This window comes from Trachypithecus francoisi, unplaced genomic scaffold (assembly GCF_009764315.1).
Source record: "Trachypithecus francoisi isolate TF-2019V2 unplaced genomic scaffold, Tfra_2.0 Lachesis_group9, whole genome shotgun sequence".
Taxonomy (NCBI): Eukaryota; Metazoa; Chordata; class Mammalia; order Primates; family Cercopithecidae; genus Trachypithecus; species Trachypithecus francoisi.
In genome coordinates this window covers 25,165,314-25,439,816 of record NW_022681474.1, presented here as the reverse complement: position 1 = coordinate 25,439,816, position 274,503 = coordinate 25,165,314, and the positions used below count along the sequence as shown (strand labels likewise).

The window sequence follows — 274,503 nt, the reverse complement described above, 5'->3', positions numbered from 1 at the left end:
GATAAAAATATGGGAGCATTGTAATACACATAACAGTAAGCATTCAACATTATATATATTAGGGAAATTAATATTATCTATATGGCCAGTTTCAGGTCTGACTGGACAGATGGTTAAAGAATATGAACAGATGGTCTGCACAAGGAAAAATACAAATAGCGAACAAACACTTGGGAAAATGTTTAGCTTCCATAATAATTAAAGAATTAAAAATTAAAATGGCCTAATATATTGCCTCATGCATATTAAATTATTAATAATAGTTTTTTTGGGGGGGAACTAAAGCTACTAGAGCTTTAAGAATTCATACACTGCCTGTAGAAATAGTGTCATACTTTTTCTGGAAAGAAATCTGACAACATGTACTAAAGATGACAATTTGGCAAATTGGCTTTGGGGAGCAAATCCCAAGGAAAAAATTCAATAGTAAAGAAAGCTCCAGTTTTGCAGAGACGTTTATGCTTTTCATAATGGCAGATGAATCCAAAATCATTAACAGCCAGGAAATGACTAAGTAAATCTTGACATAGCAATACAATGAAACATTATATAACCATTAAAATGTCAAATATGAGGACAACCTGGATTTATGGAATGGTCTACATGAAATAATGTCAAGGAGAAAAAAGTAGAATACAAAATAATTCATACTTGACAGTAACAGTGGGTAAAAGCATGCACATGGAACCAACCTCTACTGAGGCATACCATTTTGGAAGAGGTTAGTATTGTTTGGTGAAAAGACATTTCTTTTGTACTTTTCTCTTCAAATGACTTTTTCCATTTCACAGAATCTCATTTTAGATAAATTAGAAAGCAGAAGCATGTAAAGAAATTATTGAACACTGTCTCAGAAATCATTACTGATAATATTTGGTGTATATATTTATTCGATCTTTTTTAAGTGTACTGTAATTGATGGCTGATAGTTTAATTACTTTCCCTTCCCTCTGAACTATACTCTGATTCTTCTTTGAGAAACAACTCCCCCTCCCATTCTTAGTCATGAGATTTAGATAAGATGGCTCCAGAGCAGAATTTCACAACCTCAGTACTACCGACATTTTGGGCCAAATAATTCTTTGGTAGGCGTATGGGTGGGTCAGGGGGCATAGGTTTCAATTGTCCAGTGCATTGTAGCATGTTTAGCAGCATTCCTGGTCTCCACCTCCTAAATGCCAGTAGTATTCTCCTCCTGTGTGACAACTAAAAATGTCTCCAAATGTTGCCAGATGTCCCCTTAGGGGAAAAATCACCCACCACTGGTTGAGAACCACTGTTCTAGACTTAGACCCTGATTGACTTAAGCCACTTAACTGATTCCATCCTATTACCCTCAAGGATCTGATCAGAGATGGACACACAAGCCAAACAGAACTGCTAAGGAGCAAGAAATCAATCTTCTGCTGAACACATGGGGTAAGAATGAACTCCTCTCTAAAGAGGATAATGGATATCCATGGACATGATATGGTTTGAGTCTATGTCTCCCCCAAAATCTCATGTCCAGTTGTAATCCCCAATGGGGATTGGATCATGGGAGTGGATTTTTTTTTAGTGCTGTTCTCATGATAGTGAGTGAGTTACCGTGAGATCTGGTTGTTTAAAATTTTGTGGCACCTCCCACCTCTCTCTCTTCCTTCTGCTCTGGACAGGTAAGACATGCCTGCTTCCCCTTCACCTTCTGCCGTGATTGTAAGTTTCCTGAGGCCTCCCCAGCCATGCTTCCTGTACAGCCTGTGGAACTGTGAGCCAGTTAAACTTCTTTTCTTTATAGAATACCCAGGCTCAGGTATTTCTTTACAGCAGTGAGAAAATGGACTAGTTCAGAAAATTGAAATGCTTTCATTCTTTAGCTATTACAAACCATGCTACAATGAACAACTTCACACAAATCTCCTTGTGCATGCAAGATTTCATTAGAGTAGACATCTAGAAATGGAATTCGTGGATTGAAGAATACACTCATCTTCAGTTTTCCTAGGAACCCCCCTCATTTGTCAAAGTAGTTGTACCTACAGTGTCTGTGGGTTCCTGTTTTCCCTACATCTTCACCAATAGTTGATGTTATGAGATTTACTAGTTTTTGCCTATGTGATGAGTACAAAATGGGGTCTCATTGATTTTAATTTTCAATTCCCTGATTGTTAATGGGATTTAGAATTTTTTCAGCTATTTACTGGCCACTGCGGTTTTCTTTCTGAATTGTGGACATTTGGTCTCTTTCTTTCAGAGTATTTCTGTTTTATTACAGCCTTATTGGAATCTTTTATTATTATGCATATCAACTATTTTTTGAATATATGGATTCCAATTATTTTCTTCCGTTATGTGGATTGGAGTTTTACTTTGCTCATGATATTTTTTTCTATAGATGTTTTGTTTTTTAAGTAATTAAATTTGCCTAGCTTTACACTTAAAGTTTATTTATGCACTTTTATTATGTTTATTCCCATATGTGTGCATATAACTTTCTACAAACAGTACATATTCTTGTCATCATACTGTAGGTATCCATTTCCACTTTGTTTTCTCACTCAATTTTTAAAAATTTTCCTCTATGGATTTTTAAAATCTATTTTATTTATTCTAATGACCCTTATATAATAATGATATGCTCCTAGGTTGTCTTCTAAAGTTTCACATTTCAGTTTTTAGTCCTCTTGAAATTGCATTTGGGGTATAGTGTGATGTAGGAGTCTAATTTAGTCTTCTTCCACATAGAGAGTTAGTTGTCAGAGTCATTTATTAAATGTCCATTTAATAAGCCATTTATTAAAAAGTATATTCTGTTCCATTGATCAGTTTTCTAGCTCTGTACCAATACCACAGTTTCAATACTGTAATTTTAAAATTGATTAATAATCAATAGTTGCATCTATTTATGGGATTCAAAATGGTGTAGTATAGAAAGATTAAATCAAGCTAATTAATGCATCTATCATCTCACCACCTTATCACTTTTTTGTGGTAAGAATGTTTAAAAACCTATTCTTTAAGTAATTTTGAAATATACAATATGTTATTGTTAATTATGGTTGCCATGCTGTGGTTTAAGATACCTAAAACTTATTTCTCTTGTCCAATTAAACTTTGTACCATTTGACCAACATCAGCTTTTTCCCTGCCTTCTCCCATTGTCCCCCACTCCTCCCTCACTCTGATAACCACCATTCTACTTTCTGTTTCTATGAGATCAATGTTTTTACATTCCACGTATAAATGAGATCATATAGTCTTTCTGTGCCTGGCTTATTTCACTTAGCACACTGTCCTCCAGGTTCATCCATGTTGCAAATGACAGAGTTTCCTTCTTTTTAAAGGCTGTATAGTATTCTGTTGTGTAGATATACCACATTTCCTTTACCCATTTATCTGTTGATGGACACTAAGCTTGCTTTAATATCTTGGCTATTGTGACTAATGCTGAAATGAACATGGGAATGCACATGTCTCTTCAACATGCTGATTTCAGTTCCTCTGGATATATACTCAGAAGTGAGATAGCTGGATATCATTTCATATTAAGCCTTAGTATTTGGCAAATGTAAATCTTCCTTCTTCAAAAATGTATTGGCTATTTTTGGCTCTCCATTTATACAAGTGAAATATAGAATCACCTTCCATGTGAAGTCTAGTAGCATAAAAAGAATTCTATTGAAATGTTGATTGGAATTGCTTTGAGTTTATAGAGTAAGAGGCAAACAGTTGCTGCTTTTTAAAATAACGTTTGATATTAAAATAATAAGTTAAAATAATGAAGTACTAAAAGAAAACTTAGGTTTCCTTTTATATTTTTCTATAATTTTATGCTATTGTCCATAAAGGACTTGTACATCTTTTCTTACATTTATTCATAGAAACCTTGTAACCTTTGTTGCCATTGTGTGTGTTAAACATTCTAATTTCTCATTGTGTATTTGAGTGTAATTTTAGTGTATTTATACAATCATGTATTGCTTAATGAAGAGAGAGGCATCCTGAGAAATGCGTCATTAGGTGATTTTGTCATTGTGTAAACATCATAGACTGTACTTACACAAACCTAGATGGTATAACCAACTACGTAACTAGGCTATATGGTATAGCCTGCTGCTCCTAGGTTACAAACCTGTAGAGCATGTGACTATACTAAATACTGTAGACAATTGTTAACACAATGGCAAGTATCTGTGTATCTAAGCATATAAAAACATAGAAAAGGTGCAGTAAAAATACAGTATGATAATCTTAATGAACTACCATGGTATATGTGGCCTATTGTTGAAAGAAATGTCATTATATGATATATCACTGTATTTTACCGAGTAATCTTGCCAAACTCCCTTCTTGCATTCAACAATGTGTCTTGAAGAATTTCTTAGATTTTCTCTGAAAACGATCTCATTATCACATCATCTTTCATCCTTTCCTGTCTAATACCTTTAATTCCGTATTGTGCTGGCTGAGACCTCCAGTCAATGTTGAGTAGAAGTTAGTGATAGCAGGTGCCCTTGTTTTGTTCCTGACTCTAAAGGAAATGCTTCTAACATTTCCCCAATACAAAGCATAAATTGTTGGAGATTTTTGGTAGTTAATCTCTGTTAGGATATACAAGTTCCTTCCAATTCCTAGTTTACTAAGAGTTTTTGTCATGCATGAGCATTGGATTTTATTTGTTGACTTTCCTGCTGCAGTGAGATAATCATATAAATTTTCTCTTTTACTATGTTAATGTCGTGTATTATATTAATAGAGTTTCTACTAACGCTAAGCCATCACTGAAATTTTCAGGTCATTTTCATGACCATATTTGGTCATGATGTGATTTGTTCTTTTAAAACATGCATTTAATTTGGTTTGCCAATGTCTTATTTAGGATTTTTGCATTTATGTTCAAAACTGAGTTTAGTTTATAATTTTCCTTTCTCCTAGTTCCATTGCCTGCTTTTTAAAAATTAAGCTTATTCTAGTCTTACCAAATGCATGTCGAAGCCTTGTGTATATTGTTCAAAAATCAATCTCTGTGTGTGTGTGTGTGTGTGTGTGTGTGTGTGTGTAATTTTAATGGCTTCACTGTTGTTTGGATGTATCATAATTTATTTGCAGGTTAAAGAAGATACTTTGTGTATAGTTTGTTGGTGATTTTAATTGTAAATATGATGAACAGTTAGTAAAACCAATATAAAAATAGTATTTTATTGTTCTGATCTATCTGGTTCTGTTCCCAAATCACAGAGGTTTCCTGGCCAAATTGTTAGGCTAGCACTTACCTTTTAGCAGAGGTGAGTTTCCCCTCCAGAGGTCTGGCATCTTTCCTACTCCACAGACTGGCATCATTTCAGGATGAATCTGGGTTTGGTCCAGGGAACTCCGCTCTGGTCATTGATCTCTTAGGCTCTTCATGTGTGAGGTATCTTGTCTTTATCCCCACACTCCGCCAATTAATTTTCTTCCATTAAAATGTGAAGACTTTTGCTGCCTCTAGTGCTCCTCTGGGTCCTTTACTTTCTGAGGCTAATCTAAATGTGTTCGTTTTTTCCTCAAGGGAAGCAGCCCTTATCTGGCACTCTAGAATAAAAATCCAGAAAGCTGAATTCTAACTCAGTAATTTCCCTGCTAGTCCTCCAGTCCCATTGTTTACATATGAAGTATTGTTCCAGGACAGTTCTACTGGCTTTTTTTTTTTTTTTTTTTTTAAGCAGGGTCTTACTTTGTTGCTCAGTTGAAGTGCAGTGATGCAATCATGGCTAACTACAGTGGCCAAATCCAAGATTCCAGCGATTCTCCTGCCTCACCCTCCTGAGTAGCTGGGATTAAAGACACACACCACAATGCCTGGGTAATTTTTGTATGTTTTTGTAGAGACAGGGTCTCACTATTTCCCCAAGCTGGTCTTGAACTCTTGAGCTCAAGTGATCCTCCCACCTCAGCCTCCCAAAATGCTGGGATTACAGGTGTGAGCCACCACACCCAGCCTCCACTGGCTCTTTGTTGTATCTTTACAAATAGTCTGGTCCTTGAAACCCGAATATCACCCTCCTGTGGTAGAGAAGTATTTCAGCACGGAGGAAGGTCTAGATTATCCTCTAGTTGCATTTTAATTTCACTGGGTCCACTGAACAAGGCTTTCAGAGCAAACATCATTTGTGCCTTCTAGCACCTTCAGCAAGTTCTTCGAAACCATGGGGGCAAATCTCCGAACATATTTAGAGGGGATGGTGAATCTCCTCTCTCCAGATGGCTCACCACAACAAGTTAATCCCACTTCATGTTACTGGTAATTGAATTCTCCCCTGAGAAGGAAATTGTATGAGATCCATGAACATTTGATGTATGGATATTTCTAAACAGCCTGACTTGGAAAAGATTAAAACAGCCTTGTATTCCCAATCCCTCAGACCTCCTCACCGGCAGGACCCAGATTTTAATCTGCTCCAGGTGGCTAAACTCAGGAAGGCTTATATCTCTCAGCATCTTCAATTAATGCCAAGTGTAATCATAGTTGGCAGAGTTCAGGGTGTTCTGGCACGTTCAAGGGACGGGCAGAGAACCTCCCTGCCAAGTCCTCAGAGTCCTATCTTTTGGATAGCACTTTTCATAATCAAAAGCTACCGTGATTAATGAGCTACAGGCAATGGGTAATCCCCCGTACTTAAAAATCAGAACCATGGAAAAAGAAGTAAGAGCAAATTATTCCACATAGCCTTGGGTTTCTTGACCTCAGAAGCTTTGTGCAAAATCTTTCTTTTAGGACCTTTGCCATGCAGACAGCTGAAACCTGATTGAGAAAGAAAGAGGCTGCCTGCTGCTCTGCGTCAGTGAGTGTATTTGTTTAAATGTTGCCCATGAGCCCAGAGGCGTTTGAAATTGGCCACATTTAAAAGTAAAACAGAGCATCAAGACATTGGGTTTGGAAAATAATCACATAACTGGGCTTGCTTTTTTGCCTGTTTGACTGGCATCTGGTCTGAGGCAACACAAAGCAAGATGCTTCCAGAGCTTGTTATAAGGACAACTCTACAGTGGAAACTGACCCCCTGACACTAGTTTTAGTAAGTCATAAAAGTCCAATTTGTACTGCAGGATTGAAAAGGAAGTTTTACCTTAGAAAAAAAAAAATCAGGAGTTGAGCAAACGTTTTTCTTTAATTTGATGGCTATGGAGAAGTCTTGTTTTGTTTTTAAAGAGAAGCTTTGTAAATTTCCCTGGAAACAAGGAAATCAGAGTTGCAGAGCAGATGGAGAAACTACTCCTTGTATTTAACACCTTTTCAGAAATACTACCAAGATAATGGAGTATAAATCACCTCTAGAAACTTAATAGACTTACAAAATTTTTGACGTAGGTAGTAAGTTGGCTTTTATGATTATCAAGAGGTCAACAGAAAACAAGAAAATAGTGTTCATCATTCAACTGTGTCCTTGGCTTTTTTTTTTCAATTTTATAAATTACTAAAGTTTGTATTTAAATTAAATTTCATTAGTCATTGTAAAATGGCACATTGACTTCATTACGGGTTATTTTAAAAGCTGTAGAAATGGAGTCAATTTTGTTTTATCACACACACACTACATAAAAGTCCTTGTAATTACTTTGTTTTATGAGACTCCCCATCAGTTGGATACATTGTAAATATCTCATTCCACGGTTTATAGGTGGGGAAAATGAACCACGTGGAGGTTAAGCTACTCCTGTTCACATTACAGCAGCAGTGATGGAATTAAATCTGAGCCATTCTCAGTAATGGAAGAATCTGCCCCCATATATGAAATCTGGAGCCCTCCAAGTGTTTTGCAAGAAATAGCTCTGGAAAGAACATCTCCAAAACTGGAGAAAGTATCCACACGTAGGTCTCTATTCCGTCCTTTCCTCTTGGAAGCAGTCAGTGTCCAGTGTCCTGATCTGTTGTAAATAACAACAGCAACAACGAATTTACTGTGTTCCCTTTAGCCCAGCCCAGGCAGACTGACAATTCCTAAACAACATGAATACATGCAAAAGGAAAACCCGAAGGAAACAAAACAGTGAATTAAGCCTCCTCCACTCACCTATCCCCTCCCATAATCCGATTTTGTGGTACCCTTCCTCCCACAGGTTCCCTTCCATGTAAACTTCCCAGCGAGTCCTCTGGAATTCCACTTCTGCCATAAACAAACTCCTGCTTTGAAGTTCAGGTTACTTAGGTCTACAAACAGCCACGACCTGTTTCTCAGTCCTGCCATCTGTCAACCTTTGGGTCACTCTCCCGCATTTACTGGAGACATGTGTGCCTGGTTTAGTGTCTTTCTCTCCAGCCCAGCAGCTGGGCGACCTCAGAGTTCATGCTGAGGACTGTTCAACACTCCCACTGCAGGTGTGTGTGCTAAAGTCTCATCTCCCCCACTGCCTCCTTCAGGAAGCTAGGGCATCAGATACTCAGAATGTCTGGACCAGGCAGCTTAAATAAAAGTCTATCCCCAATACTTTTTGTCTCAAGCAACTCCCAGTCTTAGAATTAGAAATACTTCAATCATTGCGGAAATAGCTCTTAGTCTTAAAATGTATTTTAGCTGCAGCAAAGCAGAATTCTTGTTGAAACTGCTGGATAAGAAGGTTCTAAAAATTTTCTCTTGATTACAAGATAGTAAATGGAAATTATTAATAATCCATTCATAAAAGTTTAATGTGTATAAATTATCATAGATATTACTATTGAGCTTGTGGACTGCCATGGCTATGTGATTTAGTGACTATAATAATATTTATAAGGGCTTTTCACATAGGAGCTAAGTCCTGCCAGGAATCGTTACATTTGACTCAGGGGCTTATTTGCTAATTGTTTCCTTTTTGTCCCCAATTTTTTTTGTTTTCTCTAAAATCTCATCCCTGATATTTTTGCATTAATTGAGTTTTTGGCATTTTGGTACTCTGTTTTTCCCTGTGTTGAATTTTTGAGTTATGCCTCTTTGTATTTTTTTTAATGGTTGCTCTGGAGGTTACCATTACATCCTTATGAGAGTCTATTATACCACTGCTCATATAAAATCTTAAACTATATACAGTTGGTTTTCCATATTCATGGGTTCTGCACCTGGGTATTCAACCAACCATGGACAGAAAATATTTTAAAAAACAATAATAACAATATAAAATACAAATAAAAATACAGGATCGCGATTATTTATATAGCATTTACATTGTATTAGGTATTAGAAGTAATCCAGAGATGATTTAAAGTATATGGGAGGATGCGAGTAGGTTACATGCAAATACTTTGCCATTCCTAATAAGGGATTTGAACATCTGCAGACTTTGGTATCCGCTAATAAGGGACTTGAACATCTGCAGACTTTGGTATCCGTGGAGGTCCTGGAACCAATTCTTCAAGGATACCGAGGGATGACTGCATATCCACTTACCACATTCTTGTCTTTGTGTTGTAAACATCTTACTTCAACATACACCATAAACCCCACAGCACACTGTTTTATTTTTGCTTTATTTATTTTTTATTTTTAAGTGTTTTTTAGAGACAGGGTTTTGCCACGTTGCTCAGGCTGGTCTCGAACTCCTGGACTCAAGCAATCCACCTGCCTAGGCCTCCCAAAGTGCTGGGATTATTGCTGTGAGTCAGCAGACACAGCCCTATTTTTGCTTTAAATAGTTAATTTACCTGTGAAAACATTTTAAAAATGAAAAAAGTTCTTCTACATTTATCTATATATTTACCATTTCTGGTGTTCTTTATTTCTTTGACAGATTTGAGTTTCCAACTGGTATTATTTCCCTTCAGCCTAAAGAACATGCTTTAACATTTATTGTAGTGCAGGCTTGCTGACAACAAAGTCTCTCAGTTTTGTTTTTTAGAAAATGTCTCTTTTCACCTTCATTCTTGAAAGATGTTTCTCCCATTTATAGGATTCTAGATTGACATTTCCCCATAGAACCCCCTCCTGCCTCTTCAGCAGTTTAAAGATGTTATTTCATTGACTTCTGGCTTGTACTGTATTATGAGATGTCAACAATTATCTTATTCTCCTTCATGTAAAGTGATTCTTCCCCCAGTCCCACCAGCTGATTTTAATGTTTGATTTCCAGCATTTTGACTATGATGCCTAGATGTGAATACCACTATGTTCTGACTAAGGCTTGTTGAAATTCTTCAATTTGTGGGTTGAAATTTTCCCAAAAATTTGAAAATTGCTCAGCCATTATTTCTTTAAATGTTTTTTTTTTTTCTGTTTCAATCTCTCTCTCCTCCTCTTCTGTGACTCTAATTATGTGTTTGTTAGATTATGTGATGCTGTCCCACAAGGCACTGAGGCTCTGTCCATGTTTTTAAGTTATTTTTTTCTCTCTGTGCTTCAGTTTTGATATGCTGTCTGCAAGTTCACTGACCTTTTCTTGTGCAATGTCTAATCTACTGTTAAATCAATATAATTAAATATTATATTTTAAACATTTTATTTTTTAGGTCTATAATTTCTATTTGCTTCCTTGTTTTTATATTTCTCATTTCTTGGTTGAGATTCCGTATCCGTTAACTCCTTAAGTTCATCTTTTCCTTTAAATCCTTGAACAAATTTATAATAGCTGTTTTAAAGTCCTGTCCAAGAATTCCAACATGTGTCATCTTTGGGTCGGTTTCTGTTAATTTATTTTCTTCCTGATTGGGGTCCACTTTCTTCCTGCTTTTTGTCACAGCTAGTAATTTTTTATTGTATGCTGGACTTTGAGAATGCTGCCAGTGCTGGATTTTGATGTTTTTCTTTAAAGTATGTTGAGTTCACTTCTGGCATCCAGTTACTTTGCTGATGGATTAGTTTGATTTTGCTAAGACTTGTTTTAGGCTTTGTTAGGGCAGTTCTTGGGTAGTCCGTGTTTTAGGTGTGGCCTTTCTAGGCTCTCAACTGAATACCTGAGGTGTTCAGCAAGTTCTGTCCACTCCGGCTGGTTGGAACTCTGACATCTTCCAGCTCCAGGTGACCTCTGGAACCTCTGCTCTGTTCAGAGGTCCCCAGTAGCTGTTCTCTGCCCCACAGAGTCTTATCTTCCATGTGCGCAACTTTGTCTTCAGCCAAAGATTTAAGGATTTAAAGACCCTTTGTGAATCCAGGACTTCTGCAGCTCCTCTTCTGAGAAGCTCTCTCCTCTATAGCATTCTAATCCCCAAATTCTAGCTGCCTTAACAGTCTTGAATCAAGTCTCTGTTTCCTTAGCACAGTGAAACCACTGCTATCTGTTTGGGCTCGATTTTCCTCTTGCACAGTGTGGAAGGTGCCCCAGGAACCTTCCAAGCCTGTCATGGCAAATGTACTGTTTCCTTTCTTCTAAAGATCACAATCCTTTGCTGTCTGTTGTCTATGACTGAAAACAGCTGCTTCATGCATTTTGTCCAGTTTTGTGCTTATTATTTTGGAAATGTTAAGTCTGATACTTCTTAGTTCATCATGACCAGTATAAAAATTCAGCTCAGGAGTTTTTAGAGCTACAAATCTTCATGTTTAGGGGAAGAAATATTATATTTTAATTTGTTTGTTTTTATAACATGGTACTGAAAAAATATTTCTACTGTTTTCATGTTTCTCTCTTTTCCCCTTCTCTATATCCAGCTCCTTCTTTTTCTAATTATCCTTAATAAGAGTGACTCAAGGTTTGCTTATATGCAAACTGGAATTCTGGCAACTACAGAAAAGTTTTATACAGCACTAAATCTGCAAATACTAGAATTTAACTTCTGAGGAATAGAGAGGGATTTACGTATATAAAACAAATAAACAGCTTAGGAAAACATAACTTTTTTTTTTTTGACATGGTGTCTCACTCTGTCACCCGGGCTGGAGTGCAGTGGCACAATCTCAGCTCACTACAACCTCTGCCTCCCAGTTCAAGTGATTCTTGTGCCTTAGCCTCCTGAGTAGCTGGGATTACAGGTACCTGCCACCAGGCCTGGCTAATTTTTGCATTTTTAGTAGAGACAGGGTCTTGCCATGTTGGCCAGGCTGGTCACGAACTACTGACCTCAAGTTATCTGCCTGCCTCGGCCTCCCAAAGTGCTGGGGTTACAAGCGTGAGCCACAGCGCCCAGCCAGAAAACATCTCTTTCATAAAATTTGCTTGCCTTATTTTCCTGACTTGCTTATGCCTGTGTGAGCACAGTCTCACTTCTCATTCAAGAGTGTTTCAAAATTCTGTTTCTTTTCTGACAAGGCCAAGAAACCCTTATTCATGCTTCCTAACTTCCCTCAATCTTCTGATTCATTTTCTAGTCTGAGAAAGCGTCTTGTTTCCAAGTATATAGCAGAAAATGTATGGTCTGTACTGTGGCTTTTGTCATGATAAGGTGAAACCCCACTCTCACGCCATCCACATCATGGCAAAGCTAGAGAGTAGTCAACCCATTACAGGTTCATGAAATGACAATGTTTTAAAGATGCAGTCATCTTACCATTCATAATTGAGAAGTGAACACATAGTGTAATAAGAGTTGATTCTTGCAAGTCTTTGTAAGCATTGTGCTGAATTTTAGACCAGAAGGGGCCATAGAGGTCATCAAATTCAAACTCTTCATTTGCATTTTAGCCAAATGAGATCCATAGAGGCTGATGCTTTCCCCAGTTTCACACACCTAAAGGATTAGACACAGATCAATAACTTGTATTTTCTGACCTCTAATGCAGATTCTTTATGCTTTACTATGCAAATGCAAGAATGACCCCTTTTGATTTCGCTTGTTTTGTTTTAGAGACAGAGCTGTTTTTTCAACAAGTTTTTTGCGCTACAGAACTCTGTAGGAGGGCCATGGTGAAATCAAGATGATCAAAATGATCATATCTATTTTGTCTTGATCATCTCGACACATTCTATTTTTCCTTCTCCATTTATTATTCTAAAGGCCCATGTTTTGATTGAACGTATTCATTTTATCCATTTTACTGCATGTCTTAACAGCTGTATAAGCAGGCCATGGCAGCCTGTGTTGATTACATTTTACCTCCCTTCTCTTTCCTTGCCTAGATCTGTCTGAGTTTTTGGATGATTGACTTACAAACAAAAAATCAGAACATCACATTCCACTTCTCTGAAAGCCAAGTTCATGTGGATCTAGTAATTATCCACACAGAGTAGCATCTATTTTCATGCTTTTGTTAATAAATAATCTTCACTTGAATAAAAATCATCTACTTCTTGATTACTTATTATTTATAATTTTATAGAATGTTATACTTTCAAATTATGAATTAAAGAGGCATCATCTGTAAACCCACAATACTGTGACTGCTACCTCGTTTAAGGACTTAACAAGTATTTATTATGTGTTTGTGAAAGGTCATAAAATGAAGGACAAGGTATTATTTCCATCTTCATGCACCTCTAACCAAGTTTGGCATTTACTATGTAGATTCACATGAGTGGAAACACCACTGGAGATAAGCTGGGAAAGTCCAGGACAGTTTTTTAGAAGGAGTGAGATTTGAAGGAGGTATGGATAGAGAGAGAATTGGGGAAGCTGTAAGAAGCAAGAGTAGCAGTGCAACTTGTAATCCCAATACTTGGGAGGCTGAGGTAGGAGGACTGCTTAAGCCCAGGAGTTCAAGACCAGCCTAGGCAACAAAGTGAGACCTCGTCTCTACAAAAAAATACAAAAATTAGCCAGGCGTGCTGGTGCACACCTGTAGTCCTAGCTATCTAGGAGGCTGAGATGGGAGGATCGCTTGAGCCTAGAAGTTAGAGGCTGCAGTGAGCTACGATTGCTCCATTGCACTCCAGCCTGGGCAACAGAATGAGACCCTGTCTCAAAAAAGGCAATAATAATAAAATAAAAAGAAAAACAGAATACCAGAGCAAAGAGACAGACAAAGAGAAAAGAGCAAGCAGGCTATTTATGAGGACTATGTTAGGTTATAAATAAGAACCAATATCTAACATTCCTTGAATTCCAGGAACTCTACTGATCCCTGTACTTTTGTTTTTTTTTTTCCTTTTTGTGTGTTTGTTTTGTTTTGTTTTAGACAGGGTATTGTTCTGTCACCCAGGCTGGAGTACAATGGTGTGATCTTGGCTCACTGCTGCAGCCTCTATCTCCCAGGCTCAAGTAATCCTCCCACCTCAGCCTCCCAAGTACCTGGGACTGCAAGCACATACCATTACGCCCAGCTAATGTTTGCACGTTTTGTAGAGATGGGGTTTTGCAATGTTGCCCAGGCTAGTCTCGAACTCCTGGGCTCAAGTGATCCTCCCACCTTGGCCTCCCAAAGTGCTGGAATTACAGGCATGATGTAATTGGGATCTGTTATTTAGTTTTTTTTAACAACACTTGTGTCATTTGCCAAACTATGTAAGTAAAAAATTTTAACATTCCCGACACACAACCCAGCGCACACACAGGCCACTAATGGAAAGGTTTAGTCAGGCATGCACGCTCATTAAGTGCCCACCAGGAATGCTCTGTCAATCCTAACACATGAATGCCTGACAAGTCAAGCCTGCTGAAGACTCTCTTTGGTCCATGAGGTGCTGTTTTCCTGTGTTGTAAGACAGAAGGCAGAAGGAGCTTCCTTTTGCAAGGCTAAGGAATAGTGTGGCTCCCAAACAGTGAAAGAGAACATCACAGCACTCACACCATGATGAACAATAGGCATCTAGAAGGTCACGTACACCTATGTGTTTCTTTTTCCTCTTCAAAGTAAATATTTAGGAGTTAATCTTTCTGGGAGCTTCACTAAGAAGGAAATCAGAATCTCATCCTAGTTTAAGTCAATATTCTAAGAATTTTGAGGCACAAACATTTTATTTATTTATTCATTTATTTTGAGACAGGGTCTCTCTTTGTCACCCCAGCTGGAGTGCAGTGGTGCCATCGTAGCACATTGCAGCCTTCAGCTCCTGGGCTTAAGTGATCCTCCCGCCTCAGCCTCCTGAGTAGCGGGGACCACAGGTGCATGCCATCATGTCTGGCTAACTTTTTTTTTTTTTTTTTGTAGAGATGGGTCTTGCTGTGTTGCCCAGGCTGGTTTTGAACTCCTGAGCTCAAGCAATCCTCTGCCTCAGGCTGCCAGATTGCTGGAATTACAGACACGAACCACAAAATTTCCTTTAGAGAAGGGTAATGACATCCTAGTTCTTTTCCTGAGGACTTTCATTCTATTCCACTTCCTGATCAGGTAAAAAGTGTTCTGGAAAACCCTGCCTTCCTTATTATTTTCTTTTTTTTTTTTATTTTTTTTATTTATTTTTATTTTTTATTATACTTAAGTTCTAGGGTACATGTGCATAACGTTTATATCATGTATAACTCCCCAATGCAATCCCTCCCTCCTCCCCCCTCCCCATGATAGGCCCCAGTGTGTGATGTTCCCCTTCCCGAGTCCAAGTGATCTCATTGTTCAGTTCCCACCTATGAGTGAGAACATGCGGTGTTGGTTTTCTCTTCTTGTGATAGTTTGCTAAGAATGATGGTTTCCAGCTGCATCCATGTCCCTACAAAGGACGCAAACTCATCCTTTTTGATGGCTGCATAGTATTCCATGGTGTATATGTGCCACATTTTCTTAATCCAGTCTGTCACAGATGGACATTTGGGTTGATTCCAGTCTTTGCTATTGTGAATAGTGCCGCAATAAACATACGTGTGCATGTGTCTTTGTAGTAGAGTAATTTATAATCCTTTGGGTATATACCAGTAGTGGGATGGCTGGGTCATATGGTACATCTAGTTCTAGATCCTTGAGGAATCGCCATACTGTTTTCCATAATGGTTGAACTAGTTTACAATCCCACCAACAGTGTAAAAGTGTTCCTATTTCTCCACATCCTCTCCAACATCTATTGTTTCCTGACTTCTTAATGATTGCCATTCTAACTGGTGTGAGATGGTATCTCATTGTGGTTTTGATTTGCATTTCTCTGATGGCGAGTGATGACGAGCATTTTTTCATGTGTCTGTTGGCTGTATGGATGTCTTCTTTTGAGAAATGTCTGTTCATATCCTTTCCCCACTTTTTGATGGGGTTGTTTGTTTTTTTCTTGTATATTTGTTTGAGTTCTTTGTAGATTCTGGATATTAGCCCTTTGTCAGATGAGTAGGTTGCAAAAATTTTCTCCCATTCTGTAGGTTGCCTGTTCACTCTGATGGTAGTTTCTTTTGCTGTGCAAAAGCTCTTTAGTTTAATGAGATCCTATTTGTCAATTTTGGCTTTTGCTGCCGTTGCTTTTGGTGTTTTAGACATGAAGTCCTTGCCCATGCCTATGTCCTGAATGGTACTACCTAGATTTTCTTCTAGGGTTTTTATGGTATTAGGTCTAACATTTAAGTCTCTAATCCATCTTGAATTAATTTTCGTATAAGGGGTAAGGAAAGGATCCAGTTTCAGCTTTCTACTTGTGGCTAGCCAATTTTCCCAGCACCATTTATTAAATAGGGAATCCTTTCCCCATTTCTTGTTTTTGTCAGGTTGTCAAAGATCAGATGGCTGTAGATGTGTGGTATTATTTCTGAGGACTCTGTTCTGTTCCACTGGTCTATTCTCTGTTGTGGTACCAGTACCATGCTGTTTTGGTTACTGTAGCCTTGTAGTATAGTTTGAAGTCAGGTAGCGTGACGCCTCCAGCTTTGTCCTTTTGACCTAGGATTGTCTTGGCAATGCGGGCTCTTTTTTGGTTCCATATGAACTTTAAAGCAGTTTTTTCCAATTCTGTGAAGAAACTCATGGTAGCTTGATGGGGATGGCATTGAATCTATAAATAACCTTGGGCAGTATGGCCATTTTCACGATATTGATTCTTCCTATCCATGAGCATGGTATGTTCTTCCATTTGTTTGTGTCCTCTTTGATTTCACTGAGCAGTGGTTTGTAGTTCTCCTTGAAGAGGTCCTTTACATCCCTTGTAAGCTGGATTCCTAGGTATTTTATTCTCTTTGAAGCAATTGTGAATGGAAGTTCATTCCTGACTTGGCTCTCTGCTTGTCTGTTACTGGTGTATAAGAATGCTTGTGATTTTTGCACATTAATTTTGTATCCTGAGACTTTGCTGAAGTTGCTTATCAGCTTAAGGAGATTTGGGCTGAGACGATGGGTTTTTCTAAATATACAATCATGTCATCTGCAAACAGGGACAATTTGACTTCTTCTTTTCCTAACTGGATACCCTTGATTTCTTTCTCTTGCCTGATTGCCCTAGCCAGAACTTCCAACACTATATTATTTTCTTTAAATTCTCTCCTTTTCTCCAAGATAGAATTTATGGAAATTAGAGTGCCTGCAAGAAGGGAGACTTGCCTCTGATCCCCCGGCCAGAGGCTTAACAAGCCAGACTAAAGAGTGGTGAGAGAATGTTTTAGAATACTTGACATAAATTCTCTGGAATTTGGGGCATACAAGCACATAGGGCCTGCTGCCAATTTTTGTTCTAGAGTGTTCTGAAAGAGGAAGGTCCAGTGGAGAGCTCACTCTGCACCAGCAAGTCTTTTTTGTTTGTTTTTGGGTTTGTTTTATTTTGAGATGGAGTTTCGCTTTTGTTGCCCAGGCTGGAGTGCAATGGCACGATCTCGGCTCACTGCAACCTCCACCTCCTGGGTTCAAGCAATTCTCCCACCTCAGCCTCCCAAGTAGCTGGGATTATAGGTGCCTGCCACCATGCCCAGCTAATTTTTTGTATTTTTAGTGGAGACGGGGTTTTGCCTTGTTGGCCAGGCTGGTCTCAAACTCCTGATCTCAGGTGATCTACCCGCGTTGGCCGCCCAAAGTGCTAGGATTACAGGCATGAGCCACTGTGCCTGGCCCACATTCCAGAAGTCTTAAAGCATGGTAGTGGCCTGGGAAGAAGTGGGGTGCAGCCCCACCCCAACCAACTTCTCTGTGCTCCTTGGAGAAAAGGGAAAAGTATCCTATTCATCCCCATGGCTGCTCATGAAGGAATATGGAACCTAGAGAAACGTAAGAGCTATGGGCTTTCCCAGGGGCCACCAAACAAATGATGGGGTGCTCCCCATTCTTTGGGCTGCCATGTGAGGCTAAAGAGAGATGGTCTTGGTCTTCAGTGACCAAGGGGGCTGGGATGAAACTAAACACCATCAAAGGAAAGATGATAAACCCCTATGCTGAGTCAACCACATGAGTCTAGGTCACCATATTAGAGCAAACCAAAAGCAGGCCAGAGAGCTATCGTTCAGAGTTTTACAAAACAACATGTCAAATCCATCTGTTCGCTTGCGCTCAGATAAAGATCCAGCTCTGCAGAGAGTTATTGCAAGGCATTCCAGCATCCGTTCCTGAAAAATATTTCCTTATCGCAACAACTGCTATTTACCAAGTGCTGTAAGCTTAGAGTTTTAGTAGTGGTATTTCCTTACCCTTCCTCTACCTCCTCACTGGAGAACAGCTGGACCCAGGAGTGAGCCAGCATCCTCCCCACCAGCCAACCAAACCCAACATGCTAGGGTGGGAGAAAGAATGAAAAACAATCCATGCCCCATATGGCACTCCAAGCCTTTGTCTCCCCAATCTAGCCTGTATCAAAGAAGAGCTTTGAATTGAGCAGACTGTGGAGCTTTTTGTTTTGTTTTGTTTTGAGTCTCTCACTCTGTTGCCCAGGCTGAAGTGCAGTGATGCAGTCGTAGCTGACTGCAGCTTCCAATTCCTGGGCTTAAGCGATCCTCCTGCCTCAGCTTCTTGAGTAGCTCTTCCTGAGACTACAGGTGCACACCACCACACCTGGCTAATTTATTTATTTTTATTTTTTATTTATTTGTAGAAACAGGGGTCTTGCTATGTTGCCAGGGCTGGTCTCAAACTCCTGGCCTCAAGTGATCCTCCTGTTCTTGGCCTCCCAAAGTGCTGGGATTACAGCAGTGAGCTACAGCCCACGGTCAGACTATGTTTTAATAACTAAAAGTAAACCAGGTATATGGAATCTGACTAAGATGTTATTAGTGAAGGGGAAATTCATTTGACATAGCACCACTGAAAGCTGTGGTTAAGGCAAGAATAATACCTTTATACTCTCAAATAACTTAAGTGACTTAGTAAATCAGTTATATAGATAATTCATTTTAGAAAGATTGCCATCCAAACTGGCTGCTCTTGGCTGGGCGCACTGGCTCATGCCTGTAACCCTAGCACTTTGGGAGGCTGAGGTGGGTGGATTACCTGAGGTCAGGAGTTCAAGACTAGCCTGGCCAACATGGCGAAACCCCGTCTCTACTAAAAATACAAAAATTAGCCAAGCGTGGTGGTGGGCACCTATAATCCCAGCTACTTGAAAGGCTGAGGCAGGAGAATCACTTGAATCTGGGAGGCAGAGGTTGCAGTGAGCCAAAATTACGCCACTTCACTCCAGCCTGGGTGACAGAATGAGACTCTATCTCAAAACAAAAACAAAGTGGCTGCTCTTTTCCTAAGTTTGGGATTTTAAAGAAGCAAGATTCTTCCTTCTACAAAAATAATTTATGAGCTACCGTAATTTTTTTCAGATATTTAAGGTATTAGTATACTTTCTGTTTCCTCCCTTGTCTTTCAATAAAAGATAGAGGAAAATTCTTGGAACCTGGGAGAAAAATTGTCATAAGCAGAAGTTCTTTAAATAGGAAGTATCTTATCTCTTTAAGTAAGAAGCTAGTACCACCCTCACTCATTTATGGTTAGTGCCCATGACAGCAATTTTCCAAATGGTGACCTTCTGCACAAAGTGAATCGTATTTCTTAAAATGTGAGCCATTGAGCTCCTCTCGCCTGAAGGGTCCATCCCCATGTGACATGAAAAGAGGAAGCAGAACTGATGAAAAATTACAGGACAAGAAATGGAAAACCCATTCTTCTTTTGTCTTGTCTGAGTTCCTGTGTTTTAGTAAAGAGGTTTTATCATCTTAAGCATCTTAAGCGAAGACCAAGACCAAAGTAAAAATAGACTAATTCTGATGATGTTGGCATATTATTTTATAAGTCTGAGTCTCTGTTTTTGATATCCATTTGATAAAATTTTCATATCAATTTTGTAACACTTTTTTCCTAATTTGTATTCTATCTTTGGTATTTGGGGATTTGGGATCAAAACAATCTGTCATTATATTGAACCCATAAGCAGTTGAGGACAGGTGTGGTGGCCCATGCCGGTAATCCCAGCATTTGGGGAGCCCGAGGCAGGAGGATCACTTGAGGCCAGGAGTTCAAGACCTGCCTGGGCAACATAGCAAGACCCCATCTCTCCCCGCAAAATACAAAAATTAGTCAGGCATGGTGGTGCATGCCTGTAGTCCCAGCCATTTAGGAAACTGAGGCAGGAGGATCACTTGAGCCCAGGAGTTCAAGACTGCAATGAGCTATGATCGCGGCACTGCCCTCCAGCCTGGGTGACAGAGAAAGACCGCTTTTCAAAAATAAAATAAGCAATGGCCAGGCACAGTAGTTCACCCCTGTAATCCCAGTACTTTGGGAGACTGAGGTGGGTGGATCACCTGAGGTCAGGATTTCGAGACCAGCCTTGGCCAACATGGTGAAACCTTGTCTCTACTAAAAATACAAAAAATTAGCCAGGCGTGGTGGTGGGTGCCTGTAATCTCAGTTACTTGGGATGTTGAGGCAGGAGAATCTCTTGAACCTGGGAGGTGGAGGTTGCAGTGAGACAAGATCATGCCATTGCGTGCCAGCCTGGACAACAAGAGCGAAATCCCATCTCAAAAAAAAAAAAATATATATATATGAAATAAAACAAAATAAGCAATCAACATTATCTCTACATGCCTTGAGGAAAGAAAGGTAATGACTTTTTAAAAACTGAATATACAAAATAAAATCTTGCATGATCCTTCATTACCAATATTCTACTTTAGATCTTGCTGCACCTGCAGAGTCTTCATGGAACTTTGTGTTAGACTACATTAGGAAGAAAGGATAGCAAAAAAGGGTTGGGTGGGGTAAGCTAGGCAAAAAGTAGAAACTGTGACAAATGAACAAACAAATGGGTTTCTCAGATTAATCTCTGACTTGCTGATCAAGAGATGGAACTTGAAAAGGGCAGTAATAAGTCAGAGACTGTTCACAGTTACTGATTACTGAGAGCAAGGCCCCCAAAGTAAATCAGCTCTCCTGGACGTATGCTGATTTTGGATCCATATAGTTAGAGCACCCCTGTGGACAACTGAGACCCAGGAGGATGTGTGGGACAACATGATCTTTATGGTAAGAAAGGCAAAAACAATAATAAAAGAAGCGTTAAAAAAAAAAAAAAAAAAGCCTTACCTTTGGATAGCAGGTTGCTTTCTTTGTTTATTTCGTCTTAATTCTGATGCCAGCTATGGAGTATGTTTTGCTAGTTAATAATAAGTGGGTGACTGCTCCAGGATCCTCTAACTGAAGCCAACACTCAAACCAGGTCTTCCGATGCCAACTCCAGTGTTCTGTCCCTGATGGGCTCAACCAGAAACATGCAGTTACCCCAGCATGGCCAGAGCATCTCCCATGAGACTGTATGTGCTTGAAAGGTACTTCAACCCCAAAATTGGGAACAGGCTTTCTTCTGATGAGATGGAATGTTTTCTTTTTATACACAATATGAATTTGATGAATTTTGCGTTTCTCCTATTTTCCTTTTTTTTTTTTTTTTTTTTTGTTCCTAAAAAGCCCAGGGCCCAATTTCTGGCCTGGTCTTTAATTTAGAAAATCACATATAACCTTCTGGTCATATTTTCCAATCCTACTCATATTATCTGTCACCTTGACTTTTTTTCATAGTTTCTTATTTTAAAGTGTCACGTATATCATCAGCCTCTTCAAATTATTTGTGGAACAAGGTGGGCTATAAATATATAAACAAACAAGCCAATATGTGACATTTGACAGCTCTAATTTCTGGAGATAGAGTTATCATTCTGAGTTCTATAAAACAACATCTAAACAGCCATCTTTTTACCTGTGCTTGGATGAATAAACACCTATATATAGTGATGTTGCAAACCATTCAAGCATCAGTGCCTGACAGAGATTTTATAATCATAACAGCTGTGTTTCATGGAGAGCTGTGAGCACTGCACTGCTGTGGGCACCAGGAGAGGGGTGCATGTTCTCTGGTTTTAGACAGGAAGCATAGTCTCCTTTCATCACTGAGGAAATTCCCTTTGGGAAGAGGTATTAAGTCTGGACTTTGCAAATAACCACACTAGGGGAAGAAACATCCTGCTTGTACAGAGTTGTTTCATCTGTAGGTTTTCACGCCCTTCTAGTTCCTGCCCCATCTGTGCCAGGGGAGAATGCCAGCTCAGAGCTCCATCCGCTCCCTTCCTGGAATCCTGATATTTCTTGTTTCCCCTCCCTCTTCTCAGCGTCTCAGTTCTGAAGAGCCAGGTTTTCATACCTCATAATCTCATTAGCCTATGACAATGGTCTTGTCTTTTTGTTTTGTTTTGTTTTGAGGCAGGGTCTCCCTCTGTCACCCAGGCTGGAGTGCAGTGGCATGATCTCACCTCACTGCAGTCTCTGTCTCCCGGGTTCAAGCAATCCGCCCGCCTCAGTTTTCCAAGTACCTGGGATTGCAGATGCATGCCACCATGCCTGGCTAATTTTTTTTTTTGTATATATATATTTTTTTTTTCCTTTTTTTTTTTTTTGTACAACGGGGTTTCACCATGTTGCCCAGTCTGGTCTCAAACTCCTGGGCTCAAGCCATCAACCTGCCTCAGCCTCCCAAAGTGCTGGGACTACAGGCGACACCTAAAATCTTGAAACTCAAGGAGAATGTGGCCATTACTCTCTAAAACGCAATCTCACCATGATGTGTAAATACATGATGTAAGTTAAGCACTTTGAACAGCATAAAGTTTAACTATGAAATAGTGTGATAGAGTTTTTAACAGGCACAGAACTTATGAATACAAGGGGCCAGGCACCATGGCTCACAACTGTAACCCCAGCACTTTGGGAGCCCGAGGCAGGCGAATCACCTGAGGTCAGGAGTTCGAGACCAGCCTGGACAACATGGCAAAACCCCATCTCTACTAAAAATACAAAATTAGCTGGGCGTGGTGGTGGGCACCTGTAATCCCAGCTACTTGGGAGGCTCAGGCAGGAGAATCACTTGAACCTGGGAGGCAGAGATTGCAGTGAGCAGAGATCATGCCATTGCACTCCAACTTGGTGCCAGAGTGAGACTCTGTCTCAAAAATAAATACGTAAAATAATTTTTTAAAGTTATGAATACAGGTGAATTTGGATGCATGCAGTCTGTCTTTTTATTTTTTCAAACAATCACTAAGAGGCACACCTAGGCAGTTATAGAGATGGCCCTTGGTATATCATGGCCATCGTTAACTATGACAATAGAAAGTAATCACTGAATAAACATGGATTGGGGCTAAGCATTTTGCTGAGAGGGCCAAATCTACAAGACCCCGGCTGCAGAACTCATAGGGGAGGGCTTCTTGAAACAAAAGACACAGCTAAGGCTGCATGCTGTGCACACACATGTAATTACACGTTGACCCATTTGTGTCATCAGCTTACAACACTTAGGGCTGGAGGTCAGTGAGTGGATGGAGAGCTGTTTTGATACAGACATAAGTAAAATTTATGATCTCTTTTCTAATTTAAAAACCCTGTGCTAAAATGGGCAATTTATTTATTTATTTGTTTTTATTTATTTATTTTTTTGAGACAGAGTCTCACTCTGTCACCCAGGCTGGAGTGCAGTGGCCCATCTCAGCTCACTGCAAGCTCCGCCTCCCGGGTTGACGCCATTCTCCTGCCTCAGCCTCCGAGTAGCTGGGACTACAGGCGTCCGCCACCTCGCCCGGCTAGCTTTTTGTATTTTTTAGTAGAGACGGGGTTTCACCGTGTTAGCCAGGATGGTCTGAATCTCCTGACCTCGTGATCCGCCTGTCTCGGCCTCCCAAAGTGCTGGGATTACAGGCTTGAGCCACCGCGCCCGGCCTAAAATGGGCAATTTAAAATCATAAAGCTATCACTTCTAAATCTCTGTTCTCTCTCTCTCTTTTTTTTTTTTTGAGACAGAGTCTCACTCTGTAACCCAGGCTGGAGTGCAATGGCGCCCTCTCGGCTCATTGCAACCTCTGCCTCCTGGGTTCAAGCGATTCTTGTGCCTCAGCCTCCTGAGTAGCTGGGATTACAGACGCCCGACACCATGCCCAGCTAATTTTTGTAGTTTTAGTAGAGACGGGGTTTCGCCATGTTGGCCAGACTGTTCTTGAACTCCTGGCCTCAAGTTATCCCCTCACCTAGGCCCCCCAAAGTGCTGGGATTACAGGCCTGAGCCACTGTGCCTGACCTTCTTTTCTCAGTTTTGAATTGTTGCACTGAGATCTTAATTCCTTACTTTTCATTCCTTGTCTCAGTCATCTCAGAGTTTCGGCTGACTGAATATATTCAGAGTTCAAAATGAGATAAATAAGCGGTTGAGTATACTTTTATTTGGCTCCAATGCCCTCATTGTGGTCACAGCTGTCACTGGAAGGTTATTCATTTTGCAATTTTGTGTTCTTGTTTCTAGCACTAATCTCTCCAGGGCATTAGGAAGGCTAAAATGGAAATTGCATGGGTTATTAATAGAGAGACTTTGGCCGGGCGCAGTGGCTCACGCTTGTAATCCCAACACTTTGGGAGGCCGAGGCAGGCGGATCACGAGGTCAGGAGATTGAGACCATCCTGGCTAACACGGTGAAACCCTGTCTCTATTAAAAATACAAAAAATTAGCCGGGCGTGGTGGCGGGCGCCTATAGTCCCAGCTACTCAGGAGGCTGAGGCAGGAGAATGGCGTGAACCTGGAAGGCGGAGCTTGCAGTGAGCCAAGATTGTGCCACTGCACTCCAGCCTGGGCGACAGAGCAAGACTCCGTCTCAAAAACAAAAAATAAAAATTAAAAAAAAAAAGAAACTTTAATTCAGAAATTCACAAAACTGCACATCTCTTTCAGTTGTAAGCCAAGGTGATAGTTTGCTTTTCAGGACTAAGTAGCATCTGTCCTATGTCTTGCTACACCAATATTGGGAAAGAAAGAGTGAAACTAGCCAGGGCAGTGGCCCATGCCTGTAATCCCAGCACTTTGGGAGGCTGAGACAAGAGGATCACTTGAGCTCAGGAGTTCGAGAACAGCCAGGGCAACATGGCAAAACGCCATCTCTACAAAAAATACAAAAATTAGCCGGAAATGATGGTACACACCAGCAGTCCCAGCTGCTTTGGAGGCTGAGGCGGGGGAATTGCCTGAGACCAGGAGATTGTGGCTGCAGTGAGCTATGATTACACCATTGCACTCCAGCCTGGGCAACAGAGCGAGACCCTGTCTCTACCAAAAAAAAAAAAAGGGACTCAGGCTAGCCTAAGTGGGAGATTTTTTTTCAGAGTCTAGGCAAGTAGTTCTCAAAGCGTGGCCCCAAACCAGAGAGGTAGGCTCACCTGGGAGCTTGTTAACAGTGCAAATTCTGAGGCTTCATCCCAGGCCTAATAGAATGGCTATTTCTGAAAATGGGGCCCAGGACTCACCAGCATCCAGCTGATTCTCATGCCCACTGAAGTTTGAGAACTGCTGCTCCATCAGTCTAGTGTGAGAACAGGTGCCTTGAATCGAATCATGCTATGAGTACAGAGAGCACATTTCAGCTTCCTGTACTGCAGTCTAGCCGGGTTAGCAAATGCAGGGTCATAGTTAATAGATGGGACATTGAGGACCACTTCTCTTTTAAAGTGGCTTGTGGTTTGGGGACACCACTCCTTAGCCTTAGTTAATGGCATCAGTCATTACTTGACTGCTTACAATTAGATAATGGTGTCAACAAATTGGTTAGTTAGTAGCCAATCTTCTGGGGAGCCACCTGAACATGGGCACAGCCCATGGCTGAGTACCCAACCATGACAAAGGGCACATCGGAGACAGATAACCAGATACTATAGAACACATTATTTCTTGAACTGCAGCAACCTCGATTCTCCAGACAGAAGTATATTAGCACTTGAGTCACCCAATCTCTGTCTCCCCTCTGTTTTTCTGTGTCCTTTAACAGCCTCCATGACCCTTGTTTTAAGTGCATGTCCATATCTGCATTTTACAATGGTTCCTATAAAATTGTGAAAAGCTAAGTGCTGCCATCAGCACTTTTTTTTTTTTTTTTTTGAAGACGGAATCTTGCTCTGTCACCCAGGCTAGAGTGCAGTGGTGCAGTTTACTGCAACCTCTGCCTCCTAGGTTCAAGCCATTCTCCTGTCTCAGACTCCTTAGTGGCTGGGATTACAGGCATGCTTCACCAAGCCTGGCATTTTTTTGTATTTTTAGTAGGGATGGGGTTTCACCATGTTGGCCAGGCTGGTTTCAAATTCCTGGCCTCAAGTGATCCGCTTGCCTCGGCCTCCCAAAGTGCTAGGATTACAGGCATGAGCCACCACGCCTGACCCATTAACACTCTGAATAGATCTTTCTGGGCCTTAACCTCCAGCAATAGCCAGAAGAAGAGTGTGTGTGCACCCAGCCTGACCAGGACAGTCTTCTCCCTTTCTCATGCGTTTTTCTCTTAATGAGATGGGCAATTGCTAAGGAAAAGTTCTGTGCCAGAGGATTGCAGCCAAAGCCTACCTGCCCTGGGCTTCTCCCTATACATGGAGACACTGCTACCACCTAACCCGCTACTACCCTGCCCCAACCATGGCCGGTTCTTCCTCTTAGACACGTGTGGGAACTGTTGTTCCTTTTTGGGAAATGCCATCATTCTTCTTAGTTTCTCTGTTGTCACTGTGAGACCCAGGGACCTGAAAACAAATCAATTAGAACAAGGTAGGAATTAGCATGTATCAAATAAGACTGAGGAGTAATTACTGCCTGGGCGAACCCGTGCAAAAACAGTCACGCTGGTCGCATATTTGTGTCCTGCCATTTGTTAGAAACTTTCACGCATCTACTACTGTTACTTTAAAAAAGTCTACATGGAAATTCTATCCCCACCCTAACCTGAACTTAAGCCTGCAGTTGAGGATCAGACTCCCCAGCCTCCCGGAACAAGCAGACAGTTATTAATGGAAATGTTCCACCAGCTCAGGTATGTGCTAACATCTGTTAAAATTGCATTTGTACAGGATTGCATGAATTATTGATACATGAACACATTGCTTTAGCCAAGCGCAAGCTTTTATGATTTCATGATGAGGCTTCCCAGAGTTCTAGGTTATGACAACCTGACTTTCAAAGTTACACGTTAAAGCAATCTACTTGCATCTCAGGCTGACTGTGCAGAAGAGACTTGCAGTTGGGACAATCTGCCATTTAAAGAGAATGAGGTCTCTAGTCATTAAGGGATCCAGAATCTGTGGCTGGGACTTTTTCTGGGGTATCCTGAGTAAGTAGCTGTGTAGCCTGTCACAGTGTAGTTTTTCAGAGGAATGCATGTCATGCTCAGAATAGAGACACTGACTCCTGAGCATTTTTATTTTATTTTTTTAGAGGCAAGTTCTTGCTCTGTCACCCAGACTGGAACACAGTGGTGCAGTCATGGCTCACTGCAGCCTCAAACTCCTGGGCTCAAGTGATCCTTCCACCTCAGACTCCTAAGTAGCTGAGACTACAGGTATGCACCACCATGCCTGGCTAATTGTCTTTATTTTTTTGTAGAAACGGGATCTGACTATGTTGCCCAGGCTGCTCTTGAACTCCTGGGCTCAAGCAATCCTCCTGCCTCAGCCTACCATAGCTTTTGGATTACAGGCATGAGCTGCCTGGTCTCTTGAGCATCCTTAAATAAAAATCAGCAGGTGTAAGTGCCAGGGCTTTGTCAAGCCTCCACTATTGCTGGATCGACATCTCTTCTGCCCATGGCTTTTCCCAGGATCATCTCTGCATTGCTATAGACTCCGCCATCTATCTCACCCTGGTTTTGAGTTGGTGCATCTTACTGGGGGCTCTAGACAAATTAAGCATTGTTGTGAAGTGCACTGGCTCCGTGCTTAACTTGCTTTTTATTCCACCTACCTTCTTATAAAAAATGCTTTGGAAAGTAAGGGATCAGGGACGGTTTCGACAGTTTTGATGCATTATTAGGCCCGTTCCTTGTTTCAGTCTCCACTTAGCCTAACTAAAGACACCTTCCGCTCTGGATAAAAAGGTTATCGTTATCGATCCTGTGGGACTTGGTGTCGTGAAGGGACCACTAGGGGGCGCCCAGTGCCTCAGAATAGTCCACCTTTAAGCAAGGAGGCGGGCAGGTCGCCAGGCCTGGTGTTGGGGGCTCTGATTCCAGGCTCCACTGAGGTTCCTGGAAGGCCTTCATGTGTCATAACTGGTTGGACAGAGAAGAGCACTGCCAGCCCCAGATGGGAGTGAGGAGGCCGGTCGGGGAGAAGGTAAGCAATTGAGAAGGCGGAAGGGTCAAGAGGAAACTGGAGAGGGCGGCAGGGAGAGAGAAAAGGAAGAGAGCAGAGGCCTGGAGAAGAGGAAACGAGGAGGGCCGGGAAAGGGGAGGCTGCGTTTTGCGGGACTGGGCAGCTCCAGAGCCAGTGGGACACTGCTGTCTTTTTGGACCCTATGGTGCATCGAGGGACAGGGAAGGAGCCAGGTTTGGGCTTAACTCGGGATGCTGGGAGTCTCTCTGGTCCAGGAGGTCTTAGGCATCTGTGTGCCTGAGGCTATCTGGGTCTCCCCAGTGTCTCCCCAGATACCTGTGCCAACCTGCCCACTTCATACTTTTCCTGTTGCATTAGGTTCACAACTCGCCTTGCTCACGTCTTTCTATAAAACAACGATACGTGTTGATGTCAGTACCTCCCCGTGGAAGCAGGAGGGGAGGATGGAGATAGTGGATTTGGTCATCCAGCCCTTTAGAATCACACTACCGGCCAGGTGTAGTGGCTCACGCCTGTAATTCCAACGGTTTGGGAAGCCCAGGTGGGAGGATTGCTTGATCCCAGGAGTTTGAGACCAGCCTGGACAATATAGTGAGAGCCCCATCTCTACAAAAAACATTTTGAAAATACTAGCCAGGCGAGGTGGCATGCACCTGTACTCCCAGCTATTAGGGAAGCTGAGGCAGGAAGATTGCTTGAGCCTGGGAAGTCGAGGCTGCAGTGAGCCGTGGTTGTGTCACTGCACTAAAGCCCGGGCAACAGAGCAAGACCCCAACTCTAAAGAAAAGAAAAAAGAATCACACTTTATTATTAATTATTTTGAACCATGAGATAATAAAAAAGGAAGGAACTTTTTCCCACTTAAAAATGTTTCAGACTAATAATAATTGCTAACATTTACTGGGCTCTTACTGTGTTCTAGTAATAGGTGTCACCTTTTAGAAATCTAATGCCATTTAAGGCACGCAGCAACCTGGCACTATAGTCATACCTATTGACAGAAGTGAAATGGCTCACCCAAAGCCACACAGCCAGCAAGCAGCGAGGCTAAAATTAGGGACCCAGATAGTCTGACTTCAGTGGCTGCCCTTAAGTAACTTAACAGAAATTAATATCAGTTAAGTGACAGAACTGGAACTTGAATTTAGATCCTCTCTCTCCAAATCCTATTGAATCCTCTATATCCTTGTTCTTAAATTTTTTGGTCTCAGACCCCTTTATTCTCTAATTATTGAAGACTCTAAAGAATATCATTTCTGTAGGTTTTATGTGTTGCTATTTACAGCACTATAAATTAAAGCAAAGTAATTTAAATATTAATTCATTTGAAACAATAATAATAAATCCACTCCATGTAAACATAAACAACATCTTTATGAAAACATTGTCGGCTAGGCACGGTGACTCACGCCTGTAATCCTGGCACGTTGGGAGGCCTAGGTAGGTGGATCACAAGGTCAGGAGTTCCAGACCAGCCTGACCAAGATGGTGAAACCCCGTCTCTACTAAAAATACAAAATTTAGCCAGGCGTGGTGGTGGGCGCCTGTAATCCCAGTTACTTGGCAGGTTGAGGCAGGAGAATTGCTTGAACCGGGGAGGCGGAGGTTGCAGTCAGCCGAGATCACACCACTGCAGACTAGCCTGGGTGACAGAGCAAGACTCTATCTCAAAAAAAAAAAAAAAAAAAGAAAACATTATCAAGAGAAAAAAATGTTTTCATTTTCTGCTACATGTCAGTGTAATATTATTTGATTCAGAAAACTTAATATAGAAAGGCACAAAGACAAAAACAAAATCACCTGAAATGCCACCACCTAAGAGGGAATGACTGTGAATTTTGTTTTATATATTGTCCCAGCTTCCTGGGAAGATTATGAATTCCAGACATCGTGCCTTCCAGACACTGAAATAGTAATCTTAAATTGTGGCCATTTTAAAGTGCCTGTAAAATCATCGTAGAAAATCTTAAGGCTGCACCAGGACCTGGAGAGGGTCTCAGTGACCCTTGGTCACGTATTTCTAGACTTCACTGGAGAGCACAGAGCTCAGAGCCCATTCTAGTTTATTAATAGTATAAAGCGCACACCAAAGGCAAATGATCTAGCTACATAAATTTTGTTTCCTGCCCCAGGAGCCAAAGCTAAGCCCTTCACTGCTTTATGCTAAACATGCATTAAATTGCAGAGAGCAATTGGTGTTTCTCAGTGCCCCAAGTCTGCACCTGCCTGTTTGATACCAGGAGAGGGTGTGGCCATTTCCTCCTGAACTTTGGGTTAGAGAGAGCTGGGTATGAGGGGGTGGGGTTCAGGGAAGGTGAGCGAAAGCCCACTCGGGTCATCAGCTGCCTGGTAGTAATTCCTGGCCAATCATTTCTTGTTCTGTGTCTCCCTGCGGCACAACAGCTCTGAGCCTCCCAGGACATCACGTGATGCCTGCATTTCACTCCATGCCAAGTTCCACATGCCAGAGAACTGTCATAGAACTTTGGCAGGGAGAAGTGTCTGGGCCAGTGGCCTGTGGCAGTTACTGCTTCTGGCTCTCACAGCCTTCGTAGAGTTTATAGGGAATCTAGAACTTACTGTGTCCCCTAGAGAGGGGGTCACCAGACTGACAGAAGCCTGGGGTTAGAACAGAGAAGCCGGAGAGCACACAGAATTTATGGACAGAAGCAAATGGCTGGGACTATGGCACCAACATCATATTCCCTTCCTCCTTGAAAGAAGGCCAGGTGCCAGCAGTTCTCTCTCACTGGTCTCTTCGTGGGCCTGGTAGTCTATAGACCCCTAGTCACCAAATGCCATCTTGGGAAGAAATGGCAAGGGAAGAAAGAAGTCTGCCACATCAGTTATTTATCTGAAAGAGATTATCCAGAAAGAAATAGCAACTGACAAGCAGCAAGCTGAAATTTTTCCTTTCCTATGCTGGGTATGGTGGCAAATACTCTTAAGAAGTTTCAACTAGACTGAGCACGGTGGCTCACACCTGTAATCCCAGCACTGTGGGAGGCTGAGGCAGGTGGATCACTTGAGGTCAGGAGTTCAAGACCAGCCTATGCAACATGGTGAAACCCCGTCTCTACTAAAAAACAAACAAAAACAAAGTCAAAAAATTAGCCACATGTGGTGGTGCACACCTGTAATCCCAGCTACTCGGGAGTCTGAGGTAGAGGAATCGTTTGAACGATTATAGGCAGAGGTTACAGTGAGCAAGATTGCACCACTGCACTCCAGCCTGGGTGACAGAGCAAGATTCTACCCACCCCACCCCCTGAAAAAAATTCCGACCAATTCCAGAGAATGGTTTGTTCTTTCTTAGAAACTCATTTCTTTTAATGTTGTTTTCTCTACATGGTGACAAATGTAAGGTTTTAGTTTACAAAGAGAGCATAACGTGTCCTACCCCATCTAAGACCTCACCATACAAACACCTGCTCTCTGCGACCAGTGGAAAGATCTTCCTTCAGCTGTTGGCTGTCAACAACTTTTTGCAGACTGGTTGAAGTTGGACAGGAATGATAGTTAGGGGCTGTGTGGTATTATCATTATGCCATATAATCAAAATTATGTTTTCACGCAGACAGAACAGAAGCAGGATTCCAAGTAGGTCTCAGATCAGTTCCGGATCCTCATGCCAATGTCTTATATCCAGTTCCCCAGTCTCGTTTTACATTTCAGCAAAAGACAGTGTCTTGCAAACCCAGCGGCGCTTATATGGCCAGTGTCATCTGAGAATGCAACAGGGTGATTTGTGGTGGGAGAGCTGTGTTAACTGGGCCCGAACTGCTATCCAATATCCCAAACATAAACCTCTTCCTGCACGGTTGAAAAAGAAGTCAAGGCTTTTGGAAAGTTCACCTTTCATTTGCTGAAGCCTTCCAATTTCTTGGTTGCAGCTGGACATGCTCTCAGAGCAGATCAGACACTCTGGGAAAGAGAAGGGGTACCCCATCATCCAGCCCAGATTGGGGTAGCGACAGCAGAGCCTTCCAAGGACAGCCCACCTATCCTGCCTGGCCCCAGGGCTCGGCTGAGGATGGCAAGATCCCTGGACTGATTAGATTCTCCAGAAATAGCTTCATCCAACAAAACAACCTTTCGACTTCTATGTATTATCATCCTCCCAGCCAAGCATCCTCTCATGAGTATTTATTAAACACCTACCATACAGCAGACATTGTGCTTGGAAATACTTGCCAATTGTTTCCTCGGAATTTGTTTTCCAGGCAAAAGGAAGTGTTGATGGATTAGCCACAAGCCTTAGCTCTCTCCGAAGTGTTTCTTGACTTATGATTGAGTCTTGTAGGAAAATGCTTCATTTTAGTGACTCTTAAACCAATGCCCAGTGTTTATTTCTGATGGACAGAGATTGCGTGATTCGTGCCAGATAACGATGGGAGCTGAGGGGATTTGCGAGAATTGTAGGTTCTACTTTTGATGTTTTTCCGTGGTAGGTGGGAAGGAGGAGTCTCCCCAAATGAGAAAGCAGTTGGACAGGAGGGGGTCCTGCAGCCTTGGCTTCCTGGGAGGCACTTGGATGACTCACAGCAGGGGGTACAGAGCAGCCGCTGGCCGCTGCAGCCCTGGTTACTGCTGCAAATTTATCTCCCCAACTACGGCCTCTCCATCTGTTCTACCCTCTAATTACAAATGCAAAAAATAGCTAATTTGCAATGGCATCATAAAGAGGAAAATCTAAGTGATTTAAGAGCTGCTCTGTGTTACGTGGAGCATGTTTTACATATTCCAGTCAGAGAGAAACTGCTTGCTTCCTGTGTTGAGAGAGTCCCCTCATTTTGGCCAGTTTCTGATTTGCCCTGACTGTGGGAGAATTATTATAAAAAGTTGCAAAGGGTAAGGAGCTAGCTGGTCCTGAGAATCGGACACACCCCACACTGCTTCTGACAAAAGAAGCGGCCACTGTGGTTACAACTCAAGGCCAATCATCTGCCTCGATCTCTAGCTTATTTCAACTTCTTGGCAAAATATATAATGTGGACACAGTACTATTCGTCTAGGTGTAATACAAGTTGTTTTCTGTTTTAGGCAGGCACCGTGACTCACACCTGTAATCCCAGTGATTTGAGAGGCCGAGGAGTGGGAATTACGTGTACGTGGGGCCAGGAGTTCAAAGACAGCCTGGGCAACATAGGAAGACCCCATCTCCACAAAATTTTTTTAAAATTAGCCAGGCATTGGCCAGGCATGGCGGCTCATGCCTGTAAACTCAGCACTTTGGGAGGCCAAGGCGGGCAGATCACTTGAGGTCAGGAGTTTGAGACCAGTCTGACTAACATACACTACTAAAAATACACAAACACACACACACACACAAAACTAGCTGGGTATTGTGGCAGGCGCCTGTAATCCCAGCCACTTGGGAGGCTGAGGCAGGGGAATTGCTTGAAACCAGGAGACAGAGGTGGCAGTGAGCTGAGATCATGCCACTGCACTCCAGCGTGGGCAACAGAATGAGACTCCATCTCAAAAAAAAAAAAAAAAATTAGCCAGGCATGATGGCACATACCTGTAATCCCAGTTATTCCGGAGACTGAGGTGGGAGGTGAAAGTGAGAGGATCACTTGAGCCCGGGAATTGAAAGTTGCAGTGAGCTATGATGGCGCTCCAGCCTGAGCAACACAGTAAGACCCTGTCTCTAAAAAAATGAAATAACAGTTATTTTCTTTTCAATTGTGCCAGTGATGAAATGATGAGAATAATGGTGTTCAGGACATCCTACCCCAAAAAGCAGCACCTTGGCACACTGAATTTTTCTTTTCTTTTCTTTTTTTTCTGAGACAGAGTCTTGCTCTGTTGCTCAGGCTGGAGTACAGTGGTGCAATCTTGGCTCACTGTGACCTCTGCCTCCAGGACTCAAGCGATTCTTCCTGCCTCAGCCTCCCAAGTAGCTGGGATTACAGGCACGTGCCACTGTGCCAGCTAATTTTTGTATTTTTAGTAGAGATGGGGTTTCACCATGTGGCTCAGGCTGGTCTTGAACTGCTGACCTCAGGTGATCCACCCACCTTGGCCTCCCAAAATGCTGGGATTACAGGTGTGAGCCACCGCACCTGGCCGGCATACTGAATATTTTAAGCTGAAGCAACTTGAGAAAACAGCAGGAGCAGGAAGGTCTCCCTGGCCTTTCCCCGCCCTTCTCGCCTGAAGCATAAGATCCTCCTCTGATAGGTGCCCTTCCTATACCCGGAGGAAAGGGACATCCTTATCTCTGAAGACACAGCGTCACAGGGAAGAATCTGAACAGGCTGGCTAGGTTTCCCCCAGTTTATCACTATTAGATCTTCTCTTTTTGCCTGATCCCGTTTCTCCACAAGTGTCCACGCTTCATCAAGTCTGCCATAAAAACCCACAGCTTTAGCTGTTTCTGATGGGGTCTTCATTTCCTTTTGAAGACTCCCTTGTCATGTAAAACTTAAATAGATTTATATGTTTTCTTTTGTTAATCTGTGTTTTGTTACAGGGACCTTAGCCACATACCTAATATGGATACAGGAAAAGGATATATTTCTCTCCTACAATGGTTTATCATGAATTATCTTAGTAAGGGGATGTACAAAGGTCTGTGCACATGCAAAGTCATAGATGTGAACTTTCTTTTCTTCCTCTCCTCCTCCCTTTCTCCTAGCTTTCCTCCTATGCCTTCTGTCTCTAACTGCAGAAGATCTTATCCATCACTGTAGCAGCAGCAGCAGCATGGTGCACAGGAAAGAGTGATTTGGAGTCAGGGCTGCCTCTAGATTTCTGTTGTGCTTTGCCACTCAGTGGTTACGTAAAAACAGAGCAGGTGACACCCTCCCTGAGCCTCAATTCTCTTAGGTGCGGGTGGGATCTAGCAGCACCTGTCCTGCTTCCCTGACCCAACCTTTCAGTTCATAGATGAGAAAACAAGGCCCAGAGAGGCACCTGGCTTGGTCTCATGGCTAAGATCCTGCAGGGCTAAGACAAGACCCTGGCTCTTGCATTTAACCCCTGCAGTCACAGCAATCCAGGAGCTGTTAGACACACTTTTGGGATCCAGGACTGTGCTGGCTGCTGGAGGAGAGTGGAGGAGAGGTGTGGGTTAGGGAGGGCACAAGCTCTGGTGTAATCCACAAAACAAGAAGACACTTTCTCTGCTGTTGAGGAGCAGGTTGGTCCTCTTCACCCCTCCCTCAGGAGTAACTGAACTGCTTGACAGGTTCATCTTGCCCACTGCCCAGATAGAGCCAATTGATCAAGACAGAGGAATTGCAATAGAGAAAGAATTTAATACACATAGAGCCGGCTAAACAAGAGACCAGAGTTTTATTATGACTCAAATCAGCCTCCCCAAAACTTTGAAAGCCAGGGTTTTTTGAAGACACTTTGGTGGGCAGGGTGCCAGGGAATGGGGAACACTGATGAGTTGGTTTGGGGATGAAATCATAAGGTGCTAAAGCTGTCCCCTTGCACTGAGTCAGTTCCCCTGGGTTGGGACCCCAAGACCAGATGAACCAGTTTACTGGGCTAATTGGCACCCGCTGATCCACTGGAATTCAGGTTCTGAAGAATACCTGAACCACCAATCTTACCATTACAATAGTAATGGTATCCACAGAAATAATTGGAGAGATTAGTAATCTTGTGGCTTCCAGCTGTGATATGGTTGGATATTTGTCCCCTCCAAATCTCATGTTGAAATGTGATTCCCAGTGTTGGAGGTGGAGCCTGGTGGGAGGTGACTGATCATGGGGGTGGATCACTCATGAATGGGATCCCTTTGATGATAAGTGAGTTCTCACTCTGAGTTCACCCAAAAGCTGGTTGTTTAAAAGTTTGTGGCACTATGCACCATCTCCCCTGCTCCTGCTATATGATATACCTGCTTCCCTTTTACCTTCCGCCATGATTGTAAGGTTCCTGAGGCCCTCACCAGAAGCAGATGCTGGAGCTGTGCTGCTACAGCCTACAGAGCCATGAGCTAATTACACCTCTTTTCTTTATAATTACCCAGCCTCAAGTATTTCTTTATAGTGATGCAAGAATGGCCTAACACAGGTTGCATGACTCCTGGGCCATAACTTCTAATCTTGTGGCTAATTTGTTGGTTTTACAAAGGTGGACTGGTCATCAAGCAAGGAGGGGGTTTGTTTAGGGAGGGGCTGGTATCATCTTTGTTGCAAAGTTAAACTAAAAACTCAGTTCCTCCCCAAATTAGTTCTGCTTATGCTTGGGAACAAACAAGGGCTGCTTGGAGATTAGAAGCAAGATAGAGTTGGTTAGGTCAGGTTTCTTTTACTGTCATGATTTTCCTATGTCGGATTTTCCTCACTGTCATAATTTTTGCAACGGCGGTTTCAGTAAGAAAATAACTTCCCTGGGAGTTGCTGAGACCTGTATTCTGAATTAGCATTGCCAGGAGTTTATAAAAAATCACTTTACTTCTCTGGGCCTCAGTTTTTCCCTTGCTGTAAAATAAAGTTGAACAAGATGGACTCTAGGAATCCTTCAAGCCCTAAAACTCTGTTATAATATTATTGAACCTAAATGTAGCACAAGCCTTTGTTTCATTAACTGTAGATTTGAAACCCTCATTTGCTCTAGGAATCCTTTGGTTGCTGTAAGAATCTTATAACTTGCTATTTCTACCTTTAGTGATGGTATCTATGCAATAGGAAAGATAATAAAAGTTCTTTCTGGAAAAATAAAAAATAAAAAGTAAATGGGTCATTCATATAAGTGAACTCTGAATAAGCTGTAAGTAGACTATTTGAAGCAGAGAGAATAATCTATTTTCTAGGACAGTATAATCCCTTTTAAGTGAATTCTTAGTGTGATTATCAGATGATAAGTTCTTCAGAGTTGTTTTGCAAATAAATGATGAAAGAGGCGGGGGTGTAGTGAGAGGGTAAGTTCCACTGGTTGATGAGACACAATCCTTAGATTGGTCTCACACCCGTATTTGCAGGAGAGCTTGTTCAGAAATCTCAGATTACATGATACAGGATGAAACTACATCAGAGTCAACCACCTAGACTAGGCTAACCTTTGTAAAAACAGCCTCCATCACATAACGTTTAACTTGTAAAGATAAGCCCTAGCATGTATCTTCTCTTGCTCACTGTTTCATCATTTTGAGTAAGAAAAATGTCTTCATAACCCTGCGTACTGTTCACTTGTGTTCAACACATGCTCAGGAAACACCACAGATCACATTGTCTATACTGCAAGCTTCCATACCTGCCCTCTTTCTGCTTTAACCACGTGTACACTTAGGATACTGTTCCAGAAGCTCAGTGATACTGCCTAGAGTATTTCAAACAGGAGAACAAGTTTTCTTATATTTTTAATTTAAAGATTAACATACGTTTTCTTTCTCTTTTTAATTAAAGATTTGAGAGTTCAAACACATTTTAAAAAGGTTTTTTAAAAACCTTTTTTTAAAAGCCCCGGGGGTGCCTGGGGCTGGTTTGGATATGCTTCGGCAGATGCACTGGACCTGCTGTCCAAGAGTTTCTGATTAATACAGAAACGCTGTCCTGAGGTGCACAGAATCACTGGGATAGGTGCGTCAGAGAACATTCAGAATAGAAGAAAGGTTGGCAAACATAGACAAAGGAATCAGAGCCTTAAACACCACCTTTCAAAGTGCAGGAAACTGGGAGCAATATTTTCACTTTTGTTTGGCATTCTCAGGGTTTTGGAACCTTTCTAAAGCAATACAGAAAAAAAAAATGACAAAACAAAAGAAACAGAGCATTTTCTTTTTTTTTTTTTTTTTTTTTTTTTTTGAGACGGAGTCTCGCTCTGTCGCCCAGGCTGGAGTACAGTGGCCGGATCTCAGCTCACTGCAAGCTCCGCCTCCCGCGTTTACGCCATTCTCCTGCCTCAGCCTCCCAAGTAGCTGGGACTACAGGCGCCCGCCACCTCGCCCGGCTAGTTTTTTGTATTTTTTAATAGAGACGGGGTTTCACCGTGTTAGCTAGGATGGTCTCGATCTCCTGACCTCGTGATCCGCCCGTCTCGGCCTCCCAAAGTGCTGGGATTACAGGCTTGAGCCACCGCGCCCGGCCAGAGCATTTTCTTTAAAAGGAAAAAGGAAAAAACTGTTGGCCACTCATTGTCCTATCTAGAGAATGGAGAAAATTAAGAAAACGAAAGAGCTTTTTACTTTTCACTTATGTGCATGAGTAAAACCTTAGTTTTATCTTGTGGCTTTTAGTGGAAGCACGAAGTTTTCAAATTGTATTCACAGATTGACTTTTTGGAATAGACGTAACTTCTTTTGATGTCATCAGAAAAGAATTCTTTTCTATTATAGCTATTTGAAAAGAATATATTTTTAGCCATTAAACAGAACTTTTGGAGCTGTGGCCAAGTGGTTTTTGGAGCAGTCCGTGAGTTTCGGTGTTTGCGTGGATGGAGGTCAGAACACACTGCTCCATATACGATATGCTGACATTTGAGAAAACAGCAGAAGCAGGAAGGTCTCTTTCACCTCATTCTTGCCCTTCTCCCCTGAAACAGGTACTAAGACCTTATCTGAGAAGTTCCCACTCCATACCTGTCTTTATCTCTGAAGACACAGGAACACAGAGAACACTGAACAAACAGGTCTTGCTAACTTTGCAACCACACGACCAGCCCAAACTGGGCCTAGTCTGTTGATAACAAAATGTCAAGTTACTTCGTAGGTAAAGCAGGGCCCAAAACGGCAAGCCATGTACTTTTTAGGTAAAACAGGGCCAAAAACTGCAGGCATGCACAATAGACAAACCTTTGACCTCTAACAACACCTGGAACCAATGATTCCTCCCCTCAGAACCAAAAAGGCCAGGACATGACCCGAATCTGAATGCTGGAACTCTTTCAGAAGATCGGGGGCAAAAATCTGCCTTGACATCCCTGTGATGGTTAACATAGAGTGTCAACTTGATTGGATTGAAGGATGCAACGTATTGTTCCTGGGTGTGTCTGTGAGGCTGTTGCCAAAGATTAACATTTGAGTCAGTGGACTGGGAGAGGCAGCCCCACCCTCAATCTGGGTGGGCACCATCTAATCAGCTGCCAGCGTGGCTAGGATAAAAGCAGGCAGAGGAGCGTGGAAGGACTTGAGTTGCTGAGTCTTCCAGGCTTCAGCTTTCTCCTATGCTCAACGCTTCCTGCCTTCGAAGATCAGACTCCAAGTTCTTCAGCTTTTGGACTCTTGGACTCACACCAGTGGTTTGCCAGGGGCCCTGGGGCCTTTGGCCACAGACTGAAGACTGCACTGTTGGCATCCCTACTTTTGAGGTTTTGGAGCTCGGACTGGCTTCCTTGCTCCTCAGCTTGCAGACGGCCTATTGTGGGACTTCACCTTATAACCATGTGAGTCAACGCTCACTAATAAATGCCCCTTCATATATACATGTATCCCGTTGGCCCTGTCTCTCTAGAGAGCCCTGACTAATAAAATACCTTATCATAAATGGTCGAACTTGAAGCCCTCCAATCAGACCCTGCCAAGCCAACATTCCTAAATCCTTTCCCATTCTCCCTGATCCCTTAAAACTTGCCCCAGATCCCACATCTCAGAGACAGATTTGAGCCAATCTGGCTGATTTTGTAATAAAGCCTTTCTTTTCTTAAAAGATGGTGCCATAGTTATGGACTTCTGTGCACATCGGACAGTGAGCCCATTTTCTTGATAACAACTTTCCCCACAGTTTATGATAGTTAGATCATTCCCCCTTTCTCCAATCGTACTTCACAACTATCTACTGAGTTTTTCATCAGACTTAGCATAAAAATAACATGCTTCTCTGTGTTTGGGTTTTCATTTCCTTATGAAGGCTCCCATGCTTCTTAAAACTAACATTAAATAAAGTTGTACACTTTTCTCTTGTTAATCTGTTCTTTGTTATAGGGGCCTCAGCCATGAATCCAGCCATGGAAAAGAAAGATATTTCTTTTTCCCCTACAGTATTTTCTTGTACTCAGGCACAGAGACTTCAGAACCTGAGTGAAAAGGTCTCCCCCTAAGCTGTAAATGACACAGCATAAAATAAGTTGTTTGCTTTTGACACGGAAATCCAGTCAGAGCAACTCCAAGAGTGAGTTCTCCGGTTAATCTGACATGACTGATTCAACTAAAGTGGATTTTAAAAAATGACTTTAAAAGTAGATTGCATCCCAGTTGCTTCCATCTAAACCACCCTCATTTCCTGTTCCTCTGCATTTTCTATTCCTGCTCTCTCCCCTCCTAGAATTCTGACCTAGCGTTTCCATAACACTCCGTGAACTGGAGGAGCTTGCTGGGTAATTAGCATGCAAATGAGCATTTCAATGCACAATCATCGACAAACCTTCAACTCTCCTGCTGAGGCATTGATTTGTTTAGAGGGCCTGGAGAAGGTGTGTTTTTCGTTTAGACACGCTTGTGTGGCTATGAACACAAAGGGTAAATTCCATCTAGGCAGTAATTGATAAGGAACCATACGTGAAATGAGATATATCGTCATAACAAAAAAAAAAAAAAAAATCTGTGCTCTGGATTGGTCTGTTAGATGCCGGCTAAAAAACGAGGACATCTCAAGGAATATTAATTTTGAGCAATTCTTTTTCTCATGTATTTAAAGTATTGTTGTCAAGACATTTATTTTAAAAAGCTTCAGATTACCTGCAAAATAACTGTATTAGAAGTTATTAGATCATATAAACTCAATTTATTATATCTAAATGTGACTCCCTTAAAAATGAGAGAATACAGCCTTTGTTCTTTCCTCTTTTTCTCTTTTACTGGAGAGAGGTTAGTAAAGGTTTCCTCTGGTACCATTTGGAAATGACCTTGGGCTTGCCATTTTCTTTGATAAGCAGTTCAGCTTGGAGTGCCTGAAATATGTATCCTTAAGACCAGGTTTCCCTGGCTTTCAGATGAGTTTTTAAAATTTGGTTTTTTGACGGGCAAATATTGTTCCTGTCTGTGTTGATATTTCATGGCTGGGATGACACTTTTTGTTATATCTGAATGAGACTGAGCAGGGAGGATTTTTGCAGCTCAGGTGTCGGGGAGCTGGAAGCTTTTGGAGCCATCCTTTGGCAAGAAGGTGGTTCCTTGGAATTTGAGCTCTCTGCTTTTCAACAAGGAGAACTGAATTGACCCATCGGGTTGAGGAGGTAGGGAGGGAGCTTTGAGGATGAAAATGTACCCCTTCTTAGCATTCAGAACTGTCAGAGGCCTGTGAACCAGAGCAACTCCATCTTGAATAGGAGCTGGGTAAAATGAGGCTGAGACCTACTGGGCTGCATTCCCAGACGGTTAAGGCATTCTAAGTCACAGGATGAGATGGGAGGTCATAAAGACCTTACTGTTAAAACAGGTTGCAGTAAAGAAACCAGCTAAAACTCACCAAAACCAAGGTGGTCACGAGAGTGACCGCTAGTAGTCCTCACTGCTACACCACCACTAGCGCCATGACAGTTTACAGTTGCCATGGCAACGTCAGGACGTTACCCTATATGGTCTAAAAAGGGGAGGCATAAATAATCCACCCCTTGTTTAGCATATAATCAAAAAACACCCATACAAGTGGGCAACCAGCAGCCCTTAGGGCTGCTCTGTCTATGGAGTGCTGCCATTCTTTTGTTCCTTTACTTTCCTAATAAACTTGCTTTCACTTTACTCTATGGACTCACCCTGAATTCTTTCTTGCTTGAGATCCAAGAACCCTCTCTTGGGATCTGGATCAGGACCCCCTTCCTGTAACAGAACTATGGGTACATCTCTTTTCTTTTTGTTTTTTTTAAGCCTATAAGGGGACAAAATGTGAACAGTAGTTAGTTATCTCTGGTCATGGGACTGTGAGTGATTGTTAGCTGCTGCTTTAAATACTTGTCTACATTTGACTCCACAATGAGGCTGTATTACTTGGATAATCCTAAAGTGTCAATTATTTTTAAAGCTCTCCATTCTGGAGAAGGCCGAGAGGTATCAGGCATGGAGCTAGGTTGTCAGCAGGAGTGAGACCCATTTTAGCTGGAACCTCATCCTGAGATGCCCAGCTCTGTACAGGCAGCCACCTGCCTTCTGCAGAGTTGTACTGGCCACAGCATGGTACATTTGGGGGGTGTCTGCTCCCCATGAAGGAAACTTTCATTCTCCACAAGGTGTCAGAAGAGCTGCCTCTGCTCCCCATCTTCACCTGGCAGGGCTGCAGTGCATTCCTTACAGCTGCCCTTGACTGTGGTACCAGCTTCCAGAACATTGATTTATGAAACTATTTGGTGTTGGGTGATTTCTCATTAATATCCTATCACCCAGCTTTTCATGGCTTGTGGCTGCTATTCCACAAAGCTCAGGCCTTTGAGAAAGCACCAGTGACTCAAAGCACAGGAGAAGGAAGAAGGTCCAAAATGCAACTCCCCACTTTGCTTCTTACTGCTCAGCTTTCCTTTGAACAAATGACAACAGTAGGGACCTGGGAATGGTAGCTGCTGAGGATAGTGTGACTTCTGAGCACAGGGGTGTCCCCAGCCCCTCTCCCACCATGCCTTTCCTCAATAAATACCTGTGTTCTATACTCCGGACAGGAACAAAATCTGCATATTCAGTAGGCCATGAAGTTTAAAAAAAAAAAAAAAAGGTCCTGATGAATAGACTGTAAACAAATAGATCAAAACACATACTCTGTGGTTGATAGAAAAATATTTTCCTTCCTTGCTCTATCTTCCAAATTGTCCATAATGAGCATGTATCTATTAAACAAAATACACATTTTCTATTTGTTCACCCATACGTGAATTCCACACTGAAGGAATCAGTCATTTGACTTCAAGTTTTTTTATGCTTTCATGATGCAGATTCTCCTAGAAGGTCTTTTACAGTCATGCAGTGGAGTTCTTCCTTCTAGAATGAAGTGTTGGAATTGAGGGACATGAAGAGCAGGCTCTGATAAGCCTGAGGAGGTGTGTGGCAGGAGGTTGCAGGGGACTGGGAGAAAAGGCTGGAAGTTGAGTTGGAAAATCAGCTCAACCATCACAGGGTTTGCCAGGGGTGGAACCTTGTGACTCAGCACATTCTGAATCTTAAGTTCAAACTTGAAGAGCAACCCTCCTTCTACACACCCTCCCCACTTAGCAATATTGGAATTCCTAGAAAGCCCAGCTATTGCCTGGAGCCCTCAAGATCAGGAAACACTGGCTCTTGTGAGCCCCTCCCTCACCCTTGAATTTCCAGGGCTCTAGTCTTGAGCTCTGCTCTTACTCTGCCTCTGGGAGAAAGGGAAGTGGGAATTTTGAGTCTTTGGGTGTTGCACAACAGAAAGTCCCGCTCCTGCCACTGAGCGATTAAATGTGATTTTTCTTTTAAGAAAAAAGAAGCCTTTTATCATACTCCTAGGGCTGTCAGAAACCATTTGGGCAGATTTCTTACTCTTGTTTTTACATGCAAAAATGGGAGGTGAACAGGAGGGGAAAAAAATCTTTTTCTCCTAACCATTTTATGTTCATTGGCTGAGGCCCTGCACTTTAGGCTGTCAAAAGATAGATTAACAAGAGGAAGTCATACTAATTTACTTAATCTAAGTTTTCTAAGACATGGGAAACTTCATGAGAAAATGAAGACTCGAAGAAATGGTTAAACCTGAGTGTTTTTATGATAGATTTGGTGAAGAGTGGAAAGTCGTAGAAAAATGGGATAGGACAAAGGTGTATGAACAAAAGTAGGAAACTGGAGGAAACTTGGCAAGACCTGTTCATTCAAATTCTTCTCAGCATCCCTCTGTCTTCAGAAATAAGGATTCTCCTTTCCTCTCAATAGAGGTATTACCAGAAAGGGATCCTGATCTAGACCCCAAGAGAGGTTTCTTGGATCTCATGCAAGAAAGAATTCGGGGCAAGCCCACACAGTAAAGTGAAAGCGATTTAATTAAGAAAGTAAAGAAATAAGAATGGCTACTCCTTAGAAGACCAGCCCTGAGGGCTGCTAGTTGGTTATTTTTATGATTATTTCCTCATTTTATGTTAAACAAAGGGTGGATTATTCATGAGTTTTCTGGGAAAGAGGTGGAGAGTTCCTGTAACTGAGAATTCCTCTTCTTTTTAGACCATATAGGGTAACTTCTGAACATTGCCATGGCATTTGTAAACTCTCAAGGCACTGGTGGGAGTGTCTTTTAGCATGCGAATGCATTATAATTAGTATATAAGGAGCAGGGAAAGTGACCAGGGGTATCTTTTGTTGCCATCTTGTTTATGTTGGGTTTGGCTGGCTTCTTAACCGCATTCTATTTTATCAGCAGGGACTTTGTGACCTGTATCTTGTGTTGACCTCGTATCTCCTCCTGTGAGTAAGAATACCTAACCTTCTGGGAATGCAGCCCAGTAGGTCTCAGCCTCGTATTACCCAGCCCCTATTCAAGATGGAGTCGCTTTGGTTCAAATGCCTCTGACAGAGGGAGAGCTCATGACCTGCTTCAAGGGAAGGTGAGAGAGACCTGTCTGCTTCTGCCACTTTCTCAAATTCCTTTGGCTTAAAATATTGAATATTCCAAGGTGCCATGTTTTGGAGTAGCACTTTCTGAACCCCATCAGAGGACATACATCACCTCGGCTCACACTTACAAAGCACAGCGAGAACAAGAGAGGAGAATTTTCAATTTGCTCAGGAAAGGGTCACCAAACCAAACTTGGGTTCACCTACCCAGTGCAGCAAAGCCAAACACTGACATTGGGATTTGCAGCAAGAGAAAGTGAAGCATTTATTGCAGGGCACCAAGCAAGGAGAATTAGCAGCTCGTGCTTAAGACCCAAACTCTCAGATGGTGTACAGGTAAGGGTTTACAAAGGCGGGGAGGCAGAGGTTACTGGCAAAGTCATAAATTCATACATGGAGGCTATACGTTGGTTTGACCTAAAAGGCAGGACACCCGAACAGAGGGGGAACAGACCATAGGTGGAGTCAAAGATTTTTCTGATTTACAACTGGTTAAAGAGGTGATGTTTTGTCTAAACTTTTGGGATCAACAGAAAAGAATGTTAGCTCTGGCTGGTGGAAGTGACCTCCTCCCGGCCCCTCAGGAAGAAATTTAGAACAAAGAACTACAGTCAGAATGCAGTCCTTAATTCCCCGCTTATCTAAGGTTTACATGCCAGTGGAGAGTTTTGTTTGTTTGTTTTTTGAGACAGAATCTCTCTCTGTCACCCAGGCTGGAGTTCACCCAGGCTGGAGTTCAGTGGCGCCATCTCAGCTCACTGCAACCTCCACCTCCCAGGTTCCAGTGATTCTCATGACTCAGCATCCCAAGTAGCTGGGATTGCAGGCATGCGCCACCACGCCTGGCTAATTTTTGTATATAGGGAACCCAACATTTTGTGGCTCTAACTTCCTTGGTTATTCTTTTAAGTTACTATTATCTTCTTGCTTATCAAGTTGTTCATTTACTTCTCAGGGGTTGCTTAGGGACCTGGAATTTTCCCTTGAAGGAACTCAAGATTTTTGTTTATTTCCATGCTTGCGGGTGTTTCCCAGCATGCCCCCAAGAGGGCTGGCTCCTTGCTCCCTCTCAAAAGTGGTTTGATCGACTGTTCTCTTTACTTCCAGCGGAGCCTTAGCTAAAAGGAGAGAGGCTATCAATTATTTCTGTTTTTTTCCATAAGTTACCAAATAATTCTTTTAGCTTTTAAAAATTAATTTTATTTTCTAATTAATAACTACAAGCTGTATATACATTCAGGGTGCATGTGGTAATTTAATATAATCCTATAATTTGTAAAGATCAAATCAGTGTACTTGGGATATCCATCACCTTAAATATTTGTCTTTTCTTTATGCTGAAACGTTTGAATTATTCTCTTGTAGCTACTTTGAAATGTACAACAGATTATTGTAAATCATACCCTACTGATTTATCAAACACTAGCTCTTATTTCTTCTATCAAATTATTTATTTGTACCCCTTTATTTTTATGTCTGAAAATCAGGATCCCAGTGTTACTGATCACAGATTCTTAGCCTCTCATGCAGTGGAAATTGACAGGAGGCTGAGAAAGTTTCCCAGAGAGGCTTTATTGAGGCTTATGCTCAAGCACAAGGCAGACAGCATAGAAGCAAGAATTCTCCAGCTGGCTCCTGGAGGGTAGGTCTTTGCAGTGTTTTAAGGAGGGTGATATGAAGATCATGAGGTATGTGAATATCATTACATGTGCAAGATAGAGCAAGGGGGTGCAGGTGCAGGGAGAAACCATGTTAGTACATACATTGCATGATAAAAAAATGGCACATCAGTCCCTCCTGCATTGGGAATTTTAGTAGTATAATAAGGCAAAGAGTCAGGATCAGTTATTATCCTGGTCCTGCATGCATGCAGGTGACTGAAGTTAACTCTCTTGGGTAGGGTGTATGGTGGAATGCTACTTGTATTAGTTTTCTCTTATGGTTTGCAAGGCCTCATGGTCAGCAGGTATATATGGAAGAAATACATTATTACTGGGGTTGGTGCCAAGTTCCATCCTTGCTCTGTCTAACCGGGGAATGGCATGAATGGGCTGAGGATGGATGATGCTCATCAGGGGCAACCTCTGTGTCAGGAACCGTTTCCACTGCTTTATGTTCATTCATCCACTTAATTCTCAAACAACCATATGAGGAGGGAGCTATCGTCATTGCCGTTTTCCAGGCAAAGAAACTGAGGGCCAGGGAGTGACTTGTCCGAGGCCACTCATTTAGTAGCAGATCTAGGATCTGAACTGGGTTGTTCTCGGCTGGCGTGTCAGCTGAAAACCACTGCACATCCTGCCCCCCACCATGGTGCTTGCGGAGGGCCTTTTCTGATTTTGCTCACATCTATATGTAGCAGGTTTTTTTTAAAGTTTCTTTTAAGTATCTTGCTGGGTGTTATGTTAATTATAATGTGCTAACAATTTACATCTGTAATTATGTATGAATCTAGGGAATGAGTGATTCTGTAGCTTGGAAGGAGACGATTCAGTTATTATTCCTTCTGAAAACCATATTTCCAAGTCCCAAGAATAGCAGTAGCGTACCACTGGGTACTGGTGCCCAAAGGAAACCCATCATCTAAATAGCTTCAAGGCCCAAGAATTTTAGTGCTTATTCCAGTGGCGTAAGAACAAAAAGGCAAGGAGATGGGACAACCAACTCAAGCATGTCCCCAAAACTTTTCATTTCATTGTTTTGCAAACAGCAAAACTGGAGTGACAAAACCTTCAAGCTGATGGCATCTTTCAACCAAGTCATTTGGTACCACATGGGTCTCAAATTTTCTTTTTCTTTTTCTTTTCTTTTTTTTTTTTTTTTGAGACAGAGTTTTGCCCTTGTTGCCCCGGCTGGAGTGGTGCAGTGGCGCCATCTCAGCTCACTGCAATCGCCACCTCCTGGGCTCAAGTGATTTTCCTGTCTCAGCCTCCCATACAGCTCGGACTATAGGCCTGTGCCACCACGCCTAGCTAATTTTTTGTCTTTTTAGTAGAGACAGGTTTCACCATGTTGGTCAGGCTGGTCTTGAACTCCTGACCTCAGATGATCCACCTACCTCGGCCTCCTAAAGTGCTGGGATTACAGGCATGAGTCACTGTGCCTGACCGGGTCTCAACTTTTTTAGACAATTTATTTCATGTATTTTTAATGTCTTTTTTATGATATAGGGTCTTATTCTGGTACTCAGGCTGAGTGCTGTGGCATGCTCATGACTCACTGCAGCCTTAACTTCTTGGGCTCAAGCAGTTCCCCTGCCTCAGGCTCCAAGTAGCTGGGACTTACAGGCATGCACCATCATACCTGGCTAATATTTTTTAAAAATCATTTGTAGAGAAGGGGTCTCACTGTTTTGCCCACACTGGTCTCAAATTCCTGGACTCAAGATATCCTCCCACCTCTGCCCCCAAAGTGCTGGGATTACAGGCATAAGCCACTGCACCTGGCTAATTGTCATATATATAACTATATATATATTCACTGCACTGCATTGTGTTCATTCATCCTCTTAATTCTCAACCATATGAGGAGGGAGCTATATGTATGTGTGTGTATATATATATGTACACCCATTAACAATGGCTCCAATTTTGTTTTAAAGAACAATCCCATATTTAAGGTTAAGTGTAGATATTGAGACCTTAATCTGAGCAGAGATTTCCAAGTACACTTCACCTGGGGGAATCATTTGGAGCTGAAAGAACCCAGAATATGCTATTGTGGCATATAAATTATTTTGAGCAGAGGCATTTGAGTTCCTGAAATCTGTCTAAAAGTAGAGCCTCCCAAGATAACTCAAAACAATTCAATTATTTTAAATTCTCTCCCTGGAAGCAAACAGAGAAGACTGACTCATCACCAGAGGCTAGAAGTCAGCACCACACCTAAATAGCCATTGTGACCAAACTATCATATCTCCCATCCATTCTCCTAAGGGCCTGTATATCTTTCCAAAAAGTCATTTGTTTTCCCTAAGTTCCCTTTTCTCCCTCCTCGTCCCCTGTTAAGACAGTACAGAAGCCACAAATTCTAACAAATTCCTAAAGTATAAAATTCTAAAGTATAGAAGCCACAAATTCTAAAAGTGTCTCTTCGAGTGACACTTTTCTGTGAACTCCCATAAGTACATGATTAAGTCTGTCTTTTGATAATCTGTTTTCTGTCAGTTTAATTCACAGGCTCCCAATTACAGAATCTACAAGGTTAGAGGAAACATTTCCTCTCTGTCAGAACATCTGCTACAATCCATTCTGACCTTCTCTCTGGCAGTTCCTAGCTCTTATCTGAGCTCTACAGGCTTTTGTACCCTTCTGCATGGTGTCTTTGAGAGATGTCCACTGCACATGAAAAGTAATAGAACATGCCCATGGTGGACCTACCTCCATGCGTTGTCTCCCATGTTTCTGACTCTGAGGGCTCTGAAACTCAATCAGTGACAGGCTGAGGGCAAGAACTGGCTTCTCTTCTGCAATGATTTACTTTAAAGCTGTGGACTGTGATTCCTGGGGGGATGCCATTCCCCTGCTCCCACCCAGCCTGCATTTTGGGGCCTGTGAAAGAGTGGAAACAGCATTTTACAACTATGCCAAAAACTTGATGGTGAGACTAAATCTAAGCCTAAAAGAAATCAGATGGTTGATATTAAGAGATTTACCAAGACTTCTCATTTCTTGATTTCCTTTCTGGGGATTTCATATTAGTGAGTACATTCTCTGAATGTAATGGTTTAGCAGCATCAGACACAGCAAACTTGAGTCTCAGGGTGTTTATTTTGTAAGGAACGTGTTTGAAAAGGGGCATTTTAATGATCCTGTAAATGTTTTTTAACTCAGCAGTAATGTTTACATAGCTAGTAATCATGGCTCTCAGGCATGGTGAGAGTTTTACTGTTGTTAAGTTTTGTGACGCTCTTTAAAGCCAGCTAGGATAGGTTTCAAGTTGTTACTTCTGAGTGGGACTCTGAAGTCTGTTGCTGGCAATTCATTGCTCCCTTTTTATTATTTATTCTATTATTATCTTATTTAGCTAAGGAAAATAATAACTGCCTAAAGAAAATCTCCTCATTCAACAGTTAATTTTTCTTTTCATTCTAATCCTCAAAGGAGCAAATAATTGCATACAAGAAAAATAAGCTAAGCTTTCTATCCTGTAAGAGTCTATGGAACTAGCATATTTATCTCTCTCTTATTTGTATTAATAAAATGAGACTTTTAATAAAACAATTTTCTGGAAAGCTAAATAAATGAAATCACAGAGCTAGAAAATTGTGTATGCAGATAATGACTATCAATGAGTTAGCGGATAAATGACTTGATAATACAGATATAAATGCATTCATCTGGGTTTTTCAAAGTTTTTCTAAAAGTAAAGACTATAGAATCAAAAGGCCAGCTAGACACAAACTCATGTTTTTCAAAGAAAGGAATCTATAAATAAAATAATTGGACTATCACTCGATTTGTGTGTCAGATATCTGAGTACTTAGAGGCCGCTGTTTGCTTCAGCTGTTCTCATCAGTATGATTAACGACTACTTAAAAGTGCTTGATTCCATTTGTATGCCAGCTGTTCTTGTGTAAAACAAACTGGGACTTTCTCAAGATAATCAGAGCCTGACTGCAGGATTTGGGGGCTGATACCTTTGAGCTGGAAAAGGAAATTAATGACTGTTAGCTCATCGCCCTGAGGTCAGACCCAGACGTTTGTGACTGAAATATACCTAAAGCAGATGCTGCTCACTGGGGATTTGTCAAAATGGGAGCCTGCTCCTTTCCAAGTTCTGGTGGGAAGAAAGATCCTAGCCTATATGGAGCTTTATACATTGTTAGCAGGTTAACAAGAGCTCAAGTAATCTTAACTACACAAACAACCATACTTTAAAAGGAAATAAGGCCAGGTGCGGTGGCTCACACCTGTGATCCCAGCACTTTGGGAGGCTGAGGCGGATGGATCACCTGAGGTCAGGAGTTCGAGACCAACCTGGCCAACATGGCGAAACCCCGTCTGTACCAAAACCACAAAAATTAGCCCGGTGTGGTGGTGGATGCCTGTAGTCCCAGCTACTTGGAAGGCTGAGGCAGGAGAATCACTTGAGCCTGGGAGGCAGAGGTTGCAGTGAGCCAAGATCATGCCACTACACTTCATCCTGGGTGACAGAGCGACATTCTGTCTCAAAAACAAAACAAGAAAAGATAATAAGTATGCCAGTGTGCAAGGGGAGGCATTCAAAGTCACAGGCAAGCTCTGTCTGCCAAGCAGCAATACGGAGTCATATAACCATAGGAAGTAATGCTGTATCCTCTCTTAATGAAATGCTCACACACAGGTAGCCAAGGTGTTGGTGATGGGGAGTGATTTCAGACATTAGCTCCAAAGACAGAATTTCTGCATTTTGACATCTGTTCTACAAATTCAAAAGTCACTGTGTGATGCCAGGCGCCGTGGCTCACACCTGTGATCCCAGCACTTTGAGAGGCTGAGGTGGGTGGATCATTTACGGTCAAGAGTTCAAGACCAGCCTGGCAATATGGTGAAACCCCATCTCTACTAAAAGTACAAAAATTAGCTGGGTGGTAGTGTGTGCCTGTAATACTAGCTACTTGGGAGGCTGAGGCAGGAGAATCGCTTGAGCCTTGGAGGTGGAGGTTACAGTGAGCCAAGACGGCACCAGTGCATTCCAGTCTGGGAAACAGGGTGAGACCCTGTCTCAAGAAAAAAAAAAAAAAAAAAAGTAACCATGTGGTCATATTTGCTACACTGAAAGGCCAAAGGAAATCAGTACCTAATCAGAAATGGGAGTGATTTTCTTTACCGCTCAACTACTTTCAAAAATATCCAAAAGAAAATAAAAATGAATTAGAATTACATTTTAGTCTTTAAGATCAGTTAGTTTAAGGCATTCAGATAGTCAACAAATATTATTCAAGTTATCCCTTTGCAAGGAGCTCTGATAGTAAGGTGTATGCCCGACATAAAATTCCTTTCCATCTCATTGGGAGAGATCGAAGCATAATAGCTAATAGTTGTCAAATGCTTACAATTGTTAAAGCAAAATAAAAATGGAGGCCACAGTTGAGGTACACCCAAAGCCCAACTGCCCAAAACTCAAGTCATCCTGATTTTCCCAAACCTTTCACCATAAAGATAAACATAACACAAATATAAGTTTTCTGTCTTTATCAGCCTGATTCAGTGAAACTAAACCAATAACCTATCAATAAATCAGCTTAAACAGTTTGGTTTGCCTTCATAAAGACTATATGACAGCCAATCATGAAAAAGACCAAAATGCTTCCTCCTTCGTGCTCTATGAACTGCCCTGTTACTGCTGTAAAATTGAAACATTGTTTGAGGTCTCCTAGTTTGTGAACTATTATTTTGTATTCAGGATAAACTCTTAACATTCTAGCTGGATCTGATTTTATTTTTGACACTATGTTCAGTGCTGTACATGCACTTATTTACTCCTGAGAGCAACCTTATGAAGTGGCTACTATTATTATGTCCCCATTTTAGAGATGTAGAAACCAAGAAAATGTCTTCAGCAAATGCTAAAGATCCCACAGCTAAGAATGGCGTAAGTAGGACACTCTAATCTGAGCCTCTCTGACTCCAAGGATCTGCATGCTTCTAACCATGATATCACATAAATGTGCTTTAAGAAAACAGCAACCCCAGGCAGTAAGCATAAGAAAAAATGCAAAATGAGTGCCAAAGATGCTATGACAGAAGGTTACAGTAAAGTATAAGGCATCAGGGGAAGCTTAAGGATGAAAGTGAGGCTTTTTCTGAATTTGGACTTGAACTTGTAGACAAAAGATTAGTAGGGCAATGTAGTATGAGATAGAGGAAAACCACCATACTTTTTCACAAATACTCCTTTGGGGCTGCCAGAAAAGAAAATTGGCCTTAATGACTTATGAGGCCAATCTATTATGACCTTTTTAATGTAATTATAAATAATATACATATAATAAGCTTTTATATATCTGTATAAAACATCTGAATATCTATATTTATACATATTACAGGGATACTGTCTAGGGTAAGTTCACATAACCATGTATGAGTCATCTCTATTTTACAGATGAGAGATTCCTTAAAGACTGTTGAGAATTGATGAAGCTATTGGGAGATAATGCTCCATGGGTCTCCCTTGTTCTGCACATCTTCCTGATTGACTTTTGTTCCAGACTATCTTTTTAAGGGTGTTGGTGAATAGCTTTGGCAAATAATATAGTGTCTGTCTTGCTGCTCATTATACTCTTTTTTTTTTTTTTTTTTTTTTTTTTTTTGTGACAGAGTTTCGCTCTTGTTGCCCAGGCTGGAGTGCAATGGCGCCATCTCAGCTCACTACAACTTCCACCTCCCAGGTTCAAGCAATTCTTGTGCCTCAGCCTCCTGAGTAGCTAGAATTACAGGCATGCACCACCATGCTCGGCTAATTTTGTATTTTTAGTAGAGATGGGATTTCTCCATATTGGTCAGGCTGATCTTGAACTTTCAACCTCAAGTGATCTGCCCGTCTCAGCCTCCCAAAGTGCTGGGATTACAGGTGTAAGCCACTGTGCCTGGCCCTTGCTGCTTATTATAAAGGATTTGGGTTCTCTAAGCTCAGAGTTCTTCTGTAACACAAACCACTGCATTGGTGGGCATCCTTCTGGGTCTATCCATGTTTTCCCCATGAGACTTGGGAGCAAGGAGATTTGACACAAATAGCCTGGCTTATGCTGCTTGCTGTGCTGTGAGTAATAAAGTCCTTTGTTTCTTACCCAGATATCTCATGTCTCATTCCAGCAACAATAAAATGGGCAGTTAGCTTGCAAGTAGGATAAAATCTCAGACCCTTCACAGTTCTTGACAGAAGTATAGAAGATAGGAGGTTTATTTTCTTATATAGATTGGTCAAATCTGTCCTCCTCCTATTGAAAAATAAGGCATATGTGTTGGCATCCATTGGAATAACATCAAGCAGATCCATCTTAGAGCCCAGAGAAACCAGGAAAGGCAAATGCCAGGGTGGGAGTCTCCCCTGAATACTTAGCTAAGGTGCCCAGGGATTATACTAAGTAAAGTGAAGCCTTTCCATGTCCTTATCCTCAAAGTGCTCATCGTCTAAAGCAAGGGTTGACCAACTATGGTCCATGAGCCAGTCTGGCCCCCCACCTATTTTAGTAGATACAGTTTCATTGGTTAGGTGTTATCTATGGCTGCTTTTGTGCTGCAATAGCAGAGTTGAGTGGCTGCAGCAGAGGTGGAATGGCCTGCAAAACCTAAAATATTTACTCTCTGGCCCTGTAGAGGGATCTAAAGAGAGAGACAAATGCATGAAGAATGAGGAATTCCCTGAAAACATGCTAAAGGCAAACAGAATAGAACATTACATGTGCATAGAATAGAGAGCTACACACACACACACGGGCGTGTGCGCGCACTCACATATACAAATGCATATGCCACCCCCCACCTGTCAGTTATATGCATGGTCTTATTTCACCCTCACAACAGCTTTATGAGACATGTAGGTTGGAAGCATGGCCTCTGAAACCAAACTATGTTTAAATTGAAAGCTTTGTCACTTACTAGCTGGACAATCTGGGGAAAATTACTTAACCTCTCTGTGCCTGGGTTTTCTTGCTTGTTAACTGTAGGTAGTCCTACCTATGCATCACAGGATTACTCCAAGAGTTGAAACTACAAAGAACAGCCTCTGGCACATCGTAAACAATATATAAATATTTACTATTATTTTTCCTTACTTTCCAGAAGACTAAACTGAGGGAGAGAGAGGTTAAGTAATTTTCTCAAGGTCACACGGCTAGAAAAAGTGAGAGACAGAACTTAATCTCAGCTCTGATTTTAAAGAGGTGCTATTATATTGCTTCTCAATAATAAAGGCTTATTGAATTTTTTATTCCTGCTATTATATTAATTCTCAATAATAAAGGCTTATTGAATTTATAAGTAAAATCACCACAGGAAAATTTCTTTACCTTTTCCAACAATGCTTTTTATTTTTTAAATTGTGATTTGTGGTTTATTTATTGGTAGATCCTACAGGTCTCTTGTACAGTGTGAATTCCACAAGAACTTTATTTGAATTCGCCATATTAATATATTCCCACCTGACACTTTGATGATTGTCCTTGGAAATGAAGTCCACTTTTATTATTAAATGAATTATATTCATGGTTTTAAAATGATAAACCTAAGCAAAGCTTTTGCTAGTGATCTATATAATACTACTCAGGTAATTTTAAATAAAGAATAGGACTTTTAAATATTAATCCCTAAGTAAGTGACTTGACACTATTGTATTGCTCCTAGAATATACCAAGAACAGTTATATTTTTCCGTATAGTCTTTAATAAGTTCATCCTACCCCGTGTTCAGCTGAGTTTAAAAACAAAGAGCAGCCGGGCGTGGTGGCTCATGCCTGTATCCTGGCACTTTAGGGGAGGCCGAGGTGGGCAGATCACCTGAGGTCAGTAGTTCGAAACCAGCCTGGCCAACATGACGAAACCCCATCTCTACGAAAAATATAAAAATTAGCTGGGTGTGGTGGCAGGCGCCTGTAATCCCACTTACTCAGGAGGCTGAGGCGGGAGAATAGCTTGAACCTGGGAGGTAGAGGTTGCAGTGAACCAAGATGGCGCCACTGCACTTCAACCTGGGCAACAGAGTGAGACTCCGTCTCAAAAAACAAACAAACAAAAAAAGAGTATGTAAATAACAGCCTCTCTCTAGATAGTTCTAAGGAAAATGCACCATCTCTTGAAACCCCATTCCTCATCTCCAGATTGCCAACTGTGGCAGGGGAATGCTGTAAGAGATATCTTGCTGAGAAACAAGTTACTTGCCATTAAAAGTAATGACAAAAACCATAATTACTTATGAGGTGGGAGGATCACCTGAGCCCTGGGAGGTCGAGGCTGCAATGAGTTATGACTATGTGACTGTGCCACTGCACTCCAGCCTGCATGACAGAGTGACCCTGCCTCAGAAAAATAATAATAATCCATTTGATTTTACATGTTATTTTGAGCTTCTGGAAAAGTATTTTTCATGGATTAAGTCCTGCTTCTTTGGCAAGGAAATAATACATTTGATGTGTACTTATTAAAAGTATTAAACACATTTGATGTGTACTTATGAAAAGCACAGCACAAACTTGAATTCTCATTTATGATGCTTGCTTAAAGATCAAAGCTTGTGAAACAGATTTTATTTAACTGTCCATTTTCCATTTAATTAATAGCTGTTTTTAAAAGTTAGATGTTAATTTTAATGAAATGTTTTGATCTCCAGAAGTGGAACTCTGGCTTTTGACTCTGACAGAATAGCTACAAGTTACTTTATATAAATTGTCTTGAAATGTCACAACCACAACAGTTGTCAGGGTTTCCAGTGTGTTTAAGGGAAACTCAGGATTCTGACTCAAATTTCTGTAGTTTCGGGTATTACCCCATATGTTTTGGGTCTAGTTCTGACCAAATTACACGTTATTCCAGGCCAAAGCATATAATTCCTGAAGGAGATTCTTAGCACTTTTCCCTCTCTCTGTAGCAGCTGAGGAGATCTTGTATTCCAGATGGTGCAGGTACAAAATGGAGGAACTTCTGTCAGCCTGGGTCCTTGAATGACAGTGTGGAACCGAGCTCCCTCTATTGACCTGTGTTTGATATGTAGTGTGATAAAAGACCTAAGCCACCGAGATCTGAGGATTGTTTATTACCCCTATAGAAAAGTTGTTGTCATCTCCGTCTGTTTTCCAAGTGTATTGTCTTTTTCTTATTGATTTTTAGAAGATCTTTGCTTATTGAGAATGTTAACATTTTGCTTGTTAAATATGCTGCATTTTTCTCCTTGTCAATAATTTTGCTTACAGTGTGTTTTGCTAACAGGAATTTAAGAGTTTTATGTAGCCAAACTTGTCATATATGTTCTTTTATGACTTCTAGTTTTTCTGGCATAAATAGAATCTCCCTTGTGAAGATTATAATTTTCCCAAACTAAATAGGCTATCCTTTTTCCACTGGGCAAAAAAGCTACTTTTAACAATGCTAAATCCTACCTCTATGTATGGATTTGTGTCTGGAGTCTTAATTTTTTAGAATTTTTATGCCTGTACCATACTAATTTGCTTTTTATTGCTTTTTAATACATGTTCTGATAAGCGAGACAATTCCTCTGTAGTTTTCTGTTTCAAAATATTCTTAGTTTTTATATACATTCATTCTTCTAAATAAATTTTGCTGTTTGTCAATTTCAGAAAAGAAATGTGTTGGGATTCTGATAGAAATTATACTAATTTTATATCTTAATATGGGGGACTGAAATCTTTATACTACTGAATTTCCCATCAGAGAGCATGCTATTCTTAGAAAGGGCATCTCCATTTATTCAAATCTCATTAAAATGCTGTAGTTTTTCTTGCATAGTTCTTGTTAAATTTATTTCTATGTATTTTATAACCTTTGTTGCCATTGCAAATGTATTGTCTTTGTATAATTGGCTGATTTTTAAATTTTATGGCTCTACATTTAAACTAAGTAAAACAGAAGAAATGAACTTTGGAAACCTGTATGAGAATTAAATTTAAACTTTATCTGTTCAGTAATTACCTAGAAACTAGTTAAAAGAGACATTGTACAGAATTGTCTCAAAGAAAAAAAAAAATCTTTGGTATGCACCAGATTTTAAAAAGTGGTATGTAACCGGTCCCTATCCTGGTGGCTCTGCATAGAACGTTTGCCTAATTCCACTTTGATGTTAGGGCCTTGGCCTGTGAAACTTCTTTTCAGAACTTACTAGGAGATTGGTTTTTGACGATGTTATTTTCTATGTTACATTTTGCCATCTCTATGAATCTACCAAAGAGAAATTCCCCTGATATTTGTTCCACCTGAGAAACTGGTCTGTGCTTTTATCTAGCAGATCCTGGTGTAAATCACATAATGGATAACATTTCCCCCCAAAACTGGCTGCCAATGAGTACAGAGTCAAATTCCCATTCATCTCTAGCAAATGCATTGCATTTTTGTGAATTCTCATCTTTGGATCCAAATCTTATTCCTGCTTTGTTGGACTTTCCTACACTTATGCCTGTATTTCATTTATTTTTTTTTCCTTCTTATATCCCATGGATCTTTGTAATCTACTTTAAATACTTTCTGGATCAAAACAGACCTGAAAGTGCAGAGAGAAAACCTACAAATAGGTTTGTATCCTCTAATCCATGCTCTAACTCCATAAAACTCTATGATAAATATAATTACCACACCATTTGAAATAAAGAAATTTATTCTGAAATAAAGAATTATATTCTTTGAAATTACAAATTAATGCAAGATGATCTTAGCTTTAATTTCTAAAATCAAATTCACTTTAAAACGTCTTCTAGGAAAATGACTATACAGGTCAACACTGGACTTTAAGCATGACTAAGCAATACATACTTAATGAGATCACCACATTAGTAGTTTTGGTCTTATTTGAAATGTATATTTACTCCTCATTTTGTGCTCAATACTGAAAACACAATTTCTCAGCAAAGATTGCTCTACCTTTATGCTTCAAAGTTTTCCAAAAAATAAGAATTTTTTAGTTATATAAATGGAAAATAATATATTGATGGCCCAGCATTAAAATGTGGAAGAGCACAGTAGAATTGTTTTTAGCTGAAGTTATGTTTCCAAGCTAACACAGACAAGATGAAAACAAAAACATTTTATGGAAATGTACTTTAGAAATATTTTTAATTCACTATATTAAAGTGTTTTTAATGGAAACAAAAATGTTTAGAAAAGAATTTGTAATACTCAAACATCTGTATTTATTCTATCTAAACTATCAAAATCTTAAATGAAACTGAGACAAGGTGACTGCAAATACTAAAAAGTCACTTAGTTTGCTTAACTGAGCATGCCTGAAGCATTCTGGGCACAAAGGATGACAATCATGAGGCCACAGTGTTGTCCTGGGTGCAGCAGCTGAGCGCTACATGTGATCCCCAAGTGACAGAGGTGCTCCTCAGGACACAGTGGGTTGGATGAATTTCAACAACAATCGGCTTTCTGTGAGGGTCAGTGAGCAGCAAATGACCTAGTAAGACAGAACTCTTGCCAAAAGGCTGAAATCAGAAGCACAGCAAAGTTGACTCTAAGTTTCCTAATTTCTATGCAGAGAAAACATTTCTAATGCTTTTATTTAAAGTTTTTATTTAAAGAGATAAAATCAATTTGGAGAATGTCTTAGAGAGTGTACACAGTGAATTTCTTGTTTGAGCCTCTGTTGTATTCGTCTGATGGCTTAAAGGAATCTGTAAAGATCAGCCTCTCGACTTCTCAACTTCATCAGTCCACCTGGATGGAACATGAGGTCAACCACGTACACCTCAGGAGCGGGGAGGCCCCCAAGCACTCCCTTCTGAGATTCATTCTGCAGCATGACTTCATTCCACGCTCTACCGTACTCTCCGCGAACCAGGGAGCAACCAATGCCAATTCTATCTGCCAGAGCCTGCAGGAGAAAACAAGAGATCAACCAAGGGTGATGCGGGAGAGGGGCGGGGAATATCCTGTTTGTAATTGCCCACCTTGATTGAAGGTGAAATACACAAGTCTTGCAAAGAAATGTTTAGATAGGAGGCTGAAAGATGTGGACTACTGGTATACGGGCCAATCAAATGTGACGAATTCCCTTTATCAAATGTGATAAATTCACTCAAGATTCTGTAGATGCAAAATCTCTGTGTAGGTCCTGCTGGGAAGTGACCTTTTTCAGGTAGTAACACTATTGTATCAGATGAGGAAGGTGGTTGGAAAAAAGCTATTCTGTACGTTCTTGGCACTAGTGCATCTATCCATCTTTCCAAACTTCTGGGCTCTCCCTGGCTGTGAAATGCAGTGGGACTGAATGGAGGCATCACCCTGGGGTGGGGGCTCTTTCCAGCTAAACTATTCTGCGTGCCATGGGGCAGGAGCGGCAGAACTGTGTGTGCCTGGTCCCAGGGCTCCTTGCTGCCACCTCACCAGAGACTGCTTAGGTTCCTTGGAAATTGTCTCTTCAATTTGCCTTCTAATGATTCCTGATTTTGAGGTTATTAAAACAAAACATCTCTAATCTGGAGACTACTCAGCCACTTTATAGTGAACAGGAGAACTGGCTCAGTCTGCCTGGGTCTGGATTGTAGCCCAGACCTGAGACCGACTAGCCGAGCACCACAGCAAGGGCCTTGGCATCTCTGGGTTTCTATGGTTTCATCTGAGAAATGAGGGGAGCAACAGTACTTTCTTCATACAGTGTTAGGAAGATGAAGTCAATTATCTGTCCAGTGCTTACAGCAGCGAACACCAGCAAGGCTACATACTCAGTTAATACTACATAGCACCAGAAGGCAGGAATTGTGTTGTTTTAGTACCCTGTGTGTATATATATATATATAAATTATTGATTACTTACAACATAATGACTGTACTAGGTCACTCTGTCTTGGGTGGACCATGATGATTAAGACATGGTTATCATTTTTAGAGCCTTACATTCTACACAGACCTACTGGTAAAGAGTCAACTATAACACAAACAGTATCTGAATGTATGGCACTCATAGTTCAGTGGGGTAGAAAGACAAAAATAAATATATAATTATAAGATGTTTCCAAAAGTAACACTCCCTGTCAAAGCCTTGTAAATCATCAAAACAACCAACCATGTAGAATAGATGCTATTGTTTTCCCCGTTTTATAGAGGATAAAACTGAGGCCTCATGATTCTCCCAAGGTCACAGTATGTGGTGACCAAAAGTGAGAGCCAGGGCATCTGACTCTGGAGTCTGAGTTTTTAATGTCAGGGTAATAACTGCTGCTGACTGAGGGGAAGCAATTCCCATCTGAAACTCCCTATTTTCTTTGTGAAGTGGGCACAAGGTCACCTGCTTAGAGGGGAGCAGTGCCGATGGAAGAGCTTGGCAAAGGGCAGATGTGGGGCCCAGTAGCTGAAGGAAATAGGAAAAAGCCTGCCACTAGGAGTTGGCCTATAGGAGTGGCCTGTAGGTGGCATGTATGAGTGAAAAGGACGGACAATCAGAACAAGGCCTAGTTGGCAAGGCAGAGGGTGGAAGGATGGAAGGAGAGGGAATGGGGGAAATTAGTGAGTGAATGAATTACTAGGGCTGTGGTCTATTTGTCTATCCTGCCTAGGGAAGAAAGTAAAACCAAATAGGCCAAAAAAACTGGAAGAAAATAGAGGAGATAAAGAGTATATATAGGAAGGCTAAAGGATTTAGGAGGAGAGGAAGGATAAGATATTTTATCAGTGAGTATTGGTGTTCAGAATTTCAGTGGTGGGAGATTTCTGGGTAATTAATTGTATGACTCATTTGAGATGTGAGGGTAATTCTGTTTGGCATAATGAGCTTAAGATGCCTGTTATGAACTGAATGTTTGTGTACTCCCCCAAATTCATATGTTGAAGCCCTAATCCCTAATGTGATGGTATTTGGAGGTGGGGGTCTTTGGAAGGAGATTAGGTTTAGATGAGGTCATGAGGGTAGACCCCACGATGGGATTAGTGTCCCTATAATAAGAGACAGGAGAGCATGCTTGCTCTCCACCATGTGAGGATACAATGGGAGCCTTTCTCTGTCATATGAGGATACAGCAAGAAGGTGGCTGTCTGCAAACCAGAAAGGGAGCCCTCACTAGACACTGAATCTGCTGGTACTCTGATCTTGGACTTCTCAGCCTCCAGAACTATGAGAAATAAATCACTGCTGTTTAATCTTCCAGTCTATGGTATTTTGTTATAGCAGCTAAACTTGACAAATTCAGTGCCTATGAGACACTCATATAGAGCTAGCCTGGATATTAATGACATACATAGATCTGGAATCAGGGGAGGTTTGAAGGATGAAGGACATGATCTGTAGATTTTAGGTATTTAGGTACTATTTAAGGCCATATGAAGGAAAACCTCACCCTGCGAAATGCATAAAGGGAGAACAGAAAAGTGTCTGGGTCAGAACCTTGAGGAACCCCAATATTTAAGAGAGACCTGGAGGTGTTCTCCAATTATTTGACCTATTAAGCAAGGCAGACAATAAGGAGATCACTAAGGTCCTTATTGAGAGTGGGAGCAAAAGCCAGATGACCGGGAGTTAGGACAAAAATGAGAGGTGTGCCAAAGAGTGACAAGGAGCTAAGATGATTCCGAATTTTGACCAGGAATGGGAATTATCTATGGGTAGAAGCAGTGTGGTAGGTCTTTTATTCAGGTAGGCATGGGCGCAAATTTCAGCTCCACCTATGGTTGACCTCGGGTAAAATTATTTCTCCAGGTATCAGTTTGCTCACCTTTAAAGCAAGGGTAGTAATTTCTATATTTGGCATTTTTGAAACTCTTCACAATTATAGGTAACAAGTCCCTGGCATATAGTTCAAAATGACATTAGTCATGGTAATAGGATTTAAGGTAGTAATTGTAGCTATTATGATAAGAGCTTTATATTTTCTCTTTATATACTGCAGAATTAAGCATGTTTAGATTTTAAAGGAGAAAATAGCTAAGAGAGAGAAGAGAGTTAAGACAGGAGAGAAGCAAGAATTGATAGAGCAGGCAATCCAAGGGAATAGGAAAGGCTAGCACTTAGATAATAGAATTAGCTTGGAACTGGAGGTAAGATGCATGTGAATGCAATGATGTTTATAAGTATTTGGGAAAGGGTAGGAAATTTATGCATTTAGTCTATAGTTCACATTTTCCCAGCTTCTATTATATGCCAGACACTGGATAAAATGGAGCAAAAGATCACCCCCTCTCTTTAGCCTGATCCTTCTCTGATGTCCCCATTTCAGGGAATAATGCCATCATTATCAGTTGCCCCACTCAAAGCCCAGAAATCATTTTGTTCTTCTCACGGACTCTCTCACACCACACCTAGGCAGTCACCAACTCCTTTCGATTATGTCCTCTAAATTCATTGGCTCTTCCACATCTACATGTCAGGATTTAGTATGGATCAACCACTCTTCTTGCTCGGTCACCTTCTAACTGGTTTTCCTGTTTCTAGTCTTGCCCCTGCTCTAATTCATTCCCCATTCTGTTGCCTGAACAGTGGTTCAAAATGATGTTACCCCCTTGAAAACTTTCAGTGGCTACTGTTATATTTTAGGGTAATAAAATAATTACCCAAACTTACATGATGCATTATGATCTAGCATTCACCCCTCCTCTTTTCCTCATGCACGCAAACTATTCTACCTTCCTCAAATAGACCACTGACTCTCATACCTGTATTATTTTGCATAAGATGTTTTCTCTGTTTAGAATACTCTTGTTTTCCTTCTTTACTTGATGAAACCCTATGCAGCCTCTCATACTTGGGTTATATATCAGCTCTTTCTCTGGAATTTTCCCTGACTTTACTTTGGAAGCTGCAAGTCTGGTTTAGGTACCCCTTGAGTGCAGGGACTGTCATTTTAGTATCTCTGTACTCTCAGGCCCTAGCAGAGGCCCTCACCATAGTAGGTGTATGGTCACTATTGAATAAATATGCTTCTAGTAGTCTGGTGAATATATAGGCAGGTATGTGTGTGTATGCATGTATATATTCGTATATATGTATGTGTATGCTTGTATATATGTATATATACACATATGTGCCAGATATAAATAAATCTAAATGGTAGAATTAATAATATTCAGTTAAATGTTAGCAACTGGCCTACTCCAATATGATAAAGACAAAGCATTTTTACTTAACGGCAAATGAGGCAAAATACCTTACACACCTTGAAAAGCAAAGCTCGATGGTAGAAGATTCCTTTTTTGACATGTCCAATCGGTATGACATTGGATTTAAGTTGAAATTTTAGTTCACTTATGTGAAGTTCCCAGCTGAAATCAGGTATTTTCTCTTTTGTAATCTTACCACCCATTTTTTCTGCCACATACCTGTGTCAATTACATTGAGATCAAATCAGTCAATTTTAATAACTCAGGATGCTTTGAGTGTAATTACATGTAAATATACACATAAAAATGACATTTGTGGTGATTTTCATCGTGCTTTATTTTTGAGAAAGTACTTACCATAAGTAGGTTAGCATGTTTACTGTATGCAAACCACCATATATAAATTGAAATTCTAGCAATTTCATTCAATTTGAAGGAGAAAATGAGTGCTAATTTTTTCCAATATTTATAAAAAGATAAAATCAATATAACACTAAATATCAATGCAGTTTTAAAATTTTATCTTACTCTTGAAAAGTATTTTTAAATGTTTTAATCTGAAATCCAAGGAAGGAGTTGAACTAACATATGGTTCTTCTTTCAAGGAATTTAAACTCAGAGACAAGACAAACACCCAGAAAATTGTCCCATTAGATTTATGAACATTTTCAAGTTTTATATTTTTATGTTTTCTTTTAAAATTCATTTTAATTTAGAGAAAGACATGATGTGACTTAACACTGAAGTCAGAGGAGCAAGGAAGAAGAGGACGAAGCAAAAAGAAAAATAAAGTCACAGATCTGCGGGCAAGGCAGGATAAACATGGTATACTTTGCTTGTGTATTTCTCCTAATATTAGGCTCTCACTGAAGAAGTCAGTAAACACACCTGCAATACCCTTTGTCTATGAAGACCACTACATTCTTGGAGTAAGGGCAGAATTGCAATTTTTATTTTAATTTGTATTTATAAAGAGAGATGGGAGTCTCACTATGTTGCCCAGGCTGGTCTCAAACTCCTAGCTTCAATAAATCCTCCCATCTCGGCCTCCCAAAGCACTGGGATTACAAGCATGAGCTAGTGTGCCTGGCCCAAATTGCGAACCTTAAAGAAATTCCTCTTGCTGCATGAGAAACCATGCAAAGAAGAACAATGGTTTAAAAAAAGAAAAAAAAAAAAAAGAGAGAGAGAGAGAAAAAGAGTTGGTGAGAAAGCTGCTGAACTGACTGCAGTTCCACCAAGCCAGGGGTACTCTAGTGAATGCCAAGGAACCAGAGCCATGAGGACATATCTCTGCCTCTCTCTGTATCTTGGTGTGGACTCAGGTTAAGATAAGACAATTATTTGAGAATGATGAAAAGTGTTACTGATAGGAACAAAGCATGAGGAGATTTGACGTGTTCACATAAGCCAAGACAGAGTTCAGCTTGAGCCATCACTTCTCAAGGACATCAGGAACACTTCAGTAGCCAAAAATGTTCTCTTCCAGTTCTGGCTGACAAAAAGGCAATGATCTGGCAGCTGTGTTACTTGCAGTTGTCACATCCAGGTTTCATGATAGCAACTCACTGCTATTTGGAGGAGATGCAAGCTCCCACGGAGACCGCAGCTGTTGCACAAGCCAGCAGCTTACCTACTGAGTGGTGTCAGTCATGAAGCCTGTCCTCACTTCTGGTGATTCCTAACCCCTTACAGCTACCGAGTCAATTTCCAGCCTTTACCTGGTGTAATTAAACACTCTAATGAAGGAGACAACTTCACTGGCTTATACAGAGCCCTGAGCCTGCCTAAGTAGCCATTGTTTAGAATGCTCACACCCCACTTAGAGAAACATGAAACACGAAAGATCAGAAACAGATCAGAAAAAGAGACATTGGACATTTGTATTAGAAAATTTATCAGTTTACAAATAATTCACAGTAGGATTCCTTTAATTTATGAACACCCCATCCACCTGAGGGATGATTTAATTTTCAAACTTTTGATTCATAACTTCTGCAGGATCACATTGAAAGATGCTTTTCATAGTTTAGCTGAAGAAGATGACAGGCATTTTTCTTGAAGCAATTTCCAGCTCCTGTCTCTGATTCTTAGTGAACATATGACCTAAATAGAAATTAAGGACTTTTCTAATTCATTGTGTTTCTGTGTCAGAGTCAGAGTGCTGTAAGCTTCAATTTTATTTATGGTGTATTTGTCTAAAACATGGCTAAAACGTATATGTCACTAAATGTTTTTCAGAAATTAAAAACACATATATACATAGACAACTTACTTTGCAAGAACCTCAATCTGTTCCTTAATATTGGTTATGGGCAGTATTGATTTGGTAACCTCATACACGTACACAGAGAAATCAGGGTCAGAGGGAGGACACCATTCTTTGTCAGAGCTTCCTTCACTCACAAATTTTGGTACCGCCATAACCTCTTCCTCCTCTTTCACTTTTTCCTCTTCTTTTTTTCCTCTGCCTTTCCTTTGAAAGTAAACAAGGGCAATCAAGATCACATCTTCTGCTAAACAAACAAACAAATGCTCTTGGATTTCTGAGAAGAGCCTCACAGAAATAAGGTACAGTGAACCCTTGAGCAACACGAGATTGAACTGTGTGGATCCACTCATATGTGGACTTTTTTCAGTAAATACTGTTGGCCCTTCTTATCCCTGGGTTCTGCATTCCACAACCAAATGTGACTGAAAATATAGTATTTGTGCTAAGTAAAACCCACAGATGCAGAGAGCTGACTTTTCATATACGTGGGTTCCACAGAGCTGACTGTGGGTCTAGAGTATGCATGGATTTTGCTATCTGTAGGGCTTCATGAAACCAATTCCCCATCGATACTGAGGAATGACTGTATTTTATACACACATAAAGTTTTCAAATTTCCATTTTCAGTGACAATTGGAGAATTTCACAGAGTCTCTATTATGCAGAACAAACTAATTTTCAAGAGAACATTGTGTGATTGATATATATTATGAAAATCATATATTGGTCTTCTGCACAATTGCCTAGCAAGGTGTCTGGCACATGGTAGTAGGTATGTAATACATAGTTATTGAATTGGAAACAATTAGGTTGCCTCCTCAGAGAGTCTAAACCAACTACATCATCTCTTACTTCAGTTAAGACCCTCTGCAGGAATAATATGGATTGCTATTTTTAAGAAAAATTATTCAGGCCGGGCGCGGTGGCTCAAGCCTGTAATCCCAGCGCTTTGGGAGGCCGAGACGGAGGGATCACTAGGTCAGGAGATCGAGACCATCCTGGCTAACACGGTGAAACCCCGTCTCTACTAAAAAATACAAAAAACTAGCCGGGCGACGTGGCGGGCGCCTGTAGTCCCAGCTACTCGGGAGGCTGAGGCAGGAGAATGGCGTGAACCCGGGAGGCGGAGCTTGCAGTGAGCCGAGATCGCGCCACTGTACTCCAGCCCGGGTGACAGAGCGAGACTCCGTCTCAAAAAAAAAAAAAAAAAAAAAAATTATTCAAAACAAGGAAATAAAGAAAAAAAAAAAGAACAAAGACTCATCCAAGGTTTATCTAGAGAAATGTACTTAGTTTAGCACTTAATAAAAATGAAATTTTAATTAAAAGTTCTGGCCTTAGAGAATTACTAGTTAACATGTATATTTTTACATGTAGAGATGCAAATAATTTCTGTCCAATGGAAAAGATACTCTCAAAGGTTACAGTTTATCCTTCTATTGAATTCCACAATTCCCCATGCTGAACTAAACTTAGCCCAGTAACTGGAAGTGAACATCAGCACAGACAGAGAAGGCTCAATAAGATTGAAAAAGAAAGAAGAAAAAGAGAGACAGAAAAAGAGAGAATAAAGGAAAGCCCCAGTTTTAATTTTTGTTCTTTCTAATTTTTCTTCATTCTTGTGCATTCTAAGCCCATAAGGAATCCTGTGACAGCAGTGGCACTGGTGGCTCTGGGATCCTATAAGAGCCTAAAATTGCTTTATACTCTCTCAGACCTTCTGCTATTTGGCTGTAAATATGGGTGCAGTCATGGCAAGAGTGCAGTAGATCAAGGTAAATAAAGTTTTCTGGCTGGAGGACCTAAAGGGAAGCCCCCAAAGAATCAGAAAAGGCAAGAAAGATTATGGAAAAGAAGGAGCTCAGAAAAGTAACCCCATAAAATTATTTATAAATTCCTAGGCCTATCCTGAGTTGTGCATACATGGCTTGACCCTCAACAGCACATACATAGACTTTGAAAACTGAACTATAGGATAGACTGCCATCCAAGTCCCAAAGTGGATACTGGTTGGCATACGTGCAGAACCAATCCAAATAGCACTGCAAAGACTTTGAAAATTGAACTGACATGGGAATGACAATCCACAAAAGCCTGGTTGGAATTGGAAGCCTGAACTCAACTTAGTCAATTGCCTGCTAAAATACAACCCATAATAATGCAACCCAAAAATGCAACCCATAAATAAGACCCATAGGACTTATAACTTATTATAATCTAAAATTACTCATTATATGAAGAACCAAGAAAATCTCAACTCATAGGAAAAGACAATCAATAGACACCACTCCTAGATGACACAGATGTTGATTATACAGACTTTAAAAATGCTTCAAGAAGGTCAAATACTCTTGAAATGAATAGAAGTTTAAAAATCATAAAAATAAATGGAAGACATAAAAATATAATTTTGGAACTGAGAAATATGCAATCAAAAGTTTAAACGAACATAACTCCCTAAATGGATTTAATAGCATAATGAAGATAAAGGAGGAACTAGTCAATAAACTTGAAGATAGAACAATAAAAATCATCCAATCTGAACAAAATTGTTGTTGTTGTTGTTTGAGTCAGGGTTTCACCTGTTGCCCAGGCTGGGAGTGCGCTGGCTGCCACCACTTCTCACTACAGCCTCAAACTTCCAGTGCTCAAGTGATCCTCCCACCTCAGCCTCCTGAGTAGCTGGGAGTACAGGTATGTGCCACCATGCTCAGTTAATTTTGTTTTTTATTTTTTTGTAAAGACAGGGTCTCACTATGTTGCCCAGGCTTGTCTCCAACTCCTGGGCTCAAGTGAAACTCCTGCCTTGGCCTCCCAAAATGCTGGGATTACAGGTTTGAGCCACCATACCTGGATAGAAAACAAAAGATTGAAAAAAACAATTGACAGATGCTCAGGGACCTGTGGCACAGTTAAAAAGGTCTAAGATTGATGTCATCAAGTCCCAGACAGAGAAGAGAAAGGGTACAGTATAGAAAAAACACATTGAATAAAGAAGGAAAGGCTGAGATGGCTCCCTCAATTTGGTTGAAAACATAAATCTACACAGTCAGGAATTTCAGTGAATGCCAATAAAGTAAACCCAAAGAAATCTACTCTCAGCTACATCAAAATCAAGCTATTGAAAACTAAACACAAAGCAGATGACATGACTGTCTATGTAGAAACTCCCAAGGAATTCTCCAAAAAAACTACTATAAATGAGTTCATCAAAGGGTCAGAATATAAGATCAACACACAAAATCCAATTGTGTTTCATATAGTAAGTAACAAGGAACATGTGCAAATCAAAATTAAAACCAAAAAACTGAAGCATTTACAATTGCTCCAAATAAAATACTTACAGATAAACTTTGCAAAACATGTTGAATTCCTACATGATCTGTGTGCTGAATATTAAAAATGCTAAGGAAAGCAATCAAAGAAGACTTAGATAAATGATGAGACATACTGTGTTCATGGATTTGAAGATGTAACTATTAAAGACGTCAGTTCTCCCCCAAAATGATCTCTGGTTTTAATGCAATTCCTATCAATATCCCAGCGGTTTTTTCTAGACATATAATAGACAATCTTATTCTAGAATTTAGATGAAAAGGCACAGGTTTTAGGATAGCTACATCAATCTTGACACAGAAAAATAAAGTGGGAAGAATCACTGTACTTGATAGTAAGGCTTACTGTATAGCTACAGTAATTCAGACAGAGTGATACTAGTAGAGGGATAGATATATGGATGCATGTAACAGAACTGAAGACCCAGAAATAGAAATCAAAACAATACGCTCAACTGATTTTTGACAAAGGTGCACAAGCAATTCAATGGAAGAAGGATGGCCTTTTTAACAAATGGTACTGGGCCAATGCGACTTGAGGGTCCACGTGGTGATGAAACTATTCATTATCTTAACTGTGCTAGTAAAGGCATAAACCTACACATGTGATAAAATTGTATAAAACTAAATACACACATGTAGAAGAAAAGTAAACTTGAATAAAATGATTGGATTGTATCAATGTCAATATCCTAATTATGATATTGTTCTATAGTTTTCAAAATTGTATAATTAGGGTACCTGGAATTGCTCTATATTACTTCTTGTAACAGCATGTTATTACCTCACAAACATTTCAGTTAAAAACTTCCTTGGCCTTACTTTTGTCACCTTTTACTAGGCTGTATTCTGTTCATTGATCTGTCTGTCCCTTCACCAATACCACATGATCTTGGTTATTGTAGCTTTATAGTAAGTCTTAACATCAGGTAGTGATTATTTCAACTTTATGATCCTTTTTCAAAATTATTTTGGCTATCATAGTTTATTTACCTTTCCATAAAAGTTTTAGAATCAGCTTGTCTATATCTACAAAAAATCCTGCTAGAATTTTGATGGAATTGCATCAAATCTTTAGAGCAACTGGGGAAAAATGGACATTTTTGCTATTTCGCATTTTCCAATATTTGAGCATGGTATGTCTCTTCACTTAGTGATTCTTTGATCTGTTTTGTAAGTGTTTTTGTAGTTTCAATATACAAGTCTTGGACATGTTTTGTTTCACTTTCATTTTTATTTCATATTTCATTTCTGAAAGCTATTTAAAATATTTACAAAATGTTTTGTTTTCAGTTGTTCATTGCTAGCATATAGAAACATGATTGATTTTTGTATGTTGACTGTATTGACCTGATATCCTGATATATTACTGAACTCACCTATTAGTTCCAAGAGTTTTTTTTTTTTTAAGTGGATTTCTTAAGGATTTTCTATTTAGACAGTCATGTTGTCTGCAAATACAGACAGGTTTTTTTTCTCCCACACTTTCCAATCTGTGTAACTTTTAAAATTTGCCTTATTGCAATGTCTAGGAATTCCAATACACTGTTGAACCGGGGGGTAAAAACAGATGATATTTTGTCTTGTTCATGATCTTTGCAGTCTTTTACCATTAAGTATGATGTGATCCATAAATTAGTTTGTAGATGCCTTTTATCAAGTTGAGGCAATTCCCTTTTATTCCTATTTTCAACAGTAATATTTTTATTTTTATTTTTATCACATCAACATCATAAGTAGATGTTTAATTTTGCCAAATGCTTTTTCTGCGTCAGTTAGTATTAGTTGGTTTTTCTTCTTTATACTGCTAATATGATGGATTACATTGATTGACAAGCATGACACAGGCTTGCATTCCTAGGATAAAGCTCTCAAGTTGCTCAGATAAATTATTCTTTGTATATACTGCTGAATTTGATTTGCTAATATTTCATACAGGATTTAGGGATCTATGTTCATGAGGAATATTGATCTGTAATTTTCTTGTAATGTCCTTATCTGGTATTGGCATTAGAGTAACCTAATGCAAATAGATTGGCATTAAATTCTCATGAGCTGACAAGTGTCCTCTATTTTCTGAAAACAATGTGTAGAATTGATGTTAATTCTTTAAATGTTTGGTGAAATTTGCCAATGAAACTATCTGGATCAAGAGATTTCTTTTTTGAAAAAATTTTAATGAATTAAATTTATTTAATAGTTGCAGGGCTGTTATCTATTTCATCTTTGGTGAGTTTGGGTAGTTTGTAATTTTTGATAAATAATTGGTCCATCCATTACATCTAAGTTGCTGAACTAAGTTGCTTGTAGCATTTCTTTATAATCCTTTATTGTGTGTTGAGGGGTTGTAGTAATAATTCCTTCTTTCATTCCTGGCTTTGGCAATTTGTGTCCCCTCTCTTTGTTTAATTGTCATCTTTGCAGAGGTTTACCCACGTTATTTAACTTTCTAAAGAACCAGATTTTTTTTTTTTTTTGAGACGGAGTCTTGCTCTGTCGCCCAGGCTGGAGTGCAGTGGCGAGATCTCAGCTCACTGCAAGCTCCGCCTCCCGGGTTTACGCCATTCTCCTGCCTCAGCCTCCCGAGTAGCTGGGACTACAGGTGCCCGCCAGCTCGCCCGGCTAGTTTTTTTTTTTTTGTATCTTTTTAGTAGAGACAGGGTTTCACTGTGTTAGCCAGGATGGTCTCGATCTCCTGACCTCGTGATCCGCCCGTCTCGGCCTCCCAAAGTGCTGGGATTACAGGCTTGAGCCACCGCGCCCGGCCAAGAACCAGATTTTTATTTCATTGATTTTCTCTATTGTTTCTCTGTTTTAAATTTCATTGATTTCTGACCTTCATTATTTCCTTCTTTCTGTTTATGTTGGGAGTGTTTTGCTCTCCTTTTTCTAGTTTCTTGAGGTAGAAGCTGAGATTATTGATTTGAGGCCTCTTTTTGTTTCTAATGTAAGCATTTAGTACAATAGATTTTCCTCTCAACAGTCCTTTAAGTGGGCCCCACAAATTTTGATATGTTTTAATTTTCTTTCAGTCCTATGTTCTTAATTTTTTTTGAGATGTCCTTTTGTGTCCCATAGATTATTGAGAAGTGCATCATTCAATTTTCGTGTTTAGAGATTTTCTTGTTGTATTTCTGTTATTAATTTCTAGTCTGATTCTATCATGATTATTGCACATATTATGTATAATTTCAAGTTTTTAAAATTTCCTGAGGTTTTTTATATGGTTCAGGATATTTGTGAATTTTCACATGCACTTTTAATGAAATGTGTATTCTGCTGTTATTGTTGGAGTGTTCTACATATATCAGTGAGATCTTTTTGGTTGCTGTTGTTGCTCAAATCTTCTATATCCCTGCAAATTTTCCACTTAGAAGTTCTACCAGTTGCTGGGGGTCGGGGGCAGTGTTGAGGTCCCAAATATAATTGTGAACTTGTCAAATTCTCCTTTTAGTGCTATCAAGTTTTTTTTGCTTCATTTATTTTGAGGCTTTGTTGTTTGGTTCACACACATTAGATCATTATGTCTTCCTCATAGATTAATTCGTTTGATCATTAATATAATGTCCCTCTTTATCTCTAGTAATTTTCTTTGTTCTGTAGTCTAATTCATAAGATATTTTAAAACCCACACCTGTCCATCCTTTTACTTTCAACCTACCTACGTTAAATGAATTTGAAGTGAGTTTCTTTAAACAGCATATAGCTGGATCATAACTTCTTATCCACTCTGCCAATCTGTCTTTTGATTGGTTTTTATTCCTCTGCTCTTCTTTTCTTGCCTTCTTGTGTGTTACTTGAACATTGTTTTTAGGATTCCATCTTGACTTATTTATGGTTTTTTGAGCATAGCTTTTTGTATGGGTTTTTTAGTGGTTACAGTAGATATTACAATATACAAATATGGCTTATCACAGTGTACTGGTATCCACATTTTACTGCTTCAAGTAAAGTATGAAAGCCTCACCTCCTTTCAGGTGTCTTTACTTCCTTTACTTTAAAATATCATTGTCTTGAGTATCAGATGTTATACATTTTGTTTCAATCATCAAATGTGACTTATAAAACTCATGAGGCAATGGATTGTCTACTGCATGGATATATATATATTTCCTCTTTCTTCCTGATCCTTCTGGATTCTTTCATCATTTCCTTTCTGTTTGAAGAACATTCTTTAGCCAATCTGTTAGGATAGGCCTGCTAACTGTAAGTTGTTTAGTTTTCATTTACCTGAGGAGGGCTTTATTTGTCTTCTTCCTTGCTGAAGAATAGTTTCACCAGATACTTGTGGTTGACAGTTCTTTTCTTTCAGCACTTGAAAAATATGCCACTTCCACCTGGCTTCTATAGTTTCAAATAAGAAAGCCACTGTCACTTGAATTGGTGTTTTCCTATAAGAAATGCATAGTTTTTCTTTGGCTGCTTTCAAGAGATTTTTGTCTTTTGATTTCAGAAGTTTAATTATAATATACTTAGTGTTGACTTCTTTGGGTTTATCCTATTTCGAATCTTCTCTTTTTTAATCAAAAGGTTTATATCTTTCACCAAATGTGGGGAGTTTTCAATCATTACCTATTTGAATACTCTTTCAGTCCTACCCTCTCTCCTCTCCTTCTGGAACTGCAATGATATGAATGTTGGATCTTTTATTATTGTCCCATAAGTCCCTGAGGTGTTGTTCATTTTTTTTGCCAGTTAATTTTTCTCTTGGTTACATAGGTTGAGTGAATTCTACTGCTCTGTCCTCAAGTTAGCTGATTCTATCATCTGTCATCTCCACTTTATTATTGTGTCCTTCCAGTGAGATTTTTTATTTATTATATTTTTCAGTTCTATAATTTCTATTTGGTTCCTTTTTTATAACTGCTATTTTTGTTGCTGAAATTTTCTATTTTTTCAGTTATTTCAAGAAAATTTGTAATGGACTGTTGAGGCACATTCATGATGACTGCTTTAAAATCCGGGTCAGATAATTCCAACATCTGATTTACCTTCATGGTGGCATTAACTGATTGTCATTTCATTGGTATTGTGATTTACTTGGTTCCTGATATGATAGATCTTTTTTTGGTCATAATCTGGATATGTTGTCCATATATTGGGAAACTCTGGGTCTATTTATTTATTTTAGCAAGCAGTCTCCCTGGAGTTCTGCATGGACGTCCTGGACTACTTTTGTAGGCAGTGATTCCAATGACACTTTAATTTTCAGATACTTTCAGTGAGTGTATGTGTTTTTCTGCTTGGTTTAACTAGGCTGCTGGGACTCCCACTGGTCATTCCTGGTGCTATCTGAAGGAACACAAGGGGTTTCCCCATTCTGGGACTCTTTGTGAAGGATAGGTATTTCAGGGCTACAAGGACCCAGAGGCTTCCCTAGGCAGGGGCTTGTTGTGGCTGGTTTCCCCCAGCCTGCGTAAGATGGAGACGACCTTTGTGGCAAGATGTCTCCCTACTGTCATCCCCCACTCCATGTCTCTTGGTGAGGGAAGGTAGCCTCAACGCCATGGGGACAAAGGAGTGTCCTGTGCCAGGGTACTTATTGTGCTTAGGTCTTTCTTGCAGGTTCCACCCACCTGCCCAATGTTTCTCAGTGGGAGAGGGAGTCTCACGCTTATTGGGACAAAGCAGCTTCCCAGGCTGGCCACATCCTGGGCTGAGCAGGTCCCTTCTGGCCACTCCAGTATCTCTGGATGGGAGAAGCAAGTCTCAGGCCCTCAGGTACACTTGCTGTGTCTGGGTCCCTCTTGCTACTGCTTCCCAGCTGCCTTGAGAGGTCTTGGTAGGTCTAGGAGTGGACAGGGGGAAAAGGGAAGGGGTCTCTGGCTGTGAGAAGAGACGTTTGCTTACTCTAGACTCCTAGCGTTAGTGGGGCTCCAATCAACCCCCTTGTCATTGCCACTGAGTTTGCCTAGTGTTGTCAAATGACTACTAGTTGCTTTCCGTTGCTAGGCTGGGGGAACTTCTGTTAGATGAGGGAATATAAGATGCCTTGCTGCTGTGTTTTTCCCCAGTCATAGGGTCCCCAGACAGTTCACCTTCTTCCTGCTTCCTTTGGAGTTCTCCTTTGTTTGCCTCTTGCATTATTTCCAGGGTTAATAGTTCTATTTAGCAGGGAGGAGAAAAGAAAAACTAGTCTGTGTCAACTTGATCTGCAGGAAGTCATCAAGTGATTCTTGACAAAGGTACAAAGATAATTCAAGAGAGACAAATGTCGCTTTTCACCAAATCTTCCTGGAACAATTATATATTCATATGCAAAGTAAATTTCAACATAAGCCTCACATTTAATGTAAAAATTAACTCAAAATTAATGCTAGCCCTAAATAGAGAACCTAAAAGCATCCAATATTTTGAAGAAAACAAAGGAGGAAATCTTCTTGATCTAGGGTTAGCCTATATATATATGTAAACACTCTATAGATATAAATATAAATATACATATTTTTTCAAGGCATTCTTCAAGAAGCAGGGAGTTTTTAGACATGACACCAAAAGCACAATCTATAAAATAAAATTTTGACAAATTTGACTTCATCAAAATTAAAAACTTTTGCTCTGAGAAAGATACTGCTAAGGAAATTAAAAGACAAGGTACAGAGTGGGAGAAAATATTTGCAAGCCACATGGTCAACAGAAGACTCATATATAAGACAAAGAATGCTCAAGACTGAACAGTAAAAAAACAAACAGCTTCGGCACAGCAAAAGAAACTATCAACAGAGTAAACAGGCAACCTACAGAATGGGGAAAAGTATTCACAAACTATGCATCCAACAAAGGTCTAATATCCAGAATATATACAGAACTTAAACAATTCAACAAGCACAAAATGAATGACCCCATTAAAAATGGGCAAAGGACATGAACAGACACTTCTTAAAAGAAGACATACATGTGGCCAACAAATATATGAAAAAACGTGCAAATTCATTAATCATTACAGAAATGCAAATCAAAACCATAATGAGAATACCATCTCACACCAGTTAGAATGGCTAATGCTAAAAAAAATAAAAAATAACAGATGTTGGCAAGGTTGTGGAGAAAAGGGAGCATTCATTCACTGTTGGTGGGATTGTAAATTAGTTCAGCCACTGTGGAAACAAGTTTGGAGATTTCAAAGAACTTAGAACTACCATTTGACCCAGCCATCCCATTACTGGGTGTACACCCAAAGGAAAATAAATCATTGTACCAAAAAGACACATGTACTCCTATGTTCATTGCAGCACTATTCACAATAGCAGATACATGGCATCAACCTAGATGTCCATCAATGTGGTATGTATACACCATAGAATAAAATGCAGCCATATAAAAGAATAAAATCATGTCCTTTTCAGCAGCATAGATACAGCTGGAGGTCATTATCCTAAGTGAATTAATGCAGGAACAGAAAACCAAATACCGCTTGTTCTCAGTTATAAGTGGGAGCTAAACGTTGTGTATACATGGACATAAAGATGAGAACAACAGTCACCAGGGCACTGGGGGCTACTAGGTGGGGGAGGCTGAGAGGTGGGGAAGGGTTGAAAACCTACCTATTGGAATTGGGCTCGCTACCTGGGTGACAGGATCATTCATATGCCAAATCTCAACAACACAGAATTTACCCACGTAGCAAACCTGCACCTGTACCCCTTGAACCTAAAATAAAAGTTGAGAAAAAGCAAAAACAAAATCCCAATTTTAAAAAATGGACAAAATACTCGAACAGATACTTCACCAAAGAGGATATAAAGATGGCAAATAAGCACATAAAAAAAAAAAGTTAACATCATTAGCTATTAGGGAAATGCAAATTAAGATCATGATGAGATACTCCTATTTACATATTAGAATGGATAAATAAATACTAACAATCCCAAGTGCCAGCAAGGATGTGGAGCACCTGGCATTCTCATACGTTGCCGGTGAGAATGCAAAATGCTATTGCTACTCTGGAAAAGTTTGCTAGTACTTATAAAGTTGAACATACAGTTACCATATGACCCAGAATCCCACTTCCAGGTATTTACCCTAGAGAAATTAAAACTGGCTGTGTGTGGTGGCACATGCCCATAATCCCAGCTATTCGGGAGGCTGAAGCAGGAGAATTGCCTGAACCCAGGAGGCGGAGGTTGCAGTGAGCCAAGAAGATCGCACCACTGCACTCCAGCCTGCACAACAGAGTGAGACTCCACCAAAACAACAACAACAACAACAACAAAAACCCTTACATTCACACACACATGAATGCTTATAACAGCTCTATTCATGATCAACAAAAACTGGAAACAACTCAATTGTCCTTTAACAGGTGCATGGACATATACCACGGTATACCCATACAATGAAATAATACTCAGAAATAAACTACCGATACACAAAACAATTCAGAAGAATCTCAAAGGCATTACACTGTGTGGAAAGGCCAGTCTCAAAGATTACACACTGTATGATCCTATTCACGTGGCATTCTCAAAAAGACGAACAGGCGTGGCTGTGCGGTGATGGCTTGCGCATGTCATCCCAGCACTTTGGGAGGCAGAGGCAGGCGAACTGCTTGAGCTCAGGCGCTCCAGACCAGCCTGGGCAACATGGTGAAACCTTACAAAAATTAGCTGGGTGTGGTGGTGCACACCTGTAGTCCCAGCTACTCGGGAGGCTGAGGTGGGAGGATCACTTGAGTCCAGGAGGTTGAAGCTGCAGTGAGTGGAGGTTGCAGTGAGCCAAGATCATGCCACTGCACTCCAGCCTGAACTCTACAAAGTGAGAACCTGTCTCTAAAAAAACAAAACAAAGCAAAACAGAAAAACTACAGTAACAGAGAACAAATAGAGAATACCAGGGGTTAGGATTATCTGGGGTGGTGGAACTGTTTTGTATCCTGGTTGTGATGATGGTTATATAAATCTCCACTTTTGTTAAAATTCATAGAATTGTATACAGAAATCAATTTTAAAATAAACCTTGCTGTGTATTCACTTTATATTTACATGAGAGTTATGATTTTACTTTTATACAAATTATATTCTAACACTATAGATGGAATATCTGTCTTTATTCACTTTCTGCATCTCACCCTAGGGGATGCTGGTGTGACCTGATGACCTGCACCCCACTTTTTACTCTGCACCAAACACCCCTAAACAGCTTGACACAAACTTGAACATTTTCAGTATCAAAGGAGGCAATCATCGTTTTGTTAAAATACTTCTAGGCTGGTAAATAACGGCTTATCTATCATTTGTGCCTCGGCAAGGCTTACTTTCTCTACTTTCCACTGCTAGCTGAGAGCCCACATTGGGAGAACCGGCAGTGAGGCTGGACAGCCCTCTGGGAGGCAGTGGGGAGGATGTCCACAGCCACTCACTAGAGCAGCTTTGCAAGGAACTCAGGGAAATCTAGAAGGGGAAGATGCAGGGATCAGGGGAGTCACAGCCTTCTCACTTCACAGCTGTGCCAGGACGTTGCCTACCCTTTTCGAGTTTTTGGTTTTAGCTGTTTTTCCTTAATAATTACCAAGATGCAAGTCTAATAAATGATGACATTATAAATGCCTTTTTGGTTTTAAAGCACACAGGCTCTTGGCTGACGCACAGTCACACAGAGACAGATCAAGAGGCACCATCTATGGCCAAACATGACCTTGGGCAGAGGGTCTAAAAACGAATGAAATGAGAACATAAGTTTCCAGGACTTCCCACAGTTTGGTGACTCCAGTGTGAGTTGGAAGGCTGTCCTACAACCCCAGCCGGGACCACAGACCTGCTTCCCTGCCCAAGGACTTTAGCTCTTTTGCGTGATGAGAGAAGTCTCCAGCACAGGCCTGGGTGGGACTTTGAGTAGGTGAAGTTCCAACGAGGACAATGCTGTTTCTAATTCCCGACTCACGGTCAACGTGAGGGAGAAAATCTCTGATACACCTTCAGGAAAGGCAATCTTATGAATGATTAAAAAGAATTTCCTGGAATTCGGGCCGGGCGCGGTGGCTCAAGCCTGTAATCCCAGCACTTTGGGAGGCTGAGACGGGCGGATCACAAGGTCAGGAGATCGAGACTATTCTGGCTAATACAGTGAAACCCCGTCTCTACTAAAGAATACAAAAAACTAGCCGGGCGACAAGGCGGGCACCTGTAGTCCCAGCTACTTGGGAGGCGGAGGCAGGAGAATGGCGTGAACCTGGGAGGCAGAGCTTGCAGTGAGGTGAGATCCGGCCACTGCACTCCAGCCCGGGCGACAGAGCCAGACTCCGTCTCAAAAAAAAAAAAAAAAAAAAAAAAAAGAATTTCCTGGAATTCCTGAACTGTAGTTTCTTATTGCTATAAATAGAAGCATTTCTTTTGAACTTCTTTCCCCTGAAGGCTGCCAGGTTATATTAATAAGGGCTTCAGTACTTACTGATGCTGCTAGTTCATTTCCATTTTTCCAGCAGAATTTTGTCAATTAACCAGTGATATGTAAATAAATGCTTCTGTTTATTATTAAAAATAATTGTTGCCTTATCTAAATATCTACATATCTACCACACTGTTCTCCGTGATATTAGCGTGTTTTCTGAGGACAGATTTTCTTACACACCTTGTTCATTATAATAGGATTGGACATTATTAAGATTACACAGTAGCTTTGATTGCAGCTTTTATTTTGTTGCTTCTTGAGAACAAGGAACTTAAAACAACAACTGTGTCAGAGGGTCAAGAAATCAAGAAAATGGGGCTAGGCCAGACCAAGGAGGTGAAGCACCTGTTTCGTTTTGTTTTGTTTTATTTTGTTTTTTGACACGAAGTCTCACTCTGTTGCTCAGGCTGGGATGCAGTAGTGCAATCTTGGTTCACTGTAACCTCTGTCTCCCAGCCTCAAGAGATTCTCCTGTTTCAGCCTCCCAGGTAGCTGGGATTACCAGCATTCGCCACCCCAACCAGCTAATTTTAGTATTTTTAGTAGAGATAGGGTTTTAGCATGTTGGCCAGGCTGATCTTGAACTCCTGACCTCAAGTGATCCACCCATCTCGGCCTCCCAAAGTGTTGGGATTACAGGCATGAGCCACCATGCCTGGTCAATCACTTCTTATATACTCACGCGTATTGAGCATCTGTTACACTAGCAGTAAATTGGGGGGGTTGGGAATTATCTATCTTTAAGTATTACTTGAAGCACAAGGTGGGAGGGAAGAATTGACTGAGGTCCAGATGAATTTTCTCTTTATTTTGAAAAAAAGAATAGAAAAATAATCCTGTCAACTGCTATTTGAGAATTACAAAGCTCTATATCAGTTATAACAAGTACTAAAAGTTTTATACTTTCTAATTAAATATTGTATTTGCTGCAGCCAAGTAGAGAGGTTAATCATATATCATTGAATGCACCAACCATACATTCTGATAAAATCTCTAAGCAAAAGTTAATATTTCCCAGAGAGATCATCTTAACCCCTTTCTCTTATTTGTAAAAATAATAATAATAATAAATTGGACATCATCACATACATAGTTAAGATTTTAGTAAATTGGAAACCAATAGTAGGAAGGTCAATTAGACGTGCTGGAAGCACAGATAGGTTCACCTGTTTTCTAAAATTGCAAGATGGCATTGTAAGATTGGAGAGCTCAGTTCCAATAGTCAGTCCAATACTCAGTCACTGAATAGAGTGACTATTCAGAGTTACCTACAAAACAGAGGCAGGAGTGTTTCTCAAAGAGCGTGCTACCTGATGTAAGAACAAGGAATCATTTGGCATGAAGGAGAAAATCTCTGATACACCTTCGGGAAAGGCAATCTTATGAATGATTAAAAAGAATTTCCTGGAACTCCTGAACTGTAGTTTCTTATTGCTATAAATAGAAGCATTTCTTTTTAACTTCTTTCCCCTGAAGGCTGCCAGGTTATATTAATAAGGGCTTCAGTACTTAAATACATTTCATGCATATGGAAATAAACACTTGGAAATTATAAAATTAACTCTGGTAAAATTAACTCTCAGAGCATCCGTTTTTGGTTAAAGACAGCAGAACTTTTACCTCTCCTGCAGAAACTTTAGCAAAACTACCTCAGGAAACAGGGATTTACTGTGGGATCCAAAGCTCTAAGGTTATTTTTCTACATTCATAGGTGGATGAAAAGGAGAGCAGGTAAACATATAGAATATTTGGCTGGCTCTAAATCACGTATTGACATTTTCAAAGTTTAATCCCTTGCTCCTTTTTGATACCATTGACCATTTAAATACATAATTATAGGACAAGGCTGGTGGGAGAAATACAGGTCATGAACCCAGCCCATTTGGGGTTTCAATTTAAGCAAGAAGATTTTGTTATGTGGAAAATAATCACAATACTAGGCAGCATTCAATAAATTCCACATGAGTGATAAAGATATGAAAGTCTCCAGGAGTTCAATGTTGAAAGAAACGTATTCGGATCGGGTGTCCTAATCCACCCAATCTATTCCAAAAGGATGGGAACAAGGCATCGTTCAAAGTAGAGATAGGATTTGTTCTGGGTAGTGTCTGATTGCGTGAGTGTGTGTATTTCTTTATTGTCTGTCTTCTCACTAGGATGTAAGTTCTATGAAGGCAAAGGCTTTTGTTTACTGCTGTATCTCCAGCACTGGAACAATTCCAGGCACATAGAAGGTGCTCAATAAGGATTTGTTGAATGAACGAATTGTAGAAAAGAAGGTGAGAAGGTGTTTACATGTGACTAAGAGATAATATCTGTTTCTGAAAGACTTTAGTAGTCAAGATTTGAGGGAAGAAGCAAGCCACAACAGTTAAGTTATGAGTAAAAAGAGGGTAGTGGGAAATTATTTTAAAAACAAAAATGTTTTAGGAAATCATTAACCTGTAGATCAAGGTTGTCTGAGTAACAGAAGTGTTAAAGCATTTGCTGTAAATATCTAAAATGCTCTAGATATGAACAGTGTGGAAAGAGGATATGAAAAAGGAGACAGAAAAATAACTTTTAAATATGTATAATAAACTCATGTTCAATCAAGTGAATGTTCATGAAAACTGGTCTGAATACAAAAGAATAGTGTAGATAGAACTTATCATACATTTCACAAACAGGTCTAGTGAATGCTGTTTTAATGTAATGTTTTCATGTAAATGTTGTTTACATTCAAGTGTCCTCTATAAGGAAAAGCTTTAGAAGAAATGTTAGATATGTTGGTTTCAGTGAAGACTAAGGAAGGAGGAGAGTGGATAACCAGAAAATGAATTAATCACATCTCCTATGAGTGTTTTGCCATGAAGGGGAGTATAACTAAAGCCTTTGAAACCAAAAGTAATATGGTGCCTGGTCACCCAGGAGACAGAGATTTGAGTTTACATGTTGCATGGTAATGATATTCATCAGGAAAAAGAAATCCATACTTTCTGAACACTTCACATGTAATTGATCTTACTTCTTTCCCATCTCTTCTATCCTCTCCCTTTAAAAAATGTAGCCACTCTATGGTTCTTGATGTCTCATTATTCTTTGTCAGTATCTCTCAGTCTTTTTATTTGTCTTTTTCCTTTATGAACTTCTGTTAAAATTTTTTTTAACTTTTATTTTAAGTTCAGGGGTATATGTGCAGGTTTGTTACATAGGCAAATTTGCGTCATGGTTTTTGTTTTTGTTTTTTTTGTACAGATTATCTCACCCCTCAGGTACTGGGCCTAGTACCCATTCATTATTTTTCCTAATCCTCTCCCTCCTGCCACCCTCCACCCTCCAGTAGGCCCCAGTGTGTGTTGTTGTTCCCCTCTATGGGTCCATGTGCTCTTGTCATTTAGCTCCCACTTATAAGTGAGAACACACAATATTTGGTTTTCTGTTCATGCATCAGTTTGCTAAGGATAATGGCCTCCAGCTCCATGCATGTCCCTGTAAAGAACATGATTTCATTCTTTTTTGTGGTTACACAATATTCCATGGTGTATATATACCACGTTTTATTTATCCAGTCTATCATTGATGGGCATTTAGGTTGATCCCATGTCTTTGCTATTTTTAACATAGCAAAACATGTCTCACTCTTTTTAACATAAAATATTTTCAGTGGCTTACCAGATGAATGCAGTTAAAATAGTTTATGCTATTTCTAGGAGTCCAAAGTTTTAATAGTCACAAGACAAGAAGGGTTGACCAAAAGATAGACAACAGGACAACAGGGCTATGGCTAATATACCCCTCAGTGGACCAAAGGCTAAGAAGGGAAGAGAGAAGGGACACACATCGAGATCCTAAGTGTGCTAGGCGATGGTCAGGCACTTTCCTCACACCATATCGCCTCTTACAGCAGCTCTTGGAGGCAGCAATCATCATTTTCATTTACAGTTCAGAAGACCAAGGCAGTTGTGTCTGAATCCAAAGTCTCTGAGTTAACCCTCATGCCAAAATCCTCTTAAATCCTAGGAGTGTATCAGGGTTTATCTTGAAATGGGGAGTGAGCTGCCAGAATGTGCGGAGAAGGAGGGAGAGTGAAGACAGTACAAAGAAGGAATAATTATTCTCATTTGTTTATATTTGTTCTCCCTGGGCATATGGTAAAGGAGTCAAACATCTGTTCCTTTCAACAAGCAGCATTCAATAATTAAAGTAATTTTTAATATTTAATCGATAAATCATTTTTTACTGCCCTTGATGAGCCTGATACTATTCTAGGCTCTATGGATATAAAGATTAAAAAAAAAGGCATGGTCCTGGATCTCAAACAGCTCATTGTTTAGTAAGAAAGAACATTAATCAACACAAATCAGTGCAGGCTATGAATGAGATGGAATCCATTCACAGAGGAGTTTCAGTTTCACGGGATGACTGATGGCTGTGTTCTGGAGATCTAATGTACAGCCTGGAGACATTATATTATATCCAATAATACTGTATTGTATACGTGAAATTTACTAAGAGAGTAAATTTCAATGTTCTCACCACAGAACTACAAAAAACAAAAGGTAACTCTGTGAGGTGATGGAAGTGTTGATTAACTTAATCGTGGTAAACATTTCACAGTGTGCACAGATATCAAAACATCATGTTTAAATGTACATAATAATTCATTTGCCAATTAAGCCTCGATAAAGTGAGAAAAAACTATAGCTAAATAAATAATTAAAAACCCAAATTCACAAAAAATGGGCACAAAGTAAATATTTACCCTGGTGTGATCAGAGAAGGCTTCACAAAAACAAAGCTGTAAAGAAAATAATGAATAGGAACTTGCCACAAAACAAGAAAGGCTATTCCAGGGTAGGCCATGCTTGGAGTTTGGGCTTCAGCTATGAGAGGGAACTTTGTTTTAGGCAGAGTCATATGATCTGACTTTCATTTAAAAAGGTGTGTAGTGGCTGGCCATGGTGGTTCACGCCTGTAATGCCAGCATTTTGGGAAGCCAAGGTGGGCGGATCACTCGAGGCCAGGAGTTTGAGACAAGCATGGCCAACATGGTCTCTAATAAAATCCCGTCTCTAATAAAAATTAAAAAAAAAAAAAAGAGCTGGGCATGATGGATGGCATACACCTGTAATCCCAGCTACTCAGGAGGCTGAGGCATGAGAATTGCGTGAACCTGGGAGGCAGAAGTTGCAGTGAGCCGGGATCACACCACTGCACTTCACCCTGGTGACAGAGTGAGACTCTGTCTCAAAAAAAAAAAAAAAAAGGTGGTACCTTGCACCTCTGGGGGCACATGCATGGAGGATGGATTTATGTAGGGCTATGTGAAAGTGGGAGGATTTACAGTACAATAAGGAGGTTGCTGTGATTGACATACAACAAAAAGGCCTGAACTAGGGAAGTAAAAGTGAAAATGAAAGGAAGAAATAGATGTAGGGGAGTTAAGACATAGAGTGGATAGGACTGTCTTGGTCATTCCATATTGGGGATAAATGAGAAGGACTTCAAGATGATTCCTAGGCATGGGTGATTGTATGGGAATATGGTTAACATGAACAAGCATAGGGAAGAGACGGGGAGGGAGCTTGGGAGCTGCGGTGAACAATGAGGTCAGGTTGGAACATGTTGAACTTAAGGTGCCTTCAGAGTGACAAGGCAGAGGACTCCACCAGGCAACTGGACACACAGGTCTGGACTCAAGAGAAGGGTCTCAGCTTTGGAATGGGAGCTAAAACTATGGAGAGTAGGAATAGGAGTACTACTTTTGGAGAACACTGATATTTACGGTATTGCAAAGGATGAAAAGATAGCACCAAGGGCCAAAAAAGAAAGGATTTATCCATAGAACAAAGTGACATGGATCTAATGAGATCAAGATGTGAGTGCTTCACAGTGTTACGGAAAATGTCAGTGTCAAATATCACAATAAAGCAAACTATAGCTGTGTGAAGATTAGCAGCTTGATATTTGCAAGTACACAAAGTGAGTTCCCACCCAGAAGGATTGCCCAAAAGGTTTAGGATTAAGAACCCGATTGAGCTGTAAGAAAAATAAGACAATTTTAAAAAGCCAAGAAGAGCAGAAGAACTAAAGATGAAAGCTGATGTGTTCACCCGTCTGGGTGAGGACCAGAGGGAAAGGTACGCTTTGATTGAGGGACTACATGTACAACAGGGTCCTGTGGCTGCTCATCAGTCAAGTGGCCTGTCCCTAGCAAGGCAGCAGAAGGCTGAGTCTTTCCCAGGGCCATAACTGGGTAGACTAAAGGGGAACACTTGTTTCAGAGGCAGCCAACGTTTCGGATGGCCTGTGAAAATGAGATTGAGTCTCCTGAAAATGCACAAAGAGACAGAGAGAGACTGTACTTGATTGCTGCCAGGCTTTTGAACTGGAAGGCTCTTTTGGAATTGGGGCCAGATTTGGTCCCTTAGCAAACCACGCCACATGCAAGCTACAGTTAGAGGTGAGGCCGTTAAAAAAAAGCAAGCAAGGAAGCAAGTGCAAGTAAGTTACCATGCAGGTGGAGGGAGAAAGAGAGAGAGGAAGAGAGATGGGCGGGCCGTGCAGTTGTCACCTGTCCCATTGAGGACCCTGTGCATCCCTGCACTGAATTCCTTTATATCCTTGTACAGTTGGAGTGGGTTTTGGCTCCTTGCAACTGCTTATTACAACAATAATAATAGCAACAGGAGCTGACATTTGTTGACTGTTTACCATGTGCCAGGCACTGCGCTAAGCATTTCACACATAGTGACTTACTTGAGGCTTACAACAGCACTACGAAAAACAGTTCCATTTTTATTTCAGTTTTATGGGTGAGGAAACAGAAATAAAGAGAAGGTAACCTATTTGCTCCAGATGCATCGTTTACAAGTGTGGAACTTGTCAGAAATAACCTTTTCCTGCCAAAGTTTGGATTTCTGTTCTTTTGAATAAATGTGAATGCCTGTGAGTGCCAGTCAGGCACTGCACTAAATACAGGGGATGAAAAGAAATTGTTCAAATAAGAACATGTCCTTGTTCTTGAGGAGCTTTTAGTCCAGTGGAGAGAAGCTCAGAGAGGCCAAAGGGTAGGGCAGAGCAAAACAAAGAAAAGAGAAGGACCAGGAATGGAAAGGAAAGGAAAGGGAAGGAGAAAGGAGGGAAGGGAAGGAGAGAGGAGAAAAGGGAAAGAGAGAAGAGGGAAGGGAATAACAGGGAAGGGAAGGGAAGGAGGGGGAGGTAAAGGAAAGAGGGGGTAGGGAAGGGAAGGAAAGGAAAGGAAGGAGAAGAGAAGAAAGGAAAGGAGAGGAGAGGGAAGGGAAAGAGAGAGGAGAGAAGGGAAAGAGGGGAGGGAAGGGAAGGGAAAGAGAGGGGAGGGAAGGGCAGGAGTGGGGAGGGAAGGGAAGGAAAGGGAGGGAAAGGAAGGAGGAGGGAGGGAAAGGAAGGAGAAGAGAAGAAAGGAAAGGAGAGAGAAGAGGGTAGGTCAGGGAATGGGAAGTAAGGGGAGAGAAGGGAAGGGAAGGGAAAGAGAGGGGAGGGAAGAGAAGGGAAGAGAAGAGAAGAACAGGAAAGGAAGGGAGAGAGGAGGGAAGGGAAGAACAGGGAAGGAAGGAGAGGGGAGGGTAGAAATGAGGGGGAGGGGAGGGAAGGGAAGGGGTGGGAAGGAAAAGCGAGGAGAGGAGAGAGAAGGGAAAGAGGGGAGGGAAGGAAGGAAAGGAAGGAGAGGAGAGGGAAGGGAAAGAGAGAGGAGAGAAGGGAAAGAGAGGGGAGGGAAGGAAAGAGAGGGGAGGGAAGGAAAGAGAGGGGAGGGAAGGGCAGGAGTGGGGAGGGAAAGGGAAGGAAAGGGGAGGGAAAGGAAGGAGGAGGGAGGGAAAGGAAGGAGAAGAGAAGAAAGGAAAGGAGAGAGAAGAGGGTAGGTCAGGGAATGGGAAGTAAGGGGAGAGAAGGGAAGGGAAGGGAAAGAGAGGGGAGGGAAGAGAAGGGAAGAGAAGAGAAGAACAGGGAAAGGAAGGGAGAGAGGAGGGAAGGGAAGAACAGGGAGGGAAGGAGAGGGGAGGGTAAGAATGAGGGGGAGGGGAGGGAAGGGAAGGGGTGGGAAGGAAAAGCGAGGAGAGGAGAGAGAAGGGAAAGAGGGGAGGGAAGGGAAGGAAAGGGAAGGGAAAGCGAAGGAAAGGGGAGAGAAAGGAAGGAGGGGGAGGGAAAGGAAGGAGAGGAGAGGAAAGGGAAGGAGAGAGAAGAGGGTAGGTCAGGGAATGGGAAGGAAGGGGAGAAAGAAGAGAGAAGGGAAGGGAAGGGAAAGAGACGGGAGGGAAGGGAAGGGAAGAGAAGAGAAGAACAGGTAAGGGGAGGGAGGGGAAGGACAAAGAAGCAGAGGGAAGAGAAGGAGAGGGAAGCTGGAGGGAAGGGAAGAGAAGGGAAGGGAAGGAAGGGAAGGACAGGGAAGGGGAGGAGAGAGCAAGCAGAAGCTATGGGACTGGAACCACAGGAGCAGATGAGAAGCAGTGATGAGAATATTGAGCAGCAGAGACTGTAACAACAGAGAAGAAAGTCAAAGCAGAAGATAAAGCAGTCTAAGGAGGAGGCAAACCACTGCCTACGCCTTGGGAGACCTGGGGCCCAGCCTCCTTGGAAAGCAGGGGTCTGGTATCTGCTCTCCGCAGCCTCCAATGCCACCATGGCCCTTACAGGTTTAAGTCTACCATAACTCAATACAGTTTTTCAAAGAATCCAGGAAAGTTCTCACAGGAGAAGTATGTTTTAAAAATATGTAAACATGTAGGGCCAAGCAGGGTGGCTCATGCCTGTAATCCCAGCACTTTGGGAGGCCAAGGCAGACAGATCACGAGGTCAGGAGTTTGAGACCAGCCTGGCCAACAGGGTGAAACCCCGTCTCTAGTAAAAATACAAAAATTAGCTAAGCATGGTGGCTCACACCTGTAATCCTAGCTACTCAGGAGGCTGAGGCAGGAGAATTGCTTGAACCCGGGAGGCAGAGGTTGCAGTGAGCCAAGATAGGAGATGGTGCCACTGCACTCCAGCCTGGGTGACAGAGGAAGACTCCGCCTCAGAAAAAAAAAAAAAAAATGCACAGACCTTAAAAGGATATTACAATTGTCCCAACCAAGTAAGAGCGTTGCCCTATTTGCCTCTCCTCCTCCTCGTTCCTTTTCCCATGGAGGGTCAGAGACAGTGAGGGAGGCCGGGAGGGCTGTGGAAGCAAAAGTGGGGCAGGAGGAGAGAGGGCAGGACGACACACCTGGGTGTGGGGTTCCCCACCTGCAAAAGGCAGCAGTAGGAGGCAGAAACCCTCACACCAAGTTGGTTACCCAGGGTTGGGCTTTCAAAGGGCTGTCTAAAGACTGCTGTCCCTGTTGTCATGTTTTAATTAAAGCGACTGTAGGACTCTGTTGTTCCTACAAGTGATCCAAGTGACCCGAGTTTTTGGCCAGAGACAGAAGACAATTCTCTCCAGGTAAGTTTTAAAGAGATGGTAAGAGACAAAAGTCAAGTTCCTTTTTAATTTCATCTCATGAGTCTTGCCTGGTTCAACACAGTGATGTTAGAAGAAAGCTTCCTATTGAAGAGCCACCCCTCCCTTCCACCAGTCTGGCTGGGTAATGAGGAACTCAGGACACTTTCTTACCTCCATCCTTTTTCTTTGGTGGCGCTTTTGCTGAAAACAGTACTTCGTCCAGAAGCTGGCTCCGATTTGTCTTCTATGGGAGATCCAAATCCAGCACTAAAATGATAACTATTTTTTCTTGTCATTTGAAAAAAAACCACAACCAATTTCAATCGTATGGAAAATAACAATACATTACATTTGCATTTAGAGCTTACAAGGCATTTTTACTTCATTATACAATTTTTATTTCATTATATGATTTGATTCCTTTCCCCATCATGAAGCCAGGGACCCGGCATTATTTCATCCACAGCTAAGGAAAGGAAACCCACACAGAAACTAAGTCATGTGGCCCAAATCACTGCAGGTCTACAGGGCAAAATCGAATGTGAAACCAGATTTCCTGGCTCCCATTCCAGAGATCTTTCCCATAGCAATATAAAAGGCAATTGTGCAACTGTATTGCCATAAGAAGAATAAAAACCAAGTCGCCCAAATCTAAAATCTAAAACGTTTTTTCACACTCAAATTAAAGGGAAAGTTATTTGCATACAGATAAAACATCATTTTCTTACTTGGTCTTTTCTTTACTTGATCTTCTTAAGGAAGATGAAGAAGAAATACTTCGTCCATAACCAACATCTGATTTATCTTCCATAGATGAAGGTGGAGAACTAAAAGTTTACACATTTAAAATTATATAGAGATTAAAATAATCTATTTGTCAATAGATTATGTTTTAATCCACAAAACAGATTTTTTTCCAAAAGTCATAACTGGAGCTGACTTTTTTTCTTTCTTTTCTTTTTTTTTTTTTTTTTTTGAGACAGAGTCTCGCTCTGTCGCCCAGGCTGGAGTGCAGTGGCGCGATATCGCTTACTGCAAGCTCTGCCTCCTGGGTTCACGCCATTCTCCTACCTCAGCCTCCCAAGTAGCTGGGACTACAGGCGCCTGCCACCATGCCTGGCTAATTTTTTGTATTTTTACTAGAGATGGGGTTTCATCGTGTTAGCCAAGATGGTCTCGATCTCCCGACCTCATGATCCACCCACCTCGGCCTCCCAAAGTGCTGGGATTACCGGCGTGAGCCACCGAGCCCGGCCTGGAGCTGACTTTTAACAGTGACATACTATTTTTGAAGTATAAAGGAGAAGTTATTTTTTCTTTGTTTGTTCTTTGAGACAGGATCTCACTCTGTCGCCCAGGCTGGGGTGCAGTGGTGCGATTATGGCTCACTGCAGCCTTGACCTCCAGAGCTCAAGCGACCCTTCCACCTCAGTCCCCCAAGTGGCTGGGACTACAGGCATGCGCCACCGTACCCAGCTAATTTTTGTATTTTTTGTATAGCTGGGGTTTCACCGTGTTGTCCAAGCTGGTCTCAAACTCCTGAGCTCAAAGGATCTGCCTGTATCAACCTCACAAAGTGTTGGGATTATAGGTGTGAGCCACTGCAAAAAGACTATTATAAAGCCTTTCATAAGCTAGAACAGAAATTATTTGTATAAAATGTATCACATAAATACTATATGGATATATAGATATACATGATCTCTCTCTCTCTTTTTTTTTTGAGATGGAATCTTGCTCTGCTGCCAGCCTAGAGAGTAGTGGCGGTGCAATCTCAGCTCACTGCAACCTCTGCCTCCCGGGTTCAAGCGATTCTCCTGCCTCAGCCTCCTGAGTAGCTGGGATTACAGGTGTGTGCCACCACACCCAACTAGTTTTTGTATTTTTTAGTAGAGACAGGGTTTCACCATGTTGGCCTTGATCTCCTGACCTTGTGATCTGCCTGCCTCCGCCTCCCAAAGTGCTGGGATTACAGGCATGAGCCACCGTGCCCGGCCATGATCATTTTAAAGAAGACCATGGAAGCTTTAATTTTTAGCTCTACCATTTACTTCTTATTTCAGAAGAAAAATGTTGGGTGGTAACTGTACTCCAGCACATAGTCCTGGAGAACTGTAAACAGGATTCATCTCAGTTTGCTGCTATTTACACTTTCTTCAATGACTCCATGGTAAGAGGCCTTGACTTCAGAACACACTTGAAACTGACTGGCAGTATGGAGTCAAAGAGAGAGCAGAGAGCACATTGATTTGCAGTGGTGGCTATTTCATGGTTATTCCATGTCAGGCTATGAGTTTACGAGCCGGTGTTTGTTTTCATGGAGGTGCTAGATACAGGAGAAAAGAGACTGGGAATCTTCGCATATTCACATGTTGATGGAGAAACAACAACAACAAGCAATATGTGCTTCCCTGTTTCCCCTCTCCCTGCAAAGACTCACACATCAGATTTACTGTTGATTAAGAGTACAGCCCGTAGGTCACTTGGTTCTTGTAAGCAGAGCTCCTTCAAAGGCAACAGTTTGGTGCCAGGATTTATCTGTAAGATAATTTAAGGACCAAAAAGTAGTATCTGCATGGGTCATATTTTTGAAAATGAAAACAGACAGAATATGTTCTCAGCTGTTTGCGCTGTCTCATTTCACACACACATACACACACATGTACAATATACATACATAAAATTAGAAATAGGAACCTGAAGCTTGTGGATGTTCTTGCCTTTGGGCAGGACAGATCCAGTTCCTTATCATCTTGATTGCTTTACACTCAGCTGCTTCATCCCATCATTATCATCTTGGCCCCTGGAAGTATTTGGATTGGCAAATCCATCTATATACCTAAGGGAGAACTGACTGCCTGCAAAAGTAACTGAATACTGGAACAGATGACTAAAAGTGTTGAGTGTATCTAAAAGTAGGCTAGACAAAGCCCTGTGCAGGCAGTTTCACCAGCTTGGAGGAAGAGGGCTAGACTAGATCACTTTTGAGATCTTTTTCCAATTAAGTTATAGCTGAATCCCTTTCTCATCCAAGATACGTTTCATGGTCCTTTGGAAAGAAGGCAAAAGTGAGCCTTTTAAAATAAGACCAATCCTGTCATTCTTCTGCCCAGGACCTGCCGTGGATCCTGTTCCATTCAGAGTAAAGGCCACATCCTTCCAGTGTTCTCCAGGACTCACATGACCTGGCCTTCGTTAGCTCTCTGGTCTCCGGTCTGCTCTCTTCCCACTTTGCTAGCCCAGCTCTAGCTGCACCGGCCTTCCTGCTGTGCCTAGCACATGCCAAGCATATATTCACCACATGGCACTCTGCCTAGAAAATAACCCCAGATTTGCCCAGGACTTCCCCAGCCCAAGATTTGCCCGGGACTAAGGCCCTCATCTCCTTCAAGTTTCTTGGAAATGATCACCCCCTCAGTGAGACCCACCTGACCACAACTTCTAAAATTGCAACTGCCCACCACCTCAGGGATCCCCAGCATTTCAGAGCCCCTCATCCTGCCTCTGCCTGCTCTCTTCTCCCTCTATGGCGCCTCTCATTTCTCTCTCTCTCTCTCTCTTTTTTTTTTCCTTTTATTGAGATGGAGTCTCACTGTGTTGCCCAGACTGGAGTGCAATTGTGCCATCTCAGCTCACTGCAACCTCTGCCTCCAGGGTTCAAGTGATTCTCCTGCCTCAGCCTCTTGAGTAGTTGGGATTACAGGCATGCGCCACCATGGCCGGCTAATTTTTGTATTTTTAGTAGAGACGGGGTCTCATCGTGCTAGCCAGGATGGTCTCTATCTCCTGATCTCATGATCTGCCCGCCTCTGCCTCCCAAAGTGCTGGGATTACAGGCGTGAGTCACCACATTCGGCCCCACGTTGGTTTTCTTAAAGCTGCTTTGTTCTGATGCTGCAACATTCTTTTAAAATTATTATCATTGAAGGAGATGGGCTTCCTGGGAGCGATTTCTTAGTGGTTCATGTGTGTTACAGGGTACGGCGGTGATGGCAGGAGGTGGGGGAGGCAGAAGGGAGAGTAAGAGTCAAGTTTTAGGCAAGCTGTTTTGAATTATTCAAATTTTCTCTAGTTCTCCACTACCACGATTGAGTGCTTCCTGCAACCGGGACTCAGTGATGTGACTTATGGCCCTGTCTCCTCTGCTTCTTGGAACCAAATTGGTCCAAGAAGGCTTCTGCTGTCAGCCTCACTCCCCGTGTCCTGAGTTCTTGCACCTGCCTGGCAAACCACACTTACAGCTTTTGCACTTCTGAGTTTTCCCGTGACCTCAGGAAGTATACAGTGTTAGTGGTGCTTGCTTTCTGAGCTCTGCCATCTCTAGCTCCCTTGTTCTTCTCTGTGATATATTTTTTTCCTTTTCCTTTTTCTTCCTGCATGGCTTCTGCTTGATCTTGGGAGCTTTTGGCAACCCTTAACATTTTTTTGAAGTCTGCAGATCATATCTGCTTCCTAGTTTTGCTTAAAATGGGATTTGTGGATTTTTAACATTTTCCCCATTCTCCTCATTGCTTTTGGTTTCCAGAAGAAGTAGAAAATACTGACTAAACCAATCATGTAAAAAGGGTCCTCAATATTTTAATTTCTGGCTTCTCACTTCTCTCAACATTCATGTAATAGAAATAATAGAACCCCCAAATTTTGAGTGCTACTTTTTTAAAAAAAAGACAGGTTGGAGGGCAGTGGTGTGATCATAGCTTACTGCATCCTCAAACTCTGGGCTCAAGTCATCCTCCTAACTCCTCCTGAGTAGATCAGACTACAGATACATGCCACCATACCCAGCTAATGTTTTAAAGTTTTTTGTAGAGACAGGGTCTCACTATGTTCCCCAGGCTGATCTCGAACTCCTGCCTCAAGTGATTCTCCTCCCTCAGACTCCCAAAGTTCTGGGATTAGAGGCATGAGCCATGTCACCTGCTCCTTCTTTTGTACTTTTTTTTTTTTTGACAGGGTCTTGCTATGCTGCCTGGGCTGGAGTGCAATGTCTATTCACAGGCACAACCATAGTGCACTGTAGCCTCAAACTCCTGGGCTCTTGGTCTCAAGTAATCCTCCTGCTTCAGCCCCCTGAATAGCTGGGGCTACAGGTATGCATCACCATGCCCACCCAGCTCTTCTTTTGTGTCTTATCTGAAACTTGAGACTGCCACTAGCAAGCTGATTTAATTACAAGTAAGCAGATTCTAGTTAAAACTGAACAAAAAAATGCAAAATCTTATAACTAAAGTTAAGAATAAAGTGCTGATTTTCAAGTTTCTGCCTGTAAAAATATATAAATTACATTAGGTGATTATGAAATTGCAGTGTAATGGCATCAGGATTAAAGACAAATTATTATTGTACATACTAAACTGCAAATAAGTGCTGTCACTTACCCGACCATAGTCATAGAATCCATCGTTAAGTATGTTACTTGATGACAAATAGCCGGTCTGGCTGTATTTCAGGGAAAGATTGTTGTTGAGCAACTTATTATAAGCTGCCTCACTGAATTTATTTTTCCGAGTTCCTGATAGGTTAACTTCTTCAAGGATATCTAAAGCCCTGTCAATAAAAGCAAAAAGCATTACTCGCTTTATACAAGCCATCGAATACTGAGTCTCCATTTATGTACTGACTTCAGACCCTGAAGGAAGAATGGAGATGGAGCTTAAAACCTCCCCCACCCTCTTAGATAAAGTAATACTGACAGAATTATAAAGACAAATCTGCCCTTCTTAAGGATACATATGCCAAGTAGTAACTCATGTTCAAACAGGTGAAAAGGACGCTTTTGGGGGAAAAAGTTCTTTGTTCATCTAAAAGCAAAATTAGTATTGGACCTCAACTTTTTCATCTAACTGGACAATATATGCAAAGAATCCAAATGTTTAGAAATGAATAAATAAAACCTGTCTATAGAAACTTAAAACCTGGGGCTGGATGTAATGGTTCATGCCTGTAATCCCAGCACTTTGGGAGGCTGAGGTGGGCTGATCACTTGAGGTCATGAGTTCGAGACCAGCCTGGCTAACATGGCAAAACCTCATCTCTATTAAAAATACAAAAAGGTAATCCCAGCTACTTGGGAGGCTGAGACAGCAGAATTGCAAACCCAGGAGGCAGAGGTTGCAGTGAGCTGAGATTGCACCATTGCACTTTAGCCTGGGCAACAGAGCAAGACTCTGCCAAAAAAAAGAAGGAAAAAAAGGAAGAAAAGAAAAAAGAAAGAAAGAGGAAGGAAGGAAGGAAGGAAGGAAGGAAGGAAGGAAGGAAGGCGAAAGAGAGAGAGAGAAAGAAAGAAAGAAACGAAATGAAACTTAAAACCCTGTTCGCTGATGTGTTAAAGGCAACAAATTCATCTGCTTTTGGTCAACAGAACTGATTGGTGAGGGTGGTGAAATGTGGACTTCTGGTGAAAGTTTGAGATGGGTGGGAAAGAAATAGAGGTGGTAGACACAGCTTGCCCATTTAATTTTAGCCTTGAAAGTTGGGAGACAAATAGAATTTGTTTGGCAGTAGCAGAAGAAAGTAAAAGAGAAGCATTCATCAAGATAAAGGGGTTAGAAAAAAATATTGAAGGTGTTTTTTTCAAGGGCAGTGAGGGAGCGTTCAGATGCAATGAATGGGGACCCCTCTGCCTTCCAAGCCAAGGCATGCCCTGGGGACATGCAGAGCTTCTGTGGACTGAGAGAGCAGCGGAGACTTGGCTTGGAATTCTTTGGACCTGAAGAGTGTGCCTCTCCATCTTCTGCTCTTCATCTGAGCCAGAAACTTGAGATGGCAGCCACTCACCCGAGCCTGCATAATTCATTGGCCGTCAGCTCGTCACCAGCACAGACCATCACTGCCCAACTGGCGTGCTTCCTCACTTCATCATTCTTGGAGCGTAGCAGCTCTACCAGGGGCTCCAACCCACCAGAATTTCTTAACTAAAAGCAGAAACCAAAATGTTACACATTGAGAGTGTAGAATGTAAACTATTTGTGCTTCTAAAAACATCTCATTATTTGATTGCTAAAAAGTTTTAACTATGTAAAAATGCTTTAGAATGTGTCTATCTTTACGTTTATTAAATTCAGTGGGGAAAAATCTATTGCAAACCCTTACACGCAGGAGCCCGGTTTTTGGGCCCCAGGAAAGTATCCCAGGGAGGTCATCCTGATTTTACGTGGGACGGGGACTGCAGCAGGAGTCTATCCTCTCACTGCCCACACGTGGGATGCCCGATGCTTATTCACTCTGCTCCTGAACACTGACTGTTCATTTGGCTCTGTGATAGACAGAATAAGGGGCCCCCAAAGATGTCCTCATCCCTGGAAGGGACTCTGCAGAGACGATTAAGGGTCTTGAGATGGAGAGATTATACTGGATTAGCCAGGAGGGTTCAGTGTAATCACAAGGATCTTTACAAGAGGGGGACAGAAGGTGCTGGAAGCAGAAAAAAGAGACATGATGGAAGCAGAGGTTGCAGTGACGCACTTCGAAGATCCAAGGAGGGTCACAAGCCAAGCAACGTGAGAAGCCCCTGGAAGCTGAAAGGGCAAGGACATCAGACACAGCTTCAGACTTCTGACCTCCCCAACCATATGATACTGGCTTTGCATGGCTCTAAGCCACTAAGTGGTGGTCATTTGTTACAGTGGCAATAGGAAGTTAACACAGTCCCTAAGGTTGAGGCCGGATGAACCGATGCCAGCCAGGACCCCCCACGTCACTGTGCATGGCCACTAAGTCAGCACCACAGCCAAAGCAACACTCAAGCAATTCTCCAGGGAAAGACCCATCTTTGCTATCCATACAGTGTCTTCTCTTCATTTCTTAAAGGACTGAAGAGGAGAAGAAAAAGAAAAGAATTGGATAGAACTCCATTAATTACATTATTAAAAGACATCACTCACGTGTAAAACTATTCCAATCAGAAAAAAAAAAGATTGGGCAGAGTTCTTGTCTCATGTCTAAAATGTAATGCTGCATTATCTATGCACCTGGAGGATGAAAAGAATCCTCTTATTCTACCAGCTTGAATGTGTAGTATCCTAAGGCAAGATCCCCGTGGAATCTGTTCCACTTTCAGTCACTCTCATCGCAAACACAGGGGCCCTGATGGGGCTTACGTGTTATCACACATTACTTGGACAGCTTAGAAAGTTCACTTGAAGCATCCTTATGCTTAGCAAGCATAAGGTATAATATGAGATAGTAATCTAACACCACATGTCTTTTAGGCACATATTTAATTTATTCATTAATTCCTGCATTTATATGTTCACTCATTCATTTAACAACTGTTCATTCAGCATATATTATGTGCCAGGTATATATTAATGACATGAACACAGGGAGTCTCAGTTCCCTTCCCTAAAGTCTCAAGGAGCTTGTAGTCGTTTACACAGAACCATAACATTCAAAAAAGGAAGACAAAAGTTGCAATGGGAGCATAGAGAAAGATGCACCCTAGTTTGAAAACTGAAGAAAGGCCTCCTGGGGACAGGAGGGTAGAGCTGGATTTTGAAGGAGAAATAGGAATTTATCAGGTGGGGGAAAAGGGAGAAAGCAGAGAAATCAAGCAGGTACAGCTGTGAGAGCAGAGCATTCTGACATAATTACAAGCAGTGTGGCATTTTTGGAGTGAAGAGTTCCACCTGGACAGAGTTGGAACTTACACCTTTAGGTAGGCAGGTGCAGGTCACGAGGGGCCCTGCAGATGGCACTGAGCAGCTTAACGTTCCCATTGAGGATGTGCAATGCTGTGACCAGGGTCACAGGTTAGAAAGTTCAGCCTGGAGCCAGCAAGGGGAATAGGAGGGGAGGGAAAAAAGTAAAGGGTCTCCCGCATATTCCAGGAACTAGGTGGGTGCCCCTGCAGGCTGCATGGACGTATAAACAGGACCCTTGTTTGTCACTGTGCTCCTGATACGCAGCAGAGCACCTGGCATGCGGTAGTTGGTAAATACATATCTGGTGCCTACCACTACCTGAGTGGGTGATCACAAATGAAGTGAGTCAATGGGAACAAACAAGGGAGACGGAATAGAGATCAAAGAGACAGAAGAAAAAGATTAGGCAGTTGTTTGAGCAGACAGCATAGTGTGAAGCATGGGCGCTAGACCCAGATGTGTTCTCATATCCCTGACTCGCCTCTTACCAACTCTGCTTTGAGCGTATTTCTTTAAGCCTCATTTTCCTTATCTGTAATATGGGGATTACAAACATACCTATCTCAAATGAGGCTTAAATGCATGTAAAGTGCTTAGCACTGGCACATAGCAGATGCCCAATAAACGTTGGTTTTGTTATTTTTATGGGACAGAGAAGAACAAAGTCCCAGGCTGTTCAAATGAGTGCCATGGTGACATGAAAATGTGAGAAAATTGAGAAAAATAAAAAGATGTTTGTTGATTTAAGTTCAGTTGTATTTTTATTCTTTAAGGAGGCAGAGTCTTTTTGTAGAGATGTGGATCTCCCTATGTTGCCAAGGCTGGCCTCGAACTCCTGGCCTCAAGCAATCCACCTTCCTCGGCCTCCCAAAGTGCTGGGATAACAAGCGTGAGCCACCGCACTTGGCCTAAATAAAGTTTTTCTGAAGATTTAGTAGGATCACCATAAACTATCAAGGACATTTTTATATAATAGATTTTCAGATAAATGCAGTTGTATGTTTTAAAAATAAGAAATATAAGAGAAACACAAGAGTACATATAACCCACATGTATAATTTAAAGAGTCCTAGTAAAAAGCACACCTGTTTGTCTACTATTCAGCTTAAGAGATGACCATTTCAATGACACTGAAATTCTACCCGATTACATGCCCCCCTTTCTCCCTACAGAAGCAACCACTTTCTTGAATTTCGGATTCAGCATTCCCTCAATTTTCTTTATAGTTTTAACTTATATGTATGCATGCCAAAACAGCTTAGTGCTTAGCTTTGCATCCTTTTGAATGTTACATAAATGGAATCATAAGTATGTATTTTTCTACAATTTGTTTTTGCTTGGCATAATGCTTGTGAACTCATCTCTGTTGACATGTGGGGCTGTAGCTCATTGATTTTCACTGACATGAGATTCTGTTTTATGGCTACAGCACAATGCATTATCCATTTTCTTAACAATTGGACAATCGGTGTGTTTTCAGTTGTTTAGATATTTTAAACAATGCTTGCTGGGACACAGAGGCAACAGATTCTCTTAGGTTTATACTTAGAAACAGAATTGCTGGGTTTACAAGGCATGGTCACCTTCTTTGCTAATAAAGCAAACAAGAAAAGACAATGCCTACTTGTTTTCCACTGTTTTACTATTTGGAAGGACTTAAATGATAGGTAGGTTCAATCACTTAAAAATGTTTCAAATGAATCCACCACTAGGTACTAACCAGAAAAATGAGAGAACACATGTTATTAAAATCGTCACCTGTGTCCGGGCCTCAACGTCACACGCAGTTGCGGCGACAGTGAGAGCAGCTTTGCTCTGCACCACTGTGTTTGCAGAACGCAGTGGGCTGAGGATGGCATGCATGATGTCGTGATTCTGTATGTTCAGGCGCAGGGGCTCCTGCATGGCCATGTTCGTTAATACCGTAGCAGCGTTGGCAATGGCTCCATCTCGTTTACTAGACAGGACGTTTATTAATGGATCAATACCATCAGCTTCAGCAGCAGCGCTGAGTAAATGAAGGAGAAATGAATGTGATTCATCTGAATTCAAAAAATTATCTTTGGAGCATGCAACTGAGCTGCTAAAACAAATGAGTACAGAAATACAATTTTAGAAATAAATTAATTTGCCATGCAGTGAACCCAGAATCGAGCACTAGTGATTTAAACGGAGTCTGGAAAATTTTGAGCTATGAATGAATTTAAATAATTCTTTTTCTACTTGTACAGCTTTTGGTTATAGAAAAATATATCATTACTACTTTTTAGAAACCTCAGAAATAGATGACTACTAGTTCTTAAAAAAATGGTACAACCATTATTATTATTTTTATTTACTTATAAGACCAGGAAATTCTATTTAAAGAAACTCTTATATGATTCCACACATGAACCATAAAATTCTTAGAAAGTTTTCTTGAAGATAACATATTCCTACCAATTAAGGAAACAAAAGCCTTACAAAGTAGGAATGAGTGAGCATGGGAACTCCTGATTTAAGTTAAAATTCATTAGCCTGTCTTCCTCTTCTTCAAATCAGGTTGTTAACTGTAGGCAAAGGTTAACAGAACCAGCAAATCATTCTGCATGAGAATACTGCTTTTACAAATTAAACATTAAAGATCAAAGTCATGATATGGATATAAATAGATAATTTTAGTAATGTAGGCATATTCAGTTATTAAATTTCCTGTCTCTAATATAAAAAGACTACAGTTACTATTAATATGCTAACATTTTTTCACAATTAGGTAACCTGTATCTTCTTTTAAGAGCACAGAATAGCCCTTGTTTTTGAGCACCGGGTTTTCCCAGGCAGTCTCCCTTCCAAGTTCTAGCCAGTCCCTACCCTGCTTAGCTTCACAAGATCAAGCCAGGGTCAAAGGGCTCCAGACACCAGCTGTCCTGGTTTTTAAATCAGTTTAAAGCTCATAGGTAGTAAAAATAAAAATGAGAGCATTTTAATGAGTGGGAGATAATTTAGTTATGTTCTTCAATGTTTGGAAGTGCTATAAATAGGAGATGTTCCAAGCAATAAGATAAAGAGAGCATCCTGGTTTTAAAGGAGACCCAAAATTCTGTTTTCAAAATCCATTTAAATCATCATAGTAATAGAAGTCAAGACAGTAAAAATACTTGAGATGTCAATAATATGAACATCTCTTTCACGTTTTTGACACTTTTTTCCATTTAGGATTATATAAGAATAACCAAAATTTAAAAAAAACAATTGAAGCTATATGATTCAGCCCATCACCCTGTATTGTGATGAATTAAATTTAATTTGGTACTGTCACCTCAATTTGCTTATTGTGAAGGAGGACTCACAACCTCAAGAAAAGAAGTTATGACAATCGTCCATCAGAGAGGAGGTAAATGAAATCTCCATAAAAAGACTGGTAGCCGTAGGTGTAAGGAGGCTGTGGCTGTGGCACCAGCTCTGAAAGAAACGGAACCACAGTGACTGGGCAGGAATGTAATGAAGAGGGACAGCAGCTCTGGAGAATGAAGGGCTCAATTGGTGTCACCCTCGCAGGACCACCTCCCAGCCTGGCTTATATAAACCAGTCCATCAAACACACCACATCCCACAAAGGCAAAAGCAGAGCCTCGCTTCATTTCTACTCATTCTCCAGTCCTTGTACATTTAACCCTTCTTTGGTATCTCCCATTCCTTCTCTAGGATGACGTCCCTTAAAATTAAAATTTGGTTAGATGACATGGAACCAAAATTTACCTCTACAAAAAATATCCAAAGGCCTTGCATCACTCACTATAATAGCCCAGGGGTCAGCATTTAATTTCCTTTCCTAGGGGATAAAAGAAGCATTCTTAAGATAATTTCACTTTTCATCTTCTCTCCTATTATTAATTGGCATGGTGTTCATTAGCTTTTATGAAAGAGGGAAAAGTTGGAGGTTCTAATATATTAGTTTATCAGAAACATCTCATATTTTTACAATGGAAATATTGAATACTTTTTACAACTGCCAGCAAAAATGTGAAATTATACATATTTTCTAATTAATAATATATACTTAACCTCCTCAAAAATCATTTTTTCCTTTAACTTATTTTTCAGGTATTTAATGCAATCAGCCCCTTAAACCAAATACCTTGTATTTTTTAATCATTGTAAACATGGCTTGGCCAAAATGCATGATTCCTTTGTCACTTGGTGGTTTTCCTTGAGAATGTTCACTTTTTAAAACATCCTGGAGAGTTAAGAAAAAGCATACAATTGGCCGGGCGCGGTGACTCAAGCCTGTAATCCCAGCACTTTGGGAGGCCGAGACGGGCGGATCACGAGGTCAGGAGATGGAGACCATCCTGGCTAACATGGTGAAACCCCGTCTCTACTAAAAAATACAAAAAACTAGCCAGGCGAGGTGGTGGGCGCCTGTAGTCCCAGCTACTCGGGAGGCTGAGGCAGGAGAATGGCGTGAACCCGGGAGGCGGAGCTTGCAGTGAGCTGAGATAGCGCCACTGCACTCCAGCCTGGGCGACAGAGCGAGACTCCGTCTCAAAAAAAAAAAAAAAAAAGCATACAATTGCAGGGTACTTCAATGGCATGCAGGATAGAGGCAGAAGTATTTTAAGTAAATGCATACAATAAATTCTCAAAGACTTTGTCTTTTGTGTGTACCAGGGAGTTTCTGGAAAACTAAGGGAGTTCGCAGGGTCATACATCATCTTTTTCGCTTGTCTTGTAAACTAAGAAACTAAGAAAAATTAGATCACGGAGATACAGGAATTTCCATCAGGTTTATCTGAACACTCAGCCTTTCTGCTTTGATTTTGTTTCTTTTTCTCTCCTCGACAAAGGCATGTTTTGACTTGGTTCATTTATATCTCTACCTTCTGCTCTTTTCTTTGCTCTTCATGGAGACAGTAAAGGGAAATGCATAAAAACCTAGCTGTTTAAAAAACCAAAGATTCTAGTACACAGTGGAATATAGCTTTTACTAAATTGAACATAAATGCCAGCACAGAAAGATGAATCGTGCAGGCACAGCTGGCACAACCTGCATTATATGTACATATTTGCCCATAATTTGCTATATGCAGCACTAAGTCTAAAAAGAATAACTGAGATTAACTTATTATGGTGGAAAATTAAACTATTATTTTTACCTTAAAAAAGCTAATTTTATATATAGAAGTAGAGTGCAGAATTTGTACTTTAAAAACCAAAAAAGAATTGAACAAAATTCTTTTTAAACAAAATTGTTTGTTTAAAAAACAAAAAAGAATTGAATTAATTCTGTTTGTTTCAAACCTCAGACATTCTGTTGTATTTTTCCCTGTACACAAGCTGCAGCCTGTCATATTTTTAAAACACATTTCGGTTTCCCAAATAGTATAGCATTATCCAAATGAATGGGATGGAAGTCAAACTGCTTTGTTTTAAAATCCAGAATTATAGGGCCATATGTCATCACAATAATTTGAAAATATTTTCTGATATTTACTATCATTAGTCTCCATCCAGTTGGAGTTTAATCAAGTAAGAGTTTAAAATGTAAATTGGGAAAAAAACAAACTAAAAAACAAATATGGGAATGTATGAAAACATCTGTTTATATCATTTGATATATGTAAACAGAGGTGAAGCTTGACATGCCATGTGACGTCAATCTATTAGCAACTCCTGCCTATTTTCTTCCTCCATGTTTCTCTAATCTCTCCCTTCTCTCCATCCTCCCACAGAATCCAATTCAGCACCCTCTCTTGTGGGTTGATGTAAACAATCTCCTAAGAGGTCTCTCCTCACCCTCTCCAGTCCTTCCTCTGTCTTACAGCTAAAGTGATGTTTTAAAATTATAACCATATTGCTCCCCTACTTAAACTTTCACGGTTTCCCAGTGCTTATGATAAAGTTCCCATTTTTTTTCTTTTTCTTTTTTGTTATATTTTTAAATTATTTTTCTAGAGATGGAGTCTTGCTGTGTTGCCTAGGCTAGTCCTGAACTCCTGGCCTCAAGCAATCCTGCCACCTCGGCCTCCCAAAGTGCTGGAATTACAGGAGTGAGCCACCATGCCTGGCCTACCCCCAAATTTCTGACATGGCCTCTGAGGCCTTACACAAGCGGCCCCCACTTCTCACGCCAGCCCCATGCACCCCCCTGCCCTTCCCCACCCTCCCCCGCCCCAGGCCAACTCTTCCTGTTGCTCCGTGCTCTAGGCTTCTCTTGCAGCCTTCAATAGGCCAGGCTCTTTCCCACATTAGGGCTCCCCTATGCTGTTCCCATTTCCTGACATCCTCTTGCCCCAGGACAATGCCCAGCCCTCTTTCACAGCTCAGCATATATGTCTTTTCCTCAAGGAGGCACTTCTGGATCCCCAAACTGGATTTCTTTTTAACGTGAGCTCAGAGCATTTGTGTGCTAAATATACACATTTCTTTTTGTTTAAAAATACGATGTTCTGGCATAAATGTTTACATCAGAAGAAAGTAACAATTTAAAAATGTTACTTTGCAGCACTCATGAATGGAATTCAGCAGATTTTTCATTCAAATGCCCAAGCCCCACAAGAAAAGAGCACTTACAGAAAGGACACTAAGAACATCACTGAGGAAACATTCAAACACAAATAGCATCTATGGCTCACTAAAACTATCGTGCGACATCATGTCTGTGTCTTTGCACTGATGGCCCCTTTGTCCCAAACACCCTTCGCTATCCCTCTGGCACTTGTGGCTGGAGAACACTAGCTCATTCTTCACTCTCTGCTTACCTGTCCCTTCCTCTGCAAAGTCATCTGGGACCATCATAGCCCTCCTTGTTAATCACTCCCTCCTCTGTGCTATGTCTGTACCTGGTACATACCTCTTAGAGGTAATATTTGAGTCTTATTTATATTTTCGGTGCTGAGAAGATCAATGTATTTTAATTGACTCGAATCAACTCAAGGTGAGTGAGCAGAAATCCACTGCCGATATTGAGGAGGAGGAGGGGGAAAGTGCTTAGCTCAGCTTTAAGTTTGCAAGAAGGGATAGGATCCAGCAACACTGGGATTTCCAGTTTTATCACTTACAGCTGCTCTTGAAATTGGTTCATTTCCTCCCTGCCCTCATGCTTCTCCAATTATACAGTGAGGTAAGTTTTAGATGGTATTCAAGAAATAAAAATTTGCACTTTAGACTTCTTGGGAATATATTCATCTCTTTTATCAAGGGATATCTCTATTTTGTCTTTGCAGACATTGTTGACTCTGTTTATTTGAGTGTGCACCAGATGACACCATTTGGTACCTTTCAGAGTTGAATCCTTGCTGCAATTTGAGGTTCACATTCAACCCATCTGCAAAGTCTGGTAACATGAATCAAGGGTGACCTTGGGCAGAACAGAAATCTGTTTAACAGAGCCCACATACAGGGTAATATGTGGAACCCGATGGAACAGATGGTGATATTGGCAATAAGAACCTTGTTTGTTAACAGTGATTACAACCATTCCCACCAGCATGACTTTTCATATGTCTCCGTGAGTTTTGTCACACCAAGGAAGACATATTGGTGGCAGACATGCTGCAAGTGGTCAGGGGCGCTGTGTATGCAGCAGCGACTCAGAGCTGGCATTTTTAAGCCTTGCCGGCTGCAGGAAGTCTGGACAGGTGGAACACTGGACGTTATGATAAACAGTTCTCCCAGTTGTCACAGTCAGATTTGGAATGCTATAAACAGAATTCCTGACTCTTGTTCCAGCCGGTTTCTCAACAAAGGTAATGATCCAAGAAGTGGAGTGTGTTTGCTAAATTGGTCAATTTCTGAGTCCAGAACAAGGATCATCCCACCACAGCTCCACAGCTGCAGGACGTTAGTATATGTGCCCCAAACTCTGGCTGAACTCCAGGATTGACAAAACTAGCCAAGAGAACGTTCTTCTTTTAACTAAATATTATTTAAGAAGTTTTTCACAATTAAGGGAGAGAACCAATTAATTGTAAGCAAATGCTTAAAATGAAGGTTTTAAAATTAACGTAATTAAAGTAAAGCCTAGCCACAGGGGAAAAAATGTGTTTGCATCTATAGCAAAATAAGAAAAATGCCAAAAAATGCTAGGAAATATGTGAAACCAAATTGATTACATCATATTGATGCACCTTAGCAGGTTTCATTTTGAGACTTTCAGAATTTGCTTTGATGTTGCAGCCACGGTGACATTATGCTTTCTCAAAGAGAACAGCATGACTGCAAAGAGAATAGCGAGTGCTGCCCCGGCACTTCCACAAAGAGCGTGCATGTTTTTGCTACCGATTTTAAGGCAGTCAATCAAAGTCTGGGGAAATCAAATGTAATTTCCTCCCAAGTGACACGGAGCCTTTATTGACCTATCTGTTCAATCACAATACTTCACTTCCATACATGCTACCTTCTGTTTCAAATGCTAGAATGCCCTACTTGTAATTAACTATCTTCCATAAGCAAAGAACAACTCTCTTTTGCATGGCTGACTTGTCTCCTAATAAAATAGGAATGATGGTCAAGGAGTTAGGATATTCATAATAAATGACTTTTGCAGCTACCAAATGTTTCTGTTTAGCCTGGAAATCAGCCTATTTACATATCTGTCAATGACAAGGGAAACAATCCCAAAGTAATTAGAGATACCATGTTGTTGATATTCTTAACTAAATAATAAGGACGCCGAATGCTCTAGTGCGACAGCAAACAAACAAACAAAAAATCCCTGCGCTTGCCAGGACTGGTTTATTCTGAGCAGCTCAGATGTCACTTCTTCAGAGAGCCCTTCCTTGACAAGCCGTGTATCATTCTCTAGGCCCCTTTCCTAACCTGGGGCCATGGTCCTCTCTCCACATTATGCTGTTTTAAGTTTACCGATACTGTAATAGTTCTGCAATTATCTTTTTAAAATTATTCATGTACTGTTGGCCTCCCTGACTGAAATGTAGGCCTGATGTGTTCCTTTCCTATGGTACCCAAGAGCCTAGCACAGTGCGCAGCAAGTAAAGAATACCTAGATAATGGTAGAATCACTACCAAAAAAAACCTCAAAACCAAACCAAGCCGAAAAAAAACCCCCTGCACTCAAGGTGGTAAGTTCCCTACCTTTAGGGACGAAATGATAACAGCTATAAAGATGAATTACATCTGGGCCCCAGTGGAAGCTGGATTCCAGACTCCCTGTGATACGGTTAGGGGGCAATTGCTTACCTGCACAAAATACAGTAGATCATTTGTTTCATAGTTTAAAAAGACAGGATGCAGAGAGACTAAAACTTGCTCAAAAGTAAGTTAATCAACAGAGACCGGGAAAAAAAAAAAAAAAAACGCATGGTTTTCTGACCTTTAATTTATTACTTTTTACATTTTTTAACCTCTTAAGCTTTAAAAAATATAGTATTTTCAAGAAAACAAAAACCAACAGAATTTCCTTGCTTTAGGACATTATTCCTTAGGGAATGGAAAATGAGAAAGAAGAGGAGGCAGAGGAAGCAGAGAGGAGGAGGCAGAAGAAGCAGAGAGGAGGAGAGGGGAGACTGGTGAAAGGAACCCAGGGGAAAAAGGTGGAGGGAGGGTCAGAAGCAAAGAGAAAGGGAAAGGAAGGGATGAAAGATGACTCCAAAGGTGCCTACTGGAGTGAGTACAAGGAGTGCTGGCCATTCAGTCTGGAGGAATTCAAAGAGATCATGAATTTCAGCACAAGGGAAATTTCTGGTGGGGAAAATGTGGAGAAGTTAAGGGTCCTGGAGGCATTGATGAGGAAAAAATGAGATAAAAGTTGCCAGGGTGGAGAGTAAGAGGTTCAGTTCCTACCAGCTCCCTGGGGATCTACAGAACAGACCATCTCTGTGAACTGTGAGTAAGCACTGGGCCTTGGTTTCCTCATCTGCATAATGGGCATGACAATCATATTCCTTCCCCCATAGGACCGCTCTGGGATTTAATGATGTATTCCACTCAAGGACTTAGCTCAGTACGTGGCCCACAACTGTCAGCTTTCAACATCATCCTCCTCCTCCTCTTAACATTCAGTGAGCCACAGGGGTAGAGAGTTTCAGATCGTGTAAACGTAAGATCATATTGCAAAACGTGTGTGTGCAGGAAAATTTCATTTTCAGACCATTTTTATCTAAACAGCCAAATCTCCTACACCTGCAGGGCTAGAGCTGGGGCAGTTTCCTCAGGAATCCTACCCAAGCCTTTCCACTCAAGTGTAATCAATGAGCGGTAAGGACCATTTCTAGAGTGAAGAAAAATCAAGAGAAATGATTAACATAAAAAATCAAGGGTTGGTAAAAATAAACTTATATAGGTTTAAGTATGCTTCAAATTGAAAGGGGGGAATCACATAATATAAAGATTTCCTCTGAAAATCAGTAATGTTCGAAATTAAACCTGAAAGAGAGTACTAGCAACTTTAAAAAGAGGTTATGCAAATATCAGTCTCTGCACTGTAGGTAATAAAAGTAGCATGGATAATTTTCTAATTGAACATTTTATGGGATTCATTTGGCCTCACAAAATCAGTAGCTAATCAAATTCAAACTGTTGGTCAAGGTCAGGTGGGCATCCACTCACATGAAATGGGGATGGGGAATCCACTTGTTCTATTGCAAAATTAAGCTTTTCATTCTGTGTTTTCCAAATTCAGTATGAACTTTCCAATCCAGTATAACCAATGTTTAGAATAAGATTCCATCGTCCCAGCTACTCGGGAGGCTGAGGCAGGAGAATGGCATGAACCCAGGAGGCGGAGCTTGCAGTGAGCCGAGATCGCGCCACTGCATTCCAGCCTGGGTGACAGAGTGACACTCCGTCTCAAAAAAAAAAAAAAGAAAAAAAAAGATTCCATCAGACAGGGAGGAATCTAGGCTCTAAGGGGCAGAAATGAAAAGCATCCACTCAGTAAACTTGGACGGAAATAATGCAAGAAAAATTCTCAGGTTTACCATGAGGACTTCTCCCATTTATTTTATCTAATAATTCCAGAGGACTTTTAAGGTAACACGCTAAATACGTTCTTCCAGAGGTCATCCTTAATACAAAACAAAACCTCCTAAAAAGGTATGAAATTAGCTATGTTATCTTGCCAGATACTCATATTGTGAGTATTCTAATTCAAATGATCTAGAATTTTGCAACAAAGTGATATAAATAAGAATGTAAAACAAAATCTACTATACAAAGTCAAGAGCAAAAAATCAACTCTAACCATAATAGCAATGAGATTTCTTACGTTATGTTGTCCAAGAGTATTACATTTATCCTATCTGGTTATATCGCACAGAAGATGTCCAGCTACCGGTACAACGAATGCGTCAAAACATTTGTAAATGACTACACCTTAATAGAGGACAAAGTCAAACGCAAGCATCTGTTAAACACACGTTTAGCAGTGGAATATTATCTCTAATAGCACCATGTTGAAATGATTTTCAGATCGGAATCTTTTAAAAATGTTTTGAAAATATTATCTCAGGTACACTGGAGAGTCTTTCAAATTAAATTAACGTACATTTCATTAACCTACAGAGCGGTCCTTCCATTACCTTTTTTGCCCCTCCCCCAACATCCTCCTAAATGGCCACTAGGGGTCAGTATGAAGACGCAGTTCCTTGCGTTGTTAGAAGGGAAAATGGAACTCTCCGAAAACGAAAAATCCTATGCAACAAAGACGAGATCGGGCGCGTTCAGGGTGGTATGGCCGTAGACAATAGCTGTACAACCTCAGCAACATTAAGTGCAACCTGTACATCAAGTCTACAACATGAACTTGTATTTTTCATGGGACTATGTTTTAATTTTGTAAATCACTGTGGACTATCTCTATGGCCAATGCTTCTTTAGTAAAAAGTATTCTAAATGACAGGACTACTTATGTAAGTGGATCTGTGTAACTGGCCAAGAAGTGTGCTCTAAGAATAGGGTGTTAATATTTGTTTTTCAAAGGGTGATGGGACACATGTCTAGCTATTTCATCTCTTCCTGTGCAGGGATGGAGAAGGAAAAGTGAAACTTGTGGTTTGTATTTTGCTAACCAAATACAATAATTTTCTAATTGAACATTTTATGGGATTCACTTGGCCTCACAAAATCAGTAGCTAATCAAATTCAAACTGTTGGTCAAGGTCAGGTGGGCATCCACTGACATGAAATGGGGATGGGGAATCCACTTGTTCTATTGCAAAAGTAAACTTTTCATTCTGTGTTTTCCAAATTCAGTATGAATTTTCCAATCCAGTATAACTGAAGAGATGGTCCCCCCTTCAGAATGGCCATCGTCAGTCCCTGCACTCAGCCTTCATTCCACCATGAAATATAGGCAATTCTAAGGAATAACCATTAGCCTAAAATCAATAGAATAAAAGAAATGGTAACAATAAATACACAAATACATTACCTTCCCACTAAATTTACTGAATGGGAGAGAGATTTTTCAAAAGGTTTGAAAAGTGCTTTCTATTTCTGCTGGAGAAATTTAACATTCCAGGAAATCACTTCAGATCATGCCCCTCCCTGACAGTACTGAAATGACTGATAAGGACTTTGGTCACTGTGAGTAAATGCAGCACTGATTTTTCTTGAAGCACTAGATGAAGTATTGACTTTTCTTGAAACATTGTGTGAAGCTCTGTATGTGGCATACGTTCTAAAGTTTTCTCTACAAATTGCATGGCATTCTTTGGCATGATACACCATGAATAATTCTAATAAGTATTAAAATTAGCCAATGCTTTATTTCTATGTTAGTGAAGAGAATGTTTAATACTGATAATACAAAATGACAAGTCATCCATATATAACGAGGACATTCTAAGGTTCCCAAAGCGCTCAAATGCACATCCATGTAATCTGGGGGCATTCTATCTGTTTGTGGAGTCCCTTTGGAGTGTAGTGCTTACAATTTCATATTCCCTTGTGCAGTCCTGACCATAGGGAAAACAATAGCAAGACAGTTTCTGGGGAAGAGCTTTGTGTCTCTGGTATTGTAGAAGCTGGCAATGGGCCAGTAATCAATCAATTAATTGTTTTAGTCACCATCTACGTGCTAACATTTGGAACTTTCTTGGGTCACTGCTGTCATGGAAAGTCAAAAGGGGTACAAAAATTAAAAAATAAAAAGCAAAGAAATGGAAAGAAAAGGGTCCCTAAGATTTAGGGAAATAACTCAGTTCTCCATGGGGATAGCATGGAATAATTATGAAGAATCAGGGCTATTGTGATCTATATGTAAACAAGGGACTTATGATCATGCATTTACTGTAACAAAACTTCAGTTCTCACTTTTCTATAGGTATTAAAATAATTGTAGTTATTACTGTTTATATTTTTATTTTGTTAATTGCATTTTATTTCCTAAGATAATTGCATCTTTTGAAAACTATCTAGCCAACATTTATACTAATCTTTATTAGTTCTGAACATTTATTCTAATTTTTTCATGGTTTACCAGTGGCCAAATTTAGTTAGCATTGCCAAAGGGAAGTGAAAAACACTGAACCCTTTTTCTTCTTGGATTAACTTAAACTCTAATTCTGATCAGATCCAACAGATGGCAGTGATGTTATAAATTAATAGTTTAAAACATTCTTTTAATATGTAGGGTCTGCTCCTCGGAGAATAATTCTCTCAGTACTTGCATAAATAATCTGGAACTTTGATATGATTAATTAGATAGAAGCATACAGGATAAATACAACATGAAATTTAGCTGAAAATAATATTTTCTACGTCAAAAATAAACAGTTTTCTCATTTCCAAAAGGCATTACAAATTGATAACTGTCAAAGAGATTAGCAGTATATCAAGAAAGGCTATGTGTCCAAACCAACTAAATGGGTTACATTTTTCTATAAAATTCATTATTGCTTCTCGATTTCCATTTTTATCTGTTCCTTTCTACGGGCATTGTTTTAGCCTTCTCACCTTTTATTTATTCACTTAAAAATAGTTTTACTTTGCTTTCTCCTTTCACTGCTAATAAGTGAATCTGGCTGTTCTTGTCTCCTTTTACTATCCCTTTATAAAAGGCATAGTTATTTTTATTCTTATTCATTGCCTTTTCATATTTTTACCCACTTTAAGTAATCTTTATTCTGTAGATAATAAAGAATTAGAAATATCAATAGAAGGCTCTTACAGGGAAGCCTCCACTGTTGCTTCTGTTTTCCAAGTTATGTAAAAACAAAGAAAACAACCCTGATGATTGCTTTCTGCTTTAAGTAATGGCCATTATTGATTGTTTGACAACAGACTTTGTTTGTCAAATACACTTTGTTTTCCTCACTGTCCTTTTACTTTTGGGGGTTTTGTTTTGTTTTTTTTTGTTTTTGTTTTGTTTTGTTTTGTTTTGTTTTAAGATGGAGTCTCACTCTGTCACCCAGACTGGAGTGAAGTGGTGTGAACTCGGCTCACTGCAACCTCTGCCTACAGGGTTCAAGCGACTCTCATGTCTCAGCCTCCCAAGTAGCTGGGATTCCAGGTATGCACCACCACACCCGGCTAATTTTTGTATTTTTAGTAGAGACGGGGTTTCACCATGTTGGCCAGGCTGGTCTTGCACCCCTGACCTCAAGTGATCCACCCGCCTTGGCTTCCCAAAGTGCTGGGATTACAGATGTGAACCACCTTTGACTGGTCATTTTTTGGTTTTATTTTTGATGTAAGCCTATTTTCCTTCAAATATCTACTATGGGATGGACACTGTTCTAGATGCTTGGGATGCATCAGTGAATTAAATAGATGAAGGCTGCTCCCTTCATGGATGCTAGTGGTTGGTGGGAGGGGGGGGGCGGATGGTGCAGGGAGGTGGGTGGTACAGAAAATAAATGATGATAAGTGTACTAAGGTGAGTTACCTGCTATGTTAGAAAATGATAAGAGTATGTGAAAAAGGCAGCAGGGAAGGAGTGTTGAGAATATGCATGTGTGGGGTGCTATCTTAAGCCGTGTGGTAATGCTAAGTCGCTTCACCAAGGTGACATTGTAACAGAGATGTAAACGGGGTGAGGGAGGGAACCACAGGCTGCCTGGGAAGAGATTTTGCAGGCAAGAGGGTATCACTACAAAGACCTAAGGCAAAGCACTCCCGGAAGCGGAATTTACTTCCAGGATATATTTTGTCTGTTTTACTCTACAACATTAGCCCATTTGTAAGTAAAAGGATTCCTTTTGTTAATAACTTTTAAACTACCATCTCACGTATCCATAACTCAAATACCTGGAAATTTCACATAACCACAACATGAGAATTATCTGTCGGGGTGGGGAATGGCCTCTGAGAAGCAAAAACGATGTACTTACAGAAGAGGCAACAGGCCTTCCTGTGTGGCTTTTATGTAAAATTTGATAAAGCTGGTGTCCAAGCTTTTCATGGACAGAAAGGATTTGAAAGGAACTCTGGCAGGGAGGAAGTTAGAGCTCTGCCAGTCAGATCCACTGATAGCAGTGAAAATGAAAAACTGACAGCTCTCAGAAGCTTGATAAGGAATCAGCAAAATGCATCGAAGGTCAAAGGAGCTGTCCCCCCAAATTTATACCCAGTGAGTGGGACAAGCAGAACCTCTTCCCCGAGGGGTCCTGAGAACACCACCAAGGGTCACATGGCAGCCACTTAGTCAAAATGGCAACCATAACTTTCCCCACCAAAGTTCAATAATAGCGTAATCAGTTCAAAAGGCTGAGAAGGAGCTCAATGCAGAGGCTCAAACCTGTAATCCCAGCACTTTGGGAGGTCAAGGTAGGAGGACTGCTTGAGCTCAGGAGTTTGAGAGACCAGCGTGGGCAACATGGTAAGACCCCATCTCTAAAAAAAAAAAAGAAAGAAAGAAAAGAAAAATTAACTGGGTGGGGTGGTGCATGCCTGTAATCTCAGCTACTTGCAAGGCTGAGGCAGGAGGATCGCTAGAGCCCAGGAGATTTAGGCTGCAGTGAGCTACGATTGCACCATTGCACTTCAGCCTGAGCAATAGAGTGAGATCCTATCTGAAAAAAAAAAAAAAACAAAAAAAACAGAAGGTTGAGAAGGAAGGATTTTAGAAGATTTAAATTCAAACTTATCACAAATTTTTAAAACTTTTTTGGATTAAAAAAGTAAATTTTTAAAAACCCACTAAACTTGAATATCTAGGAAACCTCATTCATAAAGAATACCAAATAGGTAAGATCTTTTGGCATGAATTAAGGTGATGATCAGATTACTTTAATAAAGTTGGAAATCTTCTACATAGGGCTATGAATGGTCTGATTATTTATTTATGATTGCTACTAAAATTGCTCATCATCATACTATCTTATTACATTTGAGTGTATTTTTTTGTTATGAGAAAGCAAGATGTGTGAAAATCTGAAATCAGATACATTAGACTATAATTTACATAAAGATTATAAAATTCTATTTTTAGATTATAAAAATATTTTAATGAAAAAAAGCATTTGTTATTTTTACAACAAGGGTTACCACAAAGTACATTTCTCCTTCCCTGGGCTGATTATTTAATTTAGAAAATTTTGATCTACCCACAATTTTCCAAGCAAAAATCTATTACATAAAGGAAATTGCACCAACATTATATGTTACCATGACAACACCAGCGATTACTCAATGCATGAAATGAGCCTCCAATTCCAGAAGATGCCTTGAGTTTAAGAATTAGAGTTTAAAAATTCATTTTAGGCACATTAAGATATGCGTGTAGGAGAAGGGCTGTAGGAGAAGGGTTACATTTTAACATACACAAAATTGGTATTTGCAATGCTTACGTGCATTTTTAAAAATTAGGATAGCAATGATCAAATATTCAAATAGCTACCAAATGCACCTGGAGGAAGTTAACTTTGGGTTTTTGCCTCCTATACTACTTATGTGTGACAGAAAAATAGTTAGAAAACCTTGATTCCAACCACGCCAGCAGCAAAGCCACGATGCTTCCTGGGGAGATGATTGAATGGACAGCTACTAAAAGTGATGCCAGAAATACTCACCAATGCTGAGTTTAAGCTAACAATTTTTAAAAGATGATCTGAGTAGAAAATTATTTTATTAAAAATAACCAATCACATTTGTTGTCACTTCCGTTATATTTGGCATTACTAATTAAACTCAAGGAGGCTTCTAGAAGGACTATGTGGCTTATTCGTGTTCATTCCTTTTGATTGACTCTAGAATCTTTTGCAACTTCAGTCTTCAGCATTTGGCATAAATCTGTCAAATTTGATTCCACATCCTCTTCAAAAGTATTCATCTTCAATATTTTTTTAGCTCAGAAAATACCAAGTAAAAATTATATAGACCTCAAGAAACATTCAGAAAGCCACTTTCATTCATTCATTCCCATTTCCCTTACAAAATACAAAATTAAAAAAAAAGAAACAGAATGGACTATATATAATAGGTTAAAGAAATAACTACAATTAAAAATTTACAAAGAATAAAGTTAAATTATGTAAATAAAGTCGACTGTACTAGAGAAGTCAGGCATCATTTAGTCCTGACTGACCTTTCTATGGTAACAAAATGGAACTATGAGTCAGATGATAAAAATCTGTAAAATAGATAATTAAACTGAGAGAGCAAATCTGAAGGCAGCCCCTTTTAGAACTACTTACCCTCCTAATTTTCTATGATTTTATGTAAAATAAAACAAAAAATATAAGCCAGGCAAACTCACATCAAATCAAGACACCTATATACTCTGGAGGCCTGTTAAAGTATTCTAGATCATATACAAATCTAAATGGACTGGAGAGAGAAATGGTTTAGTGTCTCTGATGAGATTTTTTTGCACCGCGCGACCATACTGGAAAAATCACTGAATATGCTATTTTCAAATTGCTACTTACAAGGATTCAATATTCCAGAAGTGTGTGTGCTTTCATAGAGATAATGATGACCCTTAATTTAGGAAATTACTATGTCAAAGATTGTAGCTATTAAAGGAACACAGTTTTGTTTTGACACTTATGCATTTCTGTTTTGTTTTTATCAGACAGTTAGATTTGCAGTCATTCCATTAGGATCTTATAAAATATTTGTGTGGGAGAACAGAAAGGGAAAGAAAGGCTAAGAACTATTAAGTATGTGATGGAGGCCAAGGGAGACTTATTTCAAGTTAGAAAAGAGTCATTTTAGCCACGATATCACAAAGCAATAATAAATGAAAGCTAACTAACATACCAAATGAGTTGGAGGGAAGGCAAATAACTATTTTATTTATGGAAGTTGTCTTCAAGAAATTCTTACTGTTTTATAAGGTGGTCTTTATCTCCTGTAGAGGAAAGAACACAGACTTTGGAGTCTGACAGACCTGCATTGATTTCCAGCTCAGCTATTTTGATAAAAATGCATAGCCAGGAAAATTAAGTAAGCTTGAAAAGTCTCAGTTTCCTCAACTGCTGGCAGATTATTCTGATAATTTTTAAAATGAGTATAAATTACATACCAGAGTGCTTGGGATACAGAAGGCATTCCTATTCCTTAACTTTTCTTCACAGTATTTGCTCATAATATGCTTTGGTTTGTTTGTTTATTTGTTCGTTTGTTTGTTTGTTTGAAGTGAAGCCTCGCTCTGTGGCCCAGGCTGGAGTGCAATGGCACGATCTCGGCTCACTGCCACCTCCAAGTCCCGAGTTCAAGCGATTCTCCTGCCTCAGCCTCCTTAATAGCTGGGATTACAGGCGCCTGCCACCACGCCTAGCTAATTTTTTGTATTTTTGGTACAGACAGGGCTTCACCATGTTGGCCAGGCTAGTCTTGAACTCCCGACCTCACATGATCCGCCCAGCTCAGCCTCCCAAAGTGCTGAGATTACAGGTGTGAGCCACTGACCTTTTAAATGTTTCTATATTATCTGATGTTCATACCCTTTTAAGATGGATCTTTAAGCATTTTTCCAGATTTATCAAATGCTCATCCGATCTTGTCTTTAACATTTCCAGCACTTTTCAGTCTTATTTGTAGAAGCTTCTGCGAGAGTCCTCCTGGTCCCTGAAATCAAATGGCCTACACATTTTCCCAACAAACTCAGAAACAGTTAAGATTTTGTAATATTTTTGGAAAACAGGCCCATCCAATGATTCTATTTTCATAAAGGATTCTGAAGAATAACCCCACAATAGACCATCTGAAGCAATTCACAGACTATCGTGAAAGTTAATAATTTAGCATGAGAACATCTTGGACTGTGAATTATTCCACAAGTCAGTGTTGGGTGAGGATCTCTGAACTTACTTTGCATTAGCAGGGTTGCAAGTGGTTAGGTTTGCCAGGGCTAGAGCTGCCGCTTCCCGTACCTCTTCATTGTCACTTTTTAGCAACTGAATTAACTGTGGAATCCCTACAGAAAGAGAAAGGTAAAAAATGTGACTTTTAAAATGCCCATGTGCACTAAAATATGGTAACCTAAAAATGCTTAAAAGAGTTGTTTCCAGTTGGCTTACCCTGATTATTGAAAAAATCTTTGCTGCCTGAATTCTCACACATTGCTGAAATAGCTTGGGAAGCAGCAATTTTAGTTCCATCATTTTCCGAACCCAAAAGGGCTACAAGGCACTTTTCAACCTCTTGTTCATGAAAAAGTTTTCTATTTTCAGCTTTCATACACCAAAGAGAAAAAAAATCAGAATTTTAATGCAAAAACTGTGAAGTATTATTATTTTCCCATCCAAAGTCTAATAGGAATTCAAACCATTTGCTAGTTTTAGTACCAGAGTCTAAACTAGACAAAATCTACAATGATTTAACTTTAGAATACACTAATTATGCAAAATGAATCATGGATTTTTTTCCTATTCCCTTGTATGAGATCAATATTAGGGCCAAGGAAATTCTATACTAGGAAAAAGGCAAGTTTTTGGATTTAGAAAGCACTGATTTAACACCCGTCATGTACCTGACCTGGTACTCAGTGTTCACACAGGCTATTTGTTCACTAAGGACAAAATCCAGTTTATTTGATGGTTCTTTTAAATATAAAACCCAATATTGGAAGAATGCCTAAGATGTGCAAACTGGTGAGCTGAATGCTTACAACCTTCAGGAGAAGAGCAGAAGAGAGAAGAAAGTAAAAATGAGTTGTAAAGTATGATCCAAGTCTTAAGAAATTTATAGTCTTATATCAAAATACAATCATCATTTTTTTCTCAAACGACAATACATACTTAAGTAGCAAACTTTAAAATAATTATTTAATTCCCAGCACTTTGGGAGGCCGAGGCAGGCGGATCACGAGGTCAGGAGATTGAGACCACCCTGGCTAACACGGTGAACACTGTCTCTACTAAAAAACACAAAAACTTAGCCAGTCGTGGTGGCGGGCACCTGTAGTCCCAGCTACTCGGGGGGCTGAGGCAGGAGAATGGCGTGAACCTGCGAGGCGGAGCTTGAAGTGAGCCGAGATCACACCACTACACTCCAGCCTGGGTGACAGAGCAAGCCTCTGTCTCAAAAAATAATAATAATTATTATTATTATTTAATTAAATAAAGTTATGTCTACATACCATTATATTCATCCCATTTAAAACAATGTTTGAAACCAAAGTATTTTTAATGCTCTTTTGTTCCCTAAACATTGTTTTCTCTTGGCTTCGTTTGATTTTTTAATAAATAACAATCTCATTACTATACTAATTTAAATACTGCATTAAGCTAAATGAGAACATTAAAATAATTTTTTGTTTTGTGTTCTATTAGTTCTAATTTTTTAATGTTCTAGCTAATTCTAAAGAAGTTCCTCTTTATTAAAGTATGTTCTAGAAAAAATATATTATATCAAACTGTTTTGATGAAATAAAGAGGTGCCAGAGACTAGTATAAAAAGAAACAACTTACAAATAATTCCTTGCTAAATAATTTGTTTCCTTGAAAAACTTGTCATTGACTTGATTATTTATGAATACCCTTTGTAAAGTTTATAAAATTAACCTTTATAAATTCTATTTTTGTGATTAAAATGGAAGAATGTGTGATATGCACTCAAGATATATAAGAGAATATTCTATTAGAATAAGAATCTTTGCAAAAAATTCTGATAATAATTTAGATTACAATATTTACACGTGGAACTGGTTCATTACTTACAGGTATGTTAATTAACTTGTTTTTTTCCAGAAATATTTTCAGAAGTTAACATCAGCTAAGTTTCCATTGTAAAGTTATGATTTATCCCTTCCTTCAGTGATGACTCAAAAAAAAAATCCTTTTTCACAGAAGCAGTATCACATTTAGATGGCAGCATATTTGCAAATACTTTTGGCCTTTGTTCACCTGATACACAGATATATATTAAGCAATCTGGCAATAACTGGAACAGGCTAACTTATTAACGCTCCTGCTCATTCACTTTAAACCAATCATGAACCATATCCTGTAGTCCTATCATTTTAATCTTTTGGTTCCTTCCTTTCATTTACCATTAGAATTCAGGCAGGCCATAACTATTTTTCATAAAAAAGTTTCAGTTAATACTTAACTCTAAAGTATGTGGCTCCGAAAATGTTTTAAATATACACAGTTCTTACCAATTTTCTCTAAATAAGTAATATCTAAAACTTTTCCAGAGTCTCTGACCTAAAATGCTTAGATTTCTCATTAAGATTTCCCCAATGGCTCTAAACCAAATTTTCTAAACAAAACCCTCTCAGCATGGATTCTATCAGGAAAATTGGCCAAAATGATTAATTTGAAAAAACGAACTTTGGAGTATGTAGTTGTTGCATTCAGAAAACAGTATATTTACAATTATTGAAAAGATTTTAAAAAGTAATTTAAATAGATACTGAGTGCAATTAGTTTCTCAGCCTTGCTGGGAGTGTTCTCAAAATGCAGCTGTGTTCACTAAACCTTAAAAATGCTGACTGCGGCGTGGCTATAATAGATTTAAAAGATGAATTAACATATTAACCAAATACTTTCCTTGAATTGCCACACCAAGAAGTACTTGTGTTTTAATTGCACAGATCATAAAGATGGCAAGATATTTATGCTACTAATAGCATAATGTTCTTTAAAAATAATGTTTGTTCAGTATCCCTAAAATAAAACGCATAACGTTTTCTTACTGGAAACAAATCTCTGTGTAATGATACTTTCCTTCATCCATTCTCAGAAGTTGCTATTGTGCTACTTTTGCTCCTGCTGAGATGTTAATGCCAGTCCATAAACCTCATGGCAACACGGTAATTAACACCTTCCTCCTACTGGTACCAGGTCAAAGGCATATTGATTTGGGCTTTCCACAGTTGAGATGCATGTTAAAACTTTACTCAACAAACAAAACTTAAATAAAGTGTGTTTATGGGTTTGGATATTTCAATCGTGTTTCTGACATACAATGACAATGCATGACCTTGTCTAAAAAAATATTCTTATGATGATGGAAAGTAAAAATAAGTGTATAAATTGCTATTGATGGTTACATTGTTTTAATAACAGAATAAGGTGCAATTTTGTCAAAATCTACATATAAATGGAGTTTTCTAACTGTGGGAAATTTTTTAAACTTCTTCATGATTATATGCTTTCAATACAAGAATATTAGGAGATAGCTTTCTTATTCATTGTTAAGTTTTTAAGAGTTTGCCACTGTAACTAATATAAAATAAGACATGTCTGGTTAAGCTGGCTGGGTCTAGCAGATAGAGGTCAAGGCAGGCAAGAGTTGATATACAAAGTAGACAAATGATAAGGTTTGGCTGTGTCCCCAAACAAATTTCATCTTCAATTGCAGTTCTTATAATCCCCACACATTGTGGGAGGGACCAGGTGGAGATAATTGAATCACGGGGGGCAGTTTCCCCCATCCTGTTCTCTTGATGGTGAGTTAGTTCTCACGAGATCTGATGGTTTTATAAGGGGCTTCCCCGCCACTTTGCTGGGTATTCAGTCTCTCTCCTGCTGCCCTGCAAAGAGGTGCTTACTGCCATGATTGTAAGTTTCCTGAGGCCTCCCAAGCCCCACAGAACTGTGAGTCAATTAAACCTTTTTCCTTTATAAATTACCCAGTCTCACCTATTTCTTCATAGCAGTGTAAGAACAGACTAATACAACAAGAAATACAGGTAGCACCTGAAAAGACGGCAGAATCTAGAATCCAGGCAGGAGGAAGAGGTGGATATGGTAGATCTGGCTAGATAATAAGAGTTAAGATGTAAATAAATCAACCAAAATAGAAAATAATTAGGCAGTGAAAAAGATTTAACCTATCTTCCAGCACTGGCCTCAAAGATACTAGTTCTGCCCTAATATTGTGTTCTGGTCAGAAGTGGGCAGTACTGCCCAAAAATGTCATGGCTAAGGCAGATCAGAGCCCTTGGGGGAAATTCTGCTTCTGGAATGGACAGATTTTCTCAAAACCCTGCACTTGCAATCAGAAGAGCGTTCACTTGTAATAATTTGTTGGGATATGTGAACAGAGAGAAAGTTTGAATCTTCGTGGAATCATCTCTCTTTCTAGAGGTTCCAAGAATCAAGCTTTCAGACCAGATATCTCCTAGGCTATAAGAAAATTAAACCACTTCTGCATTCACTGAATTTGAAGACCCACCTGGTATACCTTTTCAGTTTTTGTAGAGTTGCCAATGATGAAAACAATTTAAGAAGGAGGCTATGTCAGAAGGGATGGAGGAAGATTACCAGTTAAATAAGTTGAATTATAAAATGGAAGTTTTCATAGTAATAGAGGAAACCTGCAAGACCACAGTGAAGGAGCCCGACTGTATTACAGATGGGCGGTTGGTTGAATGATGTTAAGGTAGATCTGGGAAATGGAGGTTCTGCTCAGCAATGGAAGTTAACTTTTGTGCTGTGTTTGCGTGGTATTCCAATGAGGGTCAGGTTACTTTAGTTCACCCACAGGTTGTTGCTTTAATCTACTGTGGTGGGAACAGGTGAAGGTCTGGTGTGAGAAAACTGGTAGCAGATGTAGAGCAGAGTTGGCTATACTAGGTTAAAGCAAGAGGAAGCAGTTTTTTAAAATTTCTTAAGGACATAAAGAGAAACAAGTTATTTTATTGACACCTTGAAAATTAACAGAATTAGAAAATTTGAGATTTCCTCTAAATCTAGCCATTTGAAGAATATGGATACCAATAGGTCAAAACAGCATTTCCCAAACCAGAATCCAGACAAAAGGCCCAAACCAGAGCAAATGAGTACAAAATTATGGTCTAACAAAGTTATACAACCCAGAGCACAAGGGACAGTATCTGAGGAAGAACAAATTCATAACCAAAGGCCATGTGCTTGTGTAAAATAGAAGAATCTCTAATGCCAAGTGGGGCTGTCTGGATTTGATCCTGCTTATTCTAGCTCAAGCGTTATTAACCTGGGGTCCATGGATTCAGAAGACAGGTGGGCTTCAGGCAGTCCATTAACTCCCTGCAATTATATGCAGAATGTAGTGTATTTCTACATTTTCGGAAGGTTACTCTTTTTTCAGATTCTCAAACTTAACACTCCCCAAAGTGGAATGTGGGCAGTATAGTTGGATGTGCTTGGAAGCTGTCAGAAGTACAAGCAGGAATTCAGAAGACAGGTCAGAATTAGAAACAGATTTGGGATTCATAAGCAAATAAGGAGGCAGCTGAAACATTAGTCATAAGTGAGAGTGCTCAGGGAGATTTTCAAGAGAACAAGACAGAAAACAGAAGGCAAGTTTAGTATTGAAATAAGCTGAGGAGGCCGGGCGCGGTGGCTCAAGCCTGTAATCCCAGCACTTTGGGAGGCCGAGACGGGCGGATCACGAGGTCAGGAGATCGAGACCATCCTGGCTAACACGGTGAAACCCCGTCTCTACTAAAAATACAAAAAAACTAGCCGGGCGAGGTGGCGGGCGCCTGTAGTCCCAGCTACTCGGGAGGCTGAGGCAGGAGAATGGCGGGAACTCGAGAGGCGGAGCTTGCAGGGAGCTGAGATCTGGCCACTGCACTCCAGTCCGGGTGACAGAGCGAGACTCCGCCTCAAAAAAAAAAAAAAAAGAAAAGAAAAAAGAAATAAGCTGAGGAAAGTGGTAAAGGTGAAGGTTGGTCTGGTAATTTGGAGAACAGAGGGGAGCGGTTTGGAAACCAAGGGATAAAGGAGTTTATAGGAAGAGGGGGCAATCAACAGTGTGGATTCCCACCCAGAGGTCAAGTTAAAAAGGACTGAAAATGCCTCTGCAGGATTTAGAAGTTGAGAGGTCAATGTCAAATTCTACAAGGACTATTTTGGCAGAATGGTGGAAACAGAAGTCAGGTGCAGCAGGTGAAATGATGGAGATGAGCTGAGGAGATGGGGCTATTTAAAATGGACTGATATGTCAAAGAGGTTGATAAGAAAAGGAGAAAAAGAGGACCCTGGGGCAAGGGGAAGAGAGGAAGAAACAAATTTCCACAAGTCACCCAGGCCACAGACAATGAAGTGCCCCTTAGAAAGCTGTGAACTTCTATCACCTTCTTCTTATATAAATCAGTGGGATCAGGAGAAGATAGAACTCTAGCGTTGCAATACTGCATTATGGGAAAGTCTCTTCGTCATCCAAAATTGGGCTAAAGGAGTCCATTGCCCTCTCAATTGATGGGAAAACAGGCAAAGGGCACCCTGTAGGCTTCATCTATTCATTAAAACCAGGCCAAGACAGAGTCCTCTGCATTCCATGATGAGCCTTAAAAACCAAAATTATGAAACACTGCATAGAAAGAACAGAGATGGTCTAAAAATAAGTATTCATGGGGAAAAAAGATTAAGTGAAACAAAAACAAGAATCTAAAGTATAATGGAAAAAACTAGCTTCCTGAATTAAGGGAAAAAACCATGACTCTGGAGATCAAAAGTCTTGCCTGTGTAGTAGAGTGGAGAGGGGGACTTAGACATATTTTGGCAAAAATTTCAAACTCGGGATAAAAAATTCTACCTTAACATAGAAAAAAAATCATATATGTAAAATAATGGAAATCAGGCTTGAACACTACAAAAGCAAGCTTCATTGATATGTTTTTTGTTTTTGTTTTTTTGAGATGGAGTTACGCTATTGTTGCCCAGGCTGGAGTGTGATGGTGTAACCTCGGCTCACTGCAACCTCTGCCTCCAGGGTTCAAGTGATTCTCCTGCCTCAGCCTCCCAAGTAGCTGGGATTACGGGCATGTACCACTATGCCTGGCTAATTTTTTTGTATTTTTAGTAGAGATGGGTTTTGTCATGTTGGCCAGGCTGGTCTCGAACTCCTGACCTCAGGTGATCCACCTGCCTCGGCCTTCAAAAGTGCCGGATTACAGGCGTGAGCCACCGTGCCTGGCATCACTTCTATAGATATTTAAGCAGAAATATTATGATGCAGCAATTCCAAACCCAGTTAAATTGTCATGTATGTTTGAAGGCAACAAACCTATTCACAGGTAAGGTAAGGTCTCAAAGCATATCACTATTGGATATACCTTTAAAAAAATTAACTGTGTATAAAAAATTTTAACTGAAAAATCTACTCTGGTTAATTTGAGAAATGAATCAAATAAAATCATAAGGACAGGTAAGCTTTATTATGAGAAATTGACAGCACACACTGAAACAGATTCAATATGTATATAACTCTAAATGACAAATGTGGTTAAAATTGAATGTAATGACAAAGTGAGTCTTAAAAAAGAGAGGCTTTGGCCAGGTGTGGTGGCTCATGCCTGTAATCCCAGCACTTTGGGAGGCCGGGTGGATCACTTGAGGTCAGGGGTTCAAGACCAGCCTGTCCAACATGGTGAAACACTGTCTCTACTAAAAATACAAAAATTAGATGAGCATGATGGCACGCACCTATAATCCCAGCTACTTGGGAGGCTGGGGCAAGAGAATCACTTGAACCCAGGAGGTGGAGGTTGCAGTGACTCCAGAGATCACTCCACTGTACTTCAGCCTGGGCGACAGAGTGAGATTCAGTCTCAAAAAAAAAAAAGCTTATTAGAGAGGGGAGTCTATAACCTCTTATTGATCTTAGAAACATCAGAAAGGGAAAGAATTGTGGAAGCAAAATTGCTAAATATCTAAATAACTATAGTAAATTTATCTTTAAAATAACTATTTATAAATAGTTTTTAAAATCTATACAAAGAAATGAACAACATAGAAAAATAAGCAGAAAGCATAAAACATAAAACATGATGTCAGAAATAAGGGCGAATATAGTAGCTATAAAAATCTATTTCTTTGCCTTGCCTTTTGGACCTAGTGATAGTGAAGGTTTCCCAATATTGCTAATCTCTGGGGACCTCATCATCTCTTGCTTATTCCCTTAACCCTAATTATACTTGTGAAAGTAGTTCCTTCATTTGTCTCCTTTAAAACTATCAGGAGTGTCCAGAATTTTTTTTCTGCCAAGACCATGTTTGATAATTCATAGTAATCTTAATATCAAATTAGGATCAAAAGCTAAAGAGCAATAAAAGTGAGATTAAAAAATCAGTAGTGGATATAAAACATAAAACAAAGTTATTTAATATAAAATTACAAGACAAAGACCCATCATGGTGGCTCACGCCTGTAATCCCAGCACTTTGGGAGGCCGAGGCGGGCAGATCATGAGGTCAGGAGATCGAGACTGTCCTGGCTAACATGGTGAAACCCCGTATCTACTAAAAATACAAAAAATTAGCCAGACATGGTAGCGGGTGCCTGTAGTCCCAGCTACTAGGGAGGCTGAGGCAGCAGAATGGCGAGAACCTGGGAGGCAGAGCTTGCAGTGAGCCAAGATCACCACACTGCACTCCAGCCTTGGCGAGGGCGTGAGACTCCGTCTCAAAAAAAAAAAAAAATTAGAAAACAAAAATAATATAGTGGGAAACTTCTAACATACTACTCTTCATCTGTGATAGATCATATAGCTAAAAAAAGAATAAGGATAAAACTGTACAATATAATTTATAAAATTGAACCAAAAGATAATCAAACTCTGCTTTCTACAGGAAATATATCTTTTTGTCTATTCAGAAAATATTTATTCATTCCATCCATTGTTTATCCTGATCTTCTGGAACAACACTTTGCATATAGCATGCATATGATCAATGTTTATTTAAATAGTAAGCAGAGTGTGCCTTTCCAAGATTTAATAGAACACTTGTACAAATTGATCCTATACCAGGCCTTAAAGAAAATGCAATACTAGTCCAAAGCAAAGTTTGCATTTTTAACTATAAATGAAAAATGTTAGGATGTATTATTATTATTATTACTATTATTAAGGGTCTTGCTCAGTTACCCAGGCTGGAGTGCAGTAGCATGATCACATCTCACTGCAGCCTCAGACCCCTGGGCTCAAGTGATCTTCCTTCCTCAGCTTCCCAAGTAGCTGGGACTACAGGTGCACAACACCATGCATGGCTCATTTTTTTAACATTTTGTGTAGAGATGGGGGGTCTTGCTCTGTTGCCTAGGCTGGTCTTGAACTCCTGGTGTCATCTTCTCACCTCAACCCCCCAAAGTGCTAGGATTACAGGTGTGAGCCACCACGCCCAGCCCCAAAATGCTACAAACTAAAATGAGAAACTTTGAGCTCTGGGTCCTGACTGAGAAAGATGATCTGGGGGCTCCCTGCAGGTCCTTCCCTCAAAGCATTGGCCCAATATGCTAATGTAGTTAAGAGACTAAAATACTTGCTGCATAAGACTGAAATGGAAAATAATGATAAATTAACCTATCTATAGTAATATAAAATGATGGTGCATACTTATAGCTTTCATAATACTTATCAACACATTTTAAGGAGAGTATAATAAACAAGAGGAAGTCCAGAAGAGGTAAGAGAATGATCCCAGAATGGCCTGAGGACATGTGTGGAGAAAGACTAAACAAGATCTGAATTCTTCGGTCTGAAAAAGTGATGTTTGAAGGGAACATAATACAATCACAGATGACATACATGAAGTAAATACAGTTAGTCATTAGATTCTAACATAAAGACTGAGGAGACACAACTTCAAACTGGAATTTAGTTATTTTAGAGCTAACATAAGGAAGTAGAATCAGAAAACATTAAGTGCCAGAAAGGATTTAAAGACCATCTGCTTGAATTCCTTTGTATTACAAATAAAGAACCAATTTCAACAAATGATGCTAGGAAAAATTTATATCTACATGAAAAAGAATGAACTGGGACCATAATTTTATACCCTAGATAAAAATAAACTCAATGTATCAAGACCTAAATGTAAGAGCTACAACTACAAAACTCCTAGAAGAAAACACAGGGCAAAAGCTTTATGATATTTGGTAATGAGTTATTGGGTACGACACCGACAGCAAACAGCACAGGCAACAAAATAGATACATTGGATTGCATCACAATTTAAAACTTTTGTGCATCAAAGCACACAATCAACAGAGTGAAAAGGCAACCCATAGAATGGGAGAAACTATTTTCAAATAATATCTGATAAGGGGTTAATATCCAGAATATATGAAGAACTTGTGTAACTCAGCATCAAGAAAACAACCCGATCAAAAAATGGGAGAAGGACGTGGATATCTCCAAAGAAAATATGCAAGTGGCCAATAAGCACACAAAAAAGATGCTCGAAGTTGCTCATCATTAGGGACATGCACATAAAAAGCACAATGAGACAGCACCTCACACCCATTAGGATGGCTACTATCAACAAACAGAAAATAACAAGTGTTGGCCAGGATGTGGAGAAATTGGAACTCCTGTGCATTGGTTATGGGAATATTAAATGGTACAGCTGCTACAGAAAAAGATATGGCAGTTTCTCAAAAAAATTAAAAATAGAAAATGGGTGTGGTGGCTCACACCTGTAATCCCAACACTTTGGGAGGCTGAGGCAGGTGGATTGCCTGAGGTCAGGAGTTCGAGACCAGCTTGGCTAACATGGTGAAACCATGTCTCTACTGCAAATACAAAAATTAGCTAGGTGTGGTGGTGTGCACCTGTAGTCCCAGCTACTCAGGAGACTGAGGCAGGAGAATTGCTTGAAGCCAGGAGGTGGAGGTTGCAGTGAGCCGAGATCACACCATTGCACTCCAGCCTGGGTGATAGAGTGAGATTGTCTCCAAAAAAAAAACAAAAAAAACTAAAAATATAATTGCCATATGATTCAGTAACTCCACTTCTAGGTACATATCCAAAAGAATTGAAATCAGGGACTCAAAGAGGTATCTGTACACCCACATTCTTAGCAACATTATTCATGTTAACCAAAAGGCAGATGCAACCAACTGTCCATCCAGGGTTGAAAGGATAAACAAAATGTGGTCTTTACAGACAATGGAATATTCTTCGTCCTTAAGGGAGGAAATTGTGACACATGCTACAACATGAATGAACCTTGAGGACATCGTGCTAAGTGCAATGCATTTGCAAAAGGACAAATGCTATATGATTCCACATATATGAGGGATCTAGAGTCATCAGATTCATAGGGACAAAGAATAGTGATTGCCAGGAGTTTGCATGAAGAAGGAGTAGGAATTATTGTTTAATTGGTGTACTTTTAGTTTTGCTAAATGAAACGATTTCTATGGATGGACAGCACCACAAAAATGTGAATACATTTAATGCCACTGAACTCTACACTTAAAAATGATGAAGATGGTAAATTTCATATTTGTATTTCACCACAATTTTAAAAACAAGAATAGGATTGATTCCTTTTCTTCAAGCAAAACCGCTCCACTTCTTGGGTTCTCCATTCCTGTGAGTGGCACCCTTTTACTTGCAGCTGTCTAAGCCAGAAACCTGGCCTCATCCTTAGTGTAGCCTTCTTCCTTTTTCAAGTAATGTAGTCATTCAAAAATACTCACACATGTGCTGGTGGTTCTCCTTGCAAAGTGCCTCGAGCCAATCCCGAACACCACATCTCTGTTTCAGGGCACCTTCACATCTCACCCAGGTTACTACAGCAACCCCCTTTTGGTCTTCTGTGTCTGGTGCTAAACATTTCCAATCTGTTCTCCACTCTGCCACACGAGTTCTCTTAAGTGAAAATGTGTAATGTTCCCTCCCTTCTCTGAGTACCTTCAATGGCTCTTTGTTGCCATTAAAATAAAGTCCAAAATCCTTAACTGGGCTAATAATGTCCATGAGCACTGGGCTCCTCAGTACTTGCATAGCCTGAGTGTTCAGTGTTCTGTGGCATTCTGGTCATTAGCCATTCTGAAAGCTTTCGGTTCTGGAACTTACCATGTTGTCCCTCCTCTGGCTTTTATACACAGTGGTCTTTCTCAGAACCACTTCTCCGCCTCCATCCTGTCTGAACCTTCTTTGACCAGACAATTTATCTTATTTACTCTAGGTCCTAGCTTGTTAATCACTGATTTCAGGAATATTTTTCTGATCCAGATCTGTGCCGGGAGCCTTGCTGGGTGATCCTGTGTTTCCATCATTAATCACTTTGAACACTGCATTGTGATTGCCTGTTTACTTTCCTGTTCTGGGTGAGGGCTCAATAAGAAATCATGAGTAAATGAATGTATACATTGTTCTGCAGAAGTTGTAGTTCACCCAAAATCACTTAAGTAGGTCGTTACAATGCCAGTAGTGGAACTAGTACTAGAACTCTAGTACCAGGAACTCTGTCCAGCATACTTTCCAGTACTATGGCACATGATGGGTAGGCATCATCAAACTACCACCTCAAAATGAGTGAGAACAGACTTAGAATGACCCAGCCACATTTGATACATATAAATACTCTCCAAAGAGACGCTGTGATACGCAAACATTTTAGGTGTAACATTGTCTATGTCTCCCCATTTTACTTCTCTTTGGGTCTCAATTAGCTAAGGACTGGGATAGCAGGAAAAGAGAACTGACCAGCTATGATAATGTCTAAGTTCCATTTGATAGAATACTGGATAAACCAACTTTTGCCAATATTAAAAAAACCTTGATTTCATAACCAGTCTCTCAAATAGGCATTTATATTGTAACTCATGAGGCCCCTCTATGCACACTACATACTGGACAGTGAAATCTTGCTTACTGCATTAAAGCTTTGCCTTGAAGAAATCCAGTGTGTGCTGAAAAGGAAGTGTTTCCCATAGTATACACATAGATAGATATATAGATGTGACTATATATGTTTAGCCATAAATCACTTAAAATAGACAATGCTGTCGTCATTTATAAAAGTAGTGGTGCAGAAGGGGAAAAATAAAATCACATCTTTTATTAGATAAAAGACTCCAAACACACATAAATTAAAACTATAATTTCATCTTCTGTACTTGTGATGTAATTAATCTCTCATATTTTACAGATTTATGTCAACTTGTCATTGAAATGCAAATTGTATTATGTATATAGTATGAGCATATTGTTTTTCACAGCTATGTAACATGGTGCTACTAGACTCCAGCTGAAACTTGGAAATTACTTTATAGATATCATTGTGAATGGGGATTTCTTCAATGCTTTCAGGTTCACAAACAATACATACATTCTGTGTAATTCCAAATTCAAGCAAAATAAAGGCTTAAAACTTAATATAGAAATGAATTGTTTTTTGAAAAATAGGATAATGAAATCATATTGAGTTCTTCATATCCCTGACAAATCTCTAACTCATTGGAAGTGAAATGAGTTTGGACTTAAGTAGTAAATATAGATAGCACTATTCTCAAATGGTTTTTTAAAAGCAGACAAATACTCTAGGGTTTGTTAGTACTAATCAAAATTGAGACAAGAGGAATTATATATGCTTTGTTTATATAAAATAAGATATGGCAGGGTGCGGTGGCTCATGCCTGTAACTCAAAGTGGGCAGATTGCTTGAACCCAGGAGTTCTAGACTAGCCTGGGCAACATAGTGAAACCATGTCTCTACAAAAAATACAATTAGCCAGGCATGGTGGTGCACGCCTGTAGTTCCAGCTACTAGGAAGGCTGAGGTGGCAGAATCACTTGCAACCTGGGGAGCTTGAGGCTGCAGTGAGCTGTGATCATGCCACTGCTCTCCAGCCTGAGCAATAGAGCGAGACCCTGTGTCAAAATAAATAAAATAAAATAAAATGAGACATACGATCATAAGCTGCTTTAGTAATGGCTTTTGCCGCATTCTTCTGAATATCAGGAATTGTAGAGTTTTCTGCAAATGACAGGAGCTTTTTAAGACCCCCTGTCTGCTGAATCTGCACCATAGTATCCATGTCTTCAAGGCAATTGGCTATCACTGCAAGTGCTTCTATATGAAGGTCATTCAATTCCTAATAATAAAAGCAAATACAACTTTAGAAAGTTGTACTAAAAGAAAGGTACATTTCCCAAATTTGACTACAAGAGGAAATAAAGTCAGTCAGAACACAATGTAATGAATTTTGTTGTGACAGAGGCCCCAGGGAACAGGAGTTCTGCTTATCAAAGTAACATCACTCTTCTTGGCCGTGTGCCCTGTCTTTTCTCCTTTCCCTTACTCCAAAATGTGTTATGGATAAAAAGTAATGCTAGGGAGGAAACTTCCAGAAATCGTAGTCAATGAAGTTGCTCATCCAGTCTTCCACAAAAAACTATTTTGAAATCCGGAGAAAATATTTTTTTAAAAGCAAGACAGAAGCTGATGAAAATATATATTTTAAAATAATTTGTGACTGTAAGAGAAGTATTGCGAGTGTGTGGCCGTCTTGCCTGAGGAAATCTACTGAATCCCCACAGCTATAGAAAACTGCAGTTTTACCTAAATAGCTAGAAATGTAAAGGGGAAATCCCAAAAGTGAGAAATGTTCGAAAGGATAATCCACCATCATGAAGGGAAGGAACTCACTTTCACAGCAAATACATTGTGGCCAATGTTCATGGAATTCACTGGTTTGACCATGTTGCCCACCATCCTGAAGCAGCTGGCTTGATAGACTGGCCTTTTGAAGACTCAGTTACAGCACCAGCTAGTTGGCAATACCTTGCAGGGCTTGGGCAGGGTTCTCCAGAATGCTGTATATGCTCTGAATCAGTGTCTACCATATGGTGCCGTTTCTCCCATAGCCAGGATTTGTGGGCCCAGGAAGGGTAAACATTACCTAAGAATTTTGCATCTTCTGGGGTAAGCATTGGGAAATATTTGGTTGTATATAGGATAGTTGTATTATGTTAGGTAAAAGTATGATCTCATCATTGTCTTTATTTGAAGATTATGATTTAAGATGCATATGGGTACCAAACTGACAAGGAGAAAACTTGCGATGAATTTTTATCTGGGCCACAGTACCCAAATATTTGGCCAAATATTATGTTTGTGAAAGTACTTTTTATATGAAATTAATGTTTAAAACAGACGTTGAGTAAAGCAGATTACCCTCCATGATGTGGGTGGACCTCATCTAGTCAGTTGAAGGCCTTAATAGGAAAAGACTGATCTACCTGGCCACAGAGGGAATCCTGCCAGTAGAGCACCCCTGGACTCAAATTATAGCACTTCTCTGGGTCTTCAGCCTACTGGTCTAACCTGTGGATTTTGGACTTGCCAAGCCTCCAAAATCACATGAGCTGATTCCTTAAAGCAACTACCCACCCACCCCCTCAACACACAGCCACTGATATGGTTTGGTTCTGTGTCCTCACCCAAATATCATCGCAAATTGTGATCTCCAGGCAAATTAAATAACATAATCCCCATGTGTCAAGGGAGGGACTTGATGGGAGGTGATTGGATCATGGGGGCAGCTCCCCCATGCTGTTCTCGTGAGATCTGATGGTTTTATAAGTCTTTGACAGTTCCTCCTTCACATGCTCATCTGCTGCCATGTAAAATGAGCCTGTTTCCCCTCCTGCTATGATTATAAGTTTCCTGAGGCCTCCTTAGCCACTAGGATCTGTGAGTCAATTAAACCTCTTTTCTTTATAAATAACCCAGTCTCAGATGGTTCTTTATAGCAGCGTAAAAACGGACTAATACAGCCATATACACAGGCACACGTACAATATACATGCATCATGTTCTGTTTTTCTAGAGAACTCTATGGTATAACCCAAAATCTGAGTATAAACTATTCCCAGACCTCTGACTGACCACTAAACTATACACGCATGGAGGAGATCCCAGGGACCCTGGTGAAAATAAACAGGCAAGGACTAAAAAGCATTATATCTTATCCTTGAAGAGGGAGCTGTGCTAGGTGAGATTATTAATTTACTGCTTTTAAATACGGTGCATTCCTCAATCCATGTGCAGCTCGTCTGGCGGAGTGCTGAAACCTTACTGGTCTGAGGTGTTAGAGGTCAGAGCCTGAGACTGATAGAGGAGCCACAGGTGACCGCCAAACTGTAGAAGCTCTGGGGAAACCTCCATGGAGTCAGGCTAAAAACAGCAGCAACCAGAAACTATAAGAACTGAGCAGAGATACCAGCAGCACCACTAATGAGACAAAGTGTGTAGTTCACCACCTACTAGAGCAAAATAGCCACAATCCTCAGACGGGCACAACAGAATCTGGAATCACTGGAAAGTATTATCTACAATGCTCATTCTTAACCATGCAAAAAGGAAACAGGAAAGTGTGACTCAAAGTCAGAGAAAAAGGCAATCAATAGAAATCTACTCTGATAGGGCCAGATGTTGGTGGATTAAGTAATTAAAGACTTTAAAGCAGCTATGATAAATATGTTCACAGAGGAAAGCTCAATAGAGAAATGACACTTCACACATGGAAATTTACGACCTGAAAAGTACAAAAACTAGAAAGAAAAAATCACCAGATGGACTAAACAGCAGATAAGAGATGCCAAAAGAATCAGGTAAATTGAATAGAGATCAAAAGACATTATTTAATCCAAAAAATTGAAGAAAAATGAGCAGAGCTTTAGAGTCTTGTAAAATATCAAGCGAGACAACTTATGTGTAATTGGGCTCCAGAGGGAAAGAAGGAATAGGAAAAATATTTGCATAAATAATGACTGAAAAATTCCATGATTGGCAGAAAACACTAATTTACAGATCTAAGAAGGTCAAGCACCCCAAGCGGGATATACAATTATATCACTTCTATGCAGAAGAGAAATGCAGAAAGCCAAAGATAAAGAGCAAAGTGTTAAAAGCAGCCAAGGAAAAGTGACACATCATGTACAGGAAGATAGTTAAGCTTAATGGTTGAATTTTCATTGGAAATATTGGCATTCAGAAGAAATTTTAAAATGCTAAAAAAAAACTAGCAGCCAAGAATTTTGTATCAAGCAAAAGTATCTTTTCAAAATTAAAGGCAAAAGGAAGCTACTTCCAGATAAATTTAAAAGACAGAATTTATGCCATTATATTCACACTATAAGAAATGCTAAATGAGGTTCTCCAGAAGGAAATGACCCTGATGACAACGTGGATCTACAGGAAAAAATGAAAAGCATCAGAAATCATAAATATGTGAGTAAATATAAAATATTCAATATTGATGGACAGATGAATGTATGTATAAGTACTAGACAAACACATATGAATGTATAATCCTTAATATCTTGAGGACACATGATATGGGACTCTTCAAAACTATTATTACATTGTGTGGTTGGGTTTATAATGGACATAGATATAAAATATGTAACAATATTAACAACAGGAAAAGTAAGTAGAGATATTGTTAAAAGGTTCTAGTATTTTACTTGAAGTAGTTCAATATTAAGTCTAGACTATTATAAGTTAAAGTTAAGTTGCATATTGTAATCACTACAGCAACCACTAAAAACAGAACAAAGAAATATAGCAAAAAAGCCAAGAGAAGAATTACAATGTTAACACTAAAAAAATTAACACTACAGGGGCTGGGTGCAGTGGCTCATGCCTGTAGTCCCAGCACTTTGGGAAGCCAAGGCAGGAGGATCACCTGAGGTCAGGAGTTTGAGACCAGCCTGGCCAACATGGTGAAACCCCCCTTTTTACCCAAAATACAAAAATTAGCTGGGTGTGGTGGCACATGACTGTAATCCCAGCTACTTGGGAGGCTGAGTAGGAAAATCACTTGAACCCAGGAGGTGGAAGTTGCAGTGAGCCAAGATCGTGCCACTGCACTGCAGCCTAGGTGACACAGCAAGACTCCATCTCAAAAAAAAATTAACACTACAAAAGGCAGGAAGAGATGAACTGTGGAATAAAGCAACAGATCAGACAAATAAACAAATGGCAAGCTTAAATATAACCAAATCAATCATTATATGATAATTGAAAACTAAGCAAAAGGTAATTAAGTAGAAACTGACATATTAATATGTGTTCACTCCATATACGTATATTATCTCTTTAGTTCCTTTTAAAAAGTGTTTTATATTTTTTAGTGTACGGATTTTGCAAAAATTTTGATAAATTTATCTCCAAGTAGTTCATATTTTAGGAATGTATTATAAGTCCAATTGTACTTTTCTTTTGCTGTTTTGTTCATTGCTCACATATAGAAATATACATTTTTATGTATTGAACTTTCATCCTGTGACCTTGATAGATCTATTTATTAGTTCTAGTAAGTTTCTGTAGTCTTCTTAGGATCTTCTGTATATGTGGTCATGCAATCTGAACAAATATAGATGCACTCTGTGAATAAATACAGTTTTACTTCTTCCTTTCCAGTTTGTTAGTCTTTTTGTTTGTTTGTTTGTTTTTGTGAAATGGAGTCTTGCTCTGCTGCCAGGCTGGAGTGCAGTGGTGCGATCTCGGCTCATTGCAACCTTCAACTCCCTGGTACAAATGATTCTTCTGCCTCAGCCTCTCGAGTAACTGGGATTACAGGCACTTGCCACCATGCCCAGCTAATTTTTGTGTTTTTAGTAGAGATGGGGTTTCACCATGTTGGCCAAGATGGTCTCGATTTCCTGACCTCATGATCCGCCCACCTCAGCCTCCCAAAGTGCTGGGATTATAGTGTGAGCCACTGTGCCTGGCCCCAGTTTGTTAGTCTTTTGTGTTATTTATTTATTTGGCCTTATTGTCCTGGTTCCAACCTCTAGGACAATGCTGAATAAAAATGATGGGAGCGGACACCTGTGCCTTGTACCTACTCTTAGGTGAGGATGGGGACAAGCATTTTTATTTTTCACTCTCTATATTTTTGTATTCTTTGAATTTTTCCCATCAGAATATATACATATCAGTTCTTAAAAAATCCTTCTCACATATTTCCTAGCTCTAACCATAGGCAAGTTATTCAACCTCTTTGAGAGGCATTTTTCTTATTTGTATAATAGGATTAATGCTATAATAGGCATATATGATTATATACGTAATGATACAATTATTATCAATGCTTTCATTTCATAGATTAAAATATCATCACATTCCTCAAAGAATTACAAATTCAATAAAATCACAATGCCTGCCACCTGGTAGGTGCTTCCATCCCCTTTCCTAATTAAAAAAAGACAGGTAAAATATCAGATAGGTGAGAATACTGTGACATATCAGATAAATCCTGTGGTTAGTCACTTTCTACCTGTGCGACATAAGGCAAATTAAGTAACATTTCTGGTTTTAGTTCCTCTTTTAAATAGGATAAAATGTTTGTTATACAGTGTTACTAGGATTTTGCATCACAAATGTAATTACAGGGGATCACATATGGGATCCACAAATCAAAGGCAGGTAGGTCCACATAACTGGGAACATGCTTGTGCCATCTCTGCTCTTTTATATTGTACTTCATTTTCCCAGTGCTGTATAATCAAACTGAGTTCTGGTTTTTTAGAAAAAATTTAACAATTGGATAGTTTGAAACATAATACAAAGTTATTACTCCATTGTACTCCTTCAATATGTTCCTATCTCTGGAATCTCTAAGAGGTACTTCAAGTAGATTTCTGTTATTAGAATTAATTTAATTTACTAAATATTAAAGTAGGGATACTGGATCTGAAATCTGTTTATTACTGTTTCACTAAGGAGTTAGTGGCTAAAGACCCCGGACACATTCAGAAGCGATCTGAACCACTCAAGTCAATTAAATGGTTTTCAACAAACTGCTAGATGAGTTCTTGTAACCAAGAGATCCTAGAAGGCACAGATATTCTTAAAGTTTGATTCTTAAGGAGCTTATTAGCAACTATGGACATTTAGCTCCAATATTATTAAAATGTATATAGAAGGTAAATTATGCTTCTGCTTTATCCCAGAGAAAACCATAATGAAGGTTAAAAGACTCACCCTAGGGGTTTTAGGAAATCAAGAGGAAGATCATAGACAAGAATTTAAAAATCTTAAGTCTGATAAACCAGAAGACTTTTAAAATTAGTTTATAATGGCCCCTACAATTAGCCTGATTTAAACAGGCCAATAAACTTAATGTAGCAATAAGCAAATTAATCCATTACACTTAATACACATTAAATATAATAAAAGTTCATTTTAAACATTCGGGAGGGATACATTTCCTCGTAGAAAGTCAAATGAATGAAACTAAATACCTTAGTTTCTAGGATCTTAATAAGATGGTCCAATCCTTGATTGTCTCTTAGCATTGTTCGAGACTCCTTATCATTTGTAATAACACCTAAGGTTTTAAGAGCCAACAACTGAATCACTGGATATTCTGACTTCAAGAGATCTAAGATAGGAGGTATTGCATTTAGTTCTTGAAGTGTAGTTCGACACTGAAAATCCTGCCACAAAATACAGATAATCAAAACAATTTTTTTTAAGCAAAATACATTCTCAAGAATGGAGAAAGTCTGTTTTCTAACACAAGAACATAAGTTATAATTTTCCCATCTTTCACTCCAGATTCCCTTCCAAAATAACTCACAAAAATAAGAAATCTTTCAATTGACAACATCAAAATTTATTTTAACTGTAATATGTAGACATTGTCTACAACAAAATATACATGGTCTATGTCTTTTGTGGTATCTATTGTTTATTATACAGCAAATTCTGATTACTCTAAACAGCATTATAATAAAATCTACGCATAATGAAATTCTTTTCACACTTGGATACACTGCTTCAAATAGTAATTAATGCAATGATATGGCATTGATTCCTTATTACCTCATTCAAATGGATTGTTTATGAAATACCTATTAGCATGTAGTACTGTTGACAGGCCCTCTGCATGCAAATTTAAAGCAGGTTTATTCAGATACATGACCTTTATTTAAGACATTTACACAATCAAGAGGTCATTGTAATCCAGACAATTGTTGTGCTTGTATGTCTGTGATTCTGTGTGAGTGAAGAAGTGGGTGGTTGGGGGAGCTTAAGGAAATAAGCCAAGAAGCCATGAAACGCTCCCAAACTCTTTTAAGACATGACACCTTTAATCAAAACATGGTAAATATAAAATAGTATATTTTATATTTATACTATTTTTTATATTTTACTATTTATATATTTATAAGGCAGAAAAGGTTCCAATTGTAGCTTAGCTTTCCCCTGTCCATCCTTCAGTTGATCACTAATATTCAGCTTCCTTTAGACACAACTGTAGGTTGCTTTTTGTCATGGATTGAATTGTATCCCCCCAAAATAAATGTTGAAGTCCTAACCCCAGTACCTCATAATGTGATCTTATTGAAAACAGGGTCATTGCAGATATAATTAGTTAAGATGAGGTTGTCCTGGAGTAAGGTGGGCCTTTAGTGGTGTCCTTGTACAATTAGTGTCCTCAGGGGAGAGAGATGACAGAGTGAGAGCTTGCTGGAATGCAACCACAAGCCAAGGGATGCTAACAATGGATGGCCACTACATGCAGATGGGAAGAGGAGAAGAAGGATCTTATGTAGTCTCAGTGGGGATGTGGTCCTACTGACACCTTGATTTTGAACTTCTGGCCTCCAGAACTGTGACTGTCTGTAGTTTTAAGCCACCTAGTTTGTAGTACTTTGTTACAGCAGCCTGAGGAAACTAATACACATTTTTAAGCCAGTACTGCTGTTAAGAACTGTGGAGGTCATTATTTTGATTTCTTCTTGATTAAAACAATAGGGAAATATTGCTGTAAGGAGTCTTTGGATTTAAAACACAAATATGCTTACAGGAATATTGAATCAAATGAGGTAAAGCCAGAGTAACGGGAGAAGGGAAAAGAGGGACTGAGCTTCCTCTTTAGGATGTCTTTTTTAGGGAGGGAGGGGAGTGGCAACTGCATGCTGGGCCAGGAATTTTGCTTTTGCTGCCTTTTGACATGAGCCTGTTTGTCTCTCTCTGCCTGGATACGTTGCCTCTCCATTAATCCTCTTCTTCACTCTCGTTTTGGTAGCTCCTCGTTTCTTACTCTATTGATGGCCATTTAAAATTTGTGTCTTTCCAATTTCAGGTGATCTAAAGTTCATCAAATGTGCATGATAATTGTTAAGGAATCTAAGCAGCAGAGAAAGCTGTTCAAAGCAGCAGGAAGCTGACCTGCTGTGGGCGTGAGGGTGTGTGCGTGTGTGTGTGTGTGTGTGTGTATGTATGTGTGTTCCCAGGCTGGGGGTTCAAAGGACAGGACTGTAGGGGAGGGGAAGGTTGGCAGTTTCTTTCCATGACAAAGGAAAACAGCAGAGTGAGGTGGTGTCTTGCTATTGTGGACAATGAATTCTGTTCTGCATACTCAGATCATTAGATTTTTAGCAACAAATAAGCCTAAACCAAAATCTCAGTACATTGAATAGGGTATATATTACATCCGATGTGCTTAGACCACCAGGGTTCAATCAATAGTAACTGCCCAGGTTCCGCATATTAGATTTCTTGTTTCAAAAGAAGTACATTTTATTTGCATGCCATTCTATTCTTTAAAAATAGAAATACATTTCCAAAATACTTTTTCATAGAAAGCAATGACTTATGTGAAAATTGAAAGATATCTACATTAAGCTTCCATTATTTTTTTCTCTGAATGATAAATACCAGTAAAAAAGATCTGATGATGCAAAACTGGTGAGTTTTTAAAAGCTTTTTTCTATTTTTAATGGGAAAATAAATTCTAAAATCAGCTTTCATCAGAACACTTTTTAGAAATTAATCTTACCTGCACCAAGTTGTAAATGCATTCCATAGAATTCTTCTTTACATCCGGGTCTGGGCTACTCAGTAGTCTGATGAGTGGCTCTAATCCCCCATGTTCAAATATTTGCACTTTACTGGTGTATTCTGCAGACATGTTTGCTAGACAAAGACTAGCAAACTCATGGATAACTACTTCTTCTGTGTATCAAAAATAAATAACACAAGTATGCCAAATGCTTATTATTCAGTCACTACTTTAAAATATGCTTTGGAAACCAAAGCTCCACAAATTGTATCTTGCTTATAGCAGTATGCCAACTGCTTATTATTCAGTCACTACTTTAAAATATGCTTTGGAAACCAAAGCTCCACAAATTGTATCTTGCTTATAGCTCACCTTTTTTATAAACTCAAAATTGAGTTCTGGTTTGAGAGATTTTAATAACACTTCACAATAGTTCATGAATGATTTTCAATATATAGTTTAATCAACTGTAAAAAACCAGTTCCATTTTTTAAATCAGATATAGAATGCAAAGTTACCTTCTGGAGCGAGCTGGGCAATGACAGAATTCATGACATCTAACTCCCTTAACAATTTTTTAACACCATCTACAAAGGAAGAAACAGAATATTGATGTTTATTGATAATAATAATAATAGGCCGGGTGTGGTGGTTCATGACTGTAATCCCAGCATTTCGGAAGGCTGAGGCAGGTGAATCACTTGAGGTCAGGAGTTCAAGACCAGCCTGGCCAACATGGTGAAACCCCTACCTTATTAAAAATACAAAAATTAGCCAGGTATGGTGGTTTGTACCTGTAATCCCAGCTACTTGGGAGGCTGAGGCAGGAGAATCACTTGAATCTGGGAGGCAAAGGTTGCAGTGAGCTGAGATCACGCCACTGAAATCTAGCCTGGGCAACGGAGTGAGACCCTGTCTCAAAATAATAATGATAATGGCAGTATCTACTGAACACTCCCTTATGAGACAGGTAATATTATTATCTCATTTTACAGAGGAGGAAATTGAGGCTCAAAACCACACAGCAAGTGGTGGGGCAGGTTTCTGGCCTAGCTGGGGCCAACCCAGCACATTCTCTAGCCTGCTAAATTCCTCGATCCTGAGCTGTACTTCCTTCTAAGACACTAGAAACAATAACCATAAAAGTGCAAAATGTGCCTAGAACACATATCAGAAGAGTTGAGTTACTGTGTCCTACACTTATTTATTATGTAATAGTAATCTTTGTGTGTGTGTGTTTTGCTGGGAGGGTATTTTTAAATTCTGATTTTAATAAATCTTGTACAGAATGCAAATAAGAATTATCCAGCCTATTTCAATTAATACATTTTGATTGCTTACTTTCAATTTGATTGTTAGAAATGCCAAAAATGCTTAAAAATAAGTATATTGACTGTTGTAAAGTACATTTTATACTATTTTTGTCAGCCTAATTAAAGCTAGACAGGTATGCCTGTGTACAGGGCTCTAACCTCAGTGCCACTACTAACCACCTGCATGACTTTGGGCAAATAAACGAAGGCTTTGAGGTATCTATCCTACTTTTAAAATAAAGAGTTGCATAAGAGGTATTACAAAGGTTTGTGTGTGTGTGTGTTTTGAGCCAGGGTTTCACTCTGTCACCCAGGCTGGGGTGCAGTGGTGTGATCATGGCTCACTGCAGCCTCAATCTCCTGGACTCAAGCAATCCTCCCACCTCAGCCTCCCAAAGTGCTGGGATTACAGGAGTGAGCCACCATGCCTGGCCACAGAATATTTTTGTTTCTCAAATTCCATGGTTTGTAAATAGAATAAAACATAAGACATTTTAAAAACTTCCCTTTTTTGGTTATAATTTTCCTTTTTTGTTTTTGGTTAAACATTCAATATGATACTAACATAGAATTGTTACACAGATAATCCCTGTGATAAATTTAGGAAGGCCCATAATTCAACTGAGTACTGCCTTATTTAACTTCTCTGCCTCTGTTACCTCAGATGTAAAGGAAATAATGATAGTACCTACCTCACAGGGCTGTTAGATAGGATTAAATGATTTAATATATCAGTAGCACTTAGCACAGTGCCCGGCCCCTTGTCAGTGCATGTAAGTGTTAACCAGTATTATTATCATAGTCTACTCCGCATGACTGTCCTCATCCTGTTGCTATCTCCGGAAACACTCCCAGGCCCCTGCCTTAGAGCACAACTACCATCAGAGCTCCCAAAGTCACTGCCTTCCACTGACTCCTCGCAGAGGGCCCCATCTGCTTCCAGCACCGCAGCTGCCCGCAAAAGCAGTCTCTGTAGCTGAGGCTGTAATGGCACAGACGCCACACAAAACCGCCCTTCCACGTCTCTCCCCAACGTCCACTCATAACTGTCCCTGAACACACTCATACCACAAATCCCTGCTGGACATGGAATAAGGAGGCCTCACTGTCATCACACGGGGTCCAGGGAAAATGGCGAGTGGCGGGTAGGCAGGAAAACTAGGAAAGAATTCGTGCTTGTGTTTTGCTGAGATTATCGTAAGATGGGAAAGTATAATGATTTTAGCCATGTGTTTATTCATAGCTACCTAAGTTTAATGTTAGAATTCAGTCTCCACTAAGAGTGTCATTTAAAATTTATTATGAGTTACAGGGTTTTTGGTGGCTGACTCAAAAACTACCATTAGAAAATGACAGGGAAAATATATCCTGTTCATAAGTCAGAGACTGCCTTTATTGGCATGGTGGTCAAACTGATATTCTAATGGACCTAATAGTGTCTTTTAACTAATATTATTATACCGTCATATTATATGATACTAATATGTTATTTAATATATAATGTATAATTACATATTAATATATTATACTAATGATACATAATATAATTGATATTGTATTCTTGATATTAATCACATATTAGTGTTAATCATATATACATGATTAATATTACATAGTATATATTATATATTAATAGAATAATAATATGACATATATGATTCCAAGCAAGTAATAGGTCTAAGAAGTACATGCACTTTTTAAAATTTATTCTTTTGAGACAGTCTCACTCTTGTCGCCCAGGCTGGAGTACAGTGGCGCGATCTCAGCTCACTGCAACCTCCACCTCCTGAGTTCAAGTGATTCTCCTGCCTCAGCCTCCCGAGTAGCTGGGATTACAGGCACCCGCCACTATGCCTGGCTAATTTTTGTATTTTTAGTAGAGACAGGGTTTCACCATGTTGGTCAGGCTGGTCTCGAACTCCTGACCTCAAGTGATCTGCCTACCTTGGTAAATGCACGTTTAAATTTATCTTTTGTAAAATATAGTTTGCAGTTTCAAAAAAAATCAGTTTATTAAAACTCTTTAGGCTTTGTTCACTAAGAAATAGATATGAAATGTAACATACATGTAGGCAGGCAAATTACATTACACTAAAGAAAAAACTTTAAGAGAAAATGATTGCTATCTCAGCTTGTAGGACTACATCACCAACTCTGAGAGGAGTTTTTGCATGGATGTGCTTGCACATATTTTCCCTATTTTAAAATTATCCCTTAAAATATGAAATCACACATTTGCTGCATTATACTGATAAAACGTTTTTGTGAACATTAAAGTCAGTTTAAATAAAGTTGAAACAAATTCCTTAATGTTAAATTTAAAAGAATGATAATGCATTACATGGGATTATTTGATTATTTTTTAAAGTTGATACCTACTATTAGAAGCCAGGATTCCAAATATCATAGTAGCATTTCTTCTTACAATTTTATCTTCGTGGGTGAGTAGCTTAGTTAAAGGTTCCACAGCTCCAAGTTCAAGGAGGGTTGTTTTATTTTCCTCACCTGACATCACACGTAAAACAAAACCATACATGGATATTATCGATCTCATCAGCATTCTGCCTTGTGCCATTGCAATTTCTTTTTTTTTTGTTTTTTGAGACGGAGTCTCACTCTGTCGCCTGGGCTGGAGTGCAGTGGCCGGATCTCAGCTCACTGCAAGCTCCGCCTCCCGGGTTCACGCCATTCTCCTGCCTCAGCCTCCCGAGTAGCTGGGACTACAGGCGCCCGCCACCTCGCCCAGCTAGTTTTTTGTATTTTTTAGTAGAGACGGGGGTTCACAGTGTTAGCCAGGATGGTCTCGATCTCCTGACCTCGTGATCCGCCCGTCTCGGCCTCCCAAAGTGCTGGGATTACAGGCTTGAGCCACCGCGCCCGGCCCATTCCAATTTCTTATTTGCCATTTGCCTTTCACATTATTCTTGGCTTACACTCATATTTCCCTCAGAATAAACTTAAAGGACAGGCATCCCAGACATTTCCTCCTCTTCCTTCCCCTGTTTACAAAGCTGGCTTCATCTTGTCTTCAGTTCTGAGCTCACACTGCACCTCCTTGGAGCAGTCCCTCGCAATCACCCTATCTACTGTCACCACATCCAAATCTTTCTTATCCCTCTTTATCCTGTTGTATTTTTGTCATATCACTTAACAACCTCTGTGTTTTGCTTACCTACTCCACGATAACTCCCCGTAAGGACAGATGCCCTATTGTCTCATAACCTTGGTGCCCAGCACAGTGCCAATCATGTAACAGAAACTCAACAAATACTTCCTTGCATAATTAATTCGTTCTAGCCCTTTTCTGTAGATTTGATGGAACTGTTTATAGATGTCATCACATTTATTTAATGTGCCAAAGCGACTGAGCTAAGGGATGCACAAGTAGCTACTAAAATGTTTCTGGGTGTGTCTGTAAGGGTGTTCCTGGAAGAGATTAGCATTTGAATCTCTAAACTGAGTAAAGATGTGCGCTCACCAGTGTGAGTGGGCAATATCCAATCTGTTGAGGGCTTGAGTAACAGAGGGTGTAAAAAGGAAAAATCCTCTCTTTTTGAGCTGGGACTTCCATCTTCTCTTGCCCTGGAACATTGGAACTCCTGTTCTCAGGCCTCAGGACTCCAGGACTTTACAGCAGCTTTGGTTCTCTGGCCTTAGGACAAAAACTGAATTACACCCCTGGCTCTCCTTATCCTCCAGCTTGCACATGGTATGGTCGTGGGACTTCTCAGCCTCCACAATCATGTGAACCAATTCCCATTACAAATCTTTTCATATATTTCTACATATGTCCTATTGGTTCTCTTTCTCCAGAGAATCCTGACTAATACAATGCAAAAGATAACTGTAATAATAGAGAAAACCGAAATTGTGGAGGGGTGTTTATGGGAACTCTACTTCTCATTTCTCTTTTCTTTTTTCTTGAGGCAGGGTCTTGCTCTGTCACACAGGCTGGAATTCAATGGTGTGATCATGGCTGTCTGCAGTCTCAACCTCCTGGGCTCAAGTGATTCTCTCACCTCAGTCTCCTGAGTAGCTGGGACTACAGGCAAACACCACCATGCCTAGCTAATTTTTTTTTTCAACTTTTTTTTTGTAGAGATGGGGTCTCACTATGTTTCTCAGGCTGGTCTCAAACTCCTGGGCTCAAGTGATCCTCCTGCCTCAGCCTCCCGAAGTGCTGGGATTACAGGCTCCATAAGCCACTGTGTCTGGCCTAATTTTTCTATAAACCTAAAACTGCTTACAGAAAAAGTCTAGAATTTTTTTAAAAAATAAATTCTACAAATTGTGAGAAAAATTCTGCAAATATATGTCTGATACAGAAATAAAGAATGTGTATCCAGAATATGTAATTTCTAAAACTGAATAAGAAAACAACCAAATTTTAAAATATATATGAACAAATGATTTGAACAGATACATCACCAAAGAGGATATACAATGATGATAAAATACATTTTCTCTGCATCATTAGTCATTAGGGAAATGCAAATTAAAACCACAATGAGATACCACTTCACACCCACAAAGATTACTATAATTAAAAAGATGAACAGCAACAAATGCCAGCTAGTGTAGAGAGAAATTACAACCCTCATATATTGCTGGTGAGAATATAAAACAGTACAAATCACTTTGGAAAATGGTTTGGCAGTTTCTTAAAATGTTGATGTACACCTACCATATGACCCAGGCAAACTGTGGTAAATCCATATAATGGAATAGCAATAAAAAGAAATGCTACAATATGAATTAATCTCAAAATAATTAGGGTGCGTGAACAGAGCCAGATTATGTCATCTTCTATAAATCAAATATAGAGATAGTTCTACCTCTTTCTCTAATCTGTGAGAAAGTTTTTAACTACAAATTTTCTGGATGCCTTCTATTTCTTTTTCTTGCCTGATTGCATTGGCTAGAACCTCCCATACAATGTTGAATAAAGACATCCTTCTCTTGCTCCTGATCTTAGGGGAAAAGCATTCAGTTTTTTACCATTAAGTGTGATGTAAGGCATAGGATTTTTTGTAGATATCTTTTATTAGGTAGAGAAAGTTTATATCTATTCCTACTTTGCAGACATATTTTATCAGGAGTGGATGTTGGATTTTGCCAAAAAGGTTGTTTTGCATGTATTAAGATGATCATATAGTTTTTCTTTTTTCTTAAAAAAATTTTTTTTTCTTACTGCTGCTGTAATAACAAAACTAGTGGTTTAACAACAACACAAATTTATTATCTTATGGTTTGAAAGTCAGAAGTCTGATATATATCTCAGTAGGTGAAATTCAAAACGTTGGCAGGGCTATCTATGCTCCTTGGGAGCTAAGCTCTATGGCAGAATCCATTTCCTTTTCTTTTCCAGGTAGCATGCCTTGGTTAGTGAGTCCCTTTCATCTTCAAAGCCAGAAATCACACCCTTCTGACCTCTGTGTCCACCATCATATCTTCTCCAATTCTGTCTCTCTTGCCTTCTTCTTTCACCAATAAGGGCCTTTGTGATTGTGTTGGCCCAACCTAGATAATCCAAGGTAATCTCCTCATCTCAAAGTAATTTGATTAGCAACCTTAATTCTATCAGCATTCTTATTTCTCCCTTGTCATGTAACACACTATTTTCATAGCTTCCAGGGATTCTGATGTAGATATTTTGGGGTTATTTTTCTACCTGCCACACATGGTAAAATACCTTGATTGATTTTCAGTTATTAAACCAACCTTGCAATCTGGGAATAAGAGTCATTTAGTCATAATGTGTTAGCTTTCTTTATACATTGCTGAATTTAATTTGCTAACATTTTGTTTAGAATTTTTACATCTATGTTAATAAGGCATATTGACTTGCAGATTTCTTTCTTTCCTTGCCTTTTTCTATTTGGGCCTTTATACAGTAGTGGTGGCTTCACAGAATGAATTGGGAAGTATGCCATCCTTTTCAATTTTCTGAAAGTATTTGTGTGTAATTGGTATTATTTCTTCCTTAAACGTTTGGTAGAATTCACCAGTAAAATCATCTGGACCTGGAGTTTTGTTTGTGAGAGAGTTTTTAACTACAAATTTCACTTTTTGTAATATAGAGCTATTCAAACTGTCTTTTTTTTAGTGAGCTTGGAAATTTATATCTTGAAATAAACTTGTCCACTTAATCTAAGTTGTGGAATATATTGGTATTAATTTCTTGATAATATTCCTTTTATCCTGTTCATATCTGTAGGATCTCTAGTGATGTCCCTTCTCCCACTCCTGATATGGATAATTTGTCTTCTCTCTTATTTTGTCTATCAATCCATCTAGAGGTTTATCATTCTTATTGATCTCAAAAAGCAGCTTTTCATTTTTATGCTCATCAATTTTTTTGGTTATCTATTTCATTGATTTATACTGAGATATCTATTACATCCTTATTACTAACTTTTGGTTTAATTTGTTTTTTGTTTTTTGTTTTTTGTTTTTGTTTTGAGATGGAGTCTCACTCTATCGCCAGGTTGGAGTGCAGTGGCATGATCTCGGCTCACTGCAACCTCTGCCTCCCAGGTTCAAGAGATTCCCCTGCCTCAGCCTCCCAAGTAGCTGGGACTACAGACGCGCACCACCACAACTGGCTAATTTTCTGTATTTCAGTAGAGATGGGGTTTCACCATGTTGGCCAGTATGGTCTCAATCTCCTGACCCCATGATCTGCTCACCTCAGCCTCTCAAAGTTCCAGGATTACAGGCATGAGCCACTGCACCCAGCCTTGTTCTTCTTTTTCTAGTTTCTTAAGATAGAAGTTGAGGTTATTGGTTTGAGACTTTCCTTGTTTTCCAGTATAGGCATTTAGTGCAATCAACTTCTCTCTAAATACTTTTAGTAGCATCCTTTACTGTGTTTTAATTTTCAATTCTGATTTTTGTTTTGATTTCTTCTTTGATTCATGAGTCATTTAAAAGTATGTTATTTATTTTCTAACTACTTAACAATTATCCAGAGTTTTCTACATTATTGATTTCTAAGTCCACTGTGGTATGAAAATATATTTTGTGTTATTGGAATCACTTAAAATTTATTGAGGCTTATTTTATGGCCAAGAATATGATCTATTTGGATAAATGTTCTGTATGCACTTGAAAAAAAATATCTACTCTGCTGCTCTTAAAGTGTTCTATAAATATTAATTAGGTTAAATTCACTGATATTGTCAAATCCTTTATATACTTATATATTTTCTGTCTACTTGTTCTTTCATTTATTGAGAAGAGTATTTAAGTCTCCAGCTCTAACTGTGGATATCTATTTCTCCTTGCATTATTAGCTCCATGTATTTTGAAGATGTCATGTTTGGTACATAACTGTTTAAGATTTTTTGACCCAGGAAGCGTAAAGGGTTGGGGAATTCCCTTTCCTAGTAAAGAGAAGCTGTGACAGATGGTACCTTGAAAATTGGGACACTCCCACCAGAATACTGTGCTTTTCCAACAGTGTTAGCAAACAGCACACCAGGAGATTATATCCCATGCCTGGCTCAGAGGGTCCCACACCCACAGAGCCTCACTCACTGCTAGCACAGCAGTCTGAGATCAAACTGCAAGGCGACAGCATGGCTGGGGGAGGGGCCGTTGCTGAGGCTTGAGTCGGTAAACAGAGCAGACCACAAGCTCGAACTGGGTGGAGCCCACCACAGCTCAAGGAGGCCTGCCTGCCTCTGTAGACTCCACCTCTGGAGGCAGGGCATAGCTGAACAAAAGGCAGTAGAAACTTCTGCAGACTTAAATGTCCCTGTCTGACAGCTTTGAAGAGAGTAGTGGTTCTCCCAGCACAGAGTTTGAGACCGGAGAATGGACAGACTGCCTCCTCAATTGGGTCCCTTACCGCCAAGTAGCCTAACTGGGAGACACCTGCCAGTAGGGGCCAACTGACACCTCATACAGCCAGGTGCCCCTCTGAGATGAAGCTCCCAGAAGAAGGATCAGACAGCAACATTTGCTGTTCTGCAGTATTTGCTGTTCTGCAACCTCCGCTGGTGATACCCAGGCAAACAGGGTCTGGAGTGGACCTCCAGTAAACTCCAACAGACCTGCAGCTGAGGGTCCTCACTGTCAGAAGGAAAAATAACAAACAGAAAGAACATCCAGGGGGCGGAGCAAGATGGCCGAATAGGAACAGCTCCAGTCTCCAACTCCCAGCGCGAGTGACACAGAAGACCGGTGATTTCTGCATTTTCAACTGAGGTACTGGGGTCATCTCTCTAGGGAGTGCCGGACAATCGGTGCTGGTCAGCTGCTGCAGCCTGACCAGCGTGAGCTGAAGCAGGGCGAGGCATTGCCTCACCTGGAAGTGCAAGGGGGAAGGAAATCCGTTTTCCTAGCCAGGGGAACTGAGACACATAACACCTGGAAAATCGGGTAACTCCCACCCCAATACTGCGCTTTAAGGAAACAGGCACACCAGGAGAATATATCCCACACCTGGCCGGGAGGGTCCCACGCCCACGGAGTCCCTCACTGCTAACACAGCAGTCTGCGGCGATCTATCCGCAAGGTAGCAGCGAGGCTGGGGGAGGGGAGCCCGCCATTGCTGAGGCTTAAGTAGGTAAACAAAGCCGCTGGGAAGCTCGAACTGGGTGGAGCTCACAGCAGCTCAAGGAAACCTGCCTGTCTCTGTAGACTCCACCTCTGGGGACAGCCCACAGCTGAGGTCCAATAGGGAAAGCAGCGGGGGCCGGTGCAGAGGCGAACGACTCTGTCTGACAGCTTTGGGGAGAGCCGTGGATCTCCCAACGCGGAGGTTGAGATCCGAGAACGGACAGACTGCCTGCTCAGGTGGGTCCCTGACCCCTGAGTAGCCTAGCTGGGAGACATCCCCCACTAGGGGCAGTCTGACACCCCACACCTCACAGGGTGGAGTCATCCCTGAGAGGAAACTTCCAAAGGAAGAATCAGACAGGTACACTCGCTGTTCAGCAATATTCTATCTTCAGCAACCTCTGCTGCTGATACCCAGGCAAACAGGGTCTGGAGTGGACCTCAAGCAATCTCCAACAGACCAACAGACAGTCCTTCTGACTGTCAGACGGAAAACTATCAAACAGGAAGGACACCTACACCAAAACCCCATCAGTACGTCACCGTCATCAAAGACCAGAGACAGATAAAACCACAAAGATGGGGAAGAAGCAGGGCAGAAAAGCTGGAAATTCAAAAAATAAGAGCGCATCTCCCCCTGCAAAGGAGCGCAGCCCATCGCCAGCAACGGATCAAAGCTGGTCAGAGAATGACTTTGACGAGATGAGAGAAGAAGGCTTCAGCCCATCAAACTTCTCAGAGCTAAAGGAGGAATTACGTACCCAGCGCAAAGAAACTAAAAATCTTGAAAAAAGAGTGGAAGAATTGACAGCTAGACTAATTAATGCAGAGAAGATCATAAACGAAATGACAGAGATGAAAACCATGACACGAGAAATACGTGACAAATGCACAAGCTTCAGTAACCGACTCGATCAACTGGAAGAAAGAGTATCAGCGATTGAGGATCAAATGAATGAAATGAAGTGAGAAGAGAAACCAAAAGAAAAAAGAAGAAAAAGAAATGAACAAAGCCTGCAAGAAGTATGGGATTATGTAAAAAGACCAAATCTACGTCTGATTGGGGTGCCTGAAAGTGAGGGGGAAAATGGAACCAAGTTGGAAAACACTCTTCAGGATATCATCCAGGAGAACTTCCCCAACCTAGTAGGGCAGGCCAACATTCAAATTCAGGAAATACAGAGAACGCCACAAAGATACTCCTCCAGAAGAGCAACTCCAAGACACATAATTGCCAGATTCACCAAAGTTGAAATGAAGGAAAAAATCTTCAGGGCAGCCAGAGAGAAAGGTCGGGTTACCCACAAAGGGAAGCCCATCAGACTAACAGCAGACCTCTCGGCAGAAACTCTCCAAGCCAGAAGAGAGTGTGGGGCCAATATTCAACGTTCTTAAAGAAAAGAATTTTAAACCCAGAATTTCATATCCAGCCAAACTAAGTTTCATCAGTGAAGGAGAAATAAAATCCTTTACAGATAAGCAAATGCTTAGAGATTTTGTCACCACCAGGCCTGCCTTACAAGAGACCCTGAAGGAAGCCCTAAACATGGAAAGGAACAACCGGTACCAGCCATTGCAAAAACATGCCAAAATGTAAAGACCATCGAGGCTAGGAAGAAACTGCATCAACTAACGAGCAAAATAACCAGTTAATATCATAATGACAGGATCAAGTTCACACATAACAATATTAACCTTAAATGTCAATGGACTAAATGCTCCAATTAAAAGACACAGACTGGCAAACTGGATAAAGAGTCAAGACCATCAGTCTGCTGTATTCAGGAGACCCATCTCACATGCAGAGACATACATAGGCTCAAAATCAAGGGATGGAGGAAGATCTACCAAGCAAATGGAGAACAAAAAAAAGCAGGGGTTGCAATCCTAGTCTCTGATAAAACAGACTTTAAACCATCAAAGATCAAAAGAGACAAAGAAGGCCATTACATCATGGTAAAGGGATCAATTCAACAGGAAGAGCTAACTCTCCTAAATATATATGCACCCAATACAGGAGCACCCAGATTCATAAAGCAACTCCTTAGAGACTTACAAAAAGACTTAGACTCCCATACAATAATAATGGGAGACTTCAACACTCCACTGTCAACATTAGACAGATCAACAAGACAGAAAGTTAACAAGGGTATCCAGGAATTGAACTCATCTCTCCACCAAGCAGACCTAATAGACATCTATAGAACTCTCCACCCCAAATCAACAGAATATACATTCTTCTCAGCACCACATCGCACTTATTCTAAAATTGACCACATAATTGGAAGTAAAGCACTCCTCAGCAAATGTACAAGAACAGAAATTATAACAAACTGTCTCTCAGACCACAGTGCAATCAAACTAGAACTCAGGACTAAGAAACTCAATCTAAACCGCTCAACTACATGGAAACTGAACAACCTGCTCCTGAATGACTACTGGGTACATAACGAAATGAAAGCAGAAATAAAGATGTTCTTTGAAACCAATCAGAACAAAGATACAACATACCAGAATCTCTGGGACACATTTAAAGCAGTGTGTAGAGGGAAATTTATAGCACTAAATGCCCACAAGAGAAAGCAGGAAAGATCTAAAATTGACACTTTAACATCACAATTAAAAGAACTAGAGAGGCAAGAGCAAACACATTCAAAAGCTAGCAGAAGGCAAGAAATAACTAAGATCAGAGCAGAACTGAAGGAGATAGAGTCACAAAAAACCCTCCAAAAAATCAATGAATCCAGGAGTTGGTTTTTTGAAAAGATCAACAAAATTGACAGACCGCTAGCAAGACTAATAAAGAAGAAAAGAGAGAGGAATCAAATAGATGCAATAAAAAATGATAAAGGGGATATCACCACCGACCCCACAGAAATACAAACAACCATCAGAGAATACTATAAATGCCTCTATGCAAATCAACTAGAAAATCTAGAAGAAATGGATAATTTCCTGGACACTTACACTCTCCCAAGACTGAACCAGGAAGAAGTTGAATCCCTGAATAGACCAATAACAGGCTCTGAAATTGAGGCAACAATTAATAGCCTACCCACGAAAAAAGTCCAGGACCAGATGGATTCACAGCTGAATTCTACCAGAGGTACAAGGAGGAGCTGGTACCATTCTTCTGAAACTATTCCAATCAATAGAAAAAGAGGGAATCCTCCCTAACTCATTTTATGAGGCCAACATCATCCTGATACCAAAGCCTGGCAGAGACACAACAAAAAAAGAGAATTTTAGACCAATATCCCTGATGAACATCGATGCAAAAATTCTCAATAAAATACTGGCAAACCAGATTCAGCAGCACATCAAAAAGCTTATCCACCATGATCAAGTGGGCTTCATCCCTGGGATGCAAGGCTGGTTCAACATTCGCAAATCAATAAACGTAATCCAGCATATAAACAGAACCAAAGACAAGAACCACATGATTATCTCAATAGATGCAGAAAAGGCTTTTGACAAAATTCAACAGCCCTCTATGCTAAAAACGCTCAATAAATTCGGTATTGAGGGAACGTACCTCAAAATAATAAGAGCTATTTATGACAAACCCACAGCTAATATCATACTGAATGGGCAAAAACTGGAAAAATTCCCTTTGAAAACTGGCACAAGACAGGGATGCCCTCTCTCACCACTCTTATTCAACATAGTGTTGGAAGTTCTGACTAGGGCAATCAGGCAAGAGAAAGAAATCAAGGGCATCCAGTTAGGAAAAGAAGAAGTCAAATTGTCCCTGTTTGCAGATGACATGATTGTATATTTAGAAAACCCCATCGTCTCAGCCCAAAATCTCCTTAAGCTGATAAGCAACTTCAGCAAAGTCTCAGGATACAAAATTAATGTGCAAAAATCCCAAGCATTCTTATACACCAGTAACAGACAAGCAGAGAGCCAAATCAGGAATCAACTTCCATTCACAATTGCTTCAAAGAGAATAAAATACCTAGGAATCCAGCTTACAAGGGATGTAAAGGACCTCTTCAAGGAGAACTACAAACCACTGCTCAGTGAAATCAAAGAGGACACAAACAAATGGAAGAACATACCATGCTCATGGATAGGAAGAATCAATATCGTGAAAATGGCCATACTGCCCAAGGTTATTTATAGATTCAATGCCATCCCCATCAAGCTACCAATGACTTTCTTCACAGAATTGGAAAAAACTGCTTTAAAGTTCATATGGAACCAAAAAGGGCCTGCATTGCCAAGACAATCCTAGGTCAAAAGGACAAAGCTGGAGGCGTCATGCTACCTGACTTCAAACTATACTACAAGGCTACAGTAACCAAAACAGCATGGTACTGGTACCACAACAGAGAAATAGACCAATGGAACAGAACAGAGTCCTCAGAAATATACCACACATCTACAGCCATCTGATCTTTGACAAATCTGACAAAAACAAGAAATGGGGAAAGGATTCCCTATTTAATAAATGGTGCTGGGAAAATTGGCTAGCCATAAGTAGAAAGCTGAAACTGGATCCTTTCCTTACCCCTTATACGAAAATTAATTCAAGATGGATTAGAGACTTAAATGTTAGACCTAATACCATAAAAACCCTAGAAGAAAATCTAGGTAGTACCATTCAGGACATAGGCATGGGCAAGGACTTCATGTCTAAAACACCAAAAGCAACGGCAGCAAAAGCCAAAATTGACAAATGGGATCTAATTAAACTAAAGAGCTTCTGCACAGCAAAAGAAACTACCATCAGAGTGAACAGGCAACCTACAGAATGGGAGAAAATTTTTGCAACCTACTCATCTGACAAAGGGCTAATATCCAGAATCTACAAAGAACTCAAACAAATTTACAAGAAAAAAACAAACAACCCCATCAAAAAGTGGGGAAAGGATATGAACAGACATGTCTCAAAAGAAGACATCCATACAGCCAACAGACACATGAAAAAATGCTCGTCATCACTCGCCATCAGAGAAATGCAAATCAAAACCACAATGAGATACCATCTCACACCAGTTAGAATGGCAATCATTAATTGGTCAGGAAACAATAGATGTTGGAGAGGATGTGGAGAAATAGGAACACTTTTACACTATTGGTGGGATTGTAAACTAGTTCAACCATTATGGAAAACAGTATGGCGATTCCTCAAGGATCTAGAACTAGATGTACCATATGACCCAGCCATCCCACTACTGGGTATATACCCAAAGGATTATAAATTACTCTACTACAAAGACACATGCACACGTATATGTTTATTGCGGCACTATTCACAATAGCAAAGACTTGGAATCAACCCAAATGTCCATCTGTGACAGACTGGATTAAGAAAATGTGGCACATATACACCATGGAATACTAGGCAGCCATCAAAAAGGATGAGTTTGCGTCCTTTGTAGGGACATGGATGCAGCTGGAAACCATCATTCTTAGCAAACTATCACAAGAAGAGAAAACCAAACATGTTCTCACTCATAGGTGGGAACTGAACAATGAGATCACTTGGACTCGGGAAGGGGAACATCACACACTGGGGCCTATCAGGGGGAGGGGGGAGGAGGGAGGGATTGCATTGGGGAGTTATACATGATATAAACGTTATGCACATGTACCCTAGAACTTAAAGTATAATTTAAAAAATAAATAAATAAATAAATAAAAAATAAAAAATAAAAAAAAAAAAAATAAAAAATAAAAAATAAAAAAAAGAAAAAAAAAAAAAAAAGAAAGAACATCCACACCAAAACCCCATCTGTGTGTCACCATCATCTAAGACCAAAGGTAGATAAAACCACAAAGATGGGGAGAAACCAGAGCAGAAAAGCTGAAAATTCTAAAAATCAGAGTGCCTCTTCTCCTCCAAAGGAATGCAGCTCCTCACCAGCAACAGAACAAAGCTGGATGGAGAATGACTTTGACAAGTTGAGAGAAGAAGGCTTCAGGTGATCAGTAATAACAAACTTCTCCAAGCTAAAGAAGGATGTTCAAACCTATCACAAAGAAGCTAAAAACCTTGAAAAAAGAGTAGACAAATGACTACCTAGAATAAACAGTGTAGAGAAGTCCTTAAATCACCCGACGGAGCTGACAACCACGGCACGAGAACTACGTGATGCATGCACAAGCTTCAGTAGCCGATTTCATCAACTGGAAAAAAGGTTATCAGTCATTGAAGGTCAAATGAATGAAATGAAGCAAGAAAAGAAGTTTAGAGAAAAAAGAGTAAAAAAACAAACAAACAAACAAAGCCTCCAAGAAATATGGGACAATGTGAATAGACCAAATCTACATCTGATTGGCACACCTGAAAGGGACGGGGAGAATGGAACCAACTTGGAAAACACTCTTCAGGATATTATCCAGGAGAACTTCCCTAACCTAGCAAGGCAGGCCAACATTCAAATTCAGGAAATGCAGAGAATGTAACAAAGATACTCCTTGAGAAGAGCAATTCCAAGACACATAATTGTCAGATTCACCAAGGTTGAAATGAAGGAAAAAATATTAAGGGCAGCCAGAGAGAAAGGTGGGGTTACCCACAAAGGGAAACCCATCAGACTAACAGCAAATCTCTCAACAGAAACTCTACAAGCCAGAAGAGAGTGGGGGCTAATATTCAACATTCTTAAAGAATTTTCAACCCAGAATTTCCTATCCAGTCAAACTAAGCTTCATAAGTGAAGGAGAAATAAAATCCTCTACAGACAAGCAAATGCTGAGAGATTTTGTCACCACCAGGCCTGCCTTACAACAGCTCCTGAAGGAATAACTAAACATGGCAAGGAACAACCGGTACCAGCCATTGCAAAAACATGCCAAATTGTAAAGACCATCAATGCTAGGAAGAGACTGCATCAACTAATGAGCTAAATAACCAGCTAACATCATAATGACAGGATCAAGTTCACACAAAACAATATTAACCTTGAATGTAAATGGGCTAAATGCTCCAATTAAAAGACACAGACTGGCAAATTGCGTAAAGAGTCAAGACCCATCAGTGTGCTGTATTCAGGAGACCCATCTCATGTGCAGAGACACACATAGGCTCAAAATAAAGGGATGGAGGAAGATCTACCAAGCAAATGGGGAACAAAAAAAAGCAGGGGGGTTGCAATCCTAGTTGCTGATAAAACAGACTTTAAACCATCAAAGATCAAAAGAGACAAAGAAGGACATTACATAATGGTAAAGGGATCAATTCAACAAGAAGAGCTAACTATCCTAAATATATATGCACCCAATACAGGAGGACCAAGATTCATAAAGCAAGTCCTTAGAGACTTACAAAGAGACTTAGACTCCCACACAATAATAATAGGAGATTTTAACACCCCACTGTCAACATTAGACAGATCAATGAGAAAGAAAGTTAACAAGGATATCCAGGAATTGAACTCAGCTCTGGACCAAGCAAACCTAAGAGACATCTACAGAACTCTTCACCCCAGATCAACAGAATATACATTCTTCTCAGCGCCACATCACACTTATTCCAAAATTGACCACATAATTGGAAGTAAAGCACTCCTCAGCAAATGTAAAAGAACAGAAATTAAACAAACTGTCTCTCAGACCACAGTGCAATCAAACTAGAACCCAGGATTAAGAAACTCACTCAAAACCGCTCAACTACATGGAAAGTGAACAACCTGCCCCTGAATTACTACTGGGTACATAATGAAATGAAGGTAGAAATAAAGATGTTCTTTGAAACCAATGAGAACAAAGACACAACATACCAGAATCTCTGGGACACATTTAAAGCACTGTGTAGAGGGAAATTTATAGCACTAAATGCCCACAGGAGAAAGCAGGAAAGATCTAAAATTGACACCCTAACATCACAAAAGAACTAGAGAAGCAAGAGCAAACACATTCAAAAGCAAGCAGAAGTCAAGAAATAACTTAAGATCAGAGCAGAACTGAAGGAGATAGAGACACAAAAAACCCTTCAAAAAATCAATGAATCCAGGAGCTGCTTTTTTGAAAAGATCAACAAATTGATGGACTGCTAGCAAGAATAATAAAGAATAAAAGAGAGAAGAATCAAATAGATGCAATGAAAATGATAAAGGGAATATTACCACCCATCCCACAGAAATACACACTATCATCAGAGAATACTATAGACACCTCTATGTAAATAAACTAGAAAATCTAGAAGAAATGGATAAAATCCTGAACACATACACCCTCCCAAGACTAAACCAGGAAGAAGTTGAATCCTGGAATAGACCAATAATAGGTTCTGAAATTGATGCAATAATTAATAGCCTACCAAACAAAAAAAGTCCAGGACCAGACGGATTCACAGCTGAATTCCACCAGAGGTACAAAGAGGAACTGGTACCATTCCTTCTGAAACCATTCCAATCAACAGAAAAAGAGGGAATCCTCCCTAACTCATTTTATGAGGCCCGCATCATCCTGATACCAAAGCCTGGCAGAGACACACCAAAGAAAGAGAATTTTAGACCAATATCCCTGATGAACATCGATGCAAAAATTCTCAATAAAATGCTGGCAAACCAAATCCAGCAGCACATCAAAAAGCTTATCCACCATGATCAAGTTGGCTTCATCCCTGGGATGCAAGTCTGGTTCAACATAAACAAATCAATAAATGTAATCCAGCATGTAAACAGAACCAAAGACAAAAACCACATGATTATCTCAATAGATGCAGAAAAGGCCTTTGACAAAATTCAGCAGCCCTTCATGCTAAAAACTCTCAATAAACTAGGTACTGATGGGACATATCTCAAAATAATAAGAGTTATTTATGACAAACCCACAGCCAATTTCATACTGAATGGGCAAAAACTGGAAGTATTCCCTTTGAAAACTGGCACAAGACAGGAACGCCCTCTTTCACCACTCCTATTCGATATAGTATTGGAAGTTCTGTTCAGGGTAATCAGGCAAGAGAAAGAAATAAAGGGTATTCAATTAAGAAAAGAGGAAGTCAAATTGTCCCTGTTTGCAGATGACATGATTGTATATTTAGAAAACCCCATCGTCTCAGCCCAAAATCTCCTTAAGCTGATAAGCAACTTCAGCAGTCTCAGGATACAAAATCAATGTACAAAAATCACAAGCATTCCTATACACCAGTAACAGACAGAGAGCCAAATCATGAGTGAACTCCCATTCACAATTGCTTCAAAGAGAATAAAATACCTAGGAATCCAACTTACAAGGGATGTGAAGGAGAACCCCTTCAAGGAGAACTACAAACCACTGCTCAACGAAATAAAAGAGGACACAAACAAATGGAAGAACATTCCATGCTCATGGATAAGAAGAATCAATATCGTGAAAATGGCCATACTGCCCAAGGTAATTTATAGATTCAATTCTATCTCTATCAAGCTACCAATGACTTTCTTCACAGAATTGGAAAAAACTACTTTAAAGTTCATATGGAACCAAAAAAGAGCCTGCATTGCCAAGACAATCCTAAGCCAAAAGAACAAAGCTGGAGGCATCATGCTACCTGACTTCCAACTATACTACAAGGCTACAGTAACCAAAACAGCATGGTACTGGTACCAAAACAGAGATATAGACCAATGGAACAGAATAGAGCCCCCACGAATAATACCACACATTTACAACCATCAGATCTTTGACAAACGTGACAAAAACAAGCATGGGGAAAGGATTCCCTATTTAATAAATGGTGCTGAGAAAACTGGCTAGCCATATGTAGAAAGCTGAAATCCCTTCCTTACATCTCATACAAAAATTAATTCAAGATGGGTTAATGACTTAAATGTTAGACCTAAAACCATAAAGTGCAATTCTTGAAGGTGACATGTGGTGTAGTCTTGCTTTTTATCCAGTATACCAATTTCTCCCTGTTAAGGTATTTAGGACATTTATATTTAATTTGATTTTTGATATGGTTAGGTTTAAATCCACCATCTCGTTATCTGTTTTTTATATGCCCCATTATTCCATGTTTTCTTTTTTCTTCATATTCTGCCTTATTTTCTATGTATTCTAGGAATGTTACTTATTCCATTTTATTTCATTTTCTTATTTAATATTATTCTTTATTTTGTTATTTTAGTGGTTTCATTAGGGTTGCAGTATACATCTTTAACGTACCACAGTCTACTTTCAAGTGCTATTAATGCACTTCACATATGAGATCCTAACAATAGTATACTTCCGTTTTTTTCCCTTTCTGCCTTGGGGCTGGTGTTGCCATATATTTTGTTTATACATATGTTTGAAATTGCACAATATATGATTATTTTGTTTTAAAATAATAAATTTGCTTTTGAAGTGATTCAAATAACAAAGAAAACATATATGTTGCCATTTCTAGCACTCTGTATTCTTTTTTGTAGATCCATATTTCCATCTAGTGTTATTTTCCTTCTGCCTGAAAGGCCTGTTTTTATTATAAGTAGTAGTGTAGATCTGCTGGCAATAAATTATTTTAGCTTTTTTATGTTTAATAAAAACTTCATTTCACCTAAGTTTTTGAAAGTTTTTTTCTGGATAGTAATTCTGGGTTGAAAGTTTTTATTTTTCTTTTATTCTTTAAAGATTGTTGCTCTATAGACTTCTCACTTGTGAAATTTCTGATGATAAATCATCCTTATTTAAAATTTGTTATTTAATATCTATTGTCATCCTTATCTTTTTTGAATGTAACCTGTTTTTACTGATTCTGGCTGCTTTTAAGATTTTCTCTTTATCACTGGTTTTAAGCAATTTGATTTTAATGTACTGTGGCATAGTTTGATTCATATTCTTTGCACTTGGGTTTTGACAAACTTTTTGGATCCATGGACTTAGAGTTTTCATCAGACTTAGGGAAACCTTGGCCATTATTTCTTCAAATGCTTTTTCTGTCCCTATCTCCCTTTTTCAGAGACTCCAATTACACATATAAATTCATCAATCTTTTTATTCTGCAATGTCTAATCTGCATTAATCAAAGCCTATGTATTTTTCATTTCAGACACTGAAGTTTTCATCTCTAGAAGTTGTATTCGGGTCTATCTTATAGCTTCCATGTTTTTACTTTCTAAACATATAGAATACGGTTGTAATTAATCTTTTAATGTCTTTTCCTGCTAATTCTAATATCTGGGTCAATTTGATTTACTCATTGATTTATATCTTATGCATTTTTTCTGCTTTTTTCATGCCTGGTCATTTTTTTTATTGGATGCAAGACATTGTGAATTTTACCTTCTTGGGCAATGGATATTTCTGTATTCTTAAGATTTTTTTCAGGGACAAATTAAGTTACTTGGAAGCAACCTGATCCTTTCAAGTCTTGCTTTTTTAAAAAATTTTTTTTATTTTTTATTTTTTTTTGAGGCGGAGTCTCTAAGTCTTGCTTTTAATATTTACTAGGTGGTACTAGAACAGTGCGCAATCTAGGACTAATTATTTCTCATACTGAGGCAAGACTCCTCTGTGTATTCTACACAATGCTCCATGAATTCTGAAGTTTCTGCCTGACTAATGGAACAGGTGCGCTACTCCTAGCCCTCTGTGAGCACTAGGCACTGTTACCCCAATCCTTTGGCTGCCTCTTTGTCCAACTATTTATCTCACATATACATGCTGCTCACTACTCTTCTAAATACGAGAATGGGACCCTTTACAGATCTCCTGAGTTCTCCCTTTGAGAAACTCATTCCTCTCCTTTACTCTGTCCTGAAAACTCTAAATGCCTTTATTTCTCTGGACTTTCAGGTTTGTCTTCTTAACTCAGAGAGTTCACCAGGTTACCCTTTCCAGTGCTATGGCCAAAAAGCTCTCTGAAGTCAAAAATCTGAGGCAGTCATAGAGTTTACTTCCCTTGTTTCCTACCTCTCAGTGGTCACTGCCCTTTATTGTCTGATGTTGATAGTCTTATCAACTGTTATTTCATATATCTGGTTTCTTTCCTTCATTGTTTCTGCCAATAGACTAAGTCTACTCTACTTTCACATATTGGGTCTGTTTCATTCATTGTTTCAGGCAATAGAGTGGTCCGTCTTGGCCAGAAGCCAAAGTCCTATCATTTTTTTTTTAATTTTAGAAAACACTACTGGTATAAAACATCAGATTTAAAATTATTTCTGTATTAATTTCATAGGAAATACATTCCTATCTATTTCTTCATGTCATGCAAAAAGAGATAACACATAATTAGATACATGTGACAGCCAGATGATGTATAACGACTCTATTAGACTGAAAGGGATTCATGCTGCCATAGATGCACAATCCAATATCTCCCTGAAATTTGACCCAGGATTCTACACCATCCATTCAAAAAGATATAGTACCTTCCAGAAACACTCTGGTTTACATCTGGATCCTCAATGATAACCTGAGTGACAAAGAAAGGTGAGTATTGTACCCTTTGCTAATTGAATGATTCATTGTTCTCTAATTCAATTTCTAACACAATATGTCAAATATCATTTATTTAAAACAAAATTGTCCCTATATTGTTTGAAATGTTTTATTTATAAAACCAGTTTACTTACACTAAACTCTCAATTAAATTAATATTCTCAATTAAAATGTCATGCAAATTAATAAGTCTAATCTTACCATTTGTAGTAATATGAGAACTAAAATATAAGCATCTTGTATGTTTTCAAATCCTCTGTGAATAAACCTTTCAATAGAACCTGATATGTAATATTTACAGTTTTAAAATAAGCTTTGTTTTACAACAATGTTAGTTTTACAGAAAAGTTACAAAAACAGTACAAAGAGTTTGCACGTACCTCAGACCCAGTTTCCCCTATTATTAATATTTGATATATAGTATGGTACATTTTTTACAAGTAATGAACTAATATGAAGACACTATTATTAACTAATGTACTTAGTTATTCGGATTTCCTTAGTTTTAACCTAACATCTTCTTTCTGTCCCAGGGTCCTATGTCATTAGTCATAATGCCTCCATTATGTGAGTTTCTCAGACTTGGTTGTTGTGGATAGCCATGACAGTTTTGAGGAGCATCAGCTAGGTATTTTGTACCTGAACCAGGATTTGTCTGATTTTAAAAAATCATTATTAGACTGGGGTTATGGATTTTTAAGAAAAATAACACAGAAATAAACTGTCATTTTTATCACATCATGTCAAGGGCACTTATTGATAGGACTTATCACAGTTGGTGGGTTTTTTTTTTTTTTTTTTTTGGTTGGTTGGTTGGTTGGTTTTTTGAGACAGGGTCTCTCTCTGTTGCCTAGGCTGGAGTGCAGTGGCACAATCTCAGCTCACTGCAACCTCTGCCTCCCAGGGTCAAGAGTCCTCCCACCTCAGCCTACTGAGTAGCTGGGACTGCAGACATGCCGTCACATATGACTTATGTTTTTATTTTTTGTAGAGGTGGGGTTTTGCCATGTTGCCAAGGCTGGTCTTGAACTCCTGGGCTCAAGTGATCCTCCCACCTCAGTCTCCAGAGTAGCTGGGACTACAATCATGCACCACCACACATGGCTAGTTTTTGTATTTTTTATTGTAGGGATGGGACTTTGACACATTGCCAAGGCTGGTGTCAAACTCCTGGGCTCAAGTGATCCACCCACCTTGGCCTCCCAAAGTGCTGAGATTACGGACATTAGCCACCATGCCCAGATGGGTGGTGTTAGTTTTGATCACCTAGCTGAGGTGTAGTGTTTGTCAGGTTTATCCATTATAAGCTTATTTTCCCCCAGTACTATGTTGTACTCTTTGGATATAAATCACTCTGTGCATCTCCCACTCAAAGAGTGGGGAGTTATATTTCACCTTCTTGAAGTCAAGAGTGTCTACATAAACTCTTAGGAATCATTTGTCTCTTCTCTTCCATTTATTCATTCATTCATTTATATCAGTATGGATACATGGATACTTATTTTCCACTTGGATTATAAGCCAGTACTACTTTACTTTGTTGTTCTAATTGTTCCAGCTTTGACTATTAGGAGTTCTTTTAGTTTCTGTGACATTTACAGTTTCTAAAACTACAATGAAACTTTCAGAATGACTGTTCTACCCAGTGACTAAATTACTCCTTAAGATTAAGCTAGGCACTCAGGGAGAGAGATTGCTTTTAGGTAATGCATTAAATAATATTCTGGTTGTCTGAAATAATTCATCTGACAGCAAATAAGTTAAAGACTAGGAAGAAAAGTGCCCAAGAGGTAGTAAATATTTAAGAAATTAATGAAACGGAAAGATAAACTGAAAAAAATCCAAACCTTTTAAAGCAAATTTATAAATGGCTTCACATGCTTTAGCCAAAATTTCCTCTTCTGGAGAACGAAGCATTAACACCACAGTGGCTGCTTTTTTGCTTTCAATCATTAATGGATCAAACTGAAAGGCAGAAAGAAAACTATCAGGTTCACATATGAGCTTTAAAAATCACATTAAAAATGAATGGGTCTTAAAACTTAGAGAGAATGTAATCTTGCAAAAAGGATACAGTCACTGCCCAACAAGTGCACCGCAAAGTTTTTCATTTAAAAAACATCAGCCACTAGAGAAACAAGTGTCAGCACTGGAATGCCTGGGGTATGGTGGGAAGAGCAAAATGTTTTGGAATCTGACAGGTCTAGTTTCTCAATTTAGCCATGTGGAATCAAATGAATTATGCTCCCAGAATGTCAATTTCTTTTTCTGTTTGATGAGGATAATAGTACCTATCTCAAAGGAGCAAGGAAAGGAGTAGAGGCCATGTATGTAAAGCACTTAGTACGTCATCTGGCGCATGACAGATGTTTACCAAATAACATATTATAATGCTTATTCAATACACAAAATCCTTGAATACCTGTATATATTTTATGTCATGACCATCTCAATAATCAATACTTGCTTTCCAACCACTATACTCTAGAAAAGCAGGAATTACATATGTAAAACAATAAAGCACTAGAAAAGAGCATATAACAAAATGTAAAATTGAATAAAACCTAGAACAGGGAAAATGATAATATAGTCTAAAGAAAAGTATAGGACTCTAGGAAGACCTGTGTCCTGACAATTCATGTGTAATTGAAACGAAATGTGTAACTGAAATGAACTATTGTTCATAGCACATAGAGGCTTTCTGTGGTCAAGAAGAAAACAAATTATTACACTATTTTTCTTCCATTTCCAGAGACTAATGAAGGATGGAGTTCTCCTTAGGATAAGGGAAAAAAAACTGTATTTCAAAGCTTTAGCTGGTTCTTTGTGTTGGCTTTCCTATATAGACATCTTACTATGTCATGGAATATTTTTAAGATTGTTTCATTTTAGGTAGAGAATGGAGAAATACATTACTCTGATTACTCCAAGGAAACATAATTGTGTGAGTTTGGAAGAGTAAAGAAGAAAGAAGATGGCAAGAAACAATGACCTGAAAGGACATAGCCAGGATAAAACTTCCCTTTTGGAGAGAAATGGCTGCTGAATTTCAGAACAGCATTGTCTAACACCCAAAGTAAAGCTGCTGTTTTTCTATGGCTCCCTCTATACTAGAAGCTATAAGAGTTACAAAAGTCTTGCTTGTTCTTAAACCTCTTAGACCCTTTTAAAGAAGACAAATCTTCAGTCAAAAGTCAGTTGTGTACAACAGGTTGGTGGCACTTGTGTTTCTAGACATGATCCAATGAGAAAAGTTGGCCTCTAGCTGAGCCAAGAGCAATGGCTGGGATGTTGGCTGCAACACTGATCAGGAGAGCTGAAGGCCCTGGAAATCCACAGAAATCTTAAGGAAGGACTTCTGAATGTAGTTAGGGTTTGGGGCTTGAGAACCATCTTATTTAGGTATTAAAGGGTAGCCCCAGAATTCCTGAGGACCTCACATCACTCAAGTGCCACATGTGGCTCACGGACCACAGCTTTTTTCAATCTGAAAGGTTAGGAAGTTGGAATATGATCTCTTCCAGATATAAAATTTCATGAAGTGCAAAACATATGGCAGAGACAATAAATATTATAATGAGAGTGGGGAAATTAATTTGAAACTGGGGTAAATAGAGAAAGCTCCATGGATGTGATAGAACTTCAGATATGATTTGAAGAACAGATAAAATGGGATGGATGGCAATAAGGAAGGATATGCAAATGGAGAAAATAACACAAGATGGTTTAAAATGGGAATAAGTGTTTATTTATGGTGGATAAAATATTAGCTTGACCAAATAGAAAATATACAACAAGAAGCAGAAATAATATCGAATAATAAGAAAAAAGACCTCAGCAAATGACCTTATACCTTTCCTTCTCCTGACTGTTTATGGAACATAATCAACAAAGGTCCACAAAGATCCAAGGGAAAAGGATTGTGACTCTGGAAGTTTATATCTGGCTAGGTTATCTTTCAGATGTTCAGGCATTCACAAACTCAAAAAGTATATTAACCATATGCTCTTAAACAAATTGCTCAGGCAAAATCTCCAGCCAAAACTTGGGAGGACCAAAATATAAAAACAACTGTGGTAGATCAAAAAATGCAGTAAAATGTATTCTGCTGTTTAGCTTACTAAATACTGCAGATGATGTTGTGAATCATAATACAATTTGGTTTTTATTTTTCTTTTTTTTGAGATGGAGTCTCGCTCTGTTGCCCAGGCTGGAGCGCAATGGCGTGATCTCGGCTCACTGCAACCTCCGCCTCCTGGGTTCAAGCGATTCTCCCTGCCTCAGCCTCCCTAGTAGCTGGGATTACAGGTGCCTGATTTTTTGTATTTTTAGTAGAGATGGGGTTTTGCCATGTTGTCCAGGCTGGTCTCGAACTCCTGACCTCAGGGAATCCGCCCGCCTCAGCCTCCCAAAGTGCTGGGATTACAGGCATGAGCCAACTCGCTTGGCCAATGCAATTCTTAAGAAAGGATTCCTGAAGTGATAATGATTTATAAGGAAAAAAAAAACTAATAGCTGCTTGGAATTAAAAGATTTTTTTTTTTTTCAACAAAACAGGTAAAGAAAATGTTTGGTTTTTAAAAAAGAGGCATGTTGCCTAGCTATTTTTTATTCTTACATTAATAGAAAGAATGCAGGTTAAAATGTGTATTTAATAGATAGGCTACCAACAAGTAACTGAAGTTCCACACTGCCAGAAAGAAAGGGAAACAAAGGAAATTTGCTATTCAGAAAAGGGACAGAAAATACAAAAGAAATTACAAGATGAAAACATAGCAAAGAAAAACCACAACTTCAAATAAAATGATAGGAATAAAATCAAATATGTCGGCTGGGCGCGATGGCTCAAGCCTGTAATCCCAGCACTTTGGGAGGCCGAGACGGGCGGATCACGAGGTTGGGAGGTCGAGACAATCCTGGCTAACACTGTGAAACCCCGTCTCTACTAAAAAATACAAAAAACTAGCCGGGCGAGGTGGCGGGCGCCTGTAGTCCCAGCTACTCGGGAGGCTGAGGCAGGAGAATGGCGTGAACCCAGGAGGCAGAGCTTGCAGTGAGCTGAGATCGCGCCACTGCACCTCAGCCTGGGAGACAGAGCCAGACTCCGTCTCAAAAAAAAAAAAAAAAATCTAATATGTCAATGATCAAAATAAACATCACTAGGGTAAATAAATTCAACTAAGTCTGTTAGATTAGATTAAAAAGCAAAATCGACTCTGTTTGTTTGTGTTATTAGGTATTTCTTCCACTTGATCTTCAAGAATATTAATTCAGATCTCTTCAACTAAGATACAGAACATTTCGAGTATCTCTGAAGGTTTCCTCACACTCCTTTCCTAAGCCACCCTGCCCCCATGAGAGATAACCATTATTCTGACTTTTAAAATAATCACTTAATTTTCCATTTTTGAACTTCATATAAGGAATCATACAACATTCACTCCTTCTTATTTGTTTTCTTTGACTCAGTGCAATACTTGTTGCAGTTCTTTCACATTTTTGCTTATATAGCTAAGTCATATTTCTTATGGCTATATAATGTATTCCATTATATAAATATACCAGTTTGGGTTCTTTTCTTTCCAGTTTGAGGAAATCATAAGTCACAGTGAATATTCTTTTACATGTCTTTTTGTGGATACATGCATTCATTTCTCCTGGGTATATATATCTAGGAATGGAATTGATGAGTCGTAGGGTAGACATATATTTCCCTTTCATAGGTACTGTTGAACAGTTTTCCAAAGCAGTTTTATCAGTTTACTTTCCCACCAGCTATGAATGAGAGTTCCAGTTGCTCTACATCCTCACCAACGCTTGGTATTATCAGAATTTTTAATTTGCCTTTCCAAAGCTCTTCAATTGTAGTTTTAAGTCCATCTGCTTTTCATAGTTATTGTAGCTGGAGAAATGCCTGCTGCTATCTGCTACCACTATATCTAGACAGAAGAGACGTGTTCTCATTACTTTTGAAAGTTCTCACCTGTCTCTTTTGCTAATTCTGACTCAGTGGCATTCATCTATCATTCAGTTTTGTCTTCTGCTATTATGCTTGAGAACCCACTAATTTTTCTCTGTCTGTCCATAGATTGGTTTCCTACAGCACCCACAGTGTTCAGGCTCTCAGGGGTTCTTGGTAGCCAACCAGCAAGTGGTGAAAGATATAGCTTGACTTTTTTAACTACTCCCACTACAGAGATTCTTCAATTGCATTTGGATCCCCAGTCCATTTACTCCCTCTGCTTTCTCTCCCTTTATCAGCTTTCTCCCTTCTTCCCCTCTTAAGTTGCTTAGATTGTATGTTCTATTATCTGAATAACACTTCTGCTAAATCCTAAACCTCCTTGTCTGTCTTATCATCAGATGAATCTTCCGAAACCCAAACCACAAGTGAACACTAGTATTTTCTTCTTTGTATTTGTACCCAAGTGTCCAACCATTCTCAAAGAATGTTAAGCTAGAAGAAAGTATCATTGTAAATTCATGACCAGCAATTGAGAGGGCCTCACTGCACACCAGGTTTCTACATTTCTTTTGTAAACTTGATTTCTCCTTCTCAAGAAAACAAAATTGGCCCGGCGCGGTGGCTCAAGCCTGTAATCCCAGCACTTTGGGAGGCCGAGACGGGCGGATCATGAGGTCAGGAGATCGAGACCATCCTGGCTAACACGGTGAAACCCCGTCTCTACTAAAAAATACAAAAAACTAGCCGGGCGATTTGGCAGGCGCCTGTAGTCCCAGCTACTCGGGAGGCTGAGGCAGGAGAATGGCGTAAACCCAAGACGCGGAGCTTGCAGTGAGCTGAGATCCGGCCACTGCGCTCCAGCCTGGGCGCCAGACTCTGTCTCAAAAAAAAAAAAAAAAAAAAAAAACAAAATTATTTCAAACATTTCTACTATCCTTGAACATTTAACACTCCTACTTCCCCCTTTCTTTCCTCCTTGCCCAGCAAAATTTTCAGAAAAAATAAAGTTACCAGATGGAAACTCCATCAACTTCCAACTTGCAAATTCAAATCTACCTATATCTGCACATGTTCTTCTATTACATCAGAGAAAATATCCAAGGCCAATCCCTAAAAGGTGCTTTGGCTTTTTTTTCACTCACTCACTTTCATTAATTAATTCATGTGTTTAATAAACATTTATTGAATCCCTATTAAGTGCCAGACACTAAGACTAGCACATTAGATAACTCAATCTCCTATTCTCACAGAATGGACACATTCTCATCTTTAATAATACTTAAAGTATTATTAATATAATATAAATTAATAATACTCAAAGTATTATTAATATAATATAAATTAATACTTTGAGCATTATTAATATAATATAAATTAATAATACTTTATATTATTAATCATCCCTTTTGTCTCATGAGTAGTCAACTCCTCCCTGTCAACTAAATTCCTCCATTACTTCTTTTGAATCCAACTTACAGAGGGCCAATTTAGATGCAATACAATGAAGTTATTTTCAGTGTAAGTTTGATGAGTTTTGAGGAATGTATACATCTGTATAGAATTTTAAGAAACAGATCTGTGTAACCAACCACTCCAAACAATATGTGAAGGTTTCCATGCCCCAAAACATTCTCTCTTGCCTCATTGCAGTTAATTCCCCTCCTATGACTGGTCCCAGACAACCACTGATCTCCTTTCTTTCACTACAGATCAATTTCGCCTGTCCTATAATTTAGTACTAATGAAATTACTACATAGGGACCTTTTGTGTAGTCTTCTTTCATGTGGCAGAATATTTTTGGGATCCATGTTTCATGGATCTCATTTGTTTTTACCTTTCTTTTTACTGCTGAGTAGTATCCCATTGTATATCACAATTTGTTTATCCATTCAACTGTCGATGGACCTCTGGGTTGTTTCAGGTTGGAGCCATTATGTATAAAAGCTGCCATGCACATTTTTATACAAGTTTTCTTATGGACAAATGTTTTCCTTTCTCTTGAGCAAATGCCTAGAAGTAAAATTTCTGGCTTGTCTGGCAAGTGCATGTTTAACTTTATAAGAAAATATAATTTTGGGACATTGCAGCTCATGGCTGTAATCCCAGCACTTTGGGAGGCTGAGGCGGAAGAATCACTAGAGGCCAAGAGTTAAAGACCAGCCTGGGCAACATAGTGAGACCCTATCTCTACAAAAAGTTAAAAAATTAGCCAGGTGTGGTGGCACACACCTGTAGTCCTAGCTACTTGGGAGGCTGAAGTGGGAGAATTGCTTGACCCAGGAGTTCAAGTCTGCAGTGAACTACAATCATACCACTGCATTCCAGCCTGGGCAACAGAGTGAGACCCTGTCTCAAAAAAAGAAAAAATACAATTTAGTTTTCCAAAGTAGTTCTACCATTTGCATTCCCATCAGCAATGTATCTGTATCCAACATAGTATTTTTTATCTCTTCAGTTATTTAGGTCTTAATTTGTCTCAGGAATGTTTCACAGTTTTCAGCATATAGGTATTGATTTTATTTTGTTAAACAAATGTCTAAGTATTTCATTGTTTCTTTGCTATCGCATAGCCTTTTTTGCCATCATGTATCTTAAACTTGTGTTATTAGGTGAATAACACTTAGGACCATTAGAAAAATAAATCTTTGTATCATTATAAAATGTCCATCTTTTTCTCAGGTAATATTCTTTGTCCTGCAATTGTAATATATTTCATTTGGTATTAACAAAGGTGCTCCAGATTTCTTATGATTAGTGTTTGCATGGTATATATCTTTTTTCATGTTTTTATTTTTATGTGTACCTTTATACGTAAAGGAGGATTCTTACAGACAGGTTAGAGTTGAGTCTTGCTTTTTTACTCAGTTGGACAATCACTTTTTATTGGAATATTAGATTATTTATATCCAATGTGGTTATTGATGTGGTTGGGTTTTAATTGATCATCTTGCTATTTGTTTTCACTTTGTCACATTTGCTCCCTGTTCCTTTTATCCTGCCTTTTTTCAGTTAATTCGGTTTTTTTTAGGATCCCATTTTACCTCCTCTGTTGGCTTATTAACTGATTTTCTCCTGGTTATAGGTCACATTTTCCTTTTTTGCTTATCTAATAATTTTGTATTGGATACTGGGCATTGTGAAAATTATGTAGCTGAGCATGTAGATTCTTTTGGGGGCTGGAGGAGGAAGAGTATTCCTTAAAGTATATTGAAGTTTGTTCTGGCAGGCCATTGTTTTACTTATGGATCAGGTTAATCTATTTAAAGCCTGTCTTTAAGCTTTATTAGGTAGGGCAGGACTAGAGAAACCTTTACTGTGGGGCTGGATAGTTTAGCCACATGACTATTAAGGCGTGACTTTTCTGGGAACTCTTCCCAATGCCCCAGGTATTCAATAAGACCCTCCATGCCTTCCAAGCAAATTACAGTGCTTCCCAGACCAGTGCAACCTCTAGAAAGGATGTGACTTACAGCACCCTGAGAGTTGTTCATGCATGTCCTTCGCCATGTGGAGTTTCACCCCATACAAATTAGAATTCAGAGAATCCAGAGGACCATTAACCAGATTTCTGGAATTATTGCTATATGTTGGTCTGTTCTTTTTGGTACTCTACCCTGCAAACTGCAGCCACCTTATTCTCCCTGAACTCTGATTTCTTGTAACTCTTTTATTTTAAAATAAAAACCAACTTTCTCTAGATAGTAATCATCCTCTGTACACCATATTACACTTCCTTGTCTTTCACAATCAAAAACCTTACGAATATTTACTTGTCTCACTCTCACTCCTTGCTGCCCATATCCAATCTGACTTTCACCCTCATTAACTTACCAAAATAGTTCTCACTAAAGCCACCATGTGGGAGCACCATGTCACCCAGGACTTCTTGAGAGTTTTATTTCATTTCTAAAGAAAACAATACAATAATACTTGAAACTACAAGAGTTATGGTGTATTTGTCAGGCCTCCATCTCTCTTTTTATTGTTTTTATTCGTAGTAGTTTGGGGGTTGAAATTCCTTGGACGACTGGGCCTGCTTGCTTGCTTTTCTTTCTCTTCTTCCACAGCTGTTATTTTTCTGAATTTAACACACTGCATTATGTCTTTGATTTACATGTCTGCTTCAGTATGTTGTACTTCCATTCGCTCTGTTGCTCAGGCTTGATTTCTCAACTTGTCCCCTTCTCACACTCCATGTCCTACCCATCAGCACATCCTGCCAGCTCGACCTTCAAAGCTCATCCTCACTCTGGCCACATCTCATCTTCTTCACGGCGACTTCCTGGGTCCAAGCTGCCATTAGATCTTAACTGCACTACTGTAACAACTTCCAAGCTGCTGTTTCAGTTTTCATGTTTCTCCCACATTGTAGCTAGAACAATCTTATTTTTCATTTTAAATACAAATCAGATGTCACTACTCCTCTCTTTGTCACATTCCAATGAATTCTCCTTTGTGCACATTGGGAAAAAACCCAACTTGCTTAACATAGCCTAATGTCCTACGTGGTTGTCACCATCTCACCATCTTTGTGACCCCCTCCTACAACTTGCTCACTAATCTTCTGCCACACTAACCTTCCTGGCATTCCTCAAACACACTGCATAAGGCAGTGTGGTCTGGCTGGGGTCCCCTCCCAGATATTTGCACAGAATACCGCCTCATTTCATTTAAGTGTGTTTTGGTTGAGATCCCACCAAGAAGGCCTGCCCTGACCAAGATTCTATTTAAAGAGGCCCCATCACACTCCTTACCATATCCGACTTTATTTTTCTTCATTCATCGTATCACTACCTGAATTATATTATTATTAAATGACTGTTTCTCCCACTATAATATAAGCTGCCTTGGGGCCTGAACTTTCCTTTCTCCCCATCTTTATGCCCAGGATGTGGAAGAATGCTTGCATATGGTAGGCACTCTATATTTGTCCAGCAAATAAATACATTTCTTCAGGCAAAGGACCATGCTGTTTCTCTGTCTCCATCACCTATGAACAATACCTGGAAGATGGAAGTACTTGGAAAATGTCTGTAAAGGAATGTATTAAAGTGCCCCTGGAAATTTTTTCTATTCTTGTGGCCTTAAAGTGCCTTAACTGTATACTGTTTGCTGATGTCAGGAGAAAGGGCTCTAAATCAGAGGTCCATGGAGCTATCAGTAGGCTTTGGGGGTACATTCTCTATGTGAAATTATATGTAAAACACTCGGAGTACATTTCAGAGGGGGGAGGGCCCACAGTTCCCAACCTACCTTCAAAAGGCTCCTTGATTGCCCCGCAAGCTCCTAAAAACCACAGCCTTAGATCATCTTCACCACTTACGGCACTTTCCCTCATGTCCCAGCTGGCCATCTTCTCTACCAACCCACATCCAAAACAGATTTCCCTTCCCTCTTGGAACTTTCATCCCAGAGACCTCTCATGTTTCTATATTTTTCAAGCTGATTATATAAGCATGTGAATAAGGATACAATGGTTAAGCATGGGCATGTCATGATCACCACAGAAAAACAAGTCTCAGAGGAGTAGGTAGAGTACACGAAAATACATTTGAACATAAGCGTTAGTAAATATCATTTAATAGTCACATGTGGTTATTTAAATGTGATTCTATAATAATTAAAATTAATTTTAAAGACCAGGTGCAGTGAGTCATGCTTGTAATCCCAGCACTTCGGGAGGCCGAGGTGGGAAGATCTTTTGAGCCCGGGAGTTCGAAACCAGCCTGGGCAACAGAGTGAGACCCTGTCTCTACAAAACATACAAAAATTAGCAGGGTATGGTGATGTGTGCCTTTAGTCCCAGCTACTCAAGAGGCTGAGCAGGGAGGATCACTTGAGCCTGGGAGGTGGAGGCTGCAGTGAGCCATGATTGTGCCATTGCACTCCAGCCTGGGAGACAGAGCAAGACCCTGTCTCAAAGAAGAAGAAGAAGGAGAAGGAGAAGGAGAAGGAGAAGGAGAAGGAGGAAGACGACGACGACAATATGGGGGATGAGAAGCTTAAAGGGAAGCTTGAGACTGTAAGAGTTGCAATCCAATGGGCTGACAAAGAAGGGGAAATACCAATGTTTGGCAGAGAGTAGAGAAACTTGGCATGACACTTGTTTCTCCTACAGAGTCTGTACCATTATAGTAATTTTTTATTAAAAAGGGCACTGAGGGGGGGCGGAGCAAGATGGTCGAATAGGAACAGCTCCAGTCTCCAGCTCCCAGCGCGAGCAACATAGAAGACAGGTGATTTCTGCATTTTCAACTGAGGTACTGGGTTCATCTCACTAGGGAGTGCCAGACAATCGGTGCTGGTCAGCTGCTGCAGCCTGACCCGCCAGAGCTGAAGCAGGGTGAGGCATCGCCTCACCTGAGAAGCCAAGGGGGAAGGGAATCCGTTTTCCTAGCCAGGGGAACTGAGACACACAACACCTGAAAAATCGGGTAACTCCCACCCCAATACTGTGCTGCACCAAGGGTCTTAGCAAACGGGCACACCAAGAGATTATATCCTACACCTGGCTGGGAGGGTCCCACGCCCGCCCACGGAGCCTCCCTCATTGCTAGCATAGCAGTCTGCCATCTAACTGCAAGGCAGCAGCGAGGCTGGGGGAGGGGCGCCCGCCATTGCTGAGGCTTAAGTAGGTAAACAAAGCCACTGGGAAGCTCGAACTGGGTGGAGCTCACAGCAGCTCAAGGAGCCCTGCCTGTCTCTGTAGACTCCACCTCTGGGGACAGGGCACAGCTAATCAACAACAACAACGACGACAACAACAAAGCAGCAGAAACCTCTGCAGATGCAAACGACTCTGTCTGACAGATTTGAAGAGGGCAGTAGATCTCCCAACACGGAGGTTGAGATCTGAGAACGCACAGACTGCCTGCTCAAGTGCGTCCCTGACCCCTGAGTAGCCTAACTGGGAGACATCCCCCACTAGGGACAGACCGACACCCCACACCTCACACAGTGGAGTACACCCCTGAGAGGAAGCTCCCAAAGCAAGAATCAGACAGGTACACTCGCTGTTCAGCAATATTCTATCTTCTGCAGCCTCTGCTGCTGATACCCAGGCAAACAGGGTATGGAGTGGACCTCAAGCAATCTCCAACAGACCTACAGCTGAGGGTCCTGACTGTTAGAAGGAAAACTAACAAACAGGAAGGACACCCACACCAAAACCCCATCAGTACGTCACCATCATCAAAGATCAGAGGCAGATAAAACCACAAAGATGGGAAAAAGCAGGGCAGAAAAGCTGGAAATTCAAAAAATAAGAGCGTATCTCCCCCTGCAAAGAACACAGCTCATCGCCAGCAACGGATCAAAGCTGGACGGAGAATGACTTTGACGAGATGAGAGAAGAAGCCTTCAGTCCATCAAACTTCTCAGAGCTAAAGGAGGAATTACGTACCCAGTGCAAAGAAACTAAAAATCTTGAAAAAAGAATGGAAGAATTGATAACTAGAATAATTAATGCAGAGAAGGCCATAAACGAACTGACAGAGATGAAAACCATGAAACGAGAAATACATGACAAATGCACAAGCTTCAGTAACTGACTCGATCAACTGGAAGAAAGAGTATCAGCGATTGAGGATCAAATGAATGAAATGAAGCGAGAAGAGAAATCTAAAGAAAAAAGAAGAAAAAGGAATGAACAAAGCCTGCAAGAAGTATGGGATTATGTAAAAAGACCAAATCTACATCTGATTGGGGTGCCTGAAAGTGAGGGGGAAAATGGAACCAAGTTGGAAAACACTCTTCAGGATATCATCCAGGAGAACTTCCCCAACTTAGTAGGGCAGGCCAACATTCAAATTCAGGAAATACAGAGAACGCCACAAAGATACTCCTCGAGAAGAGCAACTCCAAGACACATAATTGCGAGATTCACCAAAGTTTAAATGAAGGAAAAAATCTTAAGGGCAGTCAGAGAGAAAGGTCGGGTTACCCACAAAGGGAAGCCCATCAGATTAACAGCAGATCTCTCGGCAGAAACAATATTAACCTTAAATGTAAATGGACTAAATGCTCCAATTAAAAGACACAGACTGGCAAACTGGATAAAGAGTCAGGACCCATCAGTTTGCTGTATTCAGGAGACCCATCTCACATGCAGAGACATACATAGGCTCAAAATAAAGGGATGAAGGAAGATCTACCAAGCAAATAGAGAACAAAAAAAAGCAGGGGTTGGAATCCTAGTCTCTGATAAAACAGACTTTAAACCATCAAAGATCAAAAGAGACAAAGAAGGACATTACATAATGGTAAGGGGATCAATTCAACAGGAAGAGCTGACTATCCTAAATATATATGCATCCAATACAGGAGCACCCAGATTCATAAAGCAAGTCCTTAGAGACTTACAAAGAGACTTAGACTCCCATACAATAATAATGGGAGACTTCAGCACCCCACTGTCAACATTAGACAGATCAACAAGACAGAAAGTTAACAAGGATATCCAAACTCATCTCTGCAGCAAGCAGACCTAAGAGACATCTACAGAACTCTCCACCCCAGATCAACAGAATATACATTCTTCTCAGCGCCACATCACACTTATTCCAAAATTGACCACATAATTGGAAGTAAAGCACTCCTCAGCAAATGTACAAGAACAGAAATTGTAACAAACTGTCTCTCAGACCACAGTGCAATCAAACTAGCACTCAGGACTAAAAAACTCAATCAAAACCACTCAACTACATGGAAACTGAATAACCTGCTCCTGAATGACTACTGGGTACATAACGAAATGAAGGCAGAAATAAAGATGTTCTTTGAAACCAATGAGAACAAAGATACAACATACCAGACACATTTAAAGCAGTGTGTAGAGGGACACATTTAAAGCAGTGTGTAGAGGGAAATTTATAGCACTCAATGCCCACAAGAGAAAGCAGGAAAGATCTAAAATGGACACTCTAACATCACAATTAAAAGAACTAGAGAAGCAAGAGCAAACACATTCAAAAGCTAGCAGAAGGAAAGAAATAATTAAGATCAGAGCAGAACTGAAGGAGATAGAGACACAAAAAACCCTCCAAAAAATCAATGAATCCAGGAGTTGGTTTTTTGAAAAGATCAACAAAATTGATAGACTGCTAGCAAGACTAATAAAGAAGAAAAGAGAGAAGAATCAAATAGACGCAATAAAAAATGATAAAGGGGATATCACCACCGACCCCACAGAAATACAAACTACCATCAGAGAATACTATAAACAACTCTATGCAAATCAACTAGAAAATCTAGAAGAAATGGATAATTTCCTGGACACTTACACTCTCCCAAGACTAAAGCAGGAAGAAGCAGAATCCCTGAATAGACCAATAGCAGGCTCTGAAATTGAGGCAATAATTAATAGCCTACCAACCAAAAAAAGTCCAGGACCAGATGGATTCACAGCTGAATTCTACCAGAGGTACAAGGAGGAGCTAGTACCATTCCTTCTGAAACTATTCCAATCAATAGAAAAGAGGGAATCCTCCCTAACTCATCTTATGAGGCCAACATCATCTTGATACCAAAGCCTGGCAGAGACACAACAAAAAAAGAGAATTTTAGACCAAGATCCCTGATGAACATCGATGTAAAAATCCTCAATAAAATACTGGCAAACCGGATCCAGTGGCACATCAAAATCTTATCCACCATGATCAAGTGGGCTTCATCCCTGGGATGCAAGGCTGGTTCAACATACGCAAATCAATAAATGTAATCCAGCATATAAATAGAACCAAAGACAAAACCACATGATTATCTCAATAGATGCAGAAAAGGCCTTTGACAAAATTCAACAGCCCTTCATGCTAAAAATGCTCAATAATTCGGTATTGATGGAACATATCTCAAAATAATAAGAGCTATTTATGACAAACCCACAGCCAATATCATACTGAATGGGGAAAAACTGGAAAAATTCCCTTTGAAAACTGGCACAAGACAGGAATGCTCTCTGTCACCACTCCTATTCAACATAGTGTTGGAAGTTCTGGCTAGGGCAATCAGGCAAGAGAAAGAAATCAAGGGTATTCAGTTAGGAAAAGAAGAAGTCAAATTGTCCCTGTTTGCAGATGACATGATTGTATATTTAGAAAACCCCATCGTCTCAGCCCAAAATCTCCTTAAGCTGATAAGAAACTTTAGCAAAGTCTCAGGATACAAAATTAACGTGCAAAAATCACAAGCATTCTTACACACCAGTAACAGACAAACAGAAAACCAAATCATGAATGAACTTCCATTCACAATTGCTTCAAAGAGAATAAAATACCTAGGAATCCAACTTACAAGGGATGTAAAGGACCTCTTCAAGGAGAACTACAAACCACTGCTCAGTGAAATAAAAGAGGACACAAGCAAATGGAAGAGCATACCATGCTCATGAATAGGAAGAATCAATATCGTGAAAATGGCCATACTGCCCAAGGTAATTTATAGATTCAATGCCATCCCCACCAAGCTACCAATGAGTTTCTTCACAGAACTGGAAAAAACTGCTTTAAAGTTCATATGGAACCAAAAAAGAGCCCGCATTGCCAAGACAATCCTAAGTCAAAAGAACAAAGCTGGAGGCATCATGCTACCTGACTTCAAACTATACTACAAGGCTACAGTAACCAAAACAGCATGGTACTGGTACCAAAACAGAGATATAGACCAATGGAATAGAACAGAGTCCTCAGAAATAATACCACACATCTACAGCCATCTGATCTTTGACAAACCTGAGAAAAGCAATGGGGAAAGGATTCCCTATTTAATAAATGGTGCTGGGAAAATTGGCTAGCCATAAGTAGAAAGCTGAAACTGGATCCTTTCCTTACTCCTTATACGAAGATTAATTCAAGGTGGATTAGAGACTTAAATGTTAGACCTAATACCATAAAAACCCTAGAAGAAAACCTAGGAATACCATTCAGGACATAGGCATGGGCAAGGACTTCATGTCTAAAACACCAAAAGCAATGGCAGCAAAAGCCAAAATTGACAAATGGGATCTAATTAAACTAAAGAGCTTCTGCACAGCAAAAGAAACTACCATCAGAGTGAACAGGCAACCTACAGAGTGGGAGAAAATTTTTGCAATCTACTCATCTGACAACGGGCTAATATCCAGAACCTACAAAGAACTCAAACAAATTTACAAGAAAAAAACAACCCCATCAAAAAGTGGGTAAAGGATATGAACAGACATTTCTCAAAAGAAGACATTCATACAGCCAACAGACACATGAAAAAATGCTCATCATCACTGGCCATCAGAGAAATGCAAATCAAAACCACAATGAGATACCATCTCACACCAGTTAGAATGGCAATCATTAAAAAGTCAGGAAACAACAGGTGCTGGAGAGGATGTGGAGAAATAGGGACACTTTTACACTGTTGGTGGGATTGTAAACTAGTTCAACCATTATGGAAAACAGTATGGCAATTCCTCAAGGATCTAGAACTAGAAGTACCATATGACCCAGCCATCCCATCAATGGGTACATACCCAAAGGATTATAAATCATGCTGCCATAAAGACACATGCACACGTATGTTTATTGCGACACTATTCACAATAGCAAAGACTTGGAATCAACCCAAATGTCCATCAGTGACAGACTGGATTGAGAAAATGTGGCACATATACACCATGGAATACTATGCAGCCATAAAAAAGGATGAGTTTGTGTCCTTTGTAGGGACATGGATGCAGCTGGAAACCATCATTCTTAGCAAACTATCGCAAGAACAGAAAACCAAACACCGCATGTTCTCACTCATAGGTGGGAACTGAACAATGAGATCACTTGGACTCAGGAAGGGGAACATCACACACCGGGGCCTATCATGGGGAGGGGGGAGGGGGGAGGGATTGCACTGGGAGTTATACCTGATGTAAATGACGTGTTGATGGGTGCTGACGAGTTGATGGGTGCAGCACACCAACATGGCACAAGTATACATATGTAACAAACCTGCACGTTATGCACATGTACCCTAGAACTTAAAGTATAATAATAATAATAAAAAGGGCACTGAGAATAAAATGATAGTGATAACAGAGTGCCACATGACTAAATAAATAATACTGTGCTGTCATTACATATCCCATCTGCTTTCCCATAAGAAAGTCACAGTCACCAATAAGCTTGTTAAGAAACTATAATTTCACACTCTTTACAAAAATAAATGATAAAACAAAATTATTTACAAAAAGAATGAAAGAAAATGGAAGCATTTTTGCTAAGTTTTGAATTTTAAGTCCCGTCTATTAGAGTGGCCATAGGCTTCTAGACATATTTTTATGTCTCTGTTAAGGAATAATACTGTCTAGAATAGTGCTGTCCAATAGCACTTCAGCAATGAAAATGTTCTGATTTTGTGCTATCCAATATGGTAGTCACAGGTCACAAGTGGTTCTTTATTCTTTAGCATTTGAAATGTACCTAATGTAACTGAGAATCCGAATTTTTAACTTCTTTTTAAAAAAACAGACACAGAGTCTTGCTGTTTTTCCCAGGCTCATCTTGATCTCCTGGCTTCAAGCGATCCTTCCGCCTCCGCCTCCCAAAGTGCTGGGATTACAGATGTGACCCACTGTACCTGGCCTTTAAAATTAATAATTTTAATCATTATAAGTTCAAATTTTAATAACCACATGTGCCTAGTGGTTGTAGTATTGGCACAGGTCTAAAAAAAATACAAAATTACAAAGATGACCTCAGTGAAAATAGATCATCACAGTTGAGTGATTTTTACAGTGCCAATAAGTACAAATAAAAGGCTTTTAAAACTTCGATTTCAATACGTTTACAACAGCAGTGGTCCCAGATCATGAGGCACTAATTGTATAGGAAAAGAGAGATAGATAAACAGGAGGAGGTAGACAGCGTTCATCTAATAGGAACTTTCAGTAGAGAATATCTAGACATCGGTAAAAATTTGCTAAAATGTCTAAAGATTAAAATGAAAGCAGCTAATATAGCTTTTAGTTTGCTTTATAACCTGATCAAAGTAGTAAACTTTTGGAGTAAGATGAGCAAGCTGAAAATTATCTGTATGGTTTTATATCTGTATATTGTTTATGAATTTATATTTTTTATTAATTCATAGTGTTTAACTGTGAAGAGGGAGAAAGATGGGAAAAGAAGTTCTTACAACTTCTTTACATAGCAAAATAAATGATAATATTATTTACAAGAAGAATGAAAGTAAATGGAAGCATTTTGGCTAAACTTTGAATTTTAAGACCAGTCAATTTGAGTGGCCATAGGCTTCTAGAATATTTTTGTGTCTCTGTTAAGGAATAATACTGTCTAGAATAGTGCTGTCTAATAGGCCTTCAATGATAAAAATGTTCTGATTCTGTGCTGCCCAGTAGGGTAGGCACAGACCATTTATTTATTTATCTTTTAAAGTCCACAGTACTGTTGTCAGTCTATGACAAAGAATGAAAGGTTGAGTTCTGAGATTGATGAAGGAGGTCCAGGAAAACCCAGGAGACCTCACCCTCTTCCCAGGAATTGGATTTGGTTGTGCAGCTGAGGAGGCATGTTCTACTATTTTCCATTGCTGTGATTCTATACTCACCCTGCTTAGCTTCCTGTGTGCATTTAACTAAGGAAAGAAAGTCCTGACCCATTAACATAAATATTCAATTAACTTGATACTTAATCATTGTGGTTCCAGGGCCAGGTCATAGTCTCTTGGGAGTTTAGATCTTGTGGCTTTATCCACTGAAGCTCAGTCACCTCTGAAATATTAAAAGACTACAATTTCCATGCTTGCAAACTCAAAAATCTGACCATAAATTATGATGGCCACACACCAGGCCTCAGGGGACTTCAGTGGCCAGCTGGTCTTCCATGCTTCATCCCTGACTTCCCTGTCTCCTTTGACAGTTCATACAAACCTGTTCAGTTCTGTAGAATGATGAACAGCACCCTCGACTACATCATTAATAATAACAACATCTACCAAGCTCTTACCTAATGCCAGGCACTGTTCTAAGCATCTTACATTTATCTAACCTTACTTCATTGATGTGAGTGGGTCTTCCTATGAGTTAAGCAGTATCACATCCTCACTGTGGTGCACAGAGGTTAGAAAGTTCACCCAAGTTCATAGATGGACAGAAGTGGATAATGGAGTAAGGACCCAAACTCAGGTGGCTTAGCCCCAGAGCCTGTACTCTTAGTCACTGAATATCTTGCCTTATACTAAATCATGCCTAGTAGAGTCATTTCTATTAGGAATTATTTTATGCAATATTCCACAGTCAAATTTTTCCTTTTATTAAAGCATCACAAACAGCCTTTTGGCCAGATATGGAAATGACTTGGAAAGGAAAAATATAGTTGTATTGGTCAATCAAGCCATATCTTTTCCATATGTAGGCATCTTCTTAGCTAGTGTCTCTTTTATGAGAAGAAGATGTAAATTGGTACCATATATGCATATATTAATGTTACTACAAATAAGAATATTAAGAAAAGCAAAGGGAGTTTTTTGTTTTAATCCTATTGCCAACACTTTTCTTGCTGTCTTTGTTACTCATTTTAACCTGTAGAGGAAAGCCTGATAAAAATTAAAGTCTTTGGAAACAATGTATCTAGGAAACGTATAAGAAGCAAATTACCATTAGCTGACAGAGAAAAGTTTATTTTCTTAAGTAGTTATATTTTTCTTTAAATGTGGTTTTCATTTACAATGTGTAGAAGAACAAACCTTTATTGACTTTAGAGGTATATTCTGGAACGAGTTCCAGGTTAAGATACTGTAAATTATGGCATACTGCTTTGAAGTATGAAAACAAATACTGTAGAAAAGGACTTATGTATTATTTTAATACCACTCTGTCAGTTTTGGTTTGTTCGTTTGTTTGTTTGTTTTTTGAGATGGAGTCTCGCTCTGTCCCCCAGGCTGGAGTGCAGTGGCGTGATCTCGGCTCACTGCAAGCTCCGCCTCCCGGGTTCACGCCATTCTCCTGCCTCAGCCTCGCGAGTAGCTGGGACTACAGGCGCCCGCCACCAGGCCCGGCTAAGTTTTTGTATTTTTAGTGGAGATGGGTTTTCACTGTGTTAGCCAGGATGGTCTCTATCTCCTGACCTCGTGATCCGCCTGCCTCAGCCTCCCAACACTGTCAGTTTTACAGTCAGAGTAGAAGGGTGGAAGTCCCCTGGGAAAGACAAGGAAAAGTAAGGACCGTTGGTCAGTGTTACACCCGCCATTGGCTACCTCCAAGGCTGTTGGGAGCTGAGGGAGCAAGAGCTCTATTTTGTTAATGCTAGGACTGTGTTTCTCAAGTTCTCCATTGTGTCCCCAAGGATTGGAGTCCAGAGGACAATATCAGCAAGACATTATGAAGTTATAGAAAGTGTATTGCACACATACATCTATTGTTTATTAGTCCCGTAATTCTAATTGTAATCAGAATACGTTTTTGCTAATAAGATGCCAATAATGCTATTTGGTAGCAGAAAGGGGGGTAATACAAACCTTGGATGCAATGAAAAGAATAAGAGAATCTGCAATATTTTAGGAATATGTCCTAAGAGAAGCAGCCAGAATGATGAAATATCATGAGATCACAATGCCTACCCCTGCAAAGCCTTCCTGGACCCAGGAAGACAGGCACTTCTGTAGATTTTGTTCCCAACTGTATTGAAGTATCATACCTAGAGGATTGCACAGAGGCGCATGTCTGTGTATGTGTGTATGTGTCTCAGAAGCAGAGTCTAGAGGATCTCATGATAATAGATCTTATTTTCCAAGTGCTATGTGCCAGGCACTAAGACCTTTATGTAACTTATTCTGTTTTAAAGCATATGACAACAGGAATGAGTTGGATATTACAATTCCCATTTTGGAGCTAAAAAAAAAAAAAAACTGAAATAACTTGGCCAAATTTGGCAAATTGGCCACAATAACACAGTTGCCAAGAGGCAGAACTGGCTGAAGGCCCCCAGGGTCTTAACCACAAAGCTCTCAAGGCTGGGGGCAGATTTCTGCCATTAGCCCAGTTTCCTTCAAATTTGAAATTTCTGTGAGTCTGTGGACTCACTCATTTCTTTTCTAATCCTGTTTTATCTGAAGGAAATCACACCAAATGTCTGTTTCAAAATAAGTTTCTAAACTGAAAATTGTCAAAGGTCATTTTTCACTTTTAACACAACCTTTCAATAATTGATAAACTTTAAAGAGATAAGATAAAATCCTGTTTTTAAAGAGAGAGAAGAGCTTTCAGTGGGGAATGAATTAGCATTTGGAATAAAGATGATGATTCCAGACTAGTCTCTTGATAGAACTGGAAAGGATAGGGACTTCTCATGTGCAATGGTCATCACCAGCCAATCTCATACACATATCTAATAGCTATCGCAGAACTTCCAGTTATTTTTGAAAATTCACTTCATTAATTAACATAAATGAGAGGCTGGCAAATGTAAATGGTAAGTATTTAAAAGAACAACCCAAACTATTTATTCATTAACTAGGCTATAAACATGCTATCTACATACTGGAAAAGCTAATAATTACTCTCTAATTGTGCTAATTATATAATGACAATGTTGTAAATGTTTGTTTATATAATGTTAGATTTCTCTGACTAATCTTATCATTAGTCAGACTTTGGAATTCTGCCATCGCGTATTCATGTATATACTGGTACATGCCAAACTGTGTGAACAATTTATTTTTATAACTGGTTGTTAAAGTGCTACTAATATTCAAATCAGAAACTTACCACATCCTTAGGAGGAAGCTCTACTTCCTTCTTTATCTTTTTACCCATCCTGGAAAAAAATGCAATATATGTTAAAGTGACATTTGCACATACATTTCTCAATTACCTGTGCCCTTGAGAGGAGGTTTCTTTTCTCCTTTAAATTTTTACCTCCTAAAACACAATGCAATATGTGTAGAAATTATCACATATATACAAATATGTCACCTACATCCCAATTTCAAACTCTGCAGTTTTAAGGAACTTATTGATAAGATCATTGAGCGTTAGTCCTGACTTTCAGTTTAGAAAGGAAGTGAATATATTAGTGGCATAACTTAAATAACAAGAAATCATTTACCTTTTTTATAGCTTGCTTATGATGGGCCTAAGAGACTAAGCCCATCAGGTTTCTTTTGAGAACTGCAAGAGTGTTTGTGCCACAAAGGCAGAGGTTTTTGTCTATTTTCTTGCACTGATGTATCCCAAACACCTACAACAGTATCTGGTACATAATCGGCATTTGATATTTATAAACCTCATTAACTCCATTTTTCCTAGGAGTAAAGATCTTATAAATGGTATACAAAATCTACCAGATCTGAGTCAACATTTTTGTCCTTTCCCTGGATAACAAAAAGTTTTCTCTCGTATAATCCACAGCTCAGTAAAAAAGCAATAAAAAAATCTGAAGAGATACATTCTGGGAAAACTGAGGTTACTTCCTTTCTACTTGTCCTCATATATCCATGTCTGTGTGGAAAAAGTGAAAGGAATGGGATTTATGCTTGTTAACATACCACAGAGGAGTAACCCAGCCAGGGTTCAAAGAACTTTTCAGGCCGGGCGGGTGGCTCACGCCTGTAATCCCAGCTCTTTGGGAGGCTGAGGTGGGTGGCTCATGAGGTCAGGAGTTTGAGACCATCCTGGCCAACATAGTGAAATCCTGTCTCTACTAAAATTACAAAAATCAGCTGGGTGTGGTGGCATGTGCCTTGTAGTCCCAGCTACTCAGGAGGCTGAGGCATGAGAATCACTTGAACCTGGGAGGTGGAGGCTGCAGTGAGCCGAGATCATGCCACTGCACTCCAGCCTGGGCAACAGAGTGAGACTCTATCTCAAAAAAATAAAAAAAATAAAAAAATTTTTCAAGATGTTAATGTCTATTAGAATAACCCAGGAAATCTATCTAGTTTTCTTCAATGAGAGTTTGTGGAATTATGTTCGGCATCAGAGCCATCTTAAACGGTATATCGTAGGAGCAATCTTAAATGGTATATCGTAGCCTTAAGGAAATTACCATAGTCTCAGTAGAAATCCTAGGAAGTAGAAAATCCTTGGGGAGAATCTACAGTGTCAGGGTTAGCTCAAATTGCATGTCAAGGATCAAAAGCAACTCCTAGCACTAGAGACACCAGCATTTATCACCTACATTAAAAAGCCACGTCTTCATAGAAACTCCTAGATGCTTCTGAAAGGCATCTATTCCAGGTCTCTAACTTCAGATCACACTACTTTTAAGATTTTTAAGGATCTGTGCAAGCTTATTCACACTATAGCCAATATATTAAAATGTTAAAATGTGCCTGCATTGCCCATTAAATGTCATTTGCATCATGAAAACTTTTGAAGTTTGTATTCGAAATTACTCAGGAAACAGTACATACACCTGGAAATTCTTGTAAAATGAGAAAATTGTTTTCAAATGTAATAAAACATTTATATTAATAAAACATTTAATTAACACTAATTTTTCAGTTCTCTTTTCATATTTTAGAGCCAATATAAGCATTTTTTTCCAAATCTCAAACATCTTCCTTAGGTGCTTGAAAAGTGAACAGGCCCTAGACCTTGTGCCTATAATATTTCAGGCAGACATGCAGAAACTATTCTGGGCAAATGAGAATCTATCCTACAATTAATCTCTAGGGAAAAAAAAAAGAGTTTATAGCACTCTATAACCAGTTCCAAGACAGAGCAGCCTTTGATTTATAAAAGAATTGCTTATGAATAATATTCAGGAAGCAATTAAATTACACCTGCATAAAGTTGTTTTAAATCATCTGATTTTCATGTAGGAACTAATTTTTCCTACTTCAGGATAGTGTTTTTGAGCAATTGCATAGTGCAGAGGTTAGAAGAGCTTACACAGACAGTATTGCAATGATAGAGTATCTCCTAAGCTAGAGAATGAAGTTGTTTTATCATGACCCGGCATGGTGGCTCACTCCTGTAATCCCAGCACTTTGGGAGGCTGAGGCGAGTGGATCACTTGAGGTCAGGAGTTCAAGACCAGCCTGGACAACATGGCAAAACCCTGTCTCTACTAAAAATACAAAAATTAGCCTGGAGTGGCAGTGGCATGTGCCTGTAGTCCCAGCTACTGGGGAGGCTGAGGTAGGACAAACACTTGAGGCTGGGAGGCGGAGGTTGCAATGAGCTGAGATCACGCCATTGCACTCCAGCCTGGTTGACAGAGCGAGACTCTGTCTCCCCCAAGAAAAAAGCCTATGTGTTTTATCACCATACTGGGTATGATAGTTAATGGAGGAGAGACTGAACAGCTGACACAGGCCAGTGGCAATGAGCTACGGAGATGACCCTTACGAGGGTAATACGTTTCACTGTGGAGAATTTGGAAAACAAGGGCACAACAAATAAAATAAAAATCACCTAAAGATAAGCTCAGAGAGATCAATACTATTTCTTTTCTTTTTCTTTTTTCTTTTTTTTTTTTTTTTGAGACAGAGTCTCACTCTGTTGCCCAGGCTGGAGAGTGGCCTGATCTCAGCTCACTGCAACCTTCACCTCCCAGGTTTAGGTGATTCTTCTGCTTCAGCCTCCTGAGTAGCTGGGATTACAGACACTCGCCACCACGCCCAGCTAATTTTTGTATTTTCAGTAGAGACAGGTTTCCCCACATTGACCAGGTTGGTCTCAAACTCCTGACTTCAGGCGATCCACCTGCCTCAGCCTCCCAAAGTGCTGGGGTTACAGGCATGAGCCACCGTGCCCAGCTTTGTGTGTTTTTCTAAAGCGATTTTAATATCTCTGCCTGAATTTCTATCTCCTACTTTCACCTTCCCTTCCTGGGTTCATATTCCTACTAAATTCTTAAATTAACAACTAAACTCATGAAGTCTCAGTTTCCCTTCATTGCTTCAGTCATCTCCAGTGGATTAGCATAACATGCCATTTCAAATATTTTAAAATCCATTAGCTATCTAGCCAGTCTCTGATTATTAAAATTTGTTTCTAATTTTCTGCAAATATAGACAGGGCTGCAACGAACATCCTTGGACATAAAATTTTCATCCATATCCCCAACTATTTCTTTAGGATAAATCTCTAGCAGTAAATTAACTGTGTGAAAACTTCAGGGCATTGGATATGCAAACAACTATTCTCTAAAAATGCATCTTCTTGACTACTGGAGCCATTTTTTTTCCCCACGAGTTGATTGGTCCTTTGTATTTGTTCCTCGTGAACATTCAGCCTATGATTTTAAATATTTTCTAATGAGTTCTGCTTTGAGAATATTTAAAGAGGAGGAGGGCTCGAGAAATCGAGGCTACTTCTGAGTTGCTCATGGTCAAGTAACGGAATCTGATTTGATCTCACCTCAGATCCCCTCTTGGGCCTCAGTTTTGTCACCTGTTGAATGGGAGATGGTGGAATGCTTACGAAACCCACCCCAAGCCCCGTCTAACCCTACAGGCACGGGCAGAAACCAACAACGCCCAGCAAGGTGTTGCCTCACTGACCCCAGCAGTCTGCGCCCACGTGGCATCTTCTCCTTTCCCAGGTTTTCCCAGGTAGGAGGCCTTGGGCCTCCCTACCCTGAGGGGCTAACTTTACCTGCCGGGAGATCCCGCCGAGTAGCTGCTCCGCAAACCCAGCAGACGCCCTGGGCGCGAACCCCCCGGTCCCTTGTTGTGCCTCGTTGCTAGGCGACGCCTCGCCGCGCCTGCGCGCCTGAGCCCTGGGAACGCACGGGGCTGCGAGGGCACCCATTGTCCCTCCGAGGGCAGCGGTCAGTGCGGGAGGAGCCAAGTGCGTCCGCGATTACCTGAATCCAGTGCTTTAGGGGAGAATGGAAACTGGGGGTGGAAGCTGTAAATCAGGAGGCAGTTTAGCCTCGGCTTCTGGCCCGAGGACTGGCTGTAGGTTCAAATATGCAAATACTATTGCATTCTTCCAAATACAGGCGTCAGCCAGAATCTCTGTGCAGATGAAACCCACATTAGCCACCTCCTGCCCAGGCTCCGTTAAGCTGCAGACCTGCACTGCCACGTTTCCCTGCACTAGGATGTCCTATCTGTTCCCACAGAACTTCTCATGGCCCTTCAAAGCCCATTCTCTTCCTCTTTCTTTCCTCTTCCTGCCATTCTTCCAATCGCCTTGACTCAGAAGGAACTTCAATTTCCCTTCGTTCTCCCATGCCCCCCAACCACAGTCATCACTTCACCCACTTCTTGGCGGCTTACATTTTGTTTCCTGCTTATTCCCGTTCTCATATCCTTACTGTCACTTCAATCCAGCTCGTCATTTTTTGGCCTTCTGGCTGATGACTTGAGTTCCTCTCTCCTTACAGTTCTTTCTATATATCACGGGCAAATCGGCCTTCCAGAAATCATCGTTCCAGTCTTGTCACTTCCCTAATCAAATGTCAGCGGCATCCTAAGATAAATTTTCAACACATTGGCCTGGAATTCAAGACTGTCTGCTCCATCTCTATTCCATCTGTGCAACCTCATTTTCAAATGCTCTCCACCACCCAAGCTCCAGCCAAACTTACTGTTACCAAAATTTTCCACACTTTTCTCTAGATTTTTTTGCTTATCTGTTCATCACTTCATTTTTCAACAAATGCTTATAAAGTAGCTTCTATTTTCCAGGTCATGTGCAACACCTGGAATATTCTTTCATTTCCACTTAATTACGCCCAGCTCAAATGCCATCTTCATAAAATACTTTTTGATTGCTTTTAGCAAAAAGTCTCTCCCTTTCCTCTTTGACTTTGCAAATTCCATCTCCTACCTGCCCCTGTTGGTCTCCCAGTCCTAAGAATGATAGATGCTTCTTATAATTGCTGCTTTTATATATCTTATGTTCTCTTCTCACCCTTTAAGTTGCCTGATAAACAGCTTTATAACCATTATTTGTATTCAGTTTTCCATGATCAAATACCCGGTGTGATTTCTGTATAGAAAAGATCTTAAGTAATGGTCATGGAAGTAGGAAAAGGATTAAGACCAAGTAGTCAAGGAAACCAAGGAGGGAGTTTCAAGAATATAAGCGTCATCAAGTGTTATATGATTGGACTTTGAATAATATACACCTATATCTTCCAGCTGCTCCCTGTCTTCCATGATTTTTCCTGTCAGTATATAATTATGTGGAAGCTTCTCCCATGCCTCAACTAAAATGCAAAAACAAATAAAATCCCTTTGATCTTGTTGTTCCTTCTAACCATTATTCTATTGTTCCCTTTCTCTTCTTGGTCATGACTTTTCAAAAAAAGTAGGCAGCATTAGATACTTATACATTTTTAACTTCCTATTCACTCTTCAGACTATAGTGACCTGTTTTTGTCCCAGCACTAAAACTATCCATATCCATTGGATGCTTCTTAGTCCTCATCTTGCTTAACATTGCTGCTGTATAAAACACTCAATGACACCTCATTCTTGAAACGCTTTTCTTAGTTTCCTTGATACTACTTGTTCTTGATCTTCCTTCTGCTTTCTTTTATGACCGTCATTTAAGATCTTTTCTATACAACAGGGTCTCTCTATGCTGCCCAGGCTTGTCTTGAATTCCTGGCCTCAAGGAATCCTCCTGACTCAGCCTCCTGAGTAGCTGGGATTACAGGCACATATATATGCCCAGTTGTGGTTTTTTTAACAGAATCTTAAATGTTGAAATTTCCGAGGGATCTGTCCCTTGCCCTCTTTTCACACTATGTGCTTTTCTAGGTGATCTTATTTATATTTGTGACTTCAACTATTGCACATATGTAGCTCCCCATCAGACTCTGATACTGAACTCTAGACCCATATATCCTTCTACTTGCTACACAGTTCCACCTGGATACCCACAGGCACTTCAATCGTCAACACTACCCACCTAAACTCATCATTTTCCCAGTATAGACATGTTCTTCCAATTATCTAGGGGTACCAACAGGTGTTCTACCCAAAGAGACCACCAAGTCTGACAGGCATCCTAGACTTATTTCCCTTTTCATACAGTTAATTATTCGATTCCCCTAAAAGTTTTTTGAATTTATTCTTACCTTTCCATTCCCATAGCCCAAGTACAGAAAGTCACTGTCCTTTACCTGAATTCATCTAACAAGCCTTCTGGCACGTCTTCCATCCTCTAGACTCGTCCTAGCTTCAATTCATCGTCTCCAAGACAATCAAAGTAATCATTCTAAGATGCAAATTTAATTTGTCTGTGTCCTTGCTGGCTTCAATAGCTCTAACACACAAATGATGAAATGCAACAAGATTCTTAAATTGACACCCAAGATCTTTTCTTGTTCTGACTGCTTCCTACTACAATAGCTTCTGTCATTGTTCAAAAATACAGCAAACTGCTCAGCATTCTCCAAGTACACCATGACATTTTGTGCCCTTCACTCCCCTAATCACCCTGAAAACCACTTATTCATCTTTCAAATTTTAACTCAGTCATCATTTCCTCCAAAAAGTCTTTATTAGCTTTTTCAGACAGAGTGAAGCATTTCTCATTTGTTGCTATAGCTGTACCTTACGCTTGCTCTGTTGTTTTCACAAGATATTGTAATTTATTTGTTTACATGTATGTCTCCCCACCTCGGCTGTTTCTAAAAGTTTTTCAAGTAACTAAATTTTTTTAATACTATGAGACAGGCAATTATGAAGTGGTTAAAGCGCACCATTAAATCCACACCATAATCCTGTGAGGTCTGAATGAAGTACAGGGTGATCAGCAGAAGGTCACTCTACTAGTAAATGGTAAAGACAGGACTTGAACTAAAGTCAGCTTGACTTTTATAGCCATGATCTGCACCAATACATCATACCAGCCCATCCTGAAATTACAGTGTTATAACAAGTTGTGATGTGTTTTTATTAAATAATTAAAACTACTGCTTTAATTCTTGTTTTATAGAGTTAGTCTTTGCTGAGTATGTCAAATTTGGGCAGGGGGTCATATTTATTTTAACATATACAGTTGGATGGGTTTGGACAAGGGTTTGCAGTTGTGTAACCATCACCCCAGGGAAGTTTCAGAGACCATCTCCATCATCCCAAATTTCCCTTATGCCTCTTTGAAGTCACATCTCTCCCTCTAACCAACTTCCCTGGGAACAACTGCTCTGTTTTCTCTCCCTATCATTCTGACTTTTCCAGAATGTCTTATAAACAGAACCATGCAATATGCTGCCTTTTGTGTCTGGCTTCTTTAATTTAGCATAGTTTAGGAGATTTGTCCATGGTGTTGCATTTATCCATAGCTTGTCTCACTTTATGGCTGAGTGGTATTGCACTGCATAGATGTACAATATCCATTTGCTGATTGATGGGCATTCTGGTACTTTCCAGTTTAGGACTGTTATAAATAATTGTGGTTAAATATACAAGGTTTTGTGTGAACATGTTTCTCCTTTTTGGAAAAATACCCAGGAGTGGAATTTCTGGGTCTTATGCCATGTGTATGTATAACGTTATACCAACCTGCCAAATTTCTTTCCAAAGGAATTATACTGTATTTGCATTCCCACCAGCAAAAATGAGAGGGGCCATTGCTTCATATGCTCTACAGCACTTGATGTTGTCAGTCCTTTTAATTTTAGCCATTTTAGTGGGAGTGTAGTGGTATCTCCCTCTGGGTTTAATTTGCATTTCCTTCATGACTGGTGATGATGATCTCATTCTATGTGATTGTTAGCCATTTCTGTACCTTCTTTTGTGAAGTACCTGTTCAAATATTTTTCCTACTTTTATTTGGGTTGTTTGTATTCTTGAGTTGTAAGAGTTCCCTGTGTATCCTGGATACAGGTCATCTGTCAGATCTACATTTTGGACATATTTTCTGACAGTGTGTGGCTTATCTTTTTGTTTCTTAAAAAATGTCTTATGTACACCAGACGCTTTCAGTTTTGATAAAGTCCAATTCATTCATTGTTTCAAAGGTTAGTCTTGTTTTGTTTTATTTCATTTTACTTTTGCCCTACCTAAGAAATCTTTGCCGAGTCCAAAGGGAAAAAAATAGACTTCCTTTTATGTTTTGTTTTAGAAGTCTTCCAGTTTTGATTCTTACATTTGGGTCTATGATCCATGTCACATTAGTTGCTGTATATGATATGAGATGGTTTAAGAATCACAATTTTGCATATGAATGTCCAAATGCTCTAGTACCACTTGAAGAAAACACTATTCTGTATGTATTGAATTACTTTGGCATCTTTGTCAAGAATAAATTTGCCCTTTGTAAGTGGATCTAGTACTGGAGTCTATTCTGCTTCCTTGATCAATATATCTGTCCTCACACTAATATAACCACCTTTTGCTTATTGTAGCTTATAGAGAGCCTTTACATCAAATAACAGGAGTTATCAAAAAGAACAAATTTGTTATTTTTCAAATTGTTTTGGCCATTGTATGTCCTTTGCATTTTCCTACGTTTCAAAATTAGCTTGTTAATTTTCATCAGAAAATCTGCTGGAATTTTGATAAGAATTACATTTAATCTATAGATAAATTCAGGAAGAATTGACATCTTAATAATCTTGAGCTTTCCAAATTATTAACATAGTATAGCTCCTTATTTATTTATTTTAAAATTTATTTCTTCTTGTGTAGGTCTCACACATTTTTAAAAGCTTGCATCTGAGTATTTTTGTAAGTTCTTATGGTATTGTAAAGAGTATTTTTTAAATTTCAACTTTGAAATGGTTATTTCTAGTATAAGAAATACATTTTATTTTTTATATTGATCTTGTCTACTGTGATCTTGTTAAGCTCACTTATTCTAGGAAAATTTTTTGTAGATTCATTAGGATTTTTTGTGTAGATGATCATGTTATCTACCATTAAAGACATTTTTCTTCCAATCTGGTTATCTTTCTTTTTGAAAAAAAAATTGTCTTGCCCTGTTGCTCAAGGTAAAATCTTGAATACCATTTTGAATAGAAGTGGTGTAAAAGAACATCTTGCCTCATGCCAGATCTTAGGGAGAAAGCATTCAGCATCTACCATGAACTATACAAGCTTTTAAAATGTGCCCTTAATCAAGTCAAGAAAATTTCCTTCCAATCCTTGTTTGCTGGTGAATTACTGTAGTGAATTAAGTTAAAATCTGTCAACTGTGTTTGCTAACATCTACTTTAATAATTATATGGTTTTTCCTCTCTGCTCTGTTAACATGCTGATATCCTGGGTAAAGTCCCACTTGGATATTATGCATTACCATTTTACACAAAACTGGATTTGATTTGGTAATATTCAGTTAAAGATCTTTGCATCTATACTCATGAGGAACTTTGGTCTATAGCTTTCTTTTCTCATAATATCTTTGATCATGGTTTCATGATAATGCTGGCCTCAGAAAATAATTTGGGAAGCATGTCCTCTTCTTCAATTCTCTGGAATTGTTTATGTAGAATTGGTAAGTTTTCTCCCTTTAATATTTGGTGGAATATATCAGTGAAGCTATCTTATTTTTTCTGTGGAAAGGTTTTTAATTATGAATTTTACTTTTAGTAGGTACACAGCTATTCAGGTTATCTATTTCTTCTTCAGTGAGCTTTGGTAGTGTATGTAATTAGAGGAATTTTTTCAGTGTACATAAGTTGTCAAATTTATTGGTATGAATTTCTTCATAGTATTTCCCCAACTTATTCTTTTAATATCTGTATTATCTATAGTGATGTCCCACTTTCATTTGTGATATTGCTAATTTGAAAATGGATTTAGTCACTTCTCAAAAGAAGACATTTATGCAGCCAACAGACACATGAAAAAATGTTCATCATCACTGGTCATCAGAGAAATGCAAATGAAAAACACAACGAGATACCATCTTACACCATTTAGAATGGTGATCATTAAAAAGTCAGGAAACAACAGATGCTGGGGAGGATGTGGAGAAATAGGAACGCTTTTACACTGTTGGTGGGAGTGTAAATTATTTCAACCATTGTGGAAGACGGTGTGGTGATTCCTCAAGGATCTAGAACTAGAAATACCATTTGACCCAGCAATCCCATTACTGGGTATATGCCCAAAGGATTATAAATCATGCTACTATAGACACATGCACACATATGTTTATTGTGGCACTATTCACAACAAAGACTTGGAACCAACTCAAATGCCCATCAATGATAGACTGGATTAAGAAAATGTGCTACATACACACCATGGAATACTATGCAGCCATAAAAAAGGATGAGTTCATGTCCTTTGTGGGGACATGGCTGAAGCTGGAAACCATCATTCTCAGCAAACTGTCACAAGAACAGAAAACTCACTCATAGGTGGGAGTTGAACAGTGAGAACACTTGGACACAGGGAGGGGAACATCACACACTGGGGCCTGTCAGGGGTTGAGGGGCTGGGGGTGGGGATAGCATTAGGAGAAATACTTAATGTAAATGATGAGTTGATGGATGCAGCAAACCAACATGGTACATGTATACCTATGTAACAAACTTGCACGTTGTGCACATATACCCTAGAACTTAAAGTATAATAAAAAAAAAAGGATTCAAAATTATATATCCATACAACAACCTGCAAATGAAAGTTTATAACAGCTTTATTTATAATTACTAAAAACTAGAAGCAGCCAAGGGGGATTGAATAAACAAACTGGTATATTCTTACAATTGAATACTATTCCTCAATGAAAGTAATGAGCTATTAATTTACATAATAAAATTGATGCATCATAAATTGACTTTGTTGAGTGAAAAAGGCCAAACCAAAGAGGCTACAAAATTCTATGACTCCATTCATGCTACATTTTTAAAATGGCAAAGTTGTAGGGATGAAAACAGACTAGTGGTTGCTAGAGTTTTACAGCAGGAAGATCATTTGACTAGGGGAAGCACAGAGAAATGGGGAATTTTTAGGGTGATTGAACTAATATGATCTTGTAGTTGTAGATACATGAGGCTATACTTTTGTTAAAACCCATAGAACTTTACAGCATAAGAAGTGAACCTAAATGCATGCAAATTAAAAAAAAGTAATCAGGGGATTGGAAGAGCCTAGGATGGAAAACAGACTGTGATAAAAGAACTTAACTGTGTTACAGATGTGTGACATAACCTCACTGAAGCAGGCAGAGAAAATGAACTGATCTAATTAACTTTGGGAAACCATGTTTTGAATGGAAACTCTAATACTAAAAGCAAATGGAACAGTAAATAAATAGTGTATTCTACCAGGCAAAGTTGTTTCTCATAGAGTTTATGAAGGTTAATAATTCTGTAGTGATTGTACATTTATTTTGGGGTTGAGCAAATATATACATATATGTTAAGTGGTGGGAGCCATGTTTCCTACTATTGTAAAGAAAAGTTACAGATAAGCAAGGCAGAGGACTAAAACAAACTATGTAGATTGGATCAGAATCAGTGCAAACTCCTGTTTTAGCCTAACATATGCACAGATGAATAGATACAGAAATAATCATAAATGTGTTTCTATGGGTCAGTATACATTCATATATTCCCTAACTCTGTCTACTAAGAGGACTTAGAGGCAGTGACATTCCAGTAAAAAGTACATCTAGCACCCAGGTCTTTGTTTCTGATACCATTCTCCAACAAAGGAACCAGGCTCCTTGGAAAAATAGTTTATTCTAAGTCTGGGGCATGATATGTACAAGATGAACCTGGAGCATCTTGTATTCCCAGAATGTAAGGAAGTGCTCAGAAAACAAAAAGATGAGGGTATGTCAGAAGGACACAAGAGTCAACCTGAAGGAGCTTTTAGAGATCAAAGCTGGCAGCATTTGAGCATCCAGATAAATAGCATAGTACTGGACTATAACATGAAGTATTAAATAAATACCCATGAGTCCATATTGATTTAAATAAATAATTGAATAAAGAAATGGGGGTGAGGAAACAAATCTCCCTTACAGAAGACTTCCAAATGTTTTATGTAGATAATCCTCCTCAGAGGTACAGCTTAACTCTTCCTATATCCCCACTCTTGAGTGTAAACTGCTCTTTGTGACTTGCTTCCAAAGAGTAGATTATGGAAAGGAGAGAGGGGCAGTAACTTTAGAGTACAGAACCTGGCAAACAATGCCTCGTCCAGGTGGTCAAGGTTAACATTATCCATGATAAGTCATGTTTGTAGAATGTAGCTTGGTAAGATGTTATGGTGACTGGGCATGGTGGCTCAGGCCTGTACTCCCAGCACTTTGGGAGGCCAAGGTGGGCGGATAACTTGAGTCCAGGACTTTAAGACCGCTCTGGGCAACATAGTGAGACTCCATCTCTACTAAAAACAAAAACTTTGCCAAGAGCAGTGGCATGCATCTGTAGTCCCTGCTACTAGGGAGTCTGAGGTGGGAGGATCACTTGAGCCCAGGAGGTTGAGGCTGCAGTAAGCTGTGACTGTGCCACTGGACTCCAGCCTGGATGACAGATCAAGACCCTGTCTCAATAAATAATAATAATAATAATAATAATAAAGCAACAAAGATGTGATGAGAACAGCACTTCACCTCTGCAGTCTTCCTTCCGAAACCCATGACCCCAGTCTAACCATGGAAACACATCAGAAAAACCCAAATTAAGAAACATTCTGAAAAGCAGAAAAAAGACATTGGGGGAAACTAGTAAAATCTGAACAAACTATGGAGTTTAGTTAACAGTCATGTTGCAATGTTGCTTCCTTTGTTGTGGCAAACGTATCATAGTAGTATAAAATGCAAACAATGGGAACTGGGTGAGGCACATATGGAGACTCTCTATCCTATATTTACAACTTTTCTGTAACTCTAAAACTATTCTAAATTTAAAACTTCGTTTTAAAAAACATACAGCAGGCCGGGCGCGGTGGCTCAAGCCTGTAATCCCAGCACTTTGGGAGGCCGAGACGGGCGGATCAAGAGGTCAGGAGATCGAGACTATCCTGGCTAACACGGTGAAACCCCGTCTCTACTAAAAAATACAAAAAAAACTAGCCGGGCGAGGTGGCGGGCGCCTGTAGTCCCAGCTACTTGGGAGGCTGAGGCAGGAGAAGGGCGTAAACCCGGGAGGCAGAGCATGCAGTGAGCTGAGATCCGGCCACTGCACTCCAGCCTGGGTGACAGAGCAAGACTCCGTCTCAAAAAAAAAAAAAAAAAAAAAAACATACAGCAATTTCACCCTGCTCTTTGTTAAATCTTGCTATCTATTTATTAAAGAAACCGGGTAACTTATTTGTTCTTTTTTTCCTGATTGTTTTCCATAATGCCATTTAACATGGTGGTCTGTAGGCTGTTTTATTCCATAAATGGGTGTTTATATCCAGAGAGTGATACATTCAGGTGCAATTTTTGATATTAACCCATTACAGGCAATGCTATATATTTCCTACTGTGTCACATCAGAAAACATAAAATTTCTTGATATCTCCCTTTTAATGACTTAATGAGTGGGTTCAGGTGTTATTAGCCTGATGTCTTCACTATGAAATTCCATTCAGTTTTCTTTTTTATCTATTAGCTTGAGTAGCCATTGAGCATAATTTTCTGGGTCCATTATTTCATTAGATGTTTGCAGAATGGTGATCTTCTATGTCCTCCATTACTTCTGAATTTATTAGTTATAGTTCTAAGATCTTTTCTTATCAACTATCTGATTAACAGGAAATACAGTTCATATAGGAAAGGCAGGATAAATGTTTAATTCTTTTCTTATTTTTACCAGTTTTTTGGGGTAATGCATTGTTACCCAGAACCTCCAAAGGTAATTAATGAGTTTTGGTTCTTTGTTTATTAGCAATATGAACACATATTTTTCTAACAGATATATTAAAATCAATCATAGTCACTATTCTTTTTGATAAATTGTCCTATACTGGTCAGTGCGAGCCCTGTTTTAAAATTTTTGTTTATTTATTTGTTTGTTTTAGAGACAAGGTCTGGGTCCATCACCCAAGCTGCAATGTAGTAGTGTGATCATAGCTCACTGCAACCTCAAATTCCTGGGCTCAAGCGATCCTCCCACCTGAGCCTCCTGAGTAGCTAGGATTATAGGCACACAGCTAATTTAAAAAAAAGAAATGTGAAAACTAGGTTTCACCCTGTTGCCCAGGCTGGTCTCAAACTTCTGACTTCAAGCAATTTTCCTGCCTCTGCCTCCCAAAGTATTGAGATTACAGGTGTGAACAACTTCACCCAGCCTGAGATCCCCTTTAATTTCTGGTGTCCTTTTGATGTGGCTCCAGTAGCCTTTGATAGCTTCCCAGTTCTTTAGTATGAAACATGTTTCCAGCTCATCTTACATATTTCATGTCCCCAAACTGGAATCCAAATAACCTAGGTTCATTATACTGGAAAATGACATTTAGAGACCATAATCTAGACACTAGGTTGCTCATTGCTCCTAGGTCAATCATTGCTTCTAGGCCTTTTCAGAAGCCTGGTGAAGCTGTACATTCAGCACACATTATAAACCAGAAATCCATAGGTCCAGACTCTGGATACGAGAGGCAAGATAATCAGTGTGTGGAAGTCATAGGAACTCTCTTGTCCTGTAGCCATGGCTTCTACTAGGCATTTAAAACTCTAAACCTATCCTTTTTGTCTCAGAACTAACAGGTATAACCAGAAGTAATCTGCCCATCCCATGTCCCTTGTAGTTCTTTTGTTCACCACATTGTGCTATGGCAGTAGCCACTGGGTCTTTCAAAATTGTGTCCAATATGTCCTGGGCAACAAAACGAGACCCTATCACTACAAAAAAGTTAGCCAGGTGTGGTGTGGCACATGCCTGTGGTCCCAGCTACTTGGGAAGCTGAAGTGGGAGGATGACTTGAGCTGAGGAGTTGGAGGCTGCACTGAGCTACGATCATGTCACTGCAGTCCAGCCTGGGTGACAGAGTGAGACCCTGTCTCTTAAAAAAAATTGTATTTAAAAATTGGAAGTCATCTGTGGTTTTCTGGAAAGAAGTACCTATTGGACACTTTTCTTTTTTCTTTTTTTTTTTTTTTTGAGACGGAGTCTCGCTCTGTCGCCAGGCTGGAGTGCAGTGGTACGAGCTGGGTTCACTGCAACCTCCGCCTCTGGGTTCAAGCGATTCTCCTGCCTCAGCCTCCCAAGTAGCTGGGACTACAGGTGCATGCCACCATGCCTGGCTCATTTTTTGTATTTTTAGTAGAGGCAGTGTTTCACCATGTTGGCCAGGATGGTCTCAAACTCCAGACCTCATGATCCTCCTGCCTTGGCCTCCCAAAGTGCTGGGATTACAGGTGTGAGCCACCACACTTGGCCAGAGAGAAGAATTTCAGAATAATATTGCAGAAATGGGCAACCAAGAAAGTCAAGAGATCAGGAAGCTTAAGTCACTTTCAAGCAGAATAATGAGGAAAATCTTGATTTGACATTTATATTCACTAATTTTTCTCCTCCTCACCCTAATTAGGCTAATTTTTTTTTTTTTTTTTGGTCTTGGAAAAGTTGTGAAGTGAAACAATAGTGCCTAGCAAATCAGGCCAGCTCCACCCCACAAAATTTATATCTCAAAGAGAAAAAGGTTTGAACTTCTTAAAGCATGTGCAAGTTCAAAATAAGAAACAAAATTCTCTTGTGAAATCAGATTCACCAGTATTACATTAAGTTCGATTTCATAGCTAAAGCGAAGTTCCATGCATAATTGCAGAATCATTTAACTTAACAGCCTATGTGAAAATTTGTTTGAGAACAGCAAGGCAAGGTCATAGAAAAGATGTCACTTTTGTATAGTACCATTAGTAGATGCATTTATGACATGTGAGTTGACACAGAGGAAGCCACTACTCTAGAAAATATTTAAATCGAATAACGACTGATGACTCTGTGGACATTTCTAGTAATGTGCAGTTAATAAATCTAGTTAGGACCGCCTAAAGAGAAATGCTTGGAAAAAAACATTATTTGTCCTACAAAGAGATACCAAAACAAAGTTCTTGAAATAAGATATTTAAAGTACTATATGACTATGTCAGAACAAATAAGATATGTTAGAAACACTGTTGAAATGGGTATGATACTGCTTTTGTGGTAGGTTAGAGGCTTTACATAAAAGGTTTATTTCAAATACTCTGAGTAAAAGAATCCATCATTTTAATTACACAAAAATGTTAGTGTAAAAATTTTTCTGTGAATCTACAGTCCACATTAAATGATATTCTCAAGATAGTGAATCCAAGCCACTATAGTCATATCTGTTTTCAGCTCTATGCAAAGAATTAAGATTAAAAGAAAAAAACACTCTCTCCTGGTTCATAGCACAGAGGATAACCAATGAAATTTTTTGTTAAGAATAGCTGAGCTCAAATAACAATTGAAATTTATGTGAGTATAAATTATTCTTACTTTACAGAGTCAAAGATTAGTTGTCAGCTTAAAAAAATGTGTTAACTAACATTTTGAGCATTTTAATACACATGATCCAAGTTTGGAAGGACCACAAGAAATACAGTAATGTGCACTGTCAATATCCATGGATTTGGCCGGGCGCGGTGGCTCAAGCCTGTAATCCCAGCACTTTGGGAGGCCGAGACGGGCGGATCACGAGGTCAGGAGATCGAGACCATCCTGGCTAACACCGTGAAACCCCGTCTCTACTAAAAAATACAAAAAACTAGCCGGGCGAGGTGGTGGGCGCCTGTGGTCCCAGCTACTCGGGAGGCTGAGGCAGGAGAATGGCGTGAACCCGGGAGGCGGAGCTTGCAGTGAGCTGAGATCCGGCCACTGCACTCCAGCCTGGGCGACAGAGCGAGACTCCGTCTCAAAAAAAAAAAAAAAAAAAAACCATGGATTTAAGAAACCACTACTGATGTTTAATAAGTGTCGGACTTTGTATGCTAAAGAATTAGACCAGTTAAGCAGTATCTATTTTTGCTGGAAGAAACACTTTATTAAAATTTTGAAATAATAAGCAAACATTTTAAAAGGTTCAAAACCATTTGTTATCACAAACTATTTCAATGTTGGATTTGTCAAAGAAAGGAGTTGTATTTAAAAGTGATAAGCCTATGAAATATGGTTTTAAAAGATCAGAGAACAAATGATCTGATAAGAGCAAGAAAGCAGTTTTAATTCATTAAAGACAAAGCAAGAATTTGCTACTTTTTACATTTACTTGTATAAAGTCTCTGACCAAATCACCTTAGTGAAAAAAATTATCTAATATTCCTTGTTATATATTTATGATAAAGAAAATGAAATAAAAATTAGTGTGGATATATTACATACTGATTTTATAAAACATTTACTAATATAAATAGCCTCATATTTTTAAATGAGATCATTGGCTTTGCCCCTGCAAATATTTTACACACATACACACACACACACAATCTCATTTACAAGTTGAAACTGCAGCATGTAATTTATTTTCTTTTGTATTTTTGTTTTCAGAGACAGAGTCTTGCTCTGTTGCCCAGGCTGGAGTGAGCAAGGTGACTATTGAGAATATGCAAGATTTTGATGAGAAATTACTGCATCCATAGTCCTAGCCACTTGGGAGGCTGAGGCAGGAGGATCACTTGAGCCCAGGAGTTTGAGGCTGCAGTGCGCTATGATCGTGCCACTGCACTCTACTCTATTGACTTCCCCAAATCTCTTCCAGTTTGACTGGAAGACTCAGTGTGACTTACAAATATTATCGTGTCTTGGTGTGAAAAAGTTTGAGAGGCACTCATCTAAAGCCTTACCAACCACCATTAAGTTCCTGGTTGGATCTACAGAATTTTGTTCCCAACAGTCCTAGTCTAGTAACTTGGCATTATCTATACATGCAGAGATAATGAAATGTGTCTTTTATGTAATTTTTAATGAAACTTAGTCTTACCTTCCCTAAATCAGCCAATTTTCCTTCCTGATATTGAAGTATTTGAGCAGGAAATTAACTATGTTAATTCATGTTAATTTTGCAATGTTATAGTTGTAGGTGAACATAAACTAGGACTAGAAGAGGTGAGAAATAATGATGGATTTTCCTACCCCACCCCAGAAAACACTCTTGCTGCATCTAAGTTATTACGGACCTTCAGACTCAGCATCTTTCTCCCCTAGACTGTCATAGTCCACATATCTATTTCCATGTCTAGATGATGTTTTAACTCCTGTGCACTACCCACAAGTACTTTGGTGCTGTGTCAGAAACTAATTAAACCACATGATCGTATCAGCTCTCCCATTTTTTTTTTTTTTTTTTTTTTTGAGGCGGAGTCTCGCTCTGTCGCCCAGGCTGGAGTGCAATGGCCGGATCTCAGCTCATTGCAAGCTCCGCCTCCCGGGTTTACGCCATTCTCCTGCCTCAGCCTCCCGAGTAGCTGGGACTACAGGCGCCCGCCATCTCGCCCGGCTAATTTTTTTATATTTTTTTAGTAGAGACGGGGTTTCACTGTATTAGCCAGGAGGGTCTCGATCTCCTGACCTCGTGATCCGCCCGTCTCGGCCTCCCAAAGTGCTGGGATTACAGGCTTGAGCCACCGCGCCCGGCCAGCTCTCCCATTTTTAGCAACCCAAGAGCCTTAGCACAAAAAACTTCATTTGACTCAGTAGATATGTTCTAGAAAATAGGTTTTTCTAAAAAAGAATTTTTGAAATCTAATTATACTTTGAGAACAGTAAGAGAGTTTACTATTTAGAGAAATCTGAGAATGAATTACTTCACAGACAAAAAGCAAAAAACCTTTACTAGGGACTGAATGTTAGTGTCCCCCCACAATTTATATGTAGAATCCTTAATCCCCAATGCGATGGTATTTAGAAGTGATGCCTTTGGGAGATAATTAGGATTATACTAGGTCATTAGAGTAAGGCCCTCATGATATGATTACTGCCCTTGAGAGAAAAAACATGAGATCTCTCTCTGCAACATGAGGATACATCAAGAAGGCAGCTGTATGCAAACTAGGGAGAGAGCCCTCACCAGATACTGAATCTGCTCACACCTTGATCTTGCACTTGTCGCCTCCAAAACTGTGAGAAATAAATGTGTGTTGTTTAAGGCACTTGTGGTATTTGTTATAGCAACCTGAACTGACTAAGATAACTCTTCAGTAAAGAAAGCAATTGTCTATTATTTATCTACTTTTGAAATCTAAATTTGCCTCAAGCGAAAGGGTACATCTGTACAATACTAGGTAGATGATCATAATACATTCCCTTTAATGCAGTCTTTGAATTCATTTCCATCCAAATTGAATTAGTCATATGGTTTATTGTTGTAAATCAACTGAAATTAGTCAAAGATACATAATAAAAATGTAAAGACTTCTGTCTTCTTTCACATTCAGTTCAGTGTTACCTATGAAAGGAAAGCCATAAACAGTATGGTAACCTTTCACCATTTCTAGAGCTTAAGCATACATAGTTTGCTAACATGTACCGTAAATAGTTGCTATTTCTCTCAACAGTAGATTGCCACAAGGCAGTTTCTTCCACCACATTGTGTTATTTAAAAGTTATCTGCTTTGTTGGCTGCCGTTCAAGGGAGCTCTTTGCCTGTAAATCCTGTTTACCTCATGCTATGGGGGAAGCAAAATCTTGGCACAATTTCAGAGTGTTTGTATTCTTGTACCGAGAAGAAAAAAATTAACGGCTCCAAAGACTGACACTACTCTGCAAATGGTCATGAAACAGTGGGAAGCTCTGCTGGCTATTCAGAAGGATAAGACTACCAAGTGCCCACAGCGAAAAATAAGATCCCTTCAGACGAGAGGCAGCCACTCTATAAAAAAGATCATTTAAAAGCCTGAATGATAGAGTTTCAAAGTAAATAAGGCTCATTGTGTACTTGACTCCGGGCCTTTAAAATCAGCTTAACTTAGTGGATGAATTCCCTAAGTAGCAATCATTTACTTCTTAGACAAGTTTTTACCTTCTTTTGACTCTGAACTTGGTTTCTATAATTTGCATTGTGGAGATAGCAGCTTGTTTGCTAGTGGTTGTGAAGTTTAAGAGAAAATAAGGTACATTTCACTTAGAAAAAGAGTGAAAACAGATGTCTGAGACAACCCACTTCTTTGAGATAATATCTTCTGTGAGGGACGACGCTCCAAAATGGCTTATTCCAGTGGTGGAAGAAATCCTTCTACCTGGAATGTGTAATCCATACTGGTGGATAAATAGTAGGTATTCCTATCAGAGCAACGTCTTGGTAAAAAGTGATTCCCCTAGATTGGCTTCTGACATTTAGTTTGTCTTAAACAAACAAACAAACAAACAAAACCCAGAATAACTGTGCTTGTTTAAGAAAGGATCCCCTGAACTGAGAAGAACTAGATTGATCTAAAACCCAGTTCCGAACCAGCAGAATAAACCATACTGAGTAGAATGTGGTTGAGGGGCTCCCCGAAGAAGGCCAGTGTGTTGAAAGTAGAGGGAATGGATCAATAAGCTCTTCTTTTTGCCTGTTGTGGTGGGCTGTAAGGTAATTCTACAGCATGTGGAACTATTGAGGCCAGGATCCTGGGTCTGATCTCTCTAGGGTTTTCTGGCCAAATTGGGTCAGAGAATTTGGCTTGATCAAGACGATACAATATTATTGCTAGCAAAGGACGTCTGGGCTTGAGTCTTTCCAGTAACATGTGGTGACCATCACCCTGATTAGAGAGGGTCCTATGGCCTGACTTTAGAGGGCCCTTGGTGTTCGAAGGCCTAGGCCAGTCTGCTTGCATCTGGTTACAAGGCAGCATTATTTTGGGCATAGTAAGTTTTGTTTCCACAAATCATTAGAGTTTGGGGTCTAAAATTGTGCAGAATTATTCCCACCCAAATCTCATGTTGAAATGTAATCCCCGATGCTGGAGGTGGGGCGTGTTGGAAGGTAATTGGATCATGGGGGCAGTTTCTCATGAATGGTTTAACACTATCCCCCGCTTGGCGCTATTGTCACGATAGTGAGTTCTCATGAGATCTGGTTGTTTAAAAGTATGTGGCACCTCCCCACTCTCTCTCTCTTACTCCTGCTCTGACCATGTAAGATGTGCCTGTTTCCCCTTCACCTTCTGTAATGATTGTAAGTTTCCTGAGGCCTCGCCAGCAGCAGAAGCTGCTATGCTTCCTATACAGCCTTCAGAACTGTGAGTCAATTAACCCTCTTTCTTTACAAATGACCCAAACTGAGGTATTTGTTTATAACAATGTAAGAATGGACTAATATACTTTCATTTCAAAATTGTTATATTTTCCATCACTCATTTCAAGATTTTAAAACATATGCAAATACTTAACACTTATAATTAACTAAGGTTTGACTCAAATACTTGTATAATAGAAAAAATAAGCAAAGGATGATGCGTGATGATCAACTATAGGATCTTTTGAAATAAGTGGAAGGGAAAGAGTCCCACTGTTTTTTTTTATTATTATTATAGCAGCTAGATATATCTAATAGTGAAAACTTTTAATTATTAGATATTTAAAGTTTTAATTTTTAGTTTCAAGAAGAGTATAATCTGTGATATTAACAAATGAAATAAGGTGATGAAAATTATGACTCTGAAGAGATTAGTCACCAAGTCAAAGGGTTAAAACTTGTTAAATTTTTAATAGACCTCAAACTTCAAGGCATCTTGAAGGAGTTAATAATTTTTTGAACAGTTGATTGCAGGCATGGAGGATTTATTTTAAAGATGATTCCTGTAAGAATTAAAAAATTAAAGAGGAATAAAATATTCTGCAATGTTTATGTAATGAAAGACTGAGACCAACTTCACACAAAGACTAAGTAACAAAACGAACTATTAAATAGAAAGAATTTTCTATATCACATTAATCCATTTTTCATCATGGAACTGATATATTGAAATAAAGAAAAAGTCCAAAAAGAAAAAAATACCAAAATAAAGAGATTTCATTTTCTGTTACTCAAAATAGGATGAGATTTTTACTTCAGCTTTCATCTCTACCTTTTGTAAACATATTTCTACCTCTGCTGAAAGGAAAATGTAGTTCTACATATATTCCACTTCTTACACAACTTTTTTCATTGCAGTCACAGCATGACTACTTGGTCCTTATACATGAGACCTTATACATACAATACTGGGCTACTGGTTAATATGGTTTGGCTGTATCCCCACCCAAATCTCATCTTGAATTATAGTTCCCATAATTTCTACATGTTGTGGGGTGGACCCAGTGGGAGATAATTGAATCATGGGGGGCAGTTTCCCCCCATACTGTTCTTGTGGTAGTGAGTAAGTCTCATGGGATCTGATGGTTTTATAAGGGGAAATCCCTTTCGCTTGGCTCTCATTCTCTCTTGCCTGCCACCATGTAAGACATGCCTTTGCTCCTCCTTCATTTTCCACCATGATTACAAGGCCTCCCCAGCCGTGTGGAACTGTGAGTCAATTAAACCTCTTTCTTTTATAAACTACCCAGTCTCAGATATGTCTTTATTAGCAGCATGAGACCAGACTAATACTGTAAATCAGTACTGGTGGAGTGGGGTGCTGCTGTAAGGACACCTGAAAATGTGGAAGTGACTTTGGAAATGGGTAACAGGCAGGGGTTAGAACAGTTTGGTGAGCTCAGAAGAAGACAGGAAAACGTGGGAAACTCTGGAACTTCCTAGAGACTTACTGAATGATTTTGACGAAAATGTTGATAGTGATATGGACAATGAAATCCAGGCTGAGGTGGTCTCAGATGGAGATGAGGAACTTATTGGGAAATGGAGTAAAGGTGACTTTTGCTATGTTTTAGCAACCAGTCTGGCAGAATTTTGTCCCTGGTCTAGAGATTTGTGGAATTTTGAACTTAAAGGATATGATTTAGGGTATCTGGCAAAATAAGTTTCTAAGCAGGAAAGTATTCAAGAGGTGACTTGGGTGTGCTGTTAAAAGCATTCAGCTTTAAAAGGGAAACAGAGCATAAAAGTCCAGAAAATTTGCAACCTTACTATGCAATAGAAAAGAAAAACCCATTTCCTGAGGAGAAATTCATGCTTGCTGCAGAAATTTGCATAAGTAATGAGGAGCCAAATGTTAATCACCAAGACAATGGGGAAAATGTGTCCAGGGTACATCAGAGATCTTCATGGCAGCCTCTTCCATCACAGGCCCAGAGGCCCAGGAGGAAAAAATGGTTTCATGGGCTGGGTCCAGAGTCCCCCTGCTGCATGCAGCCTAGGGACCTGGTGCCCTGCATTTCAGCCACTCCAGCCATGGCTAAAAGGGGCCAATGTACACTTTGGGCCACAGATTCAGAGTGTGCAAGGCCCAAGTCTTGGCAGCTTCCATGTGATGGTGAGCCTGAGGGTGCACATAAGTCAAGAATTGAGGTTTGGGAACTTCCACCTAGATTTCAGAGAATGTATGGAAACACTTGGATGTCTAGGTAGAGGTGTGCTGCAGGGGCAGAGCCCTCATGAAGAACCTCTGCTAGGGCAGTGCAGAAGGGAAATGTGTGGTCAGATCCCCCACAGAGTCCCCACTGGGGCACTGCCTAGTGAAGCTTTGAGAAGAGGACCACCGTCCTCCAGACTCCAGAATGGTAGATCCACCTGCTGCTTACACCATGCACCTGGAAAAGCCACAGACAATGCCAGCCCATGAAAGCAGGAGGGGGTTGTACCCTGCAAAGCCACAGGGGTGGAGCTCCCCAAGGCCTTGGGAACCCAGCTGTGGTATCAGTGTGACCCAGATGTGAGACATGGATTTAAAGGAGATGATTTTGGAGCTTTAATATTTGACTGCCCCACTGGATTTTGAACTTACGGGGCTTGGAGTTCCTTTGTTTTGGCCAATTTCTCCCATATACAATAACTGTATTTACTCAGTGCCTGTATCCCCATTGTATCTAGGAAGTAACTAACTTGCTTTTGATTTTACAGGCTTATAGGCAGAAGGGACTTGCCTTGTCTCAGATGAGGTTTTGGACTATGGACTTTTGAGTTGATGTTGAAATGAGTTAAGACTTTGGGGGACAGTTGGGAAGGCATGATTGGTTTTGAAATGTGGGAGAGGTGAGGGATAGAATGATATGGTTTAGCTATGTCCCCACCCGAATCTCATCTTGAATTGTAGCTTCCATAATTCCCACATGTTGTGGGAGGGACCCAGTGGGAGATAATTGAATCATGGGTTCAGTTTCCCCCATACTTTTCTCGTGGTAGTGAATAAGTCTCACAAGATCTGATAGTTTTATAAAGGGAACCCCTTTTGCTTGGCTCTCATTCTTTCTTGCCTGCCACCATGTGAAATATGCCTCTGCTCCTCTTTCGCCTTCCATCATGATTATGAGGCCTCCCCAGCCATGTGGAACTGTGAGTCCATTAAACCTCTTTCTTTTATGAATTACCCAGTCTCGGGTATGTCTTTATGAGCAGGATGAGAACAGACTAATATACTGGTCTTACTGTTTAACATTCAAATTCTAACAGTCATTAAACAACACTTGTGATTTTTTTTTAGTCAATTAATGTTGATTGTACACATTATTTTTCATGTGGGCTTGCAATTTTGGATGTTCATTACATTGCTGAGCACTTTTTCTTTTTTTGAGTCTCACTGTTTCCCCAGATTGGTCTAGTACTCTTGCATTCAAAGCATCCTCCCAACTCAACCTCCCATACACATCTTTGAGCACTTCAGTGAACATAATACAACTCAAAAAATATTATTCTAAGGTTGGCATTACTAATTGCATCACTTGGAAACTAATTAACATGAATAGAATGCATACTTTATACTTACGCAAATTAACTGAGTTAAAGAGTATTAGTTTAGTGAAAAGAAATATTTGTAATTTCTATACTCTAACTACAAAATCTTGAATTGTAATTGGCTCATCAAAATGAACAATAAGCAGATGACACTAGAAGTTCCATCATCCACTAGTCCTGAATACAGCAACTTAGGATGTGAAGGATCTAAGATGGTCCTCCAGGTATCTTCAGTCAAGACAAAACTCACCTTAAGAGCTAAAGTCAAGCTGTCATTTATTACTTTGGCCTTAAAACCAAGGCCACTAGATTCCATTTCCATGGCAATTTGCCCTATGACCCAAGCAAAGCATCCAATGTTTTGGATATATGTAACTGGTAGAAATATGTCAATATGTAATTAAGCATGAATGTAGATTTGCCAATATTATAACTATTAGAAAAATTATGTGATGGTTAAAACTACCTTATAAAGCATTGTTGTGCAATACCAGAAATATTAGAGAAACCAAAATTCTTTAAAATAATATTCATATTCTATAATTTATACACATTTCCATGCCTTAAGGTAAAAGAACTGAATTTTGAAGATTTTCTATAAACATATAAAAATACTAAGTAATGTATAAACATATTGACAAATAAGAAATGATGAACTGAAAGTTTAAATGATCAAGTAGAAATAGAGTCCACTGACTGACTCTTCGGTTATTAGAACTGCTGGTCTGAATAAATGCTGAAAATACAATTGCTGACCCTGTGTTTGGGAGGTTATTGTTTTTGTTGCTTGCTTTTTTCTCCCCCCAACCCCCGCTTTTTAATTAATTTAATTTTTTTTGAGACAGGGTCTTGCTGTGTCACACAGGTTAGAGTGCAGTGGCACAACCACAGCTCACTGTAGTCTCAGCCTCCCAGGCTCAAGTAGTCCCCCCACCTCAGCCTCCTGAGTAGCTGAGACCACAGGTGTGTCCCACCATGCTTGGCTATTTTTTAAAAATTTTCTTGTAGAGATGGGGTCTCACTATATTGCCCAGGCTGATCTTGAACTTCTGAGCTCAAGCAATCCTCCTGCCTCAACCTCCCAAACTACTGGGGTTATAGGCATGAGCCACCACACCTGGCCAACCCTGCTTAAGTAAAGGATATATCAATAGAAGTGTAAAGAACTTTCAGATAAAATGACTCACTATAGAACCAAGTACAAGTTGCAAATGGTCATGAGAATAATGCCTAAAATGTACAAATTAAAACTTACCTGAGCATGTCATATGTCCCTAATAATTTCCACAGTTTATTGGTATGTAATTCAAGAGAGATTATTTACTTGTCCCTTTATTTATTCTAGAAGTCTGATACTACTGGATCATAGGAAATAGCTGAAATCAAGGAAATAACTGAAAAACCTCAGAGAGAATCAGCAATGAAAAGCCATCATATTTTTTCAGAAATTCTTTTCTCTTTTCATTCATAAACATCTTTTTTATATACATTAGAGAACCAATGGTTCTCTTTGTTGGGAACCTGAATCTTTCATTTGGAGAATTTCATCAGCTTATCTTCTGCTATTCATATCTTGAAAGCTATGTTTGTTTCTGTTTTTATTATTTTAAAGAAGACTGCAGCTGCATCTCTTGCTCTTTTTTTTTCTACAAGAGTTAGAAAATAGAAAACTTATTTAATAAACTGAGCCCATCATTTTTTAAAGAGAGAATTAATCATGAGTTGTTTCAGTAGATACAAAACTGATATTAAAGCCATTACTTCTATTTTAAAACCTTATTCAGTGTAACTCTTGGGTATCCCTAGAAAACATCACATGCAGAAAGGTGCTGTTTTAAATATGAGAAGTTTATTGTTTTTGAAACTCTAATTCAGGGAAAGATCAACATCTCAACCCCAGCAGTCAGGGAGTAGAGAACCCCCACATGGGAAATAAGTTTTCTTTGCAGAAACACAAATATTTATGAAGAGGAGAGAGTGACGGGATATTATCATTCAGATTATCCTGTTTGTTTATTCTCCATTTGCCTTATAAAGAAGAAATAGAAATATAGAGGGACTGGAATGCCCTTGACCTTAGAAAGTTGAATGCTAACATTTCCTTACCCTTGGAGAATGGGAAATTTGTTTTTTGGGGACTAATGATTCAGAATCCAGGTTTAATGGAACTTCAGTGTCCTCTGTGAAAAAAAATAAGAGGGCAGATTGAGTTTAAAGAAAAAAGCAGAGAGTCTCTGAAAAACACAAGGTTGCTCAGGGGCTTCTCACAAACTGGAAGGGGTCTCCTTCTCACTAATGTCCTTTGTTTTTGTTCCAAGATCCCATATTGCACTTAGTTGCCAAATTCTCTGAGTCTCCTTCAATATGAAACAATTACCCAGGTTTTTTTTTTTTTCCTGTCTTTCATGACCTTGACACTTATGAAGAGCATTGAACAGTTATTTTGTAGAATGCTTCTTAGTTTGGCTTTGTCAATGGTTGCTGATGATTAGATTGAGATTATGTATTTTTGGCAAGAATCCCACAGAAGGGATGAGGTGCCCTTCTTAGCACATCATATCAGGAGGTACATGGTGTCAGTTTCTTTCTATGGATAGTGTGCATTTGATCACTTGTTAAGGTGGTATCTCCACTATAAAGTTACTCTTTTTCCCTTTGTAATTAGTGAGCACCTGTTGAGAGATACTTTGAATCTCTGCAATATCCTGTTTCTCATCACAAGTTTACCCTTAATTTTAGCACCAAACAGTGATTCTTGCTTACAATTATTACTATCTTGTTTGTCTAACAATAAATTATTTCTATCATTTCTTCCCCACAAATTAATCGGACTTGTATCATTAAAAAAAAAAGTTCTCCTTTTTCCTCAACTTACATAAGAATATTGGAGAATATATACTGAACAAAAATTTTGGAATCAAGGAGAGCTTTCTAAACAAGGCCCAAAATAAAAGTAGCTATAAATGAAAAGATTGATAGGTTTAAGCATATAACCAAAAAAAAAAAAAAAAAAAAAAAACCTTACATGAAAGCACTATTCATACACAAAATCAAAATATAATGAACTAGAAAAATATATTTCAAATGTATATTACTACCTATATGGTAATATTATATAATATATGCACAACTTCTACAACTTAAAAAATCCAACAACCTATGGAAAATGAATAAAGAATATGCCAGTTAATAGAAGAGGAGCTACTACATAATGACTTTCAATCATGTGAAGTTGACTCAACTTCAACTTCACGTGAAATAGGGCCACTGCCCATGGTTATACAGATTGGACATCAAGCATTTGAGAAGGCACTATTCATATCGGGGTGCATTTAAAACAATCTTCCCAGATTTATGCAGTGCACAACTTGCACAACCATATGGCAGCCCTGCACATACGAGAAATGTAATTTGTCACCATAATGTGATACCATTTTTCACTCATCCGAACATCAAAAATCAAAAGTTTGGTAACGCTCTCTGTTAGATTGTGGGAAAACAGGCACTCTCAAGCTTGTGGGATTTTAAATAGGTATAACCTCTGTAGAATAAATTGTTAATATCAAAGATTAAATGCACATACCTACACATATAAGAAATGACATGTGTTCGAGAATATTCATGTTGCATTATTTGTAATTGCAAGGGAACAAAAGATTAAAAAATCTCTAAAGAGGGGACTGATTAAATAAATGATGAGTTATTAACTGATGAAATACTATGCACCTGTTTTAAAAAAAAGAAATGACAGGCCGGGCACGGTGGCTCACGCCTGTAATCCTAACACTGTGGGAGGCCGAGGTGGGTGGATCATTTGAGGTCAGGTGTTTGAGACCAGCCTGGTCAACATGGTGAAACCCCATCTCTACTGAAAATACAAAAGTTAGCTGGGCGTGGTGGCATGCGTCTATAGTCCCAGCTACTTGGGAGTACTTGGGAGGCTGAGGAAGGAGAATCGCTTGAACCCGGGAGGCAGAGGTTGCAGTAAGCTGAGATTGAGACACTGTACTCCAGCTGGAGTGACAGAGTGTGACTCTGTCTCAAAAAAAAAAAAAAAAAAAGAATGACATGTACGTATTGGTTTGGAATAATCTCACAGAGCTATTAGGTAAAAAACACAAGGTGCAGACTTATGTGAATATTTATGCTACCATTGGTGGAGAGGAAGATGCACAAGCAGGTAATTACAGCTGTCCCATCTTGGGAGGAGAATTGGATGGCTACAGAGAGTAGGAAAGAGACTGATTTTTATGGTATAATATTTGGTACCTTTTGTGTAACATGATTATATTACCTATGTAAAGATAAACAAAGTAATGTTTAAATTGAAAATTAAAGCAGAACAGGCTGTGTGTAGGCAGCCTGTACCCCAAATACCCCACCAGTCTTGACAAAACCAGAGGTGTATCCAGTTGACTCCATAATCCGGGAGTGACAGTCCTCACCCATAGGGCCAGTCTGAGGTGAAAGGACACACAGCCAACCCATTCTGCTGCTGAGACCACCATGCCAGTGTTCTCCTGATCCAGCCATCAAGAAAGATTGTAATTCCTTAGAAATCTATGAATTTTGGAAACAAATCTATCCCCATCTCTCTGCTGCCAGTGGGCACTTACCCTATCCGCACTGTAAGAAACTTGAATGTTCCACTGTCTATTTCACCAGTGACCTTTCTTGTTTTTCCCCTCTGCATCTCAGGAGGATAAGAAAAAGCAAAAACCTTACTTTATTTTGCCCACACTCCATCTCTGGAATTAGAAAGTTAGTCCTTCATTAGATAAATAGAGATTCAGAAGCAAAATTTTGATAAAACCAAGAAAGAGTCTTGAAAATTTAAATTTGATTAATTAAATTTCTCTCTTCATTTCTCTTCCAGGATTTTGGCCTATCATATATTTCTGAACTAAATATCTCCTTTTTCAGTAATATGTATGAAAGAGAATAGCAATGATGATATTTATACCACTGCTTTGTTTTAGTAAGGTATTTCATATGGTTTGGCTGTGTCCTCACCCAAATCTCATCTTGAATTGTAGCTCCCATAATCCCCAGATATTGTGGGAGGAACCTGGTGGGAGGTAATTTAATCACGACGGCAGGTTTTTCTGATGCTATTCTCATGATAGTGAATAAGTCTCATGAGATCTGATGGTTTTATAAAGGGCCTTTCCTCTGCACACTCTCTCTTGCCTGCCACCATGTAAGAGATGCCTTTGCTCCTCCTTTGCCTTCTGCCATAATTGTGAGGCCTCCTCAGCCATGTGAAACTGTGAGTCCATTAAACTTTTTTTCTTTATAAATTACCCAGTCGCAGGTATGTCTTTATTAGCAGCATGAGAACAGACTAATACAGTATTTTATTTAAGAAGCATTGTCATTTTATAAATGTTTTATACTTCATTTGAGTGACATGAACAGGGCTAGAGATACATGTACCATATATACAAGAAAATTTTAGTCTTTTATATAAACCCTATCACTAAGTCACCAGTTCTCAGTCTAGATGATTAGAGGAGAGAAGAGTAAGAGAAGAAGACAGAAAACTGCCAGCTTCAGGAAAGACAAAGAGTCAGCTCTGAAGACAGCTTTTAGGAGGAGGTGATTTAAGCTGAATTCCACAAAATTATCACATTTTAGCCAGGTTAATAATGGGTATATCTCATTTCAGGTAGAGGAAATAATATTGACAAAATACATTTTGCAGATGGCAAGAAAGTCATCATGACATGAGCTGATGGAGCCCATGAGAAGGGACAGGAGATGTGGTTGGGGAGACAGCATGATACCTTATACCCAAGGGGTTTGTGGAAGCATTTTGAGTTTTATGAGACTCATACTTCAGACTTTGGGAAACTACTTTATAAAATAAGCAAACAACTGAAGTTCATAAAATTAGACCAGTTTGCACCAAAGAAATCCTACATGCACAGGCAGATGTATGTATCACCAGTACAAGGATCCCTTCTCCTTCCACTAAACATGGTCTTTTTGAGGGAAGGAGCATTAAGAGAAAGTTGGAGAGTTGTTCTCTCTGTTGGTACAAAAGCTCAATGAGCAGCCAAGTACTAGGAACAGAAGCAAGCCCTTTCCAAGTACTGCCATGTGTTCTTCTCCCCAGATTAAACCACATTGAACTGGGATGGAATAAAAGCAACCTTTGAAAAAATAAAAAATGAAAATATTATTACTCAGGTGTTCTAGTAAACATCCTAAAGTAGTACAGCACCAGAAAACTGTTGACTGGGATTTTGGGGACTAAGATCTCTTTATATAGCCAATTTTGGGGAATATTAATTATCCCACAAGATATAAGAACCTTAATCTCAGGTCCTTTTTGGGCTTATAAAATCTGCCAGCAAAAACCTCACTTGGGTGTTGATGGGTTTTCCTCTGCCCAGCTGTGGCCTGGCTCTGAAAGAAGAAAAAGAGGCAAATGTTGAGCAAGACTATTTGAACTCTCTCTCTCCCCAGGGATAGACCACAGCTAGCTTCCTCTGACTCCACTAAGAATTTATATTCTTCTGAAGACCACATGACAGTCTTTTCCTCCTATTACTATGACTTAGCCCATCTGTCTTACAAAATAATACCCCTGCAAAGGTTTGGATGTTTGTTCCCTCTAAACCTCGTGTTGAAATTTGATCTCTAATATTGGGGTTGGAGCTAATGGGGGTCATTTGGATCATGGGGGCAGATCCTTCATGAATTGATTAATGCTTTCTTTCAGAGGTGAATGAATTCTCACTCCATTAGTTCTTACGAGAGCTTGTTGTTAAAAAGCTGGAACATCCCGCCTTCCCATGTGACCTCTGCACATGCAGCTCCCCTTCATCTTCTTTGATGAATAGAAGCAGCCTGAAGCCCTCACCAGATGTAGATGCTCAATCTTGAACTTTGCAGTCATTAGAACCATGAGCCAAATAAACCTTTTATTTAAATAAATTACCCAGTCTCTGATATTTATAGCAACACAAAACAGACTAAGACAGCCTCTTACTATGCTAAATGAATATTTGCCTCCTACCTGGGCCTGTTTTCATTAAAAGGTGCTCTGAATGTAGTGGAAAATACTTCTTTGTGAGCCAAAAATTTGGGAAGTGACCTTTCTCAATTTGTTTAACTTTGATTTCCAAATTCCTTCCATGATGGTGGAGTGAAAAAGGAAGGGACATGTCACAGGTTAAATTCTTCAGGAAGTAGTTGTGACAGAGTTAGGGGTGTAAACGTTTAATTATGAAGTAAAAGTTACAAAAGGAAAAAGGGAGAAAACAGGACTGGGCAGCAGGAGCCATCAGACCACAGTACAGACAAGGTAGAGTCTTTGCCACTGAAAGACAGAACTCCAGAGCAAAGACTGCTCTTCTGAAAGAGTCCTGCACTGGGGACCATACTGAAAATGGTGTGACATTGTCTTAAAAGCTAAGGCAGATCCTGGATGGCAGCTGCCCTGAAGATCTCCCAGAGCCTCAGTGAACTTTGTGTGCATGAGAAATAAATCTTTTTTGTCTTCAGTCCCTGAGACTTGGGAATCTTAGATATGTGGGTTCATGACTTTCATCAATTTAGGGAAATTTTTGGCCATATTTCTTCAAATATTTTTCTGCTCTACCTCCTTGACTAGCTTCTCCTGATTGATACAGAGTACCTAGATAAGAATCTATTTACAGGTCCTTCTAATCCCTCTTAGTAGCTACTGCTTTAGTATGTACTTCCATCATTGTATATACAAAACTGTGTATTTGTTTTCTAGGGCTACTGTGACAAAGTAGCATAGACTGGATGGCTTAAAACAAGAGAAACTTATTCTTTCATAGTTCTGGAAGCTAGAAATCTGAAATCAAAGTGTAGCCACGTCCTTGTTCTCCTCAGTGCTCTCCAAGTCCTTCCTTTGGCCTCTTTCTAGTTTTTAGTAGTTTCTGGCAATCTTTAGTATTCCTTGACATGTAGATGCATCACTCAAATATCTGCCTCTGTCGTCATGTGATCTTCTCCCTTGTGTGTCTCTGTGCTTCTGTCTCCACATGGCATTCTCCTCTCTCCACATGGTGTTCTCGTCTCTGTGTCTGTGTCCAAATGTCCCCCCATTTTATTAGGACACTAGTCATTGGCTTAGGGCCTACCCTAATCCAGTATGACTTCATGTTAACTTGATTACCTCTGCAAAGACCCTATTTCAGGAAAAAAAAAAAAAAAATCACATTCAGAAGTACCAGAGGTTAGGACTTCAACATATCTTTTTGGGGGATGTGATTCAGCCCAAAACAAACTGTATTGCTTTTATTTGCTTATATGCAGATTTTCCCTAATAAACTGATAATGTCTTGAGAGCAGGAAGCTCTTTACACTTACTCTCTTAGTTTCTAGCCTAGCAGCTAAATTATATTTAGGTACTCAATAAATGTGTGTAGAAGGTGACAACTGAATTAGAGCACTGCTTGCATTGATAAAGATCAATTTGAAAAAAGAACATAGGTAAAATGGTAGAATACTAAATAAGTATCTCCATTTTGGGAAACAAATCCAAGTTTTTATATAGAGTCCCACTTAAACATATTTTGGTTGTAGGCAGGAGAAAAATCCAACTGATACTGTCTTAAGAAATTTATTGGATCATGTGTCTAAAAAGCCCATGGTATAGGTCATTTTTATGTGATTCTGTGGCTCAATGATGCAACCAGGAGAAAATACAGATTTCTTCTTCCAGCCGTGACAGAGAACCTGATACTGAACTAGCCATAAACAACTGGAAAATTGGACAAAATATCTGCAACAAACAAGTTTTTATTTGTGGGAGAGGTTTTTTTTTTTTATTTCAATGAGTTTTTGGGGAATAGATGGTGTTTGGTTACATGAATAAGTTCTTCAGTAGCGATTTCCGTGATTTTGGTGTACCCATCACCCAAGCAATGTACCCTGTACCCAATGTGTAGTCTTTATCTCTCACACCCTGTCCCACTCTTTCCCCTGAGTCCCCATAGTTCATTATATCATTCTTATGCCTTTGTGTCCTCATAGCTTAGCTCCCACTTATGAGTGAGAGCATACAATGTTTGGTTTTCCATTCCTGAGTTACTTCACTTAGAATAATGGTCTCTAATTCCACCTAGGTTGCTGCAAATGCCATTATTTCATTCCTTTTTTCCTTTTTATGACTGAGTAGTATTCTGTAGTAAATAAAAACCACATTTTCTTTACCCATTGATGGATGGGTATTTGGGCTGGTTCCATATTTTTGCAATTATGAATTGTGCTGCTATAAACATGCATGTATAAGTATTAATATCTTTTACATATAATGACTTCTTTTCCTCTGGGTAGATACCCAGAATTGGGATTCCTGGATCAAATGGTAGTTCTACTTTTAGCTCTTTAAGGAATCTCCACACTGTTTTCCATAGTGGTTGTGCTAGTTTACATGCCCACCAACAGTGTTAAAGTGTTCTCTTTTCACCGCATTCATACCAACATCTATTTTTTTTTATTTTTTGATTATAGCTATTCTTGCAGGAGTAAGGTGGTAATCTCATTGCAGTTTTGATTTGCATTTCCCTGATAATTAGTGATGTTGAGCATTTTTTCAGATGTTTGTTGGCCATTTGTATATCTTCTTTTGCGAATTGTCTATTCATGTCCTTAGCCCACTTTTTGATGGGATTTGAAACAAGTTTTTAGATACTGCAAAACAAACATGGTGAAACTGATGATCATCATTGTTTTCACCTAGAGGCCCTTTACAGATTAAAACGATTATGCACAGCAAGCAATACCCCAAAATATCACTTTGACGTGCTGGCTGAATGAAGGAAGTAGCCTCAAGGTCTCTCTGATCTTTCCCTGCTTTCCTGTTTCTCTGATCTGCTTATTTTCCCTAAGCACTACGAGTGCCTATCTTTGCAATTTCCCTGTCTGATTAAGAAAGTTTCTTGCTAAAAAGAATGCAGTTGTCTTAAGACCTCCTTCCTAGGAATCACATCAAACAACAAGGAAGGATTAACTACCAGAGAAGAGACGAGGAGTTACCATACCTAAACAAACTTTTCACTATGTTCCTGAGGGCAGGTCTGAGAGATTACCTGGGAGGCTTTATCTGCATAATAAGGCAATCTGTGTGCCCAGTGAAGTGCTGTTCCTCACCTTCCCACCACTTTCCCCCAGAGCTCAGAAGAACTTTGTTTCAGGCCCTTGTTTTTTGGGCTCATTCATTTCCCCTGAGAAGCATTCACTTCTACATCCCTATCTCCTCTACCACTGTGAAGAAGGGTGTATAACATCTGGTCCTCACTGTGTTATAGGTAATCATTCTCCTGCAATTCCCCCCATGCTGTGCACACTAAATAAATTTGCGTGCCTCTTGCTCCTATTAATCTGTCTATTGTCAGCTCATTTTTCAGTGAGAGGGAACCAAGTGGACCACAAGAGTTTCATGAGCTGAGGAGAGAGGGATTGGAGTTTGGGAATGTCAAGGTAAATGGAGTTTGCAGGGCAGAAACCTGGGGAAGAGGGAACTGTGGAGAGCTCCAGAAACCTGCAAATCTTCACAAAGTTCTCTTGAGCTTTTGGCTGACTACTAAGCGTCCACATGGAGTGCAAAACTCCATGAGGCCTTGCAAAGGAGCTGTAAGCTAAAAAAAAAAAATTCCCAGAGCATAGATGGGGGTGAGAGATGTTTTGATTTTTTAACTAGCTAGAATGGAGAGAATATATTGAAAACATGGAATATTTAGAAGGGACCAAAGAAGGGTTGCAACTTAAAAATAGTGCTGAAGTAGCCTGGAGTAAAGGCTATTTTAGACCTACCTTACCAATGCTTATAAATAGTTACCAAAAGGATCAACCTCATCCAAAAAATAACTTGCTGCCCATAATAATAAATTCAATGTTCTTTAAAGTTTTTAAAAATCCAGACACTTAACAACATAATATAATGTCTAGCATCCAACAAAAATTACTAGATATGTAAAAAAACAGAATACTGTTTCCCATATCTAGGAGAAAACAACCAGTTAATAAAAATTGGCCCAGAATAATAGTGATGATGAAATTGGTAGAAAAGGACTATAAAATTGCTGTTAAAAATATGCCAGGGCCAGGTGCTGTGGCTCATGCCTGTAATCCCAGCACTTTGGGAGGCCGAGGCAGGTGAATCACAAGGTCAGGAGTTCGAGACAAGCCCTACCAACATAGTAAAACCCCGTCTCTACTAAAAATACAAAAATTGGCTGGGTATGATGGCACGTGCCTGTAATCCCAGCTACTTGGGAGGCTGAGGCAGGAGAATCATTTGAACCTGGGAGGCAGAGGTTGCAGTGAGCCGAGATCACACCATTGCACTCCAGCCTGGGTGACAGAGTGAGACTCCATCTTAAAATATATATATATAAATAACATAATAAAAATGTGCCAAGAAATGAAAGAATACATTAACATAACAAGGAAAGAAATGAAACTATCTACTAAAAACTTCTAGTATTGAAAAATACAATATCTGAAAAAAAATTCACCAGTTGGACTTAACAGCTTATTGGACTCTGCAGAAGAAAAGATCAGCGAACTTGAAGATATATCAAACAGAAACTCTTTAATATAAAACACAAGAGAAAAATGGCTGGTAAAATAATGAAAGATCCTTAGTTATCTATGAGACACTATTACATATGTGTGATTGGAGTCTCAGAAGGATAGGCAAAGCAGAAAAATATTTGAAGAAATAGTGGCCTCAAATTTTTAAAAATTTGATGACAACTATAAATCCATAGATCGAAGAATCTGAAATCCCAATCAGAATAAAAACAAAATTACACTAAGACATATTATCAAATTGCCAAAAACCGTGGAGTTTTTTCCCCAAGATAGTGGATGGGAGGCATTGTTACCATGCCTCTCCCACTTGGAAAGACAAAATATGTGTAGAGATTACACTGTGAACTTTTTTCCAATAAGTAACACAAAAACTTAACAGGAAAACTGAAAGAAAACACAGGCCCTTTGAAGAAAGCGTTGGGCCGCAGCCCTACACCATGAGCCAGCCACTCCCCGAAGTGTGGGAGGGAGACAACTGCCTCCAGGATACGCACTCCCACTGGGGAACCTAGCAATTCATGTCATGGGGGAAAGCCTTACCCCTACCTGGGACTGAAGCTGATTTAGTGAGCAGTGGGGAGAACACAAGAAGAACCAGCATCAAGACAGGCTTTGTGTGCACTCACAGTCTGCCAGGGATGAAGGGAAGCCATTCCTGATCCCGCTTCACAGACGACCTTGCAGAAGTCTGCCAGCTAACTCAGATGGTGGTCACAGGTTGAGAGAAGTTCCCAGCTGAGATTCACATGATAATCTCCAGTGGGGACACACTCCCTTGGCCAGAAGTGAGGGACAAGTGGGAAGTGTACCACAGCCACAGGCGTAGGAACTGGGCACCCCTGATTCTTGGGCAGACTGGGAGGGGTGTGCCCCGAAAGCAGTGGTTGCTATCTTCCCCAGAAAGGCTTGTGGCCTGGGGCAGTTTTGAGTTCTGGAGCACAGATTGCCTTGAACCTAGCCAGCGATTTCTAGCGAACACTGTGGGTGTAAGATACCTTTGCCAAGTATGGGAGGTGGGTGGGGCTTACTGCCTCCTGTTACTTCCCACTTTCCATACAGACTCTTCTGTGCAGCATAGGCAACTGTACTCCTTCCTGGAACATTACCTCTGCCTCCAGAGAACTGCCTTCTAATCCCTACCGGGGCCACTGCTTGCACCTACCTGCATGTGGAGAGCCAGAGCATGAACTTGCGTGATCCAGCTACCACCCAACTTTGCCCTGCCACCCACCCTGGTAGCTTAACACAAAGGTCTGAAACTTTTGGGAGTTCTATGGCCCTGCCCATTGTGTGAGTCACCAAAATACCTCCCCTGGGTAACATAAGGCAAGCACAAATCTCACTGCTAGTACAGTAGCTGGTGCTATTTTGTAAGCACTGCCTCCTGGCTAAAGGCCACCCGGCACACAGCCCTTCACAGCAAGGGTCCCCAGTCCGCAGCCACAGACCGGTACTGGTTGGTGGCCTGTCAGGAACTGGGCCACACAGCAGGAGGTGAGTGGTGGGCCAGGAAGCATTACTGCCTGAGCTCCGCCTCCTGTCAGATCACTGGCAGCATTAGATTCTCATAGGAGCCGAACCCTATTGTGAACTGCACATGGGAGGGATCTAGGTTGCATACTCTTCATGAGAATCTGTCTACAGTTTCATCCCAAAACCATCCCGCATCCACTACAGGTCCATGGAAAAATTGTCTTCTGTGAAACTGGTCCCTGGTGCCAAAAGCTTCGGGGACCACTGCATTATAGCATCTGCAGGTACAAAACAACACAGCATGCAGGAAGGAGAAAGCTTGTGCATGACCTCAGCTATCACCATTGCCTGCATTACTCTAGATAACCAGGAGGTCCTGAGTCCGTCCACGTGACCAGTTCATTACTATTACAACTGGCATTTGAGAAAGTCAACACACTAAGGCTTTTTATAACCAAGGAATCTAATCTCACAGAGCCCATGTCACTCCCCGGCTACCCCCATAAGAGCTGGTACTGATATCCACAGCTGGGAGACTTGAGAACAGGTCACATCACTGGACCCCTTGCATACGTTTCCCAGCACCAGTGTGGAGAGTGGCAGCCCCACCGGGCAGCTAGGTCCAGAGGAGCAGCAGCATTCACAGTAGTCTGGCCTCGGGGGCTCCTACTCCTGGAAGAAGGGGGAGTGCAGTACATCAAGGGAGCACCCCATGGGGCAAAAGAATCCAGATAGCAGGCCTGCAGTCCCGGAACTTTCCATTTGTGGGAGGTTTCTTTCATCAGAGGCACAGTGCAGTGCTGGGCTCAACAGGGAGCTGGTCTGCAACTCCACCCAACCATCAGGCAATTCTGGTGCTTGTGAAAGGCCTTGTAGAAGGGGACTTCTCTGTGTCCACCACTGCAGACACAGCTGGGGCTTCTCCCACAAGAGCTCAATAGGTGTGTACCTATAGACTGTCTTTCTGGAACAGTTCAGGGTGACTGCATTCCCACAGGAAGAGTACCCTCCAGGTTCAGGTTTGGATGGGGGTTAGAGTCACAATCCATCTCTACATTGAACACGAGCATTCCTGCAGATGAAAAGAGGTGCCTGTATGATCTGAACAGCTGGAACACCACGTCAGGAGTGTGACTGGGAGGTGTATTGCTTTCCTGCTGTCCTAACAGGGGAGGGGAGGTGGCTCCCTGTCTTCCCCTTGAATAGATCTCAGTGCATTTTCCTGAGATGTCCCCCAGCTGGCTCTGTCAAGGCTAGGTCCTCTGCCCATTATTGGGTATTGTATTTACCAACCTGCTTTAACCACAGCTGGGTTTTATCCATAAACATCTCCCCCACTGACCTGAAACCTGAACTGTTCAATTCAGTAAATAAAACACAAATACTGAAGGAAAAAAATAAATAGTGAATACCACTGGAGAATGAAATAAGCTTCAAGAGACCTCTGCCATTCCAACCCAATAGGAGACAGTGAAGGTGCACACACACTGGGCACATTGCTACTACAACCAGCATCTGACAAGGCCACGATACAAAGACTTTATATAACCAAGGAACTCATACAGTCTTCACTCCCAACAGCACCCAGGGTCAAATTAGGTTATAATAAACTATAAACATTAAAGTCACATCCTAGAAAGTGGGCGGGGGGGAGGGTTAAAAAACAGTCAAATAAGAAGAAAACAGGTTTTATAACACCCCCAAAAGGTCACATTACCTCTCCAGCAAGGGATCCAAACCAAAATGAAATATTTGAAATAATAGATACAGAACTCAGGGAGATACAACAGAAAGGTAAAAACCAACATAAAGAAATTTTAAAAGCAATTCAGGATATGAATGAAACATTTTCTAAAGAGACAGATATTTTAAAGAAAAACCAATCAAAATTTCTGGAAATGAAAGACATATTAGGTAATTACAAAATTCAACGGGAAGTTTTAACAATAGACTGACTAGGACAAGTAGAAGAAAGAATTTCAGAGCTCAAAGACAAATCTTTCAAATTAACCCAATCACACAAACATAAAGTAAAAATAATTAAAAGAAATGAACAAAGTCTCCAAGAAATATGGGATTATGTAAAATGGTCAAATCTAAGAAGTTCTGGTGTTCCTGACAGGGGAGAAAAAGCAAAAATCCTGGAAAACTATTTGGGATAATAATTGAGGAAAACTTCCCTGGCCTTGCTAGAGATTTAGTCATCCAAATACAAGAAGCTCAAAGAATTCCTAGGAGATTCATTGGAAAAAGGACACCAAGGCATAGAGTCATCAGGCTATCTAAAGTCAACATGAAGGAAAGAATTCTAAGCAGTGAGACAAAAGCATCAGGTAACCTATAAAGGAAAACCTATCAGACTAATAGCAGACTTCTCAGTAGAAACCTTACAAATCTGAAGGGATTGGGGTCCTATCTTTAGCCTCCTTAAACAGAATAACTGTCAGCCAAGAATTTTGCATCCAGCAAAACTAAGTTTCACAAATGAAGGTGGAAAAAGTATCTTTCAGACAAGTGAATGCTGAGGGAATTCGTCACTACCAGACCAGCCCTAAAAGAAATGTTTAAAAAGAGTTCTAAAGCTTGAAACAAAAGGTTGATATGTACAAAAATAGACCCTCTTGAAAGCAAAAAACTCACAGGGCCTATAAAACAATAACAATGAAGAGAACAAAATACCTAGGTAACAATCAACGTGATGACTGGGACAGTATCTTGTACCTCAATATTAATGTTGAATGTAAATGATCTACATGTCCAAATTAAAAGATACGGATTAGCAGAATAGATTAAAAAATCACAAACTAACTATCTGCTATCTTTAGGAGACTCACCTGACACCTGAGTATTCCTATAGACTCAAGGTAAAGGGGTGAAAAAAGATATTCCATGCAAATAGAAACTCAAAGGAAGCAGGAATAGCTATTCTTATATCAGATAAAACAGATTTTAAAGCAACAACAATATAAAAAGACAAAGTAGGTCATGATATAATGATAAAAGGATCAATCCAACAAGAAGATATTATAATCCTAAATATATATACACCTAACTCAGGAGCTCCTGGATTGATGAAAACAATTACTACTATAGTTAAGAAAAGAGATAGACTGCAACACAATAATAGTGGGGGACTTCAACAGCCCACTAACAGCACTAGAGAGATCATTGAAACGGAAAGTCAACAAAGAAATGCTGGACTTAAACTGAACTCTAGAACAAATGGACCTAACAGAAATTTACATAACATTCTATACAAGAACTGCAGAATACGCATTCTTCTCATCAGCATATGGAACATTCTCTAAGACAGATCATATGATAGGCCACAAAACTAATCTCAATAAATTTTTAAAAATCTTTTTATTTAAGTTCTAGGGTTCATGTGCACAACATGCAGGTTTGTTACATAGGTATACATGTGCCATGTTGGATTGCTGCACCCATCAACTCATCATTTACACTAGGCATTTCTCCCAATGCTATCCCTACCCCAGCCCCCCAGACCCCAACAGGCCCCGGTGTGTGATGTTCCCCACCCTGTGTCCATGTGTTCTCATTGTTGAACTCCCACCTATGAGTGAGAACATGCAGTGTTTGGTTTTCTGTCCTTGGAATAGTTTGCTTAGAATGATGGTTTCCAGCTTCATCCATGTCCCTGCAAAGGACATGAACTCATCCTTTTTTATGGCTGCATAGTATTCCATGGTGTATATGTGCCACATTTTCTTAATCCAGTATATCATTGATGAACATTTGGGTTGGTTCCAAGTCTTTGCTATTGTGAATAGTGCCACAATAAACATTCGTGTGCATGTGTCTTTATAGTAGCATGATTTGTAATCCTTTGGGTATATACCCAGTAATGGGATCACTGGGTCAAATGGTATTTCTAGTTCTAGATCCTTGAGGAATTGCTACATTGTCTTCTACAATGGTTGAACTAATGTACACTCCCACCAACAGTGTAAAAGCATTCCCATTTCTCCAGATCCTCTCCAGCATCTGTTGTTTCCTGACTTTTTAATGATCATCATTCTAACTGGCATGAGATGGTATCTCACTGTGGTTTTCATTTGCATTTCTCTGATGACCAGTGATGATGAGCATTTTTTTCATGTGTCTGTTGGCTGCATAAATGTCTTCTTTGGAGAAGCGTCTGTTCACATCCTTTGCCCACTTTTTAATGGGATTGTTTGATTTTTTTCTTGTAAATTTGTTTGAGTTCCTTGTAAATTCTGGATATTAGCCCTTTGTTAGATGGGTAGATTGCAAAATTTTTCTCCCATTCTGTAGGTTGCCTGTTCACTCTGATGGTAGTTTCTTTTGCTGTGCAGAAGCTCTTTCATTTAATTAGGTCCCATTTGTCTATTTTGGCTTTTGTTGCCATTGCTTTTGGTGTTTTTGTCATGAAGTCTTTGCCAATGCCCATGTCCTCAATGGAATTGCCTAGGTTTTCTTCTAGGGTTTTTATGGCTTTAGGTCTAACATTTAAGTTTTTAATCATCTTGAGTTGATTTTTGTATAAGGTGTAAGGAAGGGATCCAGTTTCAGCTTTCTACGTATGGCTAGCCAGTTTTCCCATCACCATTTATTAAATAGGGAATCCTTTCCCCATTTCTTGTTTTTGTCAGGTTTGACAAAGATCAGATGGTTGTAGATGTGTGGTGTTATTTCTGAGGGCTCTGTTCTCTTCCATTTTTCTGTATCTTTGTTTTGGTACCAGTACCATGCTGTTTTGGTTACTGTAGCCTTGTAGTATAGTTTGAAGTCAGGTAGCATGATGCCTCCAGTTTTGTTCTTTTGGCTTAAGATTGACGTGGCAATGCAGGCTCTTTTTTGGTTCCATATGAATTTTAAAGTAATTTTTTCCAGTTCTATAAAGAAAGTCATTGGAGGCTTAATGGGGATGGCACTGAATCTATAAATTACCTTGAGCAGTATGGACATTGTTATGATATTGATTCTTCCTATCCATGAGCATGAAATGTTCTTCCATTTGTTTCTGTACTCTCTTATTTCCTTGAGCAGTGGTTTGTAGTTCTCCTTGAAGAGGTCCTTCATATTCCTTTTAAGTTGGATTCCTAGGTATTTTATTCTCTTTGTAGCAATTGTGAGTGGGAGTTCATTCATGATTTGGCTCTGTTTGTCTGTTATTGGTGTATAAGACTGCTTGTGATTTTTGCACATTGATTTTGTATCCTGAGACTTTTCTGAAGTTACTTATCAGCTTAAGGAGAGTTTGGGTTGAGATGATGGGGTTTTCTAAATATACAATCATGTCATCTGCATACAGGGACAATTTGACTTCCTCTTTTCCTCATTGAATATTCTTTATTTCTTTCTCTTGCCTAATTGCCCTGGCAAGAACTTCCAACACTATGTTGAATAGGAGTGGTGAGACAGGGCATCCTTGTCTTGTTCCAGTTTTCAAAGGGACTGCTTCCAGCTTTTGCCCATTTAGTATGATATTGGTTGTGGATTTGTCATAAAGAGCTCTTATTATTTTGTGATATATTCCATCAATACCTAGTTTATTGAGAGTTTTTAGCATGAAGGCTGTTGAATTTTGTTGAAGGCCTTTTCTGCATCTATTGAGATAATCATGTGGTTTTTGTCGTTGGTTCTATTTATGCAATGGATTATGTTTATTGATTTATGTATGTTGAACCAGCCTTGCATCCCAGGGATAAACCCAACTTAATTGTGGTGGATAAGCTTTTGGATATGCTGCTGGATTCAGTTTGCCAGTATTTTTTTAAGGATTTTCACATCGATGTTCATCAGGGATATTGGTCTAAAATTTTCTTTTTTTGTTGCATCTTTGCCAGGCTTTGGTATCAGGATGATGCTGGCCTCATAAAATGATTTAGGAAGGATTCCCTGTTTTCCTATTAATTGGAATAGTTTCAGAAGGAATGGTACCAGCTCCTCCTTGTACACCTCCGTCCAAATACTGCGCTTTCCTCATGGTCTTAGCAACCAGCAGAGCAGGAGATTCACTCCCATGCCTGGCTTGGTGGGTCCAGTGCCCACGGGGCCTTGCTCACTGCTAGCACAGCAATCTGAGATTAACCTGCAAGGCTACAGCCCAGCGAGGGGAGGAGTGACCACCATTGCTGAGACTTGAGTAGGTACAAAAGCGGCTGGGAAGCTCAAACTGGGCAGAGCCCACCACAGCTCAGCAAGGCCTACTGCCTCTATAGACTCCACCTCCATGGGCAGGGCATAGCTGAACAAAAGGCAGCAGACAACTTTAGAGCAGTGGTTCTCCCAGCATGGGGTCTGTCATGACTTCCCTTGGCTAGGAAAGAGATATCCCCTGACCCCTTGCCCTTCCCAGGTGAGTGACACTCCATCCTGCTTCAGCTCGCCTTCCATGGGCTGCACCCACTGTCCGACCAGTCCTAATGAGATGAACCAGTTACCTCAGTTGGAAACGCAGAAATCACCTGTCTTCTGTGTTGATCTCGCTGGAAGCTGCAGCCCAGAGCTGTTCCTATTCGGCCATCTTAATCACGGCTTGTCTCAATAAATTTTTAAAAATCAAAATCATATCAAGTGTCTTCTCGGACCACAGTAGAATAAAACTAGAAATCAACTCCAAAAGGAACCCTCAAAATTATACAAATACATGGAAATTAATCAATCTGCTTCTGAATGACTTTTGGATTAACAATGAAATCAAGATGGAAATTTTAAAGTTATTCAAAATGAATGATAATGGTGACACAAGTTATCAAAACTTCTGAGTTACAGCAAAAGCAGTGCTATGAGGAAAGCTAACAGCACTAAATACCTACATTAAAAAGTCTGAAAAATCACAAATTGACAACCTAACCTTACACTTCAAGTAACTAAAGAAACAAGAACAAACCAAATCCAAAGTTACAAGAAGAAAAAAATAAGATCAGAGCAGAACTAAATGAAATTGAAACAAAAATACAAAAGATCAATGAAATAAAGTTATTTCTATAAAAAGATAGTTGATAGGCCATTAACTAGATTAACTAAGAAGACAGAAGATTCAAATTAGCTCAGTTAGAAATGAAAATGGAGACGTTATTACTGACATTGCAGAAATACAAAAGATAATTTTACACTACTATGAATACCTTTATGCACGTAAACTAGACAATCTAGAGGAAATGGACACATTCCTGGAAACATACAATCCTCCTAGCTTGAATCAGGAAGAAATAGAAATCCTGAACAGACCAATAACAAATAATGAAATTAAATCAGCAAAAAAATAAATAAGTAAAAACACAAAATGCCAACAAAAAAAGCCTAGTGCCCCAATGTATTCACAGCCAAATTCTACCAGATGTTCAAGAAATAACTGGTACCAGTCCTACTGAAATCATTCCAAAGGAATTGAGAAAGAGAGAATCCTCCCTAACTCTTTCTATGAAGCCAGTGTCACCCTGATACCAAAAGGAGGAAAGGACATAACGAAAAAAGAAAACAATAGACCAATATCTGTGATTAACATAAATGGAAAAATTCATAACAAAATACTAACAAACTGAATCCAATAGCACAACGAAAAGATAATTCACCATGATCAAGTGGGTTTCATCCCAGGGATACAGGAATGGTTCAACATATGCAAGTCAATAAATGTGATATGTCACATAAACAGAATTAAGAATTATATGATCATCTCAATAGATGCAGAAAAAGCATTCGATAAAGTCCAGTCTCCCTTTATGATTAGAAACCCTCAACAAACTAGACATGGAATGAACATACCTCAAAACAGTAAGAGCCATGTATGACAAACTCTCAGTTAACATCATATTGAATGGGAACAAGTTGAAAGCATTCCCCCTGAGAACTTGAACAAGACAAGGATGTTCACTTTCACCACTTCTATTCAACATAACACTGGCAGTCCTACTCAGTGCAATTAGGCAAGAGAAACTTATAAAGGGCATCCAAATTGGAAAAGAGGTAGTCAAACTATCCCTGTTTGCCAATAATATGATCATATACCCAGAAAACCCTAAAGACTCCACTGCAAGACTCCTAGATTTGATAAGCAAATTCAGTAAAGTCTCAGGTTACAAAATCAATGTAAACAAATCAGTAGCACTACTATACACCAACAATGACAAAGCTGGGAATCAAATTAAGAACTCAATTCCTTTTACAAAAAAAAAGGTGCAAAAAATTACCTACGACTATACTTAACCAAGGAGATGAAAGATCTTTACAAGGAGAACTACAAAACACTGTTGAAAGATATCATAGATGACACAAACAAATGGACATAGATACCATGTTCATGGATTGAAAGAATTAATATCATGAAAATGACCATACTACCCAAATCAATCTATAGATTCAATACAATTCCTATCAAAATATCAATATCATTTTTCACAGAATTAGAAATGCAATCCTGGAATTCATATGGACCCCACCAAAAAAGCCTGAATAGCCAAAGCAATCCTAAAGCAAAAAGAACAAATCTGGAGGCATCACTCTCTCTGACTTCAAATTATACTACAAGGTTATAGTAACCAAAATAGCATGGTACTAGTATAAAGGTAGATACATAGATCAATGAAACAGAATAGAGAGCCCAGAAATATAGGCAAATATTTACAACCAACTGATCTTTGACAAAACATAAATTGGGGGAAGGATACTTTATTCGATAAATGGTTCTGGGAAAACTGGATAGCCACGTGAAGAAGAGTGAAAATGGATCTCTCTCTCTCTCTCTCTCTCTCTCTCTCTCTCACCATATATAAAAATCAACTCAAGATGGATCAAAAGCCTAAATCTAAGACCAGAAGCCATAAACATTCTAGAAGAAAACCTAGGAAAAACACTCCTGGACATTGGCTTGGCAAAGAATTGATGACTATAGCCCCAAAAGCAGATGCAACAAAAACAAAAATAAATGAATGAGACCTAATTAAGCTAAAAAGCTTCTGCACCGCAAAAGAAATAATCGACAGAGTAAACAGACAACCCACAGAATAGGAGAAAATATTTGCAAACTATGCATCTGACAAAGGACTAATATCCTGAATTTACAAGGAGCTCAAACAAATCAGCAAGAGTAAATTCATCACATCAAAAAGTGGGCAAATGACATGAATAGGCATTTCTCAAAAGAGGATATACAAATGGCCAACAAACATATGAAAAAGTAGTCAACATTACTAATCATCAGGGAAATGCACATTAAAACCACCATGAGATACCCTTGTACCTCAGCCAGAATGACCATTATTAAAAATTCAAAAAACAGTAGATGCTGGCATCGATATGCTGAAAAAGGAACACTTTTACACTGCTGGTGGGCTGCTAAATTAGTACAAGCTCTATGGAAAATAGTATGACGATTTCTTGAAGAACTAAAAGTAGATATACCATTCAATCCAGCCATCCACTACTAGGTATCTACCCAAAGGAAAAGAAATCATCATACCAAAAAGACACTTGCATGCATATGTTTATTGCAGCACAATTCACAATTTCTAAGATATGGAACCAATCTAAGTATCCATTAAATGCTGACTGAATACAGAAAATGTGGTATAATTACACTAAGGGAGGAGACCACCCCTCATATTGTCTTGTGCCCAATTTCTGCCTCCAAAGAAAGAAGAAGTAAAAACTAAAAGGCAGGAATGAAATCTACAGGCAGACAGCCCGGCGCCACGCCCTGGGCCTGGTAGTTAAAGATCGACCCCTGACCTAACTGATTATGTTATCTATAGATTCCAGACATTGTATGGCAAAGCATCGTGAAAATCCCTATCCTGTTCTGTTCTGATTACCAGTGCATGCAGCCCCCAGTCACGTACCCCCTGCTTGTTCAATCAGTCACAACCCTCTCACGTGGAGTAAGCTCTTAAAAGGGACAGTAATTGCTCCTTTAGGGAGCTCAGTTTTTGGAGACGTGAGTCCGCCGATTCTCCCAGCTGAATAAAGTCCTTTCTTTCCACAACTCAGTGTCTGATGGGTTCTTGTTTGCGGCTCGTCCTGCTACAACACCATGGAACACTATTCAGCCATAAAAATGAATAAAATAATGTCTTTTGCAGCAAGTTAGATGCAGTTGGAGGCAATTATTCCAAGTGAAGTAACTCAGAAATGGAAAACCAAGTACCATATATTCTCAGTTATAAATGAGAGCTAACCTATGGATGTGCGAAGTTATGCAGAGTGATATTAATTTAATAGACATAGGAGACTCAAAAGGGGGAAGAGGGATGAGGGATTAAAAAGTATATACTGAGAACAATGTACACTACTTGGGTGCACTACAATCTCAGACTTTACCACTATACAGTTCATCCATGTAACCAAGAACCACTTGTACCCCAAAAGCTATTAAAATAAAAAAGATATATTAAAAAAAAATAAGCTGTCAAAACCCTATGATAAAGAGAAAAATTGTAAAGCAGTCACAAGGGGAAAAAAGTACATTAGAGGCAGAGGAACAAATATAAGATATATAGACATATATAGAGAATTTTTATACAGTCTCAGAAAAGGACATAATGGAATCTCCACTCATTTAGGAGGGAAAAGGGCAAATATTATGCTTAAATAGAAAATAGCTTCCTTCTGGGAAGAAAATTTTATTGTCTGCTTCACTTAATTTTTTGTATCATGCTGTTTGATTTTAAAGAAAAAACTTACAAAACCTGCTATCAGATTTTAAACTTTCATATTTGTAAAGTACCTTGAAATGTATTAACAAAGCATTGTCGCACAGCAGATTTTCCAGATTAATCTTAATTAGCATATTCATTGTTATGTAAATGATGCTTTTGCTGTGCTAGAAAAATGAATTCTAGCACAATGTAATTCTTAAGTAAGTTGAGCAACCGTTTTGCACTGTTAATTGCCACTCAACTTTTGCATTATTTATTTATACCCTTTTTGCACTGTGACTTTAACATTTCAAGGGATAGGGTGTATGCAGCACTTTGTAAACTATAAATCACTGGGGAAAGGTAATGTAAAATTGTAATCTTTGGTTAAACTAAGCTCTGCTACAATGGTTTGGGGTGTTACTTCTCAGTCGTATATATCTAGTGATATTAAATCTTCCCTGTCTCTCTGCCTTTTACATTTTTTAGTAGGGAATTATACCATGAGGGTTAAGTAACCAAAGACAAAATAAAGTATGCCAATGGCATTCGAAATCTGAAGTTTTCCTAAGAATGAATCTGCTTTTTTTTTGCCCTTTGGCTTTATATATACAGTTAGAGAAGGAATGAAGTCTGTCTGTCTCAGGCACTGCCAGTTCTAAGACACTGCATAGTGATGAATTAACTTTACTCAACGAGAAGTCTTGTCTTTGTGCCTGCTCTCCGGAGTTAACCTTTAAACCCTTGGAATTTCTAGAGTAATGGGAGTGTCTTTGTTACTCATGATGGACCCCTTAAACCACACCCGATAGTTTGTGTTAATGAGGTGATTCAAGGTGGACCCTTGGTACGTTACACTAAGAGATGACTCAGTATGAGGCCCAGGCCACACCAATAGGCTTAAGGTGAGCACTGGCCACACCAGAAAGACCAACCACGTGGTTAGGGGGTTGGGACTTTGAGCCATGTGATGCTAACCTGATATCCAAGAAGGGGAGGGGGCTAGAGATTGGGTTTAACCACGTGGGCCGTGATACAATCAGTCATGCCTACGTAATGGAGCCTGGAGAAAAATCTCTAAATACCAAAGCCCAGGTGAGCTTCTTAGATTGATGACACTCTGCGAATAGCCAAACATCAACACCAGGAGAGTAATGCATCCCGAGGGCATGGAAGCTTTGTGTTCAGGACCCTCCCAGTCTGAGATCTTGCCTTATGATCTTTTTCTTGGGCTGGTTCTGAACTGTATCCTTTGCTGTAATAAAACTGCCATCCTCGGCCAGGCGCGGTGGCTCAAGCCTGTAATCCCAGCACTTTGGGAGGCGGAGACGGGTGGATCACGAGGTCAGGAGATCGAGACCATCCTGGCTAACACGGTGAAACCCCGTCTCTACTAAAAAATACAAAAAACTAGCCGGGCGTGGTGGTGAGCGCCTGTAGTCCCAGCTGCTCGGGAGGCTGAGGCAGGAGAATGGCGTGAACCTGGGAGGCGGAGCTTGCAGTGAGCTGAGATCTGGCCACTGCACTCCAGCCTGGGCGACAGAGCGAGACTCCATCTCAAAAAAAAACTGCCATCCTACATATAACGCTTTCCTGAGTTCTGTGACTCATTCCAGCACATTATCAAACCTGAGGGAGTCCATGGGGACCCCCAAATTTGTGGCTGGCTAATCCAAAGTGTGGGTGGCCCTGGGGATCCCTGAACTTGTAGCTAGTGTCGGAAGTCTTGGGCAGATGTAACATTCTGGAGGACTGTGCGTTTAACCTGCCTTTTGTTATAGGAGTGTCGGCTGTGTTTAATACCTTTCCTCACCTATTATAAGAGTTACAGCCAATACTCCTATAACAAAAGATAGGTTAACAAGAGAAAAGCATAACTATTTAAACACAGATTTACATGACATAGAAGTCTTCAGATATGAAGACTCAAAGACCCAGGAATACTGTCTATTTGTGTGCTTAGGTTCAGTGAAGAATGGACAGCCATGTAGAAATGTGACTGGACAAAAAGGCTATGATCTAATGGTGATAGACTGAGGCGGGGAACCTAGCAAGAACCATCTGCCCAGACTTTTCTTGGCCTCTCTGAGCATCACTCCTTCCTCCCGAGAATAGGGCAGGACTTCTCTGGAATGAGGACATTCCAGAGAGAAGGGAGAGAGTGACTTTTCTAGGTCTTGTGGCTTGCTTTGTGGGAGAGTTCTAGTTTTTATGGAGGAGGAATTCTGATTTTTATGACTGGCTTTAGGGAAGAAGAGGGGTAGAAGACACACAGTAAGACTATTCCTGGATGGAAGGTCTTGATTGTGAATTGTCCACATTCTTGGCTTTTGAACAAAGACTTGAACAAAATACCCAAAGCAACAAAAGAACAAAGCAGTGAAAGACAAACGGCAACAAAAGAATGGAGTAACAAAGGCATAGATTTACTGAAAAAGCAAAAGTACAATTCACAGAATGAGGGCAGGCTCAGGCAAGAGGCCCAAGAGCCTCCTCTACTGCAATGCTCCCCAGGCTTTTTATAGGGCCAAAAGAATTTGGTAACACCCCTAGCTGCCCTTTAGAGGCCTCCAATTGGTTACACTCTATGAAGAATTGGCCTGCAACTAATCAGTGGCTGAAGTGGAGACATGGTCCACATCAATCAGAGGCTGAAGTGAAAACTTTTGTCTTGTTTTTACAGAAGTGAAGAGGTGGCCTGTATGCTGCCCAGTCTTGCCTAGAACTGGCTACACCTGCTGTTCTCTTGCTTATGCAAACTCCTATTCCTTTGCTTATGCCTCAACCCTCAGCTACCCTAATTCTCTATCCTCCTGCCTCAAGAGGTCAGAGAGATCTTGTTTCTGAGGCTCTCCAATGTCCCTCAGTTTAAAGTACTCAGTGTGCCAAGTGCCATAATTACGAGTATCATGTTCTGAGCCCCAACAGGGCTGAGGCTGGGCAGTCTTTGTTCTTGTGATCCTTATGGACCACTGAAGACGCTAGAGAAAAAATTATTAATACCTATGTGAATAAACATGAGACACATAACAGTGGGCCTTACCTAGTCTTAGGGATCAAGGAAGTTTCCCTAGAAGTGGAAGAACATTTGAAGAAGAGAGACGAGTCCATGCAAAGGCTGTGAGACAGGAAGCAGCACATTACAATGGAAGAATTTACAAAGGGCTGCAGTGTCTGGACAGCAGAAAGCGAGGCAAGCAGAGGTGGAAGAGAAGCAGGTTGTCAGTTCATGCAGTCTGAAGCATGCTGTTAAGGACTTTGGAGTTTGTTTTAGAGAAGTAGAAAGACTTTGAAGTGGCAATTAGTCTTGCATTTTTAATAATGACTTAGTGGGCATGAGGAGAGCCTAAATCCACTCCAGTGACATGGCTGGGACAAGTGTAGTCCTAGTAGCACAGTCAAGGGCGGTGGAGGAACGTGGTTGCATTCAAGATCTGCAGGAGCTAGAATCAACCATACTTGGTGATCAAATGGAAATTGGAGTACTGAGGCAGGAGATCCCAGGTGTCAGGCATGACTAGGGACAAGAATGGGCTGTTCACTGTGAAAGGAAAATGAATCTTGGGACCCCAAAACCACTAAGCCGAAGGGAAAAGTCAAGCTGGGAACTGCGGAGGGCAAACCAGCCTCCAAATCTATTCCTAAAAAACATAGCTACTAAGATTAAAAAAAAAAAAAAAGGCTCCACCCCTCCCTCACAAGGAATTTCCCTGTGGACAAAGAACCGACAGAACTCAAAGTCATTCCTCTGCTCACTGAGATACATGCCTATCTGATCGCCTCTTTTGGAAAGGCTAATCAGAAACTCAAACGAATGCAACCATTTGTCTCTTACCTACCTATGACCTAGAAGCCCCCTCTCCACTTCCAGTTGTCCCGCCTTTCCAGACAGAACCAGTGTACATCTTACATGTATTGATTGATGTCTCATGTCTCTCTAAAATGTATAAAACTAAGCTGTGCCTTGACCACCTTGGGTACCTCGACCACATGTCATTAGCACCTCCTGAGGCTGTGTTATAGGTATGCATCCTTAACTCTGGCAAAATAGGTTTCCTAAATTGACTGGGACCTGTCTCAGATATTTGGGGCTCACATCACTGAGGCAGAAAACACTGGAAGAGGACAGGTTTGTTGGGGAAGCATCCCCAGCTCAACTGGATTTGCTGAACCTGGCATTGCTATAAACCTTGTGGTTGGAGATGTCTACTGTAAAGCTATATTGTGGGTCTGGAACTCAGAGGAAAGTCTAGTGCTGCATATGTAGATATCAAATTCATGTAAGCTCACCTACATGATTGTACCAGGTTTGTTTCCCAACATGTGCATTAATGAAAAGAGTCAAATTATGTAAAATATTTGAAGAGATTTATTCTAAGCCAAATATGAGCGTCTATGGCCTATGACACAGCCCTCAGGAGGTCCTGAGAACATGTGCCCAAGGTGGCCGGGGCGCAGCTTGGTTTTATACATTTTAGAAAGGCATGAGATATCAATCAACTGCATCTTAAATGTATTTCTTAAAAATACATTGGTTTGGTCCAGAAAGGTGGGACAACTCAAAGCGGGGGGCAGGGGGAGTGCTTCTAGGCTATAGGTAAATTTAAACATTTTCTGGTTGACAATTGGTTAGAAAGGAAATGTTCGGGTTAAGATAAAAATTGTGGAGACCAAGGTCCTTTTAAAGTCTTATAGTGCCTGCCCTTAGAAAGAGTAGATGACAAATGTTCCTATTCAGATCTTTAAAATGTGCTACTCTTTCCAGAGTCAGATTGGAAAGTAACTCAGCTTATATAGGGTTAAATAAAACCCATCTGATGAGAATTTATGGTTTGTAGAGCATGACTCCCCATACCTCTTAGACAAGAATTTAAGCAAAATGAAAAAACTCAGAGCTTAGTCCTCTCGTGGCAAGCAAATACACTAAGACAGTAGGTTGCAGCAGAGAAAGAGGTTTAATCATAAGGCAGCCAAATGAAAGAGATGGGGGAACCTTCAGACTGGGTGTGAAGTTAGTTACTGTAGATCCTGGCCTCACACACTCACACCTAATGGATATTTTCAATTCCCATAGAAATACCACAGATTATTTTATATTCTAGGGGGGGAAAAAGAATAATTACTAATCTTGATTTGTAAATTTGGCTTAAATATATACACATTATACATTACTTTTTTTAAAATTAATAATGGCTAGTGTAAAATGTTTTCAAGTTGAAAATAGTAAAAGTAACACTTCTAAAATGAACAAATCTAGCCAGGCACAGTAGCTCATGCCTGTAATCCCAGTACTTTGAGAGGCCAAGGCAGGAAGATCACTTAAGCTCAGGAGTTCGAGACCAGCCTGGGTAACACAGTAAGACTCTATCTTTACAAAATAAAAAAAATTAGCCGGAGTAGTCCTAGCTACTTGGGAGGCTAAGGCGAGGGGAATGCTTGAGCCCAGAAGTTCAAGGTTACAGTGAGCTACGATTCTGCCACTGTATTCCAGCCCAGGTGACAGAGTGAGACGCTGTCTCTAAGAAAGATAAAAATAAAAAAATAAAAATAATGGACACATTTGAAAAGTTTTAATTCAGTCAGTCATGAATACAGAGCCACCATGGCAAAGGGAAAGAATATATCCTTTCTTGGGTTTATAGTCTTCCCCTTTGTCTAATATTTCTGCTTTCTGTTGTATACTTTTTCATAATTGGTATTCAAGCTGTGAAAAACATTCTTCCATCAGCAGAATCTGGCACTATAGCAGGCTCTTCACATAGCAGGGCTGGCATTTTTAAAATTCACTCTGGATTTGTTAAGTGGTTTACAGCTGAGAAGCCAGAGGAGCTGACTTTTCACTATATAAATTTTGAGAAAGCACAGAGGCAAATATCTCCTTAAGAATTATGATATTCTGTGGGCCATATCATAGGCACATTATTAAAATATGTGCTCTTTTGACTATTATAGTAATCTAAAATTTGCTGATTATATAATAGCTCACTAACAAAAGCATAATCATGGATATACATTATTTGATATATGTCCCAGTTATTGGCAAACCTTGAAACTAGTTACATATTATTCCTAGAAAAATCAGAATTTGTCCCAAAAGTGTTAGACTCGAGTCAAGACTAGAAGTGCTTAAGTAGGCTTAAGAAAATTACAATTTCTTCCATCTATCAATGGAAGTTTAAGAAAATTGAGCACAGTAAGCAAGAGTGAAGGACAAATCACAGCAATTGCCTTTAAGCATTCTCCCATTTGCAGAGATTCTAATCCTCACTCTAAAATGAATTATTTCACCACAAGGGGTTTGCAGTGAGAGCATTTTGTTTTTGTTTTTGCTTTTTCAGAGACAAGGTCTTACTCTGTCGCCCAGACTGGAGTACAGTGGTACAATCTTAACTTACTGCAACCTCGAACTCCTGGGCGCAAGCATTCCTCTCATGTCAGTCTCCTGAGTAGTTAGGATTATTCCTAATTTTTTTTAAAAATTATTTTGTAGAGACATGGTCTTGTTATATTGCCCAGGCTGGTCTCATACTCCTGGCCTCAAGTGATCCTTCTGCCTTGGCCTCTCAAAATTTTTGTTCTTTTTATAGGTAACACTAACCATTTTACATTCAACAGTCATTGGAAAACTCAAAGATTCAACATCTGTAGGACAAACATTCTTTGAAAGTAGCAACACTGTTTAACAAATTTTAGTTGATATTCAACTTAACTATGATAGAACAAAAAGAGTGGGGAAAATAAGAGAGGGAGGAAAGAAATGAGACTGTCAAATCAGGGAGAGAGGAGGAATGAAAATGAATAGTACATTTTCTGGAAGTCATGAAAGTCATCAACCTGAGTTTAATATTTGATCTGAATGATAAAGGAAGATGGTACTGGTGCTATCAGAAGGGAATTCTAGTTCATTTACATCTCACAAAACACATCAACAACCTAATCTAGAAGATGAGCTACCGTACTTATATCAAGACTTTTCCAATATGTGAATCATAGGATTCTTCCTTTTCTACTTGTAAAGCCCATCTGAATTCTTTGGAAATTTCTCTGATTACAGGAAACAGCGGATAGACTGATGAAATACGTGTAGTTACATAATGCTAACTAGTTAATTTTTAGATCTTCTTAGGTTGAGAATTTAAAGTCTATTGTTCTTGTATCAACCCAAAAGGCATCTCTACCAGGCATTTGTTAGCTAGCTCCTCAGCATACATTAGGTTAATTTTATGTATCAACTTGACTGGGCCACTGGGTGCCCAGACATTTGGTCAAACATTATTCTGGGTGTGTCTGTGAAGGTGTTTCCAGATGAGATTAGCATTTGAATTGGTAGACCTAGCAAAGCAGTATATCCTCCCTAATGTGAGTGGACGCCATCCAATCAACTGAAGACCTGAACAAAACAAAAAGGCTGAGTAAGAGAGAACTCCTCCTGCCTGACTGCTTGAGTTGGAACATGGGTCTTTTTCTCCCCTTCAGACTCAAACTGAAACATCAGCCCTTCTTGAGTTTCAAGCCAGCTGACTTTCAGACTGGAACTTACTCTATCAGCTCTCCTGGTTCTCAGGCCTTTGAACTTGCACCGAGACTATGCCATCAGCTCTCCCTGGTCTCCAGCTTGCCAAGTGCAGATCTTGGGACTTCTTTGCCTCTGTAATCATGTAAGTCAATTTCTTACAATAAATCTACATATGTAAATGTGCATATTTATATACACATTGTACTTTTACATGTATGTGACACCTATGAATGGATGGCTTCTTTTGGACTCATCGTGTGTAGCTCTAGCTCTGTCCTGGGGAGAGGAAATTTGTGGGAAAGACCTTTTCATTTCTCCAGCTACTTCATTTATCTCATGTAGATGGGCTTTGCTGCCCATAGACAGGATGGACTTGTTGCCCCTGCCCATCATTGTGAGAGAGGAACAGGAATGCACCATCCCCAACTATCCCACCTCACGACATCTTCTCTGAAGCAAATACATACAGGAATCCATGAAAATTTATACAGTTCTTGACTGAAGAGGTTTGAGTGCCTACAGATTTAGGATGTGCTGGGACAAGTAAACAAGTTTATTTTTTTTCATCTACATCATTTTGTCTTTATTTCTTGCAAAAGAACACCCTGATTGTATTATGCACAGAGAGTATTCACATGCTCCCTGACCAGAGTTACTCCACAGTGAAGAACTCCAAATGCAAATCACTTCTCTAATTCTGAAAGAAAGAGAAAGATGGTACTGGTGACATCAGAAGGGAATTCCAGTTCCTTTACATATCACAAAACACATCAACAACTTAATCTAGCAGATGAGCTACCGTACTTACATCAAGATTTTTCCAATATGTGAATCACAGAATTCCTTCTTTTTTACTTGTTTTCCAATATAACTCTATAAAATATATTGTGTCAAGAGATAATCCCTGGCAGTAAATGACAGTATGTTTCTGCCAATAGGGAACTATTACATGTAGTGTGATTGTGTTATATGAAACTGGAGATGTGATCCTTAATTACTCCATTTTTCTTTTACTTTATTTTATTTGGTGACATATTAATCTCTCCAGATCTGGTTTCTTGTGGAAGAAATTGAGATTGTGCACTATAGTGATTTTTTCCTCTGTATCTTTCTACGCTTAACTTTGTAAGAAGCAATGGGTTGTCTATAAAAATGTGTTACCTCACTATTAAATTTTAGAAACCAAGACCTACTATCTAATATATGTCACTTATTTTCAGGTTGCTTTACTCCTGGAGGCAAAAAAAAAAAAAAAAAAAAATTGCCTGGTAGTGATTTTTCTTTTCTTAATTTAAAGGAAGGTGGAAATGATTTTTCTTTTTTAATTTAAAGGAAGGTGATTTATCTGGGAAGAATTGTCAACACATAAATGATCATAGGCCATGTACAATCAAGTTGACTGAGAGTCAGAATACTGTAGTGTCCAAATAAACAGACTCTAAAAGGAGAAAACACAGTTTTGAATCCTGGCTCTTCAACTGAATAAATATGTACCTTTGGGCATAGCATTTTACCCCTCTGATCCTGTTTCCTCATCTGTAAGAGGGGATAACAATGTCTAGCTCACAGATTTGTAAGGATCAAGTGGGATAAGTTTTGCATGCGCCTGGCACATGGTATTCATTCATTCTATGTTACCTTGTATTATTTTCCATTCCCCACACAAACTATTTTGAAGAGTAACCTTCAAATTCTTCCAACAAGCACATTAGGAAAATATAGAGGGGGCTGATGAGAACTGGGCAGGATCCCAAGTTTTCTGCTAAGCAGTTTGGGATTCAAGTCAGGGCTATAGTGTAAAAGGACCAAGGTGCGAGTTCTATCTCCTGAGGGATGCTGCGGCCAGGGCTTGGAAATCAAGTAGCTCTGGTTTGAAATGTTAGCACCACTGCCTCCCAGCTGGGCGATTTTGAGCAAGTCATTTAATACTCTGCAATCTCATGTTTGCCATTTATAAAATGGGAATAATAATGTCTCCTGTAAGGTGGTGGTGAAGAATTAAATGTGATCTTATATATAAAGCATTTAGCATAGTACCTAACAGTAACATGTCAACAAGTGATAGTAGTTTTATTTAATATTGGGGAAGGGTTTATATTTTCCTTGTAAGTGTTGATGTTCTTTAGGCTGGTTCAGTTCTTCAAAGGGCAGGAGTGTTTTGCAACTCATTGTGCAATCAATTTCCAAGTTCCTCTTTAGACCTGTGGGGTCTATAATGGTAGAAATCAGTTCAGACCCCACCAGACAATAGGTTGGTTTATTGCCTTCCTCTTAGGTCTGGCTGGAGAAGCTCAGAACTGGGTCCTGGTGAGCTAACATGTAGAAGGAAGCCACTGGGAGGTCCTGCAGGAGGCCGTAGTTCACAGTATCTTTACTTCTTCTTCCTTTATTCTGCATTCCACATAACATGAGAAACACAGGTGAATCTTTAGTTAATGTGTTAACCACCTTAAAATAGGTAGTTGAGGAGATGATTATGTTTTATATGTTGCCATTTATTCTCATCAAAATGTTGAAGATTCATTTTGCGTTAGTCATTTTATAACTTCTGTAGAGAAAATGCAAAGCTGTAAATTTGAATAGTTCTATGATACTGCTACATCTTTTTGGGAACAGTGGGTTAGACTGCTGGATACATAAAGGGTTATTTACAGGAATTAGTAGTATCTGTAATCATCATTATTGCAAACAATCACTTTCTTAGCCTGGTCTAGGTGATTCTGCATGTGTAGTGACAGTATAACAAAGTATCACATTTACATGTTTAATTCAATCTAATTTTTTTCCAAATAGTCTTGTTCATTTTTAATGTCTTCTTTTATCCAGAAATACTTTCTTGCATATGATTCTTTTTCTGCATAATGAGATTGTTTAGAAATGTCTAGTAGGATCCAGACATGTTGTTCTCACTGATTTTCTATTAAGGGGAAGTTTTGGAGCTTCCTATTGGGTATTTGCAAACATTCTGTCTAGGTTTGAGAGAGGCAGGTGGACACATGACTTCCCCTTACATTCATTCATGAAAATTGATTCTAGTATTTTTTTTTTTTTTTTTTTTGAGACGGAGTCTCGCTCTGTCTCCCCGGCTGGAGTGCAGTGGCCGGATCTCAGCTCACTGCAAGCTCCGCCTCCCGGGTTCACACCATTCTCCTGCCTCAGCCTCCTGAGTAGCTGGGACTACAGGCGCCCGCCACCTCGCCCGGCTAGTTTTTTTTTTTTTTTTTTTTTGTATTTTTAGTAGAGACGGGATTTCACCGTGTTAGCCAGGATGGTCTCGATCTCCTGACCTCATGATCCGCCCGTCTCAGCCTCCCAAAGTGCTGGGATTGCAGGCTTGAGCCACCGTGCCTGGCCGATTCGAGTGTTTTTTAAAGAAAATCTACAAAGGTTTCCCCTTTTCTACCCAAACATCTTTATCTCTAGATTTCAAATTGGTTATTTTTCATCTTCTTATTATTTAAATCAATTAAAGTTTTAAATTAGAAAGAAGATAATTCGATTAAAATTAAATTACTTTACCAAAACAGTAAATCATCTTGGGACTAAACTTTCTTAAATTGCATGTGTTCTTTCATTGTTCACTCAGTCCACTTTTTTTTTTTGAGATGGACCCTGGCTCTGTCACCCAGGCTGGAGTGCAGTGGTGCAATCTCAGCTCACTGCAACCTCCACGTCCTGGCTTCAAGTGATTCTTCTGTCTCAGCCTCTCAAGCAGCTAGGATTACAAGTGTGCACCACCACGCCCAGCTAATTTTTGTATTTTTAGTAGACAGAGGTTTTCACCATGTTGGCCAGGCTGGCCTCAAACTGCTGACCTCAAGTGATCTGCCCATCCCAGCTTCCCAAAGTGCTGGCATTGCAGGCATGAGCCACTGCACCCCGCCAAATTTTTTCTTTTCTTTTTGTTTTTGAGACAAGGTCTCACTCTGTTACACAGGCTGGAGTACAGTGGCACAATCACAGCTCACTGTAGCCGCCTCCTCCTAGGCTCAAGTGACCCTCCCACCTCAGAGTCCCACACAGTAGGGACTACACGCGTGTACCAAGCATGGTTCTTAATAAAACACACACACACACACACACACACACACACACAAACAGGGTCCCACTCTATTGCCCAAGCTGGTCTGGAACTCCTGGGCCCAGGCAATTCCCCTGCCTGGCCTCCCAAAGTGTTGAGATGAGATTGCACACATGAGCCACTGTGGCCGATCTTTACCGAGCAATCTTTAATGACCAATCTTTATTGAGCACTGACTGTTTTAAGACATTAGGGAAAATACTGTGAGTGAAATAGAGATAGATTAGCAACCGTCAGGAACTTCCTTCTGCAGGTTTGTAGTTTCATAGGGAAACAAGATTCAGATGCAAATGCTTGTAACAACATTGACGGAGAAATCATGTAGACCAGAGAAAAGGAAGAAAGATAAAGCATCAGCCATTGGAAGTTGGACAGGAAGGGATTAGTCCTGGCTTGAAGGAGGATTTGTACCTGCCTTTGTGTATCCTTTCCTTCATTTTCTGACTCGCATTCATTCTTTCTTTCACTATTTAATGATGCTCTTACCCTCTGGAATGGTTGAGTTAAAAATTATGACCAGGCAGGTGCAATGGCGCTCCTGTAGTACCAGCTACTCCAAAGGCTGGGGCGGGAGAATTGCTGAAGACCAGGAGTTCAAGACCAGCCTGGGCAACATAGTGAGACCCTGTCTGGACACCAAATTGAAAAATTAGTCGGGCATGGCAGCATGTGCCTGCAGTCCCAGCTTTTTGGGAGGCTGAGGCGGGAGCATCACCTAGGCCAAGGAGTTCAAGGCAGCAGTGACCTATGATCATTCCACTGCACTCCAGCCTGGGCAACAGAGCAAGGTCCTATCTATTAAAAAAAAAAAAAAAAAGATAGACATTTCACCAGTTCTTGCAGAGCAAAACAGACATAGGCTCTGGGATATACAATATATACAAGAACCAAAAAAATAATAATACAAGTGCTGATTTTGGATCTAAAAGATTAAGTTCTGTTGTCTGCATGTTAATTTAGAAATAGTCCTCCTCAACATTAACATCTATAGACGTTTGACCTAAGGTTTGAAATATTAGGGAATTTATTCTCTTTCTTTTTTTCCTCTGTTGCCCAGACTGGAGTGCAGTGGCATGATCTCGGCTCACTGCAACCTCTGCCTCCTGGGTTCAAGCAATTCTCCTGCCTCAGCTTCCCAAGTAGCTGGGACTGTAGGCACACACTACCATGCCCAGCTAATTTTTGTATTTTTAGTACAGGCGAGGTTTCCCTATGTTGGCCAGGCTGGTCTTGAACTCCTGACCTGAAGTGACCCATCTGCCTTGGCCTCCCAAAGTGCTGGGATTACAGGCGTGAACCACCATGCCCAGCTGATTCTCTTAACTGATAGAGGCCAAAAGGAGCAAGGATCGACACTGACCAAGGCCTGACCTCCACAGAAGTGCTCCCAGAACAGAGAGGCCCCAGGAGTAACAGAGAAAAATTCAGGCTGAAATGTTTGCAAACAGACATCCCCAAACGCAGTGTTGGCATGAAGGAAACTCGGAGCACATTAGTCACTGCTTCAGTGGAGGAGTAGGAAGACCAGCCTCAGCCTGCTGGTGAAGAGCAAACTTTAAAATAACCCTACTAAATTAGAAAAGTGGTCAGGATGCTTTTTAAAGTTTGCTGAAGATAAATGCAGGGTAGGAGTCCCTCCAGGAGAGGGAAGTGAAGCATACAAATAGAAGATAAGATGTGACTGGCTACAGGGAAGTATGTCTTAAAATGAGCCCGCAATGAAAATAGATAAGCTGGAGTCAGTCATAACAGCAGCTTTTTAAAGACTGCACAGTGCCAGGATGCAAAACCAAGTTCCCAGAGGAACCATGAGATCACCCTCCCATTATACATGGTACTAGTCAAACTTTTCTAGGAGCACGGTGTCCATTCCTGAGTTCTAGAATTAAGGGGCATGGAGAACTTGGAGAACATCCTATCCCTAAAGTCAACCAGGATTAGAAAATAAGACTTCTGCAAAAAAGTAAGGGCTCGAGATTGTTCCTTGTGAAGAGAAAGCCAAGAGTTGATTAAATTGGCATCTTTAATTGGCAAGATTGTGTATGTGTGTAAGTATGTGTGTATGTATGTATCTATATATATGTATTTAAATTCAGCCATTTTTTTCACTAGGGTACAATCTTTTTAGCTATAATATAAATATTTGGGGTTACATGTTAAGAGAATTGTCTAAAAATGGAGTTCAAACCCCAGTTTGAACAAACTCTTCTCTAAATTGAAAGCCATTTGCTTAGAGGTCAGAGGCCTTCTGGAGGGCCTGATCTTCTTGGTCTGATTTGACTTAATATTGGTAGGGATTACTGCCTAACGATTTATTTTTCTTCATTCCATTATTATTTTTCAGGCATCTTTCTTCTTTCTGGTCTACAGTTTGAAATAGTGTCCTCCCTTATCTACAGCTTTACTTTTTCTGGTTTCAGTTACCCGAGGTCAACCACAGGCCAAAAATATTAAATGGAAAATTCCAGAAAGAAACAAATTATAAGTTTTAAACTGGGCAGCATTCTGAGAAGGGTGATAAAATCTTGAATTGTCTCACCCCATCCCACCTGGGACATGAATCATCCCTTTGTCCAGTGGATCCACACTGTACTACCCACCCACTAGTCGTCAATATCATTTGCTCCTGACATCCAGTCACTTTCATCAATCATGGCTCGATGATCCAGGTTCACCTGAAGCAGATGGTCCTCCTAATTGTCAGAAAGTCAATAGTAGCCCAACCCTACATCACAATGCCTATATCATTTACCTCACTGCATCCCATCACAAAGGCACTGTGGTATCCCACATCATCACAAGAAGAAGGGTGAGCACAGAACAGTAAAATATTTGAAGAGAGAGACCACATTCCCAAAACTTTTACTGCAGTATATTGTTAGAATTGTTCTATCTTATTACGAGTTACTGTTGTTAATCTCTTCCTGTGCCTAATTTATCAATTAAACTGTATCATAGGTATGTATGTATAGGAAAAAACGTATCTATAGGATCCGGTACCATCCATAGTTTCAGGTATCCAACGGGGGTCTTGGAACCCATCTCATGCAGATAAGGGGGGACAACCATATTCTCCTGTATATGTTTGTAACAAGAATGCTGTGCTTCTAGGCACCAAGTTGCCTCCCAGCCCCTTCCCCTCTGCCATCAGAGAAACCCTCCCACCTCCTCCATTCTTCCTGAGCTTCCTTCACACATCTTGAATCAGTCAAAAGCTGTCTCTTCCCAGAAGACACTCCTTCTGATTGCCCTGGAATGCACTTCTCCCATATGCACCCTGGTATGGAGGTGGGCTGCCACTGTCCCTTCTCCTTGTTCTACTTGCATCCACTACTATTGTTTCCTCTTGCAAAAATTCCCGCTTTTTTGGACTTCATGGTTTTCAGCTTAATACACTCCTTCTGGTTAGTTTCTTCTAGCCAATTCCTGGTCACTCCCTTCCCAACCATTTGTCAACGTCTTAGCATCTGGACTCCAAGTCACACCATCATGCCCAATAACTTCAACAAATGCATGGCATTCCGTTGTACCAAATGGTCTCTGATTCCTCAATTTCTCATCTGCAATAGCTCTTCCACTCCACTCAAATCATCCACCCTAGTGCACACACATTGGGTCTTCCTGTCACTCCCCAGTCCCCCACTTCCACAGTCACCAAAGCAAATGTCCTCTGAGCATCACTACTTCTCCTTGCCCTGGCTGGTTCGGCTCCTCCCACTGAGGCCATTCCTCAGCCCCGTCAGCATTTCAGGCTCGCAGCTCCATCCTCAGTCTCTCAGTGCCTTGACCTTGTCCCGCTGGCACATCCCCCTCATCTGGCCGATGCCAAGGGTTTAGCAAGTTTATAGCCCTTTTGCCAATACTCTATATTCCCTTGCCCTTTGAGTTTTTTTGTTTGTTTGTTTGTTTCCCTCTTCTGGCAAACTCTCACCCTAAGGAACCCAACTGTTTGCATTCCAGCCCCCAGCAGCTGAACTCTTCTGAAGAAAGGCACGCAATGGAGCAGACTGGCTTTATTGTAAATGCATAAAAATAAATCTCAGGGCCTGGTGCGGTGGCTCACACCTGTAATCCCAGCACTTTGACAGGCTGAGGTGGGCTGATCACTTGAGGTCAGGAGTTTGAGACCAGCCTGGCCAACATAGTGAAAACCTGTCTCTGTTTAAAATACAAAAATTAGCTGGGCATGGTGGTGCATGCCTGTAATCCCAGCTACTCAATCGCTTGAACCCAGGAGGCAGTGGTTGCAATGAGCCCAGATTGCACCACTGCACTCTTGCCTGGGCAACAGAGAGAGACCCTGTCTCAAAAAAAAAAAAAAAAAAAAGAATCTCAGATGGACCCTCTTACTACATATTTTGATTAACTCACTCTCCTACTTTCCATCAAAACTTCTATAAAGCTTCTCCCCTCCTTTGGTGACAGCCACTCTCCCACATGCACACACAAACACGCATCTGCCCCTTCTTCCTCAAACTCAGCAGAAACTTTGCCTTCTACAACACAAAGAAAATTGAAGCTGTAACAGAAGGACTCTGTAATTGTTCAGAACACTCTTTCTGGGCTTTGGCAGTACAGGACTTTTTTGTCTTGCCCTCATCTCTCTGGCTACCCCATTTCCTTTGCACAAACCTGGCCATTAAATATCCACCATGTGATGCCAGAACTTTTTCTTCACTCTGTGTGCTTTTCTTAGGCATTCTCAGCAATGACAAACTTGCACTCCAGACCAGACATTCCACTGGCGCCTCCGACCCACCTGTCCACCTGTCAACCTGTCATCTCCATGCAGCGTCACAAAGGCACAGCAAGAGTTCCTAATTAAATTGCACATCTTCCCACCTTCCAAGCCATGCTCTTCTACTTCTGTTATTTCAGCAAAAGACACTACCATCTTTCCTGTTCTACAAGCCAGGTATCTAGGAATCTAGATAACCTCCCTCACCCACATATTGATTCTAACGCCTTGTCCTGCTCATTTCACCTCCTAAATACCTCTCAAATCCATCTCCACACTAACCCAGGCAACCATCACCCCCAGCCTGTATAATGTCAGTAGCATCTTCCTGCAACAGCTTAGACCACCATACTATTCATCCTGTAACCATACTTTACCCTTCTCTTCCACTAAGAAGCCAGAGTGATCTTTTAGAAACATAATTCTGAGAATGCAGCTCTTCTACTAAAACTCTTCAACAGCTTCCAGGGTTTTAAGAATAAAGAGAAAACTCTTTATCCTGCTTTTTCCTGAGACAGATGCCCTTGGTGGCTGTTTAGGTCATGCTTCTGCATGCCACAGGACCTTTCTCCTGTTGTTCCCTCTATTTGCAATTGTCAGTTTTCTAGCAAAAACTTCTCCTGTGGCTCTAATTGTCAAATTGTCACCACACAATCAATGGCTTGCTGCCTGATGCACACAGAGGCCAATATGATGGCACCGGGGTTTTGAGAAAAGAAAAGCTTTATTGTCATTTAACTCACAAGAAGACAAGAGGAAATGCTCAAGTTTGTCTCCTGGAGCTAAGTGCTGAGGCAAGTTTTATAAGCATAGGGTAATGAGGTGTGATCTGATTGGATCTTGTAATGAGGTGATGCCCGGAGGCATGAGCTGATTGGATCCTGCCATGAAGTGATGACAGCACTCGATCTGATTGGATTCTGGGTTCTGCCTTGTGGTGCCTGCTGCTTCTTCTTCTTTCTTTCTTTTTTTTCTTTCTTTCTTTTTTTTTTTTTTTTTTTTTTTTTTTTGAGATGAAGTCTTGCTCTGTTGCCCAGGCTGGAGTGCAGTGGCATGATCTAGGCTCACTGCAACCTCTGCCTCCTGGGTTCAAGCGATTCTTTGCCTCAGCCTCCCAAGTAGCTGGGAATACAGGCGAGCGCCACTATGCCCAGCTAATTTTTGTATTTTTAGTAGAGACAGGGTTTCATCGTATTGGCAAGGATGGTCTCGAACTCCTGATCTCATGATCCGCCCGCCTTGGCCTCCCAAAGTGCTGGGATTACAAGCGTGAGTCACCATGCCTGGTGCAGTGTCAGCTTCTTAATTCAGTCTCTGCTCCTCAGGCTGAGCATTTAGGTTCTTGTGGTTGCACACTTGGGCATGGTCAGGTTACATAAGCTTCAACCTGGGGGCTCTTGGCAACAGAGAAACAACTCATAAGTTTGCTATATAAAAGTTGAGCCAGATTGGTCTGGTATAGTTAGAAAGTCTCCCTACTATAAAATATCCTTCAATATGGCTTCAGTTTTACAAGTATTAGTATGATTATTTGACTGATGTCTTTCTTCCCTTGCTAAGGAATGCTGCTCTGTGAGCACAGGGACCCTGTAGGGCTTGGTTCCTTATTGTCTGCCTAGCGCATGACAAAATGTCAAGCACAAGGTAGGCAATCAATCAACTTTTGTTAAAGGAACAAATGAATAAGTGATCAGTTTTATGTCTTTGTCTATCTCTACAGAAATATTGATTAATTTATCATCTAACCTATAACTTAGTTCATAGGAGAGGATACCATTCTTTAAAATCAATTCTTGGCCAGGTGCAGTGGCTCACACCTGTAATCCCAGCACTTTGGGAGGCTGAGGCAGGTGGATCACCTGACGTTAGGAGTTTGAGACCAGCCTGGCCAACATGGTGAAACTCCGTCTCTACTAAAAATACAAAAATTAGCCAGGCATGGTGGCGGGTGCCTTTAATCCCAGCTGCTTGGGAGGCTGAGGCACGAGAATCACTTGAACCCGGGAGGTGGAGGATACGATGAGCTGAGATCACACCACTACACACTCCAGCCTGGGCGACAGAGTGAGACTCCATTTCAAAAATAAAATAAAATAAAATAAACTCTTTGCTGTATAAGTAGCATATCATAAATCGTCTTTTATCCCACGTCTCCCTCTTAGATGACAAAATATGCAAATATTCTGTTTGCATAGCAGTTTTGTTTCAGAGTTCCCTAATATTTTATAATATTACTCCACTTACTGTAGGATTTGAAATTAAGGAAATATTTGGGTTTTCAGTTTGGACCTTTTGATTTCTCTTCCTTTTTTTCACTCACTGATTTGCATTTAAACTTCTACTTCTCTCTGCTTACCATACTCTGCTTCCTAACAGAGACCTTCTAAGATGAAAGGGCTTGTGGTTGGAGCTCAGCCACGTTGGTGCCGGGCAGTCATAGTGGCTGCATTGTGCAGGGCGGCGCCTGTGACTGTCAGAGCCCGGCGGCCTCTGCTCCAGCTCTGGGACAGATTGTTCTCACTGCTGTTGCTCTGATTAGTTGTTTTTCTAATTCTAAACTTGGCTTTGCAGTCTGAGTTATTTCCTATTTAACCTCACATGCAACGTGGCATCTGGCCATGCCTCCTGAGAAGGCTTCTCTGATTCTGCCAGTTGAAATATAACTTGGTTTGTGTATGTAGGCTAGACCCTCTAAAGTCTGTGCCCTGGGAAGGGAAATATAGGTTCTTTTGGTGAAGGTGACCCAGACCCAGAACTAAGCACATTTGCAGAATGGCTGGATTGGTCTTAACATCCCCTGCCTACCCACACATTCCAGCTTATTCCTCCTTCTTCTACTCCCCAGCCCAGGCCACTTCCCACTTGGGACCACTAACCCTGATGCAGCAGCTTCTTACCTCCTGTGGCTCCAGTCACTCATATGTCCTCTCTGTGCTCTCCCTCTCTGCCCATCTACGTGCATTTCCTTCACACACTCTTCTTCCTCTTGCCACTAAACACAAGTATCCCTCAGGCCACCACCTTGACATCTTCTCATTGCACTTTGCCCACACTCCTTGGGAAGTCTTTACTCTGGAATAGGTGGCATCAACTCGAACCTCCATCCTGACTTTCAGATCCATATATTCAATGCCACTTGCAGGGTTTACCATTCACTACTGTTTCATTGGACAGTATGATGCACATAAAAGTGTTTGAGGCAAAATAGAGAGGCTGACAGTTCCATAGGAAGCCGGTAGGAATGGTGCTTCTAGGGGTGGAGAGCCTTGCAGTGGCCTTCAATTCCCATCACATAGGATCTATCTGACTGTATTATCAAGCCCAGATATGCTTCCTTTGCAGAGGGGACAGGTTGCAATAATTATCCTCCTGTGTGATGACATCTTAAGTGGCAAGTGACATTCTTGTCAACCACCAATATGGCTAGGATATGAGTATGCATGATGCCTTCTACAGTATATTTTCTCTTTTGAGATTTAGAAAGATTCGAGAGAACTCTTAAAACTGTAGAACAAGCGCCGGGCACGGTGGCTCATGCCTGCAATCCCAGCAATTTGGGAGGCTGAGGTGGGTAGATCACGAGGTCAGGAGATCAAGACCATCCTGGCTAATATGGTGAAACCCCGTCTCTACTAAAAATACAAAAAGTAGCCTGGCAAGGTGGCGGGCACCTGTAGTCCCAGCTACTTGGGAGGCTGAGGCAGGAGAATGGCATGAACCCAGGAGGCAGAGCTTGCAGTGAGCCAAGATGGCACCACTGCACTCCAGCCTGGGCGACAGAGTGAGACTCTGTCTCAAAACAAAAACAAAAAGAAAAACAAAAACAAAAAAACCTGTAGAACAAAATCTCTTTGATAACATCATGGGGAAATTGCCATTGAAAACCCAACAGTAGAAATGTTCGGGCACTAGCATACAAATGCATCTGATAGCTAATGTTGTTTTTTGAATTTACCCAATATTAATATTGGGCACTATTTACAATTAAATGAACGGCTGCAATGCAGTGTAACTATTAATGATAAAATGTCTGTTTGCTTTACAAAAGAAATATGATCCCTGGAAGTCCTTGGCTTTGCACTTAAATTAATTAGTGAATTGAATACCTGTCCCTTGGATTGCTCATTTACACTCTTGCTGAAGAAGGTGGCTAACTTGTCAGAGGAAATACTTTCAAATTGGCTAATTAATTGCATCCATCCTTATGTGACCACATTCCCGTGGAAATAGCAAAAGGGCATCCTAAGGACAAACAAAAAATATCTGCACAGGCATCATACTTGTCATCAGCTCTAAAGTAATGTCATTTGTAGACATCTACTCAGTAAAAGAGCTGCTTGACTAACAGGGCAGATTAGCTTCAGGAAAAAAAATGTATATATGTGGAAACTGTGATTACGTCTTATCTAATTAAAGAATATATGGTATCAGAAACTAAGTTTTAAACATTTAATATAAAATGAACATTCACAGATACGAACAGTGCTCACATGTAACAACTGGAAAAGAAAACAATCAAATTAAAGATGCCAAGTTATACACACACACACACACACACACACACACACATATATATATATTTTGAGACATAGTCTCGCACTGTCACCCAGGCTGGCTTTCAGTGGCACAATCTCGGCTCACTGCAACCTCCATCTCCTGGGTTCAAGTGATTCTCCTGCCTCAGCCTCCCAAGCAGTTAGGATTACAGGCATGTGCCACCACACGTGGCTAATTTTTGTATTTTTAGTAGAGACAGGGTTTTGCCATGTTGGCCAGGCTGGTCTCAAACTCCTGACTTCAGGTAATCAGCCTGCCTTGGCCTCCCAAAGTGCTAGGATTACAGGTGTGAGTCACCTTGCCCGGCTAGTTATTTATATATTTGTCAGAAAAAAATAGTGGGAGCCTGAGGGATTTAAATCTTTATAGGCTAAAAGTGAGGCAGGAGAATAGTGTCCGGAGGCAGGAACCTAAGGCTGATTCACACTGACTTCCTAGGACTAAATCAAATGGAAACGCTTCAGTTATAACAGGAAATATCCTCTCCATTTACATGGGGCATACACCAAGTAACCAGTGGAAACCTTTAGAGGATATTTAAACCCCAGAAAATGCTGTAACGGGGCTCTCGAACCCCTGTGCTTGGGCCCACTCCCACCCTGTGGAGCGTACTTTTGTTTTCCATAAATCTCTGCTTTTGTTGTTTCATTTTTTTCTTGCTTTGTTTGTGTGTTTTGTCCAAATCTTCTTTCAAGATGCCAAGAATCTGGACACCTTCAACCATTAACAAAAGGATTCAAAAAAGCCCAAAGGTTGACCTAATGTATCATTCTACAGAATACAGGGCATCATCCCTTGCTTTGAACTGTATCTAAATTAGCCTGCAATGTTAGATCCTGGACATAGCAGGTCGCGTTCTAAAAACCTCACCAATGATGCCACCATATTGCATCATTCAGGTCCACAACACCTCCATCCAAATTCCCTCCAACTCACAGTCAAGTAGCTAAAACAACCACTTTAAAATAAATCAAGTTACTCCTGATAGGCATATTAGCCTATGTGCTGTTGGAAACCCCACTGGAGTCCCAGTTCTGAGGAGGTGTGCTTTAGACTTCTCCAATAAAACATGTTTTGTCAGTGGGCGAGGTAGTTCACATCTGTAAACCCAACACTTTAGGAGGCCAAAATGGGAGGATCACTTGAGTCCAGGAGTTCCAGACCAGCCAGGGCAACATAACAAGACCCCTGTTTCTGCAAAAAAAATTTTAAAACTTAGCTGGGTATGGTGGTGCTCGCCTGTAGTCCCAGCTACTCAGGAGGCTGAGGCAGGAGGCTTGCTTGAGCACAGGAGTTGGAGGCTGCAGGGGGCTACGATTGTGCCACTGTACTCCAGCCTGAGAAACAGAGGGAGACTCTGTCTCTAAAAAACAAAAACATGTTTTGTGAAAGATACCTCATTAACAGAAGGTAGCATGCACACTCCCTAGTTTGCATGTTCTGAATAATACTTTTGACTCCATCTAGAGTCTGTCCTCTCTTCCCAGCACTCCTGACTTGAATTTCGAATGACAGAATGGATGTGACAGCAGATTCAGATATTTGTTAAAAAGGTAATGTCATGCAAGAGGTAACGACAGGGTGCAGACCTTGGGTTTCACCTGTTGGTTTCTGGAGTTCATTTCATAGCTTTTGCCTCATAATCTTGCATGATCTGTGCTGAGAATCATGCTTTGGCATATTTCCAATGCATTTCTAAGGATCAAGGTGCATTCCAAGTTGGTTGAAGGATTCAATCTAGTGAATGTGGTGGGTGGATGGATCAAAGTGAATGTGATTCTGGTTTCTTGCTTGTTGCTGCCATGTCCCTCACAGCTTGGAAGAATTGGAAATTGGTTTTTAATATCATTAGCTAGAATTCTAAGTCACCTTCCTGTGAGACCAAAAGGGGAAAAAATCAGTTCAAAATGCAGCTTTTCACAGTCAGATTTTTAAAATATGGGCTTTGCAGTATCAATGCAGGTTCGGGAATGTTGGCTTATGGGCTAATGGCAAAGCAGGTGTGATTCTCCTCAGCTCTGGGGCTTTCTTTTTTTGTTCATTCATGCATGCATGCATTCATTCATTCATATCAAGATAGTGGAGAAAATTCATACTTAAGTCTTTATGACTTGATTCTCCCTCAAACCTCTCAGACAAAGGAAAGGAGTGCAGCTCTTTGGGTTGGGTTGAGGTGGGAGAGTTTGTTTTAAATCACAAAATACAGACATAGATAACTCTATATAGATGTTGGAATCATAATAAAATGCAACATTAATGACAAACATAATTCTTTTTTTTTGAGATGGAGTGTCGCTCTGTCGCCCAGGCTGGAGTGCAGTGGCCGGATCTCAGCTCACTGCAAGCTCCACCTCCCAGGTTCACGCCATTCTCCTGCCTCAGCCTCCCGAGTAGCTGGGACTACAGGCGCCTGCCACCACGCCCAGCTAGTTTTTTTTTTTTTTTTTTGTATTTTTTAGTAGAGACGGGGTTTCACTGTGTTAGCCAGGATGGTCTCGATCTCCTGACCTCGTGATCCGCCCGTCTCGGCCTCCCAAAGTGCTGGGATTACAGGCTTGAGCCACCGCACCCGGCCGACAAACATAATTCTTAAAGATAAGATAATGTTTCTACATAACCACATGGTGGTGTTAATTATGTCAGTCTAAATTGCTAGATTTTATATATCTATATATATTGTATACACACACACACACACACACACACACACACTTCCCAAACTGGGAAGTAAAAGAGTAAAACCCTGTTACATTTTTCATCTGACCCAAAAGCAAGTCACTGATTCTTTATGTTAAAATATAATGTAATTATTGACATTAAAATGAGAGAAAAGAAGTCTGGGTATTTTTGACTCTACTAACACTTCTACTTTAAGTGTTAGTGGAAACATAATAAGTTCAGATCCCATCTTCAGAAAGGAGGCATTTATTCCTCCAGCTGCTGGGAGTGCTGCCTGCTGAAGGCTTACAGCTCAGTCCCTCCCCAGGAATTGCCTGCAATTGGAGGAGCTTTCTTGATCCTAAAACATGATCCCTCTCCAAGAACAGCCCACATCCATGCCTGGCCAATACAGGGATATAAATATATACCTAGCTGCCCCTTGACCCCCTCCACCCCCACACCTCAGTATGGAACATTCTAGAAGGGCCATCTCAATCTCAGAGCTCCACATAAGTTTAGCTAAGGCAACTTCTCTCTCAGCTCAGTCCTACATCCCTCACCCCCTTATAAATGCTGCCCCTTGAGTACACTTCCTAGCAAACCTCCGCGTGCAGATCTCCAGTTGTTTCTTGGGGATCCTGATCTATGACAATATGTGACTTCCAAATCGCTGGAGGGTATAAAGAGCAAAGTCAACATAGTCATTATAACTAAAGTCAAAAAAAAAAAAATCTAATAAAATTCTAAGAGCATGAAGAGTATTTTTTAGCTGAAAGCGTGAAATGAGATGACACACATGTATGTGTTCAAATCTCCTCCGTGAAAAGACAAAGACACTCCAGTGGATCAAAACAACAAAATCCAACTTTGTGCTCTTTTGTCAGTGTTATTTCTTTCATAGATGTCAGCTGAGGTCATCTTGACCTTTTAAAATTAAAATAAAATTGGCCCGAGCCTTTAGTTCTATGTCCTTAGGGAAGCACAGCGCCCGTTTCTGATATTTCTGCAAATTCCTGGGTACTTAACACTTCACTGTCACTTCTGCTCACCTCTAGACATTTGACCTCATGCATGACTCCCGCATAACTCAAACCCTTTCCTTGATTCTCCGTCAAACCTCTCACACAAAGCAAAGGAGTGCCGCTCATTATGTTGGGTTGAGGTGGGAGAGATTGTTTTAAATCGCGACAATACAAACATCTTCAAATTGGATTTGATATTCATTTTCTGAAAGTTCCTTGACCACTGAAAACAGTTCATCATGCAAGTTTCCTGAACAATGATAATTTCCTCTCTAAACAGAACTCTGAGAGCAGCCAATAAAATATTTTTAATTCTATTTTTATTAGAAAAAATGTGGAAACTCCTGAGAAGTCCAACTATAGGGGAAGAGTTACTTAAATGACGGTAGCGCCAGACGGTGGGAAACTGGAGACCCAATTTTAAAGTTAATTCTCAAAGAATATTTAATGGCGTGGTAAAATGTTCTTGGTATTGAATTGACAATTTAAAAAATTGTATAAATTTTGTGATCTAAAACGTATATAATTTCATGTATATTAATGTAAAAATTGAAAGGAAATGCACTAAATCATTAACTGTAGTTTCCAAGTAGTGTAGTTTCTAGATAGTGAGATAGTTTCTAGATAGTGAAAATAAAATTAAAATAATTAATTGTTAATTACTATTAATAATAGTAAATAATTTTATTTTCTATACTTTTCTGAATTTTTTTTTTTTTCCTGAGATAGAGTCTTGCTCTGTCACCCAAGCTAGAGTGCAGTGGTGCAATCTCGGTGTACTGAAACCTCAGCCTCCTGGGTTCAAGCAATTCTTCTGCCTCAGCCTCCCGAGCAGCTGGGATTACAGGTGTGCGCCACCACACCTGGCTAATCATTTTTAACTTAAAAAAAAATGAATACATACTTCTTTTGGAATCAGGACAAATAAGCAATGCTATTTCAAAGTATTTATTGGGGATTTACTTGGGATTAGAAATAATTATGGTGGGGGAGGAAAAACGTAATCATTTACATCATTCTTTCTTCAAACCTGCTAATTTTATGTCATGATAGAAAATCGGGGACTTCTGAAAAGGGTGGCAATATTTCCTGTTGCTTCGCTGAGTATTTGTTGAAAGTGAGAAAAAGAAAGACAGTGGCAAGTAATACAAATTAGCTGATTCAGCCGGGTGCTGTGACTCACGCCTAATAATCCCAGCATTTCGGGAGGCCAAAGCAGGGAGATCACAAGGTCAGGAGTTGGAGACCAGCTTGGCCAACATGGTGAAACCCTGTCTCTACTAAAAATACAAAAAGTAAGCTGAGCATCGTGGCGCGCGCCTGTAATCCCAGCTACTTTGGAGGCTGAGGCAGAAGAATTGCTTGAACCAGGGAGGGGGAGGTTGCAGTGAGCCGAGGTCACGCCACTGCACTCCAGCCTGGGGGACAGAGCGAGACTCTGCCTCAAAAAAAAAAAAAAAATTAGTTGATTGATTCTGTGCTTGCAAATTCACAGGTGGCACAGACTTTGTATTAAGTATAATTATTTTGTATTTGTCATGTAATTTTATAAAGTAATATTTCTATTACATATGCAGTTGTCTAATTCATTTTTAAATAAATTCACTATTTAATTTTAATGTCATAAAAGTAATGTGCTCTTTTTTAAACTAAAAAACATGAATTTTTAAAAACTATTATGTAATATTTAAATGATAAAAATAGGTATAATAACAGGGGTGCAGTAGTCTCCTCTATGAATTGGTCACTGTTTTAACTATACCATTGATAATTTTCAGTGTAAGACCAGGAAAGTACAGTGCTGTCTCTTTACTGACAGGACTTCCCCTCCACACCACACTCCACCAATTAAAATGGGTTCCCTGTGACATAATCACCCAACTGTCCCAAGAACATGAAGGGTGCTAACTATATCCAATGACAAAGGAAATGTTTTAAATTAATAAGCCAATGTTCACTAAGAAAACAAGTGGATGATGAGTTAAAACCGCTATTATTGAGATGTCTTTTGTAAAATCTGAGGAAAAGGAAAGAGGAAAAGCATTTCCGCCAAAAGGATTCAGATTCTCCTTTTATTCACCCATCAAAATCTGTTAGGAAGGAAATTCCTACAAGAGGATTTTTTGTTCTTGGATTTTCTTCATCTCAAACCAGCAACACCCTCTTTATCAAGGCAGAGTTTGACTGGTTGATTTAGAAGGGGATTGTGTTTCCTAAGGTGGGGTCCAGGGCTCCTTTGCTCAGAATCACTAAAGACCTTGTTAAAATGCAGATCCCGAGCCTTCCTCCAGAAATTCTGATTCAGCAGATCCAAAGTGGAGCCTGAGAATCCATTATTTTACAGGTTTCCCAGCGATTCCTATACACATGAAAGTTTGAGCCCCACTGGGCCCAGTGATTCTCTATGATAGTTTTAACAAACTCTCGGCAATGTTGAAGGATGAGAACCTGGTAAGTTTCTAAGGCTCATGGCTCACTGGACCTAGAGAAGGTTTTCTATCCCTTTAACAAAATGTCTTGCCTTATGAACTATAGTCCTTAGGAAACTGGTGAAAAGGTGGCCATCTCGAGAAATAATCTAATCTCTCCCCTTCCAGCCAGACTCAGCTGAAATTTAGCACCATCAGAGGCAGTTTTTGTTTTATCAGTTCAGATTCACCAATAATGATGATGCTAAATAGTCTCAAAACACATAGTTTAATGCATATTTTGAAATTTCATTTGAGGTGACTATATACTCCAGTATCAGAATTATCCATACTTAATACACATAATGTATTACGTGTGCATATGTGTGTGGGTACTTCGTTCCCCATGCGCATTGTAAGCTGTAGACCACAGTTTTAAAAATAGCTTTTATCAGGCGGGCACAGTGGCTCATGCCTGTAATCCCAGCACTTTGGGAGGCTGAGGTAGATGAATTGCTTGAGCCCAGGAGTTCAAGACCAACCCAGGCAACATGGTGAAACCCGTGCCTAATCAAACCAAAACAAAACAAAACAAAATAAAACAAAAACTAGCTGGGCATGGTGGTGTGCACCTAGTGCACGTGTAGTCTCATCTATTCAGGAGGATCATCTGAGCCCGGGGAGGTCAAGGCTGCAGTGAGCCATGATTGCACCACTGCACTCCAGCCTGGGTGACAGAGTGAGACCTTGTCTCAAAAAAACTACTTTTATTATTTTTATGACTATAAACATAACACAGAGTTGTACAAAATTCAAACATTGCAGAAATAAAGTAGAAAGTAAAAATCTACCATAAACCCCATTGCAAACAATCAATATATATGCCAATGGATATACGTGTGTGTGCATCCAACATTTTTCTACACATATGGAACATTTTTAACGTACGTGAAATCATATACAATGCTATACCATTTAGCAATGCATGTTGGACTTGCTTCCAAGGTAGTACCTCCATCATGTTAATAGCTGGGTAGTATTCCACTGAAGGGCTATATGATCACCTTACGTTGTAACACTTCTATTTATTATCAACAAAGTGGCACTTTATTTATCATAAGCAATTCTTGCTCCTACTTAGTCTTGAGATCTCTGCTCATTCGTCTTTTCCTCAAGATTTCTTCCCTGACCCCCTAACTTAGGTTTACTTCCCTACTACGTGATCTCATAGCACCACATGCGAATCTTTCCACTGCAGCCTGATCCAACTCTAATTTTATGTGTATGATCCAACTCTAATTTTATGTGTATGATCCAACTCTAATTTTATGTGTATTTGCATGACTATTCGAGGTTCTCTGAGGCTTCTACTAAGCTGCGAGCTTCATGAGTGCAGGAGTGTGTCTGTTGTTGCCTCCTACCACATTCCCAGTGACCAGCATAATTTTCGGGAAAGGGTAGGCTCTTAAGAATTTTTTTCTTTGTTTTTGTTTTTGTTTTTTTTGAGATGGAATCTTGCTCTGTCACCCAGGCTGGAGTGCAGTGGCACAATCTGGGCTCACTGCAATCTCCACCTCCTGGGTTCAAGTGATTCTCCTGCCTCAGCCTCCCGAGTAGCTGGAACTACAGGTGTGTACCACCATGCCCGGGCTAATTTTTGTATTTTTAATAGAAACAGGGTTTTACCATGTTGGGCAGGCTGATCTCGAACTCCTGACCTCAGGTAATCTGCCTGCCTTGGCCTCCCAAAGTGCTGGGATTCCAGGTGTGAGCCATCGTGCCCGGCCAAGAAGTATTTTCAACAGGTTCATAAATCACTCTGCCCATTTCAAAAGTGGCTTCTTTAGGATAAACTACAGAAAACTTACTGGAAAGCCCAAACCAAAAGGAATACTGTTTCATTTTTAATAGATTTCAGTTCATATTCATGAAAATATTATTACAGAAAAGCTTCCCTTGGCTTTTCTAGACAATACAGATCATACATAAATAGTAGTGTATATGAATATAGGATTTAAATGTTAGTATTTATACATTGAGCTTATATCCTAGAAATGTTGACTTATGGGGTACATAATTGAAGAGTGCTAGGATCACTGCACTAAAGGCAAGAGATCCTTGAAGAAACGGAGACCAGGCCCTAGAAGGGCATTGAAAGCTCTCCACTGTCTCCTACTTTCTCTTCCAGCCTGTCTCCTGGTTATCAGCCCTGCCATCTATACTTTAGCTTTGTCACGTGTTCTTTTTCCCCCACCCACCCTTTCTTTTCCCTTCCGCCCTGCATTTGTTCACACCTGGACTGCTCTTCTCTCCAGTCTTACCTGTCCCCTAACTGCAGGGTCAAATGTGATTTCCATCATAAAGCACTTGGGACAGCCATAATAAAATGAATTCTTTCCCTTGTGTGCTCGCCAAGCCCTTTCTTCCTTGTACTATTGTAGTACTTACTATTGAAGAACTTGCATTACACTTAGGTGGGCTCCCTCACTTAGATTATAAATTCCTCTAGAGTACATAGACATTGTGACAAATAAATAAACAATTATAGATATAGATGATAGATAGACAAATAGGAACTCTTTATGAATGAACTCTTCATTTATTTATCGAATAAATATTTGTAGGGTATCCTCCAATGGCAGTCACTGTGCTAGGCTCAGGGTATCACAATCTTTAAATAATCGTCTAAAGCAGAGGGAATTAAGGTGACAATAAGTGCCTAATGGCATGATTACATTAGCTAGCCCAATAGTTTAAAATTGGGTTCCTGACTGAATTTATGTTTCATTACACTACCTGATACTCTCTTAATGAGTCTTTCAGTGTATTCATTAATTGACAACATTATCATCTCTATATTATATATTCAGGCTTTAAGAAGTTTGTTAACTTCTCAAAATTATATCTGCCAGTAAGAGTTGCCACTTCCCAAGTGGTGGGAAGAAGTCTCTTTTGCAGCCACTAAACTACCAGGTTTTACCCAGAGGTACAATTAGGTTCAAGGTCAACACTATTGCTCATTCTTTGTTCTTACAATATCAATACACAAACCCTCTTCCACGATAGAAAACTCTGCCTTCACAAATAAATAACAGCAAGATTTGATGAGCCTTGACTTCCTTCTTCACTGCCAGTAACTGCCATTCTCACAACTGGAGACATCATGGACTTTATCTCTAATCTTGATTAGACAGGCAGGCACGGTGGCTCATGTCTATAATCCCAGTACTTTGGGAGGCCAAGGCAGGTGGATTGCTTAAGACCAGGAGTTCAAGACCAGTCTGGCTAACATAACGAAACCCCATCTCTATTAAAATTACAAAAATCAGCTGGGTGAGGTGGCATGTGCCAGACATGAGAATTGCTTGAACCCTGGAGGCAGAGGTTGCAGTGAGCTGAGATGGCGCCACTGCACTCCAGCGTGGGTTGACAGAGTGAGACTCTGTTTCAAAACAATATTAATAATAATAAATGATTAGAAAATTCACGTCTATAAAGTCCCTCCTAGTTGTGCTCAAGTTGTGAATTCAGAACAGATTGGCATCAAAAATATTTTGTACTTTCTTAACAGCTGCTAGTTTCTTCCCATTTGAATAGCTGATGACAGGCTATTTCACCTAATAGGCTACTTGTGCTGATAAGTTAAATATATTTTATCTTTCTAGTACTATCCTCTTCTCTCTGACTCTCTTACCTCTCCTCTTCTCACACAAACTAGAGGGAGCAAACCAACTATTACCCGATCTTTATACCAAGTAGAGAGGGCAGGACTGTTTTGGTTAAATCTTTCCAAATCTCGAAGGTTTCTATGTACCTAACTTCTCCCATACTCTCAATTATTTATTCCTTCCCATGTAAGAGAAAAGTTTCACTTTCCCTCTCTATTAGTCAGTTCCCCTCTCTAGCCATTTTTTTCCCATAAAGTCACTTCCCTTGTTAATTCTCTAATAATCTGCTGAGTTTAAAGTATTTGTAAACACACACTTTTAAGATAGCATATCATCACTACTCAAGTCATTAAATAATTTTTAGATCAATAAAGATCTGTTTAGAACTGCTCCTGGATTTAAGATTTTCAAACAGAAATTTATCTCACTATCCTCCCCAAACAAAACAAAAATACAAACTTAGATTGTTTGTTTACTGTATTCTTGCCATCTCATGAAATATTAAATGTTAGATGTAACCCGAGTTTCCAAATGACCCCACAAGGAAACTATGCTCTTAGGCATTCATCTTTCGTTCATTAATTCAATAAACATTGACATCGGCTCTGTATCAGGCACTGGGCTGCACCATGGAGCTCCAGACCACGGGGCGGGGGAAGTTCAACAGAGCTTCCTAACAGCTGCTACTCTCAGCAGAGCCCTATATCCCTAAGCTAGCTTTCTGCCTGACCAATCAATAGCCTGTTCTGCGCTTTTCTTTACAAGATCACTGAAAATAATAAAAGGCACTAGGAAAGCCAGTGTTTTTGTTTGTTCGTTTTTTTTGTTTTGTTTCTTTTTTGAGACAGAGTCTCGCTGTGTTGCCCAGGCTGGAGTAGCATGATCTTGGCTCACTGCAATCTCCACCTCCTGGGTTCAAGCGATTCTCCTGCCTCATCTTTCTGAGTAGCTGGGATTACAGGCACATGCCACCATGCCCAGGTAATTTTTGTATTTTTAGTAGGACAGAATTTCACCCTGTTGGTTAGGCTGGTCACGAACTCCTGACCTCCCATCCTCCTGCCTCACGCTTGGATTACAGGCGTGAGCCACCTCCCCGGACAACTAGTGTTGTTACTCATATGTTTGATACATAGCATTTATGTAGCCAATCTGTAAATTTCTTAACATTTTTGTTTTTAAAAGTTTACAGAGAGAAAACTCCCTGCCCAACCCCCACAAAATCTTATAGTCCAATATTTCTTACTTGAAATTACATTTCTTTATATCCTGTGGATTTACAAAACTCATTTTTCAGCTTATATTCAATTAATGAGAGTGACTCTCTTTATGTCTTTATAAAATGGGGAAAGATGGCTAAACTGGCAAAACTTCTTAGATGTATAAAGTGGTGCGAGATGCCTGGAGAAGTTAATTATCAATAACAATGTCAAAAGAAAAGGATTTTCATAGCAAGAAAGAGAGGGATCTAGTACCACACAGCTAGAGATGGAAGAATCGCTTTAATTCTTACAAATGATCCATGAGCCCATTCATAGAGTTGGGTCTTCTAGTTTGAGGCTTCTGTCAAGAGCAGTTACCCAGTGGTCTCAGGAAAAATAACTCCTAAGAGATATTGGTATGTACAGTCATTGAGAAAGAGGAATCTGATAGATCTGAGCCTAGGCAAGTAGCAATTACGTAGAACGCAACAATGGCGGCCAACTGTTTTATTCCTGTTCCTTTGATAACACCTGACTCCCAAGTGAGAGGATGTTCAGCCGTAATAGTTGTGGTTAAATGACTACTATATTTTCCCAGTTACTAAGGGATTTATATTACATGTAGGGGGAACTTCCTGACAGCAAACTAGTTGAACATTCAGGTGGGAGCTATGCCAGGTATATTTTAGGTATTGTCCTAAAATTACTGACTTTTCATCTGTATGCCCATTGTTTACATATGTTTGCACTGTAAAAACATGGCATTGTTATCAAATTATATTTGTTGATGGGGGACAATGAACCCTTGTCCCCCTTAGTGTCTGGATCCCCAATACCTAGCAAAGTGCTTGGTCTGCATTGGTATTTAAATAAATGTTAATTGAATTACATTTTAAATATGGAATTATTTGGTAATTTCCATAACACCTTTCTGTTATATAGTTAGAGGACCTGTGGTAAAGAAAGGTTTCATTTTCTGCTAAAGCTATGAAACATTAAGTCTCTGCTTAAGGAGAAAGATCAAACTTACATTAAGACATCCAATTTTTATAGATAGGTATTTTGTTTTTCTTTTGGATTATATTGTATAGTTAAGTATCATAAGGGGTTTTTAGAAATAAAGAGGTAAGAGCTGGGTGCCATGGCTCATGCCTGTAATCCCAGCACTTTGGGAGACCGAGGCAGGAGGATCACGAAGTCAGGAGATGGAGACCATCCTGGCTAACACAGTGAAACCCCATCTCTACTACAAATACAAAAAATTAGCCAGGCGTGGTGGCAGGCGCCTGTAGTCCCCGCTACTTGGGAGGCTGAGGCAGGAGAATGGCGTGAACCCGGGAGGTGAAGTTTGCAGTGAGCTGAGATCATACCACTCACTCCAGCCTGGGCGAGACTCGAGACTCCATCTCAAAAAAAAAAAAAAAAAAAAAAAAATATATATATATATATATATATATAGAGAGAGAGAGGAGAGAGAGAGAGAGAGAGAGAGAGAATGAGAGTAAGATAAAGTAATTGGTAATGCCAACTTGTTTGGACTGTGGAAAGAGTTTATTCTTCAGAGCATTTTCTTTCTTCTTTTGTTTTTAGAGATGGGGTCTTGCTTTGTTGCCCAGGCTGTTCTCAAAATCCTGGGCTTAAGTGATCCTCCCGCTTCAGCCTCCGAAAGTGCTGTGATTGCAGGTGTAAGCCACTGTGCCTAGCCTAGATCATTTTCAATATATGTTTGTAAAAATCTAAATATTTCTTACATATTCTAACACATTTTAATAACAGTGGTTTTAGGCAAGCCACATGAGAAAATGAATCTTTATGCTTTTTCAGAACCCTTCCAAGTGGTCTAATTTGGACTAATGCCTTATCCTGGTTCTGAATGGAGGTGCAGAAGGTTTTGACTCTGTGTCAAATGTATCAAATCCTCCATTTCATCTGTTATTCTAGGCTTAAGAAACCATAATCTGCAGACTCCACCACTGCTAGGTTTTGATATTAAGAAACAGTAATATAAGTACACGTGTATTATTTTTATCCCCAAATACGGTACTATAGTGCTGACAGTGGATACAGCCTGCTTTGTAGTAGATATCTATTATTTTAATCCCCTCCTCCCATTCCTGCCCTTCACATCTGTACCTTCTCTCTATTGGCCAAGCGCTAGGATTTGTTCATGATATAGCTTTCAGATTCTCTTGTTTTGTGCCTCATAGGAAATTCATAAACTTCATAGAAACGAAACCAGGCTTATATTGTAATAAATCCCCCTTTATGAAATATCAAAGCTTAGAGAATTAATCTAACATGTGAGTGTGTTATCCTGTGCCCTAACTGCCAGAGAACATTCTCACGACTTCTCTTTCAATCACATGTGCTTACCAATGCATCAACCTCATTGCCCGGAAACTTTCATTTTGCTTCACAGGACAATCAAGACACTATCCATTTTGTCCCTTTGTCTTTTGGTACAATAAAATCTTCCAGTAGAAAAAAGTTAAAAAAAAAAAAAAAAGAAGAAGAAAAAAAAGGAAAAGTTATGCTGCTTCCAATATACCATTGAACCAGTCAAAGTTCAGGACAAATTTACATAAAAATATAGATATGTTCATGGCACATACACAAACATTGGCTCAACTTCCTTTAAAAATACCTTATTTCTTGGCCTTAACTATTTATTTTTTATGGATATAGACGATGTGTGTGTGTTTGTGTGAGTAAAAAGTAAACAGAAAATATTAACCAGATGCTATCAATTGTAGTGTGTAATAAGTTTTGTTTTTCCATTAAAAAAAGTCAACAAAGCTTCTGTTTTCATATAGAACACTAAAACTATTAGAATGTATTTATTGTGTTTTTCAGCATGTCATTTTCCCAGAGACAGAGCACACAAAAGTAAGGGCTCTTTCTGCCTCGACTATCACAATTCATCTGCATCCTAAAAGCAAAGGCCTTTTTTGAAACAGTCATGATATTGTCCTTTCAGCAATAGCGCACTATAATACTTATCCATTGTTTCTACAGAGGCAAGAGGATTTATCCAATAGTAATAGCCATAGCAAAGCAGGGAGCTCACCAGTATGAACACATCCTTTACAGCTTCTCCTGGGGAAATGCAAAAATAGACTACATAAGCACAGTGCCACAAATTATTACAGGCTATTTTGACCATGCTTGAGACAAAGGTGACACTTTTCAGAAAATTAGAATCAAACCAAGTAGGCCCTTTCCCTCAAAAGCCTGCACTCTCCACTGCTAAAGCATGTGTTTATTTACTCTTTTTGTAAACTGTATGTTTATAGTTTGTGTATCAAGACTTCCAGGAAGACCAAGATTCCTCAGTCTCTGAGGAGACTAACTGGCCTGTTCTGAAACCCCTTTTAGCTTGTGAGCAGTTCAAACACCACTTTGCTTCACACTGGCTTCATCCTATCTCTTAGCCCATCATCAAGAGGATGGAAGTTGGATTTGACCTTTTTTCTTGTTCAGTTACACAATTGATTAAAATGAATGAACTGGGAAATGTTATGGGAAAAAGAGGTATCCTGGGGGTTGGGGAAGACCAAACTTGATGATATAGAATTCACATGTATCTATCATCACAGCCATTGAATCATCCATATCTTACTTGGTTGACTACTAAGAAATCACCTCTCCAGGCCAGGCACAGTGGCTCATGGGTATAATTCCAGCACTTTGGGAAGCTAAGGAGGGTGGATCACTTGAGGTCAGGAGTCTGACACCAGCCTGGCCAAAATGATAAACACTGTCTCTATTAAGAATACAAAAAATAATAATAATAATAATCAGGCGTGGTAGCATGTGTCTGTAATCCCCACTACTTAGGAGGCTGAGGCAGGAGAATTGCTTGATCCTGGGAGGTGGGGATTACAGTAAGCCAGGATCACACTGCTATACTCCAGCCCGGGCAACAAAGGGAGACTTCGTCTTAAAAAAAAAAAAAAAAGAAAAGGAAAAGAAAAAGAAAAAGAAATCACCTCTCCAATCTTCATTGAATTCATTTGTTGAGGTAATTCTCATTCTGTAGACCCAGTCATAATCAGGCCTCAATTTTCTATACCTATCTCTCAACAGTAAAACAAGAAAAATAATCACAGGTTGAGTTTGGGCCCCTCATTCTTTTCCTGCTGGGTTCTAACCTATTGTTACACTTGCTCTGCTCCCATTCACCCAAATAACTTGTTTGGTACAATGTGACTCTGTGAAAAGGGACAGGGCAAAGTTATTCTGAAGTAATAATGATGTGGCAGAGACAGGGGTCACTGTGTTCCAGTTTGTTTTGCTTTTTTCTAGTTACTTTATCATTTTGTTCAGATTGTCAGAGTAATTAATATAAGCTTCTTTTAGAAAATCCAAAAAGTATATATAATTACGTACAAAAAAAATAATGCCAACACCTGGAGATAAAACACCTGTTTTATCTACTGGAGTGATTTTTCCTGGTTCAAGAGTTTACCAACAATGGGAATGGCCAGTAAATCTTCACAAAGCCATGCTGTTATTTCTTTGCTTTCACCTCGACAGCACTGGAGTTTAGTGGGATTTATTACACTACATTGTAGCTGCCAATTTACTTGCAAATCATGCCTAGCCTGTTAACTCCTTAAAGGAGTATCTGTCACACAGTAGTTGCCCAATAAATATTTCCTGAATTGAAATACATTAAATCAATCTAATCAGCCAGCAGTGGACTTTGAGCACAACGGGAAGACCAAAATCAAAAGTTGGTTTTTGGTTCACAATGGTAGCCAAGAGCAAATCAAGTCTTATCTGCTGAGGAGTATATTTTCCTTTCAAAGTAAAACATCTACCATCTTAATTTAACAAGCTATGGAAGTATCTATGTCTGATGATTCTGACATTTTATAAAAGTCCAAAGAGAGGAAGAGAGGGGGAAAAAAGGCCACAGAATGATCCTCATTTAAGAATGTCTAATTAGTGGTTTCTTAGATATCTTATTTTCAAACTTTACTCGTCTCCAAAAATAAAAATAAAGAAGCAGCATGTTATATAAGCAAGTGTAATCCAGACCTGAAGGCAGAGGATGTGGGTTTAAAATTTGGTTCTGCCATTTTCTACTCCTGACCTTATTCGAGTTACTAAATCATCAACAATTAAGCCAGGTGTGGGGGATCCCCGGAGAAACTCCAACCAGCTTGCCCACTGAAAGCCCTACAGAATTTTTGGCGTGCAACATAGGCTCCAGAAGCAGTGAGTGAAATGGGGACTCAAAACCTCTCACTGTTGCTTTTCATCCTCGGACTTCTGAGGGTAGGGGAAACCCCATGCCGCTACTCCTCATAGCTCCCCAGCCTTTTCAGACCTTTCCGTGGCCTTTTCTTTACTTTTCGGGACCCACCGGTGAGCAGCAGCTCCCTCTGCTCTCCCATCCCTCCATGGCCCAAGGGTCCCGCACAGCCCGCTGGCCGGTTCCCAGCCCTTCAAGGCTCCCCTAGCCTTCGCCTTCCCTGGCCAAGGGGTTTAACTCTATCAGATGGACAGTAATTAAGCTTAAACTTGTTTCCCTGGTGGAGGCACCACTCGCATAAGAATAAGATGTTCTTCCTCAGGTACTTTTAAACTGTTTCCTTGCTTTCCCCTTCTCTACCCCATCAGCAAATTAACTTCTTTTCTTTTCTTTCTTTTTTTTCTTTTTTGAGACGTCTCGCTCTGTCACCCAGGCTGGAGTGCAATGGCGCGATCTCAGCTCACTGCAACCTCCGCCTCCCAGGTTCAAGCAATTCTGCCTCAGCCTCCCGAGTAGCTGGGATTGCAGGCACCTGCCACTATGTCCGGCTAATTTTTGTATTTTTAGTAGAGACGGGGTTTCACCATGTTAGGCTGGTCTCGAACTCCTGGCCTCAGGTGATCTGCCTGCCTTGGCCTCCCGAAATGCTGGGATTATAGGCGTCAGCCACTGTGCCTGGCCCACAAGTTAACTTTTAAAAGTTTTTTTTTTCTTTTAGAAGATACTATACTGGGCTAGACGCCCACCACCACCACCCCCAACTATCACTGTATTCTCTGCAGTTTGGATTGTGAAATCAAGCCTCCATCTTGTTTTCCATCCTGAGGGCATGGCTGGTAACTGCTCGGCAAGGCTTTGTTTAGCACTCCTGCCTGAGGGGATGCCCCGCTCAGATTCGATGTCTGCAAATTTTCCTAGCCCTGTCTCCTTTATTTATTTATTTTTTTTTTTGAGATGGAGTCTCGCTCTGTCGTCCAGGCTGGAGTGCAGTGGTGCGATCTGGGCTCACTGCAAGCTCTGCCTCCTGGGTTCATGCCATTCTCCTGCCTCAGCCTCCGGAGTAGCTGGGACCACAGGCGTCCGCCACCTCGCCCGGCTAATTTTTTGTATTTTTTAGTAGAGATGGGGTTTCACACCGTGTTAGCCAGGATGGTCTGGATCTCCTGACCTCATGATCCACCCGCCTCTGCCTCCCAAAGTGCTGGGATTACAGGTGTGAGCCATTGCACCCCGCCCTAGCCCTGTCTCCTAAAGGGCCCCACCCAGCGACTGGCTGTTCTTCTGCCTGTCTGTGTGTGTACTGTGTGTGATGTCTGTAAAAAGAGCTCTAGTTACTTTGGCCTAAAGAAAGACAAGCACTTGCATCTAATATCTTTTAAAGGGAAGATAAAAATCTGTGGTACCTTTCAGTTCACATAACTTTAATCTTTAAGAAATATAAATGCCCCTAAAGACTATTGGTAAAAATGCAGGTGAGATGAAAGGTTTGCTAAGTGTTTTGAGGTTACAAACTGCTTTTTGGGTTTTGAGAACAATTTGACTTGCTGGCTTCACAATTGGTAAGGCTTGGGGACACATGGAACTAACCACAGCCTTAACTAAGAAGGCAAACCTTGGCTGTGGTTAGCACACAATTAAAGCAACTTACTAAATTTTGTCTTAAAGTTAAAAATTGCTAGGATTTAATTAAAACTGCTAGAAATAGATTTACATGCAAGGTGTGTAAGAACAGTAAAATGTGTTTTTTAGTAAAAGGTTACAAGAAAGCATGGAAATGTAAACTTTTGCCCAGGGTTAAAGGATGGTTTTGAGTTAAATTAGGAAAAAGCTGAAGGTTCAAAGAAGTGGTGGAAGAACTGTAAAAATTATCTTGCAGAAGAGGTTCTCTGTGTGAGCATATTGACTATATTCAAAAAAGGGTATTATATGGTTTTTCTGTAAATTGAGCATTGAAATAAAAGCACAACAAGGTTTTCCTAAGGCGCTAATCTGCTCTTTGGCAACATTTGTAAAGGGTTTATAAAAGGTTTTGCTTCTTTAAAATTTCTGAGTCATCATTTTGGCAAAATAAATAACTTATGGTAATCTGGAATTGTATTTCATAATATCAAGTGTTTTAAACCTCACACATTTAACAGCCTTCCCAAAATTAAACTTCAGTTTCAAAATTATCTTCCCTGGCACCAGGCGTTTTGAATACTTCAGAGGGCCTCTGAAGTGTCCAGAAAAGAGAGATAAACAGGATTATTTGATATGTTTAGACAGATGGGATTGCCAAAATGATGCTCAATCTTCTTTAGGCTGTATCTTGGTGAATAATGCTAATATATGTTGCAAAATTATATGGGATTTCTAAAATTCTGATGTCTGAGTACGTGCTATCAATTATAATTAAGGTTGTGTTAAGTTATTGTAAACCACGGAGATAACCAAACCTCTTTGTCATTTGTGTTTCTAACTGTAACTACCCTGGACATATCGCTATTCACAGACAGTTGTTGTCTTGTTTTAATCCTTTTTTTTTTTTTTTTTTTTTGAGGCGGAGTCTCGCTCTGTTGCCCGGACTGGAGTGCAGTGGCCAGATCTCAGCTCACTGCAAGCTCCGCCTCCGGGTTCACGCCATTCTCCTGCCTCAGCCTCCCGAGTAGCTGGGACTACAGGCGCCCGCCATCTCGCCCGGCTAGTTTTTGTATTTTTAGTAGAGACGGGGTTTCACCGTGTTAGCCAGGATGGTCTCGATCTCCTGACCTCGTGATCCGCCCGTCTCGGCCTCCCAAAGTGCTGGGATTGCAGGCTTGAGCCACCGCGCCCGGCCTAATCCTTTTTAAAAGATGGTTTATAGTAAGCTGTAAGACTTTGACAGGTGCTGTCAAATGCAGGTTTATGATAACTTTGGATATTGTAACATTGGAATACAGGAAAATGTGCAGGACTCATGAAGAGCTGAAATGCTCACCAGTATGAAGCAAAACAAGAGTTAACTAACTGGACTGAACTCAGGACACTGAAGTAACTTTTTTGACTTTTGGTTGGAATATTGCTAATCCATGTTTTTTCAGTCAGGGAAACTTATTTTGAACTATTTACAGCCTTTAATAATTGGGTAAAATATACTCCTATGAACAAAATTGGAAGCATGTTTGTCTCTCTGTCTGGTTCCTCTAGAATATCGAAACTATCTGTGAGTATTCTTATGGCAATATAGTTGTTTGCATCAGTGCAATAAGAATCCATTTTTCTTTTGCAACAGGACACAATTGGAGAAAGTAGTTATTCATTGGTGAAATGTGGGTGATATCCACTTCACTGAGTCGTTCTCAGGATGAAGGGAAATGGCAGGCAAAAGCACCTGGCAGAGCTCATGAATAGATTATAGGTGTTCCCAAAACGATCGTTCGCATCTGTGGAATCGTGCTTTCTTACCTTGTTTTCATGTCGTGCTTTTCTTCCTGGGCTTATTCACAACATTGCGTAAAATAATTTTAGGTATAATGACTAGTTTAGGTAATTAGTATCCTCTTCATTTTATAAATGGAATAATATTCAGACTCAGCGATTAGGGTTGTGTCTGCTTGAGACAATTATGCCAGTCATGCAGTATAATTTGGCTCAAAACATTTTTTCTCTTTTCCTTTTAATATACCTTTGCAGAGAATTTGCATGGGACAGTTTTCATACCCAAACAGCTGACTGAATCACACATTCTTGCTGGGATGAATCAGTGAGGACACACTATTATCGTTCTGAGATCTAAGACCTTAGTATAAAAGTTTTAAATGGAAGTGAGCAGTCACCTCTGGGTAGTCTTCTAGGGGAAGGGCAACTGATTGATCACCCAAGTGACACTAGTTCTAATTCACCATCGTCCAGGATACAGCCCAAATCGTACACTTGCAAATGCATTCCTGTCACTCTCTGGGGTTGACTGGGCTCAGGGACTCAGACCAACCAAGTTCACAAGAGATGAACTTAATAAACCAGCAGGCCAACTGGTTCATTTGTCATGAATGATACCAACATTTCCAGCCCCCACTCCATATGTGAACAATGTGGAAAACCAATTTGTGAGAACACCGATAAGCCCAGAATCAGAACAAGACGTATGAGTTGTACAATTCTAATGTTCAATGACACTGAGCTGTTTGGGTTCTGTTCATTTCAACTTGTTCTTTCATTGCCTTCCAATGTCCCATGTAAAATGAAACCCTTTCAGGCATTGTTGTCAAAAACAATCTGGCCTGGGTGTACCATGACTGAATGTTTCAGCCAGGATTTTAGTGCCTGAAGTGGTCAGATCAGTTAATAATACCTCTCAGAAACACTCAACTTCTTGGCCAGATTCCTTGAATTTAATTGTGTTTAAGTTTTTTTGTTTAATTATAACAAGGGAATTACATTGATCCAGATAACACAAACTATTGCCATGGTTCTTAAGCAGAAACAGTCTTAACACACTGGAGCCAGGTAGGGAGCGGTGCTGTGAGTCTCCCATCTTTCCT

General features: G+C 39.9%; 1 protein-coding gene across 3 annotated transcripts; it reads right to left on the bottom strand.

Annotated features, from left to right (window-relative positions):
* Positions 1-58,938: 58,938 nt before the first annotated feature.
* ARMC3 (armadillo repeat containing 3) lies at positions 58,939-188,272 on the bottom strand. 3 transcript variants are annotated; one of them, XM_033209123.1, is made up of 20 exons: positions 188,188-188,233; positions 184,351-184,399; positions 183,102-183,280; positions 163,491-163,608; positions 143,092-143,217; positions 139,918-139,986; positions 139,397-139,572; positions 136,851-137,045; positions 130,507-130,690; positions 116,948-117,100; positions 116,739-116,844; positions 99,300-99,549; positions 95,677-95,813; positions 94,278-94,446; positions 91,340-91,437; positions 89,628-89,726; positions 89,071-89,187; positions 65,746-65,946; positions 63,527-63,689; positions 58,939-59,256 (listed from the first exon to the last, which is right to left on the bottom strand). In XM_033209123.1, exons 4-20 carry the CDS (start codon positions 163,594-163,596, stop codon positions 59,047-59,049), a joined length of 2,559 nt encoding a protein of 852 aa, XP_033065014.1. In that variant the 5' UTR covers positions 163,597-163,608; positions 183,102-183,280; positions 184,351-184,399; positions 188,188-188,233; the 3' UTR covers positions 58,939-59,046. The 3 variants fall into 3 exon arrangements, with proteins under 3 accessions (XP_033065014.1, XP_033065012.1, XP_033065013.1); XM_033209121.1 differs by lacking the exon at positions 183,102-183,280 and having other exon boundaries at positions 188,188-188,272; XM_033209122.1 differs by lacking the exon at positions 183,102-183,280 and having other exon boundaries at positions 89,071-89,166; positions 188,188-188,272.
* Positions 188,273-274,503: the final 86,231 nt, after the last annotated feature.

Bases quoted from the DNA above. Each gene is read 5' to 3' on its own strand.
- ARMC3 (XM_033209121.1), bottom strand. From the start codon at position 184,398: ATGGGTAAAAAGATAAAGAAGGAAGTAGAGCTTCCTCCTAAGGATGTG. The intron at 117,101-130,506 runs GTATGTCTCATT...GGTGTATGAAAG, and splicing joins TACTAAAGCAGCTTATGATC to CTGAAAATAGAAAACTTTTT. The intron at 63,690-65,745 runs GTAAGTTGTCTA...TAATTGACACAG, and splicing joins CAGATTGAGGTTCTTGCAAA to GTATGTGGCAGAAAAAATGG.